Source organism: Camelus ferus, chromosome 10 (genome assembly GCF_009834535.1).
Source record: "Camelus ferus isolate YT-003-E chromosome 10, BCGSAC_Cfer_1.0, whole genome shotgun sequence".
NCBI lineage: Eukaryota > Metazoa > Chordata > Mammalia > Artiodactyla > Camelidae > Camelus > Camelus ferus.
In genome coordinates, this window is record NC_045705.1 from 27,595,130 (window position 1) to 27,883,487 (window position 288,358).

A 288,358-nucleotide genomic window follows, 5' to 3' on the forward strand; every position below is an offset into this window, starting at 1 on the left:
GCCAAGTTAAAGTTTAGAAAAATGACCATAAAAAAGTGAATCCTTGTGGGGTTTTTTTTTTTTCCTTTCTTCTTGATAATGTTTAAATGTCTTCTGGCATCTTACCATATTGCTGGGAGCCTTCAGCTTTTTATAGCAGATCCATTCATTGGCTGTCACCTGCCAGGTACTACAGCGTTCACCTTTGTAAGGAGTTACTCAAAACCCCTCTGCCATCTTGGCCTTTCCCACTGGTAGTGCTGGCAGTGATGTGCATGGCATGATTCATTTGCAGGCCTCCAAGAAGGTCTTTGCACCAAAACTGTCTCCCTGATTGTCATCTGAAATGCCATTATTAACATTTTATGTCTATGAGTTGAACATTTTCTTCTCCCCAGTTCTCCAGCAAAGATAATAAAGTACCTTCCCCCAGATATTGGCACAGCTCTCTTCTTCACCTCCTGATCTTTGCTCAAATGTCAATGATACCATCCCTGATGGTCCTATTTAAAATTCAACTCCACCACCTCCCTGAATTTCTTGATTTATCTTTTTCCATGGACTTACCACCATCTGATGTATGTGCACCTTCTTTTACATATAATTATGTTTCTAACTCCTTCTCCCCATTTCCAACTTGAATATAAATTCAATGAAGGCAGAAATTTTTATGTATTTTGCTTATACCTGTATTCTCAGAACTAGAAAAATACCTAGCACATGGTAACCATCCAATAAGTATTTGTCGAGTGAATAAATGAATTATCAGTCAGTAATAAATAAATGAATGATATATTTGATGTACATTTTTTTTTAGTTGAGAAGATCAGATAGATTAATAATCTGGAAACCTAGGAGAAGTGAAGTCAGAAAGAATTTGAAAAATAGAGAAAAAAGAAGTAAAAAGCCCTACTAACACATTCTGTTGTGAGATTTTTTCCCAACATTATATAGGACTGCCTAAAAATCACAGTTTTTGCAAATTAGGGAAAAGCTATGACTATCTTCAATAGATATGACCTGTTATAACTGAATTGTCCACCATCAAATATGGGTCCCAATAAATGTGTTTTAACATTGCTTTCTTCAGTGATGCATGTATTAATCATTATATCTCCCCTCTATTTCCTCTACATTTGTATGCGTGACTATGAATGTGTCCCCTTGCTCATTTAAGATTGTATTTTTTATTTCTTTCTTCTGCTTTCCTGTAACATTTTGCATAGTTTTATGTAAATTAATATTTAGGTCAACTTTAAAGTCTTTACATCATAATTAATACATTCCCTTTTTGTGCACTTAAAGCTTTCCCTATTATTTGCTGTGATTTTATTACACCTTAGAGCCATGTGTTTCCCATAGGTGTTCCAGATTCCAGGCTTAGCCCTCTTCTCCTCTCTATTTACACTAAGGAGAGTCCCATTGCACTAGAAAACATTTATATGCTAAAATCAAATGCTGGAGTGGTGTTCACCAGGGGTTGAGGGGGAAATAAGGGAGCTATTAATCAACGGGCATAAAGGTTCAGCTGAGTAAGATGAATAAGCCCTAAGGATCTGCTATACAACATTGTACCTACAGTCAACAATAATATATTAGAGACTTAAAATTTGTTAAGAGAATAGATCCCATGTTAGGTGTTTTTATCTTAATAATCTTTTTTAAAGGATGTATCTATATCCTGCTAATTCCTTAATATTTATTTACCTCTAAATCTCATCTCCCCCCTGAGTGCCAGGCTCATAGATCCACTGGCTCCCTGGACATCCCCACTCAGATATGTACTGAGCAAGTCAAATGTAACAGGTCCAAAATGGAGCTCTTGATTTCTGACAAGTATTAAACAATTTATCAGATATGTGAAGTGCAACATTTTCACAAGCCTTTCATAAACTAGAATATGTTGCTATTTTCCAAGAGTTTTCCAGACGGGAATACTCATGAGACACGCTGTTCTGGAACACCCTTGGGAAATGTTGTTCCAGATCCAAACAGCTTTGAAGCAAAACCCATGAACCAAACTATAGAAGTCAAGTGTGTGGTCCTCAAGTGAAGGCCATTCCTAGAAGCATAAGAGTGGCAGAAGGTGGCGGCACTGCCTACAGGCAGCTACCTGATGTACAGGAGCAGCTATGATATAACTTCAATTTACAATGATAATTAAAAATAAGATGTTTTAAGAAGAGGAAGTTGGGGTGGAAGGGTCTAGCTCAAGTGGTAGAGCGCATGCCCAGCACCCAAGAGGTCAGGGATTCAAACCCCAGTACCTCCTCCAAGTGGAAATCATTGAAGAAACCTAATTACCTCCCCCTCATAAAATAGACAATACAAGAAGAGGAAGTTCAAATCTGACCTGATGCCTTTATGTATGTGTAAACGTCACCAGTGACTTAGAAGAACATCAAGACCCAATTCCAGATCAAGAGAGAAGAGTCTGGCAGCCTCACTACAACTCTATGCCTGAGTCCTTTAAAAAGACACTGATACTGGATATTTTTACATCTTGAGATTCAGATTTAAGATATGTAATTTTCAAACTGCACCAAGATTGACAGAGAAGCCCCTTTCTGATTCTCCCCACCCACTTCATATCCCTCGCTCAGTCAGTACATTTCCCCCTAGGCTTATGCAGTGTCTACCATTCCAATCTCACGTGAGTTTTCAGAAGGTGACTTCTATCTTGTAGCTATGTCATGAAATCATAATGATGGGGATGTGAGGGCATCAATATCCCTGCCTTCCAGGAAAAATAGTGCATTCTTACAAAAAGATGGTAGCAGTGACTCAGCAGTCAAAGGCCATTATCACATTAAGAATCCCACTGTATTATGCAAAGAACAAGCTCTGTAGTCAGTCTGACCTTGGTTCGCCGTCTGCTTTAGTGACGTAATGATTCCATGCTCTTCTAGGTAAGTAACTTCACTGCTATGAGCCTTAGTTTTCTCATATAAGAAACAGGAATGTCAAACCTACACACAAGGTTACACTGTGAATGATTTATTTATGTATTCATGTATTTAAAATGCCTAGGCAGTGCCTATTCATAGTAGGCTCTTGTTATTAGATGATAAACTCTAAAGCTCCACAGTATATTTTTAAGCCATTACCTTTTTTTTTAATTGAAGTATAGTAAATGTACCGAGCTGTGTCAATTTCTGGTGTACTGCATAATGTTTCAGTCATACATATACATACATATATTCCTTTTCATATTCTTTTTCATTATGGGTTACTACAAGATTCTGAATATAGTTCCCTGTGCTATACAGAAGAAACGTGTTGTATATCTATTTTATACATAGTAGTTAGTATCTGCAAATCTTGAACTCCCGATTTATTCCTCCCCACCCCCTTTCCCCCTGGTAACCGTAAGTTTATTTTCTAAGGCATTGCCATTTTCATACTTACTACATTTTGGATCCTGCAGGAAGCAGCCTCCAAAGAGGAGAAGAGAAGATTTATAATCTGAATAGATTAGAGTTTCATAAAGCACAATGAAGCATACAAGGGGCTCTATCAGAAACCATAAATAAGCCAACATGCATGAATTATGCAGTCAACTCTCAATATTCATGTAAGGAAAGAAAGCAGATGGGGACAGTTCAAAAGAGTGAGTAATCTAAAGAAATCTTTTAGATTTGTCTTGACATTTGCAGTGAAATCAGATGTGTGTGATGTTCAGGGAAAGGGATTTTTAATATATTTTCCATACCCAATCTTGACTTAGGACAGTCAGCCTGTCCATGGCATTTTCCTACATCTCTTCTCATACAAGGATTAAACCAATCTTCAAGTGAGGCTGATTCAAATAGAGCAGTGTAAACCAGGCTTCGCTCACTCACACTTCCCCAACAATAGGATAAGTACAAACGGAACTGTTAAAGAGAAAAAAACACAGGCCCAAAATGGCATCACTTGTGCTAAATCCCAGGATACCAAACCTAGACTTAATAGCACCTAACCTAACTGCAGTTTCAACCTTCCCCAGAGATGTCATCTAAATCAACCAGTTTGGAAATTTCTGGCCAGCACCAATGAGATAATGTCACTTGAGCCCTCTCCATCCCCTAGAGGAAGAAGATGTAAACTGTGTGACAAAATCCATGCATTCCCTTTCCCCAAGAAAAGATGTCCTGACAAAAAAAGGATCCTTTCTCTCCTTTTGCTAACAGCTCCCTTGCCCCACCCTTCTTCCTATAAAACCCTCTCATTTTGTACAAACCCCCTGAGCACCCTACTAATTGTTAGATGGGTTGTCCCCCAATTCATGAATCACCTAATAAAGCCAATGATGGCGGGGGGTGGGTACAGCTCAGTGGTAAAGTGCATGCTTAGCATGCAGGAGGTCCTGGGTTCAATCTCCAGTACCTCCATAAAAATAAATTAAAATAAAATAAAATATTAAAAATCTCCCCCCAAAAAGCCAATTAGACCTTCAGGTTTACTTGGTTGAATTTTGTTTTTGGACAGAGTGAGTATGGAAATACCAACAGAGCAAGCAGTTGAGTCACCACAGATAAATCAAAACATATGTAATCAAAGCATAGATAACGTAGATTTGGGAGTGTTGTCCTTGAGCAATATTTCACACTATTAGTTTGGGAATGATAGAAGGCCCAGCAACAGGGATGATATTAGCACAGTCTAAGAACTAAAGAGAACGTCCATAGGAACACAGCCCCACAAAGGACTTGAGCTGGGCATCGCACTGGTAATTAGAGACAAAAAGAGCCCTTCGTTCAGTACTATGGAAACTGCTAAACCCTAAAGCTCTGTTTTGAAATTCCTAAAAAATGAAGTCTAGTGTTTTTCCCAGGCTCACAAAGACAGACCCTCCATTGGTTTTTTAAAAGATTATGACAAATCTTCTCCAGTATGTGGAATATTGCTTGAAAACACAGTCTCGATGATTCCTCTCCCTGTGTCCACACTCCTTGCAATGTGACTTTGTAGATTTTCCTATCAAAAGGTGAAAATTTTTTCCCTACCTCTTCTATCAGGACTGGCCTTGATGCTTGCTTTGATCAATAGATATGCTGCAGAAGAGACTGTGCAAGTTCTGGAGCCTAAAACTTAAGAAGTCTTGCAGTTTCCACACTCCCAGAATCCAGCCCAGTGGCTGTGTGAACAAGCCTGGGCTAGTCCACTGTAGAATAACAGTCCATAGGGAGCAGAGATAAGCTATCCCCACTGAGGCTATGCTAATTAACTAGCCACAGGACAGTCCTGCAGTTAAAATAAACGAGTGAGCCCAGGAGTGAATGGAAAAGCCACCTAGCTGAGTCCAGCCCAGATTTCCAACCAACTGAATTATAAGGTAAATAAATGGTGGTTGTCTTAAGCCACTGTGTGTTTGGGGTGATTTGTTACACAGCAAAAGCTAACTAACACACCATCCCAGGAAGAGATGTTTGAAAAACGAGTTTCAATATGCAACATGGATAATCCTAGGTCTTGGAGGAGGATTTCTGGGTGAGAGATTGACTATTGGGATTGGAGTAAGAGAGCTTTGACTGTGGGATGATTAACATGATGGCCTGGCATCACGTGGCATCTCACCTCAGAACATAGTAATCATCAGACAGGGCTAGATGTTCACATTTTCTTACATTCATTAAACGGCTACCATGAACAACTCTTGTGCTTTACTAAGAGATAAAATCCAAATTTTGTAATTTCCTGCAAAGTGGCTTCTCCTAGTTTAATAATACTTCATAGGCACGTGGAACTTGCCCGAAGAGAGACACAACTGAAGGCCCCTGAATTTCTGACGTCGAGACTAATTTCCACACTCTCCAGATCTGATGGCGTCAACTGCTAGGAAATATCAGAGGGCCCAGAATTTCCTTTGGGAATTGGTCTAAAATGACCAAACCACTTCTATCTTTACTTAAATCTCCATCTACAGATTCCCCCAAGAGAATGAAAGTTAGCTTGACAACAGTAGCGCTTCACAGAGCCATTTGTTAAAGCAATTTATTTCAGTTTTTATGAGTCACAATTAAAAAAGAACCATCAGAGGCCAACCATAATAAGCCTTCACAACCTTTTATAGGCAGTGGACCACACAAAGTTACAGCATTTGTATCTGTTCCTTTAAAAAGCAATTTTCTCTGGATCCATAGAGGACGCAGGGCTTATTGTTCATTAACAGAGGACTTGGGCAAAAATAGGAGGCCATGTGGTATCTGTAAAGTGGGTATCCAATTATTAGCCTGGGAGGAAAGAGAAATTCACTTTGGTGTAGAAGCTATCTTTGTGGGGAAAACAGGAGTTTGGTGGAAAGTTTTAAACATAGCAAATGCCCAAGAGGATCATCTCAGGGAAGAAAAAGAAAACATAGGAACATGTAGAGTGAGGCACAATTCCTGGAACAAAATTTAGTTCAGACAGAAGCTCTGGGTTGGTCGTTTCTGCTCTATGGATTAGTAAAAAGAGAGAGAGAGAGAAAAAAAAAAAACACAGACAGCTGAAGGAAGACATAAATCTCTACCTCTTTAGTCCTGAAAGAAGGCACCATATCCCTTTCCCCTCATCCATGACAGAGTTAGGGCTTTGCTCCCCTCTGTCTGGTCTTCACTCTTCAGAGGCAATAGACTGAAAAAAGCTATCATTTTCAAGGGTAGCTGCTACCTCACAGCTCACTCTTATCCTCGCCCTGCCAGGAAAGAAAGAGCTTAGGGCTAATGGCTTTTGGATAAAAGCAGTTTGATGGAAAGGGGGAAACAACAAGAGAGCTGTGTAGTAAATATCAGGCTCTCCAAGACACAAGGACAATGAGCATTTGACCTTTCGGGAGACTGCCTCCCAGCTCACCTCTCATCTGGGCACTGGGTCTCATTTGCTCTCTCAGAGTTAATGTATCATAAGAGCTCTCTGTTCAGGCGGAGAATAAAACAGTCATCTTCTCTTGACAGTGTCGTCTCTACCTTGTGCTCTTGTGTCTGTGTTCTCCTTCCCGTTGCCCCCTCTGATGCTCCAGAGTTTAATTTCTAGGACCTGAATGGAGAAATTGCCATTACATGGAAATATCCGTGCACAGCCCCAGGGCTATACAATACATACCACGGCCAGTTTATTCTGTTAGCTTAGCTCTGTGGTCAGATTCCAGGAATACTGAGACCAAGAGATGGAGGGTGGTTCTCTGCACAGGCTGTCACACACCATCACACCAGCGTCCACCTTCAGAAGGGTTGGTATGGGAGGCTCAGCGCTGATCCAACCCAGGAGCAGGGAAACAAATCAACCAGCACGTCCAAGGGTCAGCAAGCCAGCAGCAGCTCAACTTAAACAAAGAACAGATCCTTGTTACGAAGCATTATATTTCTTATCCCCATTCAGAAATCATACCCTTCTCCATCCATGAGAAACTTTTAAGACTTTACTCAGTTGGAATCCTGGTTTATTTCTGCTCATTAATCTCTAAAATTTCCCCTAGAAGACTTAGGATTGTGTCACTACAAAGAGCAAACCTTCAAAACAGACAAAGATGTACTGATCTCGCTTGCAAGTTTTTCTGAATCCAACATGAAAGGCTCATGGGAACGGGTCTCCTTGGGGACATTCTCTCAGCAATGAAGTTGAAGAAACTGCCTCAGGTCCCCTCCTTCCAAAGCCAGTCACATGGGCATGGCAATAGCACCGAGTGCCCAGGTATGTGGGTGTGGATGTGTTTGGAGATGAAGTTCTGACAATATTTTAGCAGGTGGATCTTTTTCTTTAATTCACAATTCTATGTCCATTAGTTGCTTTACTTTAACTTTCCTCCCTGTGATTTCATATCGCAAAAGTCAGCAACAGTTTTGTCAGTTGCATACTGCCAGACCTCCTTGATTCTCTCTCTCCATCCATGCAACAGCTCCCTTTTTGCAGCACTTATGGTTTACCTAGTAGTGCACTAGGCTTTATTTATGGTATCTCATTTAATCCACAAATCTATAGAGCATACATAATTATCCACTTTTTACAGATCATAAAAGAGCTCAGAGAGGATGAATGGTTTGCCTAAGTTCATAAGGGTAAGAAATAGCAGAGATCAGGACTCAAACCTGGTCTAAGTGGCTCCAGAGCCAAATTCTTAATGACTAGGGCTCTATAATCCTTTAACCCATTCACCTGCTGACTGACTCGATCATATCCCTGAAGGCTTCATGAGCCCATTACCTGCCTCTGTCGAGACCAGCTACTGACATCCAGGAAACCATGATAGGAGCACTTGCTAAAAGGCAGTACCCATTGCTCAAGGTCCCATCAGCTATTCTGACCACCAACTCCAAGAACAAATGTGTCCCGTCTTCCTAATGTCCACCAGTCTCCTGTGGGTTCACCAGCGATAGGTGCTCTGGTTGAAGTCTCAATCATTCAGTGTTCAAATGTGTCTGGAGTCAGTCACTTCTTAATTAGAATAGCAATTCAAGGGGGAGGGCATAGCTCAGTGGTACAGCGTGTTCTCAGCCTGCATAAGGTCCTGGGTTCAATCCCCAGTACCTCTGTCAAAAATAATAAGAACAATAAAAAAATTTTTAACCTAATTATCTACCCCCCCCAAAAAAAACTTATAAAAAATAAATAGAATAGAAATTCCACCTTTGGGGCAGCTCCTTAATCTCACTAATCTCAGGTTTCCTCACATGTAAAAGAGGAAAAATCACATTGCCCCACCTTCCATAGGATAGTTTGGATGATGAAAGGAAATAACACACACTTTTTCACCCAGGCAGTGTAGCCTAATGTTTAAGAGAGTGAGCTCTGGAATCAGACAGCCTGAGTTCAAATGCTGACTACACTGCTTACTAGCCATGTGACCCTGGGTAAATTAGTTAACATTCCTGTGTTCATATTTCAAAATGGAGATATTAATGGTACCTGCCTCACAGGATCTTTAAGGATTAATCAGGATAACCACAGAGCAGTGGCTGACTCTCCATAAATGGCAGCTATCTTTAGGATCATACCTTCCTCCTGCTATTTTTCTAAGGGGTAGCTGCTTATGAAGCAGGCTGGCCTCAAATCAGAGCCCACAGGAGAGAAAGAACTGAACATTTTCTTAAGAAAAGCTTCGGGAAATAAACCAGCGCATTTAAGTGGGCATGTTTAGTCATTCGGGTGATTAATTTCATCACTACATACTGTGTACTTTAATATACTGGCAATTGCAGTCTAGTAAAGGTAAAATTCTGGAATACTGCTCCAGTTTGAAAAATTCTAGACAAGTGGTTCCAGGACTCTGAATGAGGTCAAAGTAGAAAGAACACTGGACTAAGAGCTCAAGAAACAGTATTCTTGTTTCAGCTCTACCGTTACCTTCCGTATCCCCTTGAGTAAAGCGCTTTGCCTCTTGGAATCTCAGCTGTCTCACTTAAGACACAAGAACAATAGTAATCCACATACTACATACCACCCATGTGTGCACATGTGTGTATAACTGGTTGTCATGCAGATAAAAGGGGTATTGTGTGGGAAAGCATAGCAGATTGTAAAATGCTATGCAAATATGAATTATTCATTACTACTACTCTTAGAATCTTTCTTTGTGTGGGTTGCCCCATAAAAGAGCCTAAAGCAAAGGTTTATTATGTGTGCATAATTTATTTGGAAATACTGTCCCTGGGGAGTAGGAAAAAGTAAGGGACAGGGGGAATGAAATAGAGAAAAAGGGAGGACCAACACAAGGATGTGTTTTGAGTTGGTCACCATGATGGGCTTACTGGTTATTGGATTTCCCAGAACCTTCCTGGACAGATACCAAAGTACATATCAGAACCATCCTCCAAGAAAGTAAAGAGGGAGCATCTTATTTATCAGTTTCTGTCTGAAATTCATCATGAGTGGCACCATGGGGGCATGGACTCTTTTGGATCTGAGGGTTGAATCTATTCCCACAGGCAGCTGACATCATTATGTCAGAAGGATGCATGGCAAGAAGTGAGAGAGGGGATCACTTGGGTCGCCCCTACATGAAGCTGGTCTAAGCCTGCAGAACTGATTGCCACACAGTGGCTGGAATAAAAGGCTTGAGATGATTCGAAATGGTTAGTAGACAAGGGATGTCCTGCAGAGCCCCACTGAAAGATTATAACCTGTATTATACCTCTCTTTGGGATAACAAAGAAATGCAAGCACAAAGTCATTACAACGTGGAGAAGGACAGAGTTCTAAATTACTTTTTTCTTATCTTGCAAGCAAACAGATGGTCACATGATCCCATTTTACCAAACCTCTGCTGTCCTCCCTCACTCCTTCCCCTCCCACTGCCTCACCCTTCAGTTATAAGATGAAGCTTTAATGTAAAATCCACAGCTCAAAGATTTTTCAAGAGAGCTCAAGGTTGGCTGGATTTTTTTTCCCCTTTTTTTTTTTTTTTTTTTTTTTTTTTTTGGTGGAAATGAAGTGAAAAAATATAATTGGAAGACTTGATGGCTGCATGAGCACAATTTCCTGTCTTCCCAACTGTAGCAGGGAGGTAATTCAGCCATTCAGACCTGCCATTCTGATGCTGTTGGTCCTGATCTGTACTCAGATAAGTGATGCGCAAATTAGCATTTGGATGGCTGTATTAGCTACATCTGAGGAAAAAAAACCTCAATGGACAGTGTTGCACAGAGGAAAAAAATACCTTTGATGGCAGATGCACAAGGATTCCTTGTCTTGCTCTGGCACATGCAGCTGAGAGATATTAACCACCCACCCACCCCCGAGTTTATATTTTCCCATCTGTAAAAAAGTCTATAATACAGAGTCCTAGTGAGAGTAAGAAATTAGAGATGATGTGTTTTCTCACCTAAAATAATGCCTAGAAAATAGGAAGCATTCAATAAATCACTATTATTTTATTATTATTATCATCATCATCATCATCACACCACTATTATTTTTGTTAATCTTTAGATTTCTGATGCTTCTTACATAAAATATAAGCTAATGTTCCCAGCATCAAATTTAAGATCTAACATATAGACCCTCCAGCTCAGTAGTATGTTTGCCAGGCATAGGAATTCAGTCCATTCAAGAAACATTTATTGAACATCTATTGTATGTCAGGCACTGTGCTAGGTAGTGGGGAGAATGAAGACATGTGAAGGCTCACAATTTGATGGGCACCCACTCTCATCTCTATTATTGTTTAATGTTTTTCTTTAAATTTACCCTCTTTTATTAATCTATTTTTGCTACCTTCTAAGAAATGATAATCATGAAATTCTAAATTTAATGTGACAGTTACATATTTTTCTAACACAATTAATACCCTATTAATAAATAATGTTCAGTTTGTGCTATATTTAAAAGAGTTATGCAAACCACATATTTGGAAACATTAACCTAGTACAACCACCAAGGACACAAACTTGTCAACTGGAAAAACAGGTAAATAAATGAATGAGTGTATCAATCAATCAATCACCCCTGAGCTTGACTCTAACAAGAACCCAGCTGGGAGATGGAGGGTTTCAGATTGACTTCTGAAATTGCTTCCTGAGTTAATGAACTATTGCTCATTAAATGAATCAATTAATCAATCAATCCCACACCTAAATCTGGATCAAGCTGAAAGAAAAGGACGGGAACTGGCTTCTGAAATTCCTGACTTGGTCACAGACTAAGTGTGTTTTAAAAGAAAGACACTTGCAATCATCACGCAGCAATTCAGAGCACCTTCTTTGGCTGCATCTAAAGTTGTGGGAACATCCTTCCTCTCATGGTCCATTAGCTTCCAGGAAACAAGTGAAGGGTCTGGCAACTGTCTTTCGCTTGATCTTTGCTTCCCTCAAAGAAAGGAAAGTGCTTTCAGGCTGAGCTCTAATGGAACTGGAATCGTCCTTGCTTTGGTCATTTTTGTAAACACCTCTTAACCCTCCCAAATCCACCTGCAGCCTGAGCTCTGGGTGAGCATTCATAAGGGAGGGGGGCATCATTAAGGAACAAAGAAGGCATTCAGATTTATTTCTTCCTGCACAGCACACTCCATGTCTGTATCTAGCGAGTCTCAGCATTAAATTAAATGGCCTTTTTTTTTTTCCCTTTTGCCCTCAATGTGTATTTACTAGTTAGGGCTCGACCTAAAAGCTATACACTCTGATACAATGGAAGTGTCATGATTGTTAGACGCAGATAAAAAGCCACATTTTTAATCCACATTTTGCCACTTACTCCCTGGGGGATCGTGGACAAACAATGAACCAGTGAACTTCAATTTTATTTCCATTAAAGGAGTACAGCAGGATATGACCACCCAACCTGCTTCTGTATGAAAACCCAACTTTGGAGATTTCCCCTCCTTTATTTTTGTTTCATTACTAGTGGCACAATCCAGTAAAGAGAAAAAACCAAGTTCTCCCTCCCTAAATGTTCCCAAACCCCTCCAGAAGGAAATAAATATTTATCCTCTAAGGGAGAAGAGAATGGTCTTAGGTTTGTTTTGGTTTCGTTCTGTTTTGTTTTTAAGATTGAGGGTTCCCCCCAGGTGCTAATGATTTCAGATGTTCACAATTGTGCGTGAAATTGAAAGAGAGAAATAGATTGTGTGTTTCCTGTTGTGGGACGGTGAGGACTCGGAGGGAGGTGAGAGATGGAACACACTCAGTCTGGGGTGGTTTGCCGAGGCGTGATCTGATACTGGTGAGTTTTCCAGAAAGCCTCTCTTCCATTCCCACTACCCATCCCAATATATATGCAAGGGGTGTGGTCGGAAAGCCTAGGAGCCATATTGGACTGAAGTCTTTGCCAGGCAGCTGGCCTAGTCTTACTGAACAGAGAACTCACCATAAGCATACAAGTCTTGCCATCGAAGCCAGTCTGTAAGAAGAAACTGTTCCACCTGTAGCAGCCTTGCATGACCTCCCAGTAAGAATGATGGATGACCGGTTCCACAAGGAAATACTCTGGTGTCCACATAACCTGTGCAGGTAAATGTCTTCCTGCAAAGCTCTAATGCAGCCAGCTCTGTTAGGAAGGAAACTCACCTGAGTGTGAAAATGGTTAGAAGATGTTACTGTTACATGAGGATAACACCCCCTCACCTTTAATGGATCTTTTTAAGACCCTTATAAGACCCCTTAAAAAAGGGTCTTTTAAGATTTGAATAAACTAATGGACAAAAAGCACAAGATCTGTTTGATTGTTCACATCTTCTTCCTTTATCTGTAGATTACCTACCCTGAGTTTTGCCATGGCCAAGGAAACTATTAATTTCAACAGACCTACCCCTCAATATTAAGTGATGCCATCTGTAACTGAACCTTTTTCTTTTTGAGTTGGAGAAAAGGCAACCCCAGTGATCCCAGGAGTGAAACTCCAGTATAGCTTGTTCACAAACTTGAAAACAAAGAATGCCCAAAGACAAGTTCTTATCCAGGCCTTGGCTGAACATTTTGCCCTCGCTCATTACTTAGTCCCCTCAAGACCTGGATTCTTTGTTTTAACTGAATTCTGTGGAGTTAGCCCATCCCTAACGTAGTAAGAATGAAATGCCTTATTTGAATAAAAGGGGAGGAGGGCTAGAAATGTAAGGAATGGGAGATGAAGGGGGAAATCTCCCTTAATATTTAAAAAGAGCAAAAAATCAGATTTGCAATGATAGAATTTACCAATATGGGACTTTTACAATAGCTTAGAACCCTCAAAGTGTCTGTGCAGAGTGAACGAATGAAAAGATGTCCCCTCTTTCACAATAGGCAGATTTAAAGGTGTTCTCACTTAAAAAGAACTCCCCCTTCCCCAGGCAGAATAGGAGACAGCAGGCAGAGCTTAATTTGAGAAATATTGGAGGCCTCTTCACTCCAGAAATACCTGCCCTGCTTGCCTATATTTGGAACCTGAAATTTCATGATTATACTTTCATCTTTTTACATCTCTATTATTTTTTTTCTTCAAGGGTCTCAAGGTAATAATAATGTCTCAAGCCTTTAGTAGAGATTAATTCCCACATGAGTACTGGAAAGAGCATCATCTGAGGTCAAGAGACCCAGTTCTGGGTCTGCGACTGACCAGCTAGGCAATGGACTTGAAGTCAGTCTGTTTTGGGGTCTCAAATTTTGTATCTATAAAATGAAGGGTCTGCACTGCTCCTCCTTGTAACCCTGAAACCCCACTGAGTCCTGAAACACTGACTTATAAGACAACTGATAGAGCAATGCCTTCGAGAGAAGAAAATAGGATAGATTGGAAAGAGGATGGGAATGGAGTAAGTATGGGACCAAGAGAAGGCTTTGTAATACAGGCAGACCAGAGGGCCTCCACATTCAAGCTTTGTCTGTTTCCTAATTTTGTCCCTAGCTGCGTCACCCCTCCACACCCCCTTGGCTCCAGCTGCAAAAACAGGTGTGCAGACAAGAGACCCAGATGGACAGGTTTACACATGCCACCTATCCTGACAGCAGCTCCAACTCCCCTGCCCTTACCTTTTTACCACACCCTGGCCACTCTCCATCCTCTGTGGCCTGTATATCATCTTTATAGGCTCAGGTACTAAAAACCAGGAAGTTATTAAAGCCCAGGTCTGGTAATTCCACTGACTTTGACAGATCATTAAGAAGATTCATTCTAAATACATTCAGATCAGGTCTGGCACTTTCCCCAGGCCTGACAGATAGGCTCTTGTTACACAGGGCAGAGGAAAGCTAGCTTCGTCATATCAGCCCCCCTTTGCCTGTTGGACTGTCAGGGACTCTTCTGGCATACAATTCCCAGAGCCAGAACTAGATCTGCAAATCCTGGTAGACAGTCCCTTTGTCATGGGGCAGCTTTTCTGCAACAGATAGTTTTGAGCTATCCTGTGTTTGCATACGGTTTGCTTATATGGGGGACATAACTGACATTAACTTGTTGCCAATTCTTTATCACTTCTCAACTTGCTGTTGGGGTACTACTTTTCCTTTGAGACTATGTATCTTGATTTTATTTCTTACGATCAATAGATTATAAATGACCATAAACCTCTTTACATCATATGCAAGGAGCGGAAGTCAGGAAGATGAACAAAGCCAATAGATTTTAAACCACCTATTCCAGTGGTGTTCTGCCTGGCATACATAGGGTATTCAATATATTTTTGAATGAATGAGTGAATGAATGAATACATAAATCCTTACTCCAAATGAGGTCTTAGCTAGATGTGTGTATCAATCAGCTGTTGATGCACTATAAACAGCCACAAACATATCAGTGTCATCCAATAGTAAGTGTTTGCCAAACATGTGTCTGTCTATGCCTCATGTGTCTCACCCAGGGGATCAGGCTAGAGGAGCCGCAGCTACCTGGGCCATATTCTTCTTGTAGCTGAATTTGAAAGCTCTCAGCAGGGGGATGGACAAGGGGTAAGTAGAAAGAACAATGTCTCTTTAAGGTCTAAGCTCAGAAAAGGCACGTTGTTCCTTCTACTGACATGTCATTTGCCAAAGCATATCATAAAGTCCAGCCCAACATCAATGTGTGAGTAAGTCTTTTCCCTTGGAGTCAGAAGGGGTAAAGGAATGATTATTGCCAAAAATAATCTAATCCATCAGAGATGCCAAATATAAGCCAGGAGCTGTAACTGCCCTGGTTGATGGTGGGGAGAAGTCAGCCCAGAATCTTCTCTAGAAAACTGTTTTCTCTCTCCTGCCTTCTGTGGTGGTTCCTGAGGCACTTTATCAGAAATCAGTACCCTAAGGGACACAATTTTAAAATAAAAGCAGTGCTTATATTTGCCCTACATATGATACCAAAGCACCAGGTTCATGAATGGGGAGGGAATTCTAGGCTGAGAGAATAGGATAAAAAAAAGTTTTTTTTTAACATTTTGTCCCTGGCACCAAGTACCATCCTTAGGACATCATAGATATTCATTAATCAAAGTTTGACAAAGATCAATAAAAATCATAGTGAAGACACAGATTCATCAACCTAGCTGAACAAAACAGTGAGTGAAATTTTCAGCTAGGTTTCCAAGTTAAATTTAGCATCAAACACCCTTGGTACTTCACCAATGTAACTAGGACTCTCAAGATGCAGGTAGACTGAATCTCGTGCAGGGACTATGACCCTGAAGGTAAAAGCCTCACACCTGGTTTGTTGGGAAGAGCAGAACTAGTTTCCAAGACCCTGAAATACACTGAGAAATTGCTAAAAAGATGTTGAGGCATGAGTGAAAGACATAAACATACCCATTATACATCTTATCCTTATGGAGCAACTGATTCAGATCCAAAACCTTAGTCCAACCATTTGGCCACCCCAGATCTTGCCTTTTGACCTCAGAGCTCTTGGGCTGGTTGACCCACTTTCCAGACTATTTAGCAACTGCTCAGGGAAGTGTTCATGCAAGCAGATCAAAGGCCATAAACTTCATGACCAGCCCAATCTGCCTAGGTATAATTACTAGCAGCAATGAGGCTGGCTGTATTTACTACGTTTGAGATGATTTCCAGAAACCACTGTTGTAGAATTTCCCTCCCAGTTGCACCAATGCAGCTTTTAAAATCTGGACTATTTCCCTGCATCCAAATGGGGCCACTTATAGTTTATCATCCACTGATAGGAAAAGTTATCTGCACAGCTGTGGATCCACATTAGTTATGCTCTGAGCAAGACAACACTGTAAATTATTTGCAATATGCTGGAACTCAACATGGACTGAGTTTATAAATATGATATTAAACTCTTAAGAGGGAGTTGCAAAGCTTTTATAAAGCCATTAATTTTTAAAATGGTTTAGAAGTCCAAATTAGCAGCTGGATGTGGGCGCCAGCTTCCAAAAACAGATGGCATTGGCTTTTCTAAAAGCAACAGGATCCTGAGATCAAATGTGGGAATCAGGTCTTGGATGCCTTTTGGAAATCTACTTCAAAGCCCGGAATAATGAGTAAAGTTCAAATGTCTTGCTCTGGAGGCTTCCCTGACCACCCTAGTCCAGTCTAAAATTCTCTCTGAACTCCTATTACACTCGCTGCATGCTGTACTCATTTTAAAACTAATCATGCACAACTTGGCATTATATACAAATTTTATTTATTTATTTATTAAGTATTCGGTTTACAATGTGTCAATTTCTGGGGTACAGCATAATGTTTTCAGTCATGCATATACACACATATATTCATTTTCATAATAGGTTACTGCAAGATATTGAATATAGTACCCTGTGCTATACAGAAGAAACTTTTTGTACATCTATTTTATATATAGTAGTTAGTATTTCATTTCTCTTATTTATATCCTGTTATTTTCCCCGACTAAATACTAAAACTTTAGATAACTAAAATACTTCTGCTTTCTATAAAATCTTCTAGAAATATATTACACAGAAAGAAAAAGTCCTGCATAATCTGACCTCGCAAAGGTAACCGCTGTCAGCCATTTGGTGCAGAGTTCTTCAGACATTATTTTTGGTCCATGTACTGATATATTTGTATCTTGCAACAAACATTATACCGCCTATACTTTCTTTTTTCATGTTTCTCCAATGGACATTGTAAGTTCTTTGAAGGCAGGAATTTTAGCTCAATAAATTATTTCACACTCATTAAATGTCTACTATGTATTAGTTGCTACCAGATATGAAAATGAATAAAGCAATAGCTTCAGATTGAAGGAGATTATCCACCTGACAAAGAAAAAAACATGAAAAATAATTATTATAAAACAATGTGACATAGGCTGTAACACAGGTTTAGATAAAGTACCTTGAAGAGGTTTTCAGTCGGCCTGCAGGGAGCAAGGATGCACATTTGCCTAAATAACCCAACCAGCTACAAAAGGACTGGGTTGGATGAGGACTCAGCCCTTGACTCCTCTTTCCACCTCTCATACCTTGAAAATATTGGCTTTACATGGTTTCTTGAGGCCAGCTGATGTGAAGCATATTAAAAACTCTTATTCTCTCCCTCATAGCTGACCACACTGACATGAAGATGTAATACGTTGTTACATCTAACTTTGGTGATCTCTTCATTCTCTCCATAGGATTCCTGGAGTTTGAAAATGAACCTATTTCAACAAGATGGATATAACTGAAACCACCTCCTGTACTCTTCCACCACCAACACCACTATCCAACCCTCCCTTGATATGCGATCTGGTCAAGTTACTTCCCATCTCTAAGCCCTGGTTCCCTCGCTGTAAAGTAAGAATAGTCATGCAACTTCAAGCATTAAGAGTAAAAATATATGCTGTCCTCAACTCTGATGATTAAATGAAATGATATTTATAACATCTCATGCTTTTACAGCAGCTATTCAGTAACTGTTCAGGTAATGGGTACATAAAACAAGCAGGACCCCAGGGGATGTAATCAGCAACTTTATTTTAAATTTCACCCCAATATCCTTTTAGAATGGTCTGGATAAAACTTCAAGTAGATCTTAAGATATTTCTGCTCACTCCAAGGAAAACTAGGGACTATGAATGAAGTCTCAACTCAATAATTCTAATATCCCATCCTGTGGAATATTCCAAACTCCAAATTCAATTTGACAATAAATCTCCCCTTCTTCAGCTGGGGCCTGCTGCAAAGCAGCTACTTTTAGTGAAAAGTAAAACATTTCATGGTCTTCCTTATCATCTTCCCTATGCTGCTCCTCCATCCTACTTCGTCTTCTTGATAACCAAGATTTCTCACTCCACCTCTATGGTACTGAGGGGTTGGGAGTGGAGGGTGGAAGCAGGGCAGTTAGGAGATGTTAGGTGGTTGAGAATGTTCTTACATCACTGGCATGCACCTCAGATGTTTCCATGATCTCCAATCCTGGCACATGTTTAAAGTTGACTCTCTCTCTTGGTGCTTTTTTTCATTCTTCAGAGACTCCCAACCTCACCTTGATCTAGCCAGAGTTCTCAGCGTTAGCACTATAGATATTTGGGTCAAATAATCCTTTGTTGTGGAGAACTTTCCTATGCATTGGAGAATGTTGAGCAGCATTTGTTGCCCTCTACCCACTAGATACCAGGAGCATCTCCCCCAGCTGTAACCAAAAATGTCTCCAGACATTGCTAAATGTCTCCTGGAGGGCAAAATCAGCCCTGATGAGAACCACTGACATAGCAATTATATTATATTTCAGCAGTTGCTTACTCCTTATGCTAGCCCACAAGTTCAGCATCCATCCACTTCCAGTTTCCTTTCCATCAAGGTACAGTTAGTTGCTCTCTTAGTTTCCTCTTTGACTAGATCTAAGGTGACCCTTATACTGGTTCGCTTACATGTAAAGTCCACATCTAGTCCCTGATGGTTGGGGGGACATTCTCACATGCTTTTCCTTTAAACTTTGGGAGTATATGCCAATCACAAAATACAGTAAGATTCCACACTATAATATCAAAGTACTCACTGCTTATCTCTTGCACTCTGGATGTCCTGGGTAAGATCAAGGCAGACACTAATCCACTGTGCCTTCCAACTGTAGAGAACATGTATCAAGCTCTCCAAATGAGAAAGTTGAAGTCTCTTGCACTAGACTTTCAGGAAGAAGCAAGTATTCCATTGTAGTGTCTTCTTGGAGAACATGCTCTAAGAAAATGATCCTTGAAAATTATTTCCCTATCTCTATTAAATATCCTTTTATACACTCAATTTGGTAATATATAAATAATTTCTTAGACCTTTACTTTGAACTTTTTACTCTTTGGTCTACATCACAACCTATTTTGGTAACTAAAGGCTATCTATCTCATTACTTCAATTAAAACTTCCAGTTTAACATCCTTCCATATTAGCAGCACATCTTTTATCTTTCCTTTCTAACCAATCCCAGAGACTACATAAACATAGTAAGAAAATAGCTAGAGCTGTATCAGTTATCTATTGGTGAGATGACAAACCACTCAAACACAGCGGCTTGAAGCAGTAAGCATTTATTTAATGCTCATGGTTCTCTGGGTCAGCGAGCAGCTCTTTCGGTCTCAGCTAGACACGCTGATACATCCATGGTCAGCTATGGGCTGCATGGGCAGCCCTGTGGATCTTGGCACGACTTTCTCACAGATTTGGGAGTTAACCAGCTATCAGAGGTTGTCTAGGATGGTCTTGGTGGTGGAGACAAGGATCCAGGAGAGCACACAGCTCTCCTGAGGTCCAGCTTAGACTGGCACGCTGCCACTTCTACCGTATTCTATTGACTAAGCAAAAGCCCAGGCCAAATTCAAGTGATGGAACAACAGACTCTATTTCTTGATGGGAGGAGCTTCAATGTCACACTGCAAAGAATACAGACACAGGGAAACGCAAAGAATTGGAGCTATTGTGCAATCAATCTACCACACTGGGTGTGGAGGAGAATCTTAGCTGTCCATCAAAATCCACTCTCCCTTCTTCCACAGCAATAGAACTGCAGCCAGCCATGCAGATTACATTTCACAGTCTCTTGGCAGTTAGATGTGACCATGGATGACTAAGTTCTCATTATGAGCTAAGTTTTCATCAATGGAATCTGAGCAGAAGTGATGTGTGCCATTAAGATATCTGGACATGACTTTTGGGAGGTTCTATTCCACCTTCTCACCAACTGGATTCTCCATGTAGCAACAACCTAGCATCATTTATGCAGCTGATGACAATGTCTCAGGGGATAGAGATGCAATGACTGATGAGGAACTTGGGATCTCAAATGACTAAAATAAGCAGAGCTTTCTCCCTGACCTGACTTATTCACATCCTGAATGTTATGTAAAAGAGAAATTGACTTTTTGTTTCTTTAAACTGCTTTGTTATTGGGCCTCTTTGTTCCGACCTCACTGGCATTTTCCTTCTCTCTCTACTGCACCCAGTTTCCTTTTGAACTTCTCTCTGGATGGCTTTTTCCAAATTCTCTGCCTAAGTCCTATTCATGTTTCAGACCAAAGCTGGGATGTCAGTTCCTCAAAAGAATCTTCCTTGACCCTTCAGACTAGGCTGGAGACCTCTTCTATGTTCTCATAGGCCCCCTTCACACCACTACAATGATGATAACTGAACGAATATTTCTTTAATGTTGAATACTAGACTAACAGTCCCTTGAGGACAGGAACTGTGTCTCCTTTCTTTACTGTTGCATCCCAGCACCTACCACAGTATAGTAGACCCTCAATAAGTACTGAACGAAGGAACACATAAACAGATAAATGAAGAGGCAGTGTCAGACAGAGAAAGGGGAGAGAAACAGACAGACGTAGAGAAAGGACAGAGAAGATCAGCTTGCCTCCTGATGGAGTCGTATGTCAATGAGATCCTGGTAGCACACCCTCCCCTCCTGAACCCCGGAGGAGACGAACAACTCCACCTCTCCAGATTCGACTAGTTATTTCAGATGTTAGCCAACTTGCTTCATTCTCCTTGGAGAGACACAGCCCTGAGGAATTGGAATACACCTCCCTGTACATCCTCTTGTAACCACAGACACGATGAATTGAATCAGCAGCCCGGGCTTAGGGACAAATTGCATTTGGAAATTGTATTTATGTATCAAAAAACTAATTACTGCCAAGTTCCACCTCAGTAGTACTTGATGATTTCATTATTAGATCTAATTGCACTTCTATTCAGTGTAAGAGTTTACTGTCTTTTAATTGATAATGGAAATTGGAGACACAAAATGTGAATGGCTGTGAGGTTTGTTTCCTTAGTTGATTTCCGGCTCATGGAAAACAAAATAGCCTTCACCAATTTCATGCCCAAAATATACATACTTATTTTATCTTTCCCTATGTTTTGTGGTCTTTGGGGATCTGCTGGTCTCCAATGATTAGACCTAATGGTTTTTACCCATGGTTAGAAATATACCCAGATCTGAAGTGCTTACTTTCACAAAACCACAAATGGCTTATTCTTGCAACCTCCAACATTCTTCCTCCAATATAAGAAGCAAGGCAACGGAAGATATATTTCATCATAACCATTTACAGAGTGGGTTGGTGCCACTGTCCCCAGACTCAGGGCAGCTCTGTTTCTACCTGGGATGCAAGGAGCTTCGGGCTAGTCTCCTGGAGTCACCAGCAGGAGAGGTGAACATGGGAGCAGCAGGGTCTCCCATCTCCCTAGATCCTGTCACATTCAAATGAAGTAAAGCACTGGATTTTTTCCTGCTCACATGGTTTCTGACTTATCATTTTATTGAGCAGTGAAAAGGTTGACCAGTTAGCGGCCAAAGCAGAAGAAAGAATCTGAGCTCCCAAAACAGGGAGATTCCCCATCCCAACCTACAGCCAGAAAGAAGGAACCTTTCCCCTTAACAATGAGTTTTAATTTTTAAAAAGACCCAGGCCAGCATCACCCAGGGGTCTGGAGGTGTTTTCAAAGCTGTGGCCTTCCTGCCACCTCCATCAATGGAGCAAGTGTTGGCTGGCGGGCTTATGTGTTTCCTTCTATGGCCAAGGCCCCAGTTCCCTGGCTTCTCCCATCTATGCCTCTGTCGAGTGCCTCTGTTTGGCTTGTGGCTCTTTAGCCTGGGGTCTGTGCTGTCAGTCAGTTGGAGGATGAGAGCATGTAACCTCAGGGTACAGAGATCTGAGGACCCACCGGCAGGTGGAGGACAAGGACACACCCTCTTTGGGAGATGACGTTTGGCAGGGCTCCCACTTTCTAATCAAGTTTTTAATTGGCTTCACTTCCTGGTCCCATCACAGCCTGCTCTCATCAGACCAAGTGACGTTTTCTCCCACACTCTCTGTGTCTTTTTGTCTCAGTCTGTTGTTTTCTGTTTCCTTTTCTGTCTTTGTTTTATTCTCATCCCCTCTGTCTCTCCCTTCCTCCCTCTCTCCCTCTCCCCACTCCTTCTGTCTCTCTTTCCCTCTCTCCTGGTCTGTGTATCTCTCACCTCTTTCTCCCTCTGTCCTCTTTGTGTCTCCGTCTCTCTACATGTCTCTGATTTCCTCTGTCCCCACTTCTCTCTCTCGTTAGAAAAGCAGAGCCTGATTCTCGCTGCCTGTTCGGGCTGAGCAGCCTTTCCATTGGCCCCCTAACTCCTCCACAAGTTGATGCTTTCTGGCCCCTCCTCTCCCTTCTCCCCAGAAATCCAGAACCAGCTCCTCTCTCCCCTGGGCCCACACCAACCCTGCTCTTCAACTTCCCTCCCCTACTAAAGCTCCTCCTCTTTCCAGTTTTTCATAGTGCTTGCTGCCCGCAGCCTTGACCAGCCCCCCCCCCCCGACAACCATTCTCAAGGGTCTCACACTTCCTCCACCCTCCTACTCCACAGTCGCTCCAATATTTCTTTTACCTGCTTCATGGAGTAGCCCATCTGGGCACCCAATGTCTATCCTTTTCCAAGAATCCTGAGGAAACCAAAGAGCAACATTATATCACTCCAGTGCGAAGCAAATATGTGCATTTCTAACGTCCATTTTTAGTAAGATTGCTCCATTGCTTCCGGCCAATTCAAATAAAGAAATGCTCAAAGCTATATCCATTTTGAAGATGAGAGATGTTGCGATACCATCCCTGCCATGTCTATTTGAAAACAGCCTCCCTGAAGTTTTGCATAGAAGTTATTTACTCATTCTACAAATGTTTGCTGAGGGCCTACTGCATGCTGGCATACAGCAGGACTGATTAAAAAAATGCAAAGTCCCACGTTCCCTGACATGCTCAACAAGCCATGATCCAGTACACCTATCCTTGCTTAATTACTCTCATTTACTCCTGAAAATCCTGCCTCTATTTGAAAAGCCATTAAATTAAACAATATTATCATTAATTTTAATGGAAAAAATTAGAACGTACTTCATCCTAACCAATGATAACCAATTTACACAGATAGAGTAATACATCAATTGAATAGCAACGGCAAGTTTCTACAAGTAATAAACAATCATCGGAGAGCAAATGCAGTTGGTACATGAAATACGGTGCAATTGAGGTTTATTACCTGCCACACGGGATGAAGGGGAGGTGGCAGTAGGTGAAGGGAGATGAGTAGGAACCCAGTCTGGAAAAGGTGCATTCACCTTTCTGCACTATTGGCTTCATCAAAATACACTCAAAATAGTTACAGTGAAGAAGACTACATTTAGGGTAAAATGAAATCCAAACAGAATAAAGCTTCTAAACATGGGGAAATGATGCTCCCACTTCACACAGCGAAAAATCCTCCTGGATGTGACCACCTCTTCCCTCTCACTGGGCCTGTGTGTGCAAAACAAAACCTTTTGGGGTCATCCAAACATGGTGCACAAGTCAAGTGGTCCCATATAATCCCTGATCAGAAACTGTTAGGTACAGTAAGTGGGTATATCTTTGCCTGCAAATGGAACGCCGGCATATTGCTCTTTATAGCATCAGTTACACTGTTTTGAGGTTGGAGAAATAAGCCATCATACCCAAAACTGGAATCAATGTCCAAAATGTAGAATAACTTCAAGAGCTGTTGCACTGAAGAGTCTTGAGCTGAATAGTTGTCATGTGACATGAGCCTGTAGACTAGCAGCCCAGAGGCAGAGTTGGGGACATGGGGAAACACCTAGAGAAGGATATGCAGCTCCAAGCTACAACTAGCCTGAAAAGTCGGCTCATCCCAACCAAGACAAGTCTCTTCACAAGGCAGGGAACATCATTAGCTACAAAAAACTACGGAGTGTCAAACCACAAAAATAAAGAAAGAAAACCTTCTGCACCTCAGAGACTTCCTGTCACCCACACATCACTATTAAATTTAACCTGTCCATGACGCTCTGCTGGAGCCCCAGTCCCACACAGCTGCCCATCAGATGCAAACTGTCAGTTACAAGGAAGACTGGATGAGAAAGTGGGAACAACACTGGAATTCTATTTTCACTGGGATGAATGGTATCTCATCATTGCCTAAGATGCAATAAAGTGCATTATTATTCTAGAGTCAGATATATTTGTCCCAGAAATGAGGACCTCCCCTAGCCTGCGCGGTGCCTTTGGGCAATTTTGAGAAAAGTATCTGGTTTGAGAAAGTCACTTAGATACAATACCAAGGCCCACCTCAGGGATTAGCAAGTAGAATCCAGTCTGGATTTCAGCCCTCACTCACCTCTTAGTCTGGGTGCTTTTGTGCAGTGCACAACATGCACATCCACATGCAGCAACCCCCCCCCCCAAAACCTGTATAATAGAAGAATGGCAAACCCAGCCTACAGTACACTATTTATTTGAAGGACTGTTCAGTAGTCACTTATATTTAAATTCCAGGACACAGATAATTTTGAAGTCAAAAGATCAGAATTATATGCAGGGCTAAGCCATAACAGACTGTGTCATCCTGAGAAAGTCATCTCTCTTCTTTGTCTGATCTCAGTTTTCTCACCTCCAAAAAATGGAACTTGAACTTGCTTGACCTTGAAAGATACTTCTTGCTCTGGTCTCTGGTGTCTAAAATGGACTGGTACAAAAAAAAGTGTGCAGGGTAGCAATGTTTGCAATGAAAACAACTATTTTTTTAAATGATAAAGAAAAAAATAACCCTGAACACCACCGAAAGGTCTATTAATAAGGAATGGAAGTAAAAAATGGCACATCCATGTACAGTAATAATTTGTAATAATTTTTTAATAAACAAGGTAAATCTCTAGTTCATGATACAGAACAATGCCCAAGATACAGTGTTACGTGAAAATGAAAACAAGCTGTGGAAATACATGACAAGTATGATTTATACACTCATATATCTATGCTTGTTTTTACTTAAAATGATCTTAGATGGATAACACAAGAAACTATTTACAGTTGTTATTCCTAAAGGGGTGATGGAAGGACAAGAGGTAGGGAAGGGAGACTTTCATTGTATATCCTCTGTGACTGTTTGAATTTTATCATGAGCATTGATTACTTTTGGGATAGAAAAGTAGATAAAAATTTTTGAATTAAGACCAAAATATAGAGGAAATTTTGTTAACTTCGAAAATTTGACGTCGTTATTTAGACACCTGGTGATGCCAGGGTCCGCAGCAGTGCCGGGAGCGTTCCCCTTGGGGTTGTTTTGAAGTCTTGGGTTTTCCTGAAGTGCTCTCTCCTCCAGCCTCCAGCTCGACCCCATCTCCTCAGCTTCTCCTAATGGAAGGGTAGGCACCTCACAGCATCCTGATTTCCCTGCTCCGTGAAACCACTTGAGGGTTTTCCCAAAATAGCAACTTCCTCTTCTAGATATTAATTAAGAAGTCCAGGGGAGGGTATAGCTCAGTGGTAGAATGCATGCTTAGCATGCACAAGGTCATGGGTTCAATCCCCAGAACTGCCATAAAAAAAAAAAAAAAATTAAAAAAAAAACTTTTAAATAAATAAGTCTAATTACCTCCCCCAAAAAAAGTTTTAAAATTTTTTAAAAATGAGAAGTCCAGTTGTCATTTCATTTACTATCCTGAGGTCCAAACAGAAAAGTCTACCTTCTCTGACCCCACAGAGGCCAATAAAAGCCACTCTGAGGAGACTTCATACAAGCAAAGAAAATTCATTTGAAAAGGTGAAGCCAGCCCATCAGTCGGAGGGAGGCTCCCAGTCCCGCAGCGGGTACATGCCAGTTGCTGACCTCCACTGTAATAATATCTGTTTCCATGGAGAGTGAACTAAATCCCATCAGGCTGGGCTCTCAGGGGCCCAGTTCATGATGCAGTGACCCGTGCTGATGCCTCCCAGGGCAAGTCTGCTTTTGAATCACCTCCTCCACTCCAGTTTCCCTCTCTCTTAACTGGAGGTGCCTGTTCTTGCCTCTGCTGCTTTTAGCGGGGAGAAGAAATCAATCAGTGATGACCAAAACACTACGTGTCTATAAAATACAACAAAATAATCACAGCTATTAGAACTTAAAAACCCACCAGGGTCTCCAAATCACTTGGGAAAAGCATTTTATGTGTGAATATAAATCACACCATCTGCTGCACTCCCCTAATTTTTAAATCAGATCACTGCCAAATACAAACATCAAAGAAAGGAGAAAAATAAGACCATTTTGAGCTTTCTCATAACTTTGGGACTCTTCACCCCACAGCAGCTCAGTTTTTCCTTCTAAGACCCAGGTCTTCCCTGAGGATATTACTTCAGATCAACTTCACAATTGACTGACTTTTTAAAAAATGTATACATCACACACACACACACACACACACACACACACACACACACACACCACTGGAAGGCACTTTCCAAAGAATTGTATTTGAATTGTCATGTAGGAAGGAAAGAAGAGTTCTTAGAAATTAACCAAATTAGGGATCTTATTCTGTAGAAGTTGGTGAAACAGACTAGAAAGTAAAGGATCACCTTCACATGCAAACCTTTGCGGCCTCCTCCATCCTCATTCAATAAATATCTGTTAGTCACCTACTGGGAAGGGGTGGATAGGACTGGAAAGAGCACAGGTTTTGGAAAAAGAATGACTCTGACTCTCCTACTTGCTAATTCTATGGCTTTGGGCAAGTTGTTTTATCTCTCTGATCTTTAGTTTTCTCTTCTCTTAAGTGGAGATTTTAATATCTCCCTTATAGAGTTTTTTTGAGAATTAATAATAAAATGTATGTCCTGGCATATGGGAGACCCTTGACATTTGTTATCTCTTCTCATTCTCTATTTCATGCAACAATGAGAAGAGAGACAACGACAGTTCTAGTCCTCAAAGGGCTCACCCCCTATAAGAAAAACGTTCCTCCCAAATCCTTTCTTGTTTAGGGAAATGCTAAGTCAAACCTAGATTGGAGATGTTCACATCTCATCTGTTTCCAGATCAAAAACACAGCTGAGTTACACACACAAAGGAGGATCAGAAAGCAAGAAACGCTTTCCTGAGGAAAACGGAGGCCAAGCCTAAAATGCAAAACTGCATCGCACCAATTATTCCTGATCCAGGCGGAGGTGTCTGGGTACAGTGGATAATTAGTGGCTGCCCCAGTCTTTGCACTGACATGACTGGTGCTATTTCATGTAATTACATTACAGTAAAATGATGAGTTTTCCCATAATTGGTAGTTACAGCATAATTGTGACTACACAGAATATTAACACCCTAATTGCCAGAGCTTTCCAAAAACATTAGCTGAGGCAAGGTCTCCCTTCTCTCTGGGCAGCAAAATAAGGGAACTGGAACTTTCAGAGCAGCCTCTCTTACTTGCCTCTCTTTTATTTCATACACCAATCTCCTCCGATTTCTCCAGGGATCCCACTTTGACCTCTGCAAGGACCCAGTGTCATAGACTTTCCACCTTCCTTCCCTATTTAAACCCGCTGTGACATCCGGCAAACATCTGACAGTTTCATTTCATTTACAAGTATTATAGCAAGCGCTAGGCTCAGAGGGAGGCAGGCTTGCCTACTTTATTCCCCTGTGACTTTGGCAATCACGTAACCCAGCTAAGTCTTCTTTTCCTCACCAAAATGGAGATTATACCACTCACTTCAAGGCACTAACGTAGTGGGTAAATGAGATAGAGCACATAGTAGGCACTTAAGAAATGTTAGTTAAATTTGAGGGTAACTTGTTAAACAAAATTAATAGCATGTTGTTCCCAGAATTATTTCCATTTTTAATGATAAAACGGATACACTGAATTAAATCAAAGTCATTATTCAACAGGTAAGTTAAGTATTTGCTGATGTAGAACAAATTTTTCCAAAATTCCTTAAGTCCTGTAATAGTGTCTAGCCACTTAAGAGGTGGACTAGCATGATGGTTTAATGCACATACCACAAATGCAGATGGCTCAGGTTCAAATCCCAACCCAGAGGCTTTCTAGCTCTGGACCTTGAGCAAGTGACTTAACCTGCCTATATTACTATCTCCTTTACAAGGGAGGAATATTAACTGTACTGAATTCCTGGGGTTCTTTTGACAATCAAGTAAGTCAAAACACATAAACCTAAAGTAACAGGCACATTGTACACTCAGTAAGTGCTGATGTTATTATGATGATTATTCTATTGACTGCCAATCTAATTGTGCTTCCCCCAATGAAAAGGATGAAATAATCACCAGAACCAGAAGAATGTCCCTTTACATCAGGAAAGCTACAAATGCAAACTTTGAGAAGGAATAGAAGGTTTATAGTCTCATAGCAGCCGTAGCTCATATTCACCTTATGAAAAATGCTTTAATCTAGGAGTCATTATGAAAAGAAAGAAAAAAATGAACTTTCCCAAATCCTACCAGTGATATAAATGTGTTAAAGTCATTTTGAGACCTTAGACTACTCTAGGATAGACCAGTGGAAGGGCTCATAACCAGCTTTGGGGGGTATGGCCGCAAACCATGAACAAACTCATCAGTAAAGAATATTTTGCTATTTCTAAATACAAGAATTAGATTAAATACCATATTCAATGTCTTGTAATAACCTATAATGAACAAGAATTTTTAAAAATTTATAACTGTATCACTATACTGTATACCAGAAGCTAACACAACATTGCTAATCAATAATACTTCAATTTAAAAAAGGATTGAATTAATTAAACTGTAGCAGAATATAAATTAATGCTTCTCCTTTTCAAATTTGACCAGTCCAGTGAGATGCTTTCATTTTGTTTGCCTTCTATTTTTGCCAACCTCTATTCCTTTATATTTGGAAAGGTTGTTGGAAATACAAAAACAGAAATTTGCATCTTAAACTTTCATCTCAGAATCTCCATAGAGGTGAACATCAAGGAGAAACAAATTCACTAAATGAGAGGAGACATTTCCACTACAAATGCCTTGGAGTGGAAATGCTAACATTTTGTCTACCCAGCATCTGCTTTCTGGTGGAAATGTCATTCTCTGCCCATCCTCCCCACATACAAACTCTAACCATGAGGTTCATATAGGAGTGGCCACACTCTTACAGATCCCAGACCCATGATCACTAATGATTGGTCCTGGACTGGGCCCCAGATTCAAACGGGGCCTGTGATAATATCCCATCCACCTGGCTGCAAATGATTGGCTCATGAGAAGCCATCTGACTTCTCCCATCACCTCCAGTCAACCAGACACTGTCCAAAGATTGAGGCCATAGATTTTGTAACTAAGTTGTCTCCCATGGTAGGAGCTATAAGACATAAAACTTAGAGCCATTGGTAGCAGCAATGGTTCCCCTCATGTTAAAAAAGAAGGAAAAGAAGCAGTTCCCAGTGAGAAAAGAGGCAGGTGACACAGTGACAAACAAAGAAAGAGCTAGTGATGCTCCAGCCCTTGTTTCTGGTCTTTTCTGTTTCCCATGTTTCTAGGATTTGATTAGCCAGCCTCCCTTATTTCCACAAGCTAATCAATTCTTCCTTTTGACAAGTTGTATTTCTGTCTCTTGCAACTAAAACACTCTGATGGAGGTGCTCCTAAATCCTAGGAAGAAGCATATTGGCATCTTTAAAAATCATAAATAGATGAATTTTGACACCTTCACCAAAAACTTTCTCAATTGCTTTCCCAGAAGGAAAGAAGAGAGAGGTTGTGTGGGGTAGTGAGTGAGTGATGCAGGAAAGAGTAAGAGAGTCAGGCCTTGGGCTGGAGACCTTTCTCCACCGCTCTCTTGCTAGTTCCTTGGGCAGGCCTTTTAGCCTAGTTAAGTTGGAGTCTCCCCATTTATAAAATAGAAGGTTTGGATTACAGGACTTCTAAGACCTCCATCAAGCCCCCAAATCCTAGTTTTCAGTTTCATTTCTGTAAGGCAACTGCTTCTGGGCTTTTCAAAACTTCTTCCCATTCTTCTTTGGTTAGTCTGAAAGCCTGTGTTAGCATGTGAGCCACTAATGTCCTCCCTCATCCTGTCTTCATTAAATCCAGCACTTCTTGAAAACTGGCTGGAAGGCTACAGCTTGGAAGGCAGAGAAAGAGGATTAACGAGAGCCGCTCGTTGGCGCAATAAGACTAATGAAGAAACAGTGTGTGGTGATCGCCTCTCTGGAGAGTTTAACCTTGGGAAGGATTTCACCAGTGGTGGCTGAAGACGCTGGTTCCTTTGAGAGAGGGTAGCAGAAACTAGCCTAGAGTTGTGCTCTCGGGAGGGCAGAGAGCCTTAAGGAAAGGCACTTGGAATTTGTTCAGAACAATCTGTGGGGAACAGATGTCACCAGGAGCTTGGGGCCAGGATGTGAGCCAAGGTCGAGCAAGAAGTCAGGAAAACCCGAGTGACAGATCTGTGGAGCCAGCAGCCGTGTCTATTATAAAAATGAACCACTTGCCCCCAACACTTGGAGCCAGCTTTGCGGCCTCTGGGAAGAGTTGGAAGGAAGATGGAAAAAATGAAAGGTACCTGCCAAGCAGATCACAGCCTTGCTGGCGACGTCTGAAATGGCGTGTTTAATCACTACAGTGCACTTTCTCTAGCCTCCTAATGACAGAAGGAAGTTCCTAATGAAATTATTGCTCTGCTGACGGAATTAATGATTTCCAGTTGCGGTGCATGTAAACACACCGTGTTTCATGTTCACGTGTTAATGGAGGCAGCCCTGTAGAGACCCTAACCCCACTGTTAACTCATCACAGACAGCAAAGAGTTGGGAGAAGACAGGGCTAACCAAGGGGAACTGGCTGTGGTTGCCAGAACATTCATAGCCTGGAAAAAGTACTTCTGATTAGGAAAAGGGAGAAAGGGAGAGAAGAGGATGAGAATTGCAATCTCAAGACGGGAAGCCTGGAACCAGAGAAAGCCACTCCTGCCCGTGATGGGCAGCCTCTGGCATCTCTTCCCCCCAACCTCATACCCACTCCGGGAGCATTCATCCTTCCCACCTTCAGCCCCACTGCCATCAATATCCTCCAGTTTGACACTACACTGAGTCTATTCACCATGGTGAGACTCATACATTGGCGAGAGAGGGCAAAAAAATTTTTTTCTTCTTGCATGTGTTTTTTTAAAGCCATCAGAAGGGCATGCCTCTTTAGAGGTGACAAGCTCACCTGTGGCCTCACAGAGTCCACAGCGAGGAGGACACACACAAGCCAGTCTCGGAGGTGACAGGCTGCATCCCACTTCCTGTGGCTGTGGCTGCTGCCATCTGCATCTGAGTCAGCCAGGGACAGAGGAGCAGCAGGCCGGCAACAGTGGCTGCCAAGTTACTGAGCGAGCAGCACCAAGGGCGGTGGGGGGCAGTGGGGAGGAGGGAAGGAGGAAGCCCACTAATAGCTTGCAAGCATGTCTTCTAAAAAGCGTGTTAACCAAACAAGCTGCCATCCCTTAATCCCTCCCACTCCTGCCTGAATGTACACTAATTGAAAATTAAGTTTTCAACTTGAAGCCATTTTCTAATTCTGTCTCATTCAGGAGCAGTTAGAGCTCCGGTGTTTTGCTGAATTCCCAACGTGCTTTTCATGAGCTCCCTCAGGAAGTCACAGAAGAGCCTTGTCAACACGTCCCTGACAGCAGCAGGAGGGGCCGGGACCAGGCTAAAGAGTCTGCAGATCTTGACTGGAAATGGAAGACGGTTCCTCCTTTCTTCTTCATTCCCTCAGTCCCCAGTTAAACTGCAGTTGCCACCTGGCAAAGGGAACCTTCTTACCCATCACTGTCTTGTTGCCCGTGTGTTAGTGAAGCCCAGCCAATAAGACCATAATCTCCCTGTGGACAGGGACTCTGGTACCCAGATGACCCTTGATCTCCTAGGGTAATTAACTCCAGGGAATGGATCCACTTAAAAGGAGAGCAGAATGTCCTAGTAAATAGTGAAAAACAGGTTTATCAGGGGCTCCATATTAAAAACTGAAATGGAAGTTATAAAAACTAATTGATTTATTTTGCTTACACTTGATGAAATTTACATCATTATTATTCCAGAATCAAAAATAAATTGTGTATTGATTCCTTTGGCATAATTTTTCCACACAATTGTATAACTGTACAATAGAGCTTCCTTTTTTTTTTAAATAGAGGTACTGAGAATTGAACCCAGAGCCTCATACATGCTAAACATGTGCTCTACCACTGAGCTATACCCTCCCCCCCTAGTTATACCCACCCTCGCCAACAATAAAGCATTCTTAATTTCGTATTTAACTTTCACAGCAAGAATAAATGAGTTATTTTTTTGAAAAACATTTAACATCTTCCTGAGTCTTCCTAAAGGACTCTCTTAAGCACTGGATATTCTAATCATTCTCTCTCTTGAAGAAGCTCTGATGTCCTAATCCTTGGCCACTGCTTTGATTTCTAAGGGTTCTTCCCAATCCTGTTTTGCCAAACAGCATGCATGCAATTCAGACAGCCTTCCAACCTCAATTCCATCAACTTCACGAAATCCTACATCTTTGGTAGCATTTCCAGTTTCACCTTACAATTGACTTATGTTGAAGTTGCCTTGCCGTTATCAGATATTCATCCTTCATAAACCGTCAAGAGCCTGACTCCTACCCACAAACACACTGGGTAATACAAGGGAATCAAGACTAGGGCTGATGGGGGAAGGATGTCCGACTGGGAACTGCTTGTAAGTGGCGAGTTCATTCATGGATATTTTCATTTGCAAAGCCTTTCCTGCGTGCAGTTTCATAGGACTCTCATGATTTGTTAAGTAACTCAGAAGTCTGCCACAGGTTGTTACCAAGCGGTGATTTCAAAATCTAATTCTGATGAATGGTTGGGCTACTAGGAAGGAGGCTTTGTTTGGGAACTTAATTAATGAAGTCTTCCCAAAGCATCGTTATAAATAAACTATGATAAATGACATGGCCACTGCACCCACCTCCTCAGTGTCTATGACAAGCAAGAATCTCATATGCTTTGACTGAAATGTAAGTCTGAAAATGCAGATTTTATGCTTAATTGGAATCTGAGTGACATAAGTGGAATGCTAGAGAAACTGAAAATTGGGGGACAGAAGGAAATGACTAAATATTATGTGTGAATTTGCCTGGGGCTTCAGAAATGCAAGAGGGGAGCCAGGATGCTGGTGTAGAAGCTTAAAGAAGCTTCAGGTGGCAAGTAAAAGATTTGAGGGAACTCTAATCTCAGGCTGGAGAGGAAATGAAAAGAAAGATTCAAGGAGTTAAGATATCAATTCACCTTGCTGGGAAGGGACTAGGACACCAATTATTAGAAGTGCAATTCACAGGGAGGAAAGCAGAGGTTCGTGGTTTGAGTGCTTTATAGAGACTGTAGTTTCAACAAGGAGCCTGAGATTCCTACCAGATGGTGGTTCGAAGTCTGACTCAGTCGTTGCATCACCACAAGTAAGTGGCCTAACTTCTCTGACCTTCTGTTCTTCATTAATAAAATGAGATGTCACTCTCCATTTCAAAGAGTTTTTGAAGGTTGGAACTAGTATCCACGTTATTGTGATATGTGCTACATACTGTCTGGCACACAGTAGTCATTTGCTAAGGGGTAGTGTTACCAAACTCAGGTTCTGCTGTTCACCATTCAGTAGCCAGTAATTGAGAGGCAAGTGTTGGTTGGAAAAGGAAAAGTTGCTTTATTCAGGAGCCCAGTGACCTGGGCAGAAGACAAACTTGTGTCCAAAAACCAACTCCAAAGATCTGCTCAGCCATTAAAGTTTTTAAAGGGAAAATCACTTGGAGAGGGGGTCAGAGTCTTCACTATTTTCCACTGTGTGCAGACTTCCTTCTGACTCACTGGTGGTAAGGTAACAGGACGGTGCTCCAGGGATCTTGTGCTCAGCCTGAAGTTACATCCTCCACCTGGGTGGGGAGGCCTTAGTTCCTACAGAAATTGTTAGGTATGTCTCTTGAGGGGTAACCAAGACCCTGCCTGGCTGTGCTATTGCTTCTTCACTGCTCCTCCTTCATTTCTGCATTCCCTCCCTTCTCTGATTAGCAGCTCTTTGAATTTGCCCTTTGGAATTCCCGGAAGATCAAGGAGGCTGAAGGAAGCCTATTTCCTACAAACAAGAAATGGGGGTCACGGAAAGGATTCGTACCTGCTCCGTTTCAGTAGCTCTGACGATACTGATGATATGGGTGGGGCTGAGGTGTACCCAACCAACCTGGGGACAGACAGGTAGAACTGTGCTAGGCTGAACGAACAAGAGTTACTAATCCTGATCCCGTTACAAAGCAGACATTGTTATCTATACAAATGACTGAGGAGTGATCACTAAGGAATAGACTGTCAGAGTGAAGCAAGGAAGAGCCTGTAGCAGCCCAGCATTGAGGTAAAGTGAAGAGACATGTTCCAGGTCTGCACACACTCTCAGAGGTGGCCAGGAGCCATGAAGGAGCGGCGTCCCCTGCTGGTGGTCTGGACGCTCTCAGCCCAGAAGTCAGTCAATGTTTGTGGGAAAAGTTTTGCCATTCTTGGCATTACAAGATTAATGGCAGGAAAAATAAGACCTAATTGCAGCACCAAATCATGGGAAAGGAAGGAAGATTCGGAGGTTAACTCCTGGCTCATTGAAATGATAATAACAATGTCAATCCAATGCTTTCATCCTGGGTACTTGGGTCAAATTAAGTTCCCCAGAAACAGAGCCTGAGGCGGGGACTCAGATACGTGTGACTTCTTGAGGTGGTGCACTCAGGGGGGCCCTGTAAGGGAATGAGGCAATAGGAAAAAGCTGAGCAAGGATGTGATCTCAGGTAAAGTCTAGCCTTGGTCAGTAAACCAGGTTGGGGGCTCAACCTCTCAGGCATCGCCAATAAGGTGGTTCTGTTAGAGCAGGCAGATAGCTGGCTGTGGGCAGAGAAAGGGGGGCAATGGCCAAATGACAGGAAACCATACATCTTGTGAACAACAGGGGTCCTTGGGCAGACAGAGAAAAGCAGGAACCTCTGGACTGATAAGAAACCACACATTCTGTGGTGATTAGTGTCCTGGAGGCAGGCAAAGAAAGGCAGGAAAAGGCAGTAATCTCCAGTGTCTCAATATAACCTTTTGCTCAGTATGCTCTCATTTCAGTAAAATTAGCCTTGCAGATTAGAAGTACCCATCATGCACCAACACCATGACACTTCCAGTCCAGAATAAATAAAGACAAAAATCCCTCTTCCCTTCAAGAAGGTGGAGTTGGGGTGAAAATCAGGGATATAACCCCAAACCCTTCCCTCCCCAATGAATATTCCACCCATTATTTTTACACTCTATGTAACCAACTTGCCAAAGAAACTCAGTGCAGCTGCTCACCTGAGCCTGCCCACTCTCCCCTTGAGAGCATACTATCTACCCCATAATAAACCCTCACTTTACTTTCTTGACTGCCACATCTCATCTCTGAATTCTTTCAGCAACAAGTCAAGAACCTAATCACCAACAATAGCTCCTGTTGGCCAAGGACAATTCTCCATAGAAGGTCACTGGTGTGAGCTGTTAGCTGTGGATCAGAATGGGTGGGTGCACGGCTGGTAAAAGGATCTGGGAGGGGCACCAACACTTTCTACTACAACATTATTCTAGGAAGGTGCTTTAGGTATATTATTAATTTATGACAATCCTATGAGATTCTCCTGATTGAAAGAGGAGAAAAGTGGAGCTCAGATAGTCTAAGTAACTTGCTTTTGGTCACCCAGGTCATGAGACAGAGCCAGGATATGGACCCTGGCACTCTGGTTCTGGAACCCACACATGCAGCCACTATTCTCTCTTATGAGATGCTGTTTTGGGTTGAACTATGTCCCACCAAAGAAGATGTTGAAGTCCTAATCCCTAGTACCTCAAAATGTGGCCTCACTTGGATATAGGGTCAATGCTGATGTAATTAGTTAAGATGAGGTCTTAGTAGAGTAGGAAGGATTCTCAATCCACAATGACTGATGTCCTTGTAGGAAGACACGTGAGGGAAGAATGCCACGTGAAGATGGAGGCAGAGATTAAAGTCATGCAGCCACAAGCCAAGGAACTTCAAGGATTACTGACGAACCATCAGAAGCTAGGAAGATGGGAGGAAGGATTCGCCCCTTCAGATTTCCGAGGGAGCATGGCCCTGCTGATGCCTTAATTTCACACTTTCAGCCTCCAGAACTGAGAGACAACACACTTCTGTTGTTTTAAGCCCATCCAGTTCACGGCACTTTATTACAGCTGCCCCAGGAATCTAACACAAGTACTAAGAGAAGGTACTAAATACTGAGGAAGAAACTTTTCTGGTAGAGTTATTAACTTTAAGCCCAAAATAATGATTTACTCGAATGGACCTTATAATCATAGGCAAGTGTTTCAAAATGACATATATATGAGGAACTCATACAACCCTCAGGGAGACCTTAAGCTGCAATGTTTAAGTTCTCAGGCTTGGAGTCATACTGCTTTGGGCTGTAATTCTAGACGGGTTCTTTATTCAGCAGCTGCATGCCCTTGGGTGAGTGTATTGACCTCTCTACTCTTCAGTTTCATCATTTGTGAAATGGTGACAATCATAGTACCCTCTCCTTAGCATTGTAAGGAGGATTATATGAAATAATACACTTAGCATTGAATATACAGTCTATAGCTTACATAGTGAGCACTGAAGGTTAACTATTATTTCTATTACTGCTTTGAAATCCAATCACTATGGACACAGAAAACCCGAGCTCACTGCTCAGTTCTACTCTTGGATATCCATGCATCTCTGAGCCTCCTTTCCTCATCTCTAAATGGGTTGAGCTAAAGCACTGTTGGAAAAATAAAGCAATCAAATAGGACTTTATGTATAAACTGTCCCCTAGGAGTAATAACGTTCTTTATAAATATGGCACATGATGACAATGCTGGCTTACTATTCTCCATTGAATCAAAGAGAGCTAATTATGGGACCGGCAGGAGGAAGTTTCCTTCTGAGATCTTACAGGCCAGAATTTCTCAAACTCTAATGAATGTCACCTGAGTTGCTTGCTAAACTGTAGATTCTGATTCCACGAGTCTGGCACGCAGCCTAATATTCTGTGTTTCTAAGAAGCTCCCAGGTGATGCCCACACCATGGGTCCAAAATTCACTGAGACATGTGGACACCTTGCAAAATACCATGAAATTTACCAGCCAGATGGGGCTCACCCCTTAATTCTTAGGACTGCAACCCCTCTGGAATTTAGCAAGATAATGTATCCTTGTTCTGGGAATTAAATAGACGGTCTTTCGTTATAAATATGAATTTTGTATCTGTGCTTGATGTGTTGGGGATAAACACTGTCAGAAGAGCTCTAGGGAAGTCCCTCTGGGGTGGAGATGATCGCCACTTTCGCCTTGAGGGGTGCTGAATGCTTCCCAAAGGAGCCCCCTCAGCCTCAATTGTTTTAACCACTCCTGATGGCCCCACCACACAACACAGCCTGTACCAGGGCTGAAGAGTAAATGCTGGGTGAAGAAAATTGGTGGAGACTTATTGCCACCTACTGGATTAGGAAAGAAAAGTAAGGTTATGTATAGTAAAATGCTTCATCGACTCCAGCTCTTAAATCTGAGAAGGGCCAAAAAAAAAGGAGAATTATAAAACCTGGAAAGACCTTGGAGACTGTAGGTTAAAGCCTCTGATCACTGAGTTCATCCCTGGAACATAAACCATCTGGGCCTGATGCCATCTCTTTCCTCGGTCTTCTTGACAGTTCTCAGAAGAATAGCAGCTGTAGTTCCCTAAGAGCTTAGGGTGTGTTTCCAGGGGAGTTGTTTGTATTATCTCATTTAATCCTCACAGCAACTCTCAAGTTAAAGAGGATTGTTGGGGGAGAGTATAGCTGAAGTGGTAGAGGGCATGCTTAGCATGAGTTCAATCCCCAGTACCTCCTCTAAACATAAAATAAATAAATAAACATTACCTCCCCCCACCAGCCCCCTCCCCCCTAAAAATAAAGAGGATTGTTATCACCACCTTTGCAGAAGATGAAACAAACGGATAGAAAAGTTAAGGAATTTACTGAAGTCACCAGGTAGTAGGTAGGAGGAGCCTGGATGTAAACCTGGGTCTATTTGCCTCCAAAGCCTGAACCTAACAGGTAACTAAGGGCAGGCACAGACCCAGCCAGCTCTCAGCCTTCCTGGTTGTGTGGGAAGAGCACAGTCACTAAAGTGGGGAGTCAGGATCCGCCTTCTAGTCTCTTGCCTGTTTCCCCAGTCATTCACCAAATCATGTCCTTAATGTGCGTTTTCGCAAAGACTCCGAAGTCGAGGCTTTCTTGTGCTGATCAGCAGGCTACAGGACTGTACTTTGTCCATCCTGGAGTGTATACTTCCGCCACGCTCGTATTGTAGGGTTGCTGTAACAAAGGACCACACACACTGACTGGCTTAAACCGAAACTTTATGCTTCCACAGTTCTGGAGGCTAAAAGTATGAAATCAAGGCATCATCAGCACCATGCTTCCTCCGAAGGCTCTAGGGAAGGTCCATTCCTTGCTTGTCCTAGCTTCCAGTGTTTGCTAGGAATCCTTGGCATTCCTTGGTGTGTAGATGCATTCTGCCAATGTCTGCCTGTATCATCACGTGGCCATCTTCCTTATGTGTCCCTGTGTCTCTTCTCCTACAAGATCACCAGTCACAGAGGAGTAAGAGGTCTCCCCCGTCCCCCACTCCAGTATAACCTCATTTTAACCAATTACACCTGCAACAACTGTTTCCAAATAAGTTTACATTCTGAGGTTCTGGAAAGGACATGAATGGGAAGGCGGGGAGGGAAACATTTGTCCCAGTATATCCACCCTAGTGGCTTTGAGAGTGACCACTGAAGTCCAGCTACCTAGGCTCAAATCCCGGCCCCAGCCCTAACCAGCTGTACCATTTAGGACAAGCTACCTCTCTTTGTTAAACCTCAGTTTCCTTGCCTATAAAATGGGTATGATAATAATTATCTCCATCTCATAGGCTTATTGTGAAGATTAAAATAGTTAATACATAGAAGGTAACTCAGAACGTCACAGTATGACATCATTTCTAGAGCCCAGTTGCCTGGGGTTTGAATCTTGACTTTGCCGCTTACTAGCTGTATAGTCTTGGGCAAGTTATTCCATCTTTCTAGGTCATAGGATCCTAATTTGTAAGTTGAGGGAGGATGATGATGATAATTACACCTCCCCATGGTGAGTGAGGTGGTTGTCAACATTTAAAGAATTAGAGTCTTGCTTGCCACATAATAAATGCTCAGTAAATTACCTAAGACCATCCCTCTCAGAGCTCTGTTGAAGGATTAAATAAATGATGGAATCCATTTAGACCCTGGGTCTCAATACCTGCTCAGTAAATAGGATGAAAATGATGAATTCACACTAGACCTCTAAGAGAAAGAGAGAGAGAGAGAGAGACAGAGAAACAGTGGTGCCTTAGGCCAGAGCCACCATAGTTAGGAAAATAGAAAAGTCACTATTCTCAGTTCTGTGATTTTAACTTCTAAGTAGGGAGTATGAAGGTAACTGAATTTAATGAGTTTCCAGACTGTTAACTCCCCAGGGTGACATCTCTGTTCACCTCCCTCCCACACAAGCCCACAGGCCCGGCCAGCTTCCTGACTGCTGGTCTACCTCCTGGGGTGTCTTTCCCTCAGGGTTGGCTATGTGATGAGTGACACAGTTTCTTCAGCTCCTTCCTTCCTTGGGGTCCTTGCCATCAAGCCCACAATTTCCTTTCCTCTTTAAGAGTTTGATCCCTAATCTCTGAAGGAGAAACAAAATAGAACAAACTGGGGAGGAGGTAAGTATTCCTTCACTTACTCCATTATCCCAGACATAGACCATGGTCTGTTGTGTCATGCTGCTCCTTTACATGATACCTGCAAATCTGATGGTCTCCTCTTCTCCTATTTCTTTCCTGAAGATGGAGTTCACCAGTCCTCTGGCTATCTGAATCAAGCCTTCCTACATGCATAGCCCCACTGGTGTAGTTCAGGAAGACTCAAAGTGAATAATATGCATTCATTCATTTGAAAGATATTCATCCAACATTTCCCAAGAACAAATGCTATGCCAGGCTTTGGGGATGCAGCAGTGAACCCTGAGCTGTCTAGAGCTTGGCTGTCCCATAAGGTGGCCACTAGCTACATATGGCTGTTTCTATTTAAAATAATTGAAACCAAATAAAATTTAAAATTTATTTCCTCAGTTTCACCAGCCACATTTCAAGTACTCAAAAGCCACTTGTGACTTTTGGCTACTGCATTGGGCAGTGGAGACAGAGAACACTGTCATCACTGCAGAAATTTCTGCTGGAGGACACTGGTCTAGAAGAGGAGAGAGGCACTGAGCAAACCCACACACACAAAAAAATGTATTAAATAATTGCTTCTCTCAGCATCTCCAGAAAAGGGTAGTTTCAATAATTTTTTTTACATTTTCATGTTTTATTTTGGATTTTTTATGAATAAATGTACTTCAAAAATTGTAATCAAACTCTATTTACTGTTTTTTACATTTGTAAAAGATATTTAGCCTTTGAAAGTGTGATTATTATCTAGCTACATTGTTTCCCATTGCACAGTAGTACCAAAATCTATTTTACTTTATTGGATTGGGTTTATTTCCAGTTTTATTTCTTAACATCTTTATTATGATATGATTGCTATACAATAAACTACATACATTTCAGGTGTACATTTTGATGAATTTTGATAGATGTATACACCATTGAAACCAAGGGTGGTGTCAGTCTTAAAGGGCCTCTGACCCAGTTTGGAAAAGTCATGCCCAACATTCCTCTGGGGACTTCTCACACCGTGGGGGCTCTGAAATGGAAGGGAAGGGGACACATTTCTTAAAAGCCCCTTCTCCGTCTGGATTCCAGACTCAGAGCAACATTACAGGACTGGACTGTGATATCAGCACTTTTACAGCTGAGGGAGCAGAAGCGGAGAGAAGTGATGCTGGAGGTAAGTTGAGCTGAAGTCATGCAGAGCTGGTAAAGGGTGGAGCCGGGATTGGAGCTGGATTTGACTCCGGCCTGGGCCACCTCCCAGCAGGGTAAGACCACTGAGAAGAGCTCTCTTCCACGAGGCAGAAGGTGATTACAGAATCTTTGGATGGTTCCTGAATCCTGGGGCCACTGAATCCAAGTGGACATTTTTGGTCATCCTTCAGAAGGTGAGCCTTGGGATCCATGGCCTAGGAAATCTAGATTCTAGTCTGGGTCCCACTATGTATGAGCTGTAACTTGGCGATTATATACACTTTCCACCCCTCAGTCTTCTCACTTTTAAAGTGAGGGAGATTAGTAGTACTTATCTCGTGGGGTCCTAAGAGGTTTTTTCTTTTTTAGGTGTAATTGGCAAAGAATGTTGTAAGATATTTAAAGTGTATGAGGTGATGATCTATGTACATGCACAGTGTGAAAGGATTGCCACCACTGAGATTGTGGTTCCCCTGTACTCATCACCTCACGTATATACCTTTGTGTGTGTGTGGGTGTGAGAACATTATGAGTTTCAAATGAACAAAACTTTATGAAATACTTAACACAATGTCTGGCACATAATAAGCATTCAGTTGTCATCATTACAAGGTGATGACTGGGGAGACAATTGAATGGGTAGAGGTTATAAGGGAACAAAACTTGCCACCCCAAAATGTGTCTCTTTGGCTTGAGGATTATTTGGGGCTTTTTTTAAGAAACAAAAGGTTCAAGAAGAGCTTTTACCACCTCCATAAACTATTTAAAAGAATTTAGATAGGCATGTATCCAAAGGGAACCTTAATTCAAAAAGATACATTCACCCCAATATTCACAGAAGCACTATTTACAATAGCCAAGACGTGGAAACAACCTAAATGTCCATCAACAGACAACTGGATAAAGAAATTGTGGTATATTTATACAATGAAATACTACTCAGTCATAAAAAATGATAAAATAATGCCATTTGCAGCAACATGGATGGACCTGGCGATTATATATAATAGATAAACAACAAGTTCCTACTGTATAGCACAGGGAACTATATTCAATATCTTGTAGTTACCTATGGTGAAAAAGAATATGAAAATGAATATATGTATGTTCATGTATGACTGAAGCTTTATGCTGTACACCAGAAACTGACACAACATTATAAACTGACTATAGTAATGCACACATAAAGGAATTTAGATAAAGGGCCCATTTCAGGAAGAACTATCACCATAGATAAATAAAGTATAATATGAACGAGGTGTGGTAGACTGGAGGAAACTTACCAAGGCTTATTGAGTCAAAGTTCTCTCTATGTCCTGTTGTCTCTGCATGGCCCAGCAAACACCTGTTTAACAACATTTGCTCTTGCTCATCTTCCTGTTGTGAAATAAAACTCATATTTTATGGCAAGACAAGAAAAATATAAACATAAAAAATTCTTCTCTGCCCTTTGACCTCCTCCCTCCTCACTGTGCACTGTGTATCTGCATTGTGCATCTGCCAAACCTCTCCCATCTGCAGGAAGGCCTGCTCAACCATAAAGAGCAATATTCTCCTAGCGTCAAGACAACGCCTTAAAAGATAGCATTCCTTCTTGATCTTGTAAGGGGTCACATGACCCACAAGGATGATGCTTATGTTTGGATTACGTAAACTGTCAATTATACATCATTTGACGTATAGCCCTCTATCTCAAAAAATTCATAAAACTACGCCTTAATTTCTAACCGGTGGAATAGTTCTCAGAGTTTACTGAGATGCTCTTCTTGGGTTATAATCCTCAAATATGGCTCAAATAAAATTCTCCATTTTTTTCTTAGATCAACTGGTTAATTTTTCATCAACACTGTAAATTAACTTCCTTCCCTTTGCAGTCCTAACTTCTACCCCATTCTCCTCACAGATGGCATACAAGCTTCAGTTGACTAACTTGTCCCTGGGCCCCATATTCTTATAGAATACCTGTATGTATGTAATTAGATTTGATTTTCTCCTATTACTCTGTTTCATGTCAATTTAATTCTCAGGTCAGCCGGAAGAACGTAGAAGGGGAGACAAAGTTTTTTTTCTCCCTAACAAAGTCAAAGCTCTAAGTCTGATGACCTGGTTTAAATCCTGCCTTGAACCAGCCAGCATAGCTTTGTTACCTGGGCAAGTTACTATCCTCATTTGTAATTTAACGATAACTGCCTACCTTAAAGAGTCATGGCAAGGATTAAATGAGATAATGTCTGCAAAGCCCTTAGCATGGTAACTTTCTAGGCACATAGTAACATCTCAATAACAGCTGAAACTGAGCTGGACTCTGTGGGAACCTCTGGGCATAAAAGCTGTTTCTTGTCTGTAGGAAAAAGGCTTTCAGTCTCCTAGACCTTCCCTGAGTTCCAAAGAGCAGATTCAAACAGTTACTAATTAGGAGAGTGAAGGAATACAGAAAGAAACAATAGTGCAGGCAGAGCCTGGTCCTGGTTCCTCCTAGGGGCATGTGCATTGCAATTTGATACATACCTCTGAGTTCTACAGAAACGAAGCCTCCCACCCAGGTGAAGGATGGTAACTCCAGGCTGAGCACAAGCCCCAGACTGGTTGGAACCAGAAGTCTGATGCTAGAGATTCCTGAAACACCACCCTGTTCCCTCACCACCAACCAATCAGAGGCGAGTACCACACCCTACAGCCATCCCCTCAAATTTTGCCTATAAAAACTTCTTCCCTGAAACCCATCAGAGTTCGGGTCTTCTGAGCACGAGCTACCTGTCCTCTTTGCATGGCCCTTGCAATAAACCTTTCTCTGCTCCAAACTCTGACATTTCTGTTTGTTTGGCCTCACTGTACATCGGGCACACGACCTGCACTGTTAGCTATCAACACTGTTAATTATGTGCCCAAGGAAGAGAGGATGTTAACTAAGCCCCAGGCAAAGAGGAGTTTCAGGAATGGAGGGTGAGCGCCATCTAGTGGCCCCCAACGGATGGCCAAGTGCAGCAAACAACATAGAGGCACCAGGCTTCGTTTGTAACTTATATTCACAATAAAGATCTAGCCTCCCGCCCACTTCCTAGGTCATGTCCAGTCCTAGAGGCTGGCAGAGGAGTAGAGGAGGTGGAAAACAGCAAAACAGACGTGTAGTTTTCTATAGCCTTCTCAGCCAGCCCTAGTAAAAACCCATAAGCTGCTGCCATCAGGAAATGTCTTAAAAGCCCTTGATGCATTAGGGATGAAGTTAATGGAGTTCAGAGAAGTTACTAAGCTTCCTCTCAGCTACCTTTTTTCCCCACCACGTCAAAGTCTTTCTCATCCCTCCCAGTGTACAACTTCGTGCCTAGGAAAGATCTTCTCAAGCCTGAGTTCAAGTTCCAACTCTGCCCTCTGCTGGCTCTGAATTTCAGGAAAGTCATTTAACCTCAAGAAACCTCAAGTTTCCCATCTGTAAAATGGGTCTGTACTGACCAGTGGGAGGGGTACCAGCTCCGATGTGAGACAGCTGGGTTCAAGTCTTGAGTGTCAATCTGGCTTTTGTTGAACTGCTGATTTCTCTTCTACTAGCTGAGACAAACAATTCCAATCTTGATTGTTAAGAAAATGACATGAACAAAAGTTTGTAAACCACCAGGCATATCGAAGCCACTAAACACATTCGTAGCATCCTTCATTAATCATCCTGCAGGTTTGTTGTGAGGTTTGAATGGAATGATGTACGTGAAAGCTTATCACATGGTGCCTGGTACACAGTAGAAGCTGTATGTTGTGGACACTGGGGGACACCACCCAGATCCCCCCAAAAACCTACAGCACAGAGTGCTGATAACTGAGAGCTCACAGCTGAGGATCCCTCTGGGAACTGGTCTAGCCCAAAGACAGCAGCCTTGACCAAGGTCACATCTTTTACTAGGGTGGTCCACACCCAACGAATGGGCAGCTTGTGAGTTTAAAGGTCTAACCCAATTGCTTCATTTGAGTCAGCTCTGTAGGGTGATTCTAGCTTCAGAGATCCCTGGGGGATGGCTGAGGCTTTGTTGCAGCTGAATCACACTCCAATTTCCCCCTCTGCCCATTTCTGCGTCCTTCACTTCCCCATAGCCGTAGATTCAGAAAGCACTTCCCAATGAACTTGCTTCATGCAAATCTTTTCAGAGTCTGCTTCCTGGGGAATTGTCCTGTGACACAAATGTTAGTTCTTTCCTGTACTCCCCCAACTCCCTGCCTCTTTCTTCCCCACCAGTAAACTGAGGATCTGGAACATGTATACTCATCTCTTACCATCTTCATTGGGCAAGAATAAAGACAACGGGGAGGGGAAAAATTAACACCTCAATCTCACTTTCCACCCTTTTAAATTGAGATTACTTACCACTGTGCAACATATTTCCAAATTTTTTTAGGTAAATTAATGAGATGTGGAAGTAAGAACACTTTAGGTAATAATATAAATAATCTATAAAAATCAAAGGAATTAGCACACCCTATGGAATTGACTGAAAATGAGTTAATATTTGTAATAATGATGATCTACTGAGTAGTGTGGGCCGGGCACTGTGACATTTTACATGGTTTATGTCATTGAATTGTCACAAAAATCATAAAGGTAAAAGCTATTATTATCACCGTTTTATGACTGGGAAATTTGGGCTTAGACTGTTAAATGATTTGCACAAGGTCATGGAGTGATTAAGTAGATGGGGAACAGGATTTGCTTGTAGACAGCTTGATTCCAGAATCAGCATCCTTCTCTACCAGGTATGCTGCCAACTAGGACTGAAATAATAACAGGGCAGGGCTCTCTACTTCCTTGATGATTATGCAATAATTCTGATTTTTGAAGACCATTACTTAGAGTACTAGGAATCCTAGTGGAAATTCCAGGAAATCTGAGACTTCTGGGCAATATGTGGATGCGTGGGTCAGAAGCCACCATTTTATGGGGACAGCTGAGTCTTTGTAAGGATATAATGAGAATATCAGGCAAGAAGACTTCCATTATACCTTCAACTGCCCCTTATTGCAGCGTGCCCCTTAAGCAGACTTCATGGAGCCTTGGGGTCCTAGGGCAAGAGGAGAGAGTGATCTCCACTGTTTGGGAACTCAGGAGCTGGCCCCTTCCATTCTCAGTGAAAGGAACACTTCTACAACCATTTCTTTTTGGCCCTTCTGGAACCTTTTGACCGGAGGCTAAAAACACACACTGCTGACTTTCTATTCTTCCCAGGGCCAGGTCTGAGAAATGAGGGCATTCCACCCCAGGGAGCCATCAGGAATGAAGTCACAGGGTGGAATGTTCTTGGGAATGAAGACCTCTGGAACTAGGAGGCGACAATGGCAGGTTGTTTCCGTTGTTTATTGCAGAAAAACAAACTGTCCCAAAACTTAGTGGCCTAAAACGGGGCCAGGAAACCACAGCCAAGGGACAGCCAATTCTGCTTGCCATCTGTTTTTGAAAATAAAAGAAGACAGCCACACCTATTTGCTTCTATATCGTCTATGGCTGCTTTCACATTGTGACGGAAATTATATGACCCAGAAAGCCTAAAATATTTACTATCTGGCCCTTTCCAGAAAAGGTTTGATGACCACTAGCCTAACAATGATTTTTTCATATCTCACGATACTGTGGATTGACTGTGCTAGTTTCTCCCAGGCTCGCTCAGGCAACCACACTCCGGGGAAGGGTGAGCTGGGGGATGGGCTCAGCCTCTGTCTTCCGGTGGTTTCTCATCCCTAAGGAGACCAGATCACCTTTCCCCACATGGTGGTGGCATAGCCCCAGTGCACGAATGCTTAGCAAGATTCTGCCTGATTCATGTTTGTTGATGTTCCATTGGGCAAAGCAATCTCGCAAGCAAGCCCTGGGTTAAGATGGAAGGTCATTACACAGGGTGTCAGTCCTGCAAGGGGCGGTTCATCCAGAGTCACCAAGGCAACCACGTTATCACATTGGCTTTCAATATTTTTTGGTTGAAGTACAACAGGTCTGGCCAGAGAATAGTGTTTATTCATCCACTCAGTCAACAAAGATTTAATGAGCCCCTACCAAGTGCCAGGCCTGATCTGTGTGATTGCATTTGTCCAACAATTCATCCGAAACTCAGTCAGTGATCTGTTTTTCACAAAAGTTAAACTGTGTTGATTCTCTTGCAGTGAAGACATAGCTTTGAGCTTTGATGCTTTATCTAGTATGTAAGCATTTTAATGTATTCTAAGAATATTCAGACCAGTGCAGATGAAAGGCCTCCCAAAAAGGAAACCAAGATAACGGTACCTTTACTGTATCCAGTTTATGAAATGAAAACGTTTATGAGAATGAAGTAGGAGTTTCTCCGCTTGCTGCCACGAGGTACAGTCTGGGTGGTGGTGATTTCAGTCTTGCTTCAGACCTCGGTTTTCCTTATGGTAGTGCCACCTCCAGAGGAAAGGGCCCTGGATTGGAGGACGGGGGTTCTAGATTCTCATGCTGGCTCTACTAGTACCTCACTCTGTGTCAATGTAATGAGGTCAAGATCAACTTTTCACCAGACATGAACACTGTTGGCCCGTATCCTGTTTCGCTCTCCTTTGGGGGCACAAGGAAAGTTTGTACTGCCATGTGTAGTTGGGTTTAGCCACATAATTTGCTCTGGCCAATGAAATATGAGGGGAAGAGACCAGGAAGAAGTATTAATTTGCCAGTGTTCAACCCTCCAGCCTCCTCTTCTCCTGCTGCAGTGCTTTGGACAGCACTCATACATAAAGAGTGCATATCTGAGCCATCATATACAGGAAGGCTGCCCTAAAAAGTCCCTCAAAACTACAAAAAACTTTGTATGGGCAAGAAATCAACCTTTCCAGCTCCTCCTGCTGGACCCCTCTCCAAATCACAGCTCCCTCCCATCCTTCCCGTCTTAACACAAAGGTTTCCCATCTTAACACAATGGAAGGGAGCCAATATAGACTGAGCCCTTACTGTGGTCCAGGCACTGTCCTAGGCACCTGCCTCTATTATTTCATTTAATTCTCATAACAACCTTATAAAGCAGGTACCATTAATAAGTATGTGAAGCTTCCCTGGGAAGGCGCAAACTGGCTTAGGAGGCTGAATGTGCATTGATAAAGAACTGAGAGATTCCAGACATGACTTAGCCCATCTGAGAAAACAACACACATAACCAAGAGGTAGTTACAAATAGGAGGAGTTAGTGGTGTAACCCTCAGAGCCATACTGCCAGGATAGGAACTCGAAAACATCTACTCACCAGCTGTGTGACCCTGGGCAGGTACTTAACATTTCTGTGCCTTTGTTTCTCCATCTCTTAAATGGGGGTAATCTGGTATCTGCCTTACATAAGGTTGTTGTGAGTTAAAGCATGTAAGGCACGTAGGACAAATCCTGGCAGATAGCAGCCACTCCAGATGGGTTAGCTATGACTGTAACACACATGCTATTTAGCACATGGTAAACACTCAATGGATATTGACTATTATTATCATCAATAGTTCCATTAAGACCCAGCTAGACCTTAATCTTTCCCTGTTTCTTCCGGAGAGTCATGATCTTTTCTCTGCTAGACTTACAAAGGCCTCCTTGGAAGACAGAAATTGGATTGAAATAAAAGCTCTCAGAATGTGGGCTCTCAGACTGATCCAAAATACAAGGTATATGAAGTAATGGCAGGAGAGGGGGCGGCTCTTTAAGCCTTTCCACATACAGTTAATAATTAAACTTAATTTCAAAATTACAAAAGAAATAGATTCAAAGATATTCACAGCACCTGAAAGATCACAATTTACTAGGGCAAAAGTCACTGATTTTCAGATGGAGGGAGAGGAGGCAACGAGAAAGAGAGAATGATTTTCCTAAAAATAAAATAATAAAAATAAAAACAAAGTGAAAAATTCTTACCACCAAGAAACCCTCAGGATCTTTTGCCACATTATAATAAACTGGGCTCTGAAAAGTTTGAATTAGTTTGATAATTCCTTAGTTCATTCTTTCATTTATTTAACATTTATTGTACATTAATAAGTAGTTCCAAGTTTTATTATCTAGTGGTGATGTCTACAAGCAACTGCAATACAGGCTAGAAAGAATTGAGGGTTGTAGAGGAACAATAAAAGGGAGGAGATATTCACTGCAGATTTCCAGGAAAAGTGCTAAACCAGACGACTGCCCAGATCATTCCCTGTCCCTGTAAAGCTAATTCCAGACATGTCATCACTTAGATACCAGCATCAGTATATGCAACCTGTCTATTGGCGCCTTATATTGTATATTGATTTTATCAATCTACTTTTGTGAATAAAATACATTGCATTTCACGTGTGCATTTTGTTTATTGTTTCTCTATATCAGAATATGTTTCTTGCCTGCTTGGTTGCATTCAAAACCAGTGCCTGCCTCATAGGAGGAGTTCAATAAATTCTCGTTGAATGATGAGCCAAAACACAACCTCTATTCAAGCAATCAGCTTGATAGAATGGAATTCAGGGGGACTTTAAACATCCCCATTGATAAAGGATGATGCTATAGCAACACCCTCCTCACCTCTCCCTTCTCTGGGAACAGTCCCACCTCCTCCATCTGTACAGCTGACTTTGCTTCCTATGAGCTTGCTTTAACTGATTGGACCAAGCAGACATTCAATCTAATCTGAGCCAATCCAATCTTGTATTCTGGGACTTAGTTTTGCCTTTTTAAGAATAGAGTAAGTTTGGCAAAATGATCTTTGAACTCATTCACAGATCCAGTGGCAGGGAGTATATACAAAACTCCGAACTCAGTTTACAATCAGATCTTCTCTGCTCCAGCTGGGACATTCTTCCCATCTTGCCTTTCTGCTCCTTATTCCCCACCCTGTTTGGTAGGCAGTTTCTGAGCCCTCCTGGGCAAATGCCTTGAGGGGGGATGGGAGAAGAGAGGATAAATTAGTATATGCACCTTCTTTGGTCTGGTAGAGACCAGGTCTTTACCTGAGCCACAATGTGGGACCTCAAGAGGACACCCCCAACCGTGACCGCCTGACGTGTTATGTGCTGCTCTCAGACACTGCGCAGTTTCTGCTGCCATTGACTCTGGTCCTGGGGGCTTTCTCTTGTTCAAGCAGAAGCCTCCTGGAGCAGAACTGAAAATAGATCCAGAATCTCTCTTTCACATGGCCCATCTCTGGTGCAAGGGAATCTTTCTGACCCCCTTGCTTTCCAGCAAAATCTGGGACGGCTGGGAGATCCCAGCATGGCCACCTCCACTCTGCTGCTACAGGCAACTCAAGCATTTTCAGGCATGTCAGGCACCAGTCCTTTGTGTCTCCCAACTACAGGGACCGCATTCAGGCTCCTCAGAGTGGTCCCAGGCTTGGGGGAAGGAGGTTGCCCTAAGCTGCTCCCAAGCACAAGATCTCTCTCCAAAATATCCCTCAACCAATTCCTCCCCTTCTACTCTCTAATTTTTTTAATATTCTTAGTCTAAACGAGGAGTACAAGACCCAAGGAACTGTTTTGTAACCTTTGCCTGCATATTTTCTGCACAAGTGAATCCGAGTTTGAAATTTACCATCTGTTACAGCTTGATGTTTCAATCTTGACATTTCAATATTAACATATGCGTATAACTTTGTTTTGAATGCTTTTTTATATAAATGTGATCTTTTTTACCTGTTTTGCAACTTTCATTTTTTTCATCTAAACTTGTATCTTATGAAAAAAAAATATATATGTATATGTATGACTGAAACATTATGCTGTACACCAGAAATTGACACATTGTAACTGACTATAACTCAATAAAAAATAATTAAGAATTAAAAATAATAACACATAAACGTGATTTTAAATTATTTTATCACATCATCAAAAAATTATGATTGGGAATAGAATTTTGAACTAATTATTCTGGTGGGGTAGAAATAAGAGGAGATTTACCCACCCCCAAAAAAAATTTTGTATCTTAGAGACCCTTACCAGTAAGTATATATGGTTTCATTTATTTATTACCCTCTTGGGTATTAGACTGTCAGGTGGCCCTAACTCCACTCTGGCAGGAAGCAAATATAAACTTTTCCAGCAAGCCAAATTTCACTCCTAGACTCGTTTAGCTTGGTGGACATAGATTTTCTTTTAATGACACCTGAGTGTTTTGCTCAAAACAATCAAACAAACAAACAAAAAAAAACCCCAAAGTAAAAAGTAACAAAAACAACACTGGATCCATTGCTACAGATGTGTTACCTCTCTTGAGTCAGTAGGAAATAGTTTATGACTTCCCATACAGCTTGCACTCTCAGTCATCATTCTGTTTTTCTCCCTATGAAATCACTTTTCTGGTGAGATCTTTTAAGATCAGAAACGCAGTCATCTTTGTATTTTCCTCCAGCCGGCACCAAAAACTCCTAGACAGGCACACACAATCCTTCCCAAAAAAGGTATGAGCTAATTTAACCGTCCTGGCCGCTTTTTGCACCTCCCAGCGCCAGAGGGCGATAAAACCCCAGGTTGTGCATTGGCGGTCAATGCAGGCCGCTCCTGACGCGCACGTCTTTACGTAGACGTTGGGGGCGGAGCCGTGCTGTGCGCGGTGACTGGCGGCGGCCCTGGCGGCAGCTGGAGGCGTAATAGTGCGGGTCGCAGGCTTGGAGAACTTCAGAGGCGGCGGTGGCGCCGGCGACGACGAGGACAGCAGGAGCGGGCCCTGGGCTTTTCGCTCACCATGCCGACCGTGGAGGAGCTTTACCGCAACTATGGCATCTTAGCCGATGCCACGGAGCAAGTGGGCCAAGTGAGTACCCCAGCGGCCTGCAGGGCCGGGCGCTCCGCGGCCTCTCGAAAGCGGTCCCCGGGCCCGGCGGGGACTGCTGCTTCGCCCTCCCGCGGGCTCCCGGCCGCCCCTGCTGTTTTGTAGGGGTGGGCCCCTCTCCGGGCGTGCAGGCCCCGGCTTCACCAGGGAGAGCGCAGTCCGCGGGTTCCAGGCTCCTCTGCGTCCCTCAGTCAGCTTTTCTCACCGTGGCGTTTCCCAAGTCAGACTCTTCACAGCCCCCTGTTCATTCTCTTCTCGAGCCTTGCTCTCCGGATTTCACTGAAGTCTTTCTCCTTCTTTTCGGTGGCGCTCAGTCCCTCGGAAGATGAAAGTTCTTGAGAGGTCAAAAATGTCTTTCTCGAGGCGAAAATCTGCAGTTAATTTAGGAAGAGTGCTTGGGAGACGGAAGTTTGTGAAAAATGAAGAAAGGCTCTTTCGTCCAGACTTTAATGAGGACTTACGGTTTCATTATTCAGTATGTTTCTTGAACAGCTACCATGGGCCGGGCGCTGTGCCGGGCGCTGGTGGTAAAAGATAGACCTGTGCTCTCCCGTAAAGTGTCTTTAGTGAGGGAAACTAGTGATAAAAACCAGTAAGATACACAACCCCCCCCCCCCCAGTGAAGAGTGTCATGAAGAAAATAAAACAGGGCCATGCGGGAGGTTGGTGGGGGGTGGAGTGCAGCTTTAAATAGAGTTGTCTGGCAAGAGTTCTCTGGTGTTTGCCCAGAAACACAGTTTCAGCTGTGTTGAATTGGCCATACGAGCCGAGCCGTTGTGAGTTTCAAGTACTGAAGTCCATTGAACTGGAGGAGTTGATAACTGGTTGTGTGTGTGTTTTCTTGGGGAAAGAACCAGGCTCTCCCTGAGGTTCATTGTTGTTAGAAGTCCCATGCCAGATCTTTTCAGTGTTTGGAACTTGGTGTGATTCTTCTGCTTACTCACCCCGTGGTGTAGGAAGTAGGAGATCCTAGAGTCTAAGAACATTAGCAAAGCTGTGGCTGGACCCCTCCCAGCCCCTTGTCTGGATGTGTGTAATTCAGGTAGAACCTCTCTGAGCCCAACAAAAATAATTGTTTTTTGATGTTGGGACCTTATTTTAGCTTAATCTAGAATTGCAAATATTACTAGTTTTAAGTATCAGATGATTTCCTTCCCTACATATTTCCATTTCAGTAGGAAATTTTGACATCATCAATGAGAAATAGATACTGACAGTCTGTTGTAGATGTACATAGGGTGTGTGTTAGATCGGCTGTGAAGGAGACATTTTCTGCCCATTAAGGCAGCGTGGGGAAAACTTACGGTCACTCAGTTTGATTTTGTTATTGTTGTCCTTGTTCCTTGAGAGAACTACCAGTGAAAATATTTTCATTCATTGTGACCTAGTGGGTATATATACCATGAATAATTGAGAGTTGCTCACATTTTCCTCTTATGTCATCTTTAATTATAAATATCAGTTTAGACTGAGAGTAATCCCTCAAGACGCCAAAAGTGTTTCTCAAGGCAAAAAGTCTACTTTTAATTTAGGTAGAGTGCTTAGGAGACACAGGTTTGTGAAAAACAGGGGTGGGGGGTCCCTTTCCTGTAGACTTCAATGAAGACCCATGATTTCATTTATTCAGTATATTTTTTTGTGCCTACCACGTACCAGACACTGTGCTGCGCTGTAAAATTTTAGCACAATTCCATTTAGATGATGGGAGATCAGTACCTTCCTGAACCTGTAATGACAACTGTCAAGCAACTAAATAAGATAAAAAGACCTCTGCATAATGAAGTGTCATGATTTGCTCAGCTTCAAACTGAATTCTGGGAGAACTGAAGCAAAACTAAACAGTAATGCCATCTAATTCTACTTTATCTACTTTATCGTATAATACTTCTTCCCTTTTAGAGGAAAATCCTTAAATACCCACCAAAAACAGGTGTAGTCAAGAGACTGCTGGTGAATTTTAATTAAAAGCAAGAGCCAACTTAATGGAAGGGATGCCATTCATTTTTTTAAGGAGAGAAAAGATGTTTACGTTTTTATGTATAGTGTACATAGTGTATGTAAAATCAGATTTTTTCATGTTACTTTATAAGATTTACAGCCAAGACTTTAAATCTCATGGCAGGTACCTATCTGGACACTTCTGACACCATTTTTGACTTTCTTAGTGTAGAACTTTCTTCTGACTTTTATTTTGATTTTCACTCTTTTTAAAGTGGTGAGTACCACAGTTGCTCATGTAGCTGCCACTGAGGGGAGTGCCCTCTCCACGACTGTCAGGACTCCTTTCAGAGTGTGCTCTCTGAATGTATCAGGAATACACAAGTCCTCTGAGGGTGTATCAGCTACTTTGCCTCAAATAGATCAGATCTTTCTCTTTTGGAACCTCCCTAGCACTGTTTTCATTTATAGTACCTTGAGTTTGTATTTTATTTCGTGTGAGGGCTTTTCATATTCCTTTACTAAATTGTGGATACTTGAGTTTAAGGGTTAAATCCTTTTTTGTGTGTGTTTCTCTCCTTGCACTGTACCCTGCCCTCCAGTAGACATTTGAAGAAATATATTCAAAGAAGGAGCAGATATATACACTAGATATATGTGCACAAAACCCTTGTTTTCCAGGATGATTTATTATGAAGAAGAGAACTTTATACACATACATACTCACACATATTTAAACCATGAGTGTGTATTTTACAATAAACAAACTGCAGGTGATAAATTCTAAGCGAAGCATTATTTAGTACCTCAAAACCCCCCAGTCCCTCTGTCATCTTTCCTCTTGTAGCTCCCATGTTCCACCTACTTGCTCAGCCTCCCATTCCACCCCCCCTCCCCGCCTCTGCTACTCCCTAGTCAAGTCTCCTCCCTCTTCTGTGTGTTCTTTTACCTTCCTAAACCCCTTTTCCACTGTGCCTGCCCAGAGCTCCCAATAGGCCATCATAAACAAGCTCTGACCCACCGTTAACTTAAATTTTGTCTCAGATTTTTATGAATGTGCTTAATTTTAAAATACAGATACTTAATTTTAGATTATGTAGCCAAAAAAATTTTTAGTTAAAAAATACATGAAACACTTGTTAAGGCATTTTGGCAGTACAGCTGACCTCAAGTTAGATCAATATAATGCCTGAACTCTGATTTCTCCTGTGTGCTCTTACACAGGGGTTAACTGGCTCTCCAGGGTGGAAGAGTGTAAGCTTTACTGACTTATATTTCATGAAATTGCATTCTTTTAGTACCTTTTTTGATATGCTTAAGCTAAAATCACAGACCAACCAAGTTCACAATCCCTCAAAAATATGTGAAAGTATTAACAGTTTACTTTAGTGTTAAACACAAACTATGTTTATTAATTGAGTTAGAGGAAAAAAGTAATATAGCTTAGTTTATCCATTTTCCTTTTATGTCATACTTGAGAAATTCGTTGAAACTATATTCTTTCTTCTCTAAGGTGATGCTTTATTTCATAGAGACTGCATCCTGGACCCAAATGTGGCTCCACCTGGCGTCACTGACCACTTATGCATATGTATCAGTTGTGATCTGACAATCATAATTACAAGATTTTTCTTTTCGAATGTGTCTGCTGAATGTGGGTCAAATTGTAACTGTCTTTTTACTTGAAAATATCTTAGGGATTTCTTTAGAGTTTGCTGTTTTAATGAGAGATTAAAATCACACATAAATACAGTTTTAGAAATGGATTAAAAGTAGTTACAATTAAAGCTTCTTACTAAGATCAGTAATTTATTTATCCAGCTAAAATACACAGCTGTGTTGGAAGAGGAAAAATACAAAGTGCTTTGTAGTATTTGAAATATTTTATTGTTGTTAACACTGCTGCCTGTCACTAAATCACTGTTGATTGCTGGAAATACCACTTACATCTTATTTCCTACTTTGAAAAGCAGAAGTAGTAACTACTTGAGTGAGATCCTGTAAGAAAGCCTTGTCCCTATACTATGGTTAAAAGACAAATAATTCAAACAGCTGGCAAGGAAGAATATCATTTTACTTTGCATTTCATAAAGGGGAATTAGTTGAAGTCTATTAGTAATGTCTGAAATTATTTGATAAAACTGATGCCTGTTAATGGTAAGAACTTTGATTTCTAGTTTGAATATGTTAAAATGTCTTAACTTTCCAAGGATCTTGCTGTGTTTAGGATACTACATCCCAATTTATATGCCAATGTGGAACCTCTATTTAGGACTCAAATTTTTCTTTTGATAGTCCTAGATTTGGTAAGCTTTTCTTTCCTCCTTTGTTAATTAAGATCTCAGGACACTACTTTGAAAGACTCCAATTAAGCTTAGCATTAAGCACAGATCTTGACTTAAGGGCCTGTCAGAACAATGTTCAGGTCCTGAATCTGCTACTTAACTAGCAGTGTGGTTCTGGACAAATTATTTCACTTCTCTGAGCCTTGGTTTTCTCATCTGAAAAATAGGGATAGTAGTAGCACCTAACTCAGGATTATTGTGAGGCATGTACACGAGGCATTCCTCAGTCCCTTGTAGGCTTTCAATAAATGTTGCTAATGATTCCTTTTTATTCTATTCCAGATTTTTTTTTCTTGGGGGTGGGGTGGGTTGTTTCAAGCAGGGGTTCTTCATTTAATTTTAGACAATGAATTTTAGACAATTTAAAGGGCTTTACAAGTGAAGCTTGAAGTTGAATTAAAGGAAATTGGATTGTGATACTTTGCAAAAAGTAAGAATGTTAGACTGCCATGAAACAAGCCACAGAAATGTAAAGGGGTAGAGAAGCCAGCTGTGATTTTTTGAACTTTTGCACTAAAAAGTGTACTTTTGAAAATATACTTTTAAAGTACAGTATTCAGGAGTGAATATACTAAAGACTGATTTTGTGTCTGCATTTCATGAAAAAGCTAACCTTATTCACAGAAGTTTGTTATTTAGGGATTGGTGTTAGTGTTTAAGATAATAGAAGAAGTTGTCGTTAATCAGTTTGATGGAACTTGTTTATTAGAACTAATTTTTAGAATATGTGTTTTTTAGACAGGTTGGCAGTTTATGAACTTTTAAAGTAATACAGTAATTATGCAGAGTATATTAAAATCTGTACCTTTTAAAGATCTAATTATGACCATAGCCTTTTCATACATGGCGTACTTTTTTCTGATTATTTTTAAAAAGAAATGTCCTTAGTTGAGATCCCACTGGACCTAAATAACTTCCCATCCTGCTTTATTTTTTTCACTTAACATAGCTTTGCAATGACTCCTTTCCTGAACGATGCTAAATTTTGGTGATTCTGTAATCCATTGGATGTAGATTAGCCATCCCTTCTTAATGGCATCAAGTAAGCTCACATATGAAGCATTTAGACCATTGCCTTATACAAAGTAAATACTACGCTGTATACATATTTGGTATCATATTAAATTTAAGGTTTTCTGGTAGTTTAAAGTTTAATCCCTATGTCCAAACAGAAGATTTATCTATAGTCTCGCTGTTTATTACTTTGTTTGCCAGCTTGATCATTGTCATTTAATGAAAGGACTGGTTTGGAGGCAAGTGTTTAAGGGGGATTGGGAACTTGATGTTAACACTTTATGTTGTAAGTATCTGAGGGACAGCACTTCTGAAATTCTTTCCAAAAGGAAACAAATGAGCTTTGAATGTATTATTCCAATGAAAAGTTAACTGTGTGACATTAGAATCTGTCTTAATCCAAATTGGCTAGCTACATAGAATGAATTACCATTGTCATATCCTAAAATAAAAATGAGGCAAAATAAAGCTACCTTCCTGGTATTGCTTAATTTCAGGAATGTGTTCTCTCCGCCTTCTGCAAGGTGCTAATTGGAAACAGATAATATATTTAAGTAAATGTTAACACAATTCTTTGAGAATTCCATGATATTCATCACAATGTTTTTAAACATGGGTACATACAATCACAATTCTAGGGTCAGTAGTCACTAGAATGAAGAAGTGTTGGTCCATAACAAATTTATTTGCGTTTTCCACTTAAAATTAGAGTCATTCTTCTCTCTCCCAACTCACATATAATAAAGGGGTGGGGAGCACATGGTAGGACGGTAGATGACAAATTTAAGCAGTAAAAATAAGCCCTATTTCTTAGCTTATATAAATTTTTGCTAATTTAAAGCAGTCTCAAAGAAGTTTGTTTAGCTTCCCATCCTTCAAAATTGTGTTTCTTTTCTGCTTTATTCTTTGTTTCAGCATAAAGATGCCTATCAAGTGATATTGGATGGTGTCAAAGGTGGTACCAAGGAAAAAAGATTAGCAGCTCAGTTTATTCCGAAATTCTTTAAGCATTTTCCAGAATTGGCTGATTCTGCTATCAATGCACAGTTAGACCTCTGTGAGGATGAAGATGTATCAGTAAGTGTATGGTTGATACTTTTCAACAAGTTTTCAGATGTTGCTCTTGACATTTTCAGTCATTTTCTGCGTGTAGCTAATATAACTGAAGTACCAGTTATATCAGTGCTCAATAAAATACGCGGTCTGGCCTGGTGTGACACTATACTGAGGCTTACATCTGCGTGAGAAAATGTATTAGCTCTTTCGCCACCTTTCAACTGTGAAAAATGCATAGAATTACGTAATACTTTGTTTTGCTTATTTGGTGTCCACTGTTAAAAACAGTTGTGGCTCACATCTTTTTCATAGATTGTTACACATTGTGCATATGAAATTAGACTAGTGTTAATTTAGTGAATTTATGCTTGCTTGGATATTTAAAATAGTTTTGTGGCATAAAGTATAGTTTCAACCCTAAATATTTTGCATAGCAGAAAGATAACTGACCTGTGTAATAATTGTATGTGATTACTACAATAAAAAGAAAATTTTTCCTTGAAACAGAATTAACCATTAGCATTTCTGGCTGCTGATACAGGTTCCTAAAAATTTCCAGCTGTTAGCTCCTAGCTTTTCAAATAAAATTAGTGAATCACTAACATTTCATGCGTCATTTGCTAGATTTAACTCCTTTGAATTTTTATGTTAAACTAGATAAGCCAAGGCCATGTTTTTGGAATTAAGTGCACAGAATGTATTCACAAATGTATTAAGTAGCCAATACTGAAAATTCTAAAGTACACAGTGACTAGGTATGGCTTTGCCATTCTTGAGGGATACTGTATTATGTGCCCCAAAGGTAGTAAAAACACAGTAGTTGTATGTAATCAGTATATAAACTGTTGTTTATAATCTCAATCTGTCTACTCCAGGCAGATAATAATAGTATTTAAAGGTTGAGGTGGTTGTTTTTATTTATGATAGTATTTAGTTAATTTTTTATTTGAAATTATATTCAGATCCGACGGCAAGCAATTAAAGAGCTGCCTCAATTTGCCACTGGAGAAAATCTTCCCCGAGTGGCAGATATACTAACCCAACTCTTGCAGACAGGTAAGAAATTTTATTATTACCCTTTTACCTAAATATAACTTCTCTCTGAAATAGTGACTCTTTTTTAGCTTGCTTTTTTTTTTTTTTTAACCTGAAGGTGCTACCTCTGATAGAAATTTATTTTTTTCATTCAATAGTTTGAAGCTTAATGACTTATGATTATCTAATTCTTGGTCTTGTTTTGAATTCTGTTTATAAAGGTATAATGACTGGATTCTGTGGGGAATTTTGATGCATCATGATTTGTCTAATTCCCACCTGCACTTCCACACACCCCTATTTCCACACCCCCAGCCATTTCCTGTCGTTTCTTAATTGTACTACCTTAACATAAGAACTTTCCAGGTATTCCAGATCAGATTCTCTACCCCTACAAGGAAGGTGTATTTTCTTGGTACTTGAGAGAAATGCTTAGTTATGTGTCCCCTCTCAGTGTAATCTGTGAGAAACTATGTTGAGTTTTAAGTTTGAAAATGAAGCAGATATTTTTCATATATTTTATGTATTGTACCACTTTTTCTCTATCCAGATGACTCTGCAGAATTTAATTTAGTGAACAACGCCCTATTAAGTATATTTAAGATGGATGCAAAAGGTAAGGGAACTTCTTGTTCTGAACTGTGTTTGATGTCCTAAAAAATTGGAGAGTTTGACAATACTCAACAAGGACAAAGTCTGGGATTCACTCAGAGAACTATTTCCTAAAAATTCTAAGTGTTCTTTAAAAAAAAAAAAAGCTGCTTAGCTCAAAATGTTTGTGACTCAAAAAACCAGCAGAAAAAGTTGCAAAAATAGATCAAATCCCTTAGAAATCTGTTGGAAAAACTCCCTTTGCCACATTAAAGAAATTCTTCTGAAATACCTGGGTTTATTTATTAGTAGTAATGATAAAAAAAGGAAAGTCATGCTCAAGCTGATTCTGAATCCATGAACAGAGCATATGATCACTCTGGGTTGGGTCTATAGAAATTTCAAACTAGTTTAACCAGTATCAGTGATATTCAGGATGTTTGTTAAATCACTTGAAAAGAAATACTACAACTCAAATTAACTGGAAAAATTTCATTACTATATAGAATTGACTTGCTTACATGCAACTGTTTTGTTTTGCAGGGACTTTAGGTGGCTTGTTCAGCCAAATACTTCAAGGAGAGGACATTGTTAGAGAAAGGGCAATCAAATTTCTTTCTACAAAACTTAAGACTTTACCAGATGAAGTCTTAACAAAGGAAGTAGAGGAACTTATACTAACTGAATCCAAAAAGGTAAGCTTCAGTTGTCATTTAGTAGAACTTCTCTAATGCACAAGAACATATTTGAAATTATCAGTATTTGTCAGTGCTGTATGTAGCTTGTGTATAAAATTACACATCCCATTACAACCACCATAGAACTCCAAGCTTTTCTTATATTGTATTTTGCACTTTGGTCACTTGTCATGATGAATCAATGTGTTAATTTAAAGGGTTTGATCATACATAAATCCTTTGCGGTGTTATACTCAAAATTTATACATTCATCAGGTCTCTGAACAAATCATTTCCTTTAGGAAATTTTACCTAGTTCCCACCTTTCTCTCTAATTTTAAGATGTTCCCATATTATGCTGGGTCATTTCAAAATGAAAAATGAAATCACATTAAAATTACCTAGTTTTTGCACTATATATGCCTCAGCTGGTAGTCTGGTAGGGTATGTCATGATTGCTTGTTCCTTGGTCAGTGAACAGAAAGGCTTAGACCCACCTATATGGAGCACTTAAAATTTGCATAGTCTCCTATTTTGTGTACGATTACCATATTGATGTGAATGAGGCTGCTTTTAAATGTAGGGAACTGAATCCGATTTGACAGTTTACTGCAGAATTTTTCTCTCTTTTTTTTTTTTTTTTTTTTTTGCTATCAACCCCTGAAGAGCCATTTTAGACATTTTTTTCCTTTGCCACTCTCCCATGAAATTTTAATACTGCAGATACACTGTGTGTCTGTTTACGTACTGTATGTATATCTGTGCATTATACATTAAAAAAGAATAAAATTTTCCAAGACCCAAATTTTGTTCTCTTGGAAACAATATAGCACACCACTGAGAATGCATGGCTTATTCTGAAGCTAAATTGACTGACGCGAGAAGTTGTCCTCTCTTTAGTATTTCAGAAACGTTAGCAGCAAACTGACTTTTATGAAATAAATTTGCTATGCTGTTTCAACACTGATCTTTCTTTACCCTTCAAGTGATAAAGATACTAAGAACTGTTCTGATTGTCTCTTTCCAGGTTCTAGAAGATGTGACTGGAGAAGAATTTGTCCTGTTCATGAAGATACTTTCTGGGTTAAAAAGCTTACAGACAGTGAGTGGAAGACAGCAACTTGTAGAGTTGGTGGCTGAGCAGGCTGACCTGGAACAAACCTTCAATCCCTCGGATCCTGACTGTGTGGACAGGCTCTTACAGTGCACTCGGCAGGCAGTTCCCCTATTCTCTGTGAGCTCTTTGTTTTATATAGCTGCTGTTTTGATTGCTCTGTTAGTTTATATTTCTATGGATATACACTTGAGCATTCTCCTCAGATCTTTGCATAAAAATATTAACGCAGTGAAGCAATTACTTACTTTCTGGAGGCCTAGGTGAAGAACCCAAAGCAGCAAGAAATTTCCCTATATAATCTTGCTTAGAGATTTTTTAAAGTCTTGAGAATTTTGCATCATACTTTATAATTTGGCCAAGTTTTTAAAATACTTGGTTTAGAAATTTAACTTTTCTTCTTAAATTGATTGCTGTTGTAGATGAATATGCCCTTTATCTCTGGCTTTGTGCTTCCTCTGGCCATGAATATTCTGGGGTGTGCATAGCAAAGTTTGAAAAACACAATGTAAAGGAATTATCCTTTTGGGAAAATGTACAGTCTAAAATTCAACGCTGAAGTTTCCCCCAAAATTTGACGTGAGAATAAAGGAAGAGTTCAAAGATGTATAAAAGTCCCTATGCTCCAGATTACTTTGCAACAAAGTATATATTGTCTTTTGAGGTTATTTCTGGGGTGCGCACTGTACTGTATTGTAGCCATAGTACTTGGTGCTTTGCTACTCAGCATTTGTGGATGACATCGTACTGTTATATTTGAGAGAATATATACATACATATTTTTTGACAATTCAATACTCTTTGGATTTTTGCAGAAAAACGTGCATTCCACAAGGTTTGTGACTTACTTCTGTGAGCAAGTTCTCCCTAACCTTGGTTCCTTGACTACCCCAGTGGAGGGTCTTGATATACAGTTGGAGGTAAGAGAAAATTTCTGCTTTTAGCACTGAAAAAGCAGTCTCATATTTTGACATAAATGTAAACCACTAACTTCGATCTGATTTCTAAGAGGTTAAAGGCCTAGTGGTGGCTAGCTAGTAACCTGTCCACGGATTAGTTATAGGAACGCTTTATGGATGCAGTGAGAGTTTGCTACAGTTAAAACGCTGCTTAGTTTTCATTGTGGTCAGGCGCGGCCTTTGTAGCCTTACTACTTTAAAATACAGTGTTCAGTCATGACCATTCCTGTCTCTGTAACTGATAGAGCCAGACTTAAACTGATTAACACAAAATATCCTTTATCCTTTCTCCAATACAGTTGACTACTCTCTCTCTCTCCTTTGTATCTCAACTGTAATGTATGTATACATTTTTTTATAGCATATGTAATATTTTACATTTATCCCCCTACATTTAACCTTATTCCTCTCTGAATCCCCAGAATCTAAGGCAGAGCCTTATTCTGAAAAGCACTTTAATAATGATTGTTGAATTGAACTGAAATATGGAAATGCATGTGCCATTTCCCTCATAGGTCTTTGGGATAGAGTCTCACTGTGCACTGACACTATAGTTTGCTTCACATGTCCTGGGTTGGCTTATCAGCCTGGGATTGAGTGTTGGAGAGATGACCGTCAAGAATAGTGACAGTTACCAGTACTTGAGTTAGGATCCAGAGACTAAGTTCAATAGCAGAGGAGGCCCATCTTAAATGCTAGTAATTCTTAGCTGTTAAGAGTTCTTGCTTGTTGTCCCTTCATTGTACATTATTAACCTGCAGCAGAAAGTGTCATGTGTATTCTTTTCCTTACTTAGTCTCACAGATGCATTGAGAGTCATGAGATCTGGGTTTTAGGGTCTGCCCTGACACTCAAATACATTGTGCCTTTGCCGAGTCACATCGTCTCTCTGACTTTGTCTCCTCAACAGTATAATATAGGGCTGCATCTCTAGTTCAGACATTATGATTCTGTAAAAGTATAACTGAAAAATAAGCAGTCTTAAATAGTTATCTAGAATCAGTCTTATTTCACAGCCCTTGCTCATTCCAAAAGAAAAAAAGAAAAAAAAGAAAAAAAGAATGTTAATAACAGTGAATTGTGTGTTTTAGGTATTGAAACTGTTGGCCGAGATGAGTTCATTTTGCGGTGACATGGAAAAGCTAGAAACAAATTTAAGGAAACTGTTTGATAAGTTATTGGTAAGAACTTTTTTCTTTCATTATGGCATAGTCAGTGTAGATTTACAGAGTCTTAATACTATAGTATTAATTTCTAGATTATGGAGAACCAGCTTTTGAAGTGATTAGATAATAATTCTAGCAAGTGGTATTAGCTGCTCAGGCCACATATTGTCTGCTTTTAAAAAAAAAAGTCTGTTTTAATCTGTTGGCATTTCTTCTATTGATGCTTTAGGTAAAATACAATACAAGGTGTAAATAGTAAGTCTTTCTGCTGTTTCTTTATCAAAACATTTTTAATGTTTGCTCCAGATCACCACTGAGTTTGCTGCCCAAGGACAAAAAGCTTATAGCAACCTGGAAATAAAGTCATAATAAGTCATGATTGTGGAGAAAATAGGCCATCTGATGAACTCATTGTCAGCTTTACCAAGTGATTTTCTTGTTGGATGTGAACAGTTCTATATAACTGACACAGTGATAAGCATTCAGCCCATACCTTGAATTGAGTCATCCAGCTCTGGTGCTCTTCCAGACTTAGAGCACCTTCTGAGGCATTACAACACTGATCCAGTGCTTTTGGTAGTACTTTGAATGCAAAGCAAGTCACTACTTAAACAGCACGGACCAATGTTCAGGAAAGACTTTTGGAGTTAGCATAATGTAGTAGTTATGAGCATCAACTCCCCCACCTTTTTTTTTCCAGTTTCATTGAGAAATAATTGACATATGTCAATGTGTAAGTTTAAGGTTTACAGCATGTGGTTTGATTTACATGTATTGTGAAATACCACAGTAGGTTTAGCCAACATCCATCTAACAATAAAATGAAAAAATTTTTCTCCTTGTGATAAAAACTCTGAGGATTTACTCTCTTAATTTTCCTATATATCCTACAACAGTGTTAGCTATATAATTTTGTACATTACATCCCTAGTACTTATAACTGGAAGTTTGTACCTTTGACCACTTTCCTCCAGTTCCCGCTCCCACACCCTCCACCTCTGGTAACCACAAGTCTGATCTCCTTTTCTATGATTCTAGGTGTGTGTGTATTTAAAGATTTCACACCTAAGTGAGATCATACAGTATTTGTCTTTCTCTTACTTATTTCACTTGGTATAATGCCTTCAAGGTCTATCCATGTTGTTGCAAATGGTAATACTTCCTTTTTATGGCTGAATAGTATTCCATTGTGTATACCACAACTTCTTTATCTCTTCATCAGTGGACACTTATGTTGTTTCTATGTCTTGGATATTATAAATAATGCTGCTGTGAACATGAGGGTGCGTACAGATACCTTTTCAACTTAGTATTTTCATTTCTTTTGAATATATTCTTAGAAGTGGAATTGCTGGATCATATGGTGGTTCTATTTTTAATTTTTTGAGGATCCTCCATACTGTTTTTCATAGCAGCTGTACCAATTTACAGTCCCAGTCCCACCAACAGCACATAGAGGTTTCCTTTTCTCCACATCCATGACAGCATTTGTTATCTCTTATCTTTTTGATGATGGCCATTCTAACAAGTATGAACTGATATCTCATTGTGGTTTTAACTTGCATTTCCCTAATGACTAGTGATGTTGAGCATCTTTTCATATATCTATTGGCCTTTCATATATCTTCTTTGGAGAAATGTCTGTTCTGGTGTTTTGCTCGTTTTGATTAGGTTATTTGTGTTTGAGGGTTTTTTTTTGTCTTGTTTTTATTTTGCTTTTGACTTATATGTATATTTATATATTTTGGATATTAACCTCTTATCAGATACATGATTTGCAAATTTTTTCCCCATTTCACAGGTTGTCTTTTCACTTTGGTCTGTGTAATCTTTTTAGTTTGTAGTCCCCACTTTTTTTTTTTGGTAAAAAATTTTTTTTTTCCAAGTAACCCTCTTGTTTTTTATTTTGTGGCTTGATTTAGCTGTCATATCCAAAAATTCATAAATTCATTACAGTGACCCATGTCAAGGAGATTTATTCCTGTGTTTTCTTCTAGGAGTTTCATGGTTTCGAGGTTTTACATTTAAATCTTTAATCCATTTTGAATTAATTTTTGTGAGTGGTGTGAGATATGGGTCCAGTTTCATTCTTTTGCATGTGCATATCCAGTTATCCCAGTACCATTTATTGAAGAGACTTATCTTCTTTCCATTGAGTGTTCTTGGCTCCTTTGTCAAGTATTAGTTGACCATGTGTGCTTGGGTTTATTTCTGGGCTCTTGATTCTTCTATGCCATTGGTCTGTCTGTCTGTTTTTATGCCAGTACAATACTGTTTTGATGATATACTGTAACTTTATAATATAGCTTGAAATCAAGAAGTGTGATGCCTCTTGCTTTGTTCTTCTTTCTCAGATTTTCTTTGGCTTTTTGGGATCTTTGGCTTTTTGTGGTTCCATATAAATTTTAGGAGTATTTTTTCTAGGACCATCAAACCTAGATTGAGTCGTAACTTTTTAGCTTCCTAGCTTTTTCACCCTGGGAAAGTTACCTGGGCTCTCAGAACCTCAGTTCCTTCATCTGCCTAGTGCCTAATAAATGCTAGTCACTTTCATTGTCAGTAGTAGTAGCAGCAGATATACTATAGTTAATACGGAGAGTTGACAGGCTGGGTCATTGATCCTATATATAAAAGAGGTAGCTTTCCTAAATTTCTGATCTTAGTGGTTTTTAATGCTTCATGTCTTTAAAAAGCATGCCCTATAATTACTTGAGTGCATGTTTATAACTAGAGTGTCTAGAGCAGATTGCATACATCTCTGTATTTTCATCTCTTAGGAGTACATGCCTCTCCCTCCAGAAGAAGCAGAAAATGGAGAGAATGCTGGTAATGAAGAGCCTAAGCTGCAGTTCAGTTACGTGGAATGTTTGTTGTACAGCTTTCACCAGTTGGGCCGAAAACTTCCAGATTTTTTAACAGCCAAATTGAATGCAGAAAAGCTCAAAGATTTCAAAATCAGGTGATGTATGATTGAAGTGGCCCAATCCTTGACAAAGGTGAAGGCTATTTTGAAGCTCTGGGTTTTGTTTTCACTTTACAAGAGCTTTCTCCCTGCCTTGTCTTGCCCCAGTGCAAAAAAATCCACAAAACAGGGATTTATATAAACATACAGCTGTCGTGGTATAGCAAATCTGTGGTAGAAAATGACCTTTGTCAAAAATGGACTCTGGCTCTTCCCACTTGCTCTATGATCTTGAGCAGGTTTCCTAACCTCTATTATTCCCCGAATTTTCCTTAGCTATTAAATTTATTGATAATAGTACCTGCTTTATAGAGTTGTAAGAATTAAATGAGACAATGGATGAAAAGCTTTAAGCACAATGCCTGGCACATAGTACTCAGTAAACTGTAGCTGCTATTAATATCTTACAGTGTTATTACTATCTTATAGTGCTGCTGGAGGAGTAGAGAAATTGATACAAGTAGTTTTCATGAAGATACTTCATTGAATCATTCCATTAACAAATTCACATCTAAGTTTTAAGATGCTTGGCCACTGTATCATCTGTTAACTGTCTTCTATGCTTTGGCAAGGCAGAGGTTTAATACTTGGTGAAAATTTGACCAGAAGCAGGCATTTTAGGAAATTACTCTAAAAATGAATAAAAAACAATGATTCCAGGTTGTTAAGCAGAATTCCTAGACATCAGCAGGATGGAGTTATGGTACCACCTTTCTTCACATATTACCTGGGAACAAATATGAAAAAGAGATTACTCAGGACCCTTTGCAGTTGATACGAGTTTATAATAAATTTTTAAATCTACAATTTTGTTTTATTTTTAAGCTGGACCCTGAGGTACAAATGGTTCACTGTCCCTCGTTAGCAGATAAACACACAGAGATTGTGACTTGTCTATGTCACTTGACCTTCATTTGGCCAGTAGAAGAGTAGAACCCAGGCCACCTGACTCTAGTCCATGGCCCCTGGTTGTTTCTAATTTAGACACATGCCTAACAGGTTAACATAACAAGCTTCCTTACAACAGTACTAGAAATGTTTCCCTTGCCAGGTTGACTGAATTTATTCCAATTTTTGATAAAGAAAAACTGCTTTTATTTTTCTTATTTGTGTATCGCTTGTGATCATACACTGATTATTAAAAGAACCCCCCCATATTTACTTTTTATTGATAAAGATCATTTAGCTATAATAGAATATTCTTTGAATTTAAAAACAAAGTTGAAGTATAAAAACAAAGTTGAAGTGATGGTTTGTTAACAATTACTTCTTCATTTAGGCTGCAGTACTTTGCACGGGGCCTGCAGGTTTATATCAGACAACTTCGCTTGGCTCTCCAGGGTAAAACGGGTGAGGCTTTAAAAACAGACGAGGTAAGAATATTAGGTTACATCTTGTAAGGAAATTTTTATAATAGCCACCATTTATTACAAATTCAAACTGAATTCATATATTGAAATGTAACATTCGACTTAATTTGAACTGATGATACAAGTCTAAGTTAAAGATATGTTAGAAGCCTGCATATTTAATTACAATGCTAAGTTATATAAGAAACTTTTTTATCTTGAATGTTTCCAATGTTTGTGAACAATGTTTGTTACCAAATTTTGATATACCAGTCTTTCACTAGGGTCTCATTAGCAGCATATTTTGTTTAAATATTTGATTGATGGTTGTGATACTTCTAATTTCACCTTTTTGAAACCCAAATATTAATTTACATTAGGGAAAAAAAAAGATTAAACTGCCAATTCTATACCAAACTATATCTGTGTTTGTGTTGAGATTTTTGATGTTTCCTGATCTCATCTATTTTGATCAATCATCATCCTCGTCCTACTGAAATATTTTTTAAGTTTTCATTATGTCTTCCTGTAACTTAAATTTCTTTTAAAACAATTGCTGTGTGTCCATGACCTGTCCCTTGTCGTTTCTCAAGTAAATTCTCAAGTAAACAGCACTTTAATGTTCTAACCTGTTAATGGAAGATAAAGATTATGTGCTTTCTTTGCCATCTCTGTACTCGCTTTGAGTCGAGACACAGGAATCAGCATTACTTGTAGATACAAACCAAGGAATTCTCTAACTGTAGAAATGATTCTGAAAGAGAAGTAGAATTATTCAAGTTCTATATGGAAATGAAATATACATCATGAAACTTACTGGCATTTTAATATAATTTTGTTGTCCTTTTCTAGAACAAGATTAAAGTTGTTGCATTGAAAATAACAAATAATATCAATGTTTTAATCAAGGTAAGTCTTCCTTTCTTACCCAGTCATCCCAGCTAGATAGAAAGTTAGTGCAGGAGGTTTTCCATGTGTCTTTATGTCTGTAATGGTACTGATTAAGGAGCGATACCATTGCATTCCAGATGTTTGGCCTTTTAAAGCTTTATGCTTTTTATAATAGCAAGTGACATTTCTGTAGCTGTTACAATACAGTGTTTTATTTATTTAAAAGTTACTGCAGAAGATAAGGCAAACAAAGGGAGGCAGGCAGAGTTATTCTGACCCAAAGCATTGGAGCAGATACATTTAGACTCAGAAACTTCACTGACTTAAATTCTGGTGGTCTTAATGCTATGGGGTTCCTTTGAATGCAAAATAAAACCCTTCTCTTACACTAAGAATGGACAGTCCTGTGTGGCACATGAAATGTTTTCCTGTGGTCTTTTCTACTAACTGTCTATAATAAATTGAGAGTTTTCTATACTCTCTATAGTCTATAGGCTAAAGTATATCTTACCATTAAGCCATAAATATCCTTTAGTTATGTTTACTGTCCCAAGTATCTGTTTAGCCTAAACAAAAAACTAATAACCTGAGAGAACTAAAGGAATCATAACAAAGTAGCCATCATTTGATAACCTGTAAGTTAATAGTATTGTTACGAGTTAATAGTATTGTAGCCAGATGGGAGAAAGAAATATTTGTAACCCCTATAGCATAAAGCCTGACGGTAACAAAATCAGGGTTGGTGGTACGTGTTAAAACTTACCTGGTAAAAATCCCATGGAATAATTACTTTTTATCAGAAGAGAAAGGGAGGCTTTTCAGAGAAAACAGTGCAATATTAAGGGATGAGTATCATTGCCAAGGGGAAAAGTGAAAAGGCATTAAAAGCAGAAGAGGTAAGAATACTAATTTTCATCTCAAAGAAAATTTTGTAATTGCCACCACTTATTTCAAATCTTAAATAATAATTTCAAACTGAATTAATATGTTAAATGTGAGATTTGACTTTATTTGAATTGATGACATAAGTCAAACTTGAAGATAGACTATGATGTTAAGAACATTTTAAACTTAGCAAATACTATGACCCACCACATGGAGGTGAGAAAATGTCCTCTTCAGGAAACCATAGTGATTTAAATAAGACTGTAGTAGGAAGTCATGTGGGGAAGAGTGATGAAAAGGTCAGCAACCAATTTTGATTGGATTAAAAATACTAAATATTGGATTGCCAATATTAAATTAAAACATGAAATTGTTATTCAAAAACCATAGAGTTTATAGCATAAACCACAGAGAAGGCCAAATAAGTGTTCACAGGATCTAGTTCCCAGCAGCCCTCCAGGCCTCCCTCCAGCAGGTGACAAGTCAGCAGACACATTTGCTCCAAATCCTCCTGAAGGAAGCTGCTGGCCAGCAGCTCAACTAGGACGTTACAAGACACAATGGTTTAATTTCAAAAATCACAGGAAAATGTAAGCAAATAATATTAAATTGTGAAAAGGTGTGATAAAGAATAGCTTTCTTTTTTCTTAATTTAAAAAATCCCCCAACTTTTTGACAAAGGTACTTGCCAGAAAATCCTGAAATATTTTTTGAATGTGGCATGATCAATTCTTTGTTTTAGGGAAATCACAAGAAAAACTGATGTATTTTGGTCCATCTGTTGCATCTCCTTACAGTTTTTGGTTCCTATCTAACCAGACTCATCTAATTCCAAAATTTACTTTCACTTCTGTTTCAATGTATCCACAAACTATACCCCAGTTTCCCATTGTCACCTGAGATTTAAGATGTTTAAAATTGAAACCTTCCCCTTTCCTCTCCTATGGACACTTTTAGTGGAGGTACTGGAGATTGAACCCAGGACTGACAGTTTCTTAATTAATAACATATATGCTAAATCACTACAGCTAGAAACCTCAAGCATTTTTGCTTCAAAGGAGTTTATATTGGCTAATTCCTTGCATTTATCTGGTACCCTTGACTTAAATTTTATATACTAAGAGGTGATTTTTATTTGTATATTCATTTTAACTGTGAAAGAAACTCAGTTTACTTTTATCACATTTTACTTGTATATAAAAATTAGAGTAAAGCTGATAAGAAATATTAGGTAAAATACCAAGAACAAATATATTTAGGAATTCGTTCCTAAATATATTTTTGAGGATGTAGTTTCGAGGATATTATGAGGTTAGATTATTTCAGTTCTGAATTATTTTAAGGTTTAAATTCAGCAAACATTTGCATTACCATATATTAATAATTTAGTATTTAAATCTTGTGAGTTTTTTCCTTATTAGTAATATGCAGATATTTGCAGGGAAGAAAAAAACATGATTAGCCAGAACTTTAGTTTTGTTCTAACTTTGAACCACTTAAAAATCTGCAGAAGCAAATGAAGATTGCACCATTGTATTTTCCTTAAAGAACGTCAGTGACTGCATCTGTGCAGAAGAAAATACTTGAGGACTTTGTTTATTAAAGTTGATAAATATTGATATTTTGTCTGGTAACTTGAAATGACATTTAGAAAAAACTTAGCTGCAGCTTCTTAGTGATGTGCACAAAATAACATTAATGAGGTAATAGATGTAATTTGTAAACAAAATTGTCCCTGTTTACTTTTCTCTTGCAGTTTTTTTAGGTCATTATTTTAGTCACCAGCACAAAAGCAAGAAGGATAAATTAGTTTCCTCTCCTAAAACTGAGATGTGTCTCCCTGTTTCCCACCCTTAACTACCACTGCCCACACCACCAAATAGATTAGAAATCTCTAATTTTGTCTTTTTAGGATCTCTTCCACATTCCTCCTTCTTACAAGAGCACAGTAACATTATCCTGGAAACCTGTACAGAAGGTTGAACTTGGGTAAGAAACATATTTAAAGGGGATTAAAGTGTTCTAATATTTGACTTATAAATATGAAAAATCTGAATTCAGATATTACATTCCCTGTATAAAATGGTACATTATTAGTTAAATAATTCTTAATAAGATGTTAAAATATGACTATTAGAAACATGCCTTAAGATATAGAGTCGAATCTAGTATTTATAAAATAAACTGATGGAATACAACTGTGGAGTTTTTAGGCTAATTTTTATTCCTGTGGCATAAGTAGACTTTTCTGACAAGTTTTATAAAATAAGTCACTTGTACATAATCTGCGAAGCTACGTATTTCAGATTGTTTTAAAGCCTTGTAAATGGCTCTCTCTGACAGTGTCTGCATTACAAAAGCAGTTAATTTGATGACATTAGAATGTTACTACTTTTTTCTTCTGATGTGACTTTCATCTTTAGGATGTCTTTCGTAACCTGTATGATAAATTATAAATATATTGATAGCCTCTGATATAAAAGAATTTTTTTTTATTGCTGTTCTTCCTCCCATTATAGGCAAAAGAGAGCCAGTGAAGATACAACTTCAGGTTCACCACCCAAGAAATCTTCAGCAGGACCAAAAAGGGATGCCAGGCAGATTTATAATCCTCCTAGTGGGAAATATAGCAGCAATTTGGGCAACTTTAATTATGGTGAGCGTTTCCGTTTGGGTACAAGCAGTATGAGAGACTAGGCAGAATTGTGTTGTGTTTGATTTTGATTACTAATTGAAAAGAGGATCATAGCCCTTTCAGGTGACTCTTTGAGTTAGCTTGGGGAATTTGAATTGTTGGGGGCTTATTCCTTTCTGACCCACCCTTGTGGGCTGACTGAATTGAGCATGTAACACTCACTAAAAACTTAAAAAAGAAAAATATGCCTCTTACATTCAGAGGAGCCAATAGGGGGAAAAATAAAACCAACAAAGGTGGCATGAACCATCCATTCCAGGTTTTCTTTTAGTTTCAAGGCAAGACGTTTGGTACAGTTCCCTCAGGGATGGATATAGCTTCTGGCAGATGTGGTATTAATGATCCTTCTTGGACCTTGTCAGCCTACTGCTTGTCCTCCCATCTTCTGTACTACTTCAAAGGAAAAGTCAGAAGGTGGAGTCAGATGTTAAAGCATCATCTAACAAGGAAGATGTGTCCTGTTGCAGGCTCCTCCGCTGCCCAGAGTGCAGTCCTCCTTTCAGTTTAGCCATTTAGTGCCAGGAGAGCTTCCCACTAGTGCAGTCTCTCCCAGGGCTGTTGAATCAGAAGTGAAGTTTGGCTCATTGGCTTATGTCCTCATAGATCATTTTAAAGAAGAATGGATAAAAATATCACTGACTAAGATTCTTAATCTTAAGAAGACAAAGTTTAATATTAGGAACCAAACATGCTTATGATTGGTCTTGATTACCAATTAGAATTAATTCAACAGTAATTATTCCCCAAAAATTGCACTCTGAAGCATATACTCTCTATAATTGTTTCCAGAGTGAGATGATTGTGACATTAAGCAAATGCCTCCTACAATAGCTAAATTCCTCTAATATCTGAGCAAACAGATTGGAGAAAGGCAGTTTTAGATTGTGAAATAAACCCTTCTACTCCAGTTGGACTCTTTGAGGCAACTTTAGAAAAGATCACTGAACTCTTTAACTTACATGATAATAGGTAAATGTGCATCTTTTAGCCTCTTCTCTTACGTGAAAAATAGGGATAGCATAGAGAGTAAAAACTTCAAAAAAGACTATTTGTGAAGGCATTTTGTAAATGGAAAGGATTTTTTGTTACTTCATTGCACTAAATGTCCTCTGTCACTTGTATGATTTAATGTGGTGCCTGTCAAAATCAGTCTTAAAATCAGTTATTCTCTCAGATACTATCTTCATTTGACTTAAATGAAAGTAATCAAGAGCTATGGCAATACATAGAGAATTGTCTTCATTTTCACTTAGGCAAGTCAGTTACTGAGTTTCCATGAGGATTCAGCCCCGTGAAATTCATTGCCTGCCTGATAGGAAGAATCAGATGATATAATGAATGCACGTGGAAAAGACATGTGAAAAATGCAAAGCTTTAGGCTGTATGTGGGTTGTTTGGTTTGTTTTTTTTAAATTATCAATGTGAAAAAAATGAGTTTTACTCAAGACAAAAATCCTGGAGTCACTTCAGTTGTTCTGTAGTCCTCAGAATAACAAGGGCAGAACAAACATGCCTGTTGATTGTCTTTTGTGTCTGGTGTTAACCATACTTTAATATTCCTATAGAAGTTAACCTTGTCATCGGAATGCTTGTCATAAATTGAGTTACAAAGCATACTAAACTGGGGGGAGGGTATAGCTCACTTGGAGAGCGTGTGCCTTGCATGCATGAGGTCCTGGGTTCAATCCCCAATACCTCCCTCAAAAGGTATAAATAAATAAATAAACCTAATTACCTCCCCCCACCAAAAAAAAAAAAAAAAGCATACTAAACTGATTGTTCCTGTTGGGAAGTAGGAGCAAAATTTCTGCTAGTATTGTTATATTCGGGAGTTGAGACATATTTAGAGTTTTTTCCTTATCCAGGTTTATCACTTTCCTAACCAATGTCTCTGTTGTTTGCTTTATCAAATGGTATTTGTTCCCACAACTTAGTTTGGCTTCCTGGTACATTTTCAATCAAATTATTTGCAAATACATACCCGTGTTTAGTTTTCCTTGGAGAGCAGACTTGAAGGACACAAGCCACAAGTACTAATTCTATATTTTGTGACTTGTGTCCTTCAGCTGTTAACCTTTTTAGGATATAAAAATAAAGTATAATCTTAACGGGAGCAGTGTGAGTAATGTAATCTTGAAACCATTGAAAAGAGCATTAAAGTGCAGAATAGTCCCTTCAGGAGGAAGAAGAAAGAAACTTTGGTTATTATTCCATGTACTGTAAAAATAGCTTCATTAGTTGCAGATCAAAAAGACATAGCCACTATAGAAAAGATAATGACAGCATATAATCCCTGCATACTGTGTGTTTAATATACTTATTAGATATAGCTGAACCATTGAGGGTAACTGAGTTCATATTAAAATTGATTGAAAAACAATTAAAAGGGTAGATTTTAGTAGTTTGTTAATTTATAGGTAATATAATAGCTATGGGGTGTTAATTTGGTAAGTGTGTTGATGTTAACTGAGAAATGAAGGTTTGATAATGAGTATGTTGGGGGAAAATGTGCAGACGTCTTAAACAGTCAAAAATGCAGGATTTACAGCATAAGGAAGTTACTAAATTAAGGTTGCTGTACTCCCTGAATGCACCACAGACATTGCATCTATGAGTAGGAGCATCTTATACACAGACTACCTCTGATTTTCTTAATGTGTTCACTCATGATGGTTTTATTTAAATGCTTTGCATTCCAATCAACTTAGAAAAATGTGTCCTGACATGAGAGGTGACTTTGAATCAGATCCCATTCTGTCACAGACTCATTCTACCATATGACACAAGTGACTTGATTTTTCAGCAAAAGATATGCTTCCTTTACATCAGTAATCCAAATACCATATATATACATAGCACCTTTTAAGCAGCACTCTGAGCAGCTCATACATAGCTGATAAAGCAGTGAGAAAAGCTGTCGGCATTTATATGAATATTATTTTGAAATATGGTGATCAAAACAAATTGCCTATTCATTGCATTTGAAAGGTTCATTCTAGCCTAATTTTTCAGAATTGATCACTGATAGTTTAAGATACTTTACATATATGTTACTGACTTTTGAAGGCCAGTGGCTTTTTTGTTAATTCCATACTCAGTATAGAAATTTTTGTAGCTTCATTAATTATCTTTGGCAGTGATAAGCACCAAAATAAAGAAATAAACAATGTAGTTATAATATTGTCACCTTGAAATACCTTTGTTAATGGAATACATTTAGTTGAGTTCCCTACTATGAATGTATTTGGTACCTTGCCATGTGTGCTTTGGTATATATAGATGCCCTGGCTTTATGTACAGATTGAATCTGTAGATGGACTAGCAGAATACCAGTGCTGCTTATTTATAGAGCCTACTGCTACATTGAGAGCTGCAAGCTACATTTCTTCTCTGTTTGCTGTCCCATGAAGTCCTGAACAAGACCTAAACCCTTGTTCGCTTTTTCGTAGAGCAGAGAGGAGCCTTCAGGGGAAGTAGAGGTGGCCGAGGTTGGGGAGCACGAGGAAATCGTAGTCGGGGAAGACTCTACTGAACAAGACGTCACATTCTTCAGCATTGCCATGAGCTTAATATACTAAAATTGTACTTCTCATTGGATTGCCGGGGATATCCCTTTAAAAAGACTGCTGCCTTCAGCTAAAAATTTAATGTTCTTTATACCTTTGTATGTATGATCTACTTTTGTAACAGACCATGGTTGTGTCCAAGGTAAAAACCACAATGATATTTTTGGATGCTTTGTCCGCAGTCTTGACTTGTTTTTGCAGTATCATTATTCAGACTTCATATTGTGAATCTTTTAAACATCTTGATAATTTGTTATTGAGAGGTATTCAAATCTTAAATGTAATGAAATTCAGTCCGTTTCTGATAACTGGTAAAGTTATCAGTTTTGAAAGGTTACTGACTTTCCTGTCCCCTCTTGTCTTTTTTTTTCCCCTCAACATATGGAGAAGAGTAATGGTCAATCATACATTTTATTTTCATTGTTATTTAATAAAGCTAGGCAGTGGTACAGCATTCCTACATTGTGTCAGAAAAGCAAAATACCGATCAGCTTTCTTAAAATGTGGAAATGACATTACATTTTTAGAAGTAAGTAAGTTCCTTTGCACTGCTTACTTAACTCTTCTCCATATGTGTGACACAAACTTTCAGATATGGGATCTTACTATTTGAAATAGAAATGTGTATGTATAATATACATACATACATAAGCATATATGTATGTGTGTGTGTGTATATATATATATGCATGCTGTGAAACTTGACTACACAACATAAATCATTTTTTAAAATTCCAGGAACGGGTAGTCTTTGACACAGTGATTATCCTTTTGAGGCTGAATCCGTTATTCACTTGTTATCTAGGTTTTCCTCCCGGTAGTGAGGGCTTTTGAGTCAGTTGCACTTACATGATTATTGTTATTTAAAGCTAAAAATAAACAAAGGCTGCATTTTCAAAGATAAATATGGAGATCCCTGTTGGAGAAATACAGAATCTGATGTATATATAGGTTTCTACAGGATGAGATAGAATAATTTAGAATTTGGGGATTTAATAACCAGGGCAGCCCAGGAAAAGTGACTTGGTAACATGGTATACCAATAAATAAGGGATGCTCTCTCAGTTTGCTTTTGCCACTTTCAAGATTTTAACTTCTCAGGTTATTAATCAAAGTTATTGTCTAAGTTAGCCAATAGAATCTTTAGTTAAAACAACAGATGGGGGGTTTGTGGAGTGTTTAATGTCATGGGCATTTTTAGTAGCATAGGCCCTTTGCTCTGCATTTGAATGTTTCATATATTTTTGTTCCACAGTTAATCTTCCCTCCCCAAGTTTGCTATTCAAATCCAATGCCTGAGTGACAGTTTCTAGCAGTTTGACATATTTTTTGAGGAAGAGTTTGTGATTCCAATGCAGGTGTCTTCATTACTGTTACCTCTACATTGGGGGGGAAAAGCAAAACCCCTTGTTAGAATTACTGCACATGTTTATTGAGAAAATATTTTTTAAAGACTAGAATGATACAAGTGAGCAAAAGAAGTTGGTCAGCTTGACTATGGAGTGGTGGCAATAATCTCTAAACATTCCAAAAGACTATGAGCTGAACCTAAGCTCCTTGGAATCTGAACAGACATAGGAACATGGAATTACCATTTGAAAACTGTGACCAGGTAGTCTGGACCTCAGAGGCAGATCAGCCAGTGGCCTAAAGCCATTTCAAGTACAGAAGCTGTATTGGGACTACAGTTATATAAATCTGAACATTAAGTGTAATTTTTCCTCTTGTTCTTTTTAATATTTGTAAACTCAAAGCTGAGCAGAAGTGACTTTACTTTCTCAAGTTTGATATTAAGTTGACTGTGTTCCTTTACCACCTCACTGTTCCCCGTCCCTTTCCTAAGGCAATAGTGCACAACTTGGGTTATTTTTACTTTGAAAATTTGAACGGAAAACTTCATGCCATGGATTTGTTTTTCTTTTGCAAGACACCTGTTTATCACCTTGTTTAAAAGTAAATGTTCCCTTATGCTTTTGAAATAAATTTCCTTTTGTAATTTTGTTTTGTGTCTTATGATTATGATAACTTCAGATTCTTGGATATTCATTAAACATTTATTGATTGCTTTTCACGTGCCAAACAGTATGTTAGACCATGAAAATATAAAGGTGGACAACATACTGCTCTGCTTTCAAGGAGTTCAGTACTACAAGTTATCTTTAACTTTAATCTTTTTAGAAGCTAATACACTTCTGAAAAAGAGATTTGGTTCTTTCTATCAAAGCAAAACATCAGATACCTGCCAAATCATTATGAGATAATTTCCTTCCTCAAGTTAATATGTAAAGCAAGTTAGAACATGTTAAGTTGACTACCAGCCTTTATTAAAGTCTTCCAGAAGTAGCACCAAGGATGGTTAGGAGTGTTCTAAAGCCAAAGTTTAAATGGATCAGAACATGTTACCTAAATTGTTTTGGTGAGCACATCCAGTCCTATGGCTCTAATACCATCTATATGCTGAAGACTGTCAAATTTCTATGTCCATCATTTCTCACCTGGAGTTTCATAATAGCCTCCTAATTGATCTCTCAGCTATTACACTTGACTCTCTAAAGCCTATTCTAAACACAGCAGGAAAGAAACATCCACTCTTCTACTTGAAGCTGTTCAATGACTCCTCATTTTAGAATAAAAATCAAAACATTGCCATGGCTTTTAATTTCTGACCTCAGCTGCTTTTCTTCCCCTCCATCACTCTGCTGCAGTCAGTTGGCTTCAAGCAGGCTAGGCAAAAACACTCCTGCCTTAGAATCTGCACTAGCTGTTCGTTCTAGCCACTCTTACGTGTATCTGCTTGTCTTAACTCCATTCTCAATTGCTCAAAGATCACCTTCTCAAGTAATCCTATTTAATACTGCAATGCCCCTTTCTACCCTGCCAAGACTCCCGATCCCACTTACCCTACTCTGTGTTCTCTGGAGCACTTGACAACTTCAACATACTAGTCTAATCATGCTATATAATTTTCCTGTATTTTTGCTGGGTCTCCCCCTGGTAAAATGTAATGTGGCTAAAATGCCACAAAGGTAAGGAATTTTGCATTTTGCTTACTGATCATTGGAAGCATTTAAAACAATGCTTGGAACATAGTAAGCTTTCAATAAAAAGTCGAAGGCAGTGTTGTATACTGAGGATATAGTGGTGAACGAGATAGGCAAACTCATGGAGTTTACATTCTATTAGGCAGAGCCTAATAAATAAGCTGATTTCTGAAAGCAGTGTTACGAGGACACGAGCATTCTAATGTGTTAGTATGTAAGAACTAGCATGGAAAGAATGGTTAGAAAAGGTCTCTAAAAAATTAATTTGAGCTGAGTCCTGGATGATGATTTGGAACCAGCCTAGTAAAAAATCTCAAGGAAAGTCATTTGAAATGGAGGCAACAAGATGTGCAGAACACTTGGCTTTAGGAATGCCAGGCTGTGCCAAAGAATGAGCTCTTGAAGCTCTTAGGTTCCTAATCGCGATCCTAGAACTAAATTCCTCACCTAGGGTGATAGTGAACTACTTCCAATAACTCAAAAGGCACCATGCTCTGATACTGGGCCATGTTTCCTCTGTTGAGAAGACTGCTGTTCCCTGACTACCCATTTCCCACTCATCTAGCTGACTGCTTTCTTCAACTCATAACAGTTTTCACTCTCTGTGGGAAGCCTTTCCTCCTGAGTTGGGTACAGGACCATCCATCCACCCGTGTGCTCCCTCAGCTCACTCTCCCTTCTCCCCATTCTGGAAACCATAGGAGGAACTCAGATCAGTTCTGATGGGTAGAAAACAGTAAGTGGACTTTAACTGTAGCAAGTGTGATAGAAACTAAAACTTAGACAAATGAAAACTAATTTATCAAAACCCTAAGAGATTGTAGATTTATTCCTAGAAGTTGTACATTTATTCCCTGAAACTGATATAGCCACAAATAAGAAAATCAAGTAAAATTCTGGTCATCATAAAGAGCTGATATTATAGACAAGATCTGAGACAAAGCCTAGATAGACTACACACAGTTTCAGTTTGTATTCTTCAAGAAACATAAGTAGAATAGAAACTAACAAGAGCAAATAAATGATGAAGAAATAGTATTTCTATGAGGAAAAACAAAAACTTGGTATGCTATACAGTGATGCTTAAGATCAAAAAGCACAAACTCACTAAAGTTTTGAATAGAATGAACTTGAAATTAATCATAAAATCAGAATATTGAATGTTGGCTGTATGTAAAAGCTGGGGGTGGGGGCAGGTATGACCTTTAACTACTTACAGGCTGAAGAGTCACAAAACAATTACTCCATAGAAACTGTCCTCCCCTTAATGTATTAACAGCTGCAAGGATTTGAATAAATTAATGGCAGGTAAGTCTGTATCAGGAAAATTCTTTTGCGGCTGATCATCATGTTATCCTCAGAGCAGCCCAGGGTGTCACTGTGAGTTAGAATCCTGGGCTGATTTGACACTTGGTCTCATCCAAAATAGTCCTCCTGCTTCAGTAGGCCTGATCTATTTGGCAAACTATCTAAATGAAATTACTTTATTCAGGTATCCTGTCTCCCCTTTGAAAATCCTCTTCACTTTGCATATAGCTGTTGAGGAGATACATAGACCTGCACAGCCCTTCCTTCCATAACCAGCCTCCCTCCCTAACCACCCTTTCAATGCCCACTAATTCAAAATCACTAAAAGAATTAACTACGTGTAGTAGACTGCCAATAATTCTTTCTAAACCCAATCAAACGCTGCTTCACTTATCAAGATGAGTTTGTTTCCATTTCCCCTTTAATCTGGGCTAGTCTTGTTAACTTTCTTTGATCGACAGAATGCAGAAGTGACACTGCCAGTTCTGAGCCTGACATCTACTTTCCCTCTGTTGGAGCCCTGAGCCACCACATCAGAGATACAAGTGATGGAGACATTTCCTCACTTTCCTTGAAGGAACAACTGCTATGCTGAGAAGGCTACATGGCAAGGAATGGTGGTGATCTTGGAATTGAGAATAAGAACAGTCAGCACGCAGCAAGAAAATTGGGACTTTAGTCCTATAAGGGAAAATAACTGAATTCTGGCATTTGGAAGAGGCTCCTAAGCCTCAGGTGAGATTGCAGCCTTGTAATCAGCCATGTAAGAGAGAGCACACACGCACCCTGCCAGACTCTTGACCCATGGAAACTGTGAGGTAATAAGTGCATGTTTAGCTGCTAAATGTAATTCGTTGCAAAACGATAGAAAAATCTAATACAGGATCTCAAAGGACAAGGGTTATAGTTTAAGGAAAATAAAGGTGGGTGGTACATTAAAGCTGTAGAAGTTACCATTCCGCCCCTTTACAGGTTAACCTGTGCATGTCAAAGAAATTGCTGACAGGCAAAACAGGTGATGTTGGGGCTTCTTTCAAACTCCTCACCATCCTTCATCCATGCTCAGGCTCTAAAGTCGAGTAGCTCTGAATCCAAATCTGAGTTCTGCCGCTTATTAGCCGCATGGTCTTGGCCAAATTACTTAACTAGCCTAAGTCTGTTAGTGAAGATTAATAGGAGCTATGTGTGTACAGGGCCTAGTATGTATTAAACACTCCACAAATGTTAGACAATGCTGATTGTTATAATTTAGTAGCTTTAAACAAACATAAGGTTTACTACTATGCCTAAAAATAGAGACCTTTACAATCTGCCACTGACTTCACCTTTTCACACTTAGTGCTGATTCTGCCCAAGAAAGCACCTTTGCTCCAAGCCTTTCACCTGGCTGTTCGATCTCATCCATACATGAGCCATTATACTCCCCTACTATCCTATATTTAAATTGTTAACTTGCCAGTATCCCACCAGACTGCACACTGCTTAGTGGTCAGATTTCCATACCAAGGGCCTAGCAGAGTACCAGGCAAAAAGCTAATAAACTATATATTTTTAATGAAATTAATGCTCATCACTTCAGTACTCTAAGAAAAGCTGGTCTCAGGAGGGATAAAAAGCCAGTACTGTGATCATGTCTTCCACAGCATGAAGTGATGTTTAAACGTTTGGCAATTCTTTGTTTTCCTGCAATACACCTGTGTAGTTAAGTGGTCAGGCAAATTCTCATCTCCTTTTCCTAAAGAAAACACCAAAAAGTATAATGAACTTAAATGCAAAATGACACAAAAAGCTAGAAGGCAGCCCTGACACACCTAAAACAATATAACTAACTAGAAGCTATGGCCAGGCTAGTCTCTTGTCCAGCGTGTTGATTCGCTGGAAGAAAATTCTTCTCAAACGTTAAGGTACATACCAGTCGCCTGGGACTCTTGTTAGAAGGTAGAATCTGATGCGGAGGGGGAGAAGAGCCAAGAGTGTACTTTTCTATTTATGTATTTTTTTATTGTGTTATAGTCAGTTTACAACGTTGTGTCAATTTCTGGTGTACAGCACAAGAGTGTACTTTTCTAATAAGCTTCCAGGTGACGCCAATGCTGGGAGTCTCCAGATCTAGACCTGTTATGCTCAGTAAGGTACCCACTAGCCTCATGTGGCGACTAAGCCCCTGAAATCTGACTAGTCCGAGTTTAGATGAGCTGTAAGTGTAAAACATACACCGATTTCGAAGACCTGGTACAAAAATAAATATCTCAGTAATTTCTATAGATTTCATACTGAACTAATAATATATTGTATATAGTGGGTTAAATAGAATGTTAGTTATTTCACTTTTAAAAAAGTTACATTGGGATTCACGGCTTATATTACATTCTACTGGACAGCACTGCTCTAGACTAATGACTCTTCCAATCCTGAAGCTCCCACTATTGAGACTTTAGTAAAAGAGAACCTATCCCTGCCCTTAGATGTTTCGAAAGCACACCTTTTATTTCCCAACTATTTGACACAATCAGAAATAAAAATCTTAAAAAAACAAAACAAAACAGAAGATTAAAACATATATACATATACTCTGGGTCCTCTTATTTTGGCTTAGGCTCTAACTTGAACACTACTTTTCTCCCTGTGGTTCCCACGCTCCGAGATCGTATCGCGCACCGGAAAACAATAATAAAAAAGCGGTCTTTGGCCTGAAGCCAAACTGGGAGAGCGCCGGAGGCCGCGCGTCCCAGCCACCCAAACCAAAGCAGAGGAAGCTGGCCGTCAGCGGGCCAGCGCCCCCTCGGCTCCTCCTCCTACAGCGCCGACCTCCCCAATATGGCGGGCGGCGGGGGTCCGCTTCCGCTTCCGGTGCGAACGGCCCGGCGGGGGGGGGGCAAGATGGCGGCGGCAGTAGGGGTCCGCGGCCGGTGCGAGCTGCCGCCGTGCTCCAGCCCAGGCTGGTTCCTTAGCCTTTCCGCCTTGCTGAGTGTGGCAGCTCGAGGGGCCTTCGCCACTACGCACTGGGTCGTCACGGAGGACGGGAAGATTCAACAACAGGTAGCGGCCAGGATGTCCGTCTCCGCTCGCGCCCGCCCTAGCCCAGGGGGGATTCCCCGGCCCGGCCCCTGGCTCTTTGGCTACGTGCGGCCCCGCCCCCAGCCTACCTTCCCACGGTCCCGGTGTCGCGGTCCGGGTGACCTCGGGTTCGGACCGGGCGCCGTCCCCTCCCCAGTTGTGTCCTGGTCCTCGCCTCGGCTGCCTGCAAGTTCTCAGGCTTCCACCTCTGGGGCCGCGCGCCGCTCGGGAGAGTCGCCCAGCTGTGGGCGGTCGGGCCCTGGGGAATTTTTTGGTGCTCTAGGTTTAGAAGTCAGATTCATTATTCCTCCTCTGGTGCCTCGCGGGCCTACGCGTCACCAGCCCTCCCCGAGGAAGTAGAAAGCAGGTGGCAGCGCCCGGGTGTGCGCGAGTCCCAGGGCGGTGACAGCTTCGGCACCCCTAGGCAGTGTGTCATCTAATGCTGCTTCCCCCAGTCTCCTCTGCCACAGGCTGGAATTCGTGTCAGGCTGTGGTGGTTGCAGCTAGTACTGTTACCTAGGTCAGCAGGGGCTCACTAGAGACAACACGAGCACACTCCTTCCAAAGGAATGCTTGAGGATGCCTCTGGTGGCGTTGCCTGCATCTCTTCAGTTGTAAACTGCCCTCGTTTCCCAGTGTTCTTTGCATTGTTTCTTTGACCTAGCCCCTCAAGGAGGATATGCGATTTCCCGGATTCTTGTAAGGTTGAATTAATTCCTCAGAGGAGAAGCTGCTTTTCTTACATAACTTTATGATGGTCTGCATTTTGTAAATGCTGCTGATGCCTAAAAAGTACATTGTGTGTGTTTTGCTACAGAAACTTGGTAAATTGAATGACTTCCAACACTTGAGAGCAACCCTGTAAAGTCCAGCAAACATTTATAAAGTGAAGTGTGTGCCCCTTGCAGTTTAGCCCACTAATGGGAAATGTATTAACCATTGTCCTGCGAAAGTACTGGACCTTGGGTTTTGTATCACCATGAATGAGTCGTGACGGGAACACAGTGCAAGGTTTACTTTTGTGTAAAGTGAGGTTCACATTTAGATTCACCTTGTGATGGCAAATTTTATCTTAAATATAGTGAACGAGTTAAACAATTTAAAAATCAGCATTGGTATTGGTAAGTGGTTTTCAGTAGGTATCTGAGGAAAGACTGACTTTCTGTTCAGTAGCATTTTCTGTGTATCTGACTTACATTAGAAAATTTTCCTATTCATGGCCATATGAGCTGAGATTTAAAATGTGTATGTGTTTCAGAAACCTTAGACAACACTACAAGTTCATCTCTAACAAAAGATCAGAAATCTTTTGTGAGTTCTGGTTGCTTCCACCCTTCTTCTGTTTCCTGGTGGTGGTTTTCCCTGAGTCCCTGATGAAGGGAAACATGGAATTAAGTCACTCCTGCTGCATTTGGGGGAGCCCTTCTCCTCTTGGCTCTTCTGCAGTATTGTTTTTGGCCACAGCTATTTGTACTCCCTGACGTTGACTTCTTCCCATTTTGATATCCTGCCACTCAGCTGAGAAAGTAGCCCATCTGAAAAGTGAAAGCTGGTAGAAATGTATTATATGCTGAACATTGCAATGGGAAAGTAGAGTCTGATCTGGTTTTTGTTTTTTAAACACATACCTTCTTTTTGCACATTGGTGGGTACATATGTTTTGGTGGGGGAAAGGCAGGGGTTACTGGAAACTTGCTTGGGAAAGGAAAAAATCTACAGAATCTTTTGGATCTCTTCCATGTCACCCCTGTAGTAAGTAGTTAGGCTTAAAGTTAGGGAAGCAAGATTTCTTTAGTACGTGCCTTTTTAAGTGAACCTCTTGTTTGAAATTTCCAATACTTTGCTACATAACATTTTCAGTGTTGGGTTTAGGCAACCGCAAAATTTTATACCAGAAGAAATAAAGTTGGTGATTACTATGTGACAATCAGAGGCTAGGGAAGAGAAATTGGATTTAATGTGAGGGGAAAATCAGTATAAATAAAGTGAGAGATGGTCAGCTTCTGAGTTCTTCTCTGACAGCTATGCAGGCACTACCCATGCAGCCCTTCCTGGCAGTAATTTGAATGCAGGCAGAACCCAAACCTCAGTTTAGATTGTGATTAATTATCACATTTGGATATACTTATTAAAGAATTGAAAGATCCCTTTAGTATGTGGATTTGGGTATCCTGCAGACCTGTTCATACTTTCAGAAACATAACAATTAACATTTAGTATATATGCTGTATGTTACCTGACACCCCAAATTTCTTGCTACTTGTTTTTGGTTATAATATCTGAGTGAGAGTAGAAGTATGACTTCAGTTTTAAAGCTGCCTAATATTAAGGAAAGGGTTATGGGCAGACTGAAATAGCAGGTCTTAGAAAATACCTTTTGAAATTTTTCGCTTGATATTTAAACCTATCCAAATTAGGTATAATAGGTCACTGCTTTCCAGAGTGAACGTGAAGTACTTGAGAATTAAAAATCTGAATTGCCCCAAATACAGACTTGATTAGGGACATTTTCCATCATTAAAGTTTTAAGTACAGTAAGCAGCCCTTCCCAGAAGAAGAGCGCATTCGTTTGGTTTTTCTATTTCAGGCCTGAGGAGATGATAAAGATAGGGACTCAAAAGTTACAGACTGCAGACTTGTGAACACGCATGTATATTGGAAGCCCTAGATCTGTAAGGGGTTGAAATGGGCCTTCAGTCAGAGCAGAGAAGCAGGCATTCCTCCAGGCAGCCTCCTCATGGTCAAAGCTGGGGCTGCTTCTGGCAGTAGCAGGTGTTGAGTACTTGGCCTGGCAACTCAGGGAATGTTCTTATCCACAATCCCCGCTTTGTCTAGGAAGCATACATTCCATGGTTTTAGGTTCTGTGCTTACTGGACTGCCACTGAACTCCCAGCAGTATTGTCCAGGGAATACTGGAGCTGGGACATGAAGAGGATGCTCCAGTCACTAAGTTCATTTCCCACTGCGGTCAGCGGACATCTAAGAAAAAGGCCCCTCCTCTCCTCTCCAGCCCTGTGCTTTTCTCGCAGCTTTGGGCTCTGGCATACTTCTGAACCCCTAGTGTCCCTGTCCTTGGAAACTGGTAAGATCCTCTCACTTTATTTAAGCAGGAGTCCTTAACTTGGAGTTCATGGACTTGAGGTGTGGGCATTTATAATCTACTTACTAGGAGGATCTATAGTGTAATCAGTCTAGTGGATCTTTTGGTTGACTTCATTGTGAAGAATCGGCTTCAAAATAAATTTTCGTTTGTTTCATTTTGATGTTCTTTTTGCTCAATTACCAGTGTGGCAACATCTATTTTCTATTACAATCTAAAGTGTCTAACAATTCACTTGCATCGAAGGTTATAAATAAACTTCTGTGAATTAGCCTAAGAGCCTATCTAGCACATCATTTCCTTGGAAAAATGTCAGCTTCAAGCTCTACATTACCAGCTAACAGATGAGCTCTTGAAATGTTACCAGTTTGTTAGTTGTGGACTTACAGAATCAAGAATTTGTACTTCTAGCACTGGATTCATTACCTCTGGATATTCTCTCTCTTCAGTAGTGGAGGCCTAAATATTAAGTATCAACTTAAAAATTTAGAGTATCAATTTTATCGTAACATTGTATTATTTATTTTCTCTCATAACATTATATTATTGCTGCTGTTTCCCTCTCCTCCAATCTTAAAGCCGTGGCATTTTGGATTTGGAGAAAATTCTTAAAGAACATATGGTACAACTCATAGGAGAGAAGATCACCAAAGACACACTAATGAGTAGCATTTGGTGGTCACAGCAGGTAAAAATGTCTTCATCTGTAGTAGCATGCAAGTGAGCACTTTGTACTAAGTTTGAGGTGCTTTTTTAGTTTTCTAACACCTACTAAGGAAGGACTAGAAAGAAAAATAAAACCAAATGAAGTCAGTGTCTTCTCTTTCCCAGTTTGCTTTACCTCGCAGAATGTATTGTGTATTGTGATAACTTCAAATTGCGGGCGGATGGGTAGGAAAGGATCCCAAATAGGTGTGAATGACTTTGGGGGTTGCTTTATCATTTTGCCTCCTATCAAGCAGATTCAAGCAGATGTCTTCAGAATACAAATCCTCTTAACTGCTCAGAACAAATGAGGTTTCTGACAAAACGAATGCTCCGAAGCCTCGCAGACTTGGCAGAGAACTATTTAATAAGTGACTACTTCAACAACTATGACTTAAGGAAGAGCTATCGTATTTAGTTGGACAAACTCACTAAATCTTTATTGATCTTTAATAGCTTGTAAGTGAAGGAGTAGTTTCATTTTGGTCTCATGTTGAGTGATTTGGTTGATCTGGGAGAGAGCATCCATGGTACTATGAAGCCGACAGCTTTATTTCAGTGCTTTTCAAAACTGAACCATTTTTTTGTCATAGAGCACTATTTCTGTGTTTATACACTTCAAGGATGTACTTGGACCTGAGGGATCATGCTGGTTATTCACTAACCAGGCACCTGCTAAACCTTTGCAGTTTGTCCTAGACATTGACTCAAAGTGATTCTTGTTCAGTCCTTTTTTTTTTTTTCCCCGCTATCTCCCACTATTGTTTTTCTTCTTATAATTTACCCAGGTATTTATTTTGTGTATACTGTACAGTGGTAATAGAAGCTTGGAAATATACAGATATAAATTATAACTTTAAATACTTTTCCCAAATATTTATTGAACAAGTATGTATTGACTTTTTGTCAGCCCACTTTGCTTTGAAGGGTATTCTCCTTTCCATTGGCTACTCTGGCATGAAATTCTCATTTTTCTTTAGGGGTGAGCAGAGTACAGCTCCTTCTTAATTTTTTTTTTTTTTTGACTCTTCTTCCTCCACTTATCTTATAAATGAGTGGTTCTAAAAGTTTACTTGGCACAAAAATTATCTGGAATGCCTGCTTAAATGCAGATTGCCAGGACACTCAGTGTCTGATACAGTAGGTTGGTGGCAGAGCCAATATTTCTACATTTTTATCAAACTCCTCAGAAGATTATGGTGTAGATGGGTCACAGGTCCTTCTGAGAAAGTTAGTTTTAGACCTTGCTCTTACTCCAGCTCTTGGTGCAGCCTTCTCTTTTTACCCTCAACATAGACCTGGGCAATTTCATCCTTTCCTAAGACTTAAGTTACCATATATATGCTGGAAATATCTACATTTCTTAATACAACTCAGATTTTTTTTCTTCAGAGTTATAGATTCAAGACGTCTTTGTTAACTTTTAACTCCACGTGAATATCTTCTAGGTACTTCAAGCTTAATATGATCATATCTTTAAACTAAATTTTACCCCATCATGCCCTGTTTTCCCAAACTTAATGAAAGACACCACCGTTCATCATTCATCCATTTGCCCAAATCAGAAATCTAGTTATCTGTTTTAATTTCTCCCTCTCCCTTACTGACATCTTTCAGTTTTACTTTCTAATTTTATCTTCTTCCTGTAGTCACTACCATTACTCTAATTCTGGCCACCTAATTAATTGCCGTAGCTTTCTAACTTCCTGCTTCTGTCTTGTCCTACTTCCAATCCATTTATTCCACAGTGCAATTAATCTTTTAAAACCGCCTTTTTTTGAATTAAAATTTTGAATTACAAAAGTAATGCGTAGCATTGTAAAAATAAATGTCTAACGTTATGGGAGTATTTAAAGTAATAAAGTGAAGTCCTCTTAACCTCTACTCATTCTTACTCCCCAGGGAAAACTACCCTTAATAGATTGGTACATATCGCAGGTTATGGTCCGAATGTGTTAACATGTCTTGTGGTCTGGCCCTTCCTTCTCTTTAGCCTGTCTGCTCATCTTGAGCGTCCCACCCTCACCTCAGAATATACACACATACACACTTAGCCATATTTCACTTCTGTTAGTGTCCCCAAATATACTCTGTTCTCTTTTGCTTCTGGGCCTTTTTACATGTTCTTCTGCCAAAACATCCCAGTCAGGTCAACTCATACTCTTAAGTTAAACATCACTTTCTCAGGAAAGTTTCTATGGTATGCAAGTTAGAATAAACTGTTCTTTCATTGTGCTTTCAGAGCATCTTCTATTCCCTTACGAAAGCATTTGCCATACCATGTTGTGTCTGTTTACTTATGAAAACACCCTACTAGACTGCTGTGTGTTCCAAGGAGGGAGCTGTATCCATCTTCTCTGCGACTGCAGCGTCTCTCCCACTGCTGAATCACATAGGCTACAATAGTATCTGTTGAATGGATGATATAAGGAAGTGTGAAAAGTGGGTCCTACCATTTAGGAATTTACTGTTGTCTAAATGAAGCCTTAAAGTACTCACCAACCTGGTAGTCATCTGGGGACTAGCCTAAAGGAAGCCTCAGAACTTTCTGCAGATCTGTAAATCTCCGAGGAACCCATCAGTGAATCAGCCCTGAGGCCTTCAGAAACAGTGCTGTACACAGGTGAGAAGAGCCATCATTTCAGAGATGACTCTTGCCTTTCTCTTGTGATCAGATCGTGTATGCAAGGGAGGTCATCCTCTTTGTCTCTGATAAGTATCTAAAAGGTCGGCCATTGATCAGACATAAAAAGTACGGAGAAGAGACAAGGAAATGATAAACAAGAAGAGCAGAAAAGAGGCTCAGAAGGGGCTGAGGCAAGGCAGATGGGCCCTGGCAGCTGCACTGCTGGGCAGGGATTAGGATCAGCTGTGGGGTTCGGCAGTTGTTGCAGTTTGGAAGCAGCTCTGGTGGAAGTGAACAGAAGGCACTCTGACAGCGAGGAGTAAGAGGGCTTGCCAGCAGGTCAGGTCAAAAATTAGAACAGCTTTGCCTTTGGAAATGTAGGGAGCCGGGTGTGAGCAGTACCGTACCTGCATCTCAGCTGTGCTCCACGCCGGCAGAACGAGGGGGATCCTCTGCTGTGTGGCTCTTTATAGCTGGACACCTCTCCTCCCTCTCCATACTGGTCTCTCTTAAACCCATTCCAGTCAGTCCTTCATCCCTACAGCTTTTGTCACGGTACGCAGAGCCTTCCTTGTTGCCAGATTTGATGCTCGACTCTCTGTCATCTTACTTAACCTCTTAGCAACCTGTCATTTGTCTTCATGCCTTATTGACCTGTTTTCTTACATGGCTTCCAGAACATACACTCCTGATTTTCCTTCTAAATCCCTGGCTACAACCTCTCATTCTCTTCTGCTGAATTCCTTTTTCCTTTGTGAGTCTTAAATATTAGTGTTTCCCTTTTCTTCCCTCTGTACATGTGGACACCAAATGATCTTATGCAGTCTCATGGCATAAAATATCATATAAATCTGCACTCCCCAAATCCTATTTGCAGTCTCTCCCTGAACTCCAAATGCATACATCCAACTGCAACTGCCTACTCAACACCTCCACTTAGCTGGTGTGTCTAATAGACACCACGAATACATCATGTCCTCAACTGAACTCTTGATTTCCCACCACAGCTGTTACCAGAGTGTGCAGGCCCCGCATCTTCCATATGTATCTTCCTTGACTCTTCATTCTCTCTCGTCTCATACCCAGTCTATCAGCAGCCTGTCAGCTTAACTTCCAGAGTGTATCCTGAGTCCTGCCATGGCTTCCCACCTCTAGCTTTACAGCCCTAGTCCAGACAGTCTTCAGCTCTCTCCTGGACCTGTGCAGTGGCCCCCTAATTGGTCTCCTTGCTTCTGCATTTGCCCCATAGAGTCTGTTCTCCTGAAAACAGCCAAAGTGATCTTTTAAAAAACAAAAGTTTTGGTCATGTCACTCCTTTAGGGGTTGTAGGGGAAGGGAAGCAAAAAGTATCAGAAAACCTTCAGTGGTTTCCCATCACATTTAAAGAATAAAACCTAGTTTTCACCATGGCCTGTAAGGCTGTGCAAGATCTGGGACCTGGTCCCTGGCCACCTCTCTGCCCTAGATACTACTTTCCTTCTTGTGTGCTGTGTTTCAGCCATTCTGGCCTTCAGAGTGATTTTCAAAGCACCAAGTTCATTTGTTCTTGGTTCACCAAGACCTTTGCTCTTGCTCCTTCCTCTGCCTGAAATACTTCTCTGCAGACAGCATCATGGCTCTTCCCTTCTCTTCTGTCAGGTTTCGTGTTCTCATGTCACTCATTTTGTGACCAAGCTGTCTGATAAATCAGCATCTCTTTCCATCACTCTGTCTTCTTACTCTATTTTTCTTCATAGCATTTATTATTGACACTATATTGTAATATATACTGTATTGTCTGTTTTTTTTTTAATGAGAACAAAAGCTCTATGAAGGCAACAACTTTATTTTATTCAGTGAAGTAACCCTAGTGCCATCAAATAGTGGCTGACACACAATGTACACCCAGGAATTATTGAATAAGTGAGAGAAAGAGTGTATGCATGTCTGTGTGTGCAGGCAATATTTACTCCTGTAATAGCTCTTGCATATCATATCAGCACACTGAAAGGCCACCATCATTTTAATAGTCTGGAGGAGGGAGGTGCATTTACTTTAAAGGGGGCAAGCTAATTCATTCATTCTCCCCATTACTAATAAAAGGTCTAGACAACCGAAGACTTCATGGTATCTCTAAACCAGAGTTGTAAAATGGTGCCTCAGATAATCTACTTTCCTGTTGGCTATTTGGATATGTTACCTCTCCAACATACCTTTTATGATAGGCTCAGAGCACTTGTATTTGAGGTTGTGGCATTATTTATATTGATTGAAATTTAGGTAAGTCACTTTTATGTTTTGCTTTCAAAACATACTGTTAGGAATTCACACTGGACCGATCATATTGTGCTTCCCATGTTTATTTAGTCAGTAGTCATTACTTCATGAGTCTAACTTTTGAAAAGAACTCATTTATGTGTTTTTTACTAACATTTTCAGTCTTCACTTTCTTCCTGAGGCACTTCGTTATTTTAGCTAAAATCAGGTGACTGGCAAGACCCCCCTTCCCCAAGGTCAGTCCTTTCCACCTTCAGTGTAATTGCTTGGTGGGGAGTTGAGATGGGTAACTAATCTTTGGTAGAACTCAAGAGAGTAGTACATGCCAAAAGTGGTCAAATGGCGTCAGGAACATTTTCATTAGAGCAAGTATTTGCTGAGTGCTTTTTGTATGCCCATTACACACTTGGCACGCTTAGCTCACTCATTCAACACATACTTCCTGTGTTAGGTACTTGGAATACAGCTGTGAGAACTCTGTAGTCCCTGTCTTCGTAGAGTTTGCTTTTTAGACGGTCATACGTGGAAGTGACTCTAACTGAGGATATCGATAGGTAACTTTTACTGTAATAAAAACAATTTAATGTCTGTATTTCACTGAACACTTTACCAAGTGTTTTATGTTCATGATCTCATTTTATCATCACACAGACTCAGTAAGATGTGGGTATTTGATCTTCTGTCTATTAAATAAGAAATTTAGGCTGAATGTAGTTAAACTCCTTACCCAAAGCCGTGCAGGTAGGAAGTGGCAGAGTGTGAACTCAAGCTCAGACCTGATTCTAAACCTTGTTCTCTTTTCTATAGTGCTAAATAAACATCGCTACTAACATGAAGAAAATATTTCAGTAGTTTTATTTGCAAAACAAACTCATCAAAATTAAAATTTTTCCCTAAAATTTTTTTCAATTTTATAATTGAATTAAAGACTATTAAATATATTTGTTGAAAAAATTTTTTCAAGCTATTTAGTATGTTATAAAATGAAAAGTGAAAGTTTCATAACTACCACAGTCCATCTTCCTGGAAACAATCAGGATTATTTGTGTTTTCTTCCCAAAAGTTTCTTTGCATTTGCAAATACATAGCTTGTTGTTGTTTTTTAATGCACAGCTGGAAACATTTTGTCTCATGACTAGCTTTTATTCACTTAATAAGACTTAGACATCTGTCTGTATCAGAAATAAAAAGCTACCCTCTTCTCCCTTAAGACTGCATAGTATTGAGTTGTAATGGATGTTCTATAACTTACAGACTTTAGACGACTGACATTTAGATTGTTTCCAGGTTTTTACTATCATAAACATTATTGCAGAGAGTGAACATGCTCATACATATGTCTTTGCATGCTTCTGTGAGTATATTGAGTATATCTGTAAGATGAATTCTTTGAAATGGAATTTTCTGGCTCTAAAAAGGCACTGTATTTAATTTTCTTAGGTTTGCCAAATGTCCTTCTAAAGGACTCCCATTGGGAATGTTTGTAAATGCCCAACAGTGTTTCATAACCCAGTTTTAGTTGAAGATCTCTGTTCCACCCATTGCCCTTAGGTACACAGTGTTGGTGGCCAACAGGAGAAGTATGAACAAAGAGGAAACTTTGGGTAGGTTTTATTATCTTTATAGAAAAATTAAACCTTTGTCATTAATGCTTATTTCACACTTGTTGGGACTGCAATAAAAGAAATTAGTCGAGCTGATTTTCTTTCCCCACAGTTGATACTACTAATGTTTTGATGAGTTACCATGCTGAACTTTATGCAGTTGTCTCTTTCAGAGCAGAAATTTCCAGCACGAAATGGCAGAGTTATTTCCTGGCTGTTGAGTTTGTCATCACCTGAAAAATGATAAAGTTACTAAGGTTTAATTTCTGGCACTGATTTTAGTGTTCCGTCTCCAGTATTTGATTGACAAATCTGTCTGAGCGTGGGTTGCCATAACAAAATGCCATAAGCTGGTGACTTAACCACGGTTTATTCTCGCACAGTTCTGGAGGCTGGAAGTCCAAGATCAGAGTGCCAGCATGGTCGGGTTTTACTGAGGACTCTCTTTCTGAATCGCAGACAGCTGCATCTCGCTGTGCCCTCACATGGCAGAGAAAAAGAGAAAGCAAGCTTTCTGGTATCTCCTGTTGTAAGAGCACCAAAAATCCCATCATGAGGGCCCCAACCTCGTGATCTCATCTAAGTCAAATTACCTCCCAAAGGCCCAGCCTCCAGTTACCATCACATTGGGGTTTAGGGCTTCAGCATACGAATTTTTGAGGGTGACACAATTCAGTCCATAGCACCTCTCTAAGACTGTTGGAGCTCAAACATGTTTTTTCCATCACCGTAATGCCTAGCAGTGTGTCTGGCACTTAGTGGGTGCTTTTATTTTTTTTTAATTGCTGCCATAAAAAGTTACCACAAATTTAGTGGCTTAAAATAGCACGAATTTATTTTCTGACAGTTCTGTAGGTTAGAAGTCCAGTGCATATGTCATTGGGCTAAAATCAAAGGGACAGCAGCACTGCCAATCCTTCTGGAGGATCTAGAGCAGAGTTCATTTCTTTGCTTTTTCCAGTTTCTTAGAAACCTGCCACAGTCCTTGGCTTCTGGCCCCCTTTCTTTGCAGCTTCAAAAACAGCAACATTGCATCTCTGACCATTCTTCTTAGTCACATCTCTCTCTTTGACCTCTATATTCCACTTTTAAGGACCCTGTGATTACATTAGTCCCACTGTATAATCCAGGTGAGCCACTGTATTTAATCTGATGAGCAACCTTAACTCTATCAGCTACCTCAGTTCCCTTTTGCCATGTAACCTGACATATTCACATGTTCTGGAGATTAGGACGTGGACATCTTTGTTGGGCCATTATGCTTTGTTCAATATTTGCTGCTGGAATGAGAATCACTTCTGGGTTATGTATAAATCCACTCTAACTGTACAGCTAATTGTTTCTTTGTGTGTTTACAAGAATGTCATAAGTATACAAATGAGAAATATCCTTGACTCTCGTGTCTTGATCCAGTGTTTCATTCTTCCCTTGTAAAGTTGTAAGCTGTCTACTTTATTTGTTATGTTATTTATATATTCCCTGGTAGCACTAAATCAGAAAATGTAGACTGATAACAGTTTTATAAGACGTTGTTCATTAGTTGTTCATATTGAAAATGGCTACTTACTTGCTTATCAGTTAGGAAAATGGCGATTATTTGACAAGAATGTTCTAATAAAATTGGCTACAACACTGTACATTCAAATCTAGATTATAGCTATATATTTTATACTTCAAATACCTAGATTATTTTCTGTGAGTTTAATTATTTACAACTCTGTCTTCCAAGAACTGAAAATGAAAAAGTAAAATCTAATTGAGATTTAAAACTGTAGAAAATAGAGATATAAGGCCATAAAAATCCATGTGATAGTCAGGAATCATTATTTTTGTTTATTTAAAGTTTAATTTTAGTTTGATGACTTGATATTCTGTAAAATTAATTTCTTACTAAAATACTATACAAGTACTCTAAGAGCAAAAAAGTCATCTTCAGCAAAAATATTTCCAAATCTTGCCAGTTCATTACAGTAGTGTTTTACTAATCTCATGCAATTAAATGTTTTCTAGTAAAAGATCTGTTTATGTTACGTTAATTAAAGTTTTGACAATTATTATAGCCAGGAACCTGTGTAAGTCCCTCTTAAGAGCCAGGGCTGAACTAGTGTTTCATGTAATTACACTTCTCTAGACCTAGAAGAAGGTACAAGTCCATGATGGTTAGACTTGAATCCTGAAGAGACAGTTGCATGCAAAGTCAGGCAGCAGACTTTTCTGCCTCTCAGTCCATCCGTCTAAAATTCATCTTGCTTACCGTTAGCCTGACAGGGGTCACAAAGGTGAGGGCTCCTTAAACAATTGTTTAAAAATGGCAGTGAACTAGATTTGAAATAAGGGTAAAAATCTGAGGGGAGAAAGGAACAGGAAAATACAATAGATGTTGCCTTTTTGCCTGATCCCACATCTGTGAGATGGTTTTTTTTCTCTCTATATAAGGAAAAGCTACAAGATTATCCCTCAGACCTGAGCTTGTACTTATTACAGCTTTTTTTTTAATACAGTAAAACATATTGCATAGCACTCTAAAGTTTCATTTTAACAAGATGACCTGTCCATAGCACTTTAAAACACAGAAGCACTTAATAAATTTAAGTATACATGTTCACTGTAGAAAAAGTCAGAAAACACAAACTAGAAGAGAATAATCATCTAGAGTCCCACCAACTAGAAACCACCGTTCATAAAATATGTTGGATAAACTGTCAGATGGGTTTAAAAAGAAGTGGTGAGAAAGATTTTTTTGTTAAGTACACAAAAGAAGAAATATATACGACCAATAAAGAGATTAAAAGTATTCATGCCAAGAGTATACAGTAACTCAGTGACTATTAAGAATTTCAGTGGATTCAACTATTCTGGAGAAAAGCTAGTAAAAAATATAAATTTAAAAGCGCAGTCCTTCTAACCTAATAATTCTCATTCTAGGAAGGAATTAAATAGACAGCTATCTAAAAAAATTAAATGTAAGGCTATTCACCACAATGTTGTTAAAAAAAAGAGTGTAACTGAAAGCCCAAATTTTAGTAGAATCCTGGGTAAGTAGCTTTAATATAATATTAACGACTAAATGTCATAATGTAATTTGTATTTTCTGGGAAAGAGGTCTGATAAAATTTAGAGAAGAATGGAGAAGGGAAGGATACAACATAGTAGATTTATTATGTGATATTTGTAAAAATATTTATCTACATAGCTATAAATGTATGTATGTGTAAATAATTTATCCTGACATGATGTATATATTTGACACCAGCTATCTTTGAGGGGCAGATTTCAAGTAATTTTAATTTTCTTTATATTGTCTGTAATGTGTTTGTTTTTACTGTAACATATATTTAGCATGTAAATCAGAAAAGAAGATTTTTAATAACATTTTTTATTGATTTATAATCATTTTACAATGTTGTGTCAAATTCCAGTGTTCAGCACAATTTTTCAGTCATACAAGAGAAAGGACAAAAACCACATGATCATCTCAATCGATGCAGAAAAAGCATTTGATAAAATTCAACATGCATTTATGATAAAAACTCTCGCCAAAGTGGGTATAGAGGGAACATATCTAAACTTAATAAAAGCTGTATATGACAAACCTACAGCCAGCATAGTACTCAACAGTGAAAAACTCAAAAGCTTCCCACTAAAATCTGGGACAAGACAAGGATGCCCACTATCACCACTCCTATTCAACATAGTCCTGGAAGTCCTAGCCACAGCAATCAGGCAAGAGAGAGAAATAAAAGGGATCCAAATTAGAAAACAAGAGGTAAAAGTGTCACTATATGCTGACAACATGTTACTATATATAGAAAACCCTAAAAGGTCCACACAAAAACTGCTAGAGCTGATTGAAGAATTCAGCAAGGTAGCAGGTTACAAAATTAACGTTCAAAAATCAGTTCCATTTCTTTACACTAATGATGAATCAACAGAAAAAGAAAGTAAAGAAACAATCCCCTTTAAAATAGCACCCAAAGTAATAAAATACCTGGGAATAAATCTAACCAAGGAGGTGGAAGAATTATACACAGAAAACTATAAACCATTGATGAAGGAAATTAAAGAAGACTTTAAAAAATGGAAAGATATCCCATGCTCTTGGATTGGAAGAATCAGTATTGTTAAAATGGTCACACTGCCCAAGGCAATCTACAGATTTAAAGAAGATTTTTTTAAAGTTGAGCTTTGTTAGAATTAATGAGCATAAGGACAGAGAGGGCTAACTTAGCCTGTGATATGATGAACAACTTAACTACTCAGAAATAAATAGCCACTGCTAATTGGAGCCTTGGTTTAATTTGACAAGTTGATGGTTTAAAAGAAGCTTTTAACTGCAGCTTTGGAAATAGTCCCTGCCTAGGGCAAATACAAGTTTATATGGGCAAATTGAAAGAATGGTAATTTCATTCATTTGAATATCAGGTTACTTCAGTGGATAGGTTAGGCTGGTTAAAAGTGATACTTCTATGACAGTGTTAAATCTTTTATAGAGGTAAGATTTGGAAATTACAAGGAACTCTTAGAAGTCATTAGGTTGGGTGTCCTCAGTTTATAGATTGTCATCAGTGAATGATAATGCCTTAGGACATGGAAAATCTAACAAATGTGATATCAAACACCTTCACCAAATAATTAACAATGTATTAAATACCTAAAAACATGTTAAGTACTGAGGGTAGAAGAATTTTAAAAAAATTTATTTGAAGAGACAACCATACAAATGTTAAACAATGTAATAAATTCTATTACAGAAATATGTGTAAAATACTATGGGAGCTCAAGAGAAGGATGGTTTCACAAAGGCAATGTCATTTGAGCCAAGTCATTTGGCATTCATCAAAAGCATAAGAGAAATGCTTTCCAAGTAAAGGAATTAACATGTGCAAGGGCACAGAGGCTCATAAAAGAGCCACAAGGATAAGAAGATATCATAGACAGAGGGCCTCAAGAAAATTAGGCAGAGGTTTAGTAATAGCATCAAAACTTCCAATTTTGAAAATTTTCATTGGAATGTTTGGACAAATTCTAAGTGCCACAGATAGAATTTGATCCAGGATTCAAACAGTATAACCAGGATAGGTTTTTCTCTGTCTTCATTTGTCTGCTGCTTTAACCTTATTTTCAGTCCCCCTGTGGATACAAGGTAGCTAGTCCCCAATAGCTCAAAGAAAAGTTCTGAATTAGAGACTCTTTAGTACCAGCTGACTACTTGATTAGTGTCCCTTCTCAGAAATAAGATACCAAGGGAAAAGAATACACTGATCAGGCTTCCTATGTGGGGAAGGATGCTTCCAGCCAACCAAGACAGGTTTTTTTGCCACAAGAAGGAGATTGCAGGTACTGGACAGGAAAAACCATAAATACTAAGTGGGATCATTTAAGGTAGAGGTGAAATCTTAGTTGCTTTGAAGATCTTTATGTTTTCCATCATATCATCTCAATATTTAAATAATCTAAAATTATGAATAAAAGATTTAAATATTCCATCCCTAAGTTTCTAACCTAAGGGGAATCCTTTTTTAATGAATATAGCGTAATATAAGGTTTCATTAGTCAGTTTCAAACTGCTGGTGGGAAAACAGTAAGTTCCCCATTAATGTTGCTTTCATGTACTCATATGAATACCATTTTTTAAAAAACAGATAAAAATGTTCAGCATATGTGAAGAATAAGTGTATATGAGTGATGGAACTAATGTTACAATAGAAATGTTCAATTTCCTATCATAAAGGACCAGTAGAAAGTGATTGCCTCAGACTTGATTTTGTAGAACTCAAAAATGTTTATTTATATCCTTAGATTGATTATTTTAAGTTTAAAGCGTTCACCCTTTATCTAACTTCAGCAGTGAAGTCGTTACCCTTACATAGTGACATTTCCATCCATTACCATGTGAATTTACTGAATTCACAGGGTCAGGGCTCCAGATTAGGGATGTAGAAATTAATATCTTGGTTGAGATGGCAGCAAATGAAATATATGAAAATGAACTTGATATGAGTAAGATATTTACAGCTGTTATATATAATTGGACACATGCATTTATATAATGTATTAAAAGGAAAATAAAATTGAATTGTCTTACATGGTTTGTCATTTTCTTTATTAAAATAAATTGCTATGGTAACAGTGGAACTGTCTTTACCTGGAACTCTTAAGGGAATGAATCATTTTGGATAGTAGAATTCCATATAGCTGATTTCCAAATACATTGTCAGTTTTTCTCTGTAGTTTAAATTTTACTCTAAAATATATTTCATACTTCCTGACCTTCTTAAGTACAGCAAATTGAAAATAATTCCACTTTTTTTCCTCTTCTTTGGAAGTTTGTAAGGTGGTTTGTTCTTTGTTAAAAAGCCGTAAAGTGCTTTGAGATCTTATGTACACATTACATCATTTTTAACCCATCACTCTGTAATTTCTGTCACTCTGCTCTTCAGTTTATAGCGGACTCTTCTAAATGCTAAAGATTTTGAAGGAAAAACATTCTTTTTCACGTTGTATATAAAATAGGAGTATGTAGGCTCCAAATACTGACTCCTAGTGGGCCTGGTTCATAGAGTAATAATAAACTTTTATTGGTTGAATGGATATTGTAATATTTATAAAGTGGTCAAACATACCCTCTTTCATAATATTCTAAGGAGGAGAGGTATTCGAGAGAAGTTCAAGTGGACTGGCATTTGCCAAAGATAATTAGCGTAAAATCTAAGAACTTGAAAGTACCTCAGTAAAAATGTGTGTCAGGCTATAAATCTGCAACCAACCCTCATCTGGCAGAGATCCAAGCCATTTGCTGCCACGTTGAAAAGAGAAACACAGCTGTCAAGCTGTCAGTGGACTCCCTTCCTTCCTTATGCTAATTCATACCTTCTCTAGCTACTTTATCTTTTTGAACTAAATGCTTCAAGGAAATGAAAAGTACTTCCTCACAACTAGATATTGGTCAAACCCATGCTATTGAAATATGACAGAGCCCTGGTTATCCAGTATCTTTTTAATCTAAAACTAAGAGTATACTTTAAATATTTCTCTAATGTAACTCTTCATTGTCTTATTCTTTCATTCCTTCCTTTTGCAGTTCTCCAGATGTCAGGTAATCAGACTGGTAGGGTATTTTAGAGTGGGAACGTCATACTCCTATTCTTTCCCCCTCCCCAATTTTTTCTAAAAACCTCATTTAAATATAGTCATGTATTAAATCACTTCCTCTTGAGGTCTGGACAGAGTTGCAAAGTACCAGACTTTATTTGGCCTCCTAGCTTTTTCGCACTCTGGCTACTGGCTATAGCTTTTAAATTTTCTCCTGTACAAATTTTGGTGTGCTGTAATATATGACAAATAATATATCATATTGTTGTGAAAAAGATTGATGGACTTTGGAGTTAGATCAGTCCATATTCAAGACATTATAGTAGCTTTCCCTACCCTACCCGCATATGACTGTTGGGAATATGTTCAAATAAAATGAAAAGAGAAGCAAAAATTTCTTCCCTGTATTGAGATGCACGTAGCGTTTTGCTTACAGGCCTTTGCTAGGCTTGATTATTTGATAGAGATTTACAGCTCAGGTGGTCAAGTATAGCCCTTGCTGTTATGTTTTTAGTGCCTTTTAAATTCAAAGTCCAGTTTTAACATAAATTCCAATATAGTAGGAAGGCTAGGGGAAGCAGTGGAAGGATTTTGTCATAAAAGTGAGACCTTGGGCAATGACAATTATCCGTAACTTCATAATGATAATTATGTAGTTCAGACGATTGCAATGAACGTAAGAGTGGAAGTTACTCAGGACCAGCATCTCTTTTTCCTTTGACATCTCTAAGATGGTGGAATGAGCAAAGGCAGATGAATTTTATATGTGGTCACCTAACATCACCCAGTTGTTACTGTGTGTATTATTAAAGCAACCATTGAACTTATTTCATGTTATTTTTTCTTTTTAAAATAGTTTTTTTAAGGCTTGCATTGACCAAAGTCTAAGCAAGGCTATCTTCTGTACTTAAAAAGCTAGCTTTAAAATTAATTGAGCTGATGTCAGATTCTCAGAGATTACAGAAAGATAGTTTCTTCTCAGAGTGGAACTTCCTGAAGAGCTGGTATATAATTTGACAGTCTAACGCTATGGGACAGCAGGAATTTCATTTCATCTCTTAGATATCAAAGCCACTGCCTTAGATTTTTTTGAAATTCAAAAACCATGTGTGTATGTGTGCTGTTTTTTCCTTATTATAAATGTATCATGTGCACATTATGGACAACTTAAAAATACACAAATGTAGAAAGTAAAAGATATGAAGGTACCTCTCCTCTTAATCCCACTTCCCAAAAGAAATCACTGAGGACCAACTTAGTTTTGTGCATATACAGACATGTATACATCTATATCTATAAAAATATATACATGTAATGATTAAACAAAAAAAAAATAGCATACTTATTATTCTTTATTACTTTTAGTTAATACGTTGTGAACATCTTTCCATGACAGTAGACCTAGTTCTTCTGTATCACATTGCATTGGCCACTGGATTTCCCTGTTTTCCCACTGATGGACTTAGGTTTGTTGTTCTTTTGTTTTTTGCAGCTAAAGGTGATATGGTGAGCATCCTTCTATATCATTTTGCCTGCTTGTTTAAGAATGCCTATAGGATAGTTTCCTAGAGTTTATATTGCTAGGTCAAATTTTGATATATGTTGTCAAATGATCCTCCAAATAAGACTGCTACCAGCATATGAAAGTTCATTTTCCCTGCATCTTCAACAACAGAATCACTTATTTAATGATTACAGTTCAGAAGCATGAATTGTAAATTATAAGACTCAAAGTTATTGTACATTATCTCTGATTTACGTCTTCTATAAATAGCCTTCAAAAAGAGATGCTTTTCATATTTTCCTTTTATTGTCTCTGAACCTGTTCAGATATAGAATGTGCTATCAAGATCAAGATAAGGCAATCCTTGTTTTGTTAATACAGGTATAAAATAGCTTTTAAGAAATTTATTATTTATTTCCAAATACTTCTCTTCTTGAATATTCTTTATATGACCAGTCAAGTACAAATACTCATTTCAAAAGCTTGTTCTTTCAAGTGGAGTTCAAGAGACAGCCATTGAACCTGTCATTTCCTTTGCTGAAATTTACATGTGATCAGTTTTGAAATCCCTCTTGAGCTTTACTGAGCACCTAACACTGATTATAATGGTGATTGAACAATAATTTAAGGCATATGAAAGGAACTTTTATTAATCCAAACAAATGTTAGTGATATCTGAGCTTCATTTATTCATTGTTTGCTTGCTTGCAGGTGGATTCACCAATGAACTTGAAGCATCCCCATGACTTAGTCATATTAATGAGACAAGAAACAACAGTTAACTACCTCAAAGAATTGGAGGTGAGGGAACTGGACATTTGATACACAGCTGAAACTTGTTGCTTTCACAGGATTTATTGTGTTCAAAGAAATATGCTACTTTTAGATCATGTCTTTTAAAAAAAATCTAATTAGAATGCCATTTGAATAATAGAAAGAGAAACAGACTACCCAATCCTGGGTTTTATGCCTGGTTTTTGACTCATATCCTTCAACAAAGTTGCCATGTATAAATTTTTCTATCAAGAAGAGGAATAATCTCTGAGGATATTCTTGGAAGGAGAGTTTGGGTAAAATATCAAAAGGAAGAATGGTTTGAATACCTTATAAAAATATAATTTTGTTAATTCACAGGTAGTAAAAACTGTGGTCTTGGCATTTTATATTTTTATGATTGAGATGAAAACCATCACTTTGCACCTTGAAAACTTGATATTTATTAGTGCTAATAAACTCTAACCTTTTTCTGTCACTGATTTCCATAAACTGACTTTGCTTAGTAGCAAACATTAACTATTTGAAAATAGGCTTTTTTCTCTCATAAAACCTCTGCTTAAAAGTTACAATGTAAATTGAATCCAAATTTTAAGGAAATGTTAAGTTGTAGAAATAACCCAATTTGCAAAGTTAGATTTAAAAATTATTAGGAATAGTAAGAATAAAGTCAGAGTCTTCCAGAGCTAGAAGGAATCATAAATATCATCCTCATTTTAGAGGCAAGGAAACAATTAGACCTAAAGACAGTGAATTGCCTGATTTCACAAAGTAAGTTATGGCGGAACCAGAGGCAAGTGCCGTATCTCTTGGCTTAAAAGTTGGCATACCTGTTAAACCAGGTAGCCACTCATTTTCTAGTTATGTAAAAATTCCAAATTTCACTTACATAGATTTAACCTGGTACATCTTTCAAGAGCAATAGTTATAATTAGATATCTTTTAAATTTCTGTAAATTAAGAAGGAGCTTTTAGCACATATTAACCAGCTGTGTGTAGGTAGTAGCACTTTTGGAATACTTATAAAACTTGAGCACGTCACCATTTTTAAATAGTATCTCACCTTATTCCTACCAGTTTTACCACTTATAAATTTGGAAATATTACGAATACTAGGAAAAAGACAATAGATATATTTATAGGGGTTAGAAGCTTGATCTGTTTTTGTTTAAATACAGCATTCAGAAAGATGCAATGGTACAGAAAATGGTTTTTATTTTCAGATACATAGACAACATTATATTTTTTTATGGTCATCTGTCTTTTTAAAAGGCAGTATTATTTAATGTAAAGAAAAGGAGATTTAAGTTAGAGTATAGGCAGGGGGAAAATGCCATTTACCAAGTCAGTGAAAGTGCAAAAGTAAAATACTGACTCCACCAATTTTTGGCTAAGGTTGTGTAATGAGTTTACACTTAGTACACCCCTTCTGCTTCATATAGACAGCAATGACACATAAAAGAGAAAATAGAAATCAGAATAAAATATAGCTAGTCCTAAACACAACATAAACATCTCCAGAAATGCAACAGAAATACTAAGTTGGGAGTGTGGCTGAAACTACAAACCTGCTGGTCTCCAAGGGCAGGAGCAGGCTCTGGTGTTTGGTGGTTCAGCTTTGTGGGGTGAAGGGGGCAGTATTTCATGCAAGATAAAGCCAGAGAACCAAGCTTACTACTTGAAGACTGGGATGGACAATTCTGTTTGTGAAAAGAGTCTCATGGGGAAGGAAAAAAAAAGGAGAAAGACAAAACAAAACCTAATGACAAAAAAAAAAAAAATCCAGTAGTTCAGTAATTGTTTTTAATTTCCTGAACACCATTGCAGGGCAGAATATTACTTTGGGGTAGAAACTCCAAACTAAAGTTGTATGATCTGATTTTGGACTTGGGAACTGGATAGAACCTGGAAGCAACTATAAAACTGCTAGACATGGGAGATGGTCATGGAGTGGTCCCAAAGAGACAGACAGACAGACAGAGATGGAGAAGGGGTGAAGGATGACTCCAAGGTTTTTGACCTGAGCAACTGAAAGGACAGAGTTGACATTAGCTGAGATGGAACAGACTGAAGGAGATATAAATTGGGGAGGAGTTTGGCTTTGATATGTTAAGTTTGAGATACCTATTAGGCATCTAGTGGAGACATTGAGTAAGGAATTGGTTCTTCTAGAGTGCACTCCTGGGTAAAAGTCTGAGCTAAAGAGATAAATTTGTTACTCATTGACATAGAGTTAAAGCCATGAGACTAGATAATACAATTTATCTACAAAGTAGTGACAACTAGATGGATTTCTTATATACTAGAAGACAATGAAGGAATAGCAAACATTCAAAATGCTAAGATGAGGATTTTATATTCTTTTAAATATAATATTTTATAATCTTTCAAACCATCATTCAAAAGTGAGAGCAAAGCAGTTTTCTGATGTACAAAGACTGTGCACTAACCACAGACCCTTACTTTAAAAAAACAGGAAGATGTACTTCTGCAAGAAGTAGAGCCAGTGGAAGTGAATAGGATATGTAGTGACAAGTAAAAACATTGATGAAAAAGTTGCTAAATTTATTTGATTATTTACTTTCTGTATTTAAAAGATAAAACTAGGTAAAATTACCGGTCTGTAGAAGGGTTCAGGGCATGTTCATTGATTCGATAAAGCATATTAGACTCTTTTGTCATGTTCAGAAGGCAAAAATAACTGAATAAATTAAAATCTTGTTGGAAATTTTATAGACAAACATGTTAAAATTTTAAGAATATTGCCACCTTTCAAGCAGTCCTGCCAAAAGAAATATGAATCTAATCAAACTACAGTATAATTTGCTTTTCAGTGTAATTGGTTTCTTTTGTCATTTTATGTATTTTATGTACTCAAAAGACTATTCTAAGAAGGTGTCTGTTGGCTTCATTAGACAGCCAAAGAAGCCCATGACATGAACAAGTTAAGAACTCCTGGATCCTGCTGTCAATATAAAGGAAATACAAAGGGCAGAGGAATATGTTAAACTTGTGAGATGTAGTCAGCAAAATCCTGGAGAGTAATAAACTATAGGACAAGTGATCCAACTTCTTTTACAAATAAAGTACAAAGATTAAAAAAAAAAAGGGTAATAAAGGGGTGACCAGTATATTAAAAGGGACTTAAGAGACCAATCAACCAATTGCAGTGTGTGTGTGTATCTTACTAGATTTTAGTTCAAACTGTAGTTTTTAAAAAAAAGAGGGAAGAAACAGTTGGGAAATTGAACACAGACTGGATATTTGATATTAAGGAATTACTTTTTTTTTTGCATGTGATACGAGAGTTATGATTTAATTTTTTTTAAGTGTCTTTCAGAAACATACTGAAATATTCACTGATGAAAAACTTAACAAAAAAAGAGTAAGGGCAATAACCAAAATAATTGAAATGCAATTTATAGTTTCCAAACCTACAAATAAAGGGAAGATACAGAAGATACAGGAAAGAGGGGAGGGAATGTAGTAAGTGTATCAAACACATGGCAGGCAGGAAGTGAGAAAAAAGCAGCAAAGAAAAAGTAAAATGGACAGAAAACCCAAAATAATATGGTTGAAATAAATCCAAATATGTCAGAAATCACAATAAATACAAACAGATTGAACTCACTGATTAAAACTCAGACTATCAGATTTGATTTCTTATTTAGTCCAGAAAGCTATTACGGCAGTATTTATACACGTTTAGTCCTTCATCTGAAATCACTGGGGCTATATGTAGTTAGAATACAGCCTTTCTTCTTTTTTTTTTTTTTTTCTTTTTTCCTTTTTTTTTGTTCTGGTCCCAAACTCCATAATAGGATACATTAATATTTCTCCAGCAAAATGTATGAGTGTTCACACAAAGAGGATAAAGACTGTAAAATGGCTTTCCATCAGGTTTTGCCACCACATGAATGTTGGTACAAAACTTAAGAATAAACAGGGTTTTCAGAATTTTAGATTTTAGGGTGGTAAAGGATGGTAAACTTGCCTCAGACAAAATAAGAATTTAAGATCATTAATAGAGATAAAGAGAGAGCCTCCATATTATCAATCCACCAGAAGGATATATTACATACTTGTCTCATGAGTGTGTGTATATTAATTTCCAAACAGCAAAAACTGACAGCATTACATGAAAAACCCATAATCAGAGTAGGTGATTTTAACAGATCTTTGTCATAAACTGATAAATCAAACAAAAATATTATAAAATATAGAAGACAACCCCATGTAAATCAGTGAAGTTACAGCACTCCCTCACACCATGCACAAAAATAAACTCAAAATGGCTTAAAGACTTAAACATAAGACAAGGCACTATACACCCCCTAGAAGAAAACATAGGCAAAACACTCTCTGACATAAATCTTAGCAGTGTTCTCCTGGGGCAGTCTACCCAGGCAATAGAAATAAAAGCAAAAATAAACAAATGGGACCTAATTAAACTTATAAGCTTTGCACAGCAAAGGAAACTATAAACAAAACAAGAAGGTAACCTATGTATGGGAAAAAAAATATTTGCAAATGATGCAACTGACAAGGGCTTAATTTCCAGAATATATAAACAGCTCATGTAACTTAATAACAACAAAAAACAACCAACCAACCCAATCCAAAAATGGGCAGAAGACCTAAACAAGCAGTTCTCCAGTGAAGACATACGAATGGCCAATAAGCACATGAAAAAATGCTCAACATTGCTGATTATCAGAGAAATGCAAATCAAAACTACAGTGAGGTGTCACCTCACACCAGTCAGAATGGCCATTATTCAAAAGTCCACAAACGATAAATGCTGGAGAGAGTGTGGAGAAAAGGGAACCCTCCTATGCTGCTGGTGGGAATGTAGTTTGATGCGCGCGCGCGCGCACACACACACACACACACACACACACACACACACGAAATGGAATACTACTCAACCATAAAAAAGAATAACATAATGCCATTTGCAGCAACATGGATGGACCTGGAGAATGTCATTCTAAGTGAAGTAAGCCAGAGAGAAAGAAAAATACCATATGGTATCACTTTTATGTGGAATCTTAAAAAAAAAAAAAACCCACACAAATGAACATATTTATAAAACAGAAACAGATTCAAAGACAGGAAAATAGATAAATACATTTTTAAATATCCATAAAAATGAAAAATTTAGAGCAATACCAACCAATGTAGGTAAATCTTAAAAATATAATATTAAGTTCAAAAAAAGAAAGTTGTGTATTGACACATAGTCTGATAGTATTTATATAAAACTTTAAAAGTTGCAAAGGAATGCTGTATGTTATTTTGGAGATATAGCTATAGATATATATAAAGTAATAAGAGAGTAAGGGCAACATAGTAATATTTTATAAAAATATACATAAAATAATGTATAAAATTCAGGATAGTGGTAACTTTTGGAAGAGAGGGAGGGATTTCAAAAGCAGTTAAAAGGAACTTCAACTCCTTTTTTTCATTTAGAAAAATCTGAAGTGAGTATGGTAAAATGTTATGATAGTTACGGGTGGTGGAAACGTGGCTGTTGCGTAATTCCTCTGAACGTTTGGAAAAACAATGTGAGTGCCAGGAATTCGCCTGGAACAAGGGCGTTAGGGGAAGTTACTCCAGGTAGCGCTATCAATGTGCTGGATATATTGAAGGACTAAAATAACGACGTTTGGACAGTTCAGAATAGTTTTAATTGTTGAGCCATTCTGTGCCAGGAAAGTTAAGTTTATAGCTGTAGCTTAATAGGCAGTCAGAGATCGTATTAGGTGCTCATGTGCCAATATTATAAATGTCATGTTCTGTAACTTTCTGTGTATGAACATCTGTTTAGGGAAGCTCACGTATGTCAGCTAAGTTAACTGAGGGCATATTCAGAATTCTGTGACTTGTTCGACATGTCAAATTCTCCTTTCTGTTACGTGTTATCTAGATTGAAATATTAGAAAAATCCATCGTGTTCTTATATTCTTCTCAACAGAAGCAATTGGTTGCTCAAAAAATTCACATAGAAGAGAATGAGGACAGAGACACAGGACTGGAACAGAGACATAATAAAGAGGATCCAGACTGCATCAAAGCCAAAGTGCCCTTAGGGGACCTGGACCTGTATGATGGCACATACATAACCTTGGAGAGCAAAGACATCAGGTAAAGAAATTCTCTTCCAAAAATAAAATTACATCTTCCTGAACAGACCTTTCTTAAATCAATGAGAAGTTATTTCTCTATGAGAATGCGCTTCAGTCACTGATGAGTTTACTGGAAATATGAAATATGAAAATTCCAAATATATCGTGTCAGATTCTTACAAATCAATGAAAAATATTTAACACCATGGTAGAAAATTGAACAATTTATGGTAAAAAAAAATGTGGAAAAAATATTTCTTAGTAATGATTAAGTCAATGCATACTAAAACATTTAGTTTTCATCTATCAAATAGGAAAAAATATTTAAAAATTAATAACAGGTAAAAATGTGGAAAGACTGTCTATAGGCATGTAAATTGGTTTAACATTTTTTACAAAGCTGTTTAGCTTTTGAAAAGTCCAGTCTCAACAGTCTGTGACTTACCTACTATTTTCTGACTTTTAATTTATCTTTTTTAAGTTGAACTCCCAAAATATTTTGTTCTGACAACAGCCCTATGAAAAAGATATGCATGCTGACTACTAGTTGGTTGTAAAGTGAGACGCTTTAAAAATACGATTCAGTCAGGGAGAAATTTGACATGTCTTCACTTTTCATTCATTCATTATTTCTTACCTCTTGATTTTAGCCCTGAAGATTATATAGACACAGAATCCCCTGTTCCTCCAGACCCTGAGCAACCTGATTGTACTAAAATTCTAGAACTTCCATATAGTATACATGCTTTTCAGCACTTGCGGGTAAGTAGAGCACTTTAGGGTTTTTTGTTCCTTTGTTTTCATTTTTTTCTTTAATTTAATCTCTCTCTTTTTTTTTTTTTTTTTTTTTGAGAGAGGAGGTATTAGCGTTATTCATTTATTTATTTTTAGAGAAAGTACTGAGGATTGAACCCAGAACCTCCTGCATGCTAAGCATGTGCTCTACCACTTGAGCTGTATAATTTAACCTCTGACACATACTTTTTCTTTCTTCTCTCCTTCCAAACAGCTCCTATTTCTTAAAATTCCTTCAAAATGAATGCTATAAGTTATCAAATTACTTATGTCTTATAATCTTTTTTTTCTTTTTTTAAAAATTTTTTCTTCTTCTCTTCAGGGTGTACAAGAGAGAGTTAATCTCTCTGCACCTCTACTACCTAAAGAAGATCCAATCTTCACATATTTATCTAAACGATTAGGAAGGAGTATAGATGACATAGGTCACCTTATTCACGAAGGCCTACAGAAGGTAAGTCCTCAGGGAATTAAAGAGCTGGGAGACTCTGAACAGAAGATGTTTTTCTCGCAGAAAATATTTACCTCGTTTGTTTTTGTCTAGAGAGTGATTTTAAATCATGATTACATTAATATAAACTATAGTTCAAAGTTAGAGAGAAGCATTGATAATCCAATCCCCTTTACCAGGAAGAGATGCCAAAAAGTTTTATTTAAACTAATTCATGAAAAAACAAATTATAAACTAATGTATGCAACAGGGCTTATGGGTTCAATGATGTATTTTGAGTGTGGAAGAAAATTTGACAGCGCATTTGACATATCTGCACATAATAAATACACAGATTATCACTGTTCTCTGAAAAGGAAAAAGAATCACCACCAATAAAAAAATCTTCATGCAGTTTTCTTTTAACAGAACATGGACTTTTAAAAAATGAAATGGGGAATTATATAACAGGACCCGGGAATTTAAGTGTATCATTAAGGATAGCATGTGGGAATTTAGAAAACTGTTTTTGCTCTGTTCTACGTCTGAGGAAATTCATAAAATGCAGGCTAGTTTTTAAGCAATATTATAATGGCATTAAGTAAAATGTGTAATTGTAACATTTATATACAGTTTCTCCAAATGCATTATATATTTATGTTTATTCAGATACTTTATAATATATAGGATCATTTTTGTAGCTAAATTGTCTTCTTCATCTTGTTTTTCTGAAGGTAATGTAAAGTATTGCATCCTCAGAATTGATGAGTAATAAGGGAAAACTGGCCTAGGATTTAAAATATCCTTCAGAGGATGGTTAGTTGAAAGTAGATCATAGTGGTAAGTGCTCTATAGAAACTTAAAATAGAGGATAATTGGGTGGCTACTTTAGATTGAGCAGTTGGGGTTATCCTCTCAGGAAAGGTGAAATTTATGTTGATACCTGAATGACAAGAAGGAACCAAAAGTCTAAGATCAAGCAAGAGCATTCTAGGCTGAGGCAAAGGCCCTGGAGCCTTCATGGGCTTGGTGGTATGTTAGCCAGCTCAAGCTGCCATCACAAAATACCACAGACCAAGTGGTTTAAACAACAGGAATCTATTCCTCACAGCTCTGGAGGCTGGGATGTTTAAGATCATGATGCTGGCTGATTCAGATCCTGGTGAGGACTCTCTTCCTTGCTTGTAAATGGCCACCTTCTTGTGTCTTCCCCATGGCTTCTTCTCTGTACACAGGGAGGAAGGTGGAGAGAGGGAGAGAGAGATCTGGTATTTCTTCCTCTTCTTATAAGGGGACTGGCCCTATTGGATTAGGCCTCACCCTTATGATCTCATTTAACCTTTATCACCTCCTAAGAGGCCCTATCTGCAAATATAGTCACATTGAGGAAATATGAATGGTGAGAAACATAGACATTCAGTATGTAACAGGTGGCATGTGATTAAACTCAGGTCAGTATGACTGGAGGCTGGTGAGCAAAGGGGAGGATGATAGGGAATGAAACCAAAGAAGTAGGCCAGGGCCGGACTGTATAGGGCTCTGAAAGCCAAGGTTAGGACTCTGAATTTTACTCCAAGTGTGCTGAAAAACTGGAGCAAAGGAGTGATATAATTTAACTAATATTTTTAAAAGTATACTCTCAAACTTGTGTGGAGAAATGGCTTAAGGAGGCCAAAACTGGTAATAGACCAGATGGAAAGCTAATGCAGTAACTCAAGGAAGAAATGAAGATGGTTTGGACTGGAATGGTTAGCAGTGGAAATGAAGGGACCTAAACTATTTCAGGAAATGTTTAGAAGTTTCAAAGCTGATTAGTTAGATATGGGGAATGGGAGAAGAGGAGTCAAGGATGATTCTTTAACTTTTGGTTTGAGCAACTTGGAGGAGGAGCAAGGTTGGAGTGGGAGAGAGAAGATAGAGTTCTGCTTAGGTCATGTCATATTTGACCTATATGAGTCTAAAAGTCCAGTGGAGGTCACAGCTGGGTGTAAAGATAGAGAATAATTGTTAAATAGAGAGTATTTATAGCCATGGGACTGGATAAGGTCATCTGGAGAAGAGTGATGTTTGAGAAGGGGCCGGTGGGAGTCCTGGCTCCTTCTACATTATCTATCAGGCAGAGGGGGAAGGGCCAGCAAAAGGGACCAAAAAGGGTGTCCAGAACTATGTGATATCCTAAGAGCTAAGGAAAAAAAAGTTTTCAAATGTTCAAAAGAGAAAGAAAATTATTAATACTGACATTCAAACAGTTATAGATTTGGGAGGAGATTTTTATGTGAAATCTTATAGATTTTTCTTAAAAATTTTTTTTCTCTTCCAATATACCATGATATATATTCTGCCTATCATGATGTTTTTAGTAGTTCATGTGGAATTCTTAGTTGATTTGTCCCAATTCACAGTTACCTGAAAAATAGACATAAAAAAGCATTTGTTGACTTAAAAGAAAACTTACTCAATAGGCTATTAAAAAGGAGACTGAAACCTAAGTCATAAGTCAGTTGTGAAAGAATATAGAATTCCTTAACCAGCTATACTTAGTGCTAAAATCGTTCATTGCATCACTCAAAAATCATATTCTTTCCTTGAAGATAGAATACTTAAGGATGATTAATGCAGAATTATACTTAGTTTTAATCTTAAAAATAACTGTTTTTAAAATAATTGGTCCTTGTAAAAAAATCAGACTATATAAAAACCTTTAAAAGGGAAAGTAATAATTATAATTTTTAAAAGTCTGAGATAATTACTATTTTATAATACAGTCTTTGGGAATTTTATTTTTATGTATCTTGATAGTTAAAACTTAATTCTCATAGGATACATTTTTAATAGTGAAATTTTAAGGGGGTCAAAGGGTAATCATTTTTAAGGCTTTTTACATACATGTTGTCAGACTGTCCCCCGGAAAAGCTGTACTAATCTAACATTGCTTCAGTTAATATCTGAAGTTAATATACAGTGTAGCCAATGGTGAATACTGACATTCTTTTTAATCTTTGCCAATTTATAAAAGGAAAAATTGTATCTTTTAATTCTTTTTTTTGTTAAGTTTTACATCTTTTCACCTGCTAAGTAGACATTGTTTCATATTTTTGAATTGTCCATGTTTTTGGCCAATATTCTCTTGACTTTTTGTCATTCTGTTTAGATTTTTTGTGAACTATCTCTATATTAAAGACATTAAATGTTGGCTGTCATATTTTTTCCCATTTTTATTTTAAGCTTTATGACTTTTTTCCATGCTAAATTTGAAATTTCTCTTCTTTGGTTTAAACTTACTTACATTGAGTTTTTGACCTGATTCAGTTTAGCGTTTTGACTTCTGTGTGGCTGAAATTCCATATTTGTTTGGGGACCAAAAATCCAACCCACAAAAAGAGCAGACCTATCTGAACTTATGTTTAACTTGACCAAATACACTTAATTACTATATACTAATGACTTAGTTTCTGAACACACATGAGAAAAAGACAAAAATTCATCTTTCATAGAACCATAAGCCTTTCATTTGCTTACTTATGTATGTACTTTCATTCAGGTATTAGATAGGAAACTTTGCGATATGTTAATTTCAGAAATTTTATGTTAGAACAGCTAGCATTTCTAAGTAGTTAACATACTAACTTCTGAAGTCCTGAAATGGGGCCCAACAAGTTGTGGCCACTTGGTGGGCTTCTTGGCTTTATTTCCCCCCTGAAATGATAGCCTGTGGTCAGATGATCTCTAGGTTTAGATCACGCCTCAACATACCTGCTCAACCGATGATCAGAAAGCTCTTTTGACAGATGTAGTTTATTTGTACTTTGTCCTCTGCTTTATCACTACTATAATAAATCTTGATCTTCTTCATCTTAAATTTCAAATGAGACAGAGTCATAAAGGTGCTCATTTTGAACATAATGAGTTGAAGAAACTGTCTTGAGTTATGTTTGATTGTCATTTTATTTGTTTAATTTCTAGAACTCTTCCTCGTGGGTTCTATATAACATGGCTTCATTTTACTGGAGAATAAAGAATGAGCCGTATCAAGTAGTGGAATGTGCCATGCGAGCCCTTCACTTCTCTTCCAGGTAAGATTCCTCCCCTTCTGGACCTCCTAATTTCCCACATAACTCAGGACTGTTAAAGAAACAATACATAAGAAAACAAGAAGAAGAAGCATTGTGTTGTCCTTACATTCGCCTCCATCCCTGTTCAAAGAAATTAGTCCTGTCCCCCAAATCAAGGAGTTCAAAGTGATAATAGCATAATATACCTATGATTTCCATTAAGAAAAAATGTGTAATGTAGATACCCTCTGAATCACTTGAGACTTGAAAGTAAGAACCTGGACTGGAGAAAATATCATAAATTAAATTTTTCTCAAAGTAAATATAAGCCCTAAATACATTTCATAAAATGTCTGCCAGACCTTATCTTTGTGGCAAAATTTGTAGCTATCAGATTGAGTAAGCACCATCAATTATGTAAAATGAAACATTAGGATTTTCTTAAATTAGTTTCGCCATCTATTAAGTAAATTCAAAGTTATTTTCCTAAGCTCAGTAACTTTGAATGTAATTTTCCCTTGTCAGGTAGTTATACGTAATTGTGGAGCACATGCCTCTTTCCTAACATCTAATTACGTCTCCCCTTCTCTTTAGGCACAACAAAGACATTGCCCTGGTCAACTTGGCAAATGTTCTGCACAGAGCACACTTCTCTGCTGATGCTGCTGTCGTGGTCCACGCAGCTCTGGATGACAGTGACTTCTTCACCAGCTATTACACTTTAGGAAATATATATGCAGTAAATACAACTTTTTGTTTACATGAACCAAATCAGTTGCTATTTTCTTCTTCCTTCCTCCTTCTCTCCCTCTCCCTCTCACTCCCTCCCTTCTTCTCTCCTTTCCTTGCTTCCTTCATAAAAAATACACTTTTCCCTTCTTTTGGTCCAAACAAGGGTAAGGGGAATAGAAATGAAGAAATTAGGGGAAAAAAACTTCATCACAATAATGAATCATAAGTGTCCTAGCTTCTGACAAAAAAGGAGAATTAAATTAATGGGAATATTAAATGTCTGCATAGTACACCTCTGAAGATAGCAGTACTTCCAACTGAGCCATCCTCTAGAGGTTGCTTCATGTTACGGAGATTTGGCCCCTGACCAAAGTAGTGTGCACTGTAGAGTGAGATTTGGTCAGATCTCATAAATCATTAGGGAATTTGGACATATGGAACCAGGCTAACATTTTTCCCCCTGTGTTTGTGTATGTGTGTGTGTGTTTTTGTCTCTTCAGATGCTTGGGGAATATAACCACTCAGTGCTTTGTTATGACCATGCTTTGCAAGCTAAACCTGGGTTTGAGCAAGCTATAAAGAGGAAGCATGCTGTCCTGTGTCAGCAAAAACTTGAGCAGAAATTGGAAGCTCAACATAGGTAACTGGGAGAAAAAAATTTCACTTAAGCACCAGCACCATAGAACCTTAGGTTAGACCTGTGTAGGGTGATAATCAGTGTTAATTTGTTCATTAGAATTAAGAAAAACACCTCCTCACTGCTGCTAGTCTTGTCCTTTTTCTCCAAATCCAGGAGGTTTAGCACAATTCAGTGGCTATGTAAAGAATTCCAGGAAGTAGAGAATGTAAGCAGTAAATACTGTCATTTAGATCTTTACAATTTTGACCATCAGTCATTTATATGAAGTCAGATGGAGGAGGGGATGCTGCTGGATACTCAGTAATTCCATTGATTACATTTTTATTTCCGTAGAATACACAGCCAGTAAAATCACTTGCACATGGTATATTTCATCTTTCTCCCCTTTGGCTCCTAACAATAGTTGGGCTATTGTTAGGTTGGTTAAGTGATATTGAGCGATTATTTGGCCTACATTTTAACTAGATTTTTGTACATTGTACAGTAATAGAATTCTATTGTATTTGGTCTTTGCAGTATACTTAATTAAGAAAATATACTGTATTGTATTCTATAAATAACAGGACCAGTAAAGAAACTTCATATAACTCAGAAGTGAACTGTTCGTCTCTTACAGAATTAACCTTAATGTTTTGAGTCTGCTTTGATCATTAGAGGATTAAATTGAGATTTGGATTTCATTAAACTTTTGTATTTGCCCATTTTCCAATCTGTTTAAAAGCCTAATATAGTGAAAAGGAAAGAATGCCAGGTTGTTAATGCCTGACTTCTGTTATACCTGATCAGACCTTGCCCTGGCTGAGCTTCTTCTAGTATTATACACTTTTAATACAATCTGTTACAGCTTCTAAATCTCCATATGTTAGCAGTGCAATAGGCAATAAGATTTTTGTGACTAAATATAATCAGCCAGTTGATTTATTGATACCAGGTGGTAGGGAATATTCCTGAGCAAAGTTTCTGTGGTTTTCCCCCAAATCTGTAAATCAAGGAGCTAGAGTAGAAGAGCAAGGTATTGTGGCCCTTTCTCTTCACCTTATCTTTGGGTAGAATCAAAGGAAAAGGTGAAAAGGAAGATTCTAGAAAGGCTTTGAATGTGAAACTAACACAATATTTGGAAGGAAATAAGAGTTGTTAAATGTGCAAAGCTTTATAGTATATTGATATGTGTCATTTTTGATATTTTTGGCACCTGAAAAGTCCAACACATCATTTAATGCCATTAACTGTTGTAATTATGGGAAGAATTTTACATCCATCTTTTTTGCTCCCCAGTTTTAATAAAACAATGGCATTTATTTAGCCCCATTATTCTTGAACTTTGAGATATAGTGGTTGTATGTATGTTAAAAGGAAAAAAAAATCTAGCAATTTTTGCTGAAAACCAGAAAATCTTTGCATTTAAGTGGGTTTAAAAATTCACAATTTTAAAGCTCTAACTTTTTCTTGGTATTAAAAAATGTTAAGATCCCTCCAGCGAACACTGAATGAGTTGAAAGAATATCAAAAGCAACATGACCACTACCTGAGACAGCAGGAGATCCTAGAAAAACACAAGCTGATTCAGGAGGAGCAAATCTTAAGAAACATCATCCATGAGACACAGATGGCAAAAGAGGCACAGTTAGGTAAGTCCTGATTCCGAGAAACTGAAGACAGGTTAGGAAATTGAGCTCTAATGTGCTTTACTTTCATAATTTCGTGTAGCCGTAAAGCAATATGAAGTTGTGCTTATGACTTCCCTCAGCCACAAAGTGAAATCATCACAGCAGGTACACCAGCAGACCTGGGGAGCTGGCTTGGTCTTTCTGACTTTTTTTAAATTCCCATTTTAAAGTAAAAACCAAACCTTTTGTTACCCTGGGTGTCTTAACAGTTGTTTGCCCTCTGTGGCCTACATTGACGCTTCTCCAACTTTAATATGCATATCAGTCTCCTGGAGATCTTGTTAAAATGCAAATTCTGATCCGGTAGGTCTGAGATGGGGCCTGAGGGTCTCTTTTTCTAACAAGCTCCCATTTGATGCCTGTTGCTGCTTGTCTGAAAATGCAGTGGCCCTACAGCAATTTAGCAGAAGCCAGACACACCCTAGAAGCAAAGCATCCACACTTCTCAGCCAACACTGGCAATAAGACTAAATATTCTTTTTTTCTTGTTTTGTTAAAAACAAATGTTTTATTTTAGAAGTAAGATTTTAGGCTAGAATTTGTCTTAAGCAGGAAGATAATCAATGAATTACTTTCAGGGTGTTCTTTAAATTATCCCCCAAATTATACACAGTATTGTGTATGTGCACAATTTTTGAGAGGGGAAAGAGGGTATATAGCTCATTAAAATCTCTTACAGTCTGTGACTCAAAAATAGAACCACTGGTCTAAAGGAACTTGCATTGACAGCTTATCAGTGATTTGGTTATATCCAGAATGCTTCATTTCCGAATAAACCCTGCAGGAACAGATCTGACAACTTGACAGCAAAGAATAAATGAATAGAATCCCCTATGTTACATCCTTCTCCCTTGATAAATATATTGGTACACCTGTATAGCCTTTTAACATTTGAACCTTAACTGTGACCATTTACAATCCATTTTACAATCCACCTAACAAGTTTTCTTTGATATTTTGAGTGTAAAGAGTATGTTAAGTCCTTGGGGTTATTTACTGCTCAGTCTGTACTGAAATGCAACCAGAGCTCTTATATATAAGTTTAAAACAGTGTTATGAAGTATAAAAGCAAATTCTCTCCAGAGAGATGGCCAAAGTCTCTTGAAAACAATTTGATCAGTAGATTTACAGTCATAGAATATTCTTGCCAGAAGATACCTCAGTGATTATTTAGTGGAGCCCCTTTGTTTTATAGGTGGAGAAACTGAAGCTTCTTTAGAATCATTTAATTTAATTAACCATTAATGAATGTTCCCCTGGATAAGTACCTCCTCTGTAAGTACTCTGCCAGGCTCTGGAGAATACAGGGTTGATACTACATGACTTAGACTAAGAAAATCATGTTTGCGTTGCTGGTCTTTTGCACTGATTTTAATTTCCTTTCTTACTCCAGGAAATCATCAGATATGTCGTTTGGTCAACCAGCAGCATAGTTTGCATTGCCAGTGGGACCAACCTGTGCGCTACCATCGTGGTGATATCTTTGAAAATGTGGACTATGTTCAGGTCTTTTTCTCTCTAGTTCTTACCAACTTTTGCATATCTAAGAGTAATACCGTTTCCCCCACCTTAATCCCTTATATATTTGATCTCTAAAATGTGTGACTATCTTTTAAGGTTTTGAGTATCTGTTATGTTTACGAAGTCAGGTTTTATAGACAGTACTCAGTTACTCCATGAATGACATTTATGGACTAGCCATATTTGCCTATTCATGTGTGTTTGATTCTTTTCTTCTTTACCATGAGAGCTAGAATTGGTCTATAACTCAAAGCCTTTATCTCCCCTTTTAACTTATTTGAATAAGACCTATAATTTAAAATTTGCAAGAGTAATCATGCTCTTTCCTGCAGTCATCAGTCCAGTTATGTTGCTTCAACCAAAATGATCATTATCAGCAGCAGATGTTTACTAACCACCATTGTTAGTTGCATGTTTTTCTCTCTCTGTCTGTCTCTGTGTACATCCACATGTGTACATGTGCATATACATACGCATATACCTGACACTCAAACACACAATGTAAAATCCTAGCCTATCTCGTTGGAAAGAAATAATACATAAATATAATGATACTAAATAGCATGTAACTAATGCTGATACAGACAGTAAGCACAACCAGAGATCCAACTGTCTTCCAAAAGGATATCGGAAATAAAGTAACATTTATCCTGTCCTACGGAAAAGTTATCATATCCTTAATCATAGATATAGAAATTTCCAGGGATACGCAGTTATAATAATTAAGAGATTAGGACAGCTTCTGTAGGAGGACAAAGCATGAAAAATTAAAACTCTTTAATCTGGAAAAACCCAGACTACATTGGGAAAGAATGAGAAGCAAAAATTAAGAGTCCATTTAGGAGGAGAAGTAGTAATAGAAACCAAAAGTTTCCTATGATTTTTGTGAACCAGCTTCTAGCAATATCCCATGTTTGGTTTTCCAAAGGAAGAACAGACTTACATGCTCTGGGACTTTAGTTCCCTATCTTAAATCCAAGCATTTTAAGGGGAAAAGGGGAACATTTAGAAATGGAATATACTGAGACCCAGTGTAACTTTTAGCTATCATGATGGTCTCAAGACAGACCATTTTGGAAGACTGTCCTGTACCACTAGCTTCCAGTATTAAATATCCATAAATTTCATCACCACTATATAGTGAAAGAATCTACTCTTGTTCATAAAGGCATGGAGCTATAAATTCCTCATATTCATTCACTTTCCTCATGTCTTTCCTACTCCATCCCACTCTAGTTCCATTCTCTTATCTAACAAAGTTTCAGAAGTACACAGTAACTATGGTATCTTGTGAGAATATCAAATATTATTGTACCGTGGTTTAGAGGAAGGCTACACATATTTGGAATTGATTGTACAATAGTCTATAATACTTAAATGATAGGTATATTAAACCCTTAAGAACCGTTAAGCACACTAATTTTATAGAGAAGTGATCATTTTAAGCTGGGTAGGAGAGGGGAATTATGAACCAAACCTCTAACCAGCTAATCATTAAACCTAAAAGAGACTAAACCCTAAAAAGGAAGTAGAGGGACAGGAAACAATCCGTGCGGTTTTTCTCATATCAGTGGCATAGTTGATTGAAAGTTGCCAGCTGTGCATTATCTGTGAGAGAATACTGATGGGATATTGTTCTGAAAATTAAAAGATCTGATTGCTTTTTTACTGACCTACTTTCTGATTTTCTACTCAATTTGAGTATTCACTTAACGGTTTTGGATTGTGTTAAATTTTAGTCACAACTCCTTTTCTGCTTTCAATTTGATTGAACTTTTCTTTCCATTTTTAGTTTGGCGAGGATTCATCAACCTCCAGTATGATGTCTGTGAACTTTGATGTTCAAGCAAATCAGAGTGATGTCAGTGATTTGGTCAAGTCTTCTCCTGTAGCCCATTCTATTCTCTGGATCTGGGGCAGGAACTCTGATGCATACAGGGTAAGTTAGTCGAGGATGATGAAGGAGTTTTCTCAAACAGACAAGATTCCTTAAAGCAGTGGCCCTCGACCTGTGATTAAAATGGCCCCAATCACTTCAGCAAACACTATTAAACTTGTATTAAATGGAGGGCATTCTGCTAGGTGGTAGATAAGTAAGACACAGGGTCTGCCTTGAGTTCTTACCCGTCAAGTGGGCCAGACAGACACCCTGATTTTAATTCAAAGCTCTGAGCACAGTTACCAACTCTTACAAGTTTCTGAACTTGACCTAAGTGTGCGCTTGTATATGCTTCTCTTCTCATCAGCATTCTCTTACTGCACTCCCTACCTGTGTACCAGGCTGATCCTGTGAATATAGTACATAAGCTGCTTGCTCTGCTGGAGCTCCCATTCTAGCAAAAGATACAGACAACAAACAAGTAAATAAATACGTAATTCTAAGCTGGCTAAGAAATAATTGTATGTTAGCCAGTGGGGATACTAAGATATGAGGACAGAAACCACATATTTTTTATTATTAAATTTTCAGAATTTAATTGAGTTTTTATTCTAAGAGAGTTAATACAGCCACTTAGATTTAATTGTGTGTAATATAAATTCCCAAGTTTGAAAGCTTCAGGATAAAAGTTTAGTGAGCCTCTGGTATGTTATTTATATTTAGAAAAATGAAATTTTACAGCCAAAATAACAATTGTTAAACTTGGCAAAGAAAAGGTCTTACTTCAGGGAAAAATAGTTTTCTGGGCCAGTTTTATAAGTGTATGTATGCTTACAGGTATAAGTCACAGACTCTCCCTCAAATTGGCTTAAACAAAAGAAAATTTACCTCATATTACAGGAAGTCCAGAGATAGAGCAAACTTCGGCTTTGGTTGATTCAGTGGCCCAGTAGTGCCACCAGTGACTCATTTCTTTCCTTTTCTTCAATTTGCCATCCACTGTACTGGTTCCATCCTAAAGCTTGTCTTCCTCTTGGTCATGGGGTGACAGCCAGCAGCAGCTGGAGCAACGTGATTTTTGTTCCTATGTGGCACAAGCGACTAAGACTGGCTTTTCTTTCCCAGACGCCCCAGGCAGGCCTCTCCCTGTGTCTTACTGGCTTAACTGACTTAGGCTTGCCCAACCCTGCATCAGTGTGTGGTAAAGCAGGTAGAATTTCTGACTTAAACTAATAATCTGCAGTAGAAAGAATATTATAGAGTCTATCACAGTGTCTGTCTTAAAATACTAAATTGTCATTCTGTTATGTTACCCTAGTATATTTATGTTCTTTTAGAAACTCATTTAGCAATTTGAAATATTGAATCCAAAGAAATTTTCTTTCTTTATTAGGACAAACAGCATATTCTGTGGCCTAAAAGAGCAGATTGTGCAGAAAGCTATCCAAGAGTCCCTGTTGGTGGGGAACTGCCAACGTATTTTCTGCCTCCGGAAAACAAAGGACTCAGGCAAGTGCTGATGGATTTGGCAAAGCACTTGATTCTGCATGATTGTCATCTGGCGGTTCTTTGAGAGCACCAGCCTTGGACTTGAAAGGTTAAGTCTTTATTTTGAAGTCACCCAAACTTTGAAAATATGAATCTTGTTCCTTTTTCTTGTGCCAGGATCCACGAACTCAACAGTGATGATTATTCTTCAGAAGAAGAGGCCCAAACCCCTGACTGTTCCATAACTGACTTCAGAAAAAGCCAGACTCTGTCCTACTTAGTCAAAGAATTAGAGGTCCGCATGGATCTGAAAGCCAAAATGCCAGATGACCATGCACGAAAAGTAAGGCTCGTTTAGGCTGGTGTTTATTGCCGTCCATTCTGGGTGACTTCACAAGCCTCGTAGGTGGAGCAAAAATTTGATAGAAGGCAGTTGTTGAGCTTTGAGTTTATAAAACTGAAGCATAGAGTTAAAGAATTGGTGAAATAATTAAGAAGTCCGTCATGCTATTGAAGGAATGCCGGGAAAGTGTTTTTCAGGGTTGCTGTTTACGTAGACCGCCTAAGCACTGTTTCTCTAAGAGGGCTACAAAGATGAGTGACACAGAACTCTGTTTACCTAATGGAAGCCGTTCCAACCACTGCCATTTAGCTTGCCTCTTCCAAGCCTCCGGAAGTTTGTATACTTTGAAAGTTTCAAGATTCTCTTTCCTTGGCTTTATCAACCCTGCTTTGGGTTCATATGAGGTCCTCAGAAATTTGTATGAATTTGATAACCACTGTGCAGACATTATAAGTATGTTCTGTTATGCTATTTTCTTTAGTTTCTGTTAGTTATGTATAACTAGGAATGTTTTATTACTGAGTATAAATCGTATATTAGACAGTGTTCCATAGATACAAATGAAAGAATTCCTTTTTGCAGAGAAAACAGACCATCACAATGACCTTTTTTTTTTAAATTTAATTTTAAAACTTTGAGCAGTTACTACTTACGTTCAACAAACATTTACTGAGGCAAAAAACATTATGTGCCAGGCACTGTTAGGTGTGCTAGGAATACAAAGATAAACAGACCATGATCCCTACCTTAGAGTTGCTCACAGTTATGTAAGTGCTACAAGAATATAAAGTAGATTAATTGAAGATCTGGTGCTTTTCCAGATAGGAAGGATAGCAGATTTTAATTGTATCAGGTATCGCATGCTTTGTCATCTGAATAATTAATTCATTTGGTTTTGGACACTTAGGTTGACTTTGATGGGGAAATGATACATTGCCTTAATATGTATGTGGGGTATATGTCTTTTAACTGTTTTTGTTGAAGGAAACTACATGTGAGCAGGCTAACACCTGTTGGTATGTCCATGACCTCATGTTATGTGTATAATTATAAATATCTTTTTCAAATTAGCTCTTCCCAAGGAGCTCAAGTAAAGACTGCTGTCTATAAAAATTCTTGTCCAATGTTTTCCCTGTTATTTTCAATTGATTCAGTCTTCCTTTTGATGTTTTCAGATTTTGCTTTCCCGTATTAATAACTATACTATCCCAGAAGAAGAAATTGGATCTTTCTTATTTCATGCTATTAACAAGGTGAGTGGCCTATTTCAGATGTCTGAAATTTAAATATGTAGTAATTGTAATTAAAATCTTAAAAATGCATGTATTAAGCATCCTTTTTAGAAAGAGTACTGTATTCTTGTATTCACTGAAGTATTTGGGGATTTTTCAGCCTAATGCACCTGTCTGGCTGATACTCAATGAAGCTGGGCTCTACTGGAGAGCAGTAGGAAATAGCACTTTTGCTATCGCTTGTCTTCAGAGGGCTTTGAATTTGGCTCCACTTCAATACCAGGACGTTCCTCTTGTGAACCTGGCCAACCTTCTGATTCACTATGGCCTTCATCTTGATGCCACTAAACTGCTACTTCAGGCTTTGGCCATCAATAGCTCTGAGGTGAGGTTTTATGTTTCTTTGTAGCAATATATATACCATGTAGTGGTAACTCAAATTCAGAGTATCATTTGTGTTTTTATGGAGAGGACATAAAAAATATCATGTTTTGTTTTTCAGAGTAGAATTTGCACATTTTGAGAGGGCATAAAACAGATTTTTGTTTTGTTTTATTTTTGATGTGTTCATCTCTTCATTTTAAGTGAATGAAATTTATAAATTGTACAATTAATTTTTTTATAAACTTGCATTTAAATAAGAATCACATATGCTAAAAATATATACTGTCACATTTTTATATCTTAAACATCTGCTTCTCACTTTATCCTACTCATTATAACATGCAAGCTGTTTAATGTTATACTGTTTTACAATGTTAGTTTATAGATATCTTTATACTAACCAAGCCAGAGCATAGTGCAAAGGTCGTTTTGATAAGACTAGATACGTGGATTGATATTCATGCCCTGAACCTCCCACATGCAGTCCATGGAGTTGCATCACTGCTATGTAGTTAGTAAGTTTTTGTTACAGTTTCTAAGATACCAGTTCTTTTTTGTTTTTTTTGTATCTTAACGTCTCTGGTCCTTAGATTTGAAAAAAAATATTCAATGTCATCATGTTATAATTGAGGACATCTTAGGTTTGATGAAATATAGTTATAATAAGTACACACTTAAATTGCTTCTATACTTAGTGTCTAAATGTTCCTGAGTTTTATCCCCAAATAAACTTTTAGAAATGTACATGAATGGCTTAGGTTTATTTGACATGTCCCAAAACTAATTTTTTTCAGTATTAGGAGAAAATGTTGCCTGTTAAGAGTTTCCTTTGAGATACATATATTCACAACTGGATTTTAAGTAAAAGTTTACAATCATTATATTACACAGTAGGCCAAGTTGCCAGAGACGTACATCAAATATTTATCAAATGATTACTGTGTGCCAGGTGTGGGTATAGTAGAACAGATGATCTTCATGGGATGTGATGAAGTAAGCATGCAAATGGAAGGCTCAGCACAGCTGTATTCCCTTGACACTTCTCATAGTTCACTTTTTTCTGTCACCAGCCAAGCCAGTTAAGCAGTATTCCACTGAAGAAAAAAAGAGCTCCTTTAGAGATTAGTTACCTTTCCATATTTGAAAATTATACTAAAATTTCAGTTAAATATTATGGTACTGCAATAAGAATAAAAAAGATAAATCAATAAATCAGGATAGATACCCCCAAAATACACCTTAATCAGACGCTACCCCCAACTGTCAACATTTGGAAATATTTCCTTGCAAGCTTTTCTTCTTTGTAAATATTTCACAGCATTGGAATTACGCTGTACTAGTGATCTTTAAAACTTATTGTATATTAAAAATGTATTACTACTTAGTTTTTATAGCCATCCATTTAAATGGTTTTGTAAAGTTTTGATGAATTGATATATCACAGCTTACTCCACTGTTGCTAGATATGTAGGTTGCTGACCATGCTTAGTTATTGTCAGTAATGATTTTTCTGAATAAGACCTTTTTGTATTCCAGATAATTTTCTTAGGAAAGATTGCTAGCAATGAAATTATTAAGTCAGTAAGAGAATGAGTCTTTTGATGGCTTTGATACAAAATACCAAACAATCCACGAAAAGATTTGGGCCAATACATATTGTCATAATCAAGATCTCTAAATATTCATTTCACTTGTATTATGAGCAGAATCAGGCAGTTGAAATAACTCTTAACTTTTACTGATTGTTTACTAGAGCCAGGCACTATACTAAGCACTTTACATGTAGTAACTCAATTTAATCCTCACAACCACCCTATGAGATGAGATTTACCCATTTGATAGAAAAAGAAACAGAAGGGATTTACTGAAAATCATAGAACTTGAATTTGAACTCAGGGAGATTGGCTACAGAGCTCACACTCTTTAGCCACGTAACATTGCCTCTGTATTAACATTTATAAAACAAATTTACTTAAAAAAAATTCACTTCTCTGTTGTAACATAAATTTCTTTATCTTTTTATTGTTTTATTTTTAAAGTAAAAGTTGTCGGCATTTTCCTCATTTGGTTAGAATTTTTTTTTTAATTTTACATGGACTATACAATAAAGTCTTTAACGCCATCTGCCATACATTAAAAATATTTTCTCTCTTTGCCTTTTTATCTTAGCTTTTAAAAATTACCTTAAATTTTTCATCTTTTCCCTTTTGATTTCTATTGTTAGATTTAAGGTATCCCTGTAAGAAGTTTGAAAAAAATTAGTTCTGTTTCTGTTTTCTATGGTTTGTCTTTAAATAATTGATTCTCAGATATACAAAGATCTTTAACTATGTTGTCTTCTAGGTGGTATATAGTTTCAGGTTTCACATTTAGGCCTATGATTAATTTCAAGTTAAATTTTCTTTGTGATGTGAGGTAGGGACCAAAGTTCATTCATCAGAGTTCTTGTCCACATGGATATCAAGTTATTCCAGGACCATATCTCAAGAACACTGTACTTTCCTTATTGAATCACCTATTACCTTTGCTCTGAACTCCAGTTTACTTGACACCTCCACTTGAATGTCTAAAACTACAGGCCAAAACTAAGCTCCTTAACATTATTCCAGTTTGTTCTCAGTCTTCCCCATTTCAGGAAACAGGAAAGCCAGTAGTTAGGACAAAAACTTAGAGCCATCCTTCATACCTTTCTTTTTCTCTCAGGGCAGATTCAATCTGTTAGCAAACCTAGCTGATTCTGTTTTTAAAGTATACCCAGAATTTCACTGCTTACCATTATCTCCACTGCTATCTTATCCAAACCATCTTTATCTTTTATCTAGATTACTTCAATAGCCTCCTAACTAGCTTCTTGACTCTTTCCTTTGTCCCTCTACATTCTGTTCACAATACAACAACCAATGAAGTTCTTGTTAAAAGTCAGATGTTGTCATTTGTTCAAATCTCAGCACATGTAACTCACAGTAAGAGACAAGAATTTATAACGATGTAGAAGGTCCTACATGACCTTGCTACTTTTCTAACGTCGTCTCCATGAGAGCATTCCTTTGGTCATTCTGTTCCTGCCTCACTTGCCTTCATGCAGTGCCTTGAACATGCTAGCTTGCTCCTCAGGGCCTTTGCATTCTCTGTTCTGTCTGCTTGGAATGCTTCATCCCACTAAATTCTTCATAGCTTGCTCCTCATCTCCTTAAACTCACTTAGAAATACTAACTTCTCAGTGAGTCTTTCCCTTACTACTGTATTTAAAATAGCACTCTTCCCCACTCTTAGTACTACTGATGTCTCTTCACCATATACTTTTCTTCATCACATTTTGCTCACAATTGTAACATCCTCACAGTTGTGTGACATGGGCCTATAAGATCCACAAAGGCAGAGACTTAGCTTTCTTATTTTCTGCTGTATCCCTAGTGTCAAAAACAGTATATGAAACATAGTAAACACTCAGTAATTATTTTCTGAATGAATTCCTGAAAATTATTCTTTTTTTCCAAAATGCTAACCAGTTCATCTCAATATAAGATATTTACATAAGTGTCATTCTAGTTATAGGGATAATCAGAACACTTGTTTTCCTTATGGAAGATATAAAGACATTTTTGAAATCTAAGTATGGAATTTAATTTTGTATCTGAGTGGGGAACCAGTAAGTAATACTTTAAATGTAATCTGAGAGCTACTTAGATTAGGCCTTTTTAATCTGGAGTAATTTGTAAACCTGTCTTGGTTATAGTGAGACATTCTGATGACAAGAGCAGCCTGAATCAAAATCAGGCAGCTGATATATTATAGGTGTTGCTTTTCATAGGGATATACTGTGCAATTTGAGAATAAAACATTCTTAGATCTTTTAAAATAATTTTAATGATAAAGTAAGTGTAGAATAAATGGTTTGTACACAGCAAATCCTAAACATAGGTGTATTTCTGCTAAAATGACCTAAGCTGAATACTTTGGGCTGCTTATAAAAACAAGATCTCAACAATAGGAAAATAGAATTTTAAAACTATATACAATAGCATCAAAAAATCAGATATGTAGAAGTAAATCTAAAGGAAGATGCACAAGATTTCTATACTGATTACAAAACACTGCTAAGAGAAAGAAACCTAAATAAATGGTGATATAGATCATGTTTATCAGGTTGGAAAAGTCAGTGTCGTTAAGATGTAAGTTCTCCTCAAAACTGATTTATAGATTCAGTTTGATCCTAAACTCCCAGCAATTATGTGTATATATGTGTATAAATTGATAAGTTGATTCAAAAATCTACATGAAAGTACCCAAAATCTGGAGGGGGGGGGGAAACAGTTGGAAGGCTTATATTACTAGATTTCAAGACTTGCTGTGATTAAGTCAGTGTGGTATTGGCACAGAGATACTTAAATATATCAGTGGAACACAATTGAGAAATTAGAAATAGGCCCCTGTGTATATGGTCACCTGCTTTATAGCAAAGACACACCCATAGTTCAGTGTGTGTGAAGCTTTTGGGTTTTTACTAAGTAGTACTGGAGTACTTGGATATCCCCTGTGGACAAAGAGTGAACCTTGACTCCTACCTCATATTGTACAGAAGATTAATTTGAGGTGGGTCATGTACCAAAATGTGAAAGGTAAAACAATAAAGCTTCTTGATGAAAACAGAGAAGAGAAAGACTTCATTACCTTGTAGCCAGCAAAGATTTCATAAAGCACTAACTATAAAAGAAAAAATATATAAACTAAACTTCATTAAAATTAGGAATTTCTGCTTATCAGAAGATACCATTAAGAGAATAAAAAGGCAAACAACAGACTGGGAGAAGGTATTTGCAATAAGTATTTCCAACAGTTGTCTTGTCTAGTATATATATAAAGAATTCCTTCGAATCAATAAGAAAAAGACAACCCAATTTTTTGAAATGGGGAAAACAACAGGCACTTCAGAAGTGAGGGTACCCAAATGGCCAATAAGCATATGAAAAAATATTCAACATCATTACTAATCAAGGAAGTGCAGATTAAAATCGCAGTGAGATGCCGCTTAAGCATCACACGAAAACAGCTAAATTAAGAAGACTGACGATACCAAATCAGTGAATTCTCACACTTGCTGGTAGGCATCCACTGGAAAGCTATTTGGTTATGTCTCTGAAAACTAAATGTATGCCCACCTTAAGAACCACTACTAAGCATATACCCAAGGAAAATGAGTACGTATGTCTATCAAGAGGCATTTACAAGAATGTTCATAGTAGCTTTATTTATAATAGTAGCTTTATTTATAAATAATATAAATATTTATAATATATAAATATTAGTTATTTATAATGTATTAATCAACTTGTAACTGATTACAAACAATCCAAAAACTGCCTGTCAGTAGGAGATGGATGAACAAACTGATATACTGACGTGATGGAACATTACACATCAATTTTTTTTAAAAGAATGAACTAATAGTACACAAAAAACATTCAGTTTCCTGAATATTAGATATTGTATGGAGTGAAAGAAGCTACAAAATAGTACATATATGCACAAGAGAACATGCTGCTTGATTCCATTTATGTGAAGTTCAGGAACAGGCAGAGCTAATCTGTGGTGTTGGAAGTCACAGCAGCATAACAGTGGTTCCTCCGGGACTGCGGTTGAGCTGCGCAAGGGAACCTCTTGGGATACTAGAAATGCTCTAAATGTTTTGTATCTTTAGATGAATGGTGGTTACAGGGATATATACATATATAAAAATTCATTGAGCTGTACACTAAAGACTAGTGTATATTACACATTTTATCTATGTTTTATCTTAGTGAAAGTTAAAAAATAAATTTGTGTTAAACAGTTTAGAGTTAGCTGATGTAAATAAAATGGACAGTTAGCCATTAACTTTTATGGGGTAACCTAAAAAGATGCAAAAGACATATACTGAAAAGGTTTTGTAACTCTTCAGAAGATATCAATTCATTAACATTTTGCTGATTTTTTTTTCCTCTTTTCAGCCCCTGACCTTTTTGAGCCTGGGAAATGCTTACCTTGCTTTGAAGAATATCAGTGGGGCACTTGAGGCCTTTAGACAGGCTTTGAAATTAACTACCAAATGCCCAGAGTGTGAAAACAGCCTGAAGCTGATTCGCTGTATGCAGTTTTATCCTTTTCTGTACAACATCACGTCTTCTGTTTGCAGTGGTAAGCAACTGTTAAATGCTGGCAAAATAATGAGTTCAATCAGGATTCCTGTTTCGATCAACAGAACACAGAAAATGATTTCCTCAGTTTTTCTAAGGATTTTTACATAACTAGCATAATTTAAGACATATAGGAAAGAAATTCATTTGTTACTTACTATACAGACACACTGGAGTATTAGGCTTAATTCTCTTCCAGAACCCTAGTTTGAGAAAGGCTGATTAAAGTATATTCAGCTGGGATGATAGGCTGTGAGATATTTTTTTCTCTCCCTCAAATCTCTGATGTTTTGTAACAATTGATATTTATAGTAAAGAATATTCTTTTCTGCTGTGAATTTAAACTGTGTAATGAGATTTGAAGCAGTGTTTCCATCCTCATTCACTGAAATATAACCCCTTGTCTTTGAGTGAAGGTGATTTAGACCTTTCCTGCACCTTTGAAATAGTGGCCTGACATGAAGTATGTTCTTTGCATTCTTCCACTTCCTCCCACAGCCTCCATGCATGTATACATATGCATGTGCATAAGTGTATCCACCTGCCTCAAAACTGCTTGAGTTAATATCTAAACAATAGATCCCTTTCTAAGAGTTCCATATATGATTATTTACTTGTTTAAATTCACTAGAAGGAAAAAAAAATGAGTTTAACTTGAATTATGAGCAGTGCTGTTTACACGTGTGGATCCTCAACACCTTGCCATTGTAGAGCACAAGCAGGTGCTCCGTTAATGTTCAGATTAGATTGTAATATTCAACCAAAAGATTAGTCCAGCTCCTACACTTCAGACATTTAAAAAAAAACCCAAAAAGTGACACCCACTTGGTTAAGTGACTTGTCTAAAAACCATCAATAATTACTAGATTTGGCACCCAAAACTGGTTTTCCTTATTCACAATACCATACTGCCTTAGGATTTTAATGAAATGACAGACAGTAAGTCACTTTAAATATCAGAGCCCAGTTTTTTAGTGAAGAAACAAAAAATCTCTCAGCCACATAATTCCATAGCTCAGGGGTAGATCACTGATGAACACAATCTAAACTAGAATTCTTCTGTGAATGCTGAAGGCCTAAGATAGTGGTTCAGCAAGGGAGTGTGGTGGAGTGTCTAGTGCTGGACTCACACAGATTCACGTTTGAGCCCTGGCTCTACCATTACTGTCCTCCTGTTCCCAGTAAAGTAATTTGTGTCCTAGTCTATAAAATGAAAGACAATAAAATCTCATATACTTTTTGGGAGAATTAAGTGAGATTGTTATCACGTAATAGGTGTTATATAAAAGCGATTAGAAATTCATAATGAATACAAAATATAACTTTAAAGGTGCAAATTAAGGATCTTTATCATCTTATAATACTAGAAAATATGTTGTGATCTTCTAAATTTTGTAGGTTATCTAAGGACAGCCTTATAAACAGGATTTCACTTTTTTCAATGAGCTGCTTATATTAATAGAATCTTACTTTCTTTGCTTACTACCATCTCCCTCACCTCTCTTGATTCTTTTCTGTTATTGGGAAGAAGAGTTTAATATGTATATAGTGATCCTTTTCTAAAAAGCCTTTTCTTTAGCATTGGTTTTACATGCTTTTACTTAGCATTTTAGTTCCTAAAAATTTATTCTTATTTTATGTCACTGATACCAAGAGAGGAAATTTGGTTGTCTTGAGCTTTTTCCCCAGAACATAATCTCAAGTAGCCCAGGAAACTATTAACTTGAAACAGATCTTTCTCAAAATTGTAGTATCTGGTAATCTAGATTATTCCAGGAATATTATTGGATTAGATACAATAAAAGAAAATAATTCGACTTGGTAAGAGGGAATACCATTTTTAGTTCTTTCAGGAAGAGTTCATTAAAAAAATTTTTTTTAATTTTTAAAAAATCATTAACCCTTTTTATATTGTAATTAATTAGTTTACAAAAGAAGCCAACATCTGCTAACTACTAAATTAATACTGTTACCCCTAATGGAAATGTATGATATAGCATTTTCTTGGTTTAAAAACTTACTGATAATACTGAAATAATTTCAGTATTAAAATTTTTCTTTGACAATTTTTTGCATGACTTGTTTCCACAATAATCCTGTAATAGCTGTAATAATTCACAGCTACTCCCCTGAGTTCCAGCTTTGAAAAGCTGAAACTTGAAAGAAACAAACACCTCTAGAAACCATGAATTTCTAATTTTAAAATCTAAACAGCTGCATCTGCTCCAGTTAACTCTGAGCTTTACTAAATGGTTGATGAAAAGAAAAAAAAAACTTGTAAGTAATGATTAGCATTTCTGTACTTTCAGATGATTCTGTCTGCCTTTTGCTTTTTCACTTTTGCAGTATTGAAAGAAGCTTCATAAGTTTTCTTACTTTTCTGACATATTATCTGTCTAAGGTTTTTATTATGACTATACAAAGCTTCCAAGAGACAAACAGTGCTTGTGATTCTTTTCCATATAATAATCAAGGAATTCATATTGTAATTGGTTTTATTGGGCAAGAATTTAAGCTGCCCTTATTCACCTCTTTCCCAACCAAAAAAATTCTCTTATGAAAGTCTATTTGAAAAGCTTCCAATTTAAAAGCTTTTCAGATAAGCGTTTCAAGATCAAAAATCGTTAAATACTTTTGGAAAACATTTTAAAAACACTTTTTCTGACCACTATTATTAATCTTCCACAAATTATTTTCTTTAAAGATCCATGTTAGTAACTATTTTTATAGCATATATGATATAGTATAATGTCTTGGGTAGTATGAACTAAACTAAAATTGTAGGCTGTCTTTTAACATCAGCAAGTATTATATTGATTTTCATATATAATCATGGAATTTTTCACACAGATTTTCAGTTTATGTTTCTTGGAAGATTTGCACAGGTATCGTGTTTAGCTTTGAATACTGATTTATTCAGCTTAAAAGTACATAATCATGCTCACAAAATTTCCTACTTGTAAAAACTTTATAGCTAAAAGTGTGTCAATTAGTACAGAATCATTTATCTGACAGTTTTTCCAAACTTATTAATCTAGAAATCATTTATTGACTGCCATTTGTTAGGTGCATGTGTTTTTATAGCAACTACCTATCATCATCTCCCTCTCTCTCCTTTAAATAGTATTTAATGAATCTTTTTCTTTTATAGTTAGTTATATTAGCATCCCAGTTTCAAGGATGCTGGGAAGGGAAATATAATAGATTGAATTTTTAATTGCCCACTCTAAGTTGACTGTAAAAGAGAAGTTAGTGCTTCTACTTTTGATTAAACATTATTTTGGCAGTTTTGAAATACACACTTTTTCCTTCACATTTATTGGTTTGTTATTTGACAGTTTAACTTAGATAGAACTGAACTGACTGCTTTATCAAACTCATTCTTCAATAACAACCTACTTGGCCTTTTTTAAAGTAAAATGGAATCTGTTAAATAAACTTACAATGCTTTTGAGTATAAGTAAAGTCTCTTGAGTGCTAAACACTAAAAAAAGGACTTTTTAAAAATTGGAAGTAAAAGTGTCACAGGAAATGAAATTTCATTAAGCAATAATTACCTTTTCTAATGACCAAAGAAAAATGATTTTTATAACAATATAAGCGAAATATAGATATTGAATCTGTAGTATTCATGATAGTGGGTTTTCCAAGCATTCCTTACTCCAAAGTGTTTTCTAAATAATTTCATTCTTCAACTTTACTGATTTTAAAATTAAAAAGTTACATCTAACAAAGGTACTTTCTGCTACTTAAGTAATATACATTGTTCTGTTATTATGTCTCTGATGTACATAATTTTACTTTATTTTTATTCTTCATTTGGTCTTATTTTTCTTATTTTAGAAAACATAAGACCAGTGATGGGTTATATTTATTAGACTTCGTTTACATGAGATGCTTTTATATGTATATATATAAATATATAAATATGCTATATAGGCATGCACTAATAATGGCATTGTTGTTAACCAAATATAATTAAGCATCAACCCTACAATTTCTGAACGTTGGTCTTTCCTTAATTCACTGAGATACATGCCCACTTAAAATTATTGGCCAGATCTTTAGAAATTATGAATAAATCTTATACATAACTCAGACTTAAATGTCTAGGAATGCTTAGAATATAAGATTCTCTATAATATGTATTTGAAAGTTTGCACCGCAATAAAAAAAGTTTCCAAATTATATACATGAATGTTAATATCTGTTCCAATGTGTAGAAGAATTATCCTGTATTGTCTTTACAATGTTTATTTATAGCATCTATTTACTATTTACTTAAATTTTATCATTCTTCTATAACTTGTTTCATTGCCTGAGGTTTTAGTCTGTGTTCTTCAAACTAAATTTCCATAGATTTATAACTTCTAACTTAAAGCGATTTTACAAGGAGTTCAGATTTTGAAGAAAAAGACATTCTGCATTTTGTATTTTGCTGCCCTCCTGTGGACTATCCAGCACATGCTACCTGCAGTTAAGGACCTTTGCTTTATTACATTCTTGATGGGAATTAATGAAGATATCTACTTAAAAAAAAAACAAAAACAGAAAGATACAGTCTCAAAGACCTATTTTTTTTTAATTTTTTAAAATTTTACATGTCATTTTAGTCATTTTACAATGTTGTGTTAGTTTCTGGTGTACAGCGTAGTGACTCAGTTACATATTTATGTGTATTCCTTATCTTATTCTTTTTAAGTTATAAGCTTTTATAAGATATTGAATACAGTTCCTTGTCCTATATACAGTAGGACCTTGTTGTTTATCTACTTTATATAGTAGTTAATATCTGCAAATCCCAAATTCCCGTTTTATCCCTCCCTACTTCCTTTTCCTTCTGGTAACCATAAGATTGTTTTCTATGTCTATAAGTCTGTTTCTGTTTTGTAAATAAGCTCATTTGTGTCTTTTTTTTTTAGATTCCACATATAAGTGGTATCATATGGTATTTCTCTTTCTCTTTCTGTCTAGCTTCACTTAGAATGATGATCTCTAGGTCCATCCATGTTGCTGCAAATGTTATTTTATTCTTTTTTATGGTTGAGTAGTATTTCATTGTATAACTATACCACAACTTCTTTATCCAGTCATCTGTCAAGGTTTGCTATAGTGAGGAGCGGAAAAATGGGATGGTAGTTGGAGGGGAATGCGAGATCGAAGATATTTGGTTTGAGTTTTGTTCTTCTAAAAATAGAAAATATTGTAATATGTTTGCATAGGAGTGATCCAGTAAAGAGGAAGAAATTGAAGATACAGAAAAAAAATAATCATAGAAGCAAAATTCTTGAATAGACAGAAGAGGATGGGCTCCAAGGCACAAATGTAGGGTCAGGGTTGTCCTTAGATAGAAGAAGGGACAATATATAAGTATAGTATGATGGTGAGACTTTGATTACTTCTCAGTGAAATAAGAGGCCACTTGTCAGATGAGAGTGGAGAGGGGCAGAGGGAGTTAGAGATGTGATGAGAGAGGAAAGGCTGAAAACAATGGACTCAAAATGTGAACTGACTAGAGAGGTTTCTGACGTTGGTAACTGGATAAATGTGAATGTCATTAATTAAGAGAGGGCATGCAGGAAAGAAATCATCTATGCATTGATATGGGGCTGGAAAATAAGTTCAATGATAAACATGTTCATTCAGAGATGTCTCTGTTTCCCTCAGAACTTCCAGGGTGAGAAGAAAAGTCTAAGAATGAAATCTTAGGAAATACTAGCATTTAAGGAGCAGAGCCAGTGAAAGAGTGAAGAGAGGTATTAGGAGAACCAAGAGGGAGCTAGGTCTTGAAAGTCATAGGAACAGAGGGCTTGAGAAGGGGAAAAAAAATGAATAGTAGTGTGTCTCTATTGGTTCCTAAAGTGTGGTACGAATACCACCAGAGGTGTGCACACTTTTAGGTGGTACTTAGATTAACATTTTTTAATTTTAGCATTTGTGGCTTATTCTAATGGGCATTAGAAGAAATATATAACCAGCACATCAAAACTGTGATTCATGAAAAGTGGTACTGATTTTCCCTTTGAACATAAATTAAGATAAGATTAAACAGTGCATCCATTTTAAAAAAAAACTACATAAATAATGGTACTGGTACCTATGGGAAAATCACAACAGTATTTGATGAATGAATAGTGTGGGAAGCTCTGGGTTTAACAGTTTAGAAAATCATTTGCTGACCTCATTTTATCAAAAGTATTTTCTGTAAAATAGAGAGATATCTACACTAAAACAGTAAGAATAAACTTTAGGATAATGGAAATATTAAAGTGAGCTCTCTCTATATAGTTGAATTACTTTTAGAACTATTGGCATAGATTCTAAACTATATAACTCATGTTTCATCCTGTCACTGTGTGACTAAAATGACTTTAAAGCAAATAGTTAATGATAGCAAGCATTGTTCTTTAGAAAATATATTAACAGGACACACAAATAAGGAAGACTTTTTAAAAACTCACTTGTTAGAAACGTGAAAAAGTCAGTATGTGTTTGGAATAAAATAGTAGAAAATGTTGGCAGGTGAGTGAAGAAGTAGGGCATTTTTCAGCAAGGTATTTTAAGCCCCGACATGTCATACACATAGAGCAAGTGGTTTTATTCTGTCTGCAGGACTGTTGGAACTACGTTGCTGTAGCTTAGCTATGATGCTCCAAGGACTGAGACCAGGGACAACAATTAAGCTATCGCTTTAGGTATTTCAGTAGCATTTCTTGAAGTCAGCTAGGCGCTTGTCACTCACTTACGGAATACTTTTGTTCATTACCCTAAAAATAAGAAGTTGCAAATTTATAATCTCTCTGAGTTACAGAGCTTAACGCATTAGGTGTGCGAATGCTCTTTGCCAGTGTTAGGGTTACTATCTTGAGTCTCAAAAGGAAGTCAGCTATATTTTTGAGGAAGTAAATTAAGTTTAGATCATGGTTCTGCTTCCTTTCTGCTGTGTGTGTGATGTGGGGACATCCACTGGAAGGCGTCATTAATCATATTTTGTGATCACTTATCTACAGATAGGGTTGGAAAGTTATATTAAGACATCTTTGTGTGTGGGTTCCATTCTGCATCAGAAGCTTACTGTGATTCCTACACTCACATCACTAAGGACACCGTGATTGTACACACCAGTAAGAAAATATGAAGGATGAGCAAGATGAGGTCTGTTTTATTTAGTCCTCACTAATGATTGAACAGGATATTTTTAATATGGTTTGTCGCTGCAGTTGTACATGTCTTCTGATAGGAACTGAAGGGGTCTAACTTCTAGTTATAAATACTTTATAGTAAGTTAGGCAAGTTCATTGGATGCTGTCTTTTTTTTTCTTTTCTTTTTTTTTTTTTTTACTTCCTCAGTTCCATTTATTGTTGTAGATGTTTTTGGAGATATTTCAGTTTGTGATGCTAACTGATGCTTTGCTCTCTCATAGCAAGCATTTGCATAATTCTTCCTCATTCAAAAAGATTATTCTAATTGGCAGAACTTTCCCTCCTCCCCTCCCTCCATCTCTCTGTCTCTGTCTCTCTCTCTCTCTCTTACACACACACACACACACACACACACACACACACACACACACACACGATCTGTGCTGCATTGGTAGAGTGGGCTTTTTTTCTTTAAAGTGACTTGTGCCTCAGAAAATTCATTATGTGCACTGTGAACCAGCTGGTTGAAATGAATTCCCAGTTTTTGTAATTTTTGTTTAATACAGTGAGCACCAAATATTTAAACCCCTTTACAAATTTAATCACTGAATGTTTTTTTTTTCCTCAGTGATGGAAATACAGCAGTCTGATAATCACTAGAAAAGAGCATTGGTGAGATTTAAAACACATATGACCGAGGATACCTGGCATATGTATGTGTGTCTGTGTGTATGTGGTTTGGGGTTTTCTCTCCCTTTTTCATTCAATGTTAGTTATTACTAGTAGTAGAATTTATTTTATTCTTAACTACTGTGCTCATTGACCAAGAAAATCTCAAGCATCTGTTACTTTTTCTTAACCACCAAAATTTACTTAGTTGTGGTCTCGAAAATGCAGGAGAAATTTAAATCAAATTTCATTACTGTTGAGCACAGCTTTGGATTTCTCTTGTCTTCTCATTTAGTTGCTTTTTATAACAACAGATCTAAATTTTCCATTCAGAATTTGCCACACTCAAAGCAGTTTAAACCACTTTAGCTGCTGTCAGGCATTAATAACCCAGTCAGATCACAGACATCCAAAGTGATGATTATTAGAAGAACAAGCATACCAAATTTCAGGAGAAGGTCAGTAGCAGCTGAGGGTACCTGGTGTTGATCAAGTCTTGATTCCTGGTGTACCTGTAATAATATAGCTGATTTCCCTCCGTGATGTGAGCGATAGCTAGAGGAAAACCTACCCTGAACAAAACAACTAAACAGTTCATCACCTCTCTCCCTGTACACTGCCTAAAAACCATAAGTGTTAAAAATTGGGAGAGAGCAAGGCCCTGGAAATCACGTTATCATGTGCAGAGTGGCCACTGAAGTGAGTGCCTCCAGGTGACTTTCATTTGGTGACATAAAGCAAAAGGAAATAGTATGATACTATCATTTATTTTTCTGTGCTTTTCACTTGATTTAATGCACTGGCCATATGTACTTTGATGATGTAGGTATGCTCAAGTCAAAATTCCCAAACTCCTGAAGTGGGTCTGCAGTCAGGCAAGTAGAGGATTTACTGAAATCTGCAGGGTCTTGCGCAAAATGTTCAGTGCTTCTGAAGGCTATTTTTTTCTTTTAACCTTAGTTTAAGTATCATACTTACTACCCACACCAGTGTAAAGAGCAAGTCCTGACACTCTTTCCTCATATCTAAGTCCTATGAGGTATTACTGGATGCAGCTCGTTATCATGGAATAACTAAGATCTTGTGTTCCCATCTAGAGATATTGTCCTTACAGTTCACTCAATCTGAGGAGTAAAAATGACCAAGTAGCCTTTGGCATTTCATTAGCCTCGGCCTTGCATTATCTCTTTGCTCTAGAAAAAGGGCAGGCCTGATGGCAACAGGCTTCTCATGGCAGGCCCCTTCCCAGTGGTGCATGTCTCTGTGCCTTCATCTGTAGTTTGAGGAAGAGCACCAGAGTTAAGGTCTATTGATTTTCCTACTTGATTTCTTTCCTTGATGTCAGCAGGTGACTAATCACTTGAAGCTGGAGAAAGGAGAGGTAAATGTAAACCACAAAGCTTGTGAATAGCTAGGAAATCTAAGCGCTCCCGGCGCCCCTGTCCACCCCGACCTTCAGTTTGTAGGCATCTTCTAGATATCAAGAACTGAATGAAGCCAACTCACCGCAAACACTGTGTGACTGACTCAAATAAATATGCTTAATTTAAGCTCACTGACTACATAAGGGCTTTAATATCATTCTGTCTTTTGCCAAGTCAGTGGAAATTGTACCTGACATGACATGATGATGCCATTGTGGGTAACCTATTTTCTTTACCACATACACCCTGCTTTCCTAGTTCCCTGTGTTTGCTTAATGTTGTTTTCAGCAGCTCTTCCCTATAACTCCTTCCTGCCCTCCCCCTGCACAAAAATTCTAATATTGCCCATCCTTCAAGGCCCACTTCTGCCCACCGGGTCCCTTAATTACAAGTAATGTATAACCAGTCATTCTACCTGCGCCTCTCCTTCAACTCCTGTGACTTACCATTAGAGTTACTTGTGCACAAGACACAACTCTCCTACAAGACTTCTCTAGCTCATCGAAGCAGGGACCAGTCCTTTCTTCATCTTCACACCCTGGCCCACCATGCATTCCACATCCTTCTCACCATGTTTAGCCCAGAGAATGTACTCAGATAGCAAGTTAGCTGATCGTATTTCAACTCTGAACTACTGAGACTACCTAGTAATAAAGGGTAGGTAACTTGTAACCACACACCGTTTACCCAGAATGCTTTATACCAAGCCCCACTCAACGTACATATAGAGAGATCTTCTTTTACTATCTGAAGCTCCCACACCATAGCAGGGAGAGGAGAAAAGGAATTATAGTGTCTCACTTGTCCACTAGAAGATGACACATCTTAATAGCCTGTATTCTCCTACCTCCTGTCTGCACTGTTTTTAATGAAAGTTGCAAACAAATGTCCTTATTGACCCTCATTGAAAAAGTAACATTTATGGGTAAATCAGTAAGTGTGAGAAAATCTATTGGATTTGTTTCCCCAGCATTCTCGCTTGAAACAAATTTCCCTAGGCCGAAGACAGAGGTTCAAATTTAATGATGATGATGATGATGATGATGATGATGATGATGATGATGATGATGATGATGATAATAGCAGGAGTTGTGGCAATTAATTTTCCTTCTTTTTCAGTGTAGTTATCTTTTCTAGTAAACTTCCAGTGAATGTTTAAATTCCCTTGTTTGGAGATCGAACCTGATCTTTCACATTTCTAGACGAAGTCATAGCTGTGGAGAGCTTGGATTCCATCACTGGAGTCATTTCTTCCACAGCCTGCATGTCCTGGTGTCTGTGTCTCAGCTGGTGCTGTCTTTGCTCCCTGTGCTTTAAGGGAGCACACTTAAAGGGAAGGCCACGTGGCAAGACAGGGGGGCCAGTTTACACCCAGTTCTTTTTCTCCCTTAAAAGGAGACAGGGAGTACAGGTCTGTAGAAACCAGTGCATCTTTGAATTCTTAGGCAATCCAGATTCCCCTACCATGTGTGAACAGTGTTCCCCAGGATAGAATTTGACTCTAGAATATGTAGTAATTGGTAATCAATCTCTGTCTCTCTCTCACTAGTTTTTGAGGTCACACACTTTTTCTTAGTTTTTCTTTTTTAAACTCACTTCTGACTCATTCACTTACCATGACGGAATGCCTATGTAATTCTGAGGTTGCTGATTTCAGGTCTTTAATATGGTCTGTTTTCGAATTGGAGTTGTACTTTTAAGATCAGTTATTATGTAAGCATTACTTTAAAACTTCCTGCAGAGAATTTCATTCAGCAGTAATTGCTGAGTGAGAACAAGTCTAAGGAGCATTACTTCTGTTGAAATCACTACTCTTGTCTTTCCAAGTGGAGGACACAGCCCAGGACAGAGGAGGTGAGGCAGCTTCACTTGTCTCAGGTGCGGCCGTCAGCAACCTAGGTTTCACCCAAATGCAAGGAGTTTGGTATGCTTACATTCACAGTGGTTTCAGCAGTGGCGTTTCCTGAGACTTCTCTTACCATAGGACAGTAGCTTATCCCTCCATCTCAGATAAGGAACCTAGACACGGAGAAGTGAATTAATTGATTTGCCCAAGTTAATATGGTAAGGCTGCAGCTAAAGCAGGATGTGAATCCATACTGTGGAGTGGTCCTCTTGGAACAAGATCTGCAAGACTTTGTCAACAACCTCTGGAGGTGGAAATCTTAAAGGACTCTGTTCCCAGTAAGGTTTCTTACTTCTTCAAGTATACCTTTTACTCTGTGTGGTACCAAGCCCCACATGCCACCCACAGTTAAAGTTTCCTGGTACTATTTTAAAGTGATTTTGCATAGTAATGGTGAGCAACTGAAAGATACACTTTTTTCACTTCACAATTTATTTTACTACCTTTTCTAAAACACATATTATCTTACTAGAGAAATGAATATGAAATTTTGAGGTAGCTAAAACTACAGTAAAATAAAACATTCACAATGTGTTTCTAAGTTACCTGATTACCAAAAAAAAAAAAAAAGAGTAATTTGAGTGCAATTGAGGAAAAGGTAAGGACAAAGACAGATACTCTAAAAAGTCACTCATATCTGTTAAGAGGACAGTGTTGGTTTTCCATCCAGGTACCTTTTATTTAATTGAATGCTTCCTATAAGGTAACTTTTCTCATAGGCAGAGGAAAGCAAACTTTAGAGTATATAATCCTATTAGTGCAACCTGCCCGCCTACCTTGCCCAAGCACAGAACAGGGATGGTAGGAATATTTTTAGAATATTCCACTGTTCACAAAGACCGTTTTTCTGACATATGTTACTTTGCCTTCAGCAACATAAAATTTAAATTTGAATTTTCATTCCCATTACAAATCAGTTTAATTATTATTTGTGTCTTAGAAATTTATTATATAGTCAGAAACATAGGAATATTACACATATTTGTTGGGTAGGGGGAAGTATGTTAGAGGGAGAAAGATTTGCAGAAAGGCTGGAGCCAAAGTAGCAACCTAACAGGAGTTGTTGAGCAGCAAAGAGGCGAGTGTTGATTAACTTAACATAGACTGTAGTCCATTTTCAGATTGTAAGGCAAGGAATCCATGCTATCTAGTAAAAAATGTCCTTTACAAGACACAGAGCAGACTGTGAGGCTAATCTCTAAATCTACTAAATACTTTAGGATTTCGTTATGCTGAGCAGTTTAATATGAATTAATTGCTGCTTTCTTCTGAATGACTGGTGGAAATGAACTCAGTACTGCTTCCAGCATCTCCCCGCTCCACACACACATACATACAGGTGCACACACCAGAGTTGAAATTGAGCAAATATTTTGATGACTGCTGAGAGCCAGTTGCTCATACTAAAGATTCTGAGTTGGCTATAGCCAGCAGGCCTTGTTAAAAGAGATTACTTGGGATAACTTATTCCTTTGCAACTTTTCAGGGAGATAACAATAATAATAGTTTACCGTGTGCTGGGCAGTGGTCCAGCTCTTTACATTTAATCTCAGCAGTGAAGTGGATACTACTATTAAACAACCTGCAGTTGAGGAAACTGATACACAAAGAAGTTAAAAATTACTTGCCCTGCTACACAGCTAGAAAGTAGTAGAAACAGGATTTGAATTTACTTAATCTGGCTCCAGTCCATGCTCTTACCCGCTATGTCAAGTGCTAGAAGAACTACACGAGTCTGTCAGTAGTTTTACTTGGCTAGCTCTAGTTACTTGGCTCTTACAAAGTTCTGATGTGTCTCGGTTTTGTGGCATTTCTTTATTATAACTAACCCTCAAGGATCCTGAGGAACCCTAAAGGATTCCTAACCCAACCAGGAATTTCTTACCAGCTTATGAGGTTCAGAAGGAAAGAATTCCTATTAACAAATAAATGGATATCCAACTCTAGTTAGAAAATCCATATTCTTCTAGGACCTTTGTAAACAGAATTAACATGAGAAGCTAGGAGATTTCCTTAACCTTAGTCATGATAGTGGTTCCTAAGAACTTAGTTTACTCTGAAAATCTGTTTAGCCACAGGATAAATTGTGCCTTTATCCCTTCGGAGACTTATAGTTTGGCAAGGTATATTGAATATTTAGTTGTTTTCCAGAATACCCTTGTAGGGTAGGTTTATATTAATGACCCAATCTATACAGGCATACTCAAGTCACTGAAAAGGATGTTGAAATGTCTTAAGATCTCATAGCAACTCCAGAATCAAAAATACCCTCTTTGGAGTTTCATGCTTAGTTGGTATTACCTTGTACTCTCCTCCTTCTAAGAAAAACCAGACTGCCAGCATTTGAATTAAATGCTAAATGTTTTGCAAGCAAGTATAGAGCATTAAGCAGAGAAAAGTTGTTTCCATTTTCACATAGGACCTTGTTATCTAAAGCATTTCATTTGAATCATGTAGTTCCAAAAAAAAAAAAAAAAAACCCTTTCAAGGTTAGTCTAAGCCCTAGAATCTCCTCATTTTTGCATCAGCAAAAGATAATAGTCATATTCCTGGAAGATGACTGTTACTTTCCATTTTTCCTTCTCCAACATTTTCTTACTGTTTCTTTAATGAGAATATCATTTCTGCCTTTGCTGGGAAGACAAGCAATATTTTTCCACATAATCAGCTTTTTTTGTTTTCCCTTTGAGCTGGAGTAGACCTATACTATAGATCAAAGAATAGAACCTTTTGTTTTTTTCTGAAATTCTTTAGTTCTCCCTCAGATAACTGGAAAGAGTGATTTAAAAATTAGGCAATATGGTGGGGAGAAAGAAGGTATAGCTCAAGTGGCAGAGCGTATGCTTAGCATGCACAAGGTCCTGGGTTCAAACCTAGTACCTCCTCTAAAAATAGATGAATAAATAAACCTGATTACTTCCCCTCCCTCACCAAAAAATTAGGCAATATGACTTTCTATTGTTAGCCTAGATAATTATGTAAATCTCACCAGAGTGCTAATAATATACTAGACTGTTTTTAACTGTCAGCCTAAGAAAATTAATAGTAACAGTTCTAATGTTAAAGCAGTGTAGTTTTTACCTGATCATTTTATTTTATTTTTTATTTTTTACTTGATCATTTTGATTCTGCCTACTTTCAAGAAATACCCTAACATAAACTTCTTATTCTTCTTTTAATTGCCCCAGTTTCCTGAGTTGGAGGGCAAGACATTCTTAGAACACACAGGCTTGCTTCAAGAGGGTGTCTGGGTTTGAGGTCATACAGGAGGACTAATTTTAGCTTCAGGATCCTTTGCACGTGGTATCTTATAAATTACCTGTAAAGCATTTTTAAATATTACAGACATTTTAAAAGATGAAACCAGTTAAATTTTTACAATGGGAAGAGGGTGGGATAGATGCAAAGGTTGGAGGAACGAGTCAACTGTAGAAAACACAGCGAGAATCTTCCTGGTTCCAGTGTTAAAGGATTTGTCCTTTTGCTTTAGTCAACCTGTGTCAAGGGGAAAAATGCTTTCGAGGCAAAGTCACCAAAGCTAAAGGCAATGAATATTCGTTAGGAGTAACATATGTTTTCAGATTATCAGTATCATTGTCATGTTTCCTCTCTGCTTTTAATTGTCGTACTTGTTTATATCCCAATTAAGATAGTAAATTTTAGTCAGTTGGATGTAAAGAGTGGGTTGTTGTCATTTCTGTTTTATTTTAATGCTTTTATGCCCCGTACTTACCTGCACGTACTAGATGGTGAAGACTGAAGTGGAGGAAAATCAGTGACTTCTTTCCTCTCAGGAGAATCTGGAGAAAGAGACTACTGTTGCTCATGGCTTCTTTCCTGTTAGCCTCCAGGGCCCCACACCTTCTGTCTCTATCAAATCATACTTCTCATTGCCTCCCAGACACAAATAAGAGTCCTGGTCCCGTTGCTTTGCTCAACACACTATTCCTCCCTGCCTAAAATGCCACCTTCTCTACTCTTTCTGCTAAAGAGGTCCCCCCTGTTGACTAGGGGAAAGCCAAGAAGCATTGTAGTAAAATGGAACTGATCCATATCCCCAGTCTACCACTTACTTACTGTTTGACCTTAGGCAAGTTATTTAATTTCACTGAGACTCAGTTTCCTTATCTATAAAATTAATAATATTTCACAGGGTGTTTTTGAGGGGTAAGTGAAAGAAAAACTACAGAAGTACTCAAGAAATATTGGTTCCCTTCCTTGTAGTCCCTCCTTTTTAAGTTCTCTGTTTTCAAGTCCTATGTATTCTTCACAATTCAGATTCTACCTACTCAAAGCTTATTCTCTGAAGCACTTATTTGGCGCAGTAGGCTACCTCATTATCATTTGTTGTCGTGTATTTACTGTCTCCCCAAGTTGCTTGTAAGTTTCTTGAGCGCTAAAGCTCTCTTGAAACAGAACCTTCAGTTTCTGACGTAGCCTTGTGGAAAACGGTAGCCTCAGATGTGTGATAGTGCAGAACTGGAAGATGGGAAGTGACTCCCTAAGCATAGTCTCCTTTCTCTAAACTGGTAAGTTGGGAAAGGTTTTGAGTCCATTACGTTTTCTTGGCACAATAAGAGAATTGGCCTGATAAGTGCTTTCCTAAATTATGGAATCTGAAAGGGAGTCATCAGATCCAGAAAGAGACTTTTTGTGCTTCCATTGCTGCAAAGATAGCTTGATTGGGTACATATGTCTCTTTGAGACAACATTTTCTTAAGGAGAAAAAAAAAACTTTTACAGCATGTTTGAGTGTTGTGATAAAGGAGAAAAGTTACCTACATACTCTCACCCAAAGAATTGTTCTATAATAGGAATGTAGGCTTCCACAAACCATGCATCTTCAGCAGCAGTGCGCGTGGAACAGAAGAGAGGAAGAGGAAACCTGTTCAGCTAGCCAGATCCCTGCCACAGCAGATACAACAGCCTAGTAACACATTCCCCTGCCCGGAGAGTGACCATCAGGTGGGGCTGGATAGTGGCTCTTTATCCCTATTAACATGCAGTCCCGTAGTCAGGTCAAAGCTCCTTGACTCCTGGGCAGAACTGGAGTAAGAGGTCATGCTTACTATACACACATACCAGAAATTATCAGAGTGCTATGTTTACATTCAAGATTTGACATTTTATACTTAGTTAAATCTTTATTACATGATCAGAATTTGTTTTCCAAAAGAAAAACAGGTACTTTTGTGATCTGACAGTCTTAAATGTGGATTCTCTGCCACCACCAAATCCCCCTCTAAGTCCTTGGTTTTTAATTTATAATCCTTTACCTTTTGGTATATCTTTCATTTTAAGCTATGATGCAAGAATGGTATGTTTCTCTGCTATAATTCATCTATCTACAGACTTACTCAGGTACTAATCTGTCATTTCTCACCTTCTAAAGGCGAATAGGAGGAAAACGACTTATTTATGATTTTTTTACTTGCAGAGAAGTGTTTCACGATCATTTATTATGAAGAGAATGAGATCTCCCTGCAAATACTTGGTTCTTAAAATAGCCTAGCAGGTGAAACTGGAACTTCAGTGCAAAGTCTTAAATCACAGTAGTGATCTAGCTTTGGGCACTCCAGCTCACTGATTTTTGTATGTTCTGCTGGAGAAAAACAGACACAGTCACCTTTTGGCCCTTGATACTTGGGGACCTTGAGCTATGGGATAACACGGGAGAGATGTTTCTAATGTGCTCTGTCTATGTCTCTTGTCATTGAGGTAATTGTCATGAGAAAACCCTGGACAACAGCCATGACAAACAGAAATATTTTGTCAACTCACAGCCCCTGGATGCTGCTGAAGAAGAGCCCTCTGGGACAGGAACAGAGGAGGACCCTGTGCTCTCTGTTGAGAATTCAGGGAGGGACTCAGATGTCCTTAGACTTGAAAGTAAGTTGATTTGACCTGAGCTGTGCTTCTGGGGTAAAATCAACTCTTAAGCTTTGAGCTTAGGCTTGTCTCTGCTCTTAAGTGTTTGTCTCCTTCTAACAGTCACTTATTTTATTGTAGAACCATGATGATGATCCTCAGATTGTGAGTCAGACGACGAGCTATAACATGAAAGTGCTCTCCGCACTTCTTTCTTTTTTCTCCAGCTCAGCATCTTCTTTTGCTAGAACAAATTTGATTCACGTACCAGTCTGTCTCCTGAATGTCATTATTAAGTCATTGGGGGAAAAAAGCAAGTTGTATTTACACTAACCCAATAAAATTTAAAGATTTGGAATAATAGGCATACCTACCAGGCTCTTTCCTAAAATTCCATTTATGGCTACATTTTGAACTATGCTATGCTGAACAGTTACGATTATCAGTTTGTAATTGCCACAATGAATGCCTTCTCTTTAGGACTCATCCTACTTCACTGCCTTTGGAACTGTGTACAGCTCGCTCTTGAAACTTTCTTCTTCTCCTCTTGGCTTCTGTGACATCACTTGCTCTTGGTTCTCTTCCTGTCCTCAGTGAATTTCATTCACTTATTCCTTACTTTGCCCCTTATTGTTTTTTACCCAGGATCTTAACCTCAGTCTTTTTTTTCTTATTCCTCCATGTGTTATCTCTTGGTGTTTCTGATACTTTGGTGTATACCAATGACTCTAAATCTGTATTTTCAGCAAGACATTCTCTGTGACTCCAGATCTTATTTCTACTTGTTTAGTGTCTCTTTATCTGGATGTGCCACAGGCACTTCAAATTTAACATATCCAAAATTGAACTTGTCCTCACTTTGCCCTATTTCCAGAACTGCTTCTAATTCCTATATTCCTGCTCCCTATTAACAGCAAAACTCTGCCAGTCGTCACTATATTCAGTCATCCTAAGGCCTGTTAAATCTGTCATCTCTTCCTCTGTTCCCTCTGACACTGCCTAAATTCAGACTTTCTTTATTTCTTCCTGGGCTGTTGCAGTAGCGTCATGATCAGCTTTCCTGTATCTAGTCCTTTACTTCAGTCTGTGTATGGAGGGAGGGTGGTGGAAGGAGGTGTGTGTGTGTAGGAGAGAGAGAAAGATAATGCATATAAATTAGTGTACAATTTAAAAAGCAGAAGCAACCCCTGTTACCAGTTTCTTGTGTGTCCAAAGAGTTGATTCTAAAATCAGATCTGATCTGGTAAGTTGCCTATAGGTTTAAAATTTTCAGTAGCTCCCTGTTACCTATAGAAGAGTCCAAATGTCTTAATGTAGGATGTGAGGAGGTTTGGCTTCTGATTCTGTCTCTGACTGTACCATCTGCTAGTCTCTACACAGCAGGATGTACAAACCTTTCACTATTTCCCTCACGTGCCATGCTGCTCTGAGCCTGCATGTCTTTACCCAGGCTGGAGATGGCCCCTGCGTACTCTTCACTTTATCAGACAACTCCTGTGCATCTCCAAGATCCAGCTCAAATGTCATCTCCTCGTTCACAAAGGTCTCCAAGTGTTTAGTTGCTCCATTTGCTGTCTTGTTCCTACTTTTTGTCAAGGCACATTTTATACAGTATGAATTCCTTGTGTGTCTTACATCATATCAGACTGTGAATTTCTTATATATTGTGTTCCATATAAAACTTTCTATTCCTGTGTACAGTAAATATTTATTAAGTAATGAAATGCCCTCCTGTTAAGATTGGATTAACATATTTAACAGTTACAAAATCTTGTGTTTCCTTCTAAGTATTATTGTATCTAAAAAACAAGATCTGAAAGAAGCAAGCTAGAATCAAAGGGGAAGTTGTGACCTTTACCTTTGCAAGTTTAGAAAATTAGTTTCATAGTTCTAGCAGAAATCAATGGGCTTTAAGGAAATTAATTTCCCATTTATCAACTCAAAAGAGATTGATTTTTCATATAGGTGGTCAGTTGTTCATTCATAATGGAGTTACTCCTCTGTGGTGCCTGGCAGCTTCTTGTCGCTTTCTGGCGTCAGGTACCCACACAACCAAATGGACATCATGAGGTTGTTTCATGAACTTAGAATCAACACATGAAACTGACTAATGTTAAGGGGTATTTTTTTTTTCAGTTTATAAAAACTGTCCCTATTCTAACACAACTACTTAATGCCCTAAATTTAACAACTAGTAGGTGATGGAGCCAGGCCATGATAACAATCTCTCTGACTCAATATCTCAGAATACTCATGACTACCCAATTAAAGTCTTTTCCTGGGACAATTCATAATAAAACCCAACCAAAATCTTATTCTTTATCTCTTCACTTTCTGAATACATCATTGCTTGAGACAGATTATTACCTAGTATTTAAATTAAATTTCTTCAGTTCCCTGTTTCCCATGTAGTTACATTCCATCTCCATACTGGGATACAGTACCATTGCCCTGGCTGGGAGTAGGTGTTTGTCGGATCCCTTCAGCATCATGCAGACTCCCTTAGGGTGGATTCCTTTTCACGTTGCTAATTTAATTATAGTGTGATGGTGGCTCTTACTAGTTTTACTCTCAGGTACTAACTTTTCTTTACCATATGTCTATGTTCTGGGAGTACCATCTTCTTTCCTCTAGACACTGACAGCAAGACCACAGGGACTACAGTCGTGGTATAGGTTAGCATGTTTATACCAGCAGGCTTCCTGTAGTGTGGTTATGAGTCAGAAAAACTCTTATTATTCTAACAAAAATAGTACATTATAATAAAAGTCAAGTATAGACATTAAAGAATTTTTGAAAACTATTTTTGAAGGAAAATTTAAAGAAAGTTATATCCTCTTTAGTAATCATAAACTGTTATGATAATCACTGCCTTTTGTGGTGCTTTATAGTTTACAAGGTGCTATGAATTACGTATTAACCTTGTGAAATAGATTTTATTATTAAGCCCTATCTTATAGATGAGAAAATTGAGAAGTTAGGTCCCTTGCCTAACACCTGCAGTAGGTGGTATATAACTAAAACTCATCCCCAGGTCTTCTGATTTCGTACGTTGTCATTTGCCTGTGGTTCTCAGAAATAGGGGCTTGATAGATTAAAACTTTATTTTTTAATTGGTAAGGTCGTTTTTAAAGAAAACTAGCATCTGCTATTACTATTATTTTATAAAACAACATTTTAATGCCAAAAAAGTACAAAGGCAATCTTAGAGTAAAGGTCTATCTTTCTCAAAAATGGACAGTTGGCATCTTTACCAACAGTACCAACAAATGTGTATCTGGACCTAAGTGTGTGTGTGTGTGTGTGTGTGTGTGTGTGTGTGTGTGTGTGTGTGTGTATTATAACTTTAGATACGTGGCCTTTTTTTGTTTCTCATTTTGGCGAGGATTGGTGGAAATCGCGTCACTGATTAACATTTCAAAAACCACTACTTTAATACTTCATCATCTAGTCCAGAATTCCTCCCTGAGAAAATTTAGCTGTTGAAGAAAGAGCATCGGTTTTGTAGTCAGAGATATTGTTGTCATGTCCTGGCTCCACCATCTACTTGTTAAGTTTTGGGCAAATTACTTAATCTTGTTGAGCCTTCCTTACCTCATTAATTTAAATTTTTTTTTAAAAAACGACATAAAAATCCTCAGCGTGTTCTTGAGTATTTAAATGCAATAACTTAGGGAAACATGTATTTTAGTGCCTGATACACAAATGGAGTTCAGTAAATGTTCACTTATACAAACACAAGCTTGACTCTACCGTTGCGAGACTGAGAGGATGCTGGTGAGCCAAAGTCCCCACAAGTGCATCCATACAGTATCTGCTCAGTAAATGTCAGTGAAGGGGGCCCTGACGTATTTGCACAAGAGTTATTACAGGAACAATTCCCTATTTACTTTGTATGTTATCTTCTTGGAATTCTTTGTTTTCTCTTCCTATCCTGACCCGGCTAGAAGAAGGAAGAGCACCATTGGTGCAAGTGAAAACTCAAAACTCAATGATTGTTGTTTTCTTCTCAGAAGTGAATCATTTCTGTACCCACCTTAGTCTGAGTGATTTAATCTAAGCCTTTTTTGCTTTCTGATTACTGCCTTGAAATTTTTTGCCATTGTTTATGCATTAAAAAGCTTAAGTCCAAAGCTTTATATTCTGACTTCAAAAAAGATACCACTGCCTTCTTTTAAATTGAAGCATAGTTGCTGTAGAGTATGTTACAAGTATACAGTATAGTGGTTCACAATTTTTAAAAATTATACTCCATTTATAATTATTGTAAAATATTGGCTATATTCCCCGTGTTGTACAATATATTCTTGGAGCTCATTTTATACATATTATTTTGTACCTCTTAATCCCCTTCCTTGTCTTGCCCCTGCCCCCTTCCCTTTCCCCACTGGTAACCACTGTTTTGTTCTTACATCTGTGAGTCTGATTCTTTTTTGTTATATTTACTAGTTTGTTGTATTTTTTAGATTCCACACGAGTGATACCATACAGTGTCTTTTTCTGAGTTATTTCATTTAACGTAATGCCCTCCAAGTCCATCCATGTTGCTGCAAAGAAGACACTAGAACTCAAGACAGAATTGCCCAAGGTCCTATGGTGGTGGGGTCCTAATTTGCAACCAAATTAATTTAATTCCATTGTATACTATTTTTTGATACAAAGAGACATATTCTTAAAGGTAGAATGTGCCTTCTTGCCTTCAGAAACCACAGTCTAATAGTAAAACCTGTTGATATTAATCATATAAGAATTTCTGGAGGAGAGTACAGACTTTGAAGAAAGGACTTTGTCTTGCTGCTCATCTCTTTGAATGTGTGACCTTTACCTCTTTGTTGTCGATCTATTTAGTTTTCAATGTAGCATTTATCTTTCCAGCCTCTGCTCCCTAAAACTCTTTTTGAAACCTCTCCTCCAAGATTATTAATATTGCATCTTATCAAACGCAGTCATCTTCTTTTAATCACCTTTTAATGTTCCTCTCCCCCTTCAGTCGTGTTCCCAACATTGTCTGGCTTCTGCTTCTGCTCCAAGCTTGAGTAGCCCAGGCTCTCCCTGGGTAGCCCATTCCATTTTCTGACCATTCATAAGTCTTCCCTAATACTGAGTTAAAATATGACTTCTCATTCCTAGTCCCACCCTCTGAGGCTAACAAAGTCTTGTCTCTCATTAATGTCACATTTTCTTAGAGATTTGAAGATGATTATTGTTTCTGCCTAGCCACCCCTCCATGCTTTTGCTTCCTTTAGTGAAATGTCCTCATTTCCTTCAATAACTCCTATTAAGTCTCTAGCCCCTTCACCATCCTTGAAGTATTACAAAAATCTTTCTAGCAAAATATTACTCAAGTCTTGATTTGTGTGTGTGTGTGTGTTTGTGTGTGCATGCGCAGTTTATCAGCTACTCTTCCTGCTATGGAATCACCCTTAATTTCTTCAGCCTTTCTTCACTTAACATGGTTTTGAGTACTTTGACCAAGTCCTTTTCTATGAACATGCTTCACTTTGAAAATCTCTTAAACTGAGGTCTCCAGACCTACCCATGAATTTCCAGGTGCGCCTGGGACATTGCAAGGTTATAGTGGACTTTCTTTCCTTCCTTTTTTCCTTTCTTTTCTCTCTCTCTCTCTCTTTTTTTTTTTCTTTTTGTCTTTTTGTATCAGAACTGCATACGCTTCTCTCCACCTCTCAGCACTTCTTGTCCCTGCGATTCTTGCCAGATTACCTCCCAGGGCTCAGACTCCACTGTGAGTTTCCCAGTACTCTGAGATAGGATTCATCAGAGTGACAAAATATTAACTCATATAAGTCTCTTCACAATATTTATCCTTCTTTGTCCAGTGTGAAAATGGTATATGTTGAAAAAGATAAATTAAGATATGGGTCTCAGTCTGTGTTTCCAGTATATCATACCATCTGCCCCACAAGCAGCAAGCCTAAAATTTACCTTTTCTTTTTTCTGCTTCAAGTATAATTTAAAACCTTCTGAGATCCCTCCATAGTCCAGACCTCTCTTCAAACCTGAATTCTGTATTTTCAGCTTCTTATTGGACAGCATCTGAAGATACATTCCTCCGTCCATTCTAGCCTAGACCATAAGCTTGTTACAAGTTGTTATACTCTGAGCCCTCAGCATATTATAAGCACATAACAAGCGTTTAATGAATAAGCATCTGAAATCCCAACACTTTACCCTATTGTCCTCTCCTAATTCCATCGTCTTCGTAAATAGCATTATCGTTTCATATTCACAGATTCTAAAATTTCACATAGTGGAAAGCTCACTATTTCACATCAGGCTTTAAAATCTTGAAATCATCTTTGGATTTATTCTATTTGCCATTATATCCATTTAGTTACCAAATGCTATTAATTTTTCTTCATTGAAATTTCCTTATATACCTCTTTTCCCTCCCTTTTTAAAATTCCCCTTTCCTGCTAATCTGTCAGCTTCTCTTTATATAATTCTGATAGAGATTTTTGAAATACCTTTCTAATTAGTCTCTTTGTCCTCTGTCTTCCTTGTTTCCTGCATGCCCCCACCCCCAGTACACCAACTGATTTACTGTTCTACCCTTTATAAATGTTATGACTCTCATCTTGTTACTCTTTTGCTTAACTAGAGGCTTCCTTTATAGTGAATCTTCCTCTTGACTTTCTCAGAGATTCTCAGTGTCACCCACCTTCCCTCAGTATCTTATTTGCTGATACCCTCTGTATACAGTCTTTGTTCTAATTAATTTGAAATTAGTAGTGCCTTCACATATCCCATCTTTATGCTGTATCTGTGTGCATGTAGACGGGTATCTACATGCCTGCTTTTTTAGTCCCGTCATTCTGGGGGTTCCCTCCCTGGACCTCTAGTCTGTCTAAATCCTGCCTCAGGTAGTCTCCCTTCCTGTAAGAAGCATTTTGTGACTATATTCAATTATGTTTTTCCTTTAGGGAAAAAAAATTTAATGTAACTGTTCTCTCGTTGTTTAATGTATGTAGTTTTGTGTCTCCAACTTAGTTATCTTTAATTCCTCTGGAATTGCCACCTATATAGCATGTAGTGCAGAGCAGTCTCTAAATAAATAAAGATTGGTTTATTTTTCCTAACTCATAGCACATTTATGATTTCCCCATTCCTCACCTTTTTTTAGTGGTGTTCTTTGGGAATTAATATCACCCCAACCCCAGCAGCCTTTGAAGAGGCTGAATGGCTGCCAGCAGCAGAAGCCTGCAGCAAGTTCCATAAGTCTATCTTGATGGACTACTGATTTCCATCAATGAAAAACTCTTTCTCTAAGAACTTTTTAATAATGATATATATTACCATATGGTAAGGGCACAGGGCAGTATTAACCTTTGGGACCTGAGCTTGCAGAACTCTTTGCAACTAAACGACATGAATGCTTTCTAGATAGTAGTAGTTACTGAATGGAAATAAGGCTTCCATACACAGCATCCATATGCAGCTCTAATTGCACACTGGGGAATTAGTTATCTGCAGCTCACCTTTGACCAAAAGCCACTTTCCTTTAAGCCCATGTTCTTGGCTATGGCCAAATCTATCAACAAAAAACTTTCCTGTCTTAGGACCAAGTACAAGGAATCCCATGGTAGCCATGGGAGAAGGAAGGAGAGGAAGCTAAAATAACAGGAGTACTACTTAGAGACGACTCTGTTGCTACAAGTCAGATGCCAGGCAATCCTAATTAAGTTGCTTTTTGAGATCTCTAAAGCAGTTCTTTCAGCTGCTTTCCTGGATCAGCTACTGAGAAGTCTGTAAGTCACATGGTGTGCCGGGCACTGTGCTGCAGACATGGTGCCTGCCTTTCTGCTGCTTACCTTTCAGCTGGGTTGTCAATACTTGAACACATGACACTTTTTAGAATCTTAAAAAGTTTTGAATTGCCAGCAGGACAAGGCAAAGGCAGGAACAGCAGATCCTTAAGGACTTCGCAAAGCAAATTATTCCTGAGTTCCCATTAATTGATGCTACAACTATTTGTGCCTGCTGTGTGCCAGATGCAATGTTGGACATTTGGAATACAGTAGCAAACAAGATAGAAACTGAAAATTAGAACTCTTTGTCAACCCTACATTTATAATACTGGTCACATAATTTTGGCAAGTAACCAACCATTTTTAATCTACATATCCTAAGGAAAAAGACTTTGTCAGATCCCTATTTGACTTTATGCTTGTTTCAGAACATGAATGATAATAATAAATAATAGAAACCAGTAGATGGGTTCAGAAAACCTAAAAGAAACTTACTCAAAAGGACAGCAGTACATTTTGTAGTCACTTGTTAACAAGCAGAAGAGCCTTATAGCTTTTTCAAGAAAGAATGACAGATTTCTAGTGGTACTCCCAGCCTGGCAACAGACCTTCCCACTTTCTGTAATAGAAAGTGGGATGAGAAATAGAAATGCCACCAGAGAGCTAAGGGTGACACTGCAGACCTTCTGTGAGTGGGGCTCAAAGCTTTAAGCTGTTTTTAGCCATGGCAATCAGCCATATTTCTTACCCCAAACCTTCTCAGGAACTAAAACTGCATTTCTGAGATGGGTTACTCACTATGGCTATCGGCCTGGTGATATGGATACGAGATTCCTGACCTTGGGCTCATTCATGCCATGTTCTAAATCACTGAACAAGCTAGAACAACCAATTTAAGATTATTGGGATAACTGGGATAATATGGGCTGGCATTTTGTGAACAATCAACCCCAAGCTCTGAGGTTGTCCAGTGCGTATTACAAAAGGAGGCATTCCATTTTGTTAGCTGTTTTTGTACATTGTATACTTCCAAAAAGGACTGGAGATCACTTTCATGGAACACATCTTATAAGATTCAACCATTAATTCAAAATAGCAAAAGTTAAATAGCAAAGAATTCTTTTTAAAAAAGGAAAGCATTCTCTTAAGAAACTCAGACTAATTTTGTCCTCAGCTTTTTAGTTAAGCACATAGGGGAATTTGTGGGACTGTGTAACCTTCAGTGTATAATAATGGAAACATACTGACTTCTCAGGAGAGAGAATTTTTACTAGGCCATTGCGCTGAAAAACATCCCGGGAGCCTTCACATAAGAAACATGAGCAACATAATAAGTATCCTGATTACCATTTTAGGAAAAAATTACACTAGTATATTGCTAGTTCTTATATCAGCCATTAGTGAAAATGGGGGCCTTCATGTGGAGTTAGGATAATTTTCCATTAAACAAATCATTGTTCAGTTAAGGCAGTTAGACTGTGTGGTCTGAACATCAGCTATGACGTTTCATATACTATTTGAATAGAGCTTGAAGAATCCTATAAATAAATAAATACCATAATAAACTTCATCTTTGCCGTCTATATCCTATATCTAGAGTGAGTTGGTCTTTTTTTCCAAAAAATACACGTACGAAATAGCCACCGTCATGCTCACTAGTGACATAATCTATGACTACCTGCCATCTAGCTGCTGTCATTGTTCTCAGCCAGGGTTTTTACAAAAGGTTGATGGCAAAGATGACATTTTATTATGAATTTTGAAGATGCTAAATGGCATTTTTATGAAGGTGGGCTACAGAAGTGCCTCTAAGCAGAGCCAAAACTTTTCTCAGAAAGCAAAGTTGGAGTCACTTAAGTACTTCAGTGAGTTCTGTGTAATTTTTAATGACATGCTGGTGCTTGAATCTCAGGTACAGTGGTTGAGGAAAGCAACGGTTCTGATGAGATGGAGAACTCAGATGAAACAAAAATGTCAGAAGAGATACTGGCTTTGGTGGATGAATTTCAACAGGCATGGCCTCTGGAAGGCTTTGGGGGGGCACTCGAGATGAAAGGACGGCGTCTGGACTTGCAGGGGATACGAGTACTGAAGAAAGGCCCCCAGGATGGAGTGGCCAAAAGCTCCTGCTATGGAGACTGCAGAAGCGAAGATGATGAAGCAACAGAATGGGTAAGAGTTTACCAACTCAGTCTTACCAAATTGTAGCCCAAGTCTTTGTGGGGGTACCTCAGGTTTGCAGAGTGTAATGTTTCTGTTGGGTATGTGGCAATATTCTACTCCACGCTCCAGTCAGCCTTCACAGTGGAATTGTACTGCCAGAAGCATTTCACATTAACTTCGGTATTGCCGGCTCTTGTAGGAAGCAGAGGAAGTGGGATGGGTGTGAAGCCACACTTGGAATGGCCCAGTTCAGACATCTTAACTGTCAGTTTCCTCTATAGCCTTCAAGGCTGGATTATTATATTTGTTTCACTAAACATTTTTCATTCAGACCTTTAAAAATTAAACCGAGAGAAAGAACTTAACCCTAGTTAACACAAGACCAGCTATTCTTAAAGCCACCAGTACACACAGTCATGGGCAGGTGTAATAATCGAGCTCATTTGTCCCTAACATGTTTTCATTTCCCAGATCACATTCCAAGTCAAACGAGTAAAGAAACCCAAAGGAGATAATAAGAAAACTCCTGGAAAAAAGGTAGAATCGAATCAGGCAGAAAATGTACATCGTAACCAAGCAAACCTGGAGATCACTGGCCCAAAGGTGGCATCTCCTGGGCCACAAGGTAAATTTGAATGTTTAATATGCCAGTTTCTTCTTTCAGATTTCACTGTCTCAATGAAATGTGTGTTTGTGACTTGAAGTAGATCAGATGAGATGGTCATTGAGCCAAGTGAACAAGAAACCCAGTCATTGATATAAAATGTTTATTTTAACATTTACTTGATTTTTTTTTTTAACCATTGGCTATTTGGCTTATACTCTTACCAACTTAAGCTTAAATATCCTATTGATTAACTTGACAGTCTAGTTTAGTACATAAAAATGTGGGTTTGAGCAGACTTCCTGGGTTCAGACACCAGTTTTGCCATTTAGTTCCCTGTGCCTCATTTTCCCTCTGAATAAAATGTGAATAATAATTGCATCTATTTTGTAGGGTGATTGTGAAAATTATATGAGTTTATACATGTAAAGTGCTTTTAATGAACTGGGCACATAGGGATCAATAAATATTACCTATCTAGTAACATTTTTGTGTGTCAAAATGTATTGGATGCATTTAAGTATTGGATAAATGCTTTGGTAATACTCCCCAGGGGAAAAAAATGCATTAAAAATTTTTTTTCCAAAAAATCAAAATTTGGCATGTACTTTCAAGGTTCAGAGTTGTCCCCAAGTCTGTCTCTGGACTCCAGGTTCAGGGCCATTGTCATGAGTCCCGTTAACTTTCTTTTCCAGCAGTGAAATAGTGATAATCGAATTTCTTTAAAAATAAATCTCCTTTTTTAGAAGGATATTTTCACTGTGTTAGACTTGGGAAATTCAAGGTAACTTCGTGAAAATATGTGTTATTTAATTTGGTGTACTTAACAAAGCTGAAAGCAGAGGACACATAATAAAACATAAAGAATGGGGTCAGCTTGGCTAAATCCCATACTAAAGACACCAAAAAGAACATTTTATCATGACTAGAGTTGAAAGTATGATGTAGCGTTAATGTTTAGGGAAGATGGCATGTATTAACAGGTTATGGAGAGAAAGTGACACTTAGTTCTGTCTTCAGTAGCAAGGAAAAAGATGTCCAAACTGTAAAATGTCAGTATAACAAAGAAAATTCCAATGCCTTAAATAGTAAATGTAACAAAAAAAATAATAAAAGAGGAAAATTCTGATGGATATTTATATACTTTTAATGTGGGAAAGGACTTTCTAAGGCAGAGAGAAAAAAAAATTAATTCTGGTATCAGAAGACACTATAAAAGAGAGAGACAAAGGACTAAAACAAAATATTTTCACAGAATATTTGTATATATTTACAGAATATATGATAAGCAAAGGTTATCAACATCATTAAAGAGCACCTGTAAATCAATAGAAAAAATACAACATTTCAGTGAAATATGTGCAGTGTACATGGGCACTTCACCAAACGCACACGCACACAGCTACTAAATATGTCAGGCTCACTAGCAGTCAAGGAAGTGCAAACGTAAAATGTGACATGCCATTTTTGCTTATCAGATTGTCTTTATGTAATGCAAAGTGAGAGTTAATAAAATGAATTTTGGGATAGTTTGACTAGATGTATCAGAAATTTTTAAAATATACCAACAATTCTGTTTCTAGTAGTTCACCCTAAATAAATTCTCTCTTAAGTGTGAAAGATAGAAGTAAGAAGATATTGATTACAGTGCTGCTTATCATAATAAAAATTTGAAAAATACCTAAATGATGGTAATTGCCTAAATAAATTACAGCATGTTCTTGCTGTACACTGTGTAGCCAAGATGTTTGTAATTTAGTATGTGAACAAAAGCAGTTTATAAAATAGCATATGTAGAGAATACTTCAATTTTTGTAAAATAGTAAATATACTGTATTTCATCTACATTTTTTTCACATTTCAGTATCTCTGCAAGTGAGATACATCTTACAATTGATGGTATCTTAAATAATAATTGGCAACATTTTTCCTTCTTAAATCTTGTAAAGCAATGTGCACCTTATAGTTCATGATATCTTAGATTTGATGAAATATACTAAATTAAACAAACACAGAAAAGCATATACCAAAATGTTGTAAGTGATCTTCTCTGGATGCTGATAGCACTGTAGGTGATTTTTTATTTTCTTCTATATTCTTTTCCATTTTCTAAATATTTCATAATAAGCCTATATTAATTTTATAAGCAAAAAACTAAAAATTTCTTGTTAAATTGAAAATTAAAGCTCAGTATGGTTGAGATGATAGGAGAGCAATTAGGTAGTTTTTAAATGGATTCAAGTAGATGGGCCTGGGAAGGGCACTGAATATACTTGCAAATGAAATCATGGAACTACTTACTGTCATTAATGTGAAAAGTTCTAAAGCATAGAATAGATGATAGAAGGCTAGAGAAGTTCAGGATCCCAATTTTCAAGTATATGTGGATTCTATCCACTACCAGGTGTTAAGCTTTGTGATAAAATCCTGGCAAAGTTCTAAAGCAGATTATTGAACCAGTAGTTTGTAAGCCCGTGGGGAAAAAGTGGAGATCCTTAAGGGCCACTATAGATTCACTAAGAATTAATAAAACTAATAATGCATAACTAATTTCATTTCCTAGTTTGGTGAGGGCTACTGGATTGGACCAAGACCAGAAAAGTGCCATAGATATAATGTAACTCGATTTAAGCAAAGCATTTAATAGAGCCTCTTATGATATCCTTGTGAACAGGATGAAGAAATGTGGGCTCAAAGGTTCGGCAATGCCTGCAGCATAAACTTTCTAGTGTGGTGTACAAGACTGTTTACAATCTAGGCTCTCTCCCCACTTCAGCATCATTCTCTGAACCAACCATGCTCTTTTTTTACCTCTTTGCCTTTGCACATGCTGTTCCCTCTGCCTGGAATGCCCTTTTGCTATCTCAGTGGTGCTAAAATGTCACCAATCCTTAAACTTTGAACTCAAGTGCCATCTCTTCCTTGGTTCCTTCAGGCTGAATCAGTTGCTCTCTCCCTGTGCATTTGCTCTATACCTTCACTCTAGCACTTATCCTATTGTGTTCTAGTAATTTCCTTCCTAGCCTGTGAGCTCCAGGGCAGGCCTTGAGCCTCTATTCCTCTCTGAATCCCTAGCAATCTTAACACAGTTCCCAGTCCCTTGTAATAGAAGCTCAGTAAGTATCTTTCAAGTGACTTTCTTAAACATAAAAAGAAAAATAAGCTTTACTGTGAAATGTATGGTTTAATTCTTTAAGTTATTAATTTAAACAGGGTTCATTTGAAACTCTTCTAAACTGTTCTTTTCTGTTTTATTAAAATCTAAATCCAAAGCCCTGCCTGCATCTTAAACAGTATGCTATTGCTGGTAAATTTCTACAGTATAAAAAGAACTCTACAGAACCAAAGTTCTCCTTCTTGTCCATTCCACTGGAATTTCTTCAGAAGAATCCTTCCCAGATATAGGACTTAGTTCTGCTCTTTTCGTGGGGACTTAATCTAAGTAAAAGGCCTACACTTAGAAGGTAGTACCTTTAAAGGGTATCAATAAACAGAGATTTAAAACCTCAGCAAAGGTTTAAATAGCATGATTGGGAGCATGCATGTTAGAGTCAAACAGACCTGGATCTGGATCCCCTTTCTGCCACCTAGTAGCCAGGTGACCCTGGGCAAGTCACTTGATTTCTCTGAACCTTTGTCTTCTCATCTGAGAAATGAGGATTAAAACCTGCCTCTTCAGGTTACAGATGTAAAGCACTTAGCACAGGACCTGAACACACAGTAAGTGCTCTGGAAACAAATGATAACCTTTCATTATCATCATTATTACCTACCCTGCTGCTTTTCTCTACAGCAGGGGTTCTCTGCCAGGAGTGATTTTGGCCTCCCAGGAAACATTTGGCAGTATCTGGAGACATTTTTAATTGTCACATCTCAGGGAGGGTGCTGCTCACATCTATTGGATAGAGACCAGGGATGCTGCCACGTCCTCCAGCGCACAGGACAGTGCTCGTGACAAAGCATTATCCAGCCCGCATTGTCGGCAGTACCAGATTGAGAAGCCCTGCTTTAGAGATACATCTTTCTCTTGACTAAGTTAGGGTTGTCTTTATAAAATCAAAATGTTGAAGGGTAAAAATTGAATTTGGTAAGAATGTTAACACTGAAGAATATTTTAACCCTTATCTCAGTCTTAAATCCAGTGAAGGGCTCATTTATTTTTATTTCATCATCTATCTTTGAGAACAAGGCTTTACTCAAAGATAATTGTTATCCCCATTTAGAACTAACTAAATCTTGTCATCAGGTGGTAGGAATTCTGAAGACTAGAAGAATGACTAGCACCCGCAGTACACCAATGTGGGTAAAGTAAAAGCGTAAGGCACCACGCGTTCTGTTTCTCTGCAATTGTGTCGACTGATGACATACTTTCCTTCCAGGAAAAAAACGTGACTACCAGAGTCTGGGATGGCCCAGCCCGGACGAGTGCCTCAAACTCCGCTGGGTAGAGCTGACTGCCATCGTGAGTACCTGGCTTGCAGTTTCATCAAAAAACATTGAGTGAGTATCTTAAACCTCTCCCTCCTCCGTGGTATTTGTGTACCAGTGATCCCGCTGGGCCTCAGCTGACTTCACTTCTTTGTCAGCAGTTACTAGAAGAGTCGTCCTTTCTAGGGTTCTTGGTTCAAAGGACACCCCTTGCTGACCACAGGGCACAGATGGATTCAGCTCATTATACTGAAATAGTCAATGTGTTCCTGTCTCAGTGCCTTCTCCATACTTTCTAAGCTATGTAGAAGTCATGTATAACTTACTTAACTTGAATTAAAGACTGGATGTCTTCATTAAAGCACAAAACCTATGGTCTCTCACTGACATCATGAGCTTGAAAAGGTAACCAGAGCAGATCCAGATTTACCAACATCCACCAGGACACAAGCAAGCAAGGTTCCCTCTCTCATAACTGCTTTTTCCACCCTGGATGCTCATTCTCTTTTTTGGGCCCCTTTTCTACCCTTTAAGCATTAGAGTTCCCCAAAATTTACCACTAAGCCTTCTTACTTTACAGTCATTCGCAGCCAGACTGCTCTACTCCCAGAACTCCTGTCACCAGTGATATGTTGACAACTCCCAAATTTGATTCCCCACACCAGGCCTTTCTTCACATCCTTCTCCTCGTCGCTCTAGGCGTCTACCTGGCCTCTCTGCCTAGGTATCTCTCAGGCACCCTAAGGTCAGGAGAACTAAACTCACAATTTTCTTGCCCACTCTCCTTCCAAAAAAATCATTACTTTGATTGTTTTCTGTTTCTTATTCTTAGAAAATAGCTTCAGCCAGAAACCTGGGGGCTGTCCTTATGCCCCAGATCCAGTCCGTTACCGGTTCTTCTCACTTTTACCCTTTGAGTGTTTTCCAGAACCCATTTTTCTTCATCCCTGATGCTGCCTCCTTAAACCAGAACAATCATCTCCACTTAGATTTGTTCAGTAGCCTCCTAGCTGGTCCTCTTGCTTTATTCATTCTTGCATCTCTTCAATCCATTCTCTCCACAGTACTCAGAATTATCCCTCAAATGTAAGTCAAATAATTCTTAAAATGCTCTAATAACTTCATATCGCTGTTTACAGGGTCCCACAAAGCCCTTCATGACCTGCTCCCTGCACGTCTTTTCATCTTCAGCTCTGCCCTCCCTCCTTCAGACCTTCACAGATGGTGTCTCCTTTCTCACTACCTTCTCCTACCTGGTTAATTCACACTCATCCTTCCAGTCTCAATTTAAATCTTACTTTCTCAGGAAATCCTTCACTAAACACCTTCCTCTTCCATCAGCATAGAGGAAATATGTACTCTCCTCTAGTAAACTGACATTGTACTATGCTTTTATCTTTTGTAACTCATCACATCTGTAATAACTATCACAAGACTATGAGCACTGTAACAGTGGGAACTGGGTATATTTTGTTAATTATTATAGTCCTGATATCTGACATGTAATAGGCTCTGAATAAATAATGTATGAATGAGTATTTGCCTAATAAATGTTAAACTTTTAAAGTAGCTGGAAATAAAATTTGGCAATGCCAATTTGCCACATCAGTATATATGATAGCGTATAATATATATCCTGTGTCTAGCAGGTAAATGACCACTTTGGAACCACGAAGGGAAGTACTTACATCTTATACATAGATACAGTGAACAGCTGGATCTGTATAACATGTACTGTCTAAACTTTAGGTAACTTTTTCTGTGGGGACAAGTGTGCTTCTGTACATAAAGGGAAAAAGAAAGATAAGAACCACTTGTGGGTCTTTATCACTGTCTGTACCCTGGAAAAAGAAATCCTAGAAGAAAACCCACCTAGTTTAAAACCTTTCCAGTGAGAAAAAGTGGCCAGCGGCAGTGAGCAAACCAGACGCCATGGTGCATAGAGGGGAGGGCAGCTTGGGGAGACTGAGAAAATGCTGAGTTCAGGACTCAGATCCAACACTTCTTTGACCTGGAATACGGTCTCTATTCCTACATTCAGCACATAGTCATTGCCAAGCTCTGGAGCCCTTGAATCTGTAAAAGGAGAGATCAGACTAAGTAACTTCTGAAGTCTCTTCCCCTGTGAGATTCTGTGGTTCCAGACAGTGCTAATAATATATTGAAGTTATGGTCAGCTGACTATTAATACTCTTCCTCCCCACCCACTCACCTTTTCCACGGCTAAGGTGGTACTCTCCATTTTTCAGCATCACAGAACATATAGACTTTGCCACTCCAATACAGCAGCCAGCGATGGAGCCTCTTTGCAATGGCAATCTCCCCACGAGCATGCACACACTGGACCACTTGCAGGGGGTTTCCAACCGAGCCAGCCTCCATTATACGGGTGAGAGCCAGTTAACAGAGGTGAGTGCTCGGCTCTGTTTGGCCTGTCTGTAGGTTTTTTTTTCCCTTCTGTCTGTAGGTTTTAGCCCCACAGTTATGATGCAACTGATAGCAGAAAGCACAAGCGGCCAGGGCGTATATTTTCGCCTTTTTTCAGATAACTGTCATGTAGGTGGCTTCAGGCCAAGCCTGATATCTTTCAGCCCCTGTGACTTAGCTTACAATTTTTTATGAGCAGGAAATTTTAATTCTGATTCGTTCCTCGAGGTGGGTAGCATTCTGCTTGCCATCAGACAGAGGCTCTCTGCGAGAAATGTTTGGAGCAGTTAATCCTCCTGTTGGCATTCTTAAGAAGGAAAGCAAGGAGAACAGACCCAGAATATTCTTAGCAAGGAGTATACCTGGAAGAATAATTGGGAAACATGCTACAAATGGTCAACAATAGAGGATTCATTAAATAAATATTGGTTATAGGTATAAGATGGTATACAATGAATCATTAAGAAAGATGTAGTAGAAATATATTTATTAAATGGCATGAAGAAATTTTTTAGGATATATTATGTGAAAATTCAGGTGATAGTATACAGTGTGATTCCATATTCTATGAGAGAAATAATACATGTGTGCATAGAAAAGTATCTGAAAGATACATTAGAGATTATTAACAATGGTTGTGTCTGGGTAACAGGATAGCAAGTACTTTTTATTTTCTTTACTTACTCTAAATGCTATAATGAATGTGTTTAAGTGATTTTTTGTTAAGTGAGAGAAGGCTGAGGGGATGGTAAAATGGCCTTCAGTGTCTTCCATAAGATGCCTTACCAGCAAGACCACAGCATATACCCCAGAAAAATAATCTGCTACTGTGGTACTGTGCCCAACTCGGCATCTGCAGTGTCACTAGACCCTGCCTCATTTTCATTCCTCTTATCTGTCATCTTCCTCCATATACCAGGTATTGCAAAATCTTGGCAAAGACCAATATCCACAACAGTCACTTGAACAGATTGGCACCCGAATTGCCAAAGTTTTGGAAAAGGTAAGTCATCCTGTAGGAAAGCCCTAAACTATTACCTACTTTCTAACTTTTCCAGATTATTTGCCACTAAGTGGCTCTAACCTCTTCTGTTAGTTATTTAGCACTTGGTAACTAAAGGGATGGTGTGAAATCACCCCACACAGAATGTTTCAATCACTTTTCCATCACTTGGTTAGTATTCTTTTTTGCTTCTGTGCTGAAACTTACCTAGTCATTTATCTGTTCTTTATTCCAGCGTGGATATATTGAGGTGGTGCTACTAAAAACTATGGAATCTAGGTATGGGAAAGAAGTCAGGCATTCCTCTTCTGGTGATAAAGAATATTTGGGGAGGCGGGGAATGTAGCTTAGTGGTAGAGCACATGCTTGGCGTGCACGAGGTCCTGGGTTCAATCCCCAGTGCCTTGTAAGGGGGAAGAAAAAGAATATTTGGTATTTTGGATGTTGGATGGGAATACCTTGAAATATCTTTTGTCTTTGAAATCATGAAACGAAATATTTGCAAAAGTATATTTTTATGTAGCCTACAGAAAATATAATTGAGTCTCTAAGACTATTCATCTACCACTATGTGATATTTGTATAAAGAAGAAGTTTAAAATTTTTTAATTTAATTACTTTATGGTTAAGAATCTCTCCACTTTATTATTGTATGATATTGAAGAGGTAATATAATATAAAACATAGTGATTAAAAGAATCAACTCAGCTTCTAGTATGAGCATGACAGAATGGTAGGGATAGAATAATTGCATCAGTTTAAAAGAGATGAAGTGGAAGGCACACAGCAATCACTGTTGTATGGTGATTCTAAAATGCATCTGGCCATGTGTCACCAATTTCCTCAATTCTAGGGTAGGAAATATTCCTTGATTAGGGCCTATTTTGGTTTGTTGGGATTGGTTCCCTGATCTGTTTCTCAGTTCACAACTCTTCTCTGAGCTGTCTTTCCTTTTCCTTAGAAATGTCCTGTATTTGCAGCTGAGTAGCTTACTCAGCCTGCTGCCTGTCTCTGTTTCTGCCACAACCTCTTAAAAAAACTTTGTGGACTTTCAAATTATAAGCCATTCCATCAGACAAAAGCCACACCACAGATCTCTTCAAGAAGGCCTCTGTCTACTTTGAACATAAGTCCAGGACAATACCTTTAAGGTTCTTGGATGCCTTTTGTCTAAATGAGTCTATGAGGCTAAAATCTAGACTCAAATCTTTGTGAGGTGGTAATAACAAAGGGTCTTACTGCTGTGCTTTTGATTTGATCTTGATACTAAGGCCATAGTTTTACTGGTGGCACCCTGGATTTGATTTTTTGTCAAAACCTTGTTCTAACCAGAGAAGCTGGCAACTGAGAAGGTGCCATTTTCTAACCCTGCAAGTTCCGGGTTGAAAGCATTTTCTCTAAACTCTGCTTGAAAACTGTACATTTCCTTGGTTAGTTCGTCTCTCTTTTAATACCTTATTATAGGTGATTTTTTAAAAAACCATTTATCACTTTCAGCATTCTTCCTAGAAATCTTCATAGCCTGATCCACAACTTCGCTGGGTGTTTTCCTATATTCCAGGATACAGCCTCGCTGTTTGTTTTGCCAATAGATAATGATGCCTCTTCTCCAGCCTCCAAAGCAGTTTCCTGAGTGCTCTTCCAGCCTCCATTATTGTTGCTGCTCCTTCAGCAAATGTCCTCAACCTGTTCCCCCAACTAATGTCACATGCTTTAAATTTCTGTTATGGCAACACTCCATTCTCAATATCAAATACTGTTTTCAGTTATCTTTCTCGCCTAATAAACCATGCCAAGATATACTGGCTTAAAATAAAACTACTATTTGCTCAAGATTCTACAGTCTGAGCTGGACTGTCTTCTGGTCTCGCTTGGAATCATCATGCAATTACAGGCATGTGGAGACTCAGCTGGGGCTGGCCACCAGAGAAGGCTGGAGTAATTGCAGTAGCTGGCACAGCTGCGTATCCTCTCTCTCCAAGTAGTCTCTCCATCAGAGAAGCTGCACACTTTTACCTGGCGACTCAGGGCTCCAAGAGGTGAAAGCAGAAGCATCCAGGCCTCTTAGAGTCCACAGACAGAACTGGAGCAGCACCACTTCACCCTTCCTGTCTGTCAGAGCAAGTCCCAGGGCAGGGGAAATATCCTCTGCCTGCTGCTGGTGACAGAGACTATGGCCCATCTTTAATCCACCATAGTCCCTCTCAAAAGGAGCAACAATAAGACTGGCAGCTTCTCAATGGAAATGATGGAAACTAGAAGCCAATGGAATGACATCGTTAAAGTACTAAAGAAGAAAACTACAAGCCTGGAGTTCTGTGTTAGCAAAAATATTCTTAAAAAATTAAGGTGAAATAAAGATGTGTTCAAACCAATAAAAATTCAGAGAATTTGGCACAAATAGGCCTACACTGAAATAAAAATTAAAGGGAGTTCTTCAGAAAAATAATCCCAGATAGAAATATGGGCATGCTAGAGGGAATGAAGAACACTGGAAAGGAAATATAAATGACGAGTTATTGTACAAAATAATAACTGTACTGCCCTGAGGAGCTTCAACTCTATGTATAACTGAAATTCATGGTGACAACATAAATGATGGGAGGGAAATAAATGGAGTTTAAAAGTTACAAGATGTAATTGGTATTGGCCAAGTAGTTAAAGAAATAATTTGCAATGGACTGTGATAAGTAAGAACACATGTTTTAAGTCTCACTACTAAAAATGGTTTTAGAATGTAATTCAATAGACAGAAAATGGAATAATGTAAAACATTTGAGTAATCCAAAGAAAATCAAGAAAGGTAAAGGCACATAAAAATAGAACACAAATAGTAAAATAGTAAATACAGTATATCAGTAGTTGCTACAAAAAGATTTATAATTTAAGCATTTTGTATGGAATGGATTTTTTAAAATCTGACTAAACTATATGCTGCTTAAAAGAGAAACACTTCAAATATTAGGATACAGAAGGGTTGAAAGTACAAAGATAGGAAAATAATATACCATGCAAACAATAAAAAAGAAAGCACATATAACTATACTCATTAAAAAAACTTTGAAGCAAGAAGCATTGTGAGAGTAGAAGGGCTAAAATGAAAAAGATTGATAATACAGATGTTGGAATGATACTGAGCAACCAGAGTCTGATACCTTGCTAGTGGGAGTATAAAATAGTGCAGTCATTTTGGAGGACAGTCTGGTAGTCTATTAAAAAGTTAACATATATGACCCAGTAATTTACTGCTAGGTATTTATCAAAGAGACAGGAAAGTCTTATGTCCACAAAATACTTATTAAAAGAATGGATAAGCAGTGGTATATTTATACGGTAAATACTATTCTACAAGAAAGACCCAATATCCATATTGAGGAATCTCAAAAATATTATGCTAGTACCAGACATTGGACACAAAAAAGTGTGTAGTGTATAATCCCAACTATATGAAATTCTAAAACAGGCAAAACTAACCTATCGTGATAGAAATCAGATCAGTGATCACTTTGTGGAGGAAGACGTTGACTGGGAAGCAACTTGAAAGGACTTCTTTAAGTACTGGAAATTTTCTGTGTCTTATATTTAAAACTGAATGTTGTACCTAAGTTCTAAGCATTTCTCTCTATTTAAATTATACCTTGCTTTTTTTAAAATGAAGGTTAGATAAAGATTTTAGACTACCAAAAGATGAATGATGTGTATTACCAATAGATTTGCATTTAAAATCACTAAAGGGATTTTTTTTCAGAAGGAAAACTATCCCAGGTAGAAATTCAGAAATACAGGAAAGAGCAAAGAGCAACAGAAAAAATAAATATATTAGAGTACGTATAGAAAATGGTAATATAAAATAATAACAGTAACGTCTTCTGAGGTTACAGTTCATGACAACAGCAATACAAAAACTCCTTTATGGAGTTGAAGTGACCACTGTAGATGGTCTTAGGTCCAGGTAGACATTTCACACTCATGTGATCAGCCTCACTTGGCATGGGCTTCACTCAGAAGAATAAGGGAGTAGGAAGCACAGCAAAATCTGGTGTGTACCTCCAGAATGAGCCAGGGACCATTCTCGGCCCACCCTCATATGCTTGTCTCCTCCCCGCCCCCTGTCAGGTATCAATGCCTAGTCTGGCTCAAATGCATCACTAAGGCAATATCATTCTTGCCAGCCAGCCCATTTGCAACTAGGTTTCCAGTCAACTCCGTGTCTTGGACAGTGGGGCATTTTTCTCTCAGTCATAAGTTTGTCTCCAGCGTTCATCCATTCCTACAAGAGGAAGATTTCTCCCCTGTCACACAATGTCAAGCTTTTGCCACCAGACTCTGGGAAAGTTGGTTCTCACTGAGGCTTCAGTCTCATCAGCATCTCCCTCTCCATTCCCTTTATATCACAGTGCCTTGGCCATATTGAACCAAGGATGTAAAAGTCTGTTCCATTGCTGCTACCACTCTGCATGCCCAGTGCCTGTGGTTTCAAGGCCAGCTCGATAGATATTTCATACTAGCACAACCCAGTAGGGCACTTGTCTTGCCTTCACTCAGGAGGATGTGGAACAGGAAATACAGCAAGCCAGCAGTGAGGCTTTTCGTATTTTTCCAGGAGTCCCTGTAGCTCTCTGGCAGCAGTCCTGGAGACTGCTCTCTGCCCTAACCCCCCAAGACTACATGGGTGAGTGCGGGAACCACCATGGCTTGGAAGTCTCAAGTTCCATGTTAGAACCAGTGCCTCTTATAACAGTCCCATGGGCCCAGAGTCCAACAGTTCCAGCAAAGGACAAGAAACATCAAGAAGCATCACTCAGGAAAGCCCAGAGCTGTGGCTTTCCACCAGGTCATCACAGTCCTCCTGGTCCACTTGCAGTTTAGTCAGATCGTCTTTACCATGAGCGATGTTGCCCATTAACATGGGTGACGTTCTGCCTTTATTAAGTTTCCAGGGGAACACAGCTGAAAAGTTAACATGAGGTTAATTTCCCGTGAATACACATGGACAAAGTGATAGGCTTTAACTTTTCAGGAAAGTAATAAAATTAATCATTTATATTTTTAGCCTGTAATCATTCAAAGATATGTTGTACTTTTAGGCTAATCACTAAACAGGTTAAATGTATAATTAAGGGAAAATGAAATAATAAAAAAACATTTGATTAGTTCGTAAAAGAGGCAAAGAAAACAAAAGAATGTAAAACAGGTGGGTGAAGTAGAATGCAAATAGTAAGGTGATAGTGATAAACCCACTGTATCAGTAATCACAATAAATATAAAAGGACTAGGTACCCCAGTCAGAGAGCTAATACTACCAGACTAGGTTAAAATACTGAACCTAATTATGTGCTCTTTACAAGTAACACCTTAATATAAGATACAAAATGTTCGAAATTAAACAGATGGAAAAATATGTCATGCAAACACTATTCAAAAGGAAGCTGGTGTAACTATACGAATATCAGACAATGTGGAATTTAAGGCAAGAAGCATTACTACAGAGAAAGACAATTCATAATGATAAAGTGGTCAGACCACCAGAATATTAAAAATTGTAAGTCTATATGTAACCAATAGCATAGTTTCACATTATACAGACGAGCATTGACTGATCTAAAAGGAGTGATAAATGAATCCACAGTCCAAATAGACTTTAACATACTTCTCCATAGGTTATAGAACTAAGTAAAACTCATAAGTAAGAATAAGACAAAGAAATAAGTAAAGATGTAGAACATCTTGCTAATAAGCAAACTTGACATAACTGATATTTATCTAATGCCACATTTGTGACAAAATTCTCATTTTAAAAATGCGTATCGTCCCATTTGTTTACTTTTGTTTTTATTTCCACTACTAAAAATAAACAAATGGGGCCTAATTAAACATAAAAGCTTTTTGGCAGAGCTAAGGATACCATCAACAAAACAAAAAGAACCTACAGAATGGGAGAAAATATTTGCAAATGATGCAACTAACAAGAGACTAATTTCCAAAATATACAAACAGCTTATGCAGCTTAATATCAAAAAAAAAAAGCAACCCAATCAAAAAACGGGCAGAAGACCTAAACAGACATTTCTCCAAGAAAGAAATACAGATGGCCAACAGGTACATGAAAAGATGCTCAACATTACTAATTAATAGAGAAATGCAAATCAAAACTACAGTGAGGTATTCTCACACCAGTCAGAATGTCCATCATTAAAAAGTCTACAAATAAGTGCAGGAGAGGGTGTGGAAAAAAAGGAACCCTCCAAACTGTTAGTGGGAATGTAAACTTGTGCAGCCACTGTGGCAGACAGTATAGAGGTTCCTTAAAAAACTAAAAATAGTACTGCTATATGATCCAGCAATCCAGCTCCTGGGCATATATCTAGAGAAAACTTGTAATTCAAAAAGATACATTCACCTCAGTGTCCATGGTAGCACTATTTACAATAGCCAAGACATGGAAGCAGCCTAAAGCAGAGATACTCAGACAATGTATGTACTGTTGGAAGTTTACATTACCACCTATGAAATAGTTTTACCCCCACTCCTCCCCAGTAAGTTAAATCTGAATCCAATTAAGCCTCCAACAATCCATGGAAAAGGAGGACAGAGGACAAAGGAACATGTCAAATGGTTCCATGAGGATGCAATAAGCAGAGTCCAGTCAGTACACATCTACAGGATAAATAATCCTATTTCTTCTACAAAAGTAGAAATTTTAAATTAGATGAAGGGGAATTCTGGAGATCAAGAAAGTTAAGGAATACATTAGCCAATTGTAATGTATGGACTTTAGATTGTGATTAAAACTATAAAAGCAAAGCAAACTTTTATAAGACAGTTGGGGGAAATAGGAACATCAGATGAATACTTGATGATATTAAAGAATAGTTTTCAATATTCCAGGCCAGATTTTTTAAGTTTATGTTTTAAACATGAAGTTTTATCTTTTAGAGGTAGCACTGAAAAACTTACAGGTAAAATTATATAAAGTCTGGGCTTTGCTTCAGATTAGCATGGATGAGGGTTTATATGAAATTGGGTTGACCATGAGTTGTTGATAAGCGTTGAATCTAGGTGATGAGCACATGGGAGTTCATTTTACTGTTTTATTTATTTTTATATATGCTTGAACTTTTTCATTATAATAACACTTAAGAGATGTAGTCACAAAGGTGATCAAAGAAATGACATATCAGAAATGAGTAGGTAGATTTTTAAAAATCAATGCATCTTAAACTAAAAATACATTTATTTAAGTAATTAAGTCAAATACTCAGTGGATGAGTCAGATATATTTAGGCACAGTTAAATAGTGAATCTCAAGCTTTGTGTAAAAAAGTACCTGGAATGTTACAGAGAAAATAAACGAATCAGCAGATTCAGGAAGCACCATGTATCTCAAGCTGGAAAAAGAAAAAGAAATCCATGCCAAGATACATTATAACAGAGACAGATATCTTAAAAGCATCTGTTTCAGTCAGGGTACTGTCAGGAAAACAGAAATGACATTAGGTATTTCAGAAGAGCAGTTTAATTGAGAGAACTGATTACAGGCAGACCTTGTTTTATTGCACTTCGCAGATGCTACATTTTTTACAAGTTGAAGGTTTAGGGCAGCCCTTTGTTGAGCAAGTCTGTGCTATTTTTCCAATAGCATTTGCTCAGTTTGTCTCTCTGTGTCATATTTTGGTAATTCTCGCAATATTCAAACGTTTTCCTTGCTATTTGTTTTGATGATCTGTAATCAATGACCTTTGATGTTACTATTGCCACTTGCTGAAGGTTCAGATGATGGTTAGCAGTTTTTTAGCAAGAAAGTATTTTTTAATTAAGATGTGTACATTGTTTTTTGAGACATAATGCTGTTGCACACTTAATAGACTACAGTGTAGTGTAAACATAATTTATATGTACTGAGAAGCCGAAAAGTTCGTGTGACTCGCTTTATTTCAACATTCATTTTATTGTGGTGGTCCAGAACTGAGCCGCAGTATCTCCCAGGCTTGCCTGTGCATTGTGGTGGAGGGCTGACAAAGAAAAAAGGGAACAATGAGGTAAATCAGAGATGCTAACTGTAGGGAATGGCTCCCACCCCCCAGGATGAAATAAGAGGTAGGGTTTTCAGAATCTAGGAGTTTGTGGGAGCGCTCTGGCTGAGCTAGCATTCCAGCATCTGAGGAGGGAGCACGGGCTGGCTGCTGGGTCTGGGAGTGCTGGAAGAAGCTGGAGACTGGAGTGCTGCCCATGCAAAGTGTAGTTGCCAGAATGACGCTGACAGGAGCAACATGCAAACTGGGAGAGAAAGTGCCTCTCCCTCTTGCCTTCCAATCCCTTAGCACACAGATTTGCAGAACCTAACGAAGAAGCTGGCTAGCAAAGAAGTGTGCTTTGCAGAGTTCCAGCCATAGTATCACAAAGCAGATTACAGAATTTTGGATTTGCATCTGAGAGAAAATAGCTTAAGAAATATCACAGCAGCCATTCATTCATGTATTCAACAAATGTGTAGCAAAGGCCTACTTTGTGCCAAATACTTTTGAGGTGCTTGACATAAACTGGTGAAGAAAAATTTAAGACAAAGATCTCTGCCTTCATGGAGAAAGAAAGGACAGATCACCTATAGAGGAATGATGACTAAAATGACAGCCTAATTCTCATAGCAACTGTCTCAGCCAGATCACGGTGTTGAGAGGATACCGGACCCCCTAGAATTGTGAACCATACAATAAGGGAAGAATGAAGATGCTCAGAGATAATGAACTGGAAAAAGTTTACTACCAACAACCCTACCTTAAAGGAACTTTTCTGTTATGATAGCCAAAGAATGAGTCTACGAGACAAAGGAAGATTTACTAAGCAAATAAAATTACACAGGTACGCGAATTCAAACAAACATTGTCTATAGAAAACAATTTGTAAGATTTTAAAAGAAACGACTAAACGACTAAAAGAAATACTGAACAAAATAGAATGTACATTTGAGAGTGGGATGATCAGAGTTAAGTTGTTTAGAGGCCCTTTTAGTGTTCAGGAGGTGTGAGTTAATATATTGCTTGGACGTTAAGTTAAACATTGAGTAAAAATTTAAGGATAACTTTTAAAAGAATGTGAAAATCCAAACCTGTGAGGATAAAATAATTAAGGGGAGGCCCCCAAAAAAAGTCAACCCAAGAAATTTATGGCCTAAAAAAGGAGGAAAAAAGCATTCAAGAATCAGGATAAAAAGAAACCAAGAAATAAGATAATCTTAAAAACAGTCTGTAATATAATGGTCACAGTAATGTCAAATTGGAAAATTTTTTAAAGAGCTACATGTTTTTATGAGTCATGCCTAAAGCATAATAAAAATGTTGAAAATAATGGGGAAGTACTAACCAAAAAGGAATATACTAATCAAAAGGAAGTAGACATATTAATTGCCTGAAAAAAATATATTTCAAAACAGAAAAAATTATTAGGGTCATAGAGAATGATCACACAATGATAAAAGCTTTAATTCACCAGAAATATATACCACTTCTAACTTGATACATACCCAGTAAAATAACCTCAAAATATAAAAAGCAAAAAAAAAAAATGAAATTGACAAACCAACATAGACATCTTTCTCCGCTATTGATAAACCAATTAGTCTATGTCTGAATCTGTATTTATGAAGTGTATTAGTCTGATTTTCTTATGATACTTTGTCTAGTTTTGGTATCAGGACAATAATGACCATTGTATAATGAGTTTGGAAGTGTTTCCTCCACCTTACTTTTCTGGAAGAATTTGTAGAGAATTGGTATTACATCTTCCTCAAGTGTTTGATAGATTGCACTAGTGAAGCCACCTGGGCCAGGGGTTTTCTTTGTGAGAGATTTTTAACTACAAACCCACTTTCTTTAATGAGAGTATTCCAATTATCTTTCTTCTCGAGTAACCGTTGTTGTGTCTTAAAGGAATTTGTCCACTTTAAGTCATTGAATTTATTGCCATAAAGTTGTTCATCATATTCTCTTATCATTATGTTAATATCTGTAGGATTTGTAGTAACATACCTCCTCAATTCTGATCTTGGTAGTTTGTATCTTTTCTCTTCCTTTTTTTTTCTGATCAGATTGACTAAAAGTTTATCAGTTTTATTAATCTTCCCAAAGAACGGGTTTTTAGATCCATTTATTTTCCTGTATTGTTTTTCTGTTTTCTCTTTCACTGATGTCTGCTCTTACCTTTATTACTTCCTGTCTTCTACTTGCTTGGTATTTAATTTGCTATTCTATTTTAAATTTCTCAGTATGGAAGCTTAGGTTATTGATTTGATCCCTTAGGAAGAGAAAAACAAAATGTTACCAGAAATGGTGTGATTATCTACATAGGAAACCTAAAAAAAAATCTACAAATTTTTAGAAATAACAATGTTCTTATCAAGATGGTTGCCTTTAAGTCAATAAATACAAATAAGTTGCATTTCTATATAGCAGCCATAAATATTAGAAAGCATAATTTAAAAAAAGTTTGTTAAAAAAATAAAGTTCCCAATATTAAATCTAACCAAAAATCATAAGGCCTATGTACAGAAAGTGATAAAACTTTATTGAAAGACATTTTAAAAGACCTAAATAAACAGGAAGATATGTAATGTTCATGGGTAAGAGTTCACACACCATAAACATGTCAGTTTTCTCTGATTTGATTTATAGAGTCAATGCTATTATAATCAAAATAACAACAGGTTTTTTAACGGCACTCAAAAAGCAGATCTTTACATTTATATGGAAGGATAAAGAATAGACGTGACACTCTTGAAGAGAAAGGTGGTGAGAATTGCCATACTTTTATGAAAAATTACAAAACACGACATTATGCCATTTGCTCAAGGATCAACAGAAATAACCAGGGGGACTAAATCGAAAGTCCAGCATACACAGAGCTGTGGAGGGTCAGCAGGGAAGAGGGCGCTGTTCAGGAAGCTGTGCCCAGGCAGTTACTTAGTTCAATCCTCACCTCACATCTTACCCAAAACATGAATTCTGTGTGAATTAAGGACTCAAGTATCAAACACAAAACTTTAAAAATTAAAGTAAAATGTGGCAGATGATCATTATGGCCTTGAAGTACACAAAGGTTTCTTGAAGAAGATACAAAAGCACAGGCTTAAAAGAAAGAATGTTAATAAGCTCAACTACATTAAAGTTTAAATTTTTTTAAATTAAAGGCATTTTTCAAATTAGTGAGAAGCCAGAGTGAGAGAAAATTCATGTAACACATTTAACCTGCAACAATGAACATGCCAAGCATATAAATAAAGTGATGAGAAAGATAAATAGTAAAATATAAAAATGTATAAATGATATTAACAGACAATTCACAGAAAAAAGATATATATATATACACATATGTGTGTGTGTGTGTGTGTGTGTATATATATATATATATATATATATATATATATATATGACCAGTCAACACACGAAACAATTCTCAATCTCACTAATAATCAGGAAATGCAAATTAAGACTACAGTAAGATGCTGTTTTATTCCTACTGATGATACCAAGAATTAGAAAGGATACAGAGCAAGAGGCACTTTTAAAATTTGCTCACAGAATTATAAATTGTCTTAACACCTTTAGGAAACAATTTTACATTCTTTTGTTATGTTGGGCATTTGCACATCCTATGACCCAGCAGTTCCACTCCTAGGTATTTACTCTGAACTAGAAAAACTACACATTTATTGGCAACAGAAAACTTAAAAACGAAATTACTCAAACTCCCCATTTACAGAAAATAGGTAAATACGTTATAGTATATTCACTTAATGAACATATAACTGTGAAGCAAGGAAATTGAACTAAAGCTACACACAGCAACATGGATGAATCTTAGAAACAGAGTGTTGAATAAAAACCCCAAGGCCCAGAGGACTGCTGGTATAGTATTATACCATTTTTATAATGCACAGGAAGAAGTAAATGAAATATTATATTGTTGGAGCAAATATATGTGTGTGCAAGTGATAGAACAGTGTTTAAAAAGAGCAGTGGAGTAGTAAACACAACACTTGGGATACTGTGTGCCTCTGGAGAAAAGGCAAGAGGATGGCAGAGTGTGAGAACATATAGGCAGATGCAAGTTCATTCTTTGGACAGGTGGTGATTTCTGGGATATTCATTATTTTATGCTTTACAACATAAATTTATATTTTATATGATTACATATTTTACGTGTGTGTCTATATATATTCTTCAGTATGTGTCAAATGTTGGCATTAAAGAAAGATAATTTTATTTGTTTAAAAAGGAATCCTTTGGGGAGGCCACTCAGAAGAGTCAAGTGAATAAAGGAAGAACACATCAGGCTTCAGATTTTTGTGCTGCACCCATTCACACCAAGAGGCAGTGGAGCAATGCCAGCACATTATTCAAGGAAGGAAAGAAGGAGCTGTGGTTTTATATCCAGCCAGCTGTCCTTCAGGCATGAAGGCTGCAGACAGGAAGTTTTAAAATTATATGATTGTACTAGTTTGCTAGGGCTGCTGTGACAAACTGCTACAGACCAGGTGGCTTAAACCATTGAAATTCATTCTCTCACAGTCCTGGAGGCTGCACACTGAGGGTGCCTGTGCCGCCAGTGTTGGTTTCCTCTGAGGCCTCTCCCCTTGGCTTGCAGCTGCCCTCCCTTTTGGCACCTCTTCACATGGTCGTCCCTCTGCACACACAACCCGATGTGTCTCTTCGTTTTCTGTAAATTCTTCAATATAAATCCAGTTATGTTAGCTTAGGCCCCCACAATAATGGCCTCATTTTAACTCAATCACCTCTTTAAAGATTTTAAATACAGTTACATTCTGAGATACTAAAGACTGAAACATCAACATGTGAATCTTGAGGAACACAGTTCAGCCTTTCACGACAATCTGAGAATAATTTTCCCATCAACCCTTCATAAGAAAACTACTAGAAGAGGAACTTCAGTCAACCAGGAGGTGACTGGGGAAGCCACCTGGAAGTGATGCCTGTGATCATGGGATATATTTAACTGTAGAACCAACACAAAAACAAAGATGGGAAATAGGGTGAGAGAACAAAATATAAATACTATATGCCCTGACAATGAAAAATGATAAATTTACCAGAAAATGAGATTGGAAGAAAAAAATAAGATAGGAAGCAGGGTAAGTTTTCTGAGTGCCTCATCTGTGATGATTGGGAGTTAGAGATCGTCCATCAAAAGGGGCCAATGAGATAGTTAGGGAGAGTCAACATTAGACCTGAATTAGGTTCTGAGATTTTATATATGGTAAAGATAGCATCACAGTGGGTGAAGAGATGAATTATTCATTAAATATTATTGGAATAACTTAGTAGCCATCTGGAAAAAAATTAAATTGGAGCCATATCTTTTACTTTATACCAAGTTAAAATTTAAGTGAATCAAAAATTTAAACATGAAAAAATGAAACTACAAAAGTTCTGGGGGGAAGAAACATGGTAAAAATTCTTGATAACCTTGGAATAAGCAAGACCTTCCTAACTGTTACAACTGAAAACCCAGAAACCATCAGAAATAGATGAATAAACTGAACAATGTAGAAATCAAAACCTTTCTATCACACAAAGCACTGTAAGTCCAAAGGTGAACTTCAGAACCTGGGGGAATGTATCTATAGGGCATATACAGGCAAGGGACTAATCTCCCTAATACATAAAAAGCTTTTTCATATAAATAAGATACAGACCTCATAGAAGAACTAACAATATAAGAACAGGTACTTAATAGAAAAGAAATAAAAGAGGCTGTCAAACAGGGAACGTTGGTCAGCTTTACTCATAAGAAGGGAAATGCAGATTTAAACCACATTTTCACCTATCGAAAACCCAGGAGTTTAATAACAGACTCCTTGGTGAGGCCGTAAGGAAGCAGGGACTTGTGTATATTTCTGGTGGGAGATTAAATTGTTATAATCCTGTGGAGGGCAGTGTGATATCTGTCAAAATAATGTGTGTATCCCCTTGACATAGCATGTCCACATCTGGAAATGTATCCTACAAATATGCTTTCACAAGTACAACATCACACCTATACAGGATCATATTTGCAGCATTGTTTTAACAGCGAAAAATTGGGGAAGAGAGGAATATTCATTAATAAGGATCTAGTTAAGTAAATAATGGTACATCCAAACAATGGAATACTATGCAGCTGATAACAAAAGCATGAACAGGTTTTCCATACACTGATGTAGAAAGATCTCCAAGGTGTGTGTTTAGAGGAAAAAGCAAAGGGCAGATGAATGTTACCTCTTATATTGTAGGCTACCTCATAAAATAGGGGTGAGAGAGAAGTCTGTATTCATATTTGCTTGTATAAATCATAAAGAAATCCTAGGTTACATAAGAAACTAAAAATTAGTGTTTACTTGTATACAACAGACACAGATATTAGGGAGACTTTTTACTTTATAACTTTGTATGATTTCTGGTTTTTGAAACATGACTAAGTTACATTTTCAAAAAGCTAAGTAAATTTAAATGCAAAAGAATATGGGCATGAAATAAAGTTCTGCTGTTTAGTAATCTGAGTGGATTTGAGCACAATATTTAGCCTCTCTGGATCAATTTTCTTATCTATAAAAAGGCTGTAATGGTAGCATCTAGCTTGTAGGATTGCTGTTAGGATTAACGAGAGGATGAACATGAGGTGTGTAGCAGACTGCCAGCCCCAGCTAGATACTCAGTTAAACGGTCATTCATTTGTGTTACTGCTCTTAATCTTGGTGGTAAATCAGTATGTTATTTAAGAGACACCAGCCTTAGCTGACCATTCTTTTCTAGAACCAGACATCCTGGGTCCTTTCCAGCATGGCAGCCCTCTACTGGAGAGTGAAAGGCCAAGGAAAGAAGGCAATTGACTGCCTACGCCAGGCCCTCCACTACGCTCCACACCAGATGAAGGTGAGTGGGGCCCAGAGGTGTGAATTTCCATCCCTTGGTCCTTTCCCTTGTCCAGTGGGTTATTCTGAGGTTTCGACTGGACTTCCTCACACCCAGCCAGTAAGAGAGTGGCAGAAGGCTAAGATGGGGCAAAAAAAGTGTGACCCGTTTTCGCCCCCACAAGCCCGTGAATTATACCCACTGTGGTGCCCTCCCTACCTCAGTAAGGTGGGAGGAGCATCAGGGAGGGGCCTCAGGATCACTGTAAGACATTGTATCATTGAGTGCCCTTTCTGCTGTATTCAGAGCCATCCAACACACACTAAATACGCTGGCGTAGGTGGGCCGTCAGCCTCGAGTCCTTCTGGGTGTGGCTTATTCCCCGGGGCCTGGGGGCCTGTGGTGCCCGGTCTGGCACTTGCTTCCAGACACAGAAACAGAAGCAAATTTCCAGTTCTTCATATATATCAGCCAGTTCCTGGTCTTTATCTGACTTCATCTTTTCCACAAAAACAAAAACACCCAGAATACCCTGTGTAGCATCAGTCTTTTCAAAAAGCCATTGTTAGGATGACGGAGAATGTAAAAATTTTTAACAGCACATTTGTATCCACACGTGCTGAGTTCTGCATTAATCTCCAGATCTCATACTCCCTAAAGACAAGACCGTGTCCTCTTGTTCACAAGGGCGGTGTTTGGGCTGGTGGAAGGGGTAGGGCTTTCCTGTCAGGCGTTGCCGAGCTCTAAACGCAGCTCTCCCTCTCACCGGCTTTGTGATCTCAGGCAAGGTATTAAACCTCTGTGACCTCATATATGACACGCACTACTACGTGGGTGTCTGGTAGGGACAGAGGTGGTTCTCTTTTTCTGTTTTCTCAGCATCTTCTACAGAAGAACCCAGGGATGCAGAACAGTGTGGTACAGATAGTGGTTGCTCAGGTAACACAGTAAAGGGAATACGTATTTGTAATATTTGTGATATTAATAAATATTTGTGATAATAATATTGCTGCTTGTTCAACCTATCAGTCTGTGCTCTCTGCTGCTAGGCGATAGGGAAGGGCCAAGACTCTAGATCGGGGTCAGGGAACTTTCTCTGTAAAGGGCCGGAGAGTACAAATACAGGCTCTGAGGCCAGCCAGCCTCCTTTGCGGCCACTCACTCCTGCCACGGTGGCGTGAAGACAGCAACAGAAGTGCCCAAGGGAATGGAAGCGGTGTTCAAGTTTCAGAAACAGGCAGCAGGCTGGATGCGGCCTGTGAGCCAAAGCTTGCCAGCCCCTGCTTCAGGTGGTGCGGCCGTCCTTGCAGAGGACACCTTGGCTCTGACAGCACGTCTCACTGTGTGGTCTGTGGACAATGTCGGCCACAAACTATTCCTTACACATCTGCAGTGAGACTCAGAGCTTGCACCAGGATGGAAACCAGCAACCTCACCCAGCAGATTGTTTACCCAACTGACATTTTTGCTTTGTTTTTTGAGGCAAGACTCTCAGTGAAAGAAACACCGTGTTGGTACGCTGGTGCGAGCTCCTTCCCTGTCACAGACACGTAGCAAACCGCTGCCTCCCACGCTGAGATGCACGACTCTGCCATTTACCAGGAAACTGACCACATTACTTACCATCACAACAGCCAAGAAGGAAAGCTTAAAAACCAATATTCTAACTTCTTGCATTCTCCTTCCTCTCCCAGGACGTGCCCCTGATCAGCCTGGCCAACATCCTGCACAACGCCAAGCTCTGGAACGACGCCGTCATCGTGGCCACCATGGCCGTGGAGATCGCGCCTCACTTTGCCGTGAATCACTTCACGCTGGGCAACGTCTACGTGGCAATGGTGAGGTTGGCGTGAGCGGAGCAGACCAACTCTGCCGCTTTCTCTCAGGGGCACATCTTCTTTGATCTCAAACTTCTTTGACTATGTCAGTGTCCTCCAGTTTCCTGTAAGTTTTGTGTCTGAAAGTGTTAGCTCTCCACGAAAGGTATATCTTAAAAGGTAAGGGGTTTGAGTTTTTAAAAATAATACAGGGAATTCATCCAAGTGTTTGCAGCTACGTGGGTCCTCACTGTGAGTCTAACATTAACAGTAGAGTGAGATTTACCCACAGTTTTCTGGAGACATCGCCTGTTCCAGAAAACCTTACCTAACTCTCCATGTGGAGACACACACTCATGTGCTGTTACCTCCACGTTGGGCTGGGTCCCAGTGGTCGCACTCACGATGCCCTGTGCGTATGTCTCTTGTTGTGTTTTCACCCGGGTTTATAACCTTTAAGTGTTTGTCTCTGCCCCTAGACCAGGAGCTCCTTAAGAGGCTCCCCTTCATCTCCCTGTTCCTAGCACTTGACAGTATTTGGCACATAGTAGGTGCTCACCAAATGTTCAGCGAATGGTGGAATGCCACTAGTTTCATGGGATACCATTTACAGACGAAATGGCAAAGCTGTCATCCAGAACCCTGTACTCTGGTCAGAATGAGGACCGATTTCAGAACTGAAAATCCCAGGGGTTGCCCAGAAACTGTCATAGCCGAATTTAACATGAGAATTTTGCCATCCACTTCCATCGAAAGCTTGCTGTCCCGCATGGGGCTGTTCCCAAGCTGCTCTCCATGAAGGTTAATACAGTGAGCAGCTTCAGGCTCTAAGTTTTGTGTGTCATCCCTGACTTCAAAGGCAGGAAATATAATTTGGCCAGGTAGGTATTGCTGAATGTGCAGATTTCCCCCTCTGCTTCTTAAAACTGAAGACTCTATTTTCGTCCCCAGTAAGTGAATTTGATGCTGTGAATGAGGAATTCTGCTCTCACTTGGCTGGAGGGCGTGTTTAGCCAGCTGGTTCAGGCTCTTCGTCAGGAGTACTAGTCTAAGGAAAGATTAACGCCTTCAGAATGGCCGGGATCATTTCCAAACCGTGTTCACATTTCCAAGTGTTAGGGAGCATAAGGAACTGTTTCAAAATGTATGATTCTAATTGAAATACCTGACTTTACTTCCGTCTTTCCAGTTACAGTAGAAAATTCAGGCAGATGCCTAATGATCTTTCAGGCATAGTTCTAGAGGTCTCTGCAAGGATTCAGTGAAAGGGTTTCATAAAGCACCGAGCTCTGGGCCTGGCGCGCAGCAGGCACTCAGTTATGCCGGTTTCCTACCGTCACTACCACGATGACTCCTGTCATTGGGCCGAACCTCTGTAGAGTTGACCTCCCCTTTCCCCCGGCTCTTAGGCTCTGCCACAGTTTTCCTTGTGATTCTGGACCTTGGGGATGGAGCTGGTTGTTTCCTCCAGACCCCAGAGTTTTCCTCAGAGAGTTAGATCCACTGAGAAAATACCTCCGGATTGTCACGCCCACAGATGTGCTCTTCAAGAAGAAAGAAGTCACCATGTATATTTAGTCTGGTGGTGGTAGCCCTCTCACGTTTGTCCCTTGGCCCCTCACAGGAAGAGTTTGAAAAAGCACTGGTGTGGTACGAGTCTACACTGAAGCTGCAGCCCGAGTTTGTCCCGGCCAAGAACAGGATCCAGACCATCCAGTGTCACTTAATGCTGAAGAAGGGGCGGCGCTCTCCTTAGCTCACCTCCCTTTTCTCCTGTCTCTCTCTCTTCTCATCTCTTCAAAACAGGAATCAGAAAAGAAACCAATCATTGTCAGTATCTACCTTTAATGATGTGTGCTTAAACAACCAAATAAGACATATAGCAGGACTTTTACATACATGGGAATTGGTTTGTTTTTGTTTTTAAGTTCCTTCTTTCCCCCAGCCAACCTCAGAAACACAAATTTCTTAAAAGGAAAATGCAGCTTAAAGATATTGTGTAAATACTGAGCCAAGACATTTCTGGAGCTGTGCTCTGTCTCCAAAACCTCGATGCCTTTAGGGCTTTTCTCAGTGGTCCAGCCAGCCTCCTCCTCTTGGGTGGAGGACGAAGCCGCATTGCACATTCTCTGCTTCCTGTTGTAGCCTCTGTTGTCAGTGGAAATGCAGAAGCCCACCTGGTGCCAGTCAGTGAGAAGCCATGTTCTGCGCTCTCTCCTCTCAACCCCCACGCTGCCCCCAGTCTCGTCCGTTCCGTGCTGCTGTGTCACAACTCAGAGGTAGTTTGCAGGGGAGGAAGGGAAATTTTAAAAACAAAATATTTACAACATCAGAAACTCTTAGGATCACCTGACCTTTGTGATGTTATTTATGTTGGGGAGGGAGGGGGGCTGAGCAGGGGAAATCAGCAGTGTACAACATCTATATCATTTGTACTTTAATTACAAATTACAAGGAAACCAATAAGTGGAAATCCTATATAACAGGTTTATATATATAGAATATGTATATTTGAAGCCCTCTACAGACTGAGTCTATGTTTTACTAATTCTTTGTTCACTGTGTTACCCATCTTGAAATAAGGCGTGAGTGTCAGCTCCCTCTCTCTGAGGCCTCCAGACGGAGCCCTTCAGGAGAGTGATGAGCCAAGGTTGAGTGTTTCCGTACAATGCTTATACCTCTGGTCCCAGGAGAGTCAGAAACTCCAGACATTTGGGAATCTTCAAGGGCACATAATGAGGACAAAAATAAAAGTTGTTTATGAACAAAATAGGTCTGTGGTGTGGTTCTTCTTTAGAAGCAGGCTCATCTGGACAGCTCTGAAACCTAGCTGTAATCCTGGGTCAGGTCTTCTCAAGTCCTAGTTGTCTTTTTACTTTCTTTCTTCCCACAGCAGCAAGGTGAGGGAGGAAACAATCCATCACTGGGTTTTATGGTTGGTGAAGTTATTAGCATGATGCATTTGACTAGGAAAGCTGCACAGTCAGCAGATGTTCAGAGTTGATAATTGACCTTCCTGGAAAAGGAAGAATAATCCAAGCCACAGAGTCGTGTCCCCTCAGGTGAGCACCGACCCTAAACTTCATCCAAGTAAACTCTGGGGAGAACCTTGGTGAGAGCCGTACCAGTGAAAATTGAGCGTTCCATTTGGGACAGAACTCCACCGAACACAGTTTCTAGTAGACTTTGCTAGAACCTTGTCAGACACCGGTCAGATCTAACCCTGGGTCGCTGAACCTGGAGCATTTGGTTCTCTCACAGACTGTGTGACTTTTTTTAGAAGCAGGTGAGCAGAGATACCTGTGAGCACTCCATCTTTTACACAGCATGAGTCCAGCTAATTTCAAAGTTTTATCAGATGTATTTTAAGAAATCAATTTTGAATGAGAATTGTGAGTTCATTGACTGACTGCTGGATAAAGTGACCTCTTTTCACTCGGAGGATCCTTATGAATTAACGTGTGTGTCTGAGTGTCTTCCCTGTTTCCCCACCTCTCCAAAAGGTGGCATTTAGTTTTTCCTGAAACTTCTTTTTTTTAATTTACATACAGTGAAATTCACTTTGGTGTAGTTCTTTGAGTTTTGACAAATGCAGAGAGTCATGCAGCCACCACAACAAACAAGACACAAAACGTTCATCACCCCGAAAAGACTCCTTCACTCTGCCCCTTTCTAGTCAAACATCACCCTTAACCCTTGGCAACTGTTGATCTGTTCTTTGTATAAGTTTTTTCTTTTCCCTCACATTATTTAGTGAAAGAAGTCAGACTCCAAAGGCTATATACTATATAATTCCATTTACACATTATGGAACAGCAAAAGTAGATGCCCTGAGGCAGGAGCATACTGAAAGTTTCAAAACAGGAGAGTAATAGGAGATGAAGCCGAAGAGGTGAGCCAGATTGTGTAGTGTTTTTTTTTTTTTTTTTTTGGTTTTTGTTTGTTTTTTGTAGGGCTCTATCTGTCATTGCAAGTCACTAGTTTTAAGGAGAGCAGTAACATTATCTGACCTATTTTAACAGGAGTCAAGATTACTCTAGGATTTTTTGACCTGAGTAATTAGAAGGAGAGAGTTGCTATTAACTTAGTTGGGAAGACCAAAGTTAGACAAGAATTTTGGGGGAAGATAAGGAATTCAGTTTTATGTAGACCATGTGACGATACCATGTAGACAGTTGTATAAATTAGGATTATCAGAGGATATGAATGCTGGAGATTTAAATTTGGAGGTCACAGGTGTGGGAATAGTATCTGAAACCATGTGACTGGATGAGATCATTAGGGATGTGAGAGAATATAGACAAGAGTACAGATTTAAAGACTGAGAACTGGGAAATTCCAATGTTATGAGGTCAGACGGTTTACATGCCCAACAACAGGAGAATTCACGCCTGATGTCCAAGAAGCAGTAGAGCAATTTGAAAAGTAAGAATGCTGAAAGTGTTCACGTAGTTAAAAGACTAGCACCCGTATATCAGAAAAATTATGAAACATGGGCAGGTAGATATGGTGAAAAAAAAACACATAGGAATCCTACAAGTGAAAAATATTACTGAAATAAAGATCTCAGTGGATAGGTTAGACTGGACACAGCTGAAGAGAGCGTTAGTGTATTGGAAGACAAGAAATCTACCAAAGCAAAAAACAGATAAAATTTTTCTCAGGTATTTGTATTAAATGCTTTCATAGGACAAATTCCTCACTTTCCAGGCTAGGACTCACTTTCTTAAGCAGTCAGGCTTTTGCATCAGGGTCCAGAAATGGAATAAAACTCTTAATTTATTTCTAGAATTGGGAAAAATCTGGTGGCAGGATTGAAGACCCATGCTAATACGAAGAGCTAACATCTGTTCATTGCATAGTGTGTGCCTGTCCCTGTTCAAAGTGCTTCACATGGATCAGGAGCAATGGGTGGCTCAGGCGGGGCAGAGAGGCCAGATAGTATCTCTGTAGGTTAAGTGAGAACAGCTTCACATGACCTCTGGAGCTGTCCCTGATTTAGTCTTCCCTCTCCCTTTCAATTTCCAGTATCTTCTCCCTGATGCTGCTGTAGCTTCTCTAAGGTATTGCTGGGTCTGTCCACCATTATTAATTCAATAGTTCAGTGACTTTTTTTTTTTTAATCAAGTAACTGTTTACTTCCAGGCCCACAAATTGTAAGAGCAGGGGATATAGACCTTTATTGGACATACAGCTGAGCCTCTGGAGACAAGATACATGGTCAGCAGACACAGAATTGTCAAAGCCATCCTGAGGAAAAAGAACAAAGCTGGAGAGGCCTAACCCTCCCAGACCTTAGACAATACTACAGAGCTACCGTAATCAAAACAGCGTGGTACTGGCACAAAAACAGACATATGGATCCATGAAACAGAATAGAGAGCCCAGAAATAAGCCCCCACACCTATGGTCAGTTAGTCTTTGACAAAGGAGGCAAGAATACACAATGGAGAAAACACAGTCTCTTAAGCATATGGTGCTGAGAAAGCTGGACAGCCACATCTAAGTAAATGAAGTTAGAACACTCCCTCACACTATACACAAAAAGTAAACTCAAAATGGCCTGAAGACTTCAATGTAAGACCTGACACCATAAAGCTCCTAGAAGAGAACATAAAACATTCTCTGACATAAACAGTACCAATGTTTTCTTAGGGCAGTCTCCCAAGGCAATAGAAATAAAAGCAAAAACAAACAAGTAGGATCTAATCAAACTTAAAGCTTTTGCTCAGTGAAGGAAATCATAAACAAAAGGAAAAGACAACTTTTGGACCTGGAGAAAATATTTGCAAATGATGCAACCCACAAGTGCTTAATTTCCAAAATATACAAACAGCTCATACAACTCAGCAACAACAAAAACAACTCAATCAAAAAATGGGCAGAAGACCTAAATAGATGTTTCTACAAGGAAAATATACAGATGGCCAACAGGCACATGAAAAGGTGCTCAACATCGCTAATTATTAGAGAAATGCCAGTCAAAGCTACAATGAGGTACCACCTTACACTGGTCAGAATTGCTATCTCTCTAAAGTCTACAAATAAATGCTGGGGAGGGTATGGAGAAAAGGGAATCCTCCTACACTGTTGGTAGGAATGTAAATTGGTGCAGCTGCTACAGAAAACAATATGGAGATTCCTTAGAAAACAAAAATAGGGCTACCATGTGATCCAGTAATCACATTCCTGGGCATATATCTGAATAAAACTAACTCGGGAAGATACGTGCACCCCAACTTTCATAGCATTATTTACAATAGCCAAGAAATGGAAGCAACTTAAATGTCTATCGACAGATGACTAGATAAAGAAGATGTGGTCTATATATACAATGGAATATACTCAGCCAAAAAAAGAATGAAATAATGCCATTTGCAGCAATATGGATGGACCTAGAGATGATCATACTAAGTCAGACAGAAAGACAAATATTATATGATATCACTCATATGTGGAATCTGAAAAAATGATACAAATGGACTCACTTACAAAACAGAAACAGACTCACAGACGTAGGAAACAAACTTACTGTTGCCAAAGGGAAGGAGGAGAGGGATAAGTTAGGAATCGGGGATTGACAGATACAAACTACTATGTATAAAATAGATAAACAACAAGCACAGGGAACTATGTTCAATATCTTGTAATAAAATATAATGGAAAATAATCTGAAAAAGTGTATGTATATATATAAACTCACTTTGCTGTACACCAGAAACTAATACAAAACTCTAAATCAACTATACTTCAATTAAAAAAAAAAAAAAGATACACAGTCAGCTCATTTCCACGCAGAATGAGCATCACCAAAGGGGTCATCACAGGTGCCATAGGTATGTGGCGTCCTGTGACGCTCGGACAATGCCTCAGAAAACCGGTGCAATTAAATAAGTGTAGAAAAGGGGAGAAGTGGGAGGAGTTGGCATTAGGGTAGTGGCTGCAGCACGATCCCACACAGGGAAATGCGGAAGTTTGGCACTTGTGGGAAACCCTAAATTGTAGCTTCAAGTGCAAGCTAGGGAGTAGCTCTTCATTTCCCTCAGAACAGAGCCCAAACTCTTTGGCTCTGCTCATGATGTCTTTCATGATTTGGCCCCAGCCTCATCGCTCCCCACCTTCCCCAGTATAGGAGCACCTGCAGTGGCCAGCACGGTGCCTGATGCACAGTAAATACTCAATACATGTTTGTGGAATGGAAAGTGAGTTGCAGAAGAAAAGCATGGAAAGCCCGGCGGGGGCTGAGCCATGGAGGACTCTGCTTGGAGTGTCCAAACCTAGGTGTGTGCACCTGGAAGAGGCTGCACCTCCCCCGTGGACTCAGACAGCGACTCCAACAGAGAGCTCCGCTTCCGGGTCTTCAGCACTCGGGAGTGGACTCTGTGTCCTCCAGTTCTCTCAGTCTTGTCTCTCTTCGAGGGCAGAAGCCACATCTAAAGTCTCATTCACAGTGTTGGCCACCAGTAGGTGCTGAATTAAACGTTTGTAGGCAGAGCTGGGCTTTCCTGTCCACATCTCCACAGAAAAGGAAAACATGGGGATTAGATCCAGGGAGGGCATGTCTGACCATTAGGGTGACTCCAAAGCTGAAGTTAGAAGCCAGGGTCCTCTGCTGCTGGCTCATTCACTGCTTGGGGGACAACAGCAGGCCTGGACGTCAGGGTGGAGCAGCTGGATCTAAGAAGGGAATTATCAGCACAGAGCTGGCCCCACCTTCTCCCTAACTCGTGGTGCAGGGCCCTTGGGCAGTAAAAGGTAGCCTGGGATTCCACTCACAGCCTATTAGCCAGATTGAGAGCAGGGAGCCCGAGGCAGAAGGATGTATGTGTGTGCGTGTTTTGCAAGTTCCATTGCAGAGAAGCAAGATATTTCATTTCCCTCAGATTGGTTTCCTAGAAAACCGTGAGATGTGGGTGGAAAGCCCCCAGAACTGCAACAGCAGGAAGAAGAGGAACACATCAATTGCACTGTCTGTCATTCATCCAGCATTTACTAAGTATTTACTACATACTGGGTACTGCATTCAGTGCTGGAGACACAGACGTGTGACATATGAGTGAACACATGTGGGAGAGACAAGAACGACACACCTGAAAGCGAATAGAGAACAATTAAGAATGAAGTGCTTAACTAGAAATAATTTATATGTGGACAAAGTATAGTAGAGCAGTGCAGAGCACTAATTTAGGCAAATCTGAGCTTGGTTTGAATCTGAACTCCACCACGTACTGTGTGATTATGAACCAGTTACTCCACCCATGAGCGTTGGTTCTCTCATCTGTAAGATGGGGATAATATCATGTACCTCATTTTGTAGTTGGGGGGATTAAATGAGATACGGATGTATACAGCATGGTATTTGGGAGGGCTGGCTCCAGAACTAGACTGCTTGGGCTCAGATCTCAACTCCCTCACTTCCCAGCTATCATCTTGGGCAAGTTACTTAACCTCGGTCTTGGTTTACCCATTCTTAAAGTTGGAATAACAACAGCTCCTACACTATTGGGTTGGTGTGAGGCTTAACTGAGTTTCATCCCATGGAAAACTTTTAGAATAATCCTGGAACATAGCCAGAACTCAGTCCATCTACAGCAGGAAAATGACTGCTGAATTATTGTCCCAAGAGAAAAGAAAAATTTTATGCACACACAAACCTACATGTGAGTTTCAATTCCAGCTTTACTCATAATCTCCAAGAGCTGGAACATCCCACTGTCCTCCAACAGGTGAATAAACGAAGAAATACCTACCATTCAGGGATCAAGAGTAATAGACTACTGATTTATGCAACAATATGGATGCATTTCAAGTGCATTATGTTCAATGCAAGCAAGTCAGATTCAAAAAGCTATACACTATGTAATTCCATGTACATGGCATACAGAAAAGGAGAAACTATAGGGAGAACAGATTAACAGTTGCCAAAGGTCCTGATGTACCTCTAGCTCCAGGTACAGACTAGGGGTTCAGAGGAAACTGTTGAATGGATAAATGAATGAGTGAGTGAGTAAGTCATGTTAGACTGCCTCATATATCATATATTTTTTGTCCTTATTTAGCAGGAGTTAACTCCAAGGTAATCCCCCCAAGTGCTTAGGATTGAAGGCACCTCCCTCCAGGGAAGTTTCTGAGGTGGTCTCTACTGGAAACGCTACAAGGTCAAAGCATGTTTTTATGTTAGTTTCTGAGGCTGGAGGTTCCACGCTGTGTGGGGAGTGTGAATTCCAACCCACCTTCCCACAGGTAGGAGGCTCAAGGCTCTAATATTTTTACCTGGTGGACAGGGGCTTTCTGGTCTGGGTCTTGTCCCTGGCTCCTGCCCTTAGACAGAGTACAGTTTCGTCTCTCAACTGAGGCCTGATTCCTGTCCCTATGTGGAGCCTAAGACCATGGCCCCTCGGGCCTGTAATGGATTCTCAGGCCCTGTGGCTCTGAGGTGCCAGTTCCTGCTCATCACCGGCGTCTGGCCATTTCTCTTTCTTGATTTGTGAGTTTAGTATTTTGACATATTATCTCCTGTCTTTGTATGTGTTGGAGTTGGAAATGGGGGATTCCAGTGTGTGTGTTCCATGTGCCACCATGACTAGACATTTGGAGAGGCCAGTCTTACACCACATATGACCTTTCCTCCAAGAAACCTGGAACCTTCCCCTGGGGGACATGAGCCCCTGTATGAGAAGCCTTGCTACTGACATGAAGTATGTCCTTCATATGGGATGAAATAGGAAAGGACGTCCAGACACACTGGCTTCAGAGCAGACCCCCATTTTGTCTAGAGCTCACCTGCTCCAGAATTAGGCCATGCCCTCCAACCCCCAGATCCCTGCAGGTGCCTATTGCAGGAAGCCTAGCCTCTCTGAAAATGCCTCAGTACCTTTGAGGAGGTACCTTTTATGATTTGAAAACAAGGCCAGACCCCTGTTGAAAGTAAGGCCCAGCCAGACCCACACACTAACTTCATAAAAATGGCAGACAGGAGCCTGCGCTTCTCCATCAAGGCCTCTCCAAGAGTTTCAAGGATATGTCCAGAGCTGTCCTCCCCAGTCCTTCTCTCTTCAGCCATGTGCCTTGGGGAGAAGCTAGTGAAAATCCGGGGGCTCAGGGATAAGGGACCAGGCCAACTTCTGCCCACTGCTCTCCAAAGCCTGCAGGTGGCAGCTGGACACAAGGCTGAGCCTGTGAGAACCAAACACGGCCACTGAGCGGGGACGCTCACCATCAGGGCAGCTCAGAGTCCCGGCTGCGGAGGCGAAAGGGAGGGGGAGGAGCCTCAGACCTGTGCTGTCCAGTGTGATAGCCACTAACCAATCTGCCTACTGACACTTACATTTAAACTCATCAAAATAGGATAAAATTAAGAATTCAGTTCCTTGGTTGCACCAGTCACATCTCAAGTACTCAACAGCCACATGGGCTACTGTGTCGGACAGCATAGATATGAAACAGTTCCATCATCGGAGAGGCCCGTGGGGCAGCACTGCCCCCAACAGTGAGCTCCACCCCGTGCCAAGCGGATGACCACCCAGACACCAGACGAGTCCAGATCACCCCCAGAGGACGTCCATTCAGAAGGCCCCAGCATGGATCCCTTGACACAGACCTCTCCCCACCTCTTTCGTGTATTCCTTTCCAGTTTTATCGAGATACGATTGACATACAGCACTGTATTAAGTCTAAAGTGTACAGTGTAATGATGTGACCTACGTACATTGTGAAATTAACACCACAGTAAGTTTAGTGAATACTCATCATCTCATACAGATACAAAAAGAAAAAAAAGGGAAGATGTGGGGTTTTTTTTCTATGATGAGACCTCTTAGAATTTACTCTAAGTTTGAAATATGCCATCCAGCCACGTTAACTGTAGTCATCATGTTGTACATGGCATCCCTGGCACTTTTTAAAATCTTATCATTGGAAGTGTATACCCTCTCCCCTCCTTCTTCTTGGGAAGTAATTACCTCCCCTCAAGCTGGGGTGGCACTTAGGGTTTAGGGCTCCAGATGAAACTGGGTGTGAAATGGAATAGCATCCTGGTTCTTTTGGTAGAAACAGAACTTGGAGGTGCTTTGAGGACCAGATGCCAGTCCCACTACCCTGCGTGCCTTCAGGTCTCAGTGCCTTTGAATGGGCTGTCACCTCTCCCTGGGATGCTGGGATGCTGGGCTCAAAGAGGGGTCTGCTGACTTCACTGGGGTTACTTCTGTATCTAGAAGTTGGTTTGGAGGTAGTTCTCTGGAATGGGCTTGGCTGGGCACCTTCATTGGTACAGCTCTGCTCCACATGTCTCATCCTCTTCCTGGGACCAGCGAGCTAACCTAGATTATTCTCATGGCCATGGCAGGGGCACTAGATACAAGGCCACTCATGTGAGCACATTTAAATACCCTGCTTGAACCTAAATGTCCCCCGACAAATGACTTAATAAAGTTGTGAGATATATGTATATATATATATGTATAAATATATAATGGAATACTACTCAGCCATAAAAAAGAATAAAATAATGCCATTTGCAGCAACATGGATGGACCTGGAGATTGTCATTCTAAGTGAAGTAAGCCAGAAAGAGAAAAAAAATACCATATGATATCACTTATATGTGACATCTTAAAAAATGATGCAAATGAACTTGTTTACAAAACAGAAGCAGACTCACAGACATAGAACACAAACTTATGGTTACCAGGGCAGGAAAGAGGAAAGTGAGGGTGGAGGGATAAATTGGGAGTTTAGGATTTGCAGATACTAACAACTATATATAAAATAGGTAAACAACAAGGCCCCACTGTACAGCACAGGGAACTGTATTCAATAGCTTATAATACCTATAATGAAAGAATCTGAAAAGGAATACATATAACTGAATCACTATGTTATACATCAGAAATTAACACATTGTAAACCGACTATATTTAAATAAAAATAAAGTACCCTGCTTGTGTCACGTCTGCTAATATCCATCGTCCAGGGGCAGGCAATTACAACTTGCTCTCAGAGGGAGAGCAATACAGAGTCATTATGCTCCAAGTCACATGTCAGCCCATGGCGGTGGGCACAGATACAAGGAGTGAAGACTTGGGGCCCTTAACACCATCTACCGCGGTCTTCTTCCAAGTTTTGCCTTCAGTGGGCCAGATAAACAGAACATTGGCTCTGTGCGCTCTGTCCACTCCACACCCCAGGACGAATGCATCACTTTTGGGTGAACTTAGTGCCACTTCCCTAGTTATAACAGTTATCCCTCTGTTACAACACATCCCACATGGTTCTGCAGCTGATTCTTTGTGTGTCTGCCTCCTCTGTTACACTGGGCGCACCTGTCTTATTCCCCAAGGGTCCAGAGTGGCCATCCATAAATCTCCCTTGGACGCTGAGTGAATGACAGCACATTCCCTGCCACCACGGCCTCTCCCTTCTCTGACGTCCTCTGCACAGTCTTTTCACCCTTTATCTCGTTTTCTGGGTACTGCTTGTCAATCTGCTATGCTTACAATTCATCATTAGAGTCATATGACTGACTTTTTACTGGCAGATCTTTCAAAGCGGCCACCTCAGAAGACTGTAGTCTTGTCTACCCTTTCCCCACTCTGAGTTCTGTTTCAGCAACTCCTGCAGGAATGCTGTCATGTTCGCCTGAATACTCCTGAGGGTGACAAATCTTTGCCTTGTTAAGGTGGAGGGAATTTTTGGAAACGGCTGATAGTCATTTGGATCCAGAGCTGGTGACTAAGGTGGGTGATCAGCTGGGTCATTCCGGGGGCAGAAAAATGAGACGTGGTCAGGAAGGAAGGAGCCTGCGATCTTCCCACAGTTTTAGAGCTATCCCCGAGGACAGTCCCAAGGAGCCCCAGACGGACGTGAAGACAGAATCATCTGAACACATCCACCCCCTCCATGGGTGACTATTTTGAAAAGGCTCATACACCTTTGGAGGAGAAAGTTTTCATCTCACTTTAGCTGTGGTTCGGATTCTTTGCAATCCTTTGGAGAATCTGATGAGAGCTCTGGACCCTCTCTCCAGAAAAATGCTCATGAACCCATAGTTTGCATATAATTTCAGGGTGGCCCATGGACCCACCTGAGGCCAATCCAAGGATCCCAGGTAAGAGCTTCTGTTTGGAATGAACACACTAACTAGTCTAAAGGCACCAGAGAGCAAGTATGGTTTTCTCGTTTCCTAGTTTCTGCCCACACGCCCGCTCAGTGAGCCCAGCACAGGCTATAACAGAACAGATTCTCCAGGAATCGTGTGTAAGCTACTGGTATGCTCTCCCTCACCCTGAGATCATCTCTGTGGGCGAGATCCCCGCGGCCAGCGCGAGCCCTCAGCACCCCTGTCAGGTGGGCAGTGCAGTCTGAGTGTGGTCAGAATGGCTGTTTCAACCTCCACTAGGTTCTTGCTTGGGAAGAAGCAGGAGTCTTGCTGCTCCACTGAGGCTCGGGGGTTCAGGCCAGGAATGATCTTTATTTTGGGCACAGAAGGGCCAGGCCAGGCCAGATCCACTGTTCTTGGTGGCCCTCCCTTCAGGCAGGCACCTGTGTGCTGGGAGCTGCAGCCAAGGGCACAGGGGTGGGAAACGGCTGCTATGAAGCCTTGTGGCCACAAGAGGGAGCCATTTGTTCTGAAAGGACAAGGTGTCTGGCTGGAAGCGTGACTCCCATCTTCATCCCCCAACACCCATGCAGGCTCTGGGTCGCGCAGGGTGCTGACTGCAGAAAGGGACAGCGCATGGGGTGCAGGTGGCCGCCAGCTGTGACAGACTCTCCTCCAGCCACCTGCCTCTGTCCGGGCGGCTGCACTGGACACAGCAGCCCCTGACGCCTCTGAGCTCTCAGACCTTTATAAGGTGTGCTTCATCTTAACTTTTTCTTTAGGGCAAAAGTAACCCAAGTTCAAAGGGGAAAATGAGAAAATTCAGACAAGCAAGGGACACGCGTAACCAGCCCTTCTCAAAGACTACCCTGGTCACCACCATGGGGGGGGTGCATCCTGCGGGGGACCTTTGTGGACAGTGCTCCTCGGGGGCTAACAAGAATAGCAGAGCCTTCCAGGGAGAAACAGGGTGGCTTTGAGACTATAGGGTTTCTCCGCAGTTTGTGTAGAGCCGGTGATACCTCCAGGGTTCTGAGCCACAGGTGCCTGGAGGGAGAAGCAAGTGGCCAGGGAGGGAAGGGAAGGAAGCTAATCCCCCGAGCACAGGGGCCGGCTCCTCTGTTCTGTACGCCCACGATGTGGCCAGTACCCGTCCTGCTTTACAGCTGGGGAAACTGAGACTCAAATGAGATCACTTCTTCTGGGGCACGCAGCCAATGAAGTGATGGGGCCCAGATCTGAAGGCTGGACTATCTTGCTCCAGAAGCTGAGATCTTTACAAAACCCCGGGGTGTCTCAGGGCAAGGGTCTATCCTCAGGTTTGGGGAATGTGGCCCAGCTTCACATGCCCCACCTGCACCCATAGCATCGCCCACATCCTAGAGTTTGCAGGACAACCCCAAGGTCAGAGGGTTTCTTGAGCCATTAATCCCTCTGTCCTGCTTCCACAGGCTGTGCCCTAACCCAGCCCTCAGGAGGCCTAGAGGAGGGGAGGTGGGCATTAGGGGAAGGTCCTCAGGAGATACTGCAGTGAAACGACGACTGCCCACTCAGTCTCCCTTGGCGTGGTGGGAACGGCTCTCACCTGTCTCTCTCAGGCTCTGCAGAATGGGTGCACAGAGACTGTTCATCTCTGGAAAGAAGCCCCTGCCACCCTTCCATGGGGAACAGGCAGCTCTGAAGAACCCACCCTGTTCCCTACCTCCCTTTCTTAGGACACCTCCTCCCAGACTCAGCCCGGAGGCCCAGGGAGAGGCCTCCCCTGGTTGCCAGGGCAACAGATCCATTGTTCCTGCCACTGGAGTGGGGAGTGTAGCAGGCAGGGCCCCCCCCCCCCCCCAGTTCCTAGACCCAGCTCTCCCTACCGTTCTTGAGCCAGTGGAGCCCGCAGGGCCCCATTCTATTCCTCCGGGCCTCTTTGTCACATCGAGATGCAGAGGAGGGGGAGACAGGCTGACTGGTCACCATGCCAACATCACATTGCCCACATCCCTGGGGGGAGGGGAGGGGCTGGGGCAGTCAAATATTCAGCAGTCTGGGAGCAGTTTGTCTGTCCCTCGGGTAACCTGCCAAGGGACCCTGCTGCTGGGCCAGCCACAGGCCTCCGGGTCCCCTGCGGGAGGGGATTTCGCCAGCTCTCTGCTTTCCGCCCTGTTTGCTCCATGTTTGCTCGGTTAAGCACAGCTCGGAGCTCAGGCTTTCTCCCACCCGTCCTGAACGTCCGCCAGCAGGCTGGGCCTGGGCCCTGGAAGAGGAGCTGGTCTGTGCCCGGCCACCTGGCCTGCACTGGAGCCACAGTCCCTCGATCATTCACTCCTTCACTCACTCCAGCTCGTTCACTCGACAACATTCACTGGGGCCGACTCAGGACCACTTCAGTATTATTAAAACCACTTTACGGAAGGAGAACTCTTACTCCAAGAGGTAAATGGCCCAAAGTGCCCAAAATATTAAGTGTCAGAGGCAGGATTTAATCTCAGGTCTTGCTGGTTCCAACGTTGCTGCTTTAAAGTCAAGGAGAGATTACACCCTCCCCACCATCAGCGGTATCTTGACTACTCTGTGCACACAAGTAGATCGGTTATTGCCTAAAAATAAAGCCATTACAAGGACCTTAAGGGCAGGGTGTCTTGGACATAGTAGCTGCATACTAAGTACAGGATGGATGGATGGATGGACATATTCATGGTAACTATTCAGTGTTAAGGGCAACTGTTCATTTACTCATTTATTTATTCCCTTGTATATTCATTCAGTAAATAAGTACCAAGGACTTCTGTGTGCCAGGCACTGTGCTGGGCACAGCAGACGCAGGAAAACAAAACATATCTCATTCCAAGTCCGTGAGAGGGGTGGACAAGCCAACTACCGATTACAACCCACTGAGACAAGAGCTACAGTCAGCGAAGCCAGGCTGACCTCAGTGGCATCTCACCTCCTGAGGCACTGAGTCACAGACCCTCTGCGCTGAAACAGACGATAAAATTCTTCTAGGTCAGTTTTTATGCTTTGGTCATTTCCTGTGCACCAATCCTGCCATATCTACATACTACTCATCATGATTTCACGAATATTTTTCTTTAAACTGACTCACTTGTTAAGCTCTAAAAAGATCACGTAAGATGGAAGCGTTATATTACTACTACCAGATGTGGCAGACCACAGGAAAAGTGATTCATTGTAAAGAAAACAATGTTATTAAATTCTAGGGAGAGGCGGTTGCTGCCTTGGACCGTTTCTGAGACCCACTCTCTTTATTTAAGAGGGAAACTGACCAGTGTCAGTGAGGTGTTGGAAACACGAGCACCAATCGGTTCCTTCTCTTTGACCTGAAAGGCTTGAAAGGAGTAAAAAGGGGAGGAAACTTCTTAGTGGGTGATTTTTTTGTTTGTTTTAATTTTATTTTTTGAGGGAGAAGTAGTTAGTTTATTTACTTATTTTGATGGACCTCGTGCATGCTGTGCATACTTAGTGGGTGATTTAATGTTAATTTCAGGGCTAGCAGGCAGTGAACCATCTCCTGTCATCTAAGGAGCCATGGATCTATGTCCACATGTTGACAAACACCAGTCAGTCCTGCCCCTCCGTGCACGGGTTACTATGTCCCCATGGAGGGGCTGCCTGGACTAAGAGACAGGTGGGGCTTCTGGATGACCTCCCTGTGCAGCCCTCTGGGCGATGCTGTGGGCTCCACGATGGCATCCGCCTCCCTCCACCACCTGTACCTCCAGGTCAGCCCTGATGGGCCTGGTCCCTCTGCTGCCCCCATAGAGTCAGCTGGTGCCTCCCTCAAGAGGGGAGCCCCAAGGGCAGAGATCCCTTGTGCAATGCTCTGCAGGGCCTCAGCCGCTGAAGTGATTCACTGGCCTCCTGGACTCTGTAGCTGGCTGGCTTTTGGCATTTTCCCTTCCAAGCACGTTATGAGAGGAAAAACAAACGGGTTAGCATTATGCACATAGGAAGGAGGATCTGAGTCCCCAAATCCTACCTCCTCCCTAAAACACACACACGCACCTGTTGCTAGTACCTGAGAGTCCACTGTTAGTGCTTCATTCCTTTGCACTTAAAACAAAAAGGAATTTAAGAAGAGAATTTGCTACTCATGCATTCTGATCTATTTATATGAATGTCCAGACTAGGCAAATCGCAGAGATGGAAAGTAGATTCGTGGTTTCCTAGAGCCGGAAGTGATGGGTGTGACAGTTAAAGGATATGGGTTTTCTTTTTAAATGATTAAAATGTCCTATAATTGATTGTAGTGATAGTTGCACACCTTTGTGAATATACTAAAAACCACTGAAGTGTGCAATTTAAACAGGTGAATGGTATGGTATACGGATTATATCTTGATAAAGCTGTTCTGGAGAGAGAGAGAGAGAAAGAAGAAGGTGGGGGAGGGAGAGCAGGAGCGGGAAGGGGAGGAGCAAGCCTCCATCAACTCTGTGACGGAAAATACCTCTGTCAGGGCTATTCCTTCCTGTCCCCTTTTTACTCTCAGATCTAACCCCTCTCTCTACCCGCCCCGTCAGCCCATCTTCTGTTTCTTCTCCTGGTCCTTTACTTTAATGATAATCAGAACCAACATTTGCTGAGCGCTGACTACGTGCCTGGCAGTGGCGTAGGTGTCAAGTGTTCGGTGAGGTCGCTTGCTCACAGAGCTCACCCTTTGCCCCAGGGCAGAAGGTCAGAAGGGCTGGGGTATCCCGAGCTTCCTAGAGCTGCTTCCAGGCCCCTCTGCCAGCATGTCCTCCTTACAAAACCAGGTCATCCACTTACAACATCACCATCACCTCTCTTCATGTGTCATGTGCCAGCCTGCAGGATTCCCTCCAACCCCAGCCTTCCCACAGCATGCACACCTGGCTCGTTCACGGGGCCCATCCCCACACTTCGCCTGATCTCACCTTCACAGGTCTCCACAGCCAGGCTGAGGACTCACCAGCTTGCACTGCCTCAGCTTGAATCGATGCTTCGTCCACGCTGCCCTTGAGCCAGCCAGACGTAAGGCTGCATCCGGCCCTTGTCATCCTTCACAACTGCTCCGCCCCAGAGTCTTAGGCCGTAGACATCCTCTCCTGTATAATGACCTAGCCTTTCATTTCCATCACCCATCCACCCCATCTGAACTTGCTCTTTGATTTCGTGGTATTTTCCTTCCATCCCCAGACCATCCACCAGGATCAGCTCCTTCACTTGAGCTTTTCTTCCCATTCAAAGTTAGTCCACCTCTGAGAGCTCGCCCCTTCAGATACATGCCACATTCTTTGCATCTTCCCGTTGCATCAGGCGGTGTTGCTGGCCTACGAATATCTCTATCCTAAAGTCCTCCACGAGTCATGCATGTCCTAACGTTGCTATTTCCTCTGCCACCAAATGTCATGCGAGGGATCCGTCCTCACTCCATCTTCATAGAGCAGTTCCTGTCCTAATTCACCATCTATGGTCATGTGCATTACAGTGAATTTTTAAAGATATGGCTGTGGCAGAACAAACGGCAGGAACTGTTGGGAGAAATATACAGACTATGAGGTCAGCTGGCTGCTTCTAACCATCCAAGAGAGTTTAAAGAAATAGCCAGCCCAAGGCTTTAAATTCATGGCTCAATATTCAGTCAGAGAACCAAGGACTTCCTAGAACTGTCCTAAGACAGCATCTCATGAATGCCCTAAAACAATATTTTCTCTCTCATAGCTAGAGAGTTCATGTAGCCAAAAGTCACCCATAGGTTTTTATCCTGGAGGTTGATGATTTACAAAATGGATTGGATTCACAGCCCACCAGATTTCTTATGTGAAAGTTAGGGCAATGATTAGGAAAGACCGGAGACCCCCAAAATTAGAACAGTGATATTTAGGAGAACCCAGTTAAATCTGAAGACCCGGGACCCCGTCGCTCCACCAGACTTCTCCCACCAGTGGAAACACCCACTCCTGTCCTGCCTAAGGAGGCTGGTCTTGCCTTGCTTGACGATTCTGTGTTTGTCCCCCACCCGCAGCCTCCCTGTACCCCAGATCCATGGCTGCAGACAATCTCCGCGTGCCCAGGGAGCCAATGATAAAGGTGTGTGCCTCGCAGATGCTTTGATGCCAAAATGCGCTAATTTATATATCAACGAAAACCGGGGGAATTTTCATAGGAGAAGGTTCAAACCATGCTAGAGTAGAAAGAAGAGAATTTAGTTTTAAATCTGGCTGAATTTTTCACTGTGCACTTGCTTACCAGAGGTTCTGAAGCTGCTTTACCAGTTCAACCGTTATCATTCCTTCCGTTGGTAAACTGAAGCCTCGACTTGGTGATAGTCAAATGGCACTGACATGCCTAAAAGTGCCTGGGTATAATATGGGAGGAACCCAAAGACTTCGGGAACTGGGTTTGTTAAAGTGGACGTATCACATGTGACTGGTCTGTCCATGCTTTAACTACAGACTTTCCCCTACTTATGATGGGGTTGCGTAAACCCACTGCAAGTTGAAAATAGCTTACGCTGAAAATGCTTTTAATTCAGCTGACCTACCAAACATCATAGTCAAGCTTAGCATACCTTAAACATGCTCAGAATGCTTACATTAGCCTATTCTTGGGCAGAATCATTTAACACAGAGCCTGTTTTATAATAAAGTGGTGAATATCTCATGTAATTTATTGAATACTGTACTGAAAGTGAAAAACAGCGTGATTGTGTGGGTGCAGAATGGCTGTAAGTGTATCGATTGCGCACCCTCGTGGTCACGTGGCTGACGGGGAGCTGAAGCCCAGGATCACATGCAGGTGTCACACACGTATGGCTAGCCTGGCAAAGGATCAAAATTCAAAATTCCAAGTACACTTTCTACTGAATGCGGATTGCTTTTGCAGCATCATAACGATGAGAAATTGTTAAGCTCGAACCATCGTAAGTTGGGGACCACTGGTATATCCCAAGAGGGACCAGAGGACTCTCCCTTCACCAAGACATCAAGAAATACACTGATGCGGAGAGCACCAGCTTCCTTTAAAAGTGCTCGAGTTGCAGTCCTCTGAGTGCTGGGGGTGACGATGGAAGACACTGCCATGAAATGTGTTCCTGGGTTTTAATGGGGATAATGAGATCCCAGCACTGGCTCTGTAGTGACACTTAGTGACCATAAGCAAGACGGACAAAGAAGGCAGCAGGGCCAGAGTGACGGTCAGACACACAGGGATCTGTAGTGGTGGCTAATTGATCATGGACACCAGGGGCTAAAATACATGTAGCATTGCATCAATGTCCTATTTGATCTGTAGAATTTTTAAAAAACTAGAGCTCCAGAGATCGAACAGACAGTCTCAGGACATCAAAAGGTCACAGGTTTTCACTAAATTCACAGACCTAAGTCAGGTGACTAGAAAAATTCTGTACTCTGTACCACGTGATACTACACATTTATATTGTGCGTCTTCCTCCCAGTTTTCCCCCCAAGGGAATTGTGGTCATTTAGTAGATTGAGCGTGCACTGGGAAAACAGAAAGAGCAGACTTTTCAGGGTGTAATACTAATCCTGGGTCATGGGTTGAGTGGGAATTGATGGAGTTCAAGAAACAAATGGCGTTTGGGCCCAAACTATTTCATGGTGGGCCCAACAGATTCATATCCACCCTGTGGTTGTTTCTTCAGGTTATGAATGTATAGTTGGAATATATATATACTCAGCAATAGGCAGAATCTCCTATGGATTCTGCCTGATCTATGGATTAAGGGCCATCATGATGGAAGAACCAAGTGAAAACTCCTGGTGAGCCTCTCCCTAACAAAATAGTAAATCAAAACCAATGCCACATTTCTAGGAGAATCACAGAGACTAGTACCACCACAGGAAACTTGAAAAATGCAAGGCTGGTGATGCAGTGGTGTGCTGGAACAAGCTCGCACAGCTCCATGAGAAGTGTTATCGTTTATTCATAAGAATTGCTATGAGATTGTTGACATGACCTCGAAACGTCATCTTTGGCTTTACCTTGAAATCGGCCATGATGAGACTATATTTAAACCATGGAAGTTGGCAGACACTACAAATCAGAGCTTTTTATCCTTTCTGAGAGCCAGTTTACCAGCAGACTAGAGGTGATCCCCATCACATCCTCATTTAGGTTAGCTGTTTGGCTTGAGCAGGTGCATCTTGGAAATGGAGAATGATGGCAGATTGTGTAAGAGCAGCTGTACTGTGCTCTCAGCTGCAGCTGCTGTTCTACATCTGGTCTGCTCACTGTTCCATATCAATACAGCTTCTGATGCCCACTGTGGGTGGGTGGATGGATGGATGGATGGATGGATAGAAGGATGGATGGATGGAAAGATGGATGGAAGGGAGGAAGGAAGAGAGGAAGGAAGATGAATGTATGTCACTCACAATAGCTAAGATATGGGGACAACCTAAGTGCCTGACAATGAATGAATGAATGAAGAGAATGTGATACACACAATGGATTATTATTCAGCCATAAAAAAGAAGGAAATCTTGTCATTTGTGACAACATGGATGAATCTTGAGGGCATTACGGTGAAGTAAGCCAGACATAGAAAGACAAATACTGTATAATCTCACTTACATGTAGAATCTAAAATAGTCAAAACTCATACAAGCAGAGAGTGGAATGGCAGTTGCTGGGGTGGGTGTGGGGTGGGTGTGGGGTGGACATGAGCATAGGCTGGTCAAAGGGTACAAAATTTCAGTCATGCAGGATGCATAAAGTCTGGATATCTCACGTACAGCACGGTGACTACTGTTAATACTGTACTGTTTACTTGAAATTTGCTAAGAGGGTAAATCTTAATACCCTCACAAATGAAAAGAAGGAAGGAGAAAAGGAAGAAAGAAAGAAAATGGCAACTACGTGAAGTGATGGATGTGGTAGATGATTGTGGTGACCATGTCACAATGAACACTTATATCAAAACACCATGGTGTATACCTTAAATACACACCACTTGTATTTGTTACTGACACATCAATAAAGTTGAAAAAAAGAGAACATTATGCACAAGGCTAAGGTAATTGCTTCCAGTCTCACGTAGACAGACTAGCACATTGTCCAGTGGAACTGAATTGACCCATAACCTGTATGGTTCATTGTGTATTAATTTTTGTTGTTGTTGCTGGGATAATTGGCTTAAAAAAATTTTTAAGTGTAGTCAGTTTACAATGTTGTGTTAATTTCTGGTATACAGTATAATGTTTCAGTTATACATATATATTCTTTTTCATATTCTTTTTCATTATAGGTTATTACAAGATATTGAATATCATTCCCTGGGCTGTACAGTAGGACTTTGTTTTCTGTCTACATTATGTAGTATTGAATATAATGCATAACCTTATTCTCTTTGATGGGCTGTAAATACATTTGGACACCAAAATCCTTTGCAATTAATTTAAATATAACTCTAACATACACGCTACTATACCAGTGGTGACTTTCACGTCAGCTGTAAAATGAAAGCAATAACCCCTATGAATGCCCAGGTCACAACATGTGATAATCAAATGAAATCAAGTGAAAACATTTTCAACTTCAGTGCTCTGCTGCCCTGCATTAAAAAGATGGAGGAGGCTAGTAACACTAGGTGATTTCTCTATTCAAGACTGAAATGGAGAATCCTGGCAATTATTTACATTATTCAAGGATGAAATTCTACTGTTATTCATTATCTTTGTCAAATCCTTTAATTGTATATTAGGCATACATCTGATTTCAACTAAAATAAAAAGATAAACGAATGGGTGGATGGATGATGGTTTGTACGAAGGGACTGTTACATTAGGTAGGAGCATGTCGCTGTTGCTTTTGTTGTTTTATTAGAATTTAAGTGTGGGGATAAACGTGTGCATTCCCATCCTGCAGAGAATGAAAAACCAAAAACCTCTCAGGTTCCTTTGCAGCTAGAGTTTACATTGTGACTTAGGTTCTGCCCACGAGAAACAGTCAATGAGACTTGAATTTGGAACCTTGGCCTTGTATCCAAGACTGCTGTCCCCTCTTCCCGATTCCTGCATGACAGCTAAAGGGAGTGGTCCAAGACTCAACATTTGTGGCAATGGCTTCCAGACTCCCCAGTTTCTCGACTGTGCCAGAGGTGACAAATTCCCTGGCAGGTCAGTGATGGGATGTCCTGGATTCCTTCCTGGAGTTTCAGTTTAGAGTTCAGACTTCCAGCCTTTCCAGTGATTTTGTAAGCACCTGATTCACTGCATTAAATCCTTTTCTTCTTAGAATAGCTATGCTGGATTGTGTTAGGTGCAACTAAATGCTGACTAATACACCCCCTTTTCAAGTTTTTCTTCCTTTCATCATCCCTACTATCCAACCACCTCCCATCTCACTCCCCAGAGATGAATCACCTCTTACATTTTAGGGGAAAAAAATAGACAACATTATCGAGGAACTTCTCAAATTCCTGCCTAACCATCGAAGGTTTCTGGACCCCCACCACCTCCACTATATCTTTCCTACTAGGATAACTCAACCATCTTTGCTCTGCATCATATCCTTTTCATCTCCAGAAGTCTTCCCTTTCCTCGATGTATATTTGACATCTCTCTCTTGCTACTCTGCTCATTCATTATAGAAACACCATAAAAATCTTTCTCATGGGAAAAAAAACCCCAACTCCAAATCCTCAGTCCCCCTCTAGCTACAGTCTGTTTTCCTCCTTCCCTTCACCACCAAGCTTTCTAAGAGAATCATCCACATTATTCATCTCCACTTCCTCCCCTTTTGTTCTTTCCTCCGTCCATGCAACTTAACCTTTGCTGCACTCACTCCACTAAAACTGACCCACTAAAATAGCCAATGGCCACCAGATAGCCAATCCAAAGATCCCTTTCATCCTTTTTCTTACCTGATCTCTGAGCAGCATCTGATGGTGTTAACTCTCTCCTCTGTGACGTGACATTCACTGGACCTTTCTCCAGGACCATCTGATTGACATTTCTCTACCTCCTTTGGAGGCTCCTCAACTCACATGTGGAATAACCTTTTCCTCAAGGTTTTGTCCCTGAGCCCTATGTTTTTTCCACTCTAAAGGTTCATCCAAGTCCATAACTTCAACTACTAACAGCTCCCAGATGAATATCTCAAACCCAGACCTCTTCCCTGACTTCCAGACTGTAGACACAATAACTTTCTACTCCATGTTTCCACCTGACTGTCCCACAGACATCTCAATCTCAACATGTCCAAAACAGAACTAATCTTCCCCCAATGTCCACTCTTCCTCCTGAGTCCTCATCTTGTAAACGGCACCACTGCCCACTCAGACACTCAAACCAGATATCTGGGGACCATCCTAAGTTGCCCACAACTAAACTGTCACTAACAGACTTCAGTTCTACCCTGAGTCCTCTGCGGGAAGGGTTCTCCCCTCTCCATCCCTACCAGCTGAGTCCAGCCCTCTGCCCTCTCTCTTTCTCTCTCTCGCTCTCTCATTTCTGTTCTGCCCATTCTCTAGCCTCCCTGGCTCCCCTCACAACCTCCTCAATCCATCCTCCACACCAAAGCCAAATCTAATCATGTCACTCCCTCCTTAAACCCCCTGGATGATGTCCTCGCTACACACATACATGTGGACCAAGTTTTCAGGATCAGTTCACATTCCTTATCCAGGACCCAAGGCCCTTCATGATCTGGCTTCTCTAACCTCGTCTCCCTCCACTGACCTTGAAGCCATCCTCCCACCCACACAAACATGCTGCATTCAATTCACTCACTCCATGGATGGATTTCCCTCCCACTTCTTCTCCCCCTGGGCCACTCCTTTGTCATTATTTTTTTTTTCTTTTTCTTTTCCTTTCTTTTTTTTTTTTTTTTTTTTTTTTTGCATGTCAGTATTCTACCATAAGACCAAGTGTACCACTGGGGCCAAAACCACACTTAGCAGCATACCCGGTAGAGTAAACACCCGGTGCATATTTGATAGATGAATTAGCAAGTTCTGCTTGAATTTCATTTGGTAGCTGTGATAGGTTAATTGTGTCCTAAAAAAGATACGTTGGAGTCCTCATCCCCAGCACTTCAGAATGTGACCTTATTTGGGGACAGAATCTTTACAGATGTAATCAAGTAAAAGTGAGGTCATAAGTGTGGGCCCTAATCCAACAGGACTAATGTCCTTATAAAAAGGGGAAATTTGGACACAGCCACAGACACTACGAAGAGAGACAGGCAGATGATGGCCATTTACAAGCCAAGGAGAGAGGCCCTAGAACTGACCCTTCCCTCACAGCTTCCCCAGAAGGAACCAGATCGTCTGACACCTTGATTTTGGACTTCTAGCCTTCAGAGCATGAGACAACAAACTTCCGTTGTTTAAGGCACCCAGTCTATGGTACTTTGCTGTGGCAGCCTGAGCGAATGCGTGCAGTCATGTTTCCTATGCCTGGTAAACGACTTTCTTTCTCTGAATCTCTAGTCATTAGCTAGTAACCTGTGTTTTCTTTCTGGAGTCCATAAGCGCTGCTTTTCTAGCATGTCTATCTGTTCCTCTGTCTCTGTCACACCTCATATGATTACATGTCCCTTTCGCCCAAGAATGTCCCCTTTTCCTCCAGACATGTCCACCTCACCAACAAGTTCTTCCTCACTGGTCAGAATGAGATCCCAGGTAGCAGCTCCCCTCATTGCCTTCCCACCTCTCCAACAGTATCAGGTCAAGAATTTAATCCACTGCCATGTTTATGACAGAACAGGGCATCCAGTGGTGGTGCCCATGAACCCAGCTCATTGCCTCCAAGTTAGGCTTTCCTGGACAAGGAGACTGTTTCCTGGATACAACACTGTTAGCCAGGCAGCAGTTAGGACCTCCCATAGTGACGTCACTTGTTTCTCCTTTCATCCCCACCAGCGTTCCCCATGGTGCCAGCACCAGATTTTACGACATCAAATCATGCTACTCTCCTGCTTGAAACTCTGTAAGGCCTCCCTGTTGCACATACAGCCAAATCTCAGCTTGCTGCAGAGGCCTCTCCTAGATGCACCGAGTGCCTGGAAGACCCATCCAGCCTCAGAATCTTTGACTGTGCTCTTCCCTCTGCTTGCGATGCTTTTTTCCCCCATCCCTGGTCCTTCGCCTGGCTAAGCTTAGTGTCACTTCCTCAAAGGAACTTTCTCTGCTGCTCCATCCCTCATTAGCCTCCTATGACATGCTCTCTGAGAAACGTGTAGATGTATTGCCAAGGATCTATCATAGTTTCTACCTGTATATTTGTATTTCTGGCTGTGTGATTAATGTCTTTCTCCGCCCTAGACTGAAAGCACCGTGAGCACTGAATGTTGGTCTGTTTTGCCCGTCATTGACTCTCTAGCCCCTTCTGTAGTGTATGTCATACAGTAGATACTCATTTACAAGTGTATTTAAATAAATGAATGAACTGAGTTTTTCTCCTTGAACTGTTACAATGAGACTAACTTACCTGGGTGAATGGAATCCTTACCATCATAGAATTCACGCCACAAGCCTCATCCAACCAAGTGTTGGTGATCACATTGAGCTTCTGGTAACCTCACGCTACAGTTTCAACTGTATGTCATTTATTAGATTATCATATCGGTTAGGGTCCCGGCGGGAAGTGGCTGGCAATCTCAGGTTGGGTAGCTGAGAGTTTAATAAAGGGGCTGGTTAAATAGTGTGGGCAAGGTTAGGGGAAACCAGCAAGGAATGGAGCTAGCCACAGTTGGGATCTGTTACCATTTCAAGCCCTGGAGGGGCAAAGGGAAAGGTAGGTCCCAGAACCTGCAGAGAGTGGCTGCAGCAGATTACTTCCTGACAAGAGCTGAGGTCCTCAGAAGAGGGATGCAGCCGGCACATGGAGACCCAGCTGGGAGGGAACCAGGGAACATGCCAGCTTTTCTCTCCTCCCGCTGCTTTACTCCTATTGGCTGAACCCAGCAGAAGCCAGAGGGCTTGAGAGCCCACTGATGCATCCATTAAGATAGGCTTCCAGGATTCAGGGCAGAATGTTGAAGAGAGGATGGAGAGGAGAAAAGCCAAGACACCAGCCCAAGTCTGAGACCACATAAACACTGTTATTTAACCAAGAATTCCTTCGCTCCTATTTCTCACTGATGCCAGGCTCGTTCTCCACAATATCCAGTTTTCATTGCAGATGGGTATTTTCCCTCCCTCTTTCTCTCAAAAGTTCATCTTAAGTTACTTGGAGCAGGTGGGAGGTTTCTCCTGCCAACCCCCATTGTCCTGATCCCTTCAGATGTACTCTGTCCTTGTAGAAAGTCCGTTTTTACAATGTTAAGTCTTAGTTCAGAAGACACTAGCTGAGCATTTTCCAAGACTCGCTTTCTCTGTCAGAGTGAATACGAGCAAGAGGAAGAGAGAGACAAGTGTCATTTGGTCTTGCCTTCTGAGGCCCCACCTCACCCCCTGCAACTCCTGCAGCTTCCCAGGGCTTCCAAGTGACCAGGTTCCACTGGGAAGTAGCTATCTGTTCCTGGGTCATCTCCCTGGGGCACACCATATGCAAGGCTACTGGACACTTCCATCTTAGGCATGTGGGCTAACACCATTCTTGCTCTGGGGAGCAGGTCCCCCCAGATAGGCTCACACATACCTTCCATCTCTGGGATTCTGGGGTTCAATGGCTCTGTCGCCACATCTCGGTTTCAATTTCTAGCTTCGTGGTGCCACACCCAGGCCACTTCACCTTCTTCTCACGTGAACTTCATGCTCAGTGTCTTCTGCCTCAGACCAACAACTCTGACATGAAGCCTGCCGGCTACAGAAACATCTGACCCCTATGGCCACTGGCTGAATATGGCCTCCCTACTTGAGTTTAGTATCTCCTTTTAGAAATATCTTAGGAATGTCTAAGAAGCTCTAAATTGTCCTGAGTAATGCATGCCTCGTTTCTGGAACCCCCTCCCCTCCATTTTCCTCAGTGGGCAGCTCCTACTCTCTCCTCTCATTTTCAGAGAGATTACGTCCTTCTCCAAGCCCTTCCCCACTGGGCCAGCAGAGGAGAAGGTCCTCTGCAGGGACTGTGGGATTTCCTCGCCTCCCAGTCCAATAGAGGCTCAGACTACTGGGCGGGAGGATGGTGTCCTGGAGGAGCCCTCGTGGACTGGTGGTCCCTGTCAATAACAGCTAGCCTCATAGCAGACTTGTGGATGAATGGGTCTCCAAACCAGGAAGCCCCTTTGCCCAGATTGAGGTCTGGTGGGTTCAGGGAAATGTAGGGATGGGAGGGGTACCACGGAGGGGTGGCTGCCCTGCTCTTCACCTGAGCCAGGGGCTCCGGATGGCTCTCCCAACGCCCCATCCTCCAGCCTGCTGTCCTATTCTTTCAGTGGGATGGATGTTTTTCCTCCCCTTCATAATGTTTTCAACATTAAAAAAATAAAAAGCCAAATCTTGAAATCCTAACACAATAAAAAGCAAAGACGTGAGGAAAAATAACAAGGGATAAAAGCTCTCATCCCAGCCACAGACAAGAACCGGCTCTGACGTCCTTGGGCGCCCGGAGGGGTTAACCCTCTGCTGCCCGCAGGAAGCCGCCTCCCGCCCCTGCTCCCCTCCGCCCCGCCCACTTTCAGCAGAGACGGCTGGTTGTGCGCCTTCAGTCGGGCTATAGATAGACGGGTTTCGTTCTCTATTTTTGCCAAACCTGCAGGAGCTCGTCGCTACTCCCTCCCCTCCACCGCCAAACTCTTTGTCTCAGCGCCTCCTTCCTACACTAGACAAAGAAATTTCCCGGGTGAAACTGAACCGTTAGCCAGACTGCTTGGGGGGCATGAAATGGATGCTTGTGTGTGCTTCTCACCATCACTTGCCTTCTTTCTTACACAGACTCTCCCCGTCAGCGAGAGACTGGCACGCGCGCTCTGCATCCCATTTTTGTGCCGTTAGTGACAGATTTTGTTGTTGCGTGGGCAGAAAGCAAGTGGACAAAGGACCCCAGATACTTTAAGCCACACCCCTTACCTCCTCCCAGAACCAGAAGCGAGGCTCCTCCAAGGAGGAGAGAGCAGGGAATCCTTTTAGAGCCTCATTTTCTCAAGCAAATGCCAAGTCGACAGTACAGTTTATTTACCAAGAGCAGCATTTTCATCACTCCGTTAAAATTACATTTGTCTCAATTTTTAGACAAAAGGGAATTTGGGTTGAGGTTCTCCAAACCCCAGGACAGCACAGTGAGATCAGAGGACCTGTGATCATGCAGTGGGCTACAGATTCTCTGACAAAATTTGACTAGAAGGCATTCAAACCCACCCCCAACCCCACGCCAGAAGCCCCCAGCCCCCGGCGAGTCTCACACACCAGCCAGGAACCCATTGCTCAAGAATTGCCGTGAACTCTGGGGTGAAGCTCAAAGGAAGCCCCACAAGGAATGGTGGGAAAGACATATTCCTGGAACTGCGGACAGAGCACTTTGGAAAGCAGCCTCTTTCAGGCCTGACTGAGGCTGAAGTTATGACTCAAGATATAGATCAGGACTGGCTGGTTTGTCCAAGTCCCTTGGGTGTCTAATAGATGGAGAAGGAAGTTTGAGAAAGGAGAAGAAGAATGTTACAGTCAACCAGTAGCTTTTTCGAGAGGCTCTGTTAAAGTGTAAGCACAAAAAAACATTGACTTCTCTTTCAAACCATATAGACTTCATCCTGGCCGCCTGTCCTGGGGCTGCATCAGACATGACAACAGACCTTGTCCTCGGGGATGTTAGTCTTGTGCAAAAGACTCCACACCAAGGATCTAGTTTCCAGTTCGAGTTCCCAGTGTTAATCCCCTGCTCAGTTTTCTGCACCTGTAAAATGGAGGTACCAGGTTCTTTCTTGCCTTATGGAACACTGAGAAGAAAAAGCTGGAAGTTTATTATTTAATATGAATCAAAATATAACAGGATCATATATATGATCCCAAAAGAACTGAAAGCAGAAATTCCAACAGACATTGTACCCAATGTTCACAACAGCATTATTTACAATAGCCAAGAATAACCCAAGGGCCCATGAACAGATGAATGGATAGACAAAATGTACTATAAATGTATATACATACAAGGTAATATTATCCAAGCCATAAAAAAGAATGAAATTCTGATACCTGCTTTAACATGAATGAACCTTGAAAACATGCCAAATTAAATAAATCAGATACAAAAGAACAAATTTTGTATGAATCCTCTTAGACAAAGTTCCTAGAATAGGCAAATTCTTAGAAACAAAGCAGAGCAGGGGTTACCACGGGCTGAGGGGGAGGAGAAAATGGGGCGTTATTGTTTAATGGGTATAGAGTTTGTTACGGATGAAAAAGTTCTGGAAATGAATAGTGGTGATGGTTGTACAACATTATAAATGTTCTTAATGCCAATAAATTGTACACTTAAAATGGTTAAAATGATAAATTTATGTTATGTATATTTTACCACAAAAATTCAAATATATAGGATATTGTGATTTATAGTCAGAAATAAACACATATTTGTTCCTCTGACACAGAGCTCCTAAAACCCTTGGAATTTCCTGAAAGAGGAATATAGGTGAAAGGAGCATCTTTTGTTATTCGTGACAAGAGTTTGTTAATGAGGTGACTTTTGGGAAATCCCTCAAGATGGCAGTGGTTGCCAGAAGGTTGAAATTTTCAGACCCTGTCCTGACCTCCAGGGAAGGGACAGCGGCTGGAGGTCGAGATTATCACCAAGGGCCTGTGATTCAATCAACCCTGCCTAAGTAAAAAACCCTCTAAAGCCAAGAGTATGGGGTTCTGGGAGCTCCCAGCTTGCAGAACATGTGGAGGTGCTGGGGGAGTGGTGTGCCTAGGGAAGCACTGGGCTGCACCCCGCAGGCCTCCAAGCCTGGACTTGTCCACCTTCAAGACTGAAGGAAGAGCCAGGAGTCAGCAACAGAGACGTCAATAGCTTAATGCATGGGGGATCTTATACATCCAAAGCAAAGGTCCTGGAGTGACACCCCACCGTGTGTGGCAGACGGTGGGCGGGACAGGGCAGCAGTGTTTGCTCTCAGTGTGGGGGTGGGGAGGTTATCAGTTATAGGGAGAATCGATGTCAGGTTGGCTCATCAGTTACCAAGGAAACTAGCAGAGGGGCACGCTCCTCACCATCCCTTTGATAAGCTATCATGGTAGAGATGTTCTTTTTTTTCTAACATAGAAAATTACTTATTTTTCCCATTTTTTATTAAAGTATAGTTGATTTACAATGTTATATTAGTTTCTGATGTACAGCATAGTGATTCAGTTTTATATATGTATTCTTTTTTCATGACAGGTTACTACAAGTCATTGAATATAATTCTCTGTGCTATACAATAGGATCTTGTTGTTTGTCTATCTGTACACAGTAGTTTGTATCTGCCAATCCCAAACTCTCAGCTTCCCTTTTTCCCCTCTGGTAACCATAAGTTTATTTTCTATGTCTGTAAGTCTCTTTCTAGTTTAAAAGTTTGTGTTATTTTTTTCAGATTCCACATGTAAGTAATATATGATATTTGTCTCTGTCTGACTTACTTCACTTATTACGATAATCTCTAGGTCCATCCATGTTGCTGCAAATGACATTATTTCATTCCTTTTTATGGCTGAGTAGTATTCCATTGTGTATATATACCACATCTTCTTTATCCAGTCATTTGTCGATGGACATTTAGGTTGCTTCCATGACTTGACTATTGTAAAATGTGCTTCTATGAACATTGGGGTGCATGGATCTTTTTGAATTAAGAGTTTTCTCTGGATATATGCCCAGGAGTGGGATTGCTGGATCATATGGTAACTCCATTTTTAGTTTTTTAAGGAACCTCCATACTGCTCTCCACAGTGGCTGCACCAATTTGCATTCCCACCAACAATGTAGGAGGGCTCCTTTTTGGCGGAGATGTTCTGATCTAAAGGTTAGAACAATTACTAGCTGGGGCAGGGGCAAGAATGTAGGAAGGTCAGTCACGTGAGTAGGTGCAGGTGAAGCAGGCACTGGTCAGGCAGGAGATGTACAGAGAGCAAGAGAATAGCCATCTCGGGTGGCCTGATCACACACTATACACCCCTACAAACCCTACACCTATACCCTTGCAATCTTGGTCCACCCCTTTTCTGGGCTATCCCTGGGTCAGGTATGTAGGGGGCCACTGCATCAGACACCACAAATACAATACAGACACCAGCAGCTGAAGATTATCAAGAGTAATTTACCTAGTATGCTAAGGACAGTCATTTGCCAGGATTGGGCAAATTTTGGAGACAGGAGCTTACTGGATCAATAGTGAGGGAGCCAATGGTGGCAGCATCCTGTCCTATAAGGAAGGTAAGGCCAGCCCTGGTTTCAACAAACCTAGAGTCACCCCATGGGGAGGGGAAGGCCCTGGCTCTAAAAGAAACATTCTGGTGGCCGAGCCAGGAGTCAGCAGTCACAGTGCAGGTCAGCCACCCCACGTTAATGTTGAGTGCTGTTAGGGGTGGACCTGTTAGGTCTCTGCAAAGAAAAAACAGTTAATCCCAATGGTTGGACTCATGTGTCCAAAAGCCAGCCTATTTCATTCTACACAGCACAGCCCAGGGGTGCTCAAAGGCAGTCAGTTGCACAGGAATGTTTACAAGCAGGGAACTTCTGATACATTGGCATATGGGACAGGAAGATGGTGAGAGTCTTTACCCCACTGTCAGTCGTCCCCCTACATAGTCACATTATCCAGATCAATTTTTCATGGAAGTCCAGAGGAGGACCACAATGGCATCTCACTCTGGACCCAGCAATTAGACTCATTTTGCAGTGAGACCATAGTTGTTCCCCAGGCCTTGAATAGATTCCCTTCACTCAGGCTACGGAGGAAATGTGAGACATCTAACAGGCACGACACAGGGGTGACCGTGACCACTAAACAAAATACAAGCAGTACCTGCATTCTGACATAATACCTCACCTGCCTGTGGTTTTTGTCCTGGTCTGCAATACAGTCCAGAATATTCAAGTTTTGGGGGAGGGGGGAAAGGGTATAGCTCAAGTGGTAGAGCACAGACTTAGCATGCACAAGGTCCAGGGTTCAATCCCCAGTACCTCCATTAAAAAAAGAAAAATAATAATAAGTAAATAAATAGACCTAAGGACACCTCCCACCCCCCCACCAACAAAAAAAGAAAATTTAAGTTTTCAGTAATTCAAGTTCAGTGTGGAAATGTATCCAAAATCACATCTACAATGGCCACCTAGTTTTACCCTGGATGTCCGAACCACAGCTACTCCATTTTTGACTTTCAAATGCATTCCCCTCCACAATGGCCAAAGCAGACGTACAATGCATGTTCACTTGTCCACAAAACAGGCCACTCTGGTCAGTAAAGTTTAAGTTAAACCATGTACAATCCAGAATAACTTCCCCATACCTCCGCATGTGAAGATTTTCCCATCATCTTCCCTTTTGATTGCAAATCTTTCCATAGACCAAAGTATATGTCCCTGGAAGCCAGGGTGAATGCTGCCTGCCCTGGGTCCAGGTCACGTCCCTCAGTGCTACACCTCCTTTATAGTTGCCTAGTTATCCACACTGGGGGTGAACTGGTCAGATATTGTGAACAAGCTCAGAAGTATGTTAATGGGACAATAATTTATAGGCTATATATTTTATCACTTATGCCAAATTGTTACACAAACATCGTACATGCACTTTTAGCAGCAGACTTGAAGCAGTGATACATGATGAGTAATTATACTCTGTGACAACTTCACTAGATAATTTTCTTTCTGTCCTGAACATCAAGGCAGAAGTATGGCTAACACCATAACTTTCATAAATACAGACCTCATTAGCAGAACTAGAATTTAATCTCCACTGAAACATAATATTTTTCTCTCTAAAATTACCTTCATCTCCACCAAACACAGCCAAATCAAGACTAATTTGTTTGCAAAATAAGTCTGGTCAATTGGCCACATGGACTCTTCCAAACTGGCTGTGGTGGAACTCCTCAGAAGGAGTCTCAGATCCAATTCCCAAAAGGCCTCTCAAGGCCGGGAAAGCCATGCCAAAGGTCTGCCATCAGATTCCACCCTGGTGGATTTCTCTCTCCTAGAGGTCCCCCAGATATCCAGATTCCTGCACATGCCAGGAGACAGCCTTTCCTTTCCCATCCGCTTGATAAGGCTGCTCAGAAGCCAAGAGTCTCCAATTTCTGGAGGGACCAGGCAGAGTAAAATGGTCCCAGAGAGGGACCATTCTACCCACAGGTATAGTTTACCAAATTGCTATAAGTCATAACTAACTTGAAGGGAAGGGCTTCCCTGTATCTGAAAAACACAGATCAAAACCAGTAATATTCCAGACAAAAACCATAAAAATTATAACCATATTCACCAATTCACTCAATAAACAATCTGTTAATTTTTATGAAGCCATCAGATTTTCTCTTAGGATTCTTTCATTTCTTACCCAGTTCAGTGGTATGATCTGAAATTTATTAGAAATCTATACTCATCAAAAGGTCCTTCCTATGAATCTTTTTGAAGATGAAACATTTTTGCAAAAGCATCAGACTACAACAATAACTGTCTATAAATGACAAAAGACTTAAAAATGCACAGTTAACACCTGATTGCAATGTAATTGATAAAGAAACTTGCTTAGAATAACTAGAATTATAATCTTAATCTTTAAAAACCCTAATCTCTAGCAAAACTCAAGAAACAAGTAATTATGAGCTGTTTGTCACACCAGCATTTCCTGATTGGAAAACTTATGCTTTAGTCTTCCGCTCCAAAACAGGCAAAGGCAAGTAAAATTAGACCTCCACCCCCCGCCCCAGCAATTCATGTTTCAATATTTTATCCTATTTGAGAGTCAATGAATTCTTTTCATTCAACTTAGTTTACTTGCAAGTTACCCAAATCTGGAGACATTCTCAAACTATGATTATTCCTATAGAGATTTAAAAGACCCTTCTTTTTTTTTTTTTTTTTTCCTTCACTCTCAGGAATCAGACGACTAAAATATCTGAGAGCCTAGGTAGGTCATTTCTATCTCAAAGGCTCAATACCAGTTCCTTCTAGAAAGCTAACTTCCTCTAACAGTTTCAGAATGTCAAAAGAAGACATCTTCAGGGATTTTTTTTTTCAGTTTCTAAACAGCCAATTCAGTTTAAACAAATAACAGTAATAGACAACAACACATATCATTTAGTCACGGTCACTGACCTCGCTTTCAGAGGAACACGAATCAGCATTCAAGTCACCAGGACCCTTTAACGAAGGTCATAACCAGGGAGCAAGAATAGGATTTGGACTCGTGTACAGATGCACTCAAGCACACACCCAAGATAAAAGCCAAACCAAGCACAAAAGGCTCACTTTGATGCAACAGCAGAGCCATGAGGGGTCATCATTCTCCATAGTGTCTTGGTGGCCCCTATTCCTCAAGGACAGTCACAACAGGGCCCCACATACTGGTAGTCAGCCACCCTGTGATTTCCCCCACCAATTTCGGGATCATCCCCACAAATTTCAGGGCCCGCATGTTAGTGGACAGCCCCTGAAACTTTCCATTCCCCATCCTTATATCTTGGTGCTCAGGGAGTTTCCTCTGTCTCCCAGCTGGCTCTGCCAATTGTTGGGCTGCTCCCCGCAGGACTACAAGCCCTGGACTTGCCCAGCTTCAGGATCAGAGAAAGAGCCCGGAGTCAGTAACAGAGACATCAATGGTTTAATGCATGGGAGGACCTTACCTGTCTGAAGAAAGGTCCTGGAGCAACACCGCACAGTGGGCAGGACAGGGCTGCAGTCTTCACTCCTCCGGGTGCAAGGGGGAGGTTACCAGTTATAGAGGGAATTGGTGTCAGGTTGGCTCAATCAATGACGTCAGTTTAGAACAATCACTAGTGGGGTGGCGGCAGGCATGTAGGAAGGTCAGTTGAGTGAGTAGGTGCAGATGGAACAGGCACTGGTGGAGCAGGGCTGTACAGAGAGCAAGGGAACAGCCACTTGGGTGCCCTGATCCCACAGGAAGGTTTGGAAACGCCACACCCCTCCCCACAAACTTTGCCCTACACACCTCTTCAATCTTGCTGTTCTGAGTTATATCCTTTTATAATATACCAGTTATCTAGTAAGTAAACTGTTTTCCTGAGCTCTGTGAGAAGTTCTAGCCAATTATGAAACCCAAAGAAGGGAGTCATGGGAGCCTCTAATTTATGGCCAGAAGGTGAGAAGCTGATGACAAGCTGGACTTGGCAGACTGGCATCTAAGGAGGGGAAAGAGTCCTGTAGGACTGAGCCCTTAACATGTGGGGTCCGTGCAGTTACTGTCAGAACTGAGTTGAACTGCAGGACACCCAGCTGATGGGTTGAAGAATTGCTCGGTGGGGAAAAAAAACCCACACATTTGATGTAAGAAGTATTCAGTGAATAGTGAATAAAGAAAACAAGTGTTCTCTTTTCAATATTTAAAATAGGACCCATTGAAGGCCAGTTTAGTATTCTAGTGTGAATCACAGGGCTTAGCGAGGAGTGGGTGTGCAGGGCACGTTTAATGAATGGTGCTGTGCCAGGGGTCAGATCTGCACCCAGAGCAGAGGCTCTCAGAATTAGGAGGGAGTTCATCTGGGATCAAGTCATTCTAACAGTGATCTCACCTGATCTAGCCTCCCACCCATTATGCAAACCTTCTGCCCCAGATGTTGTAAATTTAAAAATACACAGGTGCCAGGTGTGTCCCATAAATGAAAGATGAGGCCCTAGAAGAGGGCAGAAGACATAGCTACATGTAAAATGGGCTTTACTCTAAAGGGAGCAGCTACAGCTCAGCTCCATTTCTAATGTGCAAGACTGTGGATTCAGTGTTGTCAGATATTCCAACTCTGCAAAAAACAACTAAACAAAAGAAGCCAAAAATCTAGACTTTTTAACAAAACTCTCCTAATCTATTGTTGACTCATTGAAATTAAAAATAAAAATACATGGCAGCCCAAACAGTACAACTTTGCAGGTACAATCCATCCAGCCCATTGACTACCCACTCACAAAGTCTGTTCTTTCAATTCCAGGAGAATTTCTTACCATCTACCTGGGTGGCTATTCAAGATTTGCCTGAATGCCTCTGATGATTGGAGAATTCATTATTTACTAATTTATTGACCAATTCTAATTGTTAGGAAGATCTTATCTTAAATTTTAAAAACCTACCTCCTTGTAACTTTCTCTCACTGTGTTCCTACAACCCCCCATGTCCCCTTGCCATCTTAAACAAGAGAGCAGCTACACTCCAGTGTGATCAATGCCATTTTTCTTCCACGGAGTCTTTCTTTGAGGGCAGCAACTAAATCCTACATCTCAAAATAAGAATAATGACAGCCAACATTTACTGAGCACATATATGCCAGACACTATTCTAAGTATTCTACATGTATTTTGACTACTTGTCCCTTATCAGACTCCTAGGAAAGGTACTATCTTAAACGCATTTTACAGACAAGGAGGCTGTGGACAAAATAGGCTAAACAAGCTGCCCAAGGTCACACAGCTAGTAGAGTGCAGAGCCAGAAGTGGAACACAGCGACTTCAAAGGTGATGCCCTTAACACCGCAGTGCTTGTGGGGACCATCACGCTCATTCAATGAGTGTTTGTTGATATGAAATAAAATGATACCAGGTCTTTCTTCTGGAACCACAAAATGAACAGGTCTACACAACACCAACAGTAGAGATAGACTCCACCCTATGCAAAGATGTAAAGGGTGAGAAGGGAGAAATGATGGCCTTCAACCGTGGAGAACCAAGCTGGACACTATGCAGAACTTCCTGATGTTGAGGGCTTTACACCAGTGGAATACAGAATGAAAAGTGGTGCTTTCCTTCTTGGAGATCCTTTTGTTTTTGTTTTTTTTTAAAGAAAGGATGGGGGAGACTACTGTTTCCGGATGACTCTTCCATCAGAAGCTATCCAGAGGCAAAGACAAGCTTTATAAAGAAATGTGGCTGCTGAGAAACTTGCCTTCTTCCAATATCGATTTCTCATGTGTTCCTCTAGGGGAGGCAGAGCAATGGTCTTCTTGGTACCTGAGATTACTGTGGTCTCAGGCCCTGATGGATCCCAGACTGAGGACACTGGAAGCCAAGAGATCAGATTCACAGGTCAAACCCTGCATCCTAAAATATAACTACATGGGTTAGAAACTGACACATGATACCTAGTATCAGAGTATCTTAGTGTGGGAAAGGGCTCACGGAGTAATCTCTTATCCAATCTCCCAGTTACATCAAGAATTCCTTCACAACTTTCCAGACAGGTGGACACTGACCTGTTGTTGATACCCACCCACTGTAGCTCCTGGATCAGCCCACACAGCCTCAAAAACAGGTGAAGTGAATCACAGATAGTTGGTGCAAGAAAATCTAGAGAAAGATTAGAGGCTAAGGCCAGGGGAAAGGGAAGTTCAGTAGACAAAAGAAACTGATGTGTGATTTTCTCAGCAGAATCTTCCATGCATGTCCATGTGAACATGGGACAACTGTGAATAAAGCCATACAGATGGAGTTTGGGAAATTTGGAGCAGCCCATTCTAATCCTACTGCTGAGCTCACTTTTTGCAACACTGTGATAAGCTGGATTATTTTTCAGCATATTTCTCTGTCCTACTGATGCTGGGCTTGGCCTCCTGTCTTGCTTTGGCCAAAGGAATGTGGGCAGAGCCAATAGCAGGCTGGTTCCCAGGTCTTAAAAGGTGTGGTGTGTTTCTGCTCCCTCCCACGTGCTCTTGCCCTTCACCATGAGATGAACATGCTCCCAGGTGGCTCCTGTTCCCAGAAGGATGACAGAAAATAAACCAGACCTTGAACCCAGTCCATGTCCTGGGACCAAGCTTAGTCAACCTGCAGACCAAAGCAGAGATGCCCTAACTACCTCACAAACTCATGAGTGAGGAAAAAAAATAATACTAAATATTGTAAGCCACTGAGTTTTGGGGTGGTTTGTTATACAGCATTGTTGTAGAAATAGCTGATGGATACAGACCACTGTCAGTAAACTGAACATCTGCCATTTTTGTCACCACCTTCCATTCACCTTTCCTCTCGTCACCACCCCTGGATGCCCTTTGGGAACCATCTCCTCTCCATCTCTCAGTCATATGCTTTGTGGATGGGGTGAAACCCACCCGAAATATAGGCACCTTCAGCCTATATCAGTGGAGCATTGCAGTCCCCAAGTCACCACAAATGGTTCAGGAGAGGCCTAAGCCAGGAATGCTGGGAGAGGCACAGACGTTCTTTCCCAGTGGACTTAGATCCAGGCAGGTGCAAGATTGGAAGTTCTGGAGCCATCTTACACCCAGACTGAAGGGGCCTATCTGAGAATGGGGCCAGCCAGGAAGAAAGTAGAGCCTAGACATGGAGAGAGAGAGAGATACCCTGTGTCTGCTTTAGGCCCCTACATGAAGCCACGCCTGAGGGTGACTCCGCCCTGTGGACTTCCCATGTTCTGCAAACTGAAAAAACAAAACAAAATGTGCTTTAAATTAAGCCAGTTGGGCAGGATTTTCCATTTCTTGCAACTGAAATATTCCTGATTCTCTTTAGAAGGGCTATCTTCCAACTAGTCAACCCAGATTCAAGTCTTCTTTGGGTGGCTCTGGTACCCAGGGAAATACTACTCTAGGAAACACAGAGGGGAAAGAAGTCATGCCATGAGCACTGCCCTCCAGGCATTTACAGCATCATGAAGGAAAAGCCAAACCACTACAAAAGGTGTAACTGATCCTACCAGAATCAACAATGTACATTTGTTGTCGCTTAGCAGCATCTGAGGGGGTGTTTGCCACCTAGGATTCTTGGTCAACGGGTGTCTCACTTTCAACACCTAAATCAGGATAGAAAATAAAAGAAGGTTGGGCATGAGGCTTTTATTGACCAGGAGGGAAAGGCTGGGTTGCTGAGACCCAAGTGACCACCAGAACCATCTAGAGATATCCCCTGAAACTCTCCCCATGAACAAAGGCTGAAAGCTTAGAAGGCTTGACATCTGCAGGGGTCACTCTGGCAGCCCCCAGCCCCCATGCATGGGGGCCAGACCTACCACTATCTAGTCTCTAAAGCATCAAGAATCTCATGGCAATTTGCTGATTCCTTCTCAGTGGTGGTGTTCTGTTTTCCAGTATTTATGGAGGACAAGAGTCTTTTGGGGATAACTTGGGTCCATTTTCTCTGAGAAGACGTACAACAACCAATCAGCATCCTTCCCCTGTGACAACCCTTTGAAACATGACTGGGGGCAGGCCCTAAAAAGAGATTCATACATGGGAGGGGATAGTGGATGAAGAATGCTGCCCTACACTATGCAGGCTTAGGGGGAAAGATTGTTGCACGTTTCATGCCTCCATGACTACGGCCAATGGGGTTCTCTCTGCAGGAATATCCTTGCTTGCCTTGTCTGCCACCAGCTCAAGTTCTGATCTACTTCTGTAATCTGCCCAAGCATCACCACCCCTGGAAACTGTGGTAGGATGTATAACTGGTCCAGATATTCACCATCCCTCCCACTGGCCTGATCCTGGAGAAGGATTATACTTCTTGCTCCATTTATGGCCAACTTAATCACATGACTTGCTTTGACCAATGCAGCATGACTGGGGGTGACATATACCATTCTGGAGCAGAAGTCATTTCATGGCTCTGCCATCACTATTTTCTCTCTGCCATTCAGACCAGCCAGACCTATGTAGGGACTGCCCCTTTACTTTTGATGCCAGATGAAGAGAGCATGCAGCAGAACCACAGGAGACCTCTGGTGGACATGAATGCGAGAAATATAAAACCTTGACTGTTTTTAGTTATTTGGGTTGTTGGAATCATTTGTTACTTCAGCATAACATAGCCCAAGCTGACAGATACACTCCTCAGGACAGATTTTTAGCAGCCTCACCACATATGTTCTCATTGCATCTCACGAGTAATCCAGTTATACCAGTTATTTCACTGTGATCTCATCATTTACTGTCTTCTCAGTGGACCCCAAACTCCCCATCAACAAAGTCCATTTCATTTTAACTAGGTTTCCCCAGTGCCTTGCACAAGGCATGGAACAGAGTAAGCCATCAAGAAACACAAATGAATAAACAGTCAAAGGATCCGAAAGCTCTGTACTGCCCTTTCCTCTTCTAGGAGTGCAGCCCTCTCCTGAGGCCCTTTGCATGTTTGCACATACATCCCTGTCTTCAAGGTGATAGCAGGTGAAAAAACTAACTCGAATCAAGGAACAAGCTGCAGCTAAACTGTATGAAATTGCTATTCTGATTAACAGGAATTCTGAAGCGTGTGGCTCCGGGGGTTGAAGGGCTTTCTGAAGGACATCCTCACGTTTCCAATGTCCAAGACAACCAGATTCAACAACCCCAGCAGCCTGGAGCAGAGGAGGGACCAGGGGACGCTGAACCATCCACTCAGCCTTCTCTTTTGGGGCTGACAGAGCTTGTATGCAAAGCAGTTTTCAAGAGCCTATCCAGGTCAAGCTTTGAGACAGCGGCTACCTGGATCCTGGAATCTCAAAGCCCCAGCCCTGTTGCCTCTCTCCTGGTGAAACTTCAGCCCAGGTAACTGCCAGCTGGAGGAGAGGGCCCAGGTGTGTCTCTTGAAATCCAGAATCTACCACTCGCCAGAGGGAGGGGCAAAAACAGGTCTCACCCACTCTCTCCCTCAGAGGAGCGAGCCCACACCCTCCACTGCAGGATGTTCCCAACGGTGAGTGCACTGGGCAGATTTCTGAGTACCTCTTGCTTTTCATAATACTTATTTTCTCATCTTACGTCCCTGTGCACCACACACCACCTTATCTCCCACCCTGCGTCAGACGCACTGCAACCCAGAGGAAAGACGCCTGAGCCTGGCCTTGCTGCCCAGTTACCAGGGGTAGCGAGTGCGCCTTCTGGGTGCTGTTCGGAACCAAAGCACAATATTTACCCCGGGGCAGACACGTGCTTGGGTGATCAACCAGGGAGGGTGGAAACCAGCCTGTGTTTAGGCTCCATCGCCTCCTGCGGAGTTCCTGTTTGTTTTTCCACTGCCCTGTGTCAAGAGAGTGTACACCAAAGGGGCCCTGTGGACAGTCACCCCAGACCCCCTCTGCTGCCATCATAGAGGAACTGATAGGAGCTTTCAATGCCATCCAGGACAACCAGGTGCAGGATGGAAACTCGAGTGTCCCGTAGGGTGAACCGGGACACGGGGACTGGGAATGACCTGATGTGGGAGGCCACAGTCATTGCGGGTGGGGGCACATAAGTGGGGTGCCTGGCAGTAGGGAAGGCCCGAAGGCAGCAGGCTCAAGGGGCATGGCCTGGAGCCAATCTCCTCGCCCCCACCCCCAAGTGTACGCTGCGGAATTCTGCCAGCACGAAGCAGAGTCACGAGCCGAGCCAGAGCAGCAGAGCGGGCAGGACATCAGCGCCGGGAGAGCACGCGCGCGTGGGTGGATAGGGGGGCGGGGTGTGAAAGGAAGGGGGGGTCCTCGCACCCGACCGCACCCCTCGCCTCCAGCAGCCCGCAGCTGTATTCCGCATCCCTGCTTCTCCTCGCCCCAAATCTAGGAAAAGCCCTAATGTCCCGGAGAGTCTGTGGAGGCACTGGGAGAACGGGCTTGCCTGGGCGGAGGGCGTCGCGCATCCCCCACACCTCCCTCTTCCCCCACCCCCTTGCTCCTCCTCGCCGGCTCCCGCTCCCCTGGCTCCGCCGCCCGCCCCCGCGCGAGAGCTCTCGGGGCGGAGGCGGCGCGCGCAGCGGCGCGGGGGCGGTGGCGCCGGGCGGGGCGGGGCGGGAGCGGGAGCGGGAGCGGGCGCGGGCGGAGGCGGGCGCCGCGCTCCTACGCAAGCAGCCGCGAGAGGGGATCCTGGGCGCAGGCCCCGCCCCCTCACGTGCCCGTGGCGCAGGGCCGCGTGCCGCCCCCGTGACCGGCAGGCCCCGCCCGGCTGCCACCGTCGCCGCCGTCGCCGCCGTCGCCGCTCGGCTTCCACGAGTGGGAGGGAGGCCGTGGCGGCGGCGGGGGCGGGTCGGCCTAGACTGGCTGCGGGAAAGTGTGCTTTCTGCAGCCGCGCCCCCGACCGTCTCTGTCCTGGGGTTGGGGGCCGGGGATGCTGAGCTCCATGCTTGCCCGGATTTGGGGGAGAGGGATGAGACTCAGTGAAAGGAGGTGTCCCTTCACTACCCGCAATCCCCTGAGTTTTAGGGATGGAAGGAGGAGGCAGAGTAGGGGGACTCTAACCCAAGTGAAAGACGGTTCCAGATTTAACCTGCGGAGTAAGGAGGGGAGAAGTGATTTTGAAATGAGGATCTCCTGGCGTCTTTTAACCTCCATTAGTGCGCTGATGCCATGGCATAGCCATCTAGGTTGGTCTTGACCACCGGGGTCCAGTGGCCTGTCTTACTGGTTCCTGGGCCCAGCACAGAACTCAGTCCATGGACAAGAGTCTGACACCTTCATCCTTCCTGGGTTGGTGACCTCGCTGACTCCCACCTCTGCCCCCAAACCGCTCCCCCTCCCCCCACCCCAGAAATGGCAGGTGGAACATCTGGAAAGAACCAGTGAGCAGTGGAGGCCAAGGACAGGCCAAGTGCCGAACTGAGTGTCCACAGCAGCAGAGAAGGAAACCCATCATCTGTGCCTTTGCATTGTGTCCTTAAGTGACCCATGTTCCTGTTCCTGCAAGGTGTGCGGTGTTGAGAGAGTCCGTGCAGCCTTGTTGCTGTCTTGTAACTTGTGTCTCACTGCTTGCTTTTTCCAGTGTTTTGGGAAATGGGGTGGGGGCATGGTTCCAGAGCAGAAGCCCCCAAAGTAAGGAAACCATCTCAGGGAAAACCGGTATTTGGTGTGGCACAGAGCCTGGGAGCAGGATCCAGGGAAGCCACCTGTCCACCAGATACCAAATGCCTGAGGAGGGGCAGGGTTATGAGGTAGAGACGGGAGGTCACTGCATCTGATCCAGGCTATGTTTCCCTCTCTCCCTGTGGGAAATCGTGGGCTTGTTGTGTTCTCTTGAACGTGGATTATACTCTCTGGAGCAAAGGTAATTCCCCAGGACAGTTCTTACATGGCAAGTAAAACCTAAGTGTGTCCCATTTTCAGTGTGTTCATTTCTGGGATGTCCAGGGAATGGAAGATAGATGGAGGCGAGGAGATGGGTCCCCTTGGGCTGTGTGTCTGGATTCAGTGTATCTGGACAATTGCCCTTCTACTCTTGGCTCTCGAGGAGGACGCTTGGCTTTCAACACTCACTTTACTAGGTATGAGGGTGGTCAGTGTAATGGAATGGCTACAGAGTGCCAGGCATGGTGTAGAAAACTAAGGAAATGCCAGGTAATGTCCTTGACGGAAAGGAGTTCCTATCTCAGGGAAGGTCCTACGTTCTTGAAATACCTACTTAAGGAAATGTGAGTGGGTATATGAGGTTAAGAGCCAACATGAGGGGTGTAGACAAGTGCACTGATGGAAGGGAGAAAGTAATGGAGGCCAAGGGACCAGGGAAGAATAGGGAGATTTTGAATAAGTGGACAGGAGCTGGGGAATGTGTCCTCAGTGCTGAGAACTACATGAATAAGGGCAGGGAGGGAGGGATGGCTGTGGGCAACCCACTGGTCAGGGAGAAGGCTGGTTTGGCTGGAACAAAAGATTTTGAATCACAGAAAGTCAAAGATCTCCTTAATGAATGAATCTACTGAGGCCCAAAGCAGAGGCTTCCAGGTTCCCCCATAGCCTCTCATTACCCAATATTCTCTAAAGCTCAGCTCTGATCACGTAAACCCTCCTTAGGAACATGCAGTGGCTCTGGCTCTCCATTGCCCAAACTCTGTCGTGGCACTCCAGGCCCTTTTATCCCAAATCTACCTGTTCAACCTTACTTCCTTGGCCACCCTTTCAGGCCCACCATAATCCACAGAATTACCCCTAGGCTGCAAACATGCCTCCTGCTTTCCTTCTTTTGCGCTGTCACGTGTATGCTTTTCCCTTTCTTTGGAATGTCCTCTCCTCCCTCACCATTTCTGCCCACTCATCCTTGAAGACACAACTCAAGTGCCAGCTCATCCCACAGCCAGATGTAATTTTCATCTGATTCCCACAACACAGTGTACTCTAGCTTGGCACCTCCCGTTCTCCGTTGTATTACAGATATAGAGAAGCACCAGCTTTCAGAGTTGTTAGGTGCTGCTGATCCAGTCACTTCCTGCCCCCTCCATCAATGTCAGCCTGGTCCAAGCCACCATTATCTCTTGTTTGACTGCCATAATAGCCTCTGGACCAGTCCCACTGTTTTCCTCTTGCCCTCTTGAGTCAGTTCTCCACAGAGCAGCAAGAGTGATCCTTTTAAGACATACACTAGATCATGTTACTCTCCTGCCCCAAGCCCTACAATAGTTTCCCATCACATCCAGCTGTAGTTCAAGATTAACCTGACCTTCAGGACCCTGTGTCATCTGGCCCCACCTACCTCTCACAGGCTCACTGATCTCTAGCCATCCTGTTCATCCTGTTTCTGGACTATTCCATTTCTGCCTCAGCGCCTTTGTTCTCACCGGCCCCTCTTAATGGAGTGCATTTCTCTTAGAATTTACAGGGTGTGCTCCCTCACTTCTCTGATCACTTTCTTCGAGAAGTGTTCCCTGATTACCTTATCCAGAATAGGCCTTCCCACCAGTCACTCTCCATTTCCTTACCTCTTCTTAAGAGCCATTACACTATCTGTATCATATTATGCTTATTTATTTATTTCTTTATTGTCTGTCACTATCATGTGAAGATAAGCTGTGTGAGGTCAAGAACTTGTCTTGAATACTGATGCAGAGTAATGCTTCCTCACACGTAGTAGGTGCTCAGTTTGTTAAATAAATAAATGAGTGAATGACAACTGTTAACTATAAGCTCCTTCAGGGCAAGCACCATGTTTTATTCACTTGGGTCCCCTTCCCCATCTCCTAGTTTCTGTACACAAAAGTTCACTCAAATGCCCGTTGAATTTCAGATTCTGCAGAGAAAACCCCCAAATGATTTTTCCCCCATCAATGTGACTACACTTGTTTAGAAGACATGAGGAAATGGTCTTTACCTATTCTGTCACCTTTGAGGATGGCCTCATCACATTGGTCCCTGGAAGGTCCAGCAGATCACTGTTTCTCCATTGATGGATTGTGGCCCACACTTTGTGTGTGTGTTTTGTGTGGGGTGTGTGTGTGTGTATGTATGTGTAATGAAATAGAATAAATGAAGAAATACCAGAGTGTCTTGCAAGTTGTAAAGCTAAGTATTAATGTCTTTTAGTTGTGTGTGTGTGTGTACGTGTGTACCTTCAGCTCATGATATAAAATGAACATCTTACTGTTGGCCATGGGCCAAAAACTTCAAACATTCTAGATGTCCCATAGGTTATCTGTAGAATGCATACTTATAGTCTTAATAGTTAAATAGCTAACGTTTATGGTGGGTTAACTGTGCCAGGCGCTGTGTTCCACACTTTCACACACAGTACCTTACACAGTCCTCATAACAATGCTAAGAGTAGGGTGCTCCCATTTTACAGAGGAGGAAACTGAGGCTTAGATAAATAAGTAACTTGCCCACAATCACAAAGCTGGTAAATAACTAAGCTGATGGCCCACTTTCAGAGTTTTCCTGGACTGCTATGCTACAGTATCTCCAGCAGCATCTGTTCTTTAATTTAATGTATGTAACTGAAATAGCTCACCTTGTTTTATGTCCATAAAGCAAACACTATTTACCCAGCATTCTGAAGGGAGGTTTTGTGGGTTTTTTTGGTAGTCGGTAGTAGCGAATGAGGAACATGCATTCAGAAACTTCTGCCCTGCTGAAGACGAGCACAGCCACAGACAGCCTGTAGCTTGGCAGGGAGTGAGGTGGCGCTCTCCTCCTGTCTTCACATTTCCCCCTTGGCTGATCCAGAGATCTGTTAATGCAGTCCATGCAGGTCAACCTTTAGGGGCACAGAACAGAGTGGAGAAAGTGCCCAGTGGATCTGGAGGGGGCAAACGGAGAATCTCCAGCTCCTCATCCTTGGTGTGCAGACCAGCATGAATTCCCAAGGCGTTGGAATGCCAGATCTTGGCTCCTGCAGAACTTGACAGCTCTCCACAACTCTCACCTCTCCCCAAAGGACAAGATCGGAACGGGCCAAGTGGGGCACTGTGCAGTCTTGGGCCACATTGCAAGCCCCTCCCTTGGCCCTCTCTTTGTTCACTGGGCTGCCAAGGAAGGAAAACCAAGCCAGGAAAAGAACTGGCCCCCCTCATCCACCTAGGCATTTGCAGCTCTGCCAGGACTTGGGCATCTTGTCCATGACCTAATCATGGGCGAGGCCAGTAGGTCTTTATACAGGCTGGGGATTCAACTGTCTGAATGGCAGAAATGTGTTCTTCCCAGGGAAGGAAGCAGGGCCAACACTGAATGTGTGTGTGTAAGAGGGGAGGGGTAGGATGCAGCCTTCTAAAGGCATGTTCCTGCTGTGCACACTTGCTCCGCCTTTGCAGGCAAACGTGTGGCTGCAGTTGTGGCTAAAATATGAATGAATGTTGTTGTGTGCAGGTGCGTGAATGACTGTAAGTTTCTGTGAATGAATGCATTTGTGATGAAGGGTGTATGGGAGCCCTTGCAAGCTGGGATAGTTATTTGCAGGTGCCTGGCTGGCTGGAAGCATCCACTGATCAATGTCTTTACCAAAGTCTGTAAGTGCCGGGTTAGGGGGAGAGAGGAACACTCAGTTTTCTCATAGCCTCTTCCTTTTGCTGCTGCTGCTGCTGCTGCTGTGGCAGCACAAACCATTAGCAATTGCCTGTCCTCTCTGAACCCTCTCAGAGAGGAGAGAGGGAGAAAGACAGGCAAACCACGTGGTCAGCCTGTCATCAGCTGAAGGTTCCTCCCAAACACCACAAACTGTCCTTAGGTAAACTCTAGCCCCACAGCCTCCTGACTAGCCTCAGTGCTTCTCCTTGGGGCTGAGCAAGGGGCAGATGGGTACGGTTTCCTCTGTCCTCTGCTCCCCTGACCTGCTAGCCTGGCATGGTAGAATTATAAGTTTTCCACTCTTGTCAGAAAATGTTGAGGATAACAAGATCTTACCCTTATCCTTCTCTCAACTAGATTTCAGAAAATGAAGGAAAGGGCCTCATTCTTTTAGCAAATAGTGATAAGCATAAATGATCGGGTGATCAGTTGGAAACCTGACCTTATGGGTGTATCAAAAAACTAATTCCCTTTTAATTTTAAGCCACATGATTTAAATATATCCTGGGCACTCCTTCCCCTCCACCCAAGGCCCCCCACATCCCTTGTCATCCAAGTGCTTCCCAAGAGGGCCCCTGTACACAATGGCCCTCATTAGTCCCCTCATTAACAGTCTCAGCAGAGGCCAAAGACTGAATGGGCCCAAGAAACCAAATTCTTTTGTCAACCAGAGGCACAAGTGCAGCACATTTGAGGAGAATGGGTCAGGGAGAGAGGGTTGGGATGCAAGAAGTGTGGGCAATGAAGACTATACAAAACTATTGTAAACTGCCTCCTCTGTGAAACAGAGAAATCCAATATATCCTCTCCCAAAGATTTGAGAGTGGCATCTCTCACTCACCTTGCTTCCATGGGGGAGGTACTCTCTGTATTCATGTATAGAATTCATAGGTGTATATAACTCGTATGGCTGTAAAATAGACTCATTAGGACGATGTTGTGAGCTACCTGAAGGGGGCGGTTGTTCAGATATTAACAATACAACCTAATTATCGAGTTGAATATTTAAATCCCCCCCAATTAAACTTAATCCTGCTTTGGTGGGCTGCTATGCCTTTTCTGCCAAACAACCATGAAAGGAAGGAAGATCCCAGAGCCTTTGCTTATGAATGTACTGTCTCTACTAAGTGTGAATGCCCTGGTGCTTTCTGTTTGTATGAATGGGGGTTGCATGTGCTGGTCAGAGGCCACGTGAGAAACTCGGGGTGGGAGTTGTAGCTTTAAAAAGATGAACTGGAAAAAAAATGAAACCGTAAAGTGTGAATGGCATAAATTTCTCCCCTCTTCTTTATTACCCACCACCACAATGAGGCGCACCTGTTTTATTAAAATTAATTCCTGGCTTTGCAAATATCAATAGATCGATATCTGCACTGTGTTCCACCCTTCACCAGGACCACACCGCTAAAAGCAGAGCTCTGCAACACAAAAGATACCGCAGTCAGCTCAAGCAAGGGGTTATTTTTAGATCAGAAAAAAAGAGAGGAACGAAAAAAAAAAAAAAGAAGAAGAAGAAGAAGCAGTTCTGGGTTTTGCAATCTAATTTGGTCCCTTTTCTTAAGGAAAAAAAAAAATCCCATCAATGGCATTTTCCATACAATCTGATTTCAATTTGGCTCCTAGAAAAAGAAGAGATCTAGGGCTGAAAATTCTGGAGTTTTATGGCTGATTCCAGCTAGTAGCCTTTCTTCACCAGGCTCCAACTGAATTAATTTGATACTATTTTTGAAAGTCAGTGTTTCTAAGGGAGACCTAATGACGCACTGACGTCAATGCAGGTCAATAGCACACACTGCTGGAACTGGGCGTGCTACACGGAGCCAGAGCTGGAGCCTTTTCAAACAGCCCCAACTCTGCAAATACCCCAGCTTTGCAAGGGGCGGGGGGTGGGGGAAGCTAGGGTTTTATGGACATTGAGACCCCCACCATTTTCCCCAAACACCTCCAAAACCGATGCATGTTTTCCTGATTGGAAAAAAAAAAATACAGAGATAATCAGACGCACTGCAGTGCAAAAAAAAAAAGATTTTTTTTTTTAAAAAATCATACCTGTCAAAGGAACCGTATATAATCCATGCACACACATTTACGCTCAGAATGCAATGCATATTATTAGGGTCTGTCTATAAATAGATCCCGAGAGTGTGTGCATCGGGACTTAGTCCCCAAACGGGCTTTTCGAACGTGGGTGATGAGTTCTTTGCTCCGATCAGTTACTCAGGAGGTGCCTGAATGTGTGGGGGTGGGAGCGTGGGAGGGGGGCTGCCTCCTCTCTCTCCTCCTTTCCTCTGGCTCTCCCCCTCCTTTCTTCTCTTCTCTCTCCCCCTCCCTCCCCGCTTACCTCCCCTGTGTTCTCCCTCTATCTCTCTCTTATTTCCTCTTTCTCTCTCTTTCTCCCTCTCTCCTCCAGTCTCCCCCACCCTCTTTCTTACTCTCCCCCTCCCTCTCTCCTCTTCTTCTCTCCCCCTCCCTCTCTCCTCTCCCTCTCCCTCCAAGTCTGGCACTGAACGCGAACTGTTTTGCTTTGCTCCGGGAAGAGTGCAGACACAGAACGTGAAACCCTGAGCTTTTTTGCGTGGTGCATTTAAAACGCTTCCTTATTTATATTACCCTCATTCCCTCACCTCTCCCACCCCCTCACCAGTCCTTCCCAATTTCCCTAGAAATCTCTGTAAAGCATGCGGAGGGGAAAACATTTGCACAAAAAGTGAAGGAGCTCGCCAAGGTAGGTTATACCATGCACTGTCTTGTGTTTGGCTTTTGCAAAGTTTATGATGTCAGTTGCTGGATGTTCGGAGGAGTAGAGCTGTATGACTGGCCATGATTACTGTCTTTTTCATTGAACAATTGTATTTGTACAAATCGCCTAGACTTCTTGAGTAGGCTTTCCTGGGATTAAGTGTGTGTGTGGTTTTTGCAGGAGGCATGCCAGTTGGAAGACAATCCTGTGGTGTCAAACTGGGGAGGGGATGCTGTCTTGTGCCTCCCCCCAGCAACCCTGACGTTTAGTGGTGGAGGAATGGTGGGAGGGTGGAGGGGGATAATCTAATGGGCAGTTTGTCCACTTTGTCATATTTGAGATTGATTCTCATTCACGAAGTGTCTTCATTCTTGTAATTATTTTGCATATGAAAATTTAGTTCGGAAAAGGCTTCATGAAGTCAGAGCAAAGTGGGGCCACGGGGAGATGAAGAGAGTCAGGGCATGGTGGTGGTGATGGTAGTAGCAACACTTCTTGCATAAAGAATTTCATCTCTCTTCCCATTATTTGGAGAAATGCTAAGTCTTTTAGTGGGTGCAAGCAAAATAATTTTTGAAACCCTTATTAGCGGGTAAAATTCAGTTAAAAGAAAAAAAAAAAAACAAACACGTTTCTATTGCAAGAGCAAAAACTGCTACAGCTCACAACCACCTGTAGAGGGAAATCTTTATGCACGATTTCTTAGGGCCGGTGGCGTGGAGGAAAACCGCCGGGAAAGGCGCCTGGCAAACTTTGCAGCTTGAAGACCAGAGAGGCTGAACTCTGCAGGGCGGAGGGTTAAATCGCGGGGGCGGCAGAGGTGGGAAAGGCTGGCGCCCATCCAGGGCCTCTCACAGTCTGGGAAGCTGCGGAGTTGGCCTCCTTGCTTTGGGAGGCTGGTGCTGGGATGGGCCCAGTTTGAAGTGGAGAAGGTAAATGGGGGCGCGGGTTTGCAAGGTATATGCGGTGATGCCGGGGGATCCGGGCGTTCTGTGAGGTCAGGGATTGTGTGGTGCCTGATGCCCTGTGCAGATGGGGGTGGGGGAGTGTCAGAGGCCAGTTTCTCCAGCAGAGCCCTGGTTTCCCTGCTGCCGTGCAAAGCAAGGTGGTTACCAACAAGTGTTTCTTCTGAGAAGATTAGTTTTGACAGAGACTTCAAGGGCTTCTCTAATCTGGGGAAATCCACCAGGGCTTTATTGTGTGTAGCGAAGAGTCATTCTTTGTCACAAAGGAGCTTGGGGAAGAGAGGTGGAGGGGCGGGGGCGGGAGGAGGGAGGAGGGAGGGACTTTTGAACATCAGCCATTTGACCTTGGGGGCCGGGGTTCAAATCCTCCAGAGGGTTGAAAATTCAGCGCCTGGTGCTGGCCAAGCTTCATCAATGGGAATTCCATGTGTCTGAGAGCAGGGTTGTGGGGGTTTTTTTTGTTTGTTTTTTGTTTTCAATCTAGGGAAGCAGGCAGCACTGTCAGCAGTAGTACTGTTTTCCCCTGCAAATGATCTAGGAAAGCTGAATCACCTCCACTCTGAGAAGCAGCCACTTCTGGAAGGTGGAACCACAAGTCTCTTTAGAGGGGGGGATCCGCACCCCCCATGGTATTTAAATATAGATGTGGGGGCGCCTTTTAAATGTCTGGTTAAAATGCACTGGAAGATAAAAAGCAGGGGTTCTTTGGTGGGCTGGTGGTGGCGAAGACCACCGGGATGGGGATGTGATTCTGAAGCTGTGAATTAGTGGCTTTTTCCTTCTGAGGGGCTGGCTGGATTATTAAATTAACATGAAAAGTGACTTTCAGCAGAAGGGGTGGGAGATTTGGGGAGGGTGCTTGGAAGTTAGAATCAGCAATGCCTTTGTCACTGCATGGCTCCAGAGCTAGAATAACCCAAAGGCTTGGAAACAGGGTCAGAGGTGAAAGGGGGGCGCAGACTGGCACTAAGCCTGCTCTTGGTGTGAAGTGTTGTCCAGCCAAAGAAAGCAAAGTGGGTGGCGACTCCAGCCTCATGGACTCGCTGGTGTGGAGTAAAAGCAGGCCAGCAGGCCTGACATCCACTGTCCACATGGCTTAAGGGCTTCGTTCATGAGACCTAGCCCCTCTTTCTTTGTCCAGGGGTGGAAGGGGGTCGTCTTTCACAGCCTAGGAGGCAGTGGGATCACTTGTGTCACTCCTTTCAGAAGGAAGTTGAAATTGTTTCTGTTCTTTACCTAAGTCAACAAGTGTTTGTCTTCTTGTGACATAAAGGGAGAGTGGCTTCAAGAAAAACTGGTTCTAGAAATATAGCTGGGTGTCCTCCATAGTCCCCCAAGCCCATCAGTATGGCTCTTCACTCTTAGCTGTGGTCTCCTGAGGACCAGGTTCCAGAAGGACAGTTTTACCCTGCCCTTAGAGGTGTTTTGTGTCGGTCAGCCAGCCCCACGCCCGCCCCCGAGATCTGTGTAAAGACCACCTCTCTCAGGTGCTGCCAGGAGCCCAAGCACACAACATATGCAAACACTATGTGCAGTGTACACATACATGTGTGCACCAAGACCACAACCGTTCCCGCGTGTGCACGTGAGTGTGTGCGTGTGGAGTCCTCTCCACACGTGAGCTTACAGACAGCACACAAAAGAGCGGACCACCTTCATCTTCTGTCAAGTGTGAAGATGCCAATGGAGAAATGCCTCCTCCGGTTCAGGGGTGGATCTGACGTCCCTGAGTGTATGTGGTGAACCTGAATTTGCCTTGGGTTTCCTCATACTCATTCAGGAGTGTCAGTTCCCCCTTCACTCAACGTTGGAGACCGTTACTGCAAGCAGATGTCTACTCGCTTAGGAGAAGAATCAAGTCCACCTTCTCCCTTCATCACCTTGGATGAGCCCTGGTGCTTCACCTCTGTTTCCCAAAAGAAAAGCAGTGCTAGGAGCAAGGCCAGCTACATAATTCTTGGGGCCCAGTATAAAATAAAAATGTAGGGCCCCTTCTTCAAAAAAGCAGGAATAAAAGGTACTAAGACGTAAAGTTTTTTCCTTGAGTCTCTCATCTTGTCATAATGTTTTTTATTTGCTGTTTAATGTCATGCTAAATAAAAATAAAAATTTTAATTATTAGCATGAATTTTACCATCCATTTTTATATTGTGCAACACTAGTTTTAAATGCAAATATAAGTGCATTTAATTCGTGTGCAGAATGACTGAAATTATACAATTTGTATTTCATAGGTCATACATGCAAATGTATTTAGTTCTTACCAGAATAATGGACACACTGAACAAAATGAATTGCTTTTATTTGACTTCTTATATGTGAGTGTTGTACCAGCATCTCTGACTTCAGCTTGCTGATGAATAAGGAAGGACTGGCAGAGAAAGGAACTATGGGTTGCTTTATCCTTTTCTTTCCTTCTGGGTCATCCTTTTCAGCATAGGCGGTTGGTGAATACAGGGAAGGAACATGAGTAAGAAATGATATGGTAGGGTTCCTTGATCATTAGTGTTTCATAGAACCCCATTGCCTTCTTTCTGCATTTAAGCAAGTTCTAGTTCCAACATCATGATCTCTCAATGCTGTCTGTGCCCCTACTTTCTCACAGACTTACCCTTGACCTGCTTGGAGTATCGCTGGTCTCCCACTGGAATTCTATGCTCTTGGGGTCCTGCCAACCCTATGGGGCAGCAAGGAACGGTGAATAGGCATATGGCAGGTATCTTTTCTACTCAGGCGTTCTCTGTTGTCCCACAGACTCTAGCTACAAAACACAAGTTCAAAGATGAAATTATTAAGAATGTCAAGACAATGACAGCAGAGGATTAAAACAAGCACTTGGCCCTTCTGAGCACAGGGCCATGTGTGACTATACAAACTGCACACCAGTGAAGCCAGCCTAGGCAGGAGGACGAGAGAAGTAACCCAGTTCCCAGACTGAGAACGCCGCTGCTCATTTTCCCTCATCGAATGAAGAACCCATCTGCAGCAAATACTCCAGCAGCCTCCACTTTTCATTCAGTGGGTTTTTTTTCTCCTCTAACCAAGTCCCACTCTGTGAAAAGTCCATCACTTCCTGGTGACGATGTCCCAGCTTTGAAGAGAAAATTTGTCTGCTGATCTTTTCCAGGTCTGCTGAAGCCTTGAGTTAGAGCCCGGGCCTCGGAAATGAGGCTTCTATCCGATTCCCACCTACCACTTTTCGAGCTTGGCTCCGTCAAGCAGATCTTCTGCCTGATATGTACTTAGGTTTCGCCATCTACAATCAAATTAAAAAAAAAAAAAACTTCACTTGCTTCATGAATAATTTTCTTAATTATCTAGTACTTCTTAATTATTATTGATCTCACCACTCCTGTGAAGTCTGCCCAGGGATCTCTTGGTCTAGATGACAGATTCCCAGAAATGACTGGCAATAAATTCAGTTGATGTTGACGTGGAAGAAGTAGGGCTTGAGGCTCAAAGGATCAAGAAGAAGATAGTCTTACATGCCTGAAGGACTCCAGAAGAAAGGGAATTTTTCCTTCCATCATCAACTGCCTCCCTACTCCTTACCCTCAAAAGAGCAAAGCTAGAGGGCACCTCAGGAAAGTGAGATGGACTAGAATGGAAATAGGATGGCATTAAAAATGCATCCGACATAGAGAACAGAGACACTATTGACCCTCCACCATTGGTTCAGGGACTTTTAGAGTTCTGTTTTTCAACCTTAATCTAGTTTTTCTTTCTTGTTGGTCCTTTAGGTGATAGCTGCACCCTTTTGTGAAATATTTAGCTTAGACTTGGCTACTGAGAATACCTAGAGAAAAGAGGAAAAGGAATTACTCTTATTTATTCCTTTCTATAACCTTTACTAGACTTGGAGGCTGCTGCAGCAACAGTCCAAGTTAGTGGACTGGAAGACCAATTAATGGATAATTATGTATCGTGTGTGGATGAGCCTACTAGCACAGTGCTTAACCCGTGGTGGATACTTAATAAATCCTAGATCACTCTGAATAGGTCTCATTATTGTGGCAATATGTTCTAGTCAAAGAGCCATGGATTTGGCATCAAACTACCTGGGTTCAAGCAACCAAGTGGATTATGATCTTGGGCAAGTTATTTCGCTTCTTTGTGACCTGCTTACCTCACCTAAACAGTGGGAGTATTCACATTATAATACCTACCCCACGGAGAAGGAAATGAGAAAGTGAGATGCCTTATCCAAAAGCATGTTGTTCTCCATACACGATACACATGTCTATGCATATGTGTGTGCACAGAGGAAGATGTTAAAATTTTTTAAACCCTGTCTTCCTCTCTGTCCCATCTCACTCAGCTGTACAGGCAGACATAGATCTCTGATAGGCTGGACTCTCACACTCAGTGTCCTGAGTACAATGGCAAATAGTTCAGGCTTTGTAGGCAAACAGTCCTGGCTTCAAATCTTGGCCCCTGTGTTTGGTTGGTTATGTGACTTTTGACAATTTATTTAAACTCTATGACTTGGTTTCTTTACACTTAAAATGAGAGTAATAATAGTACCTACCTCAAAGAGTTATTATGATGATTGACTGAGTTATTTGCAAAGGGCTTGGCATAGTGCCTGGCACATACCGAGTATCTGATATATTACAGTTTTTTGGTTATCTTTATTTTTATACATCTGGCCACTGATGAGCCTAAGGAAGCATCAGAAAAGTGACTTGGGAGCATCTTCTCATGGCATGTTGTAGGGTGACATTGCCACCATAGGCCTTTCTTTCCTGGGTAGATTCTTACTTTTCTGATGCTAGCAGAGTTGTTCTTAGACTTTTTTACATGTACAAGTACACCTCTTGGGAGATGCTAGGTCAGATCCGTCTTCCCCTCTCCTTATCCTACTAAAAGTCAAAGGAACTGTCCCGTTGACCCTGCCAAGCAAGGGACAGGTCTGGGACCTTTCCCTTCAGCTCAGAGTCCATAAGCCCTTTTATCCCAGCAGCTCCTGAAAGTGAAGGCACCAGATAAGAAGGGGGCCCAGTCAGTATTTAGCACAGGTCTGGACCTCATGAGTATGGGTATAGGAAGATCATCTGCATTTGACTCACTGCAGCCAAGAGGCAAGACTTGAGTCTCCTCATCTCCACTGGGGCAGATTCTCCAAGTTCTCCTTGGACATTATGAGAATTCCTCAGTGATTCCTTGGGAGCAGGTATGACTGTCTGCTCCTCAGCCAGGTCTTGACTTTCAGTGATCTCATTCTCCAGTGGAGAACAGAAGAAAGTAATAACTGCCCTGGTCCCCATGTCCTCATCAAAACTGGAAACTCAGCAAAAGTTCGTGGAGGGTCCACCAGATAGCAGGTCATATACTAGGCTCTGCGGATTCAGAGATAATTAAGACATGGGTCCTGCTGGCCACCAAGGCCCCCATAGTCCAAAAGGTAAAAGAGGCCTTCAGCTGCCCACATTCTTCTTTTCATAAGACCTGTACCAACACTGCATTCTTAGGAACGTATAAAGCCCTTGCCTGGCCAATAAGCCACCATAGACTTCCTTTCCCAGTTCCAAACCTATGTGTCCTGTGTCCCACTCCATCAGGAATTTTTTCATGCATGTTTTATAGAGCCTGTTCATTAGTGTGGATGTACCAGTTGGAAGGAAAAATATCCACCCATTAAGATCCAGGTTTTAGTTCTAGAGACTTGGTAATATTTGGTGAGGAGGCCAGTCTTTTATGGCAGTTTATTCTATTGGAAGCCCATGGGCTGATTATGTTAGGGTTTGGGGTCTCAGAACTATTCTAGGACTTACCCAGACCACCACATCTTGGATCTGAAGAACCAGCAAGTCTGAGAAGGGAGTGGCTTTGCAGGGAGTGGCTTCCTCTACCCACAGTCTGGGGCAGCAGTTAGGATCCAGTTCACTAGGAGGGTGACTCGCTTCTGCTTACCTTTCTCTATTGAATTCACAAAGATTTGGAAAACAAAAATCACTTGAGGAGGTGATATAAGAGAAAAGGGAAGAGCAAAGTAGCCACTTACCCTCCCTGAAAATGTTTCTTTAGCCCTCCCTCCAAGGCAAGGGGATTTCTCCTCCTCTACAGTAACTACTGATGTATCAGTTCTCAGATTTTTAAAAGCTAACCACCCACTACCTATATCTGGTGAGCTGGATATTTGGGGACAGAAATCAATGAGCTCATTCCCTAATTGGGCCTGTGAGCTGGCACAAGCTGGCTCTCCCTCCAGGCTTTTGTCACCTACACAGGTTGGAAAAACACCTCCCTTTCTTTTCCTAGAAGGCAGTGCCTTGAGTACTAGTAGCCTCCCGCATCAGTACGCACTATATTCTCTTATCTGTCCTCCAGCCTTCAGACACCATATGATCAGATGGGTTGACTGAACCAGGAGTCAACTGGGTTCTAGTCCAAGCTCTGCTGCCCTAGTGAACTTAGGTGATTCACTTGGACTCTCTTGACCTCATCTCTAAAAGGAGGGGGTCAGAGTATGCAATCTCATGACGATTGCTCAGAGCAAGTTGAATAATTCTTGTCCTTAAGGAGCTTCCTAAGGTGCTTGGAGGAGTGGGCATGGATGTGTTGAAGGTACTGTTATCACAGTCTTCTAAGGTCCTGGGGTAGAGGGGTCAGTGGTTGCTCAGGTCTCAGACAACAAGTTTCTCTGGGCTCATTAGTCCCTGTGATATCTGGCCTTCTGCAGACCATCCACAGCAGATAAAACGCCAGACTGAACATGGATCCTTTTTCATTCGGAACCTGTACGTGTCCAGCCCCTTGCCAGCACCTTGGAGATCCTTCCAGTAAGAGGAGAGAATCTAGCACAGGCTCAGAGCACGAGCCAGAGAGCCTAGATGAAAATCCAGCCTACTTAAGTAGCTCTGAGACCTTGGACAGGTTCAGTTACCTCTCTGTTTCCTCATCTATAAGATGGGAATAACAGTACCCACCTCCTAGGGTTACAATGAGGAGTAAATGAAGACATGTGAAATGCTTTACGACATTGCCTGGTGTATAAAAAGTGCTTGGTGAATGCTTGCTATTATTAGTGTTTCTCCCATTCTTAAGGTATCCCTGTCTCTGTCCCTAATACCCTGCCCCTTTGGGTCACTCTTGAGAGACTGCCATGCCTTTGAACAGGATTTCAAGGAAAACATAAATACCCTGTAACCAGTTTTGGCTCTGGAGGGCTCTAAGCAGGATGCAGATGGAGCAAGTTGCAGCATGATGAAGGCTGGTCCCTGTTGAGGGCTTGGTGCATATTCGTTTAAGTAAACTGGGCCTAATGAAAATGAACCTTTCATATGCGTGAGCCCCAGATATAATCAAAGCATTAGTAATTCTCCCGTGTTACAGTCCAGACCAAAGTTTTGTTTTGCTTTGTAACTGAACATATCATCTCTAACCAATCAGAACCTCTATGTTCGTTCATACTGGGGGCCCAGAGCAGCAAGTTATTCTGTGAGTGAAAACATTTGGCGTCAGCCCTAGAGATGAGGGAGTGAGAAAGAAAACAGGCAGGAAGGACCTGGGACAGACCTGAGTCTTCTTCCTGTAGCCAGTGGTCCTCAGGCTCTTTAAGGCAGTATTATTTTTCTCTCCGTGTCATCAGAAACCTACCTTCTCACTGGACAGCTTCCCTCCATCGACTTCAGGAGTGGTGAATAGTAGGAACAGTCAAGCTCATGGGGTGATTGAAGGCAGGACCTCTGTCATCTGTGATTATGGAGAAGTGCCTCCCATGTTAGCTAGATATCCTCAGCTTTCCCTATGTGGTCCAAACCCCTCTGTCAAAGGAGCTGATACTGACCCTTAACCAGAGCTGGGTGAACAGAGCCCAGCAAAGTTACACATCTGGGTAGATGGAGTTATGGCTTGAGAGCTGCTGATAAAATCCATTACCTACTCCTCCCCATTCCAGGTTATTTTTAATGCAGTTCCCAAAGAGTCTTTTCTTTTCAGGCATGGGGCCTAAAGAACTCTACTCTTAAACTAGGTCCCCAGCTGTCAGTCTCCCAGCTCATCCCCAAATTCTAAAAGTCCAGTGAAATTTCCAAAGATGTAGTGAGTCCCTTCTGTTTTCTGTGGCTTTGCCAGAGGTCAGAGGGATTATCTGAGAGATGGTAAAGGAAGTAAAGAGCTTCATCCTGGTGGTAATTTTTTCCTCTAGAAACAGGTCACACTCACCCTATGGAAATGAGACAATGGAATGAGAAGGAACATCAGCTGCTTCCCTTGGTCCTGGTTGGGACTTAGCAAGGTGTGTCCCACTGCCCAGGCTCCACTTACCCTTGGAAATGTCCCCTAATGCTGGAGGGAACTCTACTAATGTCTGTTCTTGAAAACCCGGCCAGGGCTCAAGGAGGGGTTGCTCTGTATGTCAGAATACAGCTAATACACTTAACAGCTCTTTGGCTTAGGGCAGGTTATTTAGCCTCTCCAAGACCCAGGGCAGGTTATTTCGTTTCTCCAATCCCCAGCTTTTCAATTCTAAAATGGACATTGTAAAGGAACTGTTTCACTGAGTTGCCATAAGGACTGAATGAGATAATGTATGCATACCTCTTAGCAAAGTATCTGAGGTTACTCAATAACTATCAGCTATGGTTACTCTTGATATTGTACCAGCAAAAGGAGGGAGAGGAACACTCATATATTTTTAAGCTTCCTGCATGACAAGTCAGCCTTATTGTAGATTCCTCCTGAGCTCTGCATCATCCTGTAAGTAGGTGAGGCACAGAGCCCCTTGAGTACCTAAAAGAAATGAGGCTACTGCTAAGCAAAATCAGACTGTGAGCAAATGTTAATTGTAAGAAAGACTGGAAAGATCTCCCACCATCTCTGGGGGTTCCTCCTATTACATTGATTAACTATGAACCAGAAAATAAGTGTGAAAAAAAAAAAGTTTGTCCCTTGATAGTGGGTCATCTGGTTGACCTGAGGAATCTGAGCAGAGAAGGAATTGTGGAAGAGCTTGGCTCAGAACCTCAGTAGAATCCACCTTGCCACCTCTTGGGGCCATTTTAGTTCTTTTATCTGAGAAGGATTCCATGTCCATCATTTAGTTTCTCAGATGCTTGATTTAAAGTCTCTTCAGAAAATAGATAAACAACAAGGACCTATTGTACAGCACAGGGAATGATACTGAATATCATGTAATAACCTATAAGGGAAGACAATCTGAAAAAGAATAATATATATATGCATAAACGTAATTGAAACACTTTTCTATACACCTGAAACATTGTAAATCAACTATACCTCAATTAAAAAAAAGGGGGCTCTTCAGAGCAGGCAAGAACTACTTCCTTCACTCTGCTGTTTACCAGCATCCAAGATCCTTCCCTGCTATAACAAATTTATAACAAGGTCTTTTACTGACTATGAGTCTAGATTTTTGTAGACAGAGGATGATTAGAAAGCTAGAGCATATTCAAAATTCCAAGGATCAGAGAAGCGTTAGCTTCAAAAGTGGCCCCAGATCTCCTGGGATCAGCCCCAGTAGGAGCCTTCTATTCCAAGTTGCAACTGTAGCCCAAGAGCAGAACCTTGGCATGGGACTCAGGCTGCCTCTAAAGTTCAAGAACTCCTGGGTTCTCTGAAAGCAGGACTAGGTCCAGGTCTTTTGATGAGGGCTCCAGTTTTCTGCAAGTATAAAGTTTTTGGTGGAGAAAACAGTCCGGGACCTCTAGGCAGAGATTGGTTTTATAGAGAAGTGAAGGAAATGTAGACCAGAGGAGTAGGTTTACTCAGGAGCTCCCTCTACTGGCTCTTTGGTGGAAATTCCTAACAGTCATTCTGCCCTGCCTTGTGGGTAGTAAGTAATTTGATGCATTTGAGCATCTTGATGCCTTGAACCAAGGAGAAAATAAGGTCTCCTGAGGCACCAAGGAAGATGAAATTTCTGAGACTGGTTCCTTCCACCTCTTTCATAATTTCATTTAACATTTATTGGGTGCCAGTACAGTGCTAAGCATCTTACTTGCATGATATGATTAAATACCACAGCTGCACCAGGCAGCCAAGAGCTGGGGAGATTAGGTCCCTGGCATCACCAGAGACTAGCAGATCCCTTCAGTGACCCTCATGGTTCTTAGAATTCTCCTAAGAGAGAGAACATAAGAGAAGCAAGGACCAAGGGATGGCATGAAATCGGAAGTAAAACTTGTTCTTATCACCTAATATAAATAGGTTGTACCTGGCTCTAGGATTGCTCTATAAACATCCTGAGTCCTAGAGCATTTCAACCCTGTTTTTTTTTTTTTAAATCAGCCCATAAGGCAATGAATTACATGACAATGGTTGTCCAATCTGTGCTCTGTGAAGCCCAGACAGAAGGCAGAGTAACTACCGCAATTACTAAGAAGAATTTCCATTACAGAGGTGAGGCCTTTTTTAACTTGTGGAACATGTTCAAACCTGTATTTTTAAGAATAAAATCCTGTGAGGTAGGTAGAGCAGGTAGCAGTATGCACACTTTGTAAGTTGGGAATTTAAGATACTGAGTGCTGTGTTCCAGATTTTGGTTAGCAAATGGCAGAGTCAAGACCAGAATCTTCACTGTCAGCTTAAGTTCTGACTTTCTGGTTGGTGTTGGTTGAAATTGAGGTCTCATTGGGCTTTTTAACTGCAGAAAATAAAGATTGTAAAACCACTTCCTTGATTTACATACAGATCCTGTCCTCAGTCACTCCTTTTTCTGCTTCAGGTTGGTTCATAATAGGGCTCTGTTGATATTAAGTCATTTGGGAATTGGGAATTACACAAATCACTTATCTTTTTAAGGTTGGTCCCTCACCAGCCCACATTTTAAAGGTATCTATGTCCCTGGGAGAATCCCACATATTATTTCAACTCTCCTGTACATCCATGCAAAGATGTAATCCTTTCCACTTCATGCAGGAGAACCTCAAAGCATTTCTCCACATTGGTTTTTCCTGGGGATTTGAGATATGGGTAAGTCACAGGATTCCCATTCCTCTTTGGACTGGGTGATGATTTCCAGTTTCACTTCTGTGTCTCTAAATCTACACAATGGGACAGCAGTCACACCAGATATTACCTACTTCCCACACCCTTGTCTCAAGATCTCCTGCTAACTGCCCCTTTCCCAATAGGCATAATGATGTCATAATATGATCAGAATGGTACCTGCTGATAATAACACAGCAGCTATACGAGTAGGCTTTCTGCAGGACCTCCTGAGCAATTGGGCTGCCCATGTCTTAAACAGAGTGGTTGGGTTAAAAATATTTGCCTATAATGTAACTTCCTGGCCCTCAGCTAATAGTGGAAGCAGCTCTCCCTGGTTTGACCTGTTAATATCACAAACTCTGCTTTGCCAGAAATGTGACTTCTTGATGAATAATTGGTCCAGACTTACCAGTTTGAAGTGAACTCGTATTTGGCCACCTGCTGGTAAGGCTGAGCATCCCTTAACTGTAGCCTTGAGCATCTGGCCCTTGTGTCCCTGCCATGCCCAGGGAAACCAAACTGATACCAGTGGAGGAGAGGAGGGGAGAGGCTGGAACTGAGTGCTCACAGGGAACTGTGAGTGACGGAATGTGGATTGCTGACACCATATTCCTTTCATTCTTGCTGTTGTAGGAGCACCAGTGACCAAGAGGAGACCAGATGAGTTTTCAAAGCAGTCCTCAAACACCCAGGACACACCTCATCCTTTGCCTCCTGCTTTCTGCAATGTTGCTGCTCATGTTCATCTTCCTATTAACCCTCACCATCGTCACCTCTTCCTGATCACCATCCTTCCTCCATTCACTGCCCACTCAGCTCTTTCTCCAAGGTGCCCCTCTTAGGGGCAGTGGCTTTGCTCTCTCTTTGGCAGTTTCCCCTCTGAGTTATATTCAGATGGCTAACATTGGTTTTTCTCTCTCCAACCCCTGTCTCCTGCCAGACTCAGCCCAGGGCTCAGCCCCCAGGTCAGGAAAACTACAGCAAATCCTACCTCTTCCAAAATGAAGTTGCAAGACACTGCCAGAGTAGTCACACTCAGTGAAGGTACCCAAGGTATCTGAGAGTGATGTAACTGAAACACAGATGGGAGGACCAGAAATCCCTTAATCCCAGTCATATACAGTGAAAGAGCTTACTTAGGACCGTTTGGACTGATTGAGAATGTGGGGGGTCAGGAGGAGAAAAAGAGAAAGACCCTCAGAATTGGATTGCCCCTGAATACGAGATGGAATCATTCTATTTTCTCCAATTAAATTTGCATTTCATTCTATCACATTGCGATGGTTTCACTCTAGACATTTTCATTTGAAATCCAAGGCTTTTCTTCATGGGTTCTGAGCCACAGGTTCCTGGATGGTGAGGTAAGTGACATTTGCCAGCACTGTCTAGGCTGATTGGTTAACGTTCTCAGAAACCCAGTATTCATGAGATGGTCCACCCTGTTGGGTTGTTAAGATTTGTTGTCTTTCGGTTCCTTTTGACCCAAATGTCCTTCGGGGAATCCCCAGTCCCGCCACAGATGTTAGTCCAGCCTCACAATGTTAATCTAGACCTCTGCAAAACAAAACAGACCCCCAAGATTCACCCAGTCAGAATTTGTTGAGGTCAGAGTGCTCTCTTTCTCACAGACGATCACTACAGAAAGTGTGGTTCTTGAAAAAAACCCACTCTACCTAGAAAGTGTATTTTCTCCCCCTCCCCCGTTTTATTTCCACTTTTAGAGGTAAGCTAGAGCCAATGGAAGATGCCAGGTTTTCACACCTGAGACTGAAAGTTTCTTATGAAAAGATTCAGACCTAATTTGTTATTTAACTCATAGCCTTGCCAATAAGTACAAAAATTCCTGGACAATCCAGCAATATGTTAATCCATTCTTCCTCTGTTCCACAGCCTTTGTTTATCAGACTAGCAATGAAAAGAAATGCTACACTCATTTTTTTACTGTTGGCCTCTGAGAAACAGAGATGTAGTCAAGTAGACCAGCAGCTAATTTCAAGGCTGCTTTAATTGTGAAAGGATAAAAAGTTCAGCTAATTCACACTCACTAACCCCCTCCCCTGCCATGAATTTGTGATTGAGGTCCCTCTGCCCACTGAATTCAGGTGGGGCAGACAACTGTCCATCAACCACAAGATTAAGGCCAAGTTCACGCAGGTATCTTGAAGCAGCCCTCACGTTGTTCTTTTCTCCCCATGGTCCAAAGCGCTGATCCTTTTCTATTTAGCCTCTGCTAAACTAAAGCACGCTGGCATCCTGAGCCCCGCCCCAACCCTACTGCTTGAGCCTCAGCCCCTATCATGTGCTTGCTCTGGCTTCCTTGTCTTTGCTTAGATCCTCACCATGACACCCAGGCTGGATATTCCTGGGTGGCCTTCTAGGTCCCCATTCTCCCAAACATGCCTTTCATCTGGCAAGGCATGGAAAACCTATCATCTGGTTCTCCAAGCAGTTAGAGTGGGGAGGAGGGCATTTGAAAGAGCTTGCTGCTTGATGATGGAAGCGTGCAAAGAGCAGATACTGTCTTAACTGTTCTGACATTGAACACTGCGATTGCTTTCAGGTGGATAGAGAGTTGAGACTTTTGAGTGCTGATGGCAACAAAAGGAAAGGGAGGGGGTGGAATTCGAGTCACTTTCTTTCAGTGTGCAAGTGGTCCTTAGAAATATCACCCTCAAACCTCCAAATAAGCTGGCTTCTAAGAAGTGTTTGCCAAGACCGAATGTACCTCTTGATCAGGGTAAGTGATTCAACGTGTATTTAACAGAGAAAGGGGATCATGGAATAGCTCGTATTATGCATGCTGTGGCTCCTACCCTCCAACCGTGCTAATGGCTTGGCCTCCAAAGTTTTCAGAATCAGGAAAATGATCAGGGATGCCAGTTTCTAAAGGTGTGAAAGAAGACTCGGATGACTAGCCAATCCAAATGCAGCTTTGCCTTTGTTCTTACCTTAAAACAGCTTTCTTGGACGACTGGACTGAGGTGTTCCTAACTCCTCCCTAGTGCCACCCAAGGGGCTTCCTCAATGGAAGGGAAAATATGGTTAGCTGCAGTAGCCTGAATGGATGTAAAGCTCATGGCCTCTCCCCTCCACCCTGGCTGGCTTCCATCAAACCCCTTGAGTTTTGCATGAGGCTGAGCCAGTTGGGACCTACCTTGGTAGAGAGAGGGGGTCTCTTCTTATAGGCAGCTAGCCTTGTGAGGTGGGGCAGGGGGAGGGTTATATTGGCTAAAGGACTCCTTAGGAGGAATAAATCAATTTCATTATTCAGGTCACTGCTGAAAAAGTTCCAAACATCTCTAATTCCAAATGATGGAGCCTAGAACTGGAATATAAAAGACCAGATATTGGAATAGAGGCAGCACAATGGATTGGTGTGAGCATGATTGAGCCACACAAATGTGAATTTGATTGGATCCCTAGTTTTACAACTTTAAGCTCTTAAGACTTTTGCACGAGTCACTTCAACTGTCTGCTCTCCATTTCCTTAGCTTTAAAATGGAAAAAAAACACTAATATTTGGGGAGTGATTTCTGTGTTCAGCAACCTAATGGGGCAGGTAACATTATTATAATGACACCTGGAGAACTGCTATAAGTATTACATAAGATCATCTCTGTAAAAGTGTCCAGCACAGTGTCTGGCACCTAATTGATACTCAAAACTATTAGTTTATTTTCCTCCTACCCTGTCCTTTACTTAGGCCAAAATACTTCTGCTCTCTGATGGAGACATCTTTAGAAAAAGAGGAGTCTCTTTCCTGGACTTCTTCCCTAATAGAGTCCTCTTGGTTGATTTCCTGGGAGCTGGGTCTTTTTTTTTTTTTTTTTTTTCCCTCTTCCAAACCCCAAACTTTACCTACTGACATTTTTCTTGGTGCTTGGAGAGGAGACAAGAGACACAGGCAGGACATTTCTGGGCTTCACGGGCCCTGAGAGAGAGGAGACTCAGTTTCTTTTCAAGGGCTTTGTGACAGCAGTCTATCCCCATGGGCCCCCTGGGGGAGCATTAGGGGGACAAGTCTTCTTCATGCTTGGGATGCCCAGGGATGGGTTGGCAGTGTGGTGGTGCAGAAGGCACTTTTCATCTCGGGCAAGTTCCAAAACAGTCTATTAATTCTTTGAGTCCTTAGCTTGAGTGCTCAGACAGGAATTGGGCACCACAGCCCTTAACAAAGAATGGCAGGACAGCTTGGAAAGCCAAGGTCACCAGCTGCAGTCCAGTCATGTATCAAAGGACCTGACTGATGTGTAGGGAAACTGGCGGTGCTATCTGTGGAGGACCAACTTTCTGCAAATATTTCTGCTAAGTTTCGTGGGCATCCTTGGTCCCAAATCTAACCAGTCTGCTTGATTAGAGCAACAAGACAGGGACAGGGAAGAGGGGTGTCACCTTCTGGGGGCAGGGGGAGGAGCAGAGATGTTGAGTCCACCGGGCTGCCAAGGTTAGATTAGTGTAATTTTGGCCACTACCTTCAAAAGTCTTAAGAGGCAGAGTCTGAGCACATTTCTTTACTTCCAACTCTACCTCATTTGTTAGGGCTACATTCAGGGCTGCTGAAAGCTGTTAGGGGGCCCCCAAAGTGATTCTGAATGAAGCTGCCTTGGTCTCAACACAAGACACAATAGCACCCAATCACCACAGAAAGCATAGAAACAGAAAGCAGGTCACAAAATTCTAAATTGTATCTTCTCCATATAGAAACTACATGGTTACATGAATTTATGCTTACACATACCTAGTCTCATATCTCTAAAAACGTACCTACTCTGTGCCTTTAAAAACATGCTTAACCTGACATTTTCATTAATCTGACAAGACTTCGTTGAAACGCTTGCGACACATGATGGGGAAGCTCTCCTGACCGTCAGGCCACATCTGATGATCCCGTGTGATAAGCCATCCTCAGTGCAAGAACCTGGGTGGACTACGTCTCACTAATATTTCTTCTGACTGCACACCTCCCCACTGCAGCAACATTCTCACATGCATACATACATGCATATGTGGAGCTAAAAATAAACAGCTGCTGATGGGCTGCCAGAGGGTGTCCTCCGTGCTGAGTGGCCATCCTCCGTCTCCCTTTAGAAGGCAAGGCTTAAGCCACAGACAGGAATTGAGGGTACAGGACGAGCTTAAGCTCACACCAGAATCTCTAAGGCAAGCTACAAAGGCTAGGAGGGCCTGAAGAGGGAGATGAGAGGGTATTAAAGATCACACTGATTAAAGATCAGCCCCATGATCATTCTCTCCCAGGCCTTGTGCCCCAAATCCTAGCGGTAACGCTGGAAAATTGTTTACTGACATCAAGGAAAATCAGTGACAGGGAAAGTTGATAATTAGGATCAATAACAAGGACGGACCAGGCGCCAAACCACAAAGTAAACAGCTCTCTTCTCTCTGCTTTCCTGTTTCCCCCCTTCTCTTGGGGCAGAGGTCATGCGAGGTGGATCTGGGATGCTGTGTAGATTTGAGGAGGGTGATCTGTGTATGATTTTGTTCAGATCTTCCAATCTACAAGAATTCTTCCCACCTCCAACACTCCCCCAATCAATAAACCCTCTGTCATGCTGAGGTGTGGCATGTCTTCTGCCGAAAACCTCAGATTCAGATACCACACTGAGACACACACGTATGTGTACACACACATGCACACTTTGCCGCCCTCATGGAATAAAACTCTTCAAGTTGGTTTAAAAATAGCACTGATCCATTCAGTTCTTTTTTGAGGGGCATTATTTTAAGAAGAAAAATAGAAGATCCCCTGGTCTTTGAGAGGGAGAAAGGGTAAAGCGTCACCTTAAAAAGTCCTGATAATGTCACTAGAGACTAAGCCTTTGCAGTCTTTGTTCAATTTTCTCCGCCTTCTGTCATGCAACAAAAGTTGTTTATTCGCTAATACTCTGCCATCTGGGTATTTATAGAGGTGGGTTTCCTTTCCCGGTGGTGGTTCGAGGGTAAAGCTGCAGCAGCAAGCCCTGTCCCTTGCTTCTCCGTCCGCCCTCCTCCCCCATCCCCCTCCCCGCCCCCCGCACTGACTGGAGGCTGGTGGATTTGTGAATCAGCTTCCCCCTCCCCCGACACAGGGGAGCCCCTAAATGCTGCTGGCCATTTGCAAAGGGCTGTGTGTATGTGTGTGTATTTAATTGCAGGTTTATTTGTTCCTGCTCTGGGAGTCTGTCTGTCTGTAACTCGAATTCTTGCTCTCTGGGGAGCTGTAGCTGGCTGATTCCGTGGGCGACCGAGCAGGATGCGTGGGCGCAGGAAACAGAACAGGGAAAAGCAGGGAGGGAAGAAAAATGGGAGCAGGAGAGAGAGCGGGATCCGTAGAATCTGTTATTTGCGTCACTCGAGGAGCCGGGGCTATCTGCCTGACAAATACACAGAATTAATCCGAGTTATAGCCATAGCTCTCTCCGCTACAGCGGCCAGTTGCGAAAGGGCGGGGAAAGGACGCTCGTGCCGCGTCTGTGCGGAGCCGAGTTTGCGCTCGGCGGCGTAGGGCGTTTGGGGAGGGGGCTGCCCTAATGGGTACGCCCTCGAGGCCCAGCACGCCCGGTGCACACTAGGCTGCAGCCTCCTCTGCAGCTGCCCAGCCCAAGCCTGGGGTGGCGCCCGCCTCGGCCGCCTCGCTAGCTCAGTGGCTGCGCCGAACACAAAGCGCTGTCGCCGAGCAGAAGCCTCCTCTCGGCTGAACCAGACCCACCAAAGAGGAGAATCTGCACGTGACGTCAGTAGCTGATGACTGACGCAGGCTGGCAAAGGAGACTCAAGGCGGCTGCTCCGCGCTGCCTTCATGAGTCTATTTGCTCCAGCCCCCTCGTAGTGAATTACTAGAACGCAAAACACACACACACACACACACACACACACACACACACACACACACACACACACCCCTTTCAAAATATATATTTTCAAAGGCGGTGTGTTGCAAACACATCGCGATTTTGCAAAGCATGGGTGGGAAACGTGGGAATGATACGGAGGATTTTTGTTTTTTCTTCCCTCATTTGGGAATCTCCAGCGTGAGTAGCTTTAGACTCTAGAGCTTTCTTGGGAAGCTCCTCTGGGGAAGGGGCATAAGCACCCCGCCCCCCCCTTTTTCCCAGCATGTAGGGAATCTGGTCAATGGAGACATGCAGCTCTAAAAAAATACAACCATTCCAAAGCCTTCTGCTCGGGGAGACTGCGAGGAGCTTGCAACAGGCAGAGGCAGACGGGAGTTAATGGGAGGGAGGGAGAATATAAAATATATTTGAGTATTTTTCTGCTTTGAAAAACATCATCTGCAGTAATGCAATTGAGTCTGGTGGTGCAGGAAAAAGTGGGGAGGGGGCGCTTAATGCACATTTAATGTTTTGGACGTAACGTTCCAGAGAAATGCCTTTGTGTGTGGAGGTTTTTTCAGTACTTGCTAAAAATAGCATCAGGGTTTGATCGTGTTCCAGAAATAGACCGAGGGCTGCACTGGGATAAAAAGCCAGCGCGGGTGGAAGAAAACCTGGACATCACCGCATTCCCCACCCCCCCCAACTATGTCTGGAAATTAATTGTTGGATTTTTCCTCTCCTCTCTCCTGTCTCCCTCTCTTTCCACTTTCTCTTCCCTCCCCCTATGTTTCTCTTTCTCTCTCTAAAGGAGTTCCCGTTTGGGTAAGTAATATTATGTCATGTGCATGCTGCAGACTGTGAGTATGAGCTGAGGCTTACTTTGTGCATGCTCTGGAGTTCTTTTTTGGCTGCCTTTTCACTCCTTTCTAGAGAGGAGGGTGGGACTGAGTAGAGGCTAAGGGGGTATAGCTCTGTATGTGCTTAATGAATTTGGGGCTGCATGAAAAGGAACTGAAAGGGGGAATTCTTGCAGAGCTGGGAATCACCCTGACCAATCTCTGAATCAATAGCTGCAACTCTCTCTCTCTCTATGGGTCGGCGCTGTTGAGCCCGGTTCTCTCGACTGTCCCCCTCCCCTCCCCATTTTCTCTGTATTAAAAGGTGCTCAGATACGACTTAATGGGCCATCTCTCTGCGAGATTAATGGAGACGATGTAATATAGATTAAAATCCCATGGATGGGGAGGGGAGGTAAAGAGAAGCAAAAATCCCTATCCCTTTGACAAAATTCCCTGCTTGCTCGGGTCCGGGAGTCCGAGGATCGCGACCCAGGCTGGTCCTGGCCGGCCCAGGGCGCGGTAGCTGTCCACGGAAGGCCGGTGCTGAAAATTCCTTGGTCCTCAGCTAGTTCAGCTCCGAGCGCCAGGGGGCGGGGTTGGCGCCAGCTGCGGATAGCCCCGCCCTGAATGCAGAAGAGGGATACGGAAAGGAGGGGGTTAAGGATGTTCAAAGGGGATAGTCGTGACTTCGGTAAGAGCTTTGGGGAAAAGGAGGGGTGAGTGGGAAGGAAAGGAAAAAAATTTAAAGGAGGGGGAGCGAAGTGTTAGATTCCAGGATGAGTCTTAAGGCCCAGCGCTCCAGGAACCGCAAACCGGCGGCTCACCGGCTTTCTCCGCAGAGGCCAGGCACTATCTGGGTCTCCATTCCCAGGCGCCCGCATCTTCCCGCCAGCGGATTTGAAAGATTTCTCTCCCGTGATGGTGACTTTCAAAATAAGAGACTATAGGTTGCTTTATTCGGACCCTCATCCCCTCCTATTTCATGCCCCCCCATGTTCCCACATTCTGCGATTCCCACGAGGTGTGTAAGGATGTCTGTGCATTATGGCATTTTTCTTACTATTCCCCTCACTTCACGACCTAGTCATAGGAGCCCCAAATGAGTTGGTGGAATGAGTGAATTAGAAACCAAAGCACAGGAGTTGCTGGTGCGATGCGCAGAGAATCCAGGCTTGGTAACATCGCGGCGCCTTAAAGCTCGAGCCAAAGGGTTTCTGAAAACCGGCTCTGAGGGAAGCTGCGGGAGGGAGGGGTGCTCTTCTCCAAGTCCCTAAATGTTATTGCCGAGACCACAGATTCCCTGGGGTTATGGGCTTGACCCAGAGTGAGATTCATTGCAGTCAGCTGCAGACACTTTGGACAAACCTGTAGCCAGACAGGTGAAGAGGGAGGAAGGTTATCAGAGGCCAAAGGGGGGAATGAACATCACGCGCACAAAGACATTCATGCTGATTAACTTTTCAGAGAGAAATAATAAAAATGCATCCTCAAGTTGGCTCACAAGGGTGGGCTGTAGACAGTGGGGGGAATGAAGCAATCTTGTAGATATGCAGTAAGCTTGTGTGCATGTAGGGATATTTTCTATATGCTTGTTAAAAAAAACAAAAACAAAAACAAAACCCTCGGGACGGTGAGGTAAGTATCTGAGGGGGCTAGCCTTCAAGTGAAACAGAAGGAGAGCCCAGATGCTATCGGCTTATTCTACCCCATCGTAATCCACTGATAACCTCTGGCTTTAGTGACCTGACCCCCATGGAGGGCACCCAAGGCACAGCCCTGGGATGAGGAGGGGAGAGTGTGGGTCGAGTTATTTTTAGCTCAGAATCAGTCCCTCATTGGGAAGATTCCCTGGCTAAGACTGAGTATTCCTCAACTCATAATAGTAACAAGGGCTATTACTGATGTTGTGGAGAATAACACAAATAACACTGCTACCCACACTTTGTCTTGACAATTCAGTTCAAACCAAAGCTGCTCGTAGCTTCTCGGCCTCCTCTTCATTCACCACGACCTATCCATTCCCTTTCCCAGCCTCTCCCCTCTCAGCCCCGCAAGTTGCGTGGTTGTGTTTACAAATTCTGCCACATTTGCAAAAGCAGTAGCTGGGTTGGGGGGGGTGCTGGGAGGGGTGGCAGCGCAATAAAACATTTGCAACACGTGGAGCAGTGGGAAGGGGGTCCGAGAGCCATGAAGGGGGAAGGGAGGACGCCCCACGTCCTCATTTACCCTCGGCCCCCCTCCCCATCGTTTGGCACAATGCATAAGTTTACCCCCGAACTGGATCCTATTAAATAATTCAATGGTAGCAGTGTAATTTTGGTTGGAACCAGCACGGATTCCCAAGTCGTGACTGCAAAAAGTGAGTAATGCGCGCTGGCTGCGTCATGGCTCTAGTCACAGTTCATTCCGAACTGAGAAGGAATCGTGACTTCGCCTGGAGACGTCCCCTACATGGGAGACCGTGGGGGTGAGGGGGAGACCAAGCCAGGGGGGACGGGGGTGGGGGGGAAGACCTATCCAATGAAAACCGCCGCCAGGGGGACTTTTGAACTCCGCCGCTCGCTGTCTGGCTCTCCCTTCTCGGCCGGGTGCACCTCTCTCCCCCCTCCCGGCCGGCGCGCTCGCTGGCGCGCTCGCTCTGTCTCTCGCTACCCGACGATCCTCAACAAGTTGGAGGAAGGCAGGAACGCAGGGGTTAAGCTCGGAAAGCCGCAATTATCAAGATCGTGACCCTCCCACACAGTACAGTAACTTATATACTTACCTGGAAGAGCCTGCTTCGCCGCTGGGCCAACACCCGTGGGGGGCAGGGAAGGGCAGGAGGGGAGCGGGCCGGTTGGAGGGGCTCCTTCAAGCTGGCTGCAGTGCGGACAGGACCGGCGCGCTCCGGCGGCCTCTGGACCCAGGTAAGGAGAAGGGGGTTGGTGCACGGGTCGGCCGTGGTCGGTACGCTCAGTGGTCGGCTGAGTAGAACTTTTTTCCCAGTGGCCCGCGCTGCAGCCGCGGCGAGCGCGGACTGTGGAGCCCCCTCTGGCGCGGCGGGCGCGTCGACGCTCGGAGGGTGTGTGCGTGCGTCTGCTGGTCGCCGAGCCGAGGGGATGCCGTGGGAGGGTGGGTGGGTCGCAGAGCTGCCGGAGGGTGATGGATCGGCGGAGGGGGTGGGCCGACAGAGACTTGGAGACAGTCTAGATACGTTTAATCTGGGCTTGCCAAGCAAGAGTGTGCCTGTGCGCCCGCCGCCGTCCGCACGTCGATTCCAGGGTGGCAAAGAACAAATATGGCAACTTTCCCCCTAAGTTGTTAACAAATGTTTGCAGCATCCCACCCTGATTGAATTTTTCCCCACTGGGGGAGTACCACTGGGGAGGGAGGTGATCCGAATGTTCCTTTGCCTGGACCCTTCTTGGACAATGATGGGGCGGGGAAGCGGGTATGGCGGGGTGGGGAGCAAGTGAGCGGAGGAAGACAAGACAGGGGAAAAAGTGGTGTTGCACTGAGAAGAAGGAGGAGAACCCCTCAAAGTTTGGATAGACTCAATGGCAGAGGGTGCCTAAAGGAAGAGAGGGAAGAGGGAAGGAGGGATAATGTTGCAAAAAGATCTCCCTCCTCCTTCCACCCTAGTCTCCCTTCCCCTCCCCTCTCCTTCCTCCTGCAGATGCTGGAATCTCCCGTCGTTATGGGAGCCGGCGGTCAGTAAGGGGCTCGCCCCTTGATGTTCCCCTCAACAGTCTGCAGAATGGGTAGGGAGTTGGGGGAGGGGGATTGCAGCAGTGAAAGGGCACCTGAGGCAAGTGGGCCATTAGACACCCAATATGTAGACAGGTTTGGAAGAGAGGGTGCGGAAGGAGGAATGTCACCCTTCCTATTGAGCATTCGGAACTTTTTGCGGGGGAAGGGGGGATTGAGATATCCTCATTTTTTTTTCCAGAAATAGGTTGACTATCGTGGAGTTTGAATGTATTTTATGTTCATCTTGGCCTGTCATTTTCCGTCGGAATCTTCTGGCTTGGGTCCGGTTGGGAGAGGTCGCTCTGTTGAACCCCTCCGCCCTTGCCCAGTATCCCACGCCCTCCCCCTCACCTGGGCTAGAACGGGGGCAGGGGTCTTGGCCTGCTTTTTTGCAACAACAATATTTTAACGTATTCCAGTCTGGGTTTTGTTGAATAATTAGAAATGGAAATATTTTTTTCTTCCCTCCCCCTTCTGAAAAAAAAAGTGAGCTCTCTCCTGATTGGTGGGTGACGATTTTAGTCCGCACCAATCAGCTGGCGGCCTCGTCTGTATTTATTTAGTGCTCTGGGGGAGTTTTTCTCTTTACGCAGCGCCTGTAGTCACGGCTGGAACCTCGGCTGGGGGACTAGGAGGGACAAGAGGGGGTTTAGGGGGAATTCGAACTGTACCTGTTCGGAGATCCGCGACCTTGCAGCCGGGGCTAGCTGGAACCCTGATAGGGAAAAGAGGGTGGTGATAGGACAGATAGGCGGGGAGGCTTGGGGTGCTGGAGTACCGGAGAGGGGTGGAGGCTGGGCACCGGGATCCCTGGTCCCCCTCCGTGCTCTTCCTCTCGCCCTCCACACACCTCGCTCGCGGCTCAGCGGGCTGAGTTGGGGAATCGAGGACCGTGTGGAGAAATAGAAGGATGGATCCGAGGGTCGCAGGGAGGGGCAGAAGCGGGGCGGGCGGCTCGCGGGGTGGGAAGGCTGAGCCGCGTTGGAGCGCGCTGGGGAGACCCAGCCTGCTCGGCTCCGGGGTTCGGAGACATCCTGGGCTGAAAGCGGCGGCGGCGGCGGCGGACTGAAGAAGCAGGCAGACTCTGCCCTTCGTGAATCTTTTTGCGGTCTGGGCTTGCTGTACATAACTCAATAGCCGGAAGCCCTTACCCCAAAAAGCATTCGCGGGGGGCGCACTCGTCGAGAAGACGGCAGCCACCAGCGATCGGCGAAGCCCGCGCCTTCCCGAAGCGGCTCGGTCCGAGCCTTTCCCAGCCCTCTCCCCGTTTCCCATGGAAGAATCAATCCTTTGCCTCCCGTCCTTCCCGCGCTCCCTGAGGCTTTGGTCACTCTCCTGTCCTCCGCGCAGACCCCCCCCCCCAACTTTTTAATCGACTTTGTATCACAGGGGAAATCGGAGCAGGCAGTGTGCGTTGTGTTTTCGAAGTGGGAAGAAGCTAAAATACAATAAAAGTTTACACAAGTTGTGTCTTACCCCCAACCCCCGCCCACACCCCGAATAACCCCATTCACCCACTGTGAAAAAAAAAAAAAAAAGAAGAAGAAGAAGAAGGAAGATCTGATCTTAGGGCCAAGTCGCTACCTGGAATATGAGTCAGTTTAGGATATTTTCTGGTCATTTTTTGACCCTCACGATCTAACTCTGCAATATAGGGGTAGGAAAGCCCTTGAGGGAGGGGCGGGAAGCCCTCAGCATCCCCTGTCCTAGCGGGGGACCCGGAGGTGAGGCAAGCCGTGGTGCACTGGGCAGCCCCGAAAAAGAGGGAAAAACACCCAGGCACCACCGGCTCCCCGGAGCCCCTTCTTTCCCCCCACACCTGCTTCCAACCTAATCTGAGGCGTTTTGCAGCCTCGGGTCCTCTCCATCTCGCCTTTTTCAAAACTAAGTAGCACAGAAGGGGGTAAAACACACGAAAACAGGGGAAACCCCCGCAGAGAAGGAGCTTTTCAGAGGTGCAGTTGCACCCGACTCAGAAGCTCAGTAGCAGCAGCAGCCCAGACCTGGCCTCCCTAGTCGCCCAGTCCTGGGGAGGGAAGCAGAGCTGCAGGATTGAGGATCATCTTTGGGTCCCCCTCCTCCCCTTCCACCCCTTGCAGTCGTGACCACTTCGGTTACAAGTGGCACAAGTCAGGCCTTCACCATGCTCTACGCCCCCATGCCCTTCGTCAGCTAGAAACACTGCTAGACGTCCTTAGGGACTGGACCAGAAGGACACACAGACACATACGGGCGCCCACAGGGATGGACATGGATAGAGGATGAATCTAGGGATATGAGAGTCCAAGATCCGAGGACTGCGAAGCTTCCCGTTTTCTGGGAGGCCCTGAATTCCCCCTGCACCCCAACCTCCGTTCTTCCAGTAAACTAAACGCTCACCGTCATTCCCCTCTCCGTTAACTAAGCACCCAGAGTCTACCCTCTCCCGAGTAAGGAAAAGGGCTCCGAAGTCCGAGAACGCTGGACAGAGTCGATCTTTTATGGTTCAGCCTGCGAGAAGGCACCGAAAGCGAGGACTCCAAGCTCCAGAGCTAAATCAGAGCCCCTCTCCCCAGATAAAGGAGATTTTCCCTCCCTGCTTGCATTTTCTGGAAGAGTAAAAGGGTCCCTAAGATCTGCGAAGGGGATGGAGCAAAAGCAAAAGCTCTGGGGGGTTTCCTCGTGTCTCTCACCTGGGGCCGTCTGTGGAGCGATAGTTTCGCGCAGGGAGAGGCGTAAGAGCCACGCTAGATTAAAAATAGCTTCACCCTGTGTCCCTCGAGCTCCTCTTTTGTCTTTTGCTTCTTACATCCCCCTTCTACCCCCAGCCAGATAAGCCCTCCTTCTCTCCATAAGCCAGAACCTCCACCAGATTTTGGAGAGAAGTGACCTAAGCGAAGTGAACTTGCACAAAGGGGTTGAGCCACCTGAGCGCAGGCGGCTGAGGGTTATGGCACCCCTGGTCCCCTTACTTCTCCCACCTTGGCTAGGTTTGAGGCTGGGGCTCCAGGGCCCAGGAGCATCCGGCCGAAGCCGGCGTCGTGCGCGCCCGAGCGAGTCCTCGCCTCGCCTCGCCTCAGCCAGACAACTGTTGCTGCCTTGAGGAAGCTACTGCTGCTGCAGCGCGGCTGCTGGGGCGGCCGCACGCCGGGGCTGGGGGTGCTCACTTCTGATCCGGGCTGGGGGCTTGCGGACAGGGGTGCCTCATTCCTAGTGGGATCAGAGAAAAGCCCCCCTCCCCTCTCCCTTCACCATAAGTGAAAATCGGTGGCTTTTCGTACATCGTTCCTTTCCTCCTTAGGGTAGTTGCCGCAGCCTGGGGCCAGTGGGAGCTGGTCTCCCCCTTTCTCCCCACTTTGCCTTTGCTGAGGAAGAAGGGCAAAGGGGGAGGGATAGCTCTGAACTCTCAAACTGCTAACGCACACACCTTTTGAAAAAGCCACGTCACCCAGTAAACCAGGGGCCTAATGGAAACTTCCAGGCACTTGTGTCTGATGCAAACTCTGGAGCCTCTAAAGGGAAGGGGGTAGCAGCTAGAGACCCTCACCCCAGTCTGCTTCTCCGTGGGGAGTGAGAAGTGTCCAGAGAGCCGCTGTGGTTACCTAGTGCCTCGAGCCCCTTAACTAGCTTAGCTTTTGCCTACGTTAGAAAATCAAGACCAGGGGTGGTCTCTGCAGCTAAGGAAGGGGTGAAGGCGCCACGGAGCCCCCACCCCGCCACCTGCCCCCTAGTGGCTGGGCCAGGCTGGTGGTTTCTGCGTGCTCTCAGCCTCAGGCCCACTTTTGGCTGCTCTGCACTTGCACTGTTCCCCCTCTGCATCTCCTCCTCTACCCCTGGCCAGAGCCAGCTTTCATCTCCTGGTTTGGTGCTTTTGTCCCTTCTGTCCTCTTTCCAAGACCTGTGGTTGTTTGAGTCCCTGCCTTACCTGACTTAGGCTGGAAGCAGAGGAAGGGATCAAGGCAAAGACACAGGGCTCACTTGCTGGAATCTCGGGCCAGACCCTCTACTCTGTCCCAGGGACTTCTCAAACCTGAGGGCTTCATGGGCATCTCTGAAAAGCTCTTCTCTTGCTTCAGCACCCCTGCTTTGTAGCTCTTGGCCCAGACATGCTCCCTCTACCCTTTTGCTTCTCTGTAGCCTCCCTACTCCTTGATTTCCTGCAAAATGTCCCAGCTCCCAAACTCTCTCATTCTCCTCCAGAACCAGCAAAGTAACCTTGCCCATCTTTGCACTTTCAGGTGATCAAACCTGCCTTGGCCCCCGGAGGTCTGCATGAGGGGTGGCCACTGAAGAAAGGGGTCTCAGAAGCAACAGTTGCTGAAGAGTCTGGACAGATGAGCTCTACAGTCCCAGGTGAGTGCAAAGATACCTCAGTCCATGGCCCCTTGGCCTGGGTGATGTGTGTACACGCCACACTTGGTGATGAGACACAGGGAAACCAGGCACCCAGTGCTTGGAAATAGTCCTCATTGGCTTAGCCTTTGGCAAAGAAACGCGTCCACCACAGAGGTCATAAGGAGGGACCAGCATCCCATGAAGCAGGCCCCCTTCCTGTCTTATCCCCTATCAGGACTTGGGCCTGGGTGTTTGGAAGCCCCCAGCCCCAGGACTGAGGGGTACAGGCCTTCCTCAGTGGGGCGCACAGTTGCCTCTCTGCCCCCATGTCCTTGGGCTATGTCAGACTTCTCAGGGGCCCAGGAGAGGTGTAGAGTTGAAGGTCAATTAGTGGCTGAGCTTGGTTTTTCTGAGGAAACCAAAACACTATATGTCTCCTTAATTGAAGTTCATCATAGGAAAGAGGAAAAGTTTTAGGTTATCCCCCCACCCATTTTTCTTTTTCTTTCTTTCTTTCTTTTTTTTTTTTTTTTTTTTTTTTTTTTTTTTTTTTTTGAGGAGTAAGGTATTAAATGCTAAAAACATTTGCTTTTCCTATTAATCAGCAAAATCCTTTGCTACAGAGCTTTTGTTTAGCTGCCTTTCTGAGCTTCTAAGAATCATACTGTGATTCTTATTGGGGAATTCAGTTCAGAGCTCGGCAGAGAATTTTGAAACCCCAGGGCTGTTGGCTTTGTGAGGTAGGGAGAAACCAAGCTACCTGATGAATCTTTGGCTGTGATGTGAGCAAAATGTAGAAAACTGCCAGAAATCTTGGAGGGAAACTTGAGGCTTGTGGCAGAAGAGATGTGCACTCCAAGGACGACCTTCAGATCACTGTACAATAGACCTATTGCTGTATTAGTTAAACTGCTGCTGCATGGGTTTTGTGAAATGTTTACATTTTGAGAGTGGAACTTTAATAATAAATCAGTGGACTGGAGTCCCCTATAATCCCACCATGTAAAGCGAGGGTGAGATCTTCATATCATTGGCTGAACTTAACGTCTTTTAAATTCCCCTTTTGAATATAAGGATCTGAAGTTTGCAGCATCTTTGTTGGAGCAACAGGACTGTTGTTCACTTCAAGAGGTTAACGTCTCTCCAGTTCTCCCCCTTTGATTGGTATTTCAATTACTTTGTAGAGAAATCTAAGAATATCATATTGGAGAGGATGAGAGTTTCTTACCTGCAGGGTAACCTCTTCTAATCACATTTGAAAAATCTGGGTTAAACCTCAGACCTCAAACTTAGATCTAGTACGTAGCATGCAAAAGCTGGAAAGAGCTATAGAGGATATATGGAGCAATATTTTTATTTTAAGAAACAGAGGTTCAGAGAGGTTAAGTGATTTTTACCAAGGTCACACAGCTGGAGCTCTTACCCAGGCTGTTTACTGTCTACTCTGGATTCTTCCTTTTTTTTTTTTTTTTTCTTACTAAATAATACTTACCACTACCAAATAATGCAGATAATCCATAAATGCAACCCAGAGTATTGTAACAGCTTCCCTTTCAAAATGACTTGTATTTAGGATGCTGGGGTTTAAAGAAGAGTTTACCTAAAATTTCTTCTGCTAGCAGTTAGCATTCTGGGAGCATCACTAGGATGGGCAGGGTTCTCCTCTCTCGCCTCTAATGTAGCCTAGACCTCAGAGCCTCCATGTTGGCCTCAATCTGCTTAGGAAGTCATCAGCACCAGAAATTTGCTGTGTCACGGAATCTGAGTACTGTTTTCTCTCAGAACTTCTAGCATGAAGCAGTTCCAGGAGGCCTAGGCTCCCCCTTATTTCTCTCCTCTGGGTGGCAGTTTAAGTCTCATTCTTCTCACCTGCCAGGCTTGACTGTGAGCTGTTAGAGGGTAGTAAGGCCCGAATGGATTCTCCTGGGATCTCTTAATTACTTTACAATCAAGGAAGGCCCTCAGAAGGAGCTTTCCAACCAAGCAGGGATCCATTTGGTCCTTGTCCCTCAGATATCTTTTAGAATGCCACAGGTCACCTGCTCCTAGGACAGTGGCTTAGCCTGGTCAGTTTTAAGCTTAAGATTTACTACCAACCCCTAGATCTAACTCCACTATTTCAGCTTTCCATGTTTCCATTAATGACAGCCGTTTTGATGCCATTATTAATCATGTCCCCAGCCCATGCTGCCTGTGCTGCCACCCATAACTTATCCTGATGGCCTACCTTGTAGACTGCCCCCACTGTTTGCTTCCCTATGTCCTCTTGGGAATGTGCATCTACTGGTAACTTCTGACTAGGAAATAAGATGCATTCCTCTGCTTAAAAAGAAACAGGTTGCAAGGAAGAAAAAATGAAATGCAGTGAAAGATACAAGTTGGTTCAAAAGCAAAACAATGACATTGACAAGTGGTGGAAAGAGTTAAAAGAGCTAATTCTGTGTGGTCCTGACTACTTAGGTTCCTGACCCTGAGGAAGCAATTATAGCCTTCCTAGGTGTCTATTTCTCCATCTATAAAATTAGGTGCTTTAGAGCTCAGACCCCTTTCATTCATTCATTTATTCAACAGATGTTGAATGTTTATTCAGCAAAATGTTTATTGAGTCCTTACTATGTATCAGGGCTTATTCTACGCATTTAGAGATATAAATAAATTATTCTCCCCTTGATAACCTAATGAAGTTACAAACCTTTTCCCCAGAAAAACAAAACAAAACAAGAAAAGGAAAGAGGGGGAAAAAAAAGAAAGAAAAATACAGATATTTTACATACAATTTCAGAGAGCTCATGACCTCCCTAGACTCCATGGACCCCAATTAAGCATTTTTCATCTAGTTAGTCTCTAGGTCCTACATTTTATGATATTAAGGTTTGCAGCTTCAGCTGCATCATGAAGTCTTGTTCCTAGCTGTCCCCTCTCTTTTTTTTCCTAGCAGCATTCTGTTGCATTTTTATCATGATTTTTGGTCTCCCTTTTAGGGAAAACAAATATCTGGAATTTAGTTAATACTTTTAAAGGCTAGAATAAATGCAGAACAGAAAATCACTAACTAAAAGGCAAAGCAGGCATGGAGCTGAGGGACAGAAGCAGATGAGAAATTTTGATGACCAAATCTAGCTTGGTCCTGCAGAATTTCAAAGTGACAATCCATCTTTTAAGCTAAATGTTCTTGGCAAAGTCTGGTGATTTAGCGGGGGGAAGAGAGGTCGGTGTTGGAGCCGGACAGTAATGTCTCAAAATCAGGGCTCATTGCAAAGATGGATTTTTCTCTGGTGCTTTTGACCACCAGGGAAAATCAGAGCTAGCTAGACAGGACAGGGATTCCTTGAGAGGGAAAGGAACAGTACATTTGTTGGATTACTGGGTTGGTAGACTGGCCCTGTTGGATGGTAGGCTGCTTCCACATAGCACAGCCAGAGGCTTTATGGCAGGCAGTTCTGCTGAGGTCTTCAGTAAAGGAGAAATTGGAAGTCTTTAAGGCTCAAAACAGACACGGAGAGGACAGTGTGCACAGGTTTTGCCCTCGTTCTGAGTCTTTCAAAGCTTCTTCCTTCCCTGCTCTCGGTGACCTCAGAATTCCTCCTTGCAGCGAGGAAGGCCTGACCTTTCTCATTTAGGGCAAAGGGCATTTACGGACTGTAGTACTAATCAGCTACTAATGCAAACTTTACTTTCAGGGAGAGCTAGATGCTCTTCTTTCAACACTCCCAGGGTGAACAGCCAGTGGAAGTCATTGCTGGGAAATGACTTTGGAAATGAAAGGCCTGAATTAGGATCTGAATTTATAAAAACGCTGTGGTAGATTGTGGGAGGTAGATTGTGGGAGGATCCAACAAAGTGTGTGAATTTCTTCTTAAGCAAGAAAGCGACAGATCGCTGGCGCTGAGGCTAAAGAATAGAAAGAGTCAACTAAGTGCAAGCCAGTCTTTTCATTTTCTCAATTTTCCTATCTGTAAAATGGGGGTAACAATAGCAACCATAAGGTTCTGGTGAGGATTAAATGAGATGATGCATGTAAAGAGCTTTGTACCTAGTCAGTGCTCAATAAACGTGAGTTGTTGTTGTTATTATTACGGGGTTTTTTTCCCCCTGCCTGACACATATAGCAATGGCATACAGGGCTTAGATCATGGAATCAGCAGTCATAGGACCAGAGCTATTCCCTGAGCAACAGATAAAAGATAATCTTTTCTGAAAGCATCTGTCCATTTGCTCCATAGCCTGCCAGTACTCAGGATTACCCAGCTGGGAACAAATCAGAAGGGCTGATAGGAAAATCTTTTTCTCCACTTGATGCATCCCTACACAAAGATTATCTCTTTGTAGTTTCATTCCTCTTTAATTCCTTGCTTTCAAGTTCTTTTGAAAATCTATTGAATTTAATCACAATTGTTTTTGCAAATTGCTCCCTTTTTACTTTTCTTTCTTTCTTTCTTTCCTTTCTTTTCTTTCTTTCCTCCTTTTTTCTTTCTTTCTTTCTTTCTTTCTAAACTTTATGATGAGGGAGAAAAAAACAATTCACCTAGAATACTTACCATTCACCTTTTACTTTCAGTTTAGGTCCAGTCCTACATTTTCAGAGCTTAGGTAATTCCCACCAATGAAAGAGTAAAGGAACAATAGAAGGACAAGAATAGATAACACTGTTTGCTGTCATAAATGAGGTTTTTTTCTTTCTTTTTCATAAATATTTTGTCTTCGTTCTTTCCTTCCTCCAGCTTCACTCTTCCCTGCCTTATAAATCTTTTCATCTCCTCTTAGCTCCCCCCACAAAAAATAATCTTTGCTTTCTTCCCTTTAATTCACTGAGTCTTATCAGGCATGTCTTTTAAGTCTTGGCTACAAATTGCAGGGTGGTTATAGGAAGAATCTGATGTAGTCTCTACATTGTCTGTAACATTAGAGAAAAAGGGCCCGGGGCTACCAATTGTACCCCGGAACCTGTAGAGCACATCTGTGGCCATTCCAAAAGATGGTCCTATTTTTGTTTATTCATTATGTATTTTATTTAATTTTCATAGGAACAGGAGCCTTCTCCACAAACCTTTCTACATTTTCGTCCACACCCTACCCATCAACTCTATGCGATGACTTTTCTTCTCTTTCTTTTTGAAAAATCACAGTAAAAAAGCTCGGGGACATGTCAAATGCATTCTACATAGTGATCCTTGCTTTCTCTTCTTTGCAGTCTTTTAAGGGGCAGATAAAAGCAGCATAATTTGAGGAAGCAGTACAACGTAATGGTCAGGAGCCATGGGCTTTGAGGCCAGTGAGACCTGGGTTTACTTGCCAGTTCTGCTGTTTTCAGCTACATGCCCATGGGCAAGTTATATCTGTGAGTCAGTTTCCTCATCTGTAAAATGAGATATTCAAGTACCTATTTTCAAAAGGTTGTTAGGAAGATGAAATGAGATATCAGTAAATATGCAATCTGATATTTCAGGCGTGTAGTGTGTACTCAACCAATATGAACTGTTAAGAGTTCAGATGGATCCCGCAGATCCTGGGTCTAGAGGGAGTCCTGGACTAGTTGGAAGAGTTGAAATAGGAATAAGGAAGCAGATGAAATCACTAGGTGTCGTGAAGTGGGAGATGAGTCTAAAGTCACGGAGTGCCGGGGTGATACCGAGATTTCCCTGACGTTATGAATTCACCTGGGAACTGGTCTGGAGCTGGACAAATAGTGATAGTATGAGGGGACCTTGCTCAGGGCTCCTTGGCCTCTGAGGAGAGCTGTCATTCAAACTGCAATGATTTGTCCCCCATTGACCCTTTAATATCTCAACAGGCAAATTATTTAGATTGACCCTGTAAGGAGTCATGTTCCCCAGGGTGGACTCATCTTTAAGGCCCAGACCTTAGGTTAGTAGGAAAAAAAAAAATCAAGTAAAGGAAGAGTTTCACTATTTATTTCAAAGTAGAATAAATGATTTTTTTTTTAATTAAGGAGTCTCCTTCACCCTTTGAATTTATTGTAAAAATACTGGGTCAAGGATAAGAAAAACAGCAGAAAACTCTCTTGCTAGAGATGGGGGATTCTATGACCCAAAATGAAATTGTCTGGGAAGTTCTGTAATTCTCAGCTGATTAAAGGGCAGTAACTAAATTGGCAGCCTATAAATTGATTTTGAAAAGGAAGGGTGAATGAGGTATAGCCCTCCAAACTTTATCCTTTAGACTTCCACCACCTCCGAACCTCAACACCACATTTAATGAAATAATATTTAAATAAAAGAGGAAAACAGTTTCCCCTGTCTTGAATTTCCTTATGCCTTTTCTTTTTAAATTTTAAAATACATGTAGGTAATGGAGCACAGAAGCTGTCATTTATCATAAAATTTTAAAAAGAAATAAAAAGTTTATTGATAGCTTCTTGAATTAAAATTTGCTGATTAAAATGTTAAAGAATTAAAATTAAAATATTAAGAAAGCATTTTAGGCTGTAACACTAATTTAGTGTTTTCATGTATTTGCAGGCCTTATGAAACTCTCCAATTTATAGCTATTTCCCTCTTAAACTTACCTTTCAGGAAGTTTGTCCAGAAAGAAACTTATTTCAGGTAGTTTTACACAAGACATATTTACATTTAAATACGAAGCAGTCATGTAAAGAGTTGCTATGTCTTCAAATAACAAATAAATGATATTTAAAAAATACAAATACAAGCTTACTGCTTTTTTGAAGATTAGCTCTTAGGTTTTGAATGTTTTTAAATCATGCTTTAGAATTCTGAAAGGAAAATGTTTTTTAAAAGAAAATAAACCTTCAAAAATACACTGTACAATTCTTTTTTCATTTTATGATAGAAAATCTTGTTTCTCAATGAGCTACATCTCAGCTACTCTGAGATTTAACATGAAATTTGGGGGGGTTTTGTTTGTTTGTTTTCTGTAATCAGTTTGTATAACGTTAAAGACAATTTATCCCATTAAAGATCATCATTTAGCCAAAGCTCAAATATCTAAAAAGATATTTTATTTATGGTTACAAAACATTAATTTTCTTGTGCACAAAGCAAATATAACTTTCCATAGAGAGATATATGATACTCATTAATGTGCCTATTTTGGGGAGGTATGCCATTTTCTTCTGCTATTTATAAATTCATTCCTTAATTTAAAAATAAGACCTCTCTTTTAGTTACAAAATCTCTTTTTTAGTTAGAAATACAATTTTCAGTCAAAATGTTTTTCCAGATACAATTTTAAACTGAGCACTTTTTTTTTTAACTAACATAAATTTTAAGAGTTTATGTTTTAGCCCTAGGTTGATTTCATCTGTATTTTTCCTTTCTGTATATGCTCATGGATTACCAAATGTATAGATTTTAATATAACACATCAAAATAGGTTGTTTTATTTATAATACTTATACTTATAAAAAGATTATACATGACACTAAACAGGGACTGTTTATTGCTTTGTTTTTTGCCAAAAATATTTTTTGTTGTTTTTTTTTTTAATGTAGTAGGGACTTATAATAAGTTAAAGTAGTAGATTCTGACAGTTGCTTGAGGAGTCAGATTATAGAAATAAATGAAGTTTATGGAAATCTCCCAAAAAGATTACAATTAAAAAATCATATATTCCCCCCAAAAGTATAAAAACCTAAGTCACAGAATTGCTCCAAATTAAATTTTTTAAAAAAAATTTCACAAATGTTTGTTTTTCATACCTTGCATGATCATCAACCTGTTGCATTTAAATGTCCCAAGTCTGCCACAGGAAAAAGAAGATGGTTACAGGAGGCTATTAAAATGATGATATTCCTTAAGCAATTGCTCACTCCTCTCACAGCCATTTTCCTGGACAGACAGGCACAACCCTGGGGACAATTTTTCTGTATACACAAATTTTTTTCCATTTTTTCCTGTTGCCTGTTAATATGCAGACTTATGGGGGAAAATAGGGCTTGTAGAGCTATCTTTTTTTTTTTTTTTTGAATGGAGATTTTATGGTTGTCAGGGAGGGAAGTTGATGTCTGCTAATTCTTCTTTCTCTCAGAATTAAATTTTTGATATTATGTACTCTTGGAGGCTAATATACATTTATGGAAAGTCGGGGAAGGAGGCTGTGGTCTTCAAAGATCCTCAAAGGGAACTATACTCAATATCTTGTAATAACCTATAGTGAAAAAGAACATGAAAAATATATATATATATAACTGAATCACTACACTATACACAAGAACCTAACGCACCATTGTAAATTTAAAAAAAAAAAAAGATCCTCGAAGGATGAGGGGAAAATGTGTCACTAGCTAGGAAGTGATTCGGAGAAGACAGAGTAAAGAGAGGTGCAGGGACCTTATCCTAACATCTTAGCTCAGTGATGTCATCAAAGCCCTGAAATTGTATACTGTCATCTGTCCACTTAATTTCATTATGGTGTTTTTTTGTTTGTACACGTATGTGCAAACACATGCACATAACATATGCTATCACAAGCAGAGACATTAGCCCATCTTTCTTACTTAGAATATAGAATTCAACCATTTGTATCTAAAGGTAACTTAATGTTAAAACATATTCTCATGCTGGCTTAGGCTGGCTGTTACACTAGAAGATACCAGTCCTCTAAATTTCATTTAAAATTAAAGTGGACTCAGCCACATAAATAAGCTAAATATTGACATTAATTTTGACATAGGATAGTCTTTTCATCAAAAATAGATTACTCTCAACTCTGAATTAAACCTTAGAACCCTTTTTGCCTTTTAAAAAGACTGATTATGGAGCTCTGTCTGACAATGCTAAATAAAAACATCTTTAAATAAATAAAATTTTTATTCTCCAAACTTGAATATGGGGAAATCCCAGCAGTGATGCAGGAAAGGCATTGTCTAGGATGGTTTAGTGCCAGTATCATGTGCCCCCCAAAATTACAACTGTCAAATTTCTAAATCCTGTGACAAGAGAAGGAACGCTGATTTTATTTTCTCTTTGTAAACTACCTTGAGATCCTTAAAAGGAAAGCAGTAGGTAATATAATTATAACATCAATGTGGCTGTAACCATCATTATTTACTGATGATTTTGTTATTAAAAACATTGCTAATAAGCAAAAAAGGAAATAATATATATGGCAGGATAATTAAAGAAAGAAAAAGTAAAACATAAAAAAAGGGGGGGGGGGAGAAAAAGCCTGACCACAGGAAATTAAATGTAGAGGACTATTTGAAGTAGGTTTAAACACATAGTATAAACATCAAATGAAATTCTTTTCTGTGCCACTCTCTTCTTGCAGGAGCACACATACACAAACCCATAATTTATACACAAGAAGTATTTTTTTAAATTGATATGTCAAGCTGATTAAAAACTTCACTAATGTTAAATTTGCCATCATATTTTGGTAAATATAGAAATCAGTATTTCCTGAAAGAGATTTTCCCCCCAAACTAGAAACAGGATTGGAAGGAGAAAAGGTCAATTCATCCTTCACCCTGATAATTGGATTAAGGGCTTTCTGAGTCATAAAGATCGTTAACTTTTTAGAATCTTAATTACTGCATAATGACACAATCCTTGAAAAAATAATAATTACTTTTAAATATCCTGAATAAAAAAATACAACTTTGGGGAAGGATCTTCTTTCAGGGAAAAAAAAAATATGCTAGCAAATGCTACAAAAACAAACCATAAAAATGTTGAATCTATTTTATTAATTAATTTGAAATTAATTTTTTTAATAATTAATATATTGAAAATATGGATTTGGAGGGAAATGTTCTTTGGGGGGGAATCTTCAGGAAATAAAGAAATAACATATTTGATTTTAGGAAAGGCAATCAGTGCAGTGAAAAAAATACTTTTAAAAGGCTATGTACTAAAATATATGAGGAAGTTGAGCCTTAAAAATATTCTTTTGAAATTTTGGTTCAAAATTTTATTGACTAATTTGATTTTCTTTTCTTTTATTTCTTTCTTTTGAATTTTTAAATATTGTGTTGATTTAACATTGATCTGTGCCCCTTTTTGTAGACTGGCTTAGTTTGGCCTCTAAGAGGTAATGAACTGACTGTTTTTAGCTCCTTGTTTCAGAAACACCCTTCTGTTCCTCCTATGTTTGCCTTAAAAATATTTTTTACCTTGTGAAATACATTAATCATTTTTCCTTTTTCTTTTTTGGGGGGATATTTTCTTTTCTTCAGAATTTTATGATATATGTTCCTCGCCACCCCTTCTGAAAAGTACCTGATCAAAAATTTTTTGTCTTGTTTTTTTCAAGTTTTTACCCCCTGCAGAGCAAATACGTTTTGTAGGCAGAGCATTTTTATTGGGGGTGACTGGAGAATTTCTATATTTGAGACCCATTATGATGTGGCTTTGGGTAAAACAGTCTTGATGAAATATCAGAGCTGCACAAAGTAAACATTTGATATAAACAAAGATGTAAGTCTGACCTTGACCCTAGCGTCACTGAAGCTCCTTGGATTTCTCTGACAGCAGAGAGAGCAAAGGTCTCCTTTTATCCTTGGGGAGGCAGAGAGCTGTGGTGGACTCCACCAAGACCAAGCTGAAGGTTCTCAGGCTTGTGTGGCTATGTGGATATGCACACACTCGATATAGAAGCTGTGTCTTGTCACCCAGGCCTGTCTGAGGGGAGGTTTCATCCAGTCTAACTGATGATTTTGAAAATAATAGTTGAACCCTGATCAACTGGTTATTAAGCAGTGAGTGATATGCCTTCATTGATTATCTGGCTAAAATCAATTATAACTTGCTCCCTCTCTCCCTGCAGAAGTGGATGCAACACTTGATTTATTCACTCATTTAGTCAAAAGAAGGTCCTTCTGGGTGATTAGTCAGATGCTTGATGTAAATAAAGAGAACTTACTTATTGATGTTGATCGCTGAGGTCTATAGGTCTGTGGGTTTTTTTAAACCATCCTCAACTGTAAAATTAGTGTATTTAAAATGACCCTTCATTGATTTTTTCATTAACAACAACAAGCATGGTAACCCCTAGTGGGGAGTAATCAAGCAATGTATTTATAATGTGTATGTATTCATTTGGGTAAATTTTTAAATTTCTTGAAAACATACTTTCATGGATTGACAGTTTTCCACCTCTCCCCTCAAAGTACATGCAAAAAAAAAAAATTCTCAGAACACACAGACACACACACACACACACACACACACACAGCTATTGCCCTGTGTACATAATCTTCCATTATTTGATACTTACAGGTTGGCCTGAAGAATTAGCCAATGTTCAAGTCATTTTGCATACGCCTGTTCAACAAAAAGAATCTTAGGATTCTAAAGATTATGGAACTGATAGATATCCCCGAGGTCATCCAACCCAAACTCTCCATTTTACAAGAGGAAGAAGTGACATACAGTGAAGGGCTCTGTTTTGCCTAAAGTTCACGGAGACCTAATGACTGGTCTAGGGTTAGAACCATCTAGTCTGATGGCTCTGGGCAGAACGGAGATGTGATGCTGAGTTCCTGGGTGGGTCAAAAAAAAAAAAAAAACCAGCATAAAAAAAAAGATAATATCCTTTTCTGGCTAGGGCATTTTTCTAAGACAGAATTATCAAAGACTATTTATCACCCCTTCTCTATGCCATCCAACTGAATTGATCGATCTCTTTTTCTCATTTTTTTCATTATGTCCCCTAAAACAGACATCTTTTAGTGACCTCTCGTCTGAAGCTATCAAATGTTTCCCTTCTCGTAGAATAATACAAGAAATATTCATAAATACCTGAAATGTGTGCACACTCTGCTGCATATTAGCAACAGAAGGATAAATTAGATGATGTCTGTGAAAGTGCCTGGCATCCATAGTAGATGTTCAATAAACGTTCCTTCACTGACTACCAATAAGGATAGATTTAAATTAAGACAGATTTAAACAGCAACCAATATAAGGCAAAATGATTTAGTCTAACTAGGGGTCAGAATTAATTGTCGTGGCCCTGAAAGGAAGGAAGCTTATTTCTGATGGGAATTCGGGGGTGGAGTTTGGGGGTGGGGAACATTCGAGCTGCGTCTTGTAAATTGTATCAGGATTTTGATAGACAGATAATGAATGAAGGCATTCCTGGCTGTGGAAACCCACGATCGAAATCTAGAGTGGAGGGTGCATGGTGTATTCTGGAAATACTAGGTCCTGTATTGTGATTGGAGCAATGATGATTGGAATGATAAATATGAAAAGGAAACTACAAAGGTAGTTAGGGGCCAGGTTGTAGAGGAAGCTGAATGCTGTGCAAAGGACGGTGCACTAATTTTCCAAGGCATTACAGAGTCACAGAAGGCTTTAGACTCGAGAGTGGATCTCTGGTTATAATATTAAAGAGTGATTTGGAAGAGCAAGAAAATGGAAACAGGTGGCTCAATGCTTAGTTCTGGTCATTAGGAAAGAACTTCTGCTTTTTTTTTTTTTTTAATTGCTTAAAGGGAAGTCAAGATATGTGACAATACTTGATATAAACCCAGGTAGGGTGATACCATTCAGGTGATCACAGAGCCTGGTGATCTGAGAAACTACGTGAGCCATAGTTGTCTCCCCTGAGAACTCAGGGTACCCAGGACCAGTCAGAGTCCTCCAAGAAGCAACCAAGTTAATGGGCGTCCTGCTGCTGTGCACGCTATGAAGTATCCTTCCTGGGGTGCAAATAGCTCATGGCTTGGGTGAAAGAATGACCTCCGAATATCCAGTGTCTTCACCCAGAGTTATATTATGTCTTATGTGTCTGATCTCCTGGGTCACTTAATGCTCCTGTTGAATTGCGTCCCCAGATAAGGTAGTACCTCCTCCCCTAGCTGAGGAAGCAGAACCTGTCAGGTTCTGTGCACCATCTTGCTGCAGGTGTACTAGATGTAGGCCTCACTAATAAAAGCTGTTTTTTAATCATGATTTTGAACCTCTGTTTACTTGTAGATCAGTTTCTCAATCTGAGGTCTTTTTCCCCTACAGACTCGATCTCATTGAAGTTGATTTTCTTCTCTTACATCCCCGTTTCTGTTCATGCCCATTCATGGCCAGGAAGAAAGTGTCTTTCTGTGAGCCTCAGGGTGGGAACCAGACCCTCCTTTGGCTTCTCGCCACCCTGCGGCTCTCGTCCTTTCTTGCACTGTCCTCTTGCCCTCTGTTCTGCCTAGTTTCCCTTTATGCTCCTAAGGGCTCACATCATTGTTCCCATGCCCTCTTCCTCTTGCATTCAACTGCTCTTCCCTTTGAAACTTTTCCCAAGCATGTATCTCAAGTCTCTGCTCTGATGTCCCTGTACTGTGTCGTCCATGTCAGAGTGGGGTGTGACCAGTCAGGCAGGGGAAATCCCTTTTGTGGGTGCAGACAAGACTCAGTCAGACCCCTGGATGCTGTAGATCACCTGGCGAGTAGGCTCTTGTCTGTGTGTGGAGGTAGGACAGCCTATCGGTGCATGTATCCAGTGAAGCAATTATGCTTGAGGGCGTAGACCTTAAACTGGATATTAAACAATATGCTTTTGTATATCACTTTGGGCAATAGCATGGTTTAGGAATTAAATGGAATCTTTTGTTTGTTAGTAAATAGCACATATAATCTCATTCCATTTTTGTCATATTATTTCTATCTGTTCAACTATCTATCTATCCACTGATTCTTATATCTGGATATCTGGATAAAAATTCTCTATAATGATGCTCACTTAACAGTAATTGTGGTTATTTCTAGATGGTAGGACTTGGTGTGATTTTTCTTTAAACTTTCTTTTTGATGCTTTTCTGCACTGCTTAAATTCCTAGTAGGAAATCAGGATACTGAAATGGAATGAACTTGTTGGCTCAAATCACAACAGCCTAGGTGTTCCTGAATGCTTAATCTCATTCTGGTTTTGTTTTGTTTTGTTTTGTTTTACATTTCATACCAGTGATTCGCTTATTTTGTAATTGAAAGCTTGTATCTCTTAATCTCCCTCACCTATTTCTCTCATCCCCCTACTCTCCTCCCCTCCAGCAGCCACCTATTTGTTTTCTGTATCTATGACTCTGTTTTTGTTTTGTTATGTTTGTTCATTTGTTTTGTTTTTTAGATTCCACATATAAGTGACATCATATGCTTTTCGTCTTTCTCTCTTATTTCACTAAGGATAATACCCTCCAGGTCCATTCACGTTGTCACAAAAGGCCAGATTTCATATATTTTTATGGCTGAGTAATATTCCATTGTGTGTGTGTGTGTGTGTGTGTGTGTGTGTGTGTGTGTGTGTGTATGTGTGTGTGTGTGTATATATATATCTCACATCTTCTTTATCCCCTCATCTATTGATGGGCACTTAGGTTGTTTCCATATCTTGACTATTGTGAATAGCGCTGCAGTGAACATAGGGGTGCATATATCTTCGAACTGGTGTTTTTGTTTTCTTTGGAAAAATACCCAGAAGTAGAATTGCTGAATCATATGGTAGTTCTATTTTTAATTTTTTGAGGAAATTGTTTTCCATAGTATGCTGCACCATTTTACATGTTTAGTTTTTTACCATATAAAAGAGGAGATTTTTTTAAAACCCATCCAGTTTTCCAAATCAATTATTATAATTTTCTCTCTTTAAATAAAAATCACTTTATTGTTTTTGTTTTTAAAGACATTTTATGCTTTTTAAAAAGTTTGTGATTTTAAAGATTTTTAAGGCACATACAAACAGAATGAATGGATGTATGAATGAATGAATGGTGATAGATATTCAATGTATTATTGCTCTAATGCAAAATGAGATCATACTACTATTTTGAAATAGAATTATTGCATTTGATTTTACTTAAATTGAAAGAAGAAAAAGAAGTCGAAGGAATTACTAAACGTCAAATAAACATTTCTTTATCACAGGAAATATCATTTCTTAAAATATCCCTTCTAATTTTAAGAGATTATGAAGTACCTTAAGTTGTAGCCATCATTTTTCACCCTGAATGATTCTGTTTTAGAAAGTATTGATTTATTCCCTGCATGAAAGCACTCTTTTTCTTCCTTCCACCTCCTCCTCCCTCATTTTGATCTTTATTGTTATGTCTCATTATTTTGTTATTGTCTTTTGGTTACATTATTATTATTTGTGCACTATTAGGTTTCATATCATTTCTATAGCCATAATTCATAGCTATTGTCTAGTATATGTACTTTTTATTATATTCTTTTACTACAGCTTCTCCATCCTTGAGCTCTTTATTTGGATTTATTATATAATTTGCTGGATTTCATTATAAACACTTTTTTTTCTTCTAAAACAACTTACTGCTACTGTTTCAATGAGTTCTTTTATATATGTTGCCTTTATATTACTATTCTTGGGTCACACTTTATTTCTAAAGAACTACGTAGTTATTTCTCCATTATCTTTCTGGCATTGAGTGTTATTGTGGATAAGGATGTCAGCATGATTATTTCCCATTGTAAGTAACTTACATTTTCTGACTCAATGTGTGAAGAGTTTTTTCTTTATCCCTGATGTTATATTTTGGCCTTGTGAGTTTTACATTCCATGTTTCTAGAACCCAGTGAGTACTTTTCAATAGACAGATTCAATTCTACCTGGCTTAATATTATTCACCGTAAGATCTTAGCAAGTTACTTAGTCTCCTTGTACCTCAGTTTCTTTAGCTGTACTGTAAATAATTATATCTACCTCATAGAATTGTGGATGATTTGAAGTAATTATGTAAAGTGCATAGAATAGTGTGTAGCACATATAATCTCTGTTATAAAGGTAATTTTTTTTAGGGAAATTTTCTTGTGTTAGTTCTTTTAATACTTTTTCATGCTTTATTTGTTGAGTTTACTGCTTTAAAGATTTTTTTATTATTATTATTATTAATTTTTATCCTCCATGTTAATTGGCTTCTCCCTGATTTGCTTTAATTTGTCTTTTTCATATACATTTACTTTGATTATTTCAACCTTAATTCTATAACTGTAATTTATTTTCAGCTGTGTCTATTCTATACCTTTGGTATTTTTATTTATTATATTTTTTTAATGATATCATTTTGGCAGCCACTTGTTTCCTTTGATCTGTTGTTTCTTTTTTCAGATTGTTCTGGTGTTTTGAATCATCTTTTGAACTCATGTTTTTATTCAGTTACTCTTTAGTTAAATGCTCATATGAAAAATTTTGCTTCTCTTTCTTATATTTTCCAGCCTGGTTATTTGTGTGTCTTTTGCATGCTGTGTGTGTGTGTGCACGTCTGTGTATGTGTGTGCGTGTGTGTGTCTTATGTAGACTTGTATTGGTGCCTTTCTTTTTCTTTTTGTTTTGATCATGCTTTGGCAGTTCTATCTATATTGTATTTTCCCTGTCTTTACTCTTATAGTGTTAGTGATACCTTGACTGATCTCACAGTATCATTTGTTTTTTCCTTAAGGTCTACACTTTAAGAGCTACCCAGTTTTTTCTATAGCCTGAGAGCAAGGGAGGAGAGAGGACTTACCTGAGGCAGGCTTTGTTAGACAGCTTGGGCTCTGCTCTCCCTTTGGAAGTTGTATTAGTTGTCCTGGACCAGTGTTCACATGAGGTTCAGGTTGGGAGGAGGGTGCATCTTCTTTTAATAGATAGATAACTTCTGGCTTCAGATTCATGCCGCATTCAAGACATACCCTGGCATCTCCACTTCTACCAGAGACAGCCTCCTTGTCCACTGCTTCTGTATTTCTCAAGCATCTTACGACTGTTTCCACTACTTCCCAGTGAAGAAGGAAAACCCTAGGATATCCTCAGTTTTCTTCTTACCAGGCTAGGAATGTTTAGTGAGAATTCTCATGATTGGCGTGACATCACCAGAGCTTTTGAGAAATCAGGATGCAGTTAGGAGCCTTGCCATTCTGCTGCCCAGCTCCACCCTAGAATTGATTTCCTTTTTTAGCTGCCACTTTTTGAGCTTTACTTCCAGTGTCGGCTGTGCCCCTTGTTAGTTGCTGCTGGAGGGCTCTGTTGTCATTTCATTTGGTGCCAGGGAGGGAGTTTCTGCGAGGCAATTCTCTTCTTTCCTCTTAACTCAGGATCTTTCTCTGGACCTCATTCACTTCCATCTGTCTTGCTTCAGTCTCTCAGGAATATTGAGGGGCTGATAGCAAAGTTAAAAAAAACTTTTATGGAATTATATTTAGTTACAAAATTAATACATGTTCATTTCAACTAATTAAATAATACAAGGACGTATAAATACAAAGTTCGTATTTTCCTTGCGGCAAGGGCCCCGTTTCCATTTCTGTGAGATAACAGCTTGGGTAGGGGAAATAATATCTTTAAAAACACAGGAACCCTTTAAAATCAAGGTACAGTGTGAATCCATTGTACCAATAAAGTGCACACACACATTTGGTCCTTTTGTAAAACTAGCTAATTTGGTGAGATGCTCCCAGAGAAGGAATGTAAACTCTATGAGATCAGGGATTTGGGCTTCCCTTACTGACACACCCTGCTAATTCTCCATGTGCCTGCTGCAGTGCCTGGCACATAGCAGCACTCGGTTCATTGTTATTCACTAAATAAGCAAATCAATGAATAACAGTCCTCAGGTGTTTGTGTTAGAAAGGCATTTATGCCACCTGTCTTAGTCAGCTCAAGCTGCTATAACAAAATACTAAAGGCTGGTTGACTTAAGTAGCAGGTGTTTATTTCTCATAGTCCTGGAGGCTAGAAGTTCAAAATCAAGTTCCTGGCAGATTCGTTTCCTGGTGAGAGCCAGCTTCCTGGCTTGTAGACAGCCCCCTGCCTGCTGTGTGCTTCCATAGCCTTTCCTCAGCACGTGTGCATGGAGAGAGCAAGCTCTGGTCCTTCTTCCTCTCCTTATAAGGACACTAATCCCATTATGGGGCTCCACTCTCATGACCTCATTTGGACCTAATTACCTCCCAAAGGCCCCACCTCCTAATACCATCCCATTAGGGGTTAGGGTTTCAACCTATGCATTTTGGGAGAACACAAATATTAAGCCCATAATACCATTTGAGGGCAGCAGGGAAGGACTGGAAACTATGGCTAGCTCGAGGTTATCTGAGTTAATGGATGTCATCCAGCTGCTTCGTCTTGACTGTTGTCATTGTGGGTTTGTGCAGCAAGCGACGACGTTGGGAAGAAGCACAGGGAACTGGGTCTAGGGAGAGAGCGGAGTCTGGGTCTGGGTTTTTCCCTTGTCAAGCAGAGGGGATTATTTCCTCTCTGGGCTAATCTTAGGGTTCATTGTGTTCCAATACTCTTGTAAAGGGTCAGGATTACAGATGAACCCTAGACAGGGTTGTTTTACTTCAAAGACAAGACTTCCATCATCAAAGCTTCCAGAAAGCTATTTTTCAGACACACTGAGGCTGGGGGTGAGATTGTGGAAGGTTTTGTGCCCACCCAGCTCCTGAAACAGATAAGCTCCATGCATTAAGACTGGCAGACTCCTAGTTTGGTCAACTTAAGGAGGTACAGCTGCAGTGGACTCCAGTTAACATTTTCTCCTGAGGATTCTTTTTTAATTTTTTGGTCCAGAAGGACAGTAATATTGGAAGTATACTTTTGCTGTTAATCAGATCTCACATTTCCTCTGCAGGGATGAATACACATCAGTAATGAGTGAAGCAAATCTTAGTTCGGTGAACTTTGAAATCTTTTTGAGTGAAAAGAGTGTTACAAAATGTGATTTTATTTTTATTAACCTTACTATTAAAAAAAAAAAACTTAGGTTGTATTTTTACTCTGTGTGTGTGTGGTTTCCAAGCATCTTGTCCTGTTAGGGTGCTGTGTCTTTTGTTCTCTTTTAAAAAACATAAAGGATTATGTTAATTTGGGAAAAAAGTTCATTCCAAGTAGAAGAATAGATACAGAAGTAGTTGTATAAATTTGCTGGGATTCATAAAGCACAGTTTGTTTGTTGTTGTTGGCCAGTTTGAAAAAAAAAGGTTGTAAGTGATGTGTTACAGAAATGAATTTGGAATAGTTGTTATTTATAATTTGAAATTCCATAGCTTAATCTTAAAAAAAGCTTGTTTTGTTTTTATTTTGTTTTTGTTTTTTGGTGATTGAGTTTTTGTTTTGAGGATCACGTAAATCTATGCCCTGGTTATGCCATATTAAGTTTGCATAAAACTTTATTTTAATATGTTATTCCTAATTAAAAAAAATCCTTCAAAGAATCGGACCAATATTTTTCCACATTTATTTTTAGCTCAGTGGTAAAGTTATATAAGAATTTAATCCAAATTAGTCTCTGAAAATGTAGACATAATCTGTTAATACAGAGTAAGACATATAACTGATGTCCTAACCTGATAATTTTGTAGCCAACATTTAAAAATTGTGATGCTGTTTGAGTAATATTTGAAATAAATGAAATAACATCGAGCTTTTGTGTTTAAAAATCATTATTATGTAACACAGACTTATTTTGAATTGTAATATCTCAACTACATGTTTCATTCTCCTCATTAATTCCCAGATATATCTTACCTTATAATATGCACTGTACATGAAAAAATATGTATGATTTTTAAATAAATCATAATTCTGAATATTAAATAATTTCTTATTTCTCTTCTTTCAAATTATTGAGAATTTATTATATAGAGGTAGATATTTATTTTGGCCTAGACTGATTGAATTCTGTGGTGCTTAAAATTTTCTGGGCAAAAAATCTTCAATTAAGCTAGAGATCCTTTATTCTATAAAGAAGGGCAATGTTAAAACTGCATTAATGGGTTTATACGGGCAAAGGTCCATTTTATTTAGATTTACTATTGTTGGAAGTTTGCTGTTTTGTCAATGTAGACCTATCTGAAAGTTGTGTGTGTTAGCTTGGCTTTGTGATTTTTAATGTGCTTTAATGTTTAAATGCCACAAAAGTCATCTGAAGGCAGCTACTGTTGTTAATGAAATGATGATGTCAAAAAAAAAAAATGGAAACAAAAACAGGAAAAATAGTTAAAGCTAAGGTTTCCATCATCATCCATTACCAGCACCAAATACAGGATTCTTCTAATGAGTTAGTCTCTTGCCATGGTTCCACAGCCCCCTGGATCTAGGATGCATACCACTCACACTGCAAGACAAATCTCAACTTCCTATGTTGAATGTAGTTATATGATCTTCCTTCAACCTCTTAAGTATGATTTTAAAGCCTAAAATTGAGAATTTCTCAATAACACCTTAGAAGTTGCGATGTCCTCTACAATGGTACCATTTTATATTTTCTATCTATTACAAATCAAATAGCAATTGCCCTTCTGCAACCTCAGCTGGCTGTTAATTCTGCTTTAAGGCAGGATGGAAACTAGGGCTTCCTAGAGTTAGGTCCTCCATCTAAGGGTGCTCTTTGCAGTAAGATTCCAGGATTTGCTGTTGGGAGCTGCTGTGTAGGGGAGATTCCCACACAGGGCGAGAGTAATACTTGGCCAGGTTTTCTGTGGTCAGAATGGGCAGAATGTCATGTTCCAGAAAAGCGGGTCTAGCTTAGAATTATCTGGGGCACTTCTGGGGACTGGATGGATAAATAGCTATGTGAACACTGGCCTGGAATTCCTTGCCCCATCTTATGCTGCTTTTGTGTGAGGTGGTCCATGGAATGAAATTGGCTTTTTTTCCTGTGAGTGCTGGGAAATGGTCTGGATCCAGAAGTCAGCTCAGTTACTAACGGACTGTATCGTCTCAGGCAGCTTGCTAAACCTCTGTCTTCATTTTGTCTTTGTAAAATATGGACCATAATAATTGCTTATCCATATTACAATAGTGGCTCTGAATTCTAATAAAATAGCATATACTGGAGGGTATAAAGCACTATATAAATATAAAATGCTTATTATCATCATAAGTAATAATTACAGACTTTTCTGGAGAAGTTGAGTGCCCTAGTCTCTTGCATTCTGCGGTATGTAAGAGTCAACATGTGTTCTTTGGAGACTGTGCTTGAAAATACACCAAAGAAATTAGACAGTCCTAATGAGTTGTCTTTGGCATTGCGGACACAGCTGATCTAATGGACAAGTCGCCCAGCACATCTAAATAAGGATGATTGGCAACACCAAGCAAAGGAGCCTAATGCTAGAATATCAGAGCACTGCAGAAGTAGAAAAGACCTGAGGAGGTCAATTAACCCAAGCCTCTACCTCTGGTTGGGTCAATTCTCAAAACAGTCAAAGTAGAAGAACCTATTTTATTTTTAAATATCCCATGAAGGGAGTTCTCAGAGTCTCTATTTAATTAACTTAAAATAGTGAAGTTCTTCCTGATGTCTGCCTGTATGTATTATAGCTACAATTCAAGCACATTTCTGCAGACTAGGTGCTTTGAAGAGTTGGAGGACAATATATCTGCACTCTGATGGAATCTGACTGTTCTCTGAGTGCCATGCCTGGCTAAGGCTGTTGTTTGTGAAAGTAGAGTCAGTCATCACTGTACAATCATACCTGGGGTCCATCAGGAGGACATTTTTTTCAATAAACAATAATCCTACCTCCTGTCTGTGGTTCATGAAGGTTTACAAGACACTTTCTCAAACAGTAGTACATTTGGCCCTCAAGATAAACTCAGCTGTCACTGTCTCCAGCTTGAATGTAAGGAACCTGATGCTTGCAGAGTTTAAATCATCCTGGAAACAAAAGATGAGAAGGCAGGACTCCAATACAGGACTTCAACCTCCATGTGCAGAGCACCAGGCAAGGTTCCCTGGAGAAGCTTCTCATATCCCCAGTGATTCCTGAACCGAATTAGGATAGCCAGGGGTCTATGCAAAAGAGAGAGGAAGTAAAACTGGGATGACCAGAGACTTCTAATTTGAGGCCACACAATTAATGCTCATTCTTCTAGGGGTTACTCCCTTCTGGGAATTATATGCCCTCACATAACAACAGAATGACTTGAAAACACATGCCTTCTAAGCACTGCCTTGGGAGTCAATGTGAATAGTGCTGCGTGACCTTGGGCAATTGTTTAACTTCTCCAAGTCTATTTTCTATATTTGTAGAAAGAGACTATCAGTAGTCCCTACTTCGGATGATTGTTGTGAAAATTAAATGAATTAATATACATAAAGTGCTTCACTCAGATGGGAGTGTGTATGTTCCATGTGTAGTATGTATTATCTTAGTTATTACTGTGTTGAGACATTTTGCTTCATTCTGGGGATATCATATCTTAAATCATACTGCTCCCTTTTGTGACTTTCTGACTATAAGAGTTCAGGGAATAATAGAAGAGAGAGAGGAGGGAGGATGATGGGTGTACTGGCATGTATGCACTGTGTGTGTGGGGGGGGGGTGTGCGCGCACGCGTACATGCTCACGCTCAGCTGTGCTGTATAGCATCACCTGGTATAATAGTCCTGGGAACCACCAAGTAACCCAGAAAAGCTTCCATGAAGAGAAGATATATGTCAGAGTTCATTCCATAAAGCTCAGACACTTTATTCACCTCAGAGCCCTTCAAGCTCTGATTCAGAGCCTATGTGTTTTTATTTAACTCTAATAATTTATTTATTTTTCTTTAACAAGCCTTTACTCATTATTTAATATGCACCAGACACTGGTCTAAGTGCCTTACAAATAATAACACCTTTGATTGTCACAACAAGTGTATGAGGTAGGTGCATTAATATACCCACTTCCCAGATGAGCAAACTGAGGTGCAATAATATAAATGTAAATCCATCTATAAAATAACATAAAAGCATAAAATAATTGGAGCTTGTACATTTGCATAGTACTACAGTCTTTCTTGATGACTTTCACATGCATTTCTTTTATAAATTATTCTCAATTTTTGATGATCTAATTTCCCAGCACACTTCAGATTAGAAGCTGTGGGCTAGAAGTTGGGGGGAGGGTGGCACTGGTGGTGAGAGGATGGAAGAGCTGACTTTGAGATAATAATTGATGGTGACAGGATGGAAAAGCTGATTTTGAGATAACCAATAGAAAGACTATAAAATGCAGTCATGAGAACTCAAAGAGCACACTGGTCCAAGACTGTTTAATGTAGTGGAAACAAGCCCTACACATTTCAGCACATCCTGAGTGCATAGCTCCTGTCTGGGCAGTAATAGGTTCATGCTGATGACTGAGCCATCAGGAAGATGAAGTGATGTTCCTCTGAAGATGAAAGGAATGTATATATATTTTTAAGCTTGTCAACATGTCTTTTTAAAATTGAGATATAATTGACATACAACATTATATTAGTTTCAGGTGTACAACATGATTCGATAAGTGTATATATTGTGAAATGATCACCACAATAAGTCTAGTCAATAGTTAACATTCATCACCACATACTTAGGATTTTTTTTTTGTGATGACAACTTTTAAGATGTATTTTCTCAGCAACTTTCAAATCTACAGTATTATCGAATATAGTCACCATGCTGTACATTACATCCCTAGGATCTATTTATAGCTGACCTTTGAACAATGTAGGGGTTAGGAATGCCGACCCTCCATGCAGTTGATATCCACGGATTCAACCAACTGCAGATTGTGTAGTGCTGTACTATTTACCATTGAAAAAAATCCACGTATAAGTGGACCCAGTGCAGTTCAAACCTGTGTTGTTTAAGGGTCAACTGTATCTTGTAACTGGCAGTTTGTACCTTTTAACCACGCTCACCCATTTTGCCTAATCCCCCACCTCCTATCCCTGTATCTGAGCTGGTTGTTGTTGTTTGGATTCCACATATAAGTGAGACAACATGGTATTTGACTTCCTCTGTCTGGCTTATTTCACTGAGCCTGATACCCTCTAGGTCCATCCATGTTGTCCCAGTTGGCGAGATTTCCCTCTTTTATGATTGAATCACATATATGTTTTTCTTTATTCAACCGTTCAAAGATGGATATTTAGGTTGCTTCCATATCTTGACTATTGTAAATAATGCTGCAGTGAACGTCAGGGGTACATATATCCTTTCAAGTTAGTGTTTTTCATTCTCTTCAGATAAATGCCCAGAAACAGAATTGCTGGATCATATGGTGGTTCTATTTTTAATTTTTTTGAGGAACCGCCATACTGTTTTCCATAGTGGCTGCACCAACTTACATTCTACCAATAGTGCACAAGCATTTCCTTTTCTCCACATCCTTGCCAACATTTATTATTTCTTGCATTTTTAATAATAGCCATTCTAACAGGTATGAGGTACTATCTCATTGTGGTTTTCATTTGCGTTTCCCTGATTAGTGATGTTGAGCACTTTTTCCTGTACCTGTTGGCCATCTGTATCTCTCCTTTGGAAAATACCTGTTCAGATCCTCTGCCCACTTTTTAATCAGATTGTTTGGGTTGTTTTACTATTGAGTTGTATGATATATACATTTTTGAAAAGTAAAAATAATATTTTCTTAAATAGATAAACAAGATTATACTGTATAGTACAGGGAAATATATACAAGATCTTGTGGTAGCTCACAGTGGAAAAGAATGCGACAATGAATATACGTATGTTCAAGTATAACTGAAAAATTGTGCTCTACACTGGAACTTGACACAACATTGTAAAATGACTATAACTCTAAAAAATGTTAAAATAATAATAATAATAATAATAATAATAATAATAATAATAATATGAGCAATGTGTTTTCTTTGGGAAAAAATTAGAAAGTGTACTTAATCAAAAAGAGGAAAAAATACCATAACCCTAATACTCAGGGATAGCATCTTCATGTATGCATTTGTGTATAGTTTTGTTTTTACAATAATAAGCTTATATATGGATTTTTCACTTAACATATAGAGAACAGGATTTAATACAATATCTATTCACTACAATATAATTTTAAATGGCTGAGTAGATAACGCCAACACACACATGTATCATGATATATTTAACCAATCCCTTATTGTTGAAAATTTTTCAACCTAAAAAAATTTGGGGGAGAGCTATTGTAGGTAATTCAGCAATGGAAGTATTTGTAGCTGAATTTTTGTGAACATTCCTAATTATTTCTTAGACCAAATTATTGCCAAATTGCTTTTCAGAAAAGTTGTTCCAAATAGCGAAGCACTTTGGAAGGCCTTATATTAAAAGCAGTTAAAATGAGAATTAAAGCAAGAGGGGCAAAGGGAACTGTGTAAATGGGTGTGATTTTCAGTTAACTGGGCAAATTAACTGGATAGAAGATAGAGGAATATCTCATTTCCAAATGAAGCCAGATACCTAAGGTCCTGTTAGTTTTCTAAGGCCTCAAAGAGCAGTTTTTTTGGTGTATATTATTCCCTTTCTCTCTCTGCGCCAAACGCAGTGTGTAGGAGTTATAGGAGTAGTGGAATGGACAGATGATCTGTCGCCACTGCACACTGTCTGATATTGGAGAAATATTAAGTTTCTTCCAAGTCTCACTTTTCTCATCAGTAACATGGGAATAAGATTATCTCCCCTCACTACCTCATAGGGAACTTTTGATGTTTAAAATCTCAAAGATAACGTATGTGCATTCTCCTTTTAAAACAATAAAAACCTTTATGCATGTAAGCTATGATGGATATAATTTAGTAAATATTTAATCTCATGCAGAACTTGCATTCCTGATCAAAGACGAATACAAGGAGTCGTGGGTTCTAATCCCAAATCTGCCTCTAAACAGCCCTGACAGTTTAAGCAAGTCACTTTCTCTCTCTAGACCTATTTCCCCATTTGTGAAATGAAGGGGTTGTACCACATGGCTTCCATGAGCAAGATTTTGACATGATCCTTATTAGCAACTCTGATATAGATCCAGAACAGGAGTTATTAGTCCTGTAAAGAAAACAGGATCTGGAAACATTCAATTCATTGCCTATGGTTGCACAGTTTACGTTTCATCTATTCCTTTCGGCAAGGCTGGTAGCAAGAGATAAAATGAGGGTGATTTTTTCCTAATTGTTACTAGAAAGAAAAATTTGGAATACAGTTTTTCTACCTGTTTTCCCTAAAGGATTCCTTTCTCAATGTATTTTTTCTCTTTTAGCCACTTGGAATCCTCCATTATTGTTTGGCTAGGTTGATTCAGATACAAAGGGTTTAAAATATATATTTGGTGTCACAGGGACCTGGCATAAGATTGAGTTCCTTACTATATGCTGAGCTCTTTGAAACCAGGGAAATCTTATACATTTTACATTTTCATATCCCCAGCATCCGACATAATGTTTAGCATGTAAGTGGTGATTGGTGATTAATGGCTAATGTTATTAAAGGCAGGGTGGTGAGGAGACAGGGGTCCAAACAGACTATAAGGTATCAGTCTTCTAGTCAATTCCTGGTTTCAGGTAACTAGCTCAGTAGGAGTCTTAGGAAGTACTTAGATGGTACAAGGAATTTACAAGGAAGCCCAGTGAAGACAGAAGATGTGGGTTGAAATTCTGGCTCTGACACTTACTAGCTGAGTTGCCTGAATCTCAGTTTCCTCCTATATACAGTGGGGATAATATTGCCTAACTCGTCATGGTTATATATAGTACCAGGATATGGTAAAGGCTCATTACATAAGAGTTCCTCTTCAGGAAAGAAGATGTTACAAGATGCTTTGTCGGGGGACCATGGGCAGCAGGGGAGATGGTTGGAAAATTTTGTTCTTGGGCATCTTTAAATTAATGCCACCAGAAAACAGTATTTTTCCCTTATTGCTACATCCATCAGTGGAATGTGTGCATGGACCTGCATGAATACACTGATGTGGCACCTGCTCTTCAATCTCTCATGGATAAAATGATACCTGGAGAATACATAAGGTCTTCTAGGTGGACATGGTGTTTTTCCTCCTGTGGGCATACTTTTAGCACTTCAGAGATTGCCACTTGGCAGACAATGAACACATTTTCTTGGAAATTCATTAGGAAAGTCCAGTGTTCCAAGAGTTTTAAATTTGGTCCTTCCTCAAACCCAGTCTATTTGATTTTCTCTTATCTGCATGCAGACTGCATATTTGATCTGTAGTATATCCGACCACGGATCCAGCCTGTCTTCTTCCTGACACA

The 288,358-nt window shown here is 40.6% G+C and overlaps 2 protein-coding genes and 1 long non-coding RNA gene across 9 annotated transcripts; all 3 read left to right on the plus strand.

The window, feature by feature from the left end:
* The first annotated feature begins 52,098 nt into the window (after nt 1–52,098).
* API5 (apoptosis inhibitor 5) lies at nt 52,099–78,577 on the plus strand. 2 transcript variants are annotated; one of them, XM_032488492.1, is made up of 14 exons: nt 52,099–52,316; nt 58,547–58,708; nt 59,650–59,743; nt 60,273–60,338; nt 60,857–61,008; nt 62,018–62,224; nt 62,920–63,024; nt 64,155–64,244; nt 67,007–67,188; nt 68,471–68,564; nt 69,393–69,449; nt 72,229–72,305; nt 72,836–72,972; nt 76,461–78,577. In XM_032488492.1, the coding sequence occupies exons 1-14, from the start codon at nt 52,248–52,250 to the stop codon at nt 76,541–76,543; spliced, it is 1,575 nt and encodes a 524-aa protein (XP_032344383.1). In that variant the 5' UTR covers nt 52,099–52,247; the 3' UTR covers nt 76,544–78,577. The 2 variants fall into 2 exon arrangements, with proteins under 2 accessions (XP_032344383.1, XP_032344382.1); XM_032488491.1 differs by having other exon boundaries at nt 52,100–52,316; nt 76,466–78,577.
* Nucleotides 78,578–83,774: 5,197 nt separating this feature from the next.
* TTC17 (tetratricopeptide repeat domain 17) lies at nt 83,775–186,003 on the plus strand. Of its 6 annotated transcripts, XM_032488488.1 has the most exons (26): nt 83,909–83,965; nt 94,223–94,275; nt 103,583–103,672; nt 109,626–109,795; nt 110,427–110,538; nt 110,894–111,025; nt 114,965–115,074; nt 115,648–115,792; nt 116,286–116,425; nt 117,893–118,053; nt 119,486–119,598; nt 121,406–121,552; nt 122,886–123,001; nt 123,158–123,323; nt 124,499–124,576; nt 124,716–124,940; nt 130,927–131,113; nt 147,973–148,143; nt 157,801–158,060; nt 158,523–158,676; nt 163,035–163,155; nt 165,333–165,492; nt 166,430–166,513; nt 181,318–181,437; nt 183,111–183,254; nt 184,858–186,003. In XM_032488488.1, exons 3-26 carry the CDS (start codon nt 103,595–103,597, stop codon nt 184,987–184,989), a joined length of 3,426 nt encoding a protein of 1,141 aa, XP_032344379.1. In that variant the 5' UTR covers nt 83,909–83,965; nt 94,223–94,275; nt 103,583–103,594; the 3' UTR covers nt 184,990–186,003. The 6 variants fall into 6 exon arrangements, with proteins under 6 accessions (XP_032344376.1, XP_032344377.1, XP_032344378.1 ...); XM_032488485.1 differs by lacking the exon at nt 94,223–94,275 and having other exon boundaries at nt 83,775–83,965; XM_032488486.1 differs by lacking the exons at nt 94,223–94,275; nt 147,973–148,143 and having other exon boundaries at nt 83,775–83,965.
* A 47,484-nt stretch (nt 186,004–233,487) lies between these two features.
* LOC116666354 lies at nt 233,488–261,682 on the plus strand. The gene is made up of 3 exons (XR_004323164.1): nt 233,488–233,785; nt 253,360–253,373; nt 261,337–261,682. It is a non-coding gene; the product is annotated as an uncharacterized LOC116666354 (long non-coding RNA).
* Nucleotides 261,683–288,358: the final 26,676 nt, after the last annotated feature.

Bases quoted from the DNA above. Each gene is read 5' to 3' on its own strand.
- API5 (XM_032488492.1), top strand. From the start codon at position 52,248: ATGCCGACCGTGGAGGAGCTTTACCGCAACTATGGCATCTTAGCCGAT. The intron at 62,225-62,919 runs GTGAGCTCTTTG...GGATTTTTGCAG, and splicing joins AGGCAGTTCCCCTATTCTCT to AAAAACGTGCATTCCACAAG. The intron at 67,189-68,470 runs GTGATGTATGAT...TTCTTCATTTAG, and splicing joins CTCAAAGATTTCAAAATCAG to GCTGCAGTACTTTGCACGGG.
- TTC17 (XM_032488485.1), top strand. From the start codon at position 83,807: ATGGCGGCGGCAGTAGGGGTCCGCGGCCGGTGCGAGCTGCCGCCGTGC. The intron at 123,002-123,157 runs GCAAGTGCTGAT...TTCTTGTGCCAG, and splicing joins CCGGAAAACAAAGGACTCAG to GATCCACGAACTCAACAGTG. The intron at 131,114-147,972 runs GTAAGCAACTGT...CTTGTCATTGAG, and splicing joins CACGTCTTCTGTTTGCAGTG to GTAATTGTCATGAGAAAACC.